At 43.7% G+C, this 288,358-nt stretch overlaps 4 protein-coding genes, 1 non-coding gene and 2 pseudogenes across 8 annotated transcripts; 6 read left to right on the top strand and 1 right to left on the bottom strand.

Moving 5' to 3' along the window:
• Nucleotides 1-13,143: 13,143 nt before the first annotated feature.
• Nucleotides 13,144-13,974, top strand: LOC105714944 (large ribosomal subunit protein eL8-like). Its single transcript, XM_064375327.1, has one exon. The coding sequence runs from the start codon at nucleotides 13,174-13,176 to the stop codon at nucleotides 13,972-13,974; it is 801 nt and encodes a 266-aa protein (XP_064231397.1). The 5' UTR covers nucleotides 13,144-13,173.
• A 3,851-nt stretch (nucleotides 13,975-17,825) lies between these two features.
• CRCP (CGRP receptor component) lies at nucleotides 17,826-73,974 on the top strand. Of its 3 annotated transcripts, XM_012449111.2 has the most exons (6): nucleotides 17,826-17,904; nucleotides 32,159-32,195; nucleotides 35,618-35,716; nucleotides 39,209-39,303; nucleotides 58,459-58,516; nucleotides 65,874-73,974. In XM_012449111.2, exons 1-6 carry the CDS (start codon nucleotides 17,897-17,899, stop codon nucleotides 66,021-66,023), a joined length of 447 nt encoding a protein of 148 aa, XP_012304534.1. In that variant the 5' UTR covers nucleotides 17,826-17,896; the 3' UTR covers nucleotides 66,024-73,974. The 3 variants fall into 3 exon arrangements, with proteins under 3 accessions (XP_012304534.1, XP_012304535.1, XP_012304536.1); XM_012449112.2 differs by lacking the exon at nucleotides 35,618-35,716; XM_012449113.2 differs by lacking the exons at nucleotides 32,159-32,195; nucleotides 35,618-35,716 and having other exon boundaries at nucleotides 17,837-17,904.
• A 56,659-nt stretch (nucleotides 73,975-130,633) lies between these two features.
• TPST1 (tyrosylprotein sulfotransferase 1) lies at nucleotides 130,634-239,425 on the top strand. 2 transcript variants are annotated; one of them, XM_064375609.1, is made up of 6 exons: nucleotides 130,634-130,822; nucleotides 160,367-161,312; nucleotides 210,137-210,335; nucleotides 232,295-232,345; nucleotides 235,456-235,502; nucleotides 238,890-239,425. In XM_064375609.1, exons 2-5 carry the CDS (start codon nucleotides 160,468-160,470, stop codon nucleotides 235,471-235,473), a joined length of 1,113 nt encoding a protein of 370 aa, XP_064231679.1. In that variant the 5' UTR covers nucleotides 130,634-130,822; nucleotides 160,367-160,467; the 3' UTR covers nucleotides 235,474-235,502; nucleotides 238,890-239,425. The 2 variants fall into 2 exon arrangements, with proteins under 2 accessions (XP_064231679.1, XP_064231680.1); XM_064375610.1 differs by lacking the exon at nucleotides 232,295-232,345 and having other exon boundaries at nucleotides 130,736-130,822.
• On the top strand, nucleotides 170,694-172,061 carry LOC105714947 (store-operated calcium entry-associated regulatory factor-like; annotated as a pseudogene).
• LOC135274661 (U6 spliceosomal RNA) lies at nucleotides 226,107-226,217 on the top strand. Its single transcript, XR_010342450.1, has one exon. It is a non-coding gene; the product is annotated as a U6 spliceosomal RNA (small nuclear RNA).
• A 17,679-nt stretch (nucleotides 239,426-257,104) lies between the features above and the next one.
• LOC105715017 (E3 ubiquitin-protein ligase RING2-like) lies at nucleotides 257,105-258,014 on the top strand. The gene has a single exon (XM_064375326.1). The coding sequence runs from the start codon at nucleotides 257,166-257,168 to the stop codon at nucleotides 257,835-257,837; it is 672 nt and encodes a 223-aa protein (XP_064231396.1). The 5' UTR covers nucleotides 257,105-257,165; the 3' UTR covers nucleotides 257,838-258,014.
• A 231-nt stretch (nucleotides 258,015-258,245) lies between these two features.
• Nucleotides 258,246-258,345, bottom strand: LOC135274666 (U6 spliceosomal RNA; annotated as a pseudogene).
• Between the last annotated feature and the right edge of the window lie 30,013 nt (nucleotides 258,346-288,358).

Genomic DNA, 288,358 nt, shown 5'->3' with positions numbered 1-288,358 from the left:
AGATCAAGACCATCCTGGCCAACACGGTGAAGCCCCGTCTCTACTAAAAACATACAAAAATTAGCCAGGCATGGCGGTGCGCACCAGTAACGCCAGCTACTTAGGAGGCTGAGGCAGGAGAATCACTTGATTCCCAGGAGTCAGAGGTTGCAGAGAGCCGAGTCCAGGCCACTGCACTCCAGCCTGGTGACAGAATGAGGCTCCATCTCAAAATGTAAATAAATATAAATAAAATAATAAAAGTTATGTTTAGGCTGGGCACAGTGGCCCAGCGCTTAGAAGGCAAGCACAGGAGGATAAGCTTGAGGCCAGGAGTTTGAGACCAGCCTGGGAAACACAGCAAGACTCTTTCTAAAAAATTAAAAATAAAAAAGTTAGCCGGATGCGGTGGCACACACCTAAAGTCCCAGCTACTCAGGTGGATCACTTGAGCTCAGGCGTTCAAGGTTACAGTGAGCTATGATCATGCCACTGCATTTTGGCCTCTTTTAGTGAGACCTAGCCTTAAGAAAAAAAAGTTATGTTTACACTATTCTGTAGTCTCTTACTATTTATTTTATTTTTTATATTTATTTATTTATTTTTTTTGAGAGGGAGTCTTGCTCTGTCACCCAGGCTGGAGTGCAGTGGTGCTATCTCGGCTTACTGCAAACTCTGCCTGCTGGGTTCAAGTGATTCTTCTGCCTCAGCCTCCTACATAGCTGGGATTACAAGCGTGTGCCATCACCCCCAGCTAAACTTTTTTGCATTTTGGTAGAGACGGGATTTCACCATGTTGGTCAGGCTGGTCTCGAACTCCTGACCTCAAATGATCCACCTGCCTCGGCCTTTCAAAGTGCTGAGATTAGAGGCGTAAGCCACCGTGCCCAGCCTCTGTAGTCTCTTAAGTATGCCATAGCATTATGTCTATAAAAACAATGTACATACCTTAAGTTAAAAATGCTTTGTTGCTTAAAAATATTAATGATCATCTGAGTTTTCAGTAAGTCATTACATTTTTGTTAGCGAAGGGTCTTGCCTCGATATTGGTGGCTGCTGACTGATCAGGATGGTGGTTCCTGAAGGTTGAGATGGCTGTAGCAATTTCTTTTTTCTTTCTTTTTTTTTTTTTTTGAGACAGAGTTTCGCTCTTGTTACCCAGGCTGGAGTGCAATGGCGCAATCTCGGCTCACCGCAACCTCCGCCTCCTGGGTTCAAGCAATTCTCCTGCCTCAGCCTCCCGAGTAGCTGGGATTACAGGAGTGCACCATCACGCCCAGCTAATTATTGTATTTTTAGTAGAGACGGGGTGTCACCATGTTGACCAGGATGGTCTCGATCTCTTGACCTCATGATCCACCCGCCTCGGCCTCCCAAAGTGCTGGGATTATAGGTGTGAGCCACCGCGCGGGGCCTGCAATTTCTTAAAGTAAGACAACAGTGAAGTTTGTGGCATCAATGGACTTCCAACTTCACTGTAGCATGCGATGCTGTTTGATAGCATTTTACACACAGCAGAACTATTTTTTTTTTTGAGACATAGTCTCAAGTCTCAGTCTGTCGCCAGGCTGGAGTGCAGTGGCATGATCTCGGCTCACTGCAACCTCTGACTCCCTGGTTCAAGTGATTCTCCCGCCTCAGCCTCCTGAGTAGCTGGGACTACAGGCATGTGCCACCACGCCCAGCTAATTTTTGTATTTTTAGTAGAGACAGGGTTTCACCATGTTGGCCAGGATGGTCTCGCTCTCCTGACCTCGTGATCCACCCACCTCGGCCTCCCAAAGTGCTGGGATTTCAAGCGTGAGCCACCATGCCCGGCCTGTAGAACTTTTTTCTTTTTTTTCTTTTTTCTTTTTTTTTTTTTTTTTTTTTGAGACGGAGTTTCGCTCTTGTTACCCAGACTGGAGTGCAATGGCGCGATCTCGGCTCACCGCAACCTTCGCCTCCTGGGTTCAGGCAATTCTCCTGCCTCAGCCTCCTGAGTAGCTGGGATTATAGGCACGCGCCACCATGCCCAGCTAATTTTTTGTATTAGTAGAGACGGGGTTTCACCATGTTGACCAGGATGGTCTTGATCTCTTGACCTCGTGATCCACCCGCCTCGGCCTCCCAAAGTGCTGGGATTACAGGCTTGAGCCACCGCGCCCGGCTAGAACTTTTTTCAAAATTAGAGTCAATCTTCTCAAATCCTGCTGCTATTTTATCAACTAGGTTTTTATGTAGTATTTTAAATCTTTTTCTGTTATTTCAACTATATTCACAGCACCTTCACCAGGAGTACATCCCATTGGAAGAAACCTTTTTTTTTTTTTTTTGCTCAGTCATAAAAAGCAACTGCTCAATCATTCAAGTTTGATCACAGGATTGAGCAATTCACTCCCATCTTCGGGCTGAACTTCTAATTCTAGTTCTCTTGCTATTTCTACCACACCTGCAGTTCCTTCCTCCACTGAAGTCTCGAACATCTCAGAATCATCCATGAGGGTTGGAATCCACTTCTTCCAAACTTCTGTTCATGTTCATCTTTTGACCTTCTCCCAAGAATAACAAATGTTTTGTTTTTGTTTTTGTATTTTTAGTAGAGACCGGGTTTATCATATTGGCCAGGCTGGTCTTGAACTTCTGACCTCACGATCCGCCCGACTTGGCCTCCCAAAGTGCTGGGATTACAGGTGTGAGCCACCATGCCTGGCCAAATAACAAATGTTTTTAATGGCATCCAGAATGGTGAATCCTTTCCAGAAGTTTTCAATGGCTTTGCCCAAATCCATCAGAGGAATCACTAGCTATGGTAGCCATAGCCTTACAAAGTATATATTTTTTTTCAGACAGAGTTTTGCTCTTTTGCCCAGGCTGGCTAGAAGTGTCGTGATCTTGGCTCACTGCAACCTTTACCCCCAGGTCCAAGTGATTCTCCTGCCTCAGCCTACCAAGTAGCTGAGATTATAGGCTCCCACCACCATGCCCAGCTAATTTTTATATTTTAGATTTCACCATGTTGGCCACGCTGGTCTTGAACTCCTGACCTCAGGTGATTCACTCATCTCAGCCTCCCAAAATGTTAGGATTACAGGTGTGAGCCACTGCACCTGGCCAAAATACATTTTTTTCTTTTCTTTCTTTCTTTTTTCTTTTTTGTTTGTTTTTTGAGACAGAGTCTTGCTCTGTTGCCTAGGCTGGAGTGCAGTGATGTGATCTCAGTTCACTGTAACCTCTGCCTCCCACGTTTAAGCAATTCTCCAACTTCAGCCTCCCAAGTAGCTGAGATTACAGGCACATACCACCATGCCCGGCAAATTTTTTTGTATTTTTAGTAGAGATGGTGTTTCCGTCTCTGCTGGCCAGGCTGGTCTCAAACTCCTGATCTCAAGAGATCCACCCACCTCGGCCTCCCAAAGTGCTGGGATTAAAGATGTGAGCCACCGTGCCCAGCCCAAAATACATTTCTCAAATAATAAGACTTGAAAGTCAAAATTGGCCAGGGGTGATAGCTCATGCCTGTAATCCCAGTACTTTGGGAGGCCGAGGCAGGTGGATTACCTCAGGTCAGGAGTTCAAGACCAGCCTGGCCAACATGGTCTCTATTAAAAATACAAAAAAAATGGCCGGGCTCACCTCGGCCTCCCAGAGTGTTGGGATTACAGGCGCGAGCCACCATACCCGGCTCCAATTTTTCTTCTACAGTTTCCTCACCCCACTTGGCCTTCATAGAATTCAGCAGAGTTAGGGCCTTGCTCTGCTTTAGCCTTTGGCTTAAGGGAATGTTATGGCTGGTTTCATCTTCTATCCAGACCACTCAAACTTTCTCTATAACAGCAATAAGGCTATTTGCTTACTTTTCATTCATGTGTTCACTGGAGTAGCACTTTTAATTTCCTTCAAGAACTTTTCCTGGCCGGGCATAGTGGCTCACTCCTATAATCCCAGCACTTTGGGAGGCTGAGGTCAGGAGTTCAAGACCAGCTTAGACAAGATGGTGAAACCTCATCTCTACTAAAAATTACAAAAAATTTAGCTAGACGCAGTGGCAGGTGCCTGTAATCCCAGCTACTCGGGAGGCTGAGGCAGGAGAATTGCTTGAACCCAGGAGGTGGAGGTTGCAGTGAGCTGAGATTGCACCACTGCACTTCAGCCTGGGTGACAGAGTAAGACTCCGTCTCAAAAAAAATAAAAATAAAATAAAAAGAACTTTTCCTGCCAGGTGCGGTGGCTCACACCTGTAGTTCCATCACTTTGGGAGGCCAAGGTGGGCAGATCATCTGAGGTCAGGAGTTCAAGACCAACCTGGCCAATAGAAAAATTCTCCAAGTGTGTTAGTGCACACCTGTAATCCCAGCAACTCGAGAGGCTGAGGCAGGAGAATCCCTGGAGCCCAAAAGCAGAGGTTGCAGTGAGCCAAGGTCTCGCCATTGCACTCCAGCCTGGTCAAGAGAAAGAGACTCCATCTCAAGAGGAAAAAAAAAAGAACGTTTCCTTTGTGTTCACAACTTGGCTAACGGGCTTTGCTTTTGTTCTATCTCAGTTTTCAACATATCCTTCTCACTATGTTTAATCACTTCCAGCTTTTGATTTTAAGTGAGATACGTAGGACCCTTCCTTTCACTTTCACACTTAAAGGCCATTGTAGGGTTATTAATTGGCCTAATCCCAATATTGTTCTGTCTCAAGAAATAGGGAGACCCAAGAGGGCAAGAGGGCACGAGATGGAGGCAAGCTGGTCAGTGAGGCAGTTAGAACACATGCATTTATTGATTCAATTCGCCATCTTTTTTTTTTTTTTTTTAAATTCACCGTGAGCACAGTGTGTGATGCCCAAAACAACTGTAATAGCAACATCAGTGACCAGCGATCACAGATCACCACAGCAGATATACTAATAATGAAAACGTTTGAAATATTGCAAGAATTACTGAGCCGTGACACAGAGGTATGCGGTGAGCACGTGCTGTTGGAAAGACGCCACTGACAGACTTGCTCAACACAAGGTCACCACAAACCTGCAATTTATAAAATACATAGTTTTCTGCGAAGCACAATGAATCAAAGTGCAATATAACAAGGTGTGCCCGAATGTGCTACGTCTGACTCTTACCAAGTGTTCAATAAATAATAATTGCTATGATTAATACATAAGGCCCTAGAGGGTCAAGATAAAGCTGGTTTGAAATAATAATAACAATTACGACTGCTGTGGTTTTGTTTTTGTTTTTGTTTTTGAGATGGACTCTTGCTCTGTTGCCCAGGCTGGAGTGTCAGTGGCGTGATCTCCACTCATGGCAACTTTCACCTCCCAGATTCAAGTGATTCTCCTGCCGCAGTGTCCTGAGCAGCTGGGATTACAGGTGCCCACCATTAAAGCCAGGTAATTTTGTTTTTATTTTTTCTTTTGAGAAGGAGTCTCACTCTGTCACCCAGGCTGAAGTGCAGTGGTGTGATCTAGGCTCACTGCAACCTCTGCCTCCCAAGTTGAAGCAATTCTCTGCCTTAGCCTCCCAAGTAGCTGGGATTACACGCTCCCCACCACCACGCTATTTAATTATTTTTTTGTATTTTTAGTAGAGTCGGGGTTTCACCATGTTGGCCAGGCTGGTCTTGAATTCCTGACTTCATTATCCACCCACCTCTGTCTCCTAAAGTGCTAGAATTACAGATGTGAACCACCGCGCCTGGCCCACCCTGCTAAATTTTTTTAAATTTTTCTTGAGATAGTCTCTCTCTATCCCCCATGCTGGAGTGTAGTGATGTGACCTTGACTCACTGCAACCTCCACTTCCTGGATTCAAGCAATTCTCCTGCCTCAGCCTCCCGAGTAGCTGGGATTACAGGAATGCGCCACCATGCTCGGCTAATTTTTTTTTTTTTTTTGTATTTTTAGTAGAGACAGGGTTTCACCATGTTGGTCAGGCTGCTCTCAAACACCTGACCTCAGGTGATCCGTCTGACTCGGCTTCCCAAAGTGCTGCGATTACAGGCATGAGCCACCACGCCTGGCCACGACTGCTATGCTTTCAATGTTTTTTATGTGCAAAGTACTATATGCGTATATCTGTTGTCTTTTGCTGTGTAAAGAGACATCCCAGGTTGTAAAACAACCACTGTCACAATTATTATCTCTGATAATTCAGGGTGTTGAATTGGCTAGGAGGTCTTGCTTAGGGTTCCTCATATGGTTACAGTACCGACTGAGGCTGGGGTCATTTTATTTTTATTTTTCGAGATAGAGTCTTGCTCTCTTGCCGAGGCTGGAGTGCAGTGACTTGATCATGGCTTACTGCAACCTCTGCCTCCTGGGTTCAAGCAATTCTCCTGTCTCACGTCTCGAATAGCTGGGATTACAGGCATGTACCACCATGTGAGGTCTTTCAACAGCTTCCTCAGTCACATGTCTTGTATCTAGGCTGGGAAGACTCAAATGGCTGACGGCTGGAACAGACAGGACATCTCACAGTATAACCGTGTGAACTCTCCATGTAATCCCTCCAGCATGGTGTCTTGGAGACAGCTGGGTTCTTATAGTCTGGCTCCATGCTCCAAAGGCCCATATTCCCAGAGCGAGCCAGGTGCAAGCTGCATCACCTTTTCTTTTTTTTAAATAGAGACAGAGTCTCGCTATGTTGCCCAGGCTGGAGTGCAGTGGCTATTCACAGGCAAGATCCCACTACTGATCAGCACAGGAGTTTTGACCTGTTCCGTTTCTGACCTGGGCCGGTTCACCCCTCCTTAGGCAACCTGGTGGTACTCCACTCCTGGGAGGTCACCATATTGATGCCAAACTTAGTGTGGACACCCGATTGGCATAGCGCACTACAGCCCAGAACTCCTGGACTCAAGAGATCCTCCAGCCTCAGCCTCCCGAATAGCTGAGTGTGGTGGCCCACTACTCGGGAGGCTGAGGCAGGAGAATCGTTTGAACTCAGGAGGCAGAGGTTGCAGTGCACTGAGACCACACCTTTGTACTCCAGCCTGGACAACAAGAATGAAACTCTGTCTCAAAAAAAAAAAAAAAAAATCAGCTGGTTGTGGTGGTGAGCGCCTGTGGTCCCAGCTACTCAGTAGGCTAAGGTGGGAGGATCATCAGAGTCCAGAAGGTGTGATTGCGCTGCTGTACTCCAGCCTGGGCAACAGAGTGAGATCCTGTCTCAAAAGAAAAGAAAGTGAGTCATGAACGCCAGTCCATGTTTAAGGTGGGGAGGAATTAGACTGCACTCAGTGAGGGGTGTCAAAGAATTTGCAGACGTGTTAGAACCACTGCTTGTTTATGATCACACTTCATTCTTTTAGTGCTACCAAAACACCAGGGTTCGGTCTAGGTCCAGATGCTGCCCATACAGAAAGCCAATCATTGAGACAACGATTATTGCCAAGGAAGAAGGCTTTAATTGGGTGCTGCAACTGAGGAGAGGAGAGATCAGTCTCAAATCCATCTCCCTGATTACTAAAATTAGGGGTTTATACAACAGGGAAGATCTGCAACTATGTGTGGGAAAACAGGAACTCAGCAGGGGTAAGGAAGCAATCATGATGAAGGAGGGATCTGGAGTCTCATTGTCAAGATGCCATGATCTGGTGAGTTTCAGTTCTTTGATCATCTTTGAAAGGCCTGGGGGCCCCTTCCTGAGGAAGGAACTCAGGCAAAATATATGTAAGTTTCAAACTTCATGATCAAAAGTGTCAATTTCTTTTTCTTTTCCTTTTTTTTTTTGAGACAGAGTCTCACTCTGTCACCCAGGCTGTAGTGCAGTGGTGCAATCAGCTCACTGCAGCCTCTGCTTCCCAGGTTCCAGCAATTCTTGTGCCTCAGCCTCCTGTATAGCTGGGATTACAGGCTCCCGCCACCAAGCCCGGCTAATTTTTGTTTTTTTTGGTAGAGACAGTGTTCCCCATGTTGGCCAGGCTGGTCTTGAACTGCTGACCTCAGGTGATCTGCCTGCCCCAGCCTCCCACAGTGCTGGGATTACAGGCGTGAGCCACTGTCCAACCAGGATTTGTTAATAAGTACTTCTTTTTTTTTTGGAGTTTCGCTCTTGTTGCCCAAACTGGAGTGCAATAGTGCAATCTCAGCTCACTGCAACCTCCTCCTCCCAGGTTCAAGCAATTCTCCTGCCTCAGCCATTTTTTTTTTTAAAGACACAGCATCTTGCTCTGTCGCCCAGACTGAAGTGCAGTGTTGCTCACTGTAACCTCAATGTTAAGGCTCAAGTGATTCTTCCACCACAGCCTACTGAGCAGCTGGGACTACAGGCACATGCCACCCTGTCTGGCTAATTTTTTGCAGAGACCTGATCTTGCCGTGTTGCCGGATTCCTGGGCTCAGGCAATCCTCCCATCTTGGCCTTCCCACTTGCTGGATGACAGGCATAGCCATGGCTTCTGGCCAATAAGCATTCTTTTTTTTTTTAGACGGAGTTTCGCTCTCGTTACCCAGGCTGGGGTGCAATGGCGCGATGTCAGCTCACCGCAACCTCTGCCTCCTGGGTTCAGGCAATTCTCCTGCCTCAGCCTCCTGAGTAGCTGGGATTACAGGCACGCGCCACCATGCCCAGCTAATTTTTTGTATTTTTAGTAGAGACGGGGTTTCACCATGTTGACCAGGATGGTCTCGATCTCTTGACCTCGTGATCCACCCGCCTCGGCCTCCCAAAGTGCTGTAAAGACGTGAGCCACCGCGCCCGGCCCCCAATAAGCATTGTTACGCAGCATTTACTAAGTGCCAAGCACTATCCCAAGCACTTTTCTGGGGACTGTATATGTTTATGCGGAAAAGCCCAGTGCAGAGGGCCCAGGAGACAGTCTGCCTGGAGGACTGGGTTGGGAGCCGGGAGCAGGCCCCTTCAGGACCCGGGAGCCTCCAGGAAAGAGCTCCTCCTCCCAAGGGTGCAGAGTTAAGGCTCTTGCTTGGTTGGAAGGTCCAAGGGGCAATCCTGAGTGGAACACTGTGACTGTCACTCTGATTGTCCCCTTACAAGGCCCCATGGACTCCAGCACCCAGAGAATGAAAACAATGAGAGGGGAGACCCCCTCGCCTTCTTCTATTTCACCTCCTCCCCTCCCACTTCCAGATGGGAAGGAGGGTGAAGAAGGGAAAAAATAAAATAAAATACCAAATTGCTGGGAAAATGACTCCCTCTTTACTTCCCAGCGTCTCTGCTATCTGTTAACCTTGAAAGAGCTGCAAATGAATACTATCCCTGCCGGCTGGAGCCAGGCACTGGGTCACGCCCCCACGTCTCCACAGACCAGGATCCCTCCTGGAAACGCCTCTGCCAACAAACAGCTTGTTGCTTTTGTCTTGTCTCTGTAAGCCCCCTCCCCTGCTGGTCCCCTCAAGCTGCATATGAATTAACAAATCAATGAAGCCAAAAGATTGTAAAGTCGGCCCATCCAGCAAATGGACAATGACAGAGTTCTGCCACAGTTTCCCCTTTAGCATTCTAAGCCTATAAAAGGGGAGAGAAGCTGCAGCTCGGGGAGCTCGGTGAATGAGGCTGTAGACCCCCGCAGCTCCTGGTCAAATAAAAAGCCACTTCCTTCCTCAGTTCGGTGTTCGAGAGGTTTGCTCCCTGCCCATCCTGCTTCAATAATAAACTAAAGCAGCTCAAGGCGTCTGCAGCCTCCCTGTTAGGCAGGAGGCCACGCCTCAGGACCTGGGAGCAACAGCAGCCTGGCCTGCTGCAGCAAGATAGCAGCCCCTACTGCAGAAGCCAGTGGCAGCCACCATCGAGGGCCCAGACTCGGGGGGTACCTGTGCATATGTGTGCGTGTATGCGTGTGCGTACACGCACATATGACATCTTGAGACACCTGGCTCTATCTAGGAGGCATCTGAGGGGTACTCAGCCTCCTGCAGAAAAGATGGGGACAGACCTGGAGAAGCAGCATTTTGTGACTTTGGACCCTGAGTAAGCAGGAGACAGTCTGCACAGAACAACAGATGTGTACGTGAGTGTGCTGATTTTCTGTTACTGTAGCAACAAACTGCTGCACAAAACCCCATAAATGTATTGTCTTAAAATTCAATAGGTTAGATCAGGGGTCCCCAGACCTTGAGCCACAGACCAGTACTTGTCCATGGCCTATTAGGAACCAGGCTGCACGGCAAGAGGTGAGTGGTAGGAGAGCGAGGAAAGCTTCTTCTGTGTTTACGGCAGCTCGCCATTGCTCGCTTTCCCACCTGAGCTCCGCCTCCTGTCAGATCAGTGGCAGCATTAGATTCTGTTGGAAATAGACGCTCGGTGCCGGAAAGAAAAATTGGCACTGAGACAAAGGATCTTTCAGCAACGCTATTTTTACTTTCTGGACTGCAGGAGGGCACACAATCTTGCCACGAGAGTACCCTTTCTGCAGGAAGTAAAAAGAATTGCTTTGCTGAGAGATCCTTTGTCCCAGCACTAATTTTCCTTTGTGGCACCAAAAAGAAAAATTTTATACATAACAGATTCTCATAGGAGCACACAACCTATTGTGAACTGCACATTCGAGGGATCTGGGTTGCAGGCTCCTTATGAGACTCTAATGCCTGATGATCTGTCCCTGTCTCCCATCACCCCCAGATGGGACCGTCTAGTTGCAGGAAAACAAGCTCAGGGCTCCCATTGATTCTACGTGATGGTGAGTTGTAGAATTATCTCATTATCTATTACAATGCAATAACAAGAGAAATAAAGTGCACAGTAAATGCAATGTGTTTACATCATCCCAAACCTCCCTCTCTCCCAGTCCATGGAAAAACTGTCTTCCACGAAACCAGTACCTGGTGCCAAAAAGGTTGGGGACCACTGGATTAGGAGTCTATGGCTTGGATCTGTGTCCCCACACAAATCTTATGTCGAATTGTAATCTCCAGTGTTGGAGATGGGGCCTGGTGGGAGGTCATTGGATTATGGGGGTGAAGTTCTCATGAATGGTTTAGCACCATCCCTTTGGTGCTATTCTTGCAACAGTGAGTGAATTTTCACAATATCTAGTTGTTTAAAAGTGTATAGGTCCAGCCGAGTGCAGGTCTCATGCTTGTAATGCCAGAACTTTGGGAGGCCAAAGTGGGTGAATCACGAGGTCAAGAGATCAAGACCATCCTGGTCAACATGGTGAAAGCCTGTCTCTACTAAAAATACAAAAATTAGCTGGGTGTGGTGGCTCGTGCCTATAGTCCCAGCTACTCAGGAGGCTGAGGCAGGAGAATCGCTTGAACCCAGGAGGTGGAGGTTGCAGTGAGCTGAGATTGCACCACTGCACTCCAGCCTGGTGACAGAGTGAGACTCCATCTCAAAAAAAAAAAAAAAAGCCGGGCATGGTGGCTCACACCTGTAATCCCAGCACTTTGGGAGCCTGAGGTGGGTGGATCACCTGAGGTCAGGAGTTCAGGACCAGCCTGGCCAACATGGTGAAGAACCTGTCTCTACTAAAAATACAAAAATCAGCTAGGCATGGTGGTGGGTGCCTATAATCCCAGCTACTCTGGAGGCTGAGGCAGGAGAATCACTTCAACCCAGGAGGCAGAGGTTGCAGTGAGTGGAGATCACGCCACTGCACTCCAGCCAGGGTGACAAGAGCGATACTCTGTTTCAAAAAAATGTATACAAAAACTAGCCAGGTGCAATTGTGCATGCCTGTAGTCTCAGCTACTTGGGAGGCTGAGGCAGGAGACTGATTTGAACCCAGGAGGCGAAGGTTGCAGTGAGCTGAGATTGTGCCACTGCACTTCAGCCTGGGCGATGGAGTGATACTCCATCTCAAAAACATAAAATAAGGCCAGGTGTGGTGGCTGAAGCCTGTAATCCCAGCACTTTGGGAGGCCGAGGCAGACAGATCATGAGGCCAGGAGTTGAAGACCAGCCTGACTAATATGGTGAAACCCTGTCTCTACTAAATATACAAAACTGAGCCAGGTGTGGTGGCGGATGCCTGTAATCCCAGCTACTAGGGAGGCTAACGCAGGAGAATTGCTTGAACCCGGGAGGCAGAGGTTGCAGTGAGACAAGATCATGCCACTGCACTCCAGCCTGGGTGACAGAGCGAGACTGTGTCTCAAAAAAATAAAATAAAATAAAATAAATAAATAAATATTAAAAGTGTGTAGCTCCTCCCCTCCTCTCTGGTCCTGCTCCCCTTCCCCTTCCGCCAGGAGTAGAAGCCTCCTGAGGTCTTCCCAGAAGCAGGTGCTGCCGTGCTTCCTGTAGAGCCTGTGGAATTGTAAGCTAATAAAACCACTTTTCTTTATAAATTACCTAGTCTCAAGTATTTCCTTTTCTTTTTCTTTTTTTTTTTTTGGAGACAGAGTCTTGCTGTGTAGCCCAGGCTGGAGTGCAGTGGCGCAATCTCAGCTCACTGCAAACTCTGCCTCCTAGGTTCAAGTGATTCTCCTGCCTCAGCCTCCCCAGTAGCTGGGATAACAGGCGTGTGTCACCATGCCCTGCTAATTTTTTTTTTTTTGTATATTTTTAGTAGAGATGGAGTTTCACCGTGTTGGCCAGGCTGGTCTTGAACTCCTGACCTCGCCATCCACCTGCCTAGGCCTCCCAAACTGCTGGGATTACAGACGTGAGCCACCGTGCCCCGCTTTCAGGTATTTCCTTTTTTTTTTTTTTTTGAGACGGAGTTTCACTCTTGTTACCCAGGCTGGAGTGCAATGGCGCGATCTCGGCTCACCGCAACCTCTGCCTCCTGGATTCAGGCAATTATTCTGCCTCAGCCTCCCGAGTAGCTGGGATTACAGGCATGCACCATCATGCCTAGCTAATTTTTTGTATTTTTAGTAGAGACAGGGTTTCACCATGTTGACCAGGATGGTCTCAATCTCTTGACCTTGTGATCCACCCACCTCGGCCTCCCAAAGTGCTGGGATTACAGGCGTAAGCCACCATACCCGGCCAGGTATTTCTTTATAGAAGTGTGAGAACGGACTAATACAGAAGTCCTACATGGGTCTCACTGGGCTAAAATCAAGGTGTTGGCAGGGCTACAGTCCTTTCTGGAGCTGCAGAGGAGAATCTGTTTTCTTGACTTTTCCAGCTTCCAGAGGTCAGCTATATTCCTTGGCTCATGGCCCCTTCCTCCATCTTCAAAGGCAGGAACATTGCATCTCTCAGACCATTATTCCCTGGCCACACCTCCATCGGGCTCTGACATCAGTTAGGAATGATTCTCTGCTTTTATTTTTTTATTAAAAAAAAAAAATTGCTCTTCCTGCTGCCCAAGATGCCGAAAGGAAAGAAGGCCAAGGGGAAGAAGGTGGCTCCGGCCCCTGCTGTCGTGAAGAAGCAGGAGGCCAAGAAAGTGGTGAATCCACTATTTGAGAAAAGGCCTAAAAATTTTGGCATTCGACGGGACATCCAGCCCAAAAGAGACCTCACCCGCTTTGTGAAATGGCCCCGCTATATCAGGTTGCAGCGGCAGAGAGCCATCCTCTATAAGCGGCTGAAAGTGCCCCCTGCAATTAACCAGTTCACCCAGGCCCTGGACCGCCAAACAGCTACTCAGCTGCTTAAGCTGGCCCACAAGTATAGGCCAGAGACAAAACAAGAAAAGAAGCAGAGGCTGTTGGCCCGGGCCGAGAAGAAAGCGGCTGGCAAAGGGGATGTCCCCACTAAGAGACCACCTGTCCTACGAGCTGGAGTTAACACCGTCACCACCTTGGTGGAGAACAAGAAAGGTCAGCTGGTGGTGATTGCACACGACGTGGATCCCATTGAGCTGGTTGTCTTCTTGACTGCCCTGTGTCGTAAAATGGGAGTACCTTACTGCATTATCAAGGGGAAGGCAAGACTGAGATGTCTAGTCCACAGGAAGACCTGCACCACTGTCGCCTTCACACATGTTAACTCGGAAGACAAAGTTGCTTTGGCTAAGCTGGTGGAAGCTATCCGCACCAATTATAATGACAGATATGATGAGATCCGCCGTCACTGGGGAGGCAATGTCCTGGGTCCCAAGTCTGTGGCTCACATCGCCAAGCTTGAAAAGGCAAAGGCTAAAGAACTTGCCACAAAACTGGGTTAAATGTACACTGCTGAGTTTTCTGTAAATAAAAATAACAAAAAAAAAAAAATTCTGTAAACAAAAAAACAAAAAAGAAATTTTTTTTTTTTTTTAAAGACGGGGTTTCACCATGTTGGTCGGGCTGGTCTTGAACTTCCGACCTCAGGTGATCCGCCCGCCTTGGCCTCCAAAGTGCTCAGATTACAGGCGTAAGCCACTACGCCCGGCCTGATTCTGTGCTTTTAATGATCCATATGATTAGGTTGAGCCTATCTAGACAATCCAGGATAATCTTTTATTTTCATCTCAAGGTCCATACCCTTAATTGTCACGGTGATCAGTGACTATCCCAGGCCAGTGGTACGGATGGGAAAAATAATTTTTACTCAGCTCACTGCAACCTCTGCTTCCCGGGCTCAAGCGGTTCTCCCACCTCAGCCTCCTGAGTAGCTGGGATTACAGGCACACGCCACCACACCCAGATAATTTTTGTATTTTCAGTAGTGATGAGGTTTCACCATGTTGGCCAGACTGGTCTTGAACTCCTAGACTCAAGTGATCCACCCTCCTGGGCCTCCCCAAATGCTGAGATTACAGGCGTGAGCCACCGCACCCGGCCTAGTGAGTACCATTTGAACACTCCACCTAATTCCGCGCTGTAAATTACATCTGAGCCGTTTGATCATGGGGGCTGTCAGCGGCACTGCTCTTTTCCACTGAAGCCAGTGTCCAATGCCTTGGCCTCCTGGGCTCCCCCCTTCACCCAGTTCAAAGGCCCCTGCCTTTGGGACGCCTCTTCACCTCATTAGTCATTCCCTCCCCTGCCCCATGGCGTCTAAACACAACGCATTGCAGTTATTTATGTCCAGAGCTGGTTTTCCAACTGGGCTGGCAGCTAGCCAGGGCAGAGGGTATGTATTAGTAACATTTGTGTCATCAGCACCCGATGGGCCATCGCTACCTATCTGTTGAGAGAATAACACAAGCAGCATCTCTAGCATTTCTTTGTGGGGCCTGATCTCAAGGTATAGGAAATTCTCCACAATAACCAGGCCAGCTGGGTCTGGGTGGCATTTTTTTTTTGAGGTGGAGTCTCGCTCTGTCGCCCAGGCTGGAGTGCAGTGGTGCAATCTTGGCTCACTGAAACCTCCACCTCCCGGCTTCAAGCAATTCTCCTGCCTCAGCCTCCCTAGTAGCTGGGACTACCACACCAGGGTAATTTTTGCATTTTTTTTAGTGGAGAGGGGGTTTCACCATGTTGGCCAGGCTGGTCTTGAACTCCTGATCTCGTGATCTGCTCACCTCAGCCTCCCAAAGTGCTGAGATTATAGGTGTAAGCCACCACACCTGGCCCTAGGTGGCACTTTATATACTTTTGATGTTGTTGTTTTGTGAGGGAGTCTTGCTCTGTCGCCCAGGCTGGAGTGCAGAGGCACGATCTGCAACTTCCACCTCCCAGATTTAAGTGATTCTCCTGCCTCAGCCTCCTGAGTAGCTGGGATTACGCGAACCAGCACACTGATTAATTTTTCCACTTTTTTTTTTGTAAAGATGAGGTTCGCCATCTTGCCCAGGCTGGTCTCAAACTGGGCTCAAGCGATCCACCTGCCTTCATCTTCCAAAGTGCTGGGACTATTGGTGTGAGCCACCATGTTCAGCTAAGTAAAAAATGTTTAACAGCTTTATTAATACAGGATTCACACGCTGTACAATTTGCCATTTAAAGTGTATAATTCAATGTTTTCAGTATATTCATAGGGTTGTGCAACCAACACCACCATCTATAATAATTTCGGGACATTTTTGTTTCCCAAAGAGAAACTCCATACCTACCAGCAGTCACTTCCCATCCCTGTCCCCAAGCCCTCTCCTAGCCTTCTTCCTGTATCCATAGATTGGCCTCTTGGACTTTCCATATAAAGTGAATCACACGATATGTATTGTTTGGTTTTGTTGTTTGTTTTTTTGAGACGGAGTCTCACTCTGTCGCCCAGGCTGGAGTGCAGTGGCGTGATCTTGGCTTACTGTAACCTTGGCCTCCTGGGTTCAGATAATTCTCCTGCCTCAGTTTCCTGAGTAGCTGGGACCATGGATGCGTGCCACCACGACTGTCTAATTTTTGTATTTGTATTTGCAGTTATATTTATTTATTTAGAGATGCGTTCTTGCTCTGTCACCCAGGCTGGAGTACAGTAGCGTGATCTTGGCTCACTGCAACCTCCACATCCTGGGTTCAAGCGATTCTCCTGCCTCAGCCTCCTGAGTAGATGGGATTACAGGCACCCGCCACCATGCCCAGCTAATTTTTGTATTTTTAGTAGAGATGGGGTTTCACCATGTTGGCCAGGTTGGTCTTGAACTCCTGACCTCATGATCCACTCACCTCAACTTCCGATTACAGGTGTGAGCCGCTGGGCCGAGCGATATGTATTATTCTGTGTCTGGCTTCTTTCACTTACTAATAGCATCATGTTTTGGGGGGCTATCCATGTTGTAGCATGTATCTATCTATCTATATTTTTGCAGCAAACTCTCTCACTCTGTAGGCTGGAGTGCAGTGGTGTGATCATAGCTCCCTGCAGCCTGGACCTCCCAGGCTCAAGTGATTCTCCCGCCTCAGCCTCCCCAGTAGCTGGGACTACAGGTGCTCACCACCACACTTGGCTAACTTTTCCTAGAGAGGGAGTGTGGCCATGTTGCCCGGGCTGATCTGGAACTCCTGGTTCCAAGAAATCCTCCTGTCTCTGCCTCCCCAAGTGCTGGGACCAAGCCTGGCCTCCTTTTTATTAAGTAGTTTTCCACTGTACAAACGTAGAACATTTTATTCATCCAATTATTAGCCACTAGTTAATGCACCTCTTGTATTTGTTCAGATTGCCTTGGGTTCAATACCCACTGGACAAGTTCCTAGATGAGTGCCTTTTGGCAAATCATGTCTCCAAGACTGCCTCAGTTTCTTCAATTATAAGATGTGAATAATAATGGAATCTACTTCATAGACAGTCATGGTTGTACTGCCACAGTAATTAATAAAGTGCCAGGCTCTTTATAAGGATTACCTAACACACTTATTATTTACAAAAAAGGGAACAGAGCTGTTGCAGTGGCTCACACCTGTAATCCCAGCACTCTGGGAGGTGGAGGTGGAGGATCACTTGAGCCCAGGCGTTCAAGGCCAGCCTGGGCAACATAGCGAGACTCCAATCTCTACCAAAAACAAACAAATAAATAAATAAACTACAACGTTTCTGGCACCCCAGACGCCACCGCCGTCACTACTCTCTGAGGGGTGGGATTTTAACATGCAAAGACCTAACCCCATCGCGTCTGCCAACTTTAGCTGATTAATTACTTTGTTAAAACCTAGACCACGAAAACACGAGATAGACGGCGCGGTGGTGCATGCTGTAATCCCAGCACTTTGGGAGGGCAAGGAGAGTGTGGATCACCTGAGGTCACGAGTTCGAGACCAGCCTGCACAACATGGTGAAACCCCAGTCTCTACTAAAAATACAAAAATTAGCAGGGCGGGGTGGCGGGCGCCTGTAGTCTCAGCTACTGGGGAGGCTGAGGCAGGAGAATCGCTTGAACCCGGGAGGCGGAGGTTGCAGTGAGTCGAGATCAGGCCACGGCACTCCAGCCTGGTGACAGAGCAAGACTCCATCTCAAAAAAAGAAAACACGAGATAGTCCTGCCCACAAGCTCTTAGCAGTCTGAAGCGAAGTCCTGGGCGAAGGACACAGCGACCCTCCCCTGGTCCCCCGAGAAAAGGGACCCGGCAGCGAGCTGTTCCGGGTCCGCCAAGCTCCCGGCAAGCAGCGCGGCAATCCCGGCGTGCACCGCGGCGCGCGGAGCTGGCTGGCGCGGGAGGCGGCGGCGGCGCAGCTGTGGGGTGTGCGGTTCCTTGTCCGCTGGCAGCCGGGGGGCGAAGAGGCGGGACGTCATGGAAGTGTAAGTCTCCCGGGACGAGTCCCTTTTGGGCCGAGGAGCCCAACGGTTGGACCGCCGACAGCCGCGGGTACTGGGCGACCCCTCCTACGGGAGTGAGGGCCGAAGCCGGCCCTGTCCGGGAGGGCCGCGCGGGTGGGAACGGGGACGAACCAGACTCTCGCTTATTTGCAAGAAAATAAAAAAGAAATTAATTTTCTTGCAACTCTGGAGGCCAGAGTCAGAAATCCAGGTATTGCAGGCCCACACTCTCTCCACAAATTCTAGAGCAGGCCCCCTCCTTGCCCCTCCAGTGTGTGGCAGCTGCAGGTGTTCCTTAGCTCATGGCATTGTCACTCCAGCCTCTGCTTTCCTCCTCATGTGGTTGTCTTCCTCTGTCTTGAGCCTGAGCCTGTGTCTGGGATGCGAGGCCGAGCATCTCCGGATCCCGCTGCCTTTCAGTGTGCCGCCTCCTCCTCTCATTCATTTACCAGCGTTTCTGGGTCACAGTGCGGGGGTGGAGCCCAGCATGGTGTCGGACCCCGGACTTAGAAGGCTATGAAGGCCTGTCTGTCCGCCCTGAAAGTAGCTGGAGGAGAGACAAATCAGGGCGGGGTAGAGTAGTGCTCTGTTGCAGCACCCGGCTCTTGGGGAGCCCTCACTCGGAAGATCTGCTCTCAGAGTTTGATGGGAGCAGTCAGCCCTGTGAGGGAAGGGGCGGGTTTTTGGCGGGGAGAAGGATATGAGCCCGGACTGGGACCGGAGAAACAGCACGGCGTGTGCGGGTGTGTGTACAGGCGACGGTAAAAGGTTTTCTGACAGTTGACTGCACGTGGTCTTTTCCATGCTTGCTCGTTGCACCTCGTGCAAATAAAGTTTTTTGCATCTACTCTGAATGTGGGTTTTGTATGGTTGATATTAACTTGTAGGTATTACCTATCTTGTGTTCTCTGTGAACTGATTATTTGATACAGTTTCCTTTAAGTTCTTTTGCCTCATGTTTAAAAGTTATATGTACTATGGCAGTTCAGATTTTTACGCTTTTAATTAATTTTGTTTTTTCTTAAGAAACAGGGTCTTGGGCCGGGCGTGGTGGCTCACGCCTGTAATCCAAGCACTTTGGAGGCCAAGGCGGGCGGATCACCTGAGGTTGGGAGTTCAAGACCAGCCTGACCAACATGGTGAAACCCCATCTTTAAAAAAAAAAAAAAAAAGAAAGAAACAGGGTCTTGCTCTTTCCCCCAGGCGGGAGTGCAGTGGCGTAATCATGGTTCACTGCAGCCTCTACCTTCTGGACTCAAGCAAGCCTGACTCAGCCTCTCCAGTAGCTGGGACTACAGGCCCACGCCATCACTCACAGCTAACTTTTTTTAAAAAGTTTTTGTAGACACAGGGTCTCACTTTGTTGCCCAGGCTGGTCTCCAGCTCCTGAGCTCAAGTGATCCTCCTGCCTTAGACTCCCAAAGTTCTGGGATTGCAGGCATGAGCCACCTTACCTTGCCCCATCCAATTTTTTTTTTTTTTTTTGACTGTGTAACTGAAATGAAAGACTCATGAAACAATAATGTATGGAGTACACTCTCAATATTGTCTATTTTTTATTGAAATGAATGGGGCCAAGTGTGGTGGCTCATACTAGTAATCCCAGCACTTTGGGAGGATTAGGCGGTAGGATCACTTGCGCTTGGGAGGTGGAGGCCAGCCTGGGCAACATAGGGAGACCCTGTCTCTACAAAAAATTAAAAAGTTAGCTCGGCCGGGCATGGTGGCTCACACCTGTAATCCAAGCACTTTGGAGGCCAAGGCGGGCAGATCACCTGAGGTTGGGAGTTCAAGACCAGCCTGACCAACATGGTGAACCCTTGTCTTTAAAAAAGAAAAAAAAAGTTAGCTGTGTGTGGTGGTGCATGCCTGTAGTCTCAGCTACTTAGAAGGCTGAGATGGGAGAATCGCTTGAAGCCAGGTGGCTAAAATGAGCTGAAATCTAGCCACTGCACTCCTGCTGAGGTAACTGAGGAAGACTCTGTCTTTTAATTTTTTTTTTTTTGAGATGAAGTCTTGCAATTTTGCCTGGGCTGGAGTGCAAAGGCATGATCTCGGCGCACTATAACCTCTGCCTCCTGAGTTCACGTGATTCTCCTGCCTCAGTCTCCCAGGTGCACACCACCACACCCAGCTATTTTTTTGTATTTTTAGTAGAGACAGAGTTTCAATATGGTGGCCAGACTGGTTTCTTTTATTTGTTCGTTTTTTTTTTTTTTTTTCTCTTTCTGTATCACAAGAACAGACTGGTTTCAAACTCCTAACATTGTGATTCGGCCTCCCAAAGTGCTGGGATTACAGGCATGAGCCACTGCGCCCAGATGACTCTGTCTTAAAAAAAAAAAATGTTGACCCACCGAATTAATTTTGCAACCCACTGATGGGATTTCTTCTGCAACCTGAAAAACTATTCATATATTTTACTCTAGTCTAAGCCATCATTACTAATTTTTCCCTCTTTACTGGAGCATTTCCTGTGAGCATACAACCTGCTTTAGTGTATTCATCTTAAGAAAATCCCTTGTCTCCACATACATGTCCACCTCTTACTCAATTTTTTCTTCCTATCCCAACAAAACTTCTTGAAAGTGCTGATTAGCCCCTCAGTCTCTTAACCATTCTGTTGGGCTTTCATCCTCACTAGTCTGCAGAAATGACTGTTAAGATTAACTGATCTGGTGTGGTGTGGTGGCTCACGCCTGTAACCCCAGCACTTTGGGAGGCTGAGGCAGGCGGATCACGAGGTTAAGACCATCCTGGCCAACATGGTGAAACCCCATCTCTACTAAAAATATGTAAATTAGCTGGGCATGCTGGTGTACCTGTAGTCTTAGCTACTTGGGAGGCTGAGTCAGTTGAATCGCTTGAACCGGGAGGCGGAAATTGCAGTGAGCCGAGATCATGTCATTGCATTCCGGCCTGGTGACAGAGTGAGACTCTTGTCTCAAAAAACCCAAAAAACAAAAACAAAAACAAAACACAAAAATTTGCCGGGTGTGGTGGTGGGTGCCTGTGATCCCAGCTACTCGGGAGACTGAGGCAGAAGAATCACTTGAACCCGGGAGGCAGAGGTTGCAGGGAGGCAGAGGTTGCAGGGAGGCAGAGGTTGCAGTGAGCCAAGATTGCACCACTGCACTCCAGCCTGGGCGACAGAGCAAGACTCCGTCTGGAAAAAAAAAAAAAATTACCTGATCTCTCCATCTTGTCAAATCCAAAGGTTGATTTTCTGGCCTCAGCTTTCTTGATCTCTTAGCAGTGGTTAATACAGAAACGCCAGAAACTTTCTTTTCTTTGTGTTATATGTTCCTTTGTGATATTTTCTCCTCCATCAAGGACTGCTTCACAGTGTCTTTTCCTGGGTCCTGTTCCTCCCTTGCTTGATGTCTAAGAGTTGAGGTATCTCAGGGCTCAGTCCTGGGACCATTTCTCTCCACACTCTGTCATTTAACCCATCTATGTGCTGATGGTTCCCAAAGGTATGTTTCTGGCCTTCTTCTCATCATCTATCCAATTGCTTAGACCAAAAATCTAGCCTTCTCTCCTCACTCCCTAAATCCAATCCATCAGCAGTCCCATTGTCTCTACCTTACAATATATTTTGAATGTAGTTAATTTTCACCATCTCCACTGTTAGCTTTTTTTTTTTTTTTTGAGACGGAGTTTCGCTCTTGTTACCCAGGCTGGAGTGCAATGGCGTGATCTCGGCTCACCACAACCTCCGCCTCCTGAGTAGCTGCGATTACAGGCACGCACCATCACGCCTAGCTAATTTTTTGTATTTTGAGTAGAGACGGGGTTTCACCACGTTGACCAGGATGGTCTCGATCTCTTGACCTTGTGATCCGTCCGCCTCGGCCTCCCAAAGTGCTGGGATTACAGGCGTGAACCACCGCACCCGGCCCTCCACTGTTAGCTTTGTAGTCCATCACCTCTGGGCTGGATTAAGCCATAGCCTTTGGGTGTTCACTCTTCCCCGGCTTCTGTTCTGTTTTCCACATAGCAACTGGAGTAATCTTAAGTAATGATTGGAACATGTCACCGCTGTGTAAAACCCTTCATTGGCTTTCCATTGTACTTAGAGGAAATTTCCATCTCTTACCAGGACCTGCATGACCCTATAAAACCTCACCTGCTACCCAGTCTTACCACTTTCCACTCTCCCAACCTCCCACTCACTCACTTTCCACTGACAGGAACCTTCTAAACACTTCCTGAGGACTGTTGCGTTGTGGAACCCTCTGTCTGGCATACTTTCCTCCTCATCCTCACCCTGTTCTCTTTATTGGTTTTTATTTTTATTTTTATTTTTTGGGATAGAGTCTCAGTCTGTCACCCAGGCTGGACTATAATGGCATGATCTCGGCTCACTGCAACCTCTGTCTCCCAGGTTCAAGCAATTCTCCTGCTTCAGCCTCCCAAGTAGCTGGGATTACAGGTGTGCGCCACCATGCCCAGCTAATTTTTTTTTTTTTTTTTTAAATAAGACGGGGTTTCACCATGTTGGTCAGGCTGGTCTTGAACTCCCAACCTCAGGTTGATCCGCCCGCCTTGGCCTCCAAAGTGCTTGGATTACAGGCGTGAGCCACCACACCCGGCCTAATTTTTGTATTTTTAGTAGAGACAGAGTTTCCATATTGGCCAGGCTGGTCTTGAACTCCTGACCTCAGGTGATCCACCCGCCTCAGCCTCCCAGAGTGCTGGGATTGCAAGCATGAGCCACCATGCCCGGCTTCCTGTTCCTGAAAGGAAAGTTGCCTTTGCTCTTCAGTAAGTCTAACGGAAGTTGTTTTTGTCTCTCATAGCACCTTGATTTACTTTCCCTCAAATAATTAACAACTTGCAATAATAAATGTCTGTTTACTTGTTTGGAAGGTGGGGACAGTGTTTGTTCACTTAGTGCTTAGCAGTGCATTTGACACACGTAGGCATTCAGCAAATACTTGTTGAATGAAGTAACATAACAGTACTTTATTAGCTTAATAAATATAGTCGTTTCTCAGTGTCTTTGGGGAATTGGTTTCGGGATCCCCTGCGTATACCAAAATTCGCAGATGCTCAAGTCCCTTCTATAAAACGATGTAGTATTTGCATATAACCTATGCACATTCTCCCATATACTTTAAATCGTCTTTAGATTACTTATTGTGATATCATGATATATAATACCAATTTTTGTCCATGGTTCTGGCTCATAATTCCCATAACCCTTGTTACTTCCTTAGTGACTAAAACAATAATCATAACTTTTATTAAAGTATTTGCCCTTTGTCTGTGGTTCCTGAAGCAGCCTTATAACAGCTTCAAAGCAGTAAAGGTGAAAGACAGTCTTTTGTTATCATGTTGGGGTGCTGTAAGCCTCAGAAGCAGGCCTCAGAAAACAGAAGCTCTGTCTCTTGCCCTCCCATCATCCCCTGCCTTTCTGTCTCAGAGCTGGCTGTAAAGAAATTCTCTATCCTATCTTGTGTGATTGCAGGTTATAAGACCCCTGTTTCAGAGGGGGTCCTGCCCCTTACCCTGGAAGAAGGAATGCCTCACAGACAGGCTAAGGAGAATCTGGACAGGGCTTGCTGGGTTTCTGCACTCAGTCTGTTAGTATTAGATTACACTCTTTGTCCAATCAATTACTGTGAGGTTATCCTTGCTTCAGTCATGTCTCTCCAATGGAATCTCTACAAAACCCCCCAAGAGAGCTTCTGGATAGCCTAATGTGAGGAAGTTTCTGGAGGGTGGTACACCTGGGGAGGGCATAGAGCTCTTCAACCCCTCTCTGTACCTCACCCCATGCACCGCTTCATCAATATCCTTGGTAATATCCTTTATAATAAACCAGTAAACATAAGTTAAGTGTTTTGTGAGCTACTCTAGCAAATTAATGAAGCCTAAAGAGGAGGTCCTGGGAACTGCAACTTGAAGCCGGTCATTGGGAAGTTCTGGAGGCCCTGATCTGTGTGACTGCTGTCTGAAGTAGGGGCCGTCTTGTTGGACTGAGCCCTCAACCTGTGGAATGTGACACTACTCTCAGGTAGTTAGTGTCGGAGTTGAATTGGATCAGAAGATACTCAGCTGGTGTTGGCTGCAGAATTGATTGCTTTCTTAATGGTAGAGAGAAATCCCCACGCATCTGGTCACAGAGTCTTCTGTGTTGATTGTTGTTGGGTGAGAGAAGAGGAAAAACAGTTTGATTCTCAACAAACTTATAATACCTGATGCATTGTAAATGCTGTGTAAATAGTTGTACTGTGTTATTTAGGGAATAATGACAAAAAGCAGTCTAGACATGTTCAGTACAGAGGCAGCCATCCTAGGCCTAACTACATAGTACATGTCAACAACAATGTAACATTTTCTTAAAGTTATTTTTGCATGTTTTGAATCTAAGGATGTGGTTGTTTGAATCTAAGGATGTGGAACAACCTGAAGCTAAGGAGGGAGGACTGTATAAATTAATTATCCAGCATCCTAGTTGCTAAGCATGGATGTTTTCTGATTTTCCTAAGTGAAATGGTTTGAATCAAGGGTTTTGTTCTTGTAATAACCTGTCCACTTCTGCCAAGGAGTCCGTGACTTCCTGTAACCAATCAAGAATTTTGCAGCTAGTAATTCGCGGGAAAATGAGCTTTCCTGAAACAGACGTGTGATTTGGGAGTGGAAATGCCCTGGAGTGAAAAGCCTGGAAGCCTAACTTCTGGCCCTTACTTGGTCTTCAACAGGAGTTGTGACCTTTGGAAGTCTGCTCCTTAGGATCTTCAGCAGAACCTTGAGTTACAGATAGAGTTGACCCTTGAAAAACGTGGCCTTAAGCTTCATGGATCCACTTATATGCAGATTTTAAAAAATAAATAGTTAGCCCTCTGTATCTGCAGGTTCCACATCTGCAACCAAATGCATGAAAGTACAGTATTTGAGGGATGAGAATATACCCGCGTATATGGAGAGCTGACTTCGTATCTGCTGGTTCTGTACGGCTCTCTGGGAGACAAGCATATTCGGATTTTGGTGTATGTGGGGGTCCAGGGACCAACCTAAATGTAATACCAAGGGACAACTGTATATTGTATGTGTGTTAGGCACTCCCAGAACCTGAAGTGAGGAGGCACAATGAACAACTCCCCTGAGTTTTTGCTACTTTAAAAAATTCTAATTGAGGCCAGGCGCGGTGGCTCATGCCTGTAATACTAGTACTTTGGAAGGCCGAGGTGGGTGGATCACCTGAGGTCAGGAGTTCAAGACCAGCCTGGCCATCATGGTAAAACCCCATCTTTAAAAAAAAAAAAGAAAAAATAACTCTAATTGAGTAAATACCTACTAAGTAAATAATACATATGAACTAAGTAAATCGTACATAATAACAATACCAATAATAATGATAATACCAGAACTTTCCTTTTTGTTTTAGATGGAGTTTCGCTTTTGTCACCCAGGCTGCAGTGCAGTGATGCGATAGTTCACTGAGACCTCTGTCTCCTGGGTTCAAGCTATTCTCATCTTTCAGCCTCCTGTGTAGCTGCCTAGCTAATTTTTGTATTTTTTTTTCTTTTTTTTTTAAGATGGGGTTTCACCATGATGGCCATGCTGGTCTTGAACTCCTGACCGCAGGTGATCCACCCACCTCGGCCTCCCAAAGTGCTAGGATTACAGGCGTGAGCCACCGCGCCCGGCAATTTTTGTGTTTTTAGTAGAGACAGGGTTTCACCATGTTGGCCAGGCTGGTTTTTTTTTTTTTTTTTTTTTGAGATGGAGTTTCGCTCTTGTTACCCAGGCTGGAGTGCAATGGCGCGATCTCGGCTCACTGCAACCTCCGCCTCCTGGGTTCAGGCAATTCTCCTGCCTCAGCCTCCTGAGTAGCTGGGATTACAGTCACGCGCCACCATGCCCGGCTAATTTTTTGTATTTTTAGTAGAGATGGGGTTTCACCATGTTGACCAGGATGGTCTCGATCTCTTGACCTTGTGATCCACCCGCCTCGGCCTCCCAAAGTGCTGGGATTATAGGCGTGAGCCACCGCGCCCGGCCCCAGGCTGGTTTTAAACTCCTGACCTCAGGTGATCTACCCAACTTGGCCTCCCAAAGTGTTGGTATTACAAGTGTGAGCCACCGTGCCTAGCGCAGAAATTAAAGGGGAGTAATATTTATTCTTTATTGATTGACAATTTAAAAATAAAAATTTCTTGACCATTACTTGGAAATGCATTTTCTTCAAGTAAAAAGACAGTTTTTTTTTTCCCGAGATGAAGTCTCACTTCATCACCTAGACTGGAGTGCAGTGGTGCCATCTCAGCTCACTGCCACCTCCACCTCGAGGTTCAAGCAGTTCTCCTGCCTCAACCTCCCGAGTAGCTGGGACTACAGCCATGTGCCACCATACAAAATATTTGTATAGCAAAGTTAGGTATTTTTATATATAAGGTATTTGCTATTTGGCTAACTTTGTCTATAAATGATCATTGATATGGCTGGAAAGGTTTGTGTCCATTCTTATTCTTAAACATAACATATATAATTAGGAAAATGGACATTATCCTCTGTACCATCTTTTTGAGGTGGTGTCAGAGTTTTTTTCCTTTTAAAGCTGCAAATACTGATACTTAGAAAGGGTGGGCAACAGGTACTATAACAGCCCAGTCACAGGACTGGAAAGAGGGTATCAGTTGCTAGGTCCCAAGAGAATGCTACAGGTTAATTTGTTCATTGAGTTCAGAAACTGCCCACTTTGCTTTTTCCAGAGTTTAGTTTTGGCTTAATGGCATAGGTTCGGAATAGGAGAATTTGAGCAATTCTTTTCGTCATTGCCTGCGTAAGAGTTAACTGTGTGGCAATTAATAGGCACTGTTTGCATGGGCCTTTTTGTATGTGTGTGCTTCTAAGGAAAGTCCACCAAGAGATCATTTTGTTCTGTTTATTCGGAATTCAGTTTCCCAAAGTAGTTGTTTACATCCATTTAATTGATTTCATCAAGTTAAGCAAATTTTACAAGTTAAGTGTCAAATAGAAAGTCAACTTTAGTTATCTAATTCATTGCTTAAGGAAATTAAGTAACTGCTTGCCTGTAGTATAGATTTAGACTGTCTTTAAAATGCACTTGCAGTATTTGCTTTAATTACATGTAAATGAGTACTATTCTAAGTCCTGCAGGAGAATATGAACTTTTGTATAGGTAAGCAGTTTCTAGAAGTCTGATTGCATGTGTGAATGTATTACATAATACTAAAGTATTAGCTGTAAAACAGACAGTTCCTGCTCTGTAGAGATCAGCTTGTACCTTTATAATTCCTAGATGTGTCCATTAGGTTTTAGCACCTCTGAAAACTTTTGGAGGCTGGGCGCGGTGGCTCACGCCTGTAATCCCAGCACTTTGGGAGGCCAAGGCAGGCGGATCTCCTGAGGTTGGGAGTTCAAGACTAGACTAATTAACATGGAGAAACCCCACGTCTACTAAAAATACAAAATTAGCCAGGTGTGGTGCCTCATGCCTGTAATCTCAGCGGCTTGGGAGGCTGAGGCAGGAGAATTGCCTGAACCTGGGAGGTGGAGGTTGTGATGAGCGGAGATTGTGCTATTGCACCCCGGCCTGGGCAACGAGCGAAACTCTGTCTCAAAAAAAACAAAAAAAAAACAACAAACAGCTTTTGGGGAAAATGTGTTTTACATCCTCAATTGTAAGTTACAGTTAAGTTTTTTTTTTTAAACCTTATGTCATTCTTTATTTTAGTTTTACATTTTCATATTCCTTAACTTCTTAGCATGAAAAAATTTAAACCTATGAAACAGCTGCAAAAAGAGTGCCACAAATACCTGTATACCTGTTACCAAGAGTCACATTTTGATCAGATATTTGCTGCCTTTTTCTTTTTCTCTTTTCTTTTCCCTCCCTCCCTCCCTCCTTCCCTTCGTTTCTTTTTTGATTAGAGACACTTGAGCCAAGGCTGGATTTAAGCTTCGGGCCAAAGTGATCCTCACATCTCAGCGTCCAGAGTAGCTGGGATAACAGGTGTGAGCCACCGCACCTGGCATTGCCTTATTTCTTTTTCACAGGCATGAGCTTTCTCTCCATACATAGGTCCACATACTTATTTTACTGAACCATTAGAGAGTTATAGACATAAGTCATTTCACCCCTGCTTGAAAAAAGGGCATTCTGTGTAGCTACAATCACATTATCACACTCAGGAAACTTAGCACTGATATATCTACTTTTTTTTTTTTTTGAGACAGAGTCTCACTCTGTCACCCAGAAGTATAGTGGCACAATCTCAGCTCACTGCAACCTCCGCCTCCTGGGTTCAAGGGATTCTATTGTCTCAGCCTCACGAGTAGCTGGTATTACAGGCGCACGCCACCAGGTCTGGCTAATTTTTGTATTTTTAGTAAAGACGGAATTTTACCATGTTGGTCAGGCTGGTCTTGAACTCCTGACCTCGTGATCCGCCTGCCTCATCCTCCCAAAGTCCTGGGATTATAGGCACGAGCCACCGCACCTGGCCTATGTCTACTCTTACTCAGATAAAATGTAAACTCACATTTCTTCAGTTTGTTCTAATAGTGTTCTTTTTCCTCCCAATTCAGGATCCAGTGAAGAATAGCACATTGCGTTTAGTTACCGTGTTTCTTTATTTTCCTTTCCTTTGGAGTTTCCTTAGCTTCTTTTTGTGACATTGGCACTGCGACAGATGACATTGATATTCGAAGAGTCTAAATCTAACCCAGTTGTTTTGAAGACTGTTCCTCAATTTGTCCTCATGACTAGATTAGAATTAAACATCTTGGGGCAGGATTGCTCTGAGGGATGTGTTTTTCTCAGTGCATCACATCATTATTGGTGCTGTGAAATTGGATAATGTGATTAAGTTGATGTCTGTCTGGTTTCACTGTATCCTTTTGCCAACAACCTGTCATTTAGTGGTGGTTACAGTAACTTTTTTTTTCAATTGTACTTTAGGTTCTGGGGTACATGTGCAGATCATGCAGGATTATTGCATAGGTACACACATGGCAGTGTGGTTTGCTGCCTCCATCCCCCACCGCCGTCACCTACATCTGGCATTTCTCCCCATGTTATCCCTCCCCGACCTCCCCACCCCCCTGCTGTCCCTCCTTTGACTCCCCCCAACAGACCCCAGTGTGTGATGCTCCCCTCTGTTCTCATTGTTAAGCACCCACCTATGAGTGAGAACATTCGGTGTTTGATTGGTTACAGTAACTTCTTGAGGATAAAAACTGCCTTTAAAAATTTTTCCTAATACATACAGCTCGTTTAGGACTTCGTAAAAGGTAGATAAGATACCCCTGGACATTTTATTAAATGAAGGTCTAGCATACATTGTCATTTATTCTGTGAGTATTTAGCTGGGTTTTAAAAAAAATTATCTTCCTAATAAAAGAAAATCAGTGAATAAATCAGCTTCTGTCAGCCAGAATCTGTAAAATGCAGTGCCTGTCTAAACATTGATTGTTCTCTTGATCCCAAAACACAGACTGATTGAAACACAGGTGAGAGAGAGAGTTTCCTTCTCCTTTATATTTGTTCTAGAAGAGGCAGAGGATGTTTTTTGGATTCTTGAGTTACAATACTGATTTGTTTAGTGGGATAGTAACTTGGAAGGGCCAAGGACAAATTTCCCAGGGCGTGGAATAGTCTGAATGACAGAGAAGGGGCCATGATTTGAAAATGAAGTTGTAACAGTGCACTTGGGATGGATCCATTGGCCCTGAAGAAAAGTAACATTTTTTTCCCAGTCAGCTATTCCAGGAAGAGATGTCTTAATGCCTCATATTTTGGAAAACACGGGGAGTTATAACTCAATTTCAAGCAAAGATAGGAGGAAGATTTCCTGATTAAGTAGGCAAAATGACATGTGGTTTGATTTGTCATTACCAATTTTAAATGAACTGTGTCACATGCGCTAATTATGCATTGTCCTTCCTGTGTTAGGTTCCTTTCAGATATGATAATCTTTGTGACTTGAGTGTGTTTGTGGTCATTTGGGCAAAGCAGCACTTCTGTGAAATTGTACCTTGACTCATTGGTAGCATTTGGTAAGCTTCACAAAGCTGATTTGATTACAATGCTGATGTCACTGCACTGATGACCTAAGACCTAGGTCGATCCCTGTGTTAACCACTGTTAGTTTTGCTTTATTTATTGACTGGGAAATCACCTATCTGTTTGGCCCATGCTTCTGAAATCTTGAGTTATCGTTTTCATCATCTCACCCCACTCCTGGTTTAAGAACACACAGGGGCCGGGCGCGGTGTCACACGCCTGTAATCCCAGCACTTTGGGAGGCTAAGGCGGGTGGATCACAAGGTCAGGAGTTCAAGACCAGCCTGACCAACATGGTGAAACCCCATCTCTACTAAAAATACAAAAATTAGCTGGGTGTGGAGGCGCGCACCTGTAATCCCAGCTACTCAGGAGGCTGAGGCAGGAGAATTGCCTAAAGCCGGGAGGTGGAGGTGCAGTGAGCCAAGATTGCGCCACTGCACTCCAGCCTGGGCCACAGAGCAAGACTCCATCAAAAATTAAAAAAAAAAAAAAAAAGAACACACAGGGGTCTCTGTTGCATGTTATGTCAAGTGCAGACCCCTCTACCTGATTTTTTAGGATTCTGCATTACCCGTGTTTATTCATCCAGTCCAGTCTCATTTCCCGCAATTCCATAGTTACTTTCCACTTCATTTAGACTTCTTACTGTGTGACCTTGAGTGAGTTATTTAATTTCTGAGCCTTGGCTTTATCTTTATAGAGTAGGAATCATAATAATAGCTCCTACATTTCAGGTTTTTTTTTTCCCCCCCAATGGGAGCGGGGGAGGGAGGAATTGAGGGAGGGTGGTTTTTTAAGATAATTAACTGAGATAATATCTTTTAAAAATAATAGCTTTCAGTTATGGAGATCATAAGAAGTACCAAAACTATGCTAAACTTTTAAAATGTGTTGTCTCATTTCACTGTAACAGTTTGCTGAGGTGGGAGGAGCTGGTGGTGGTGGTAGTAGCACAGGTGGTAGTCATGATAACACTGGTGCTTGTTGAGCACTTACTGTGTTCAAGGGACTTTACATGTTTTCATTTAACCCTGTCAACAGTCTTACAAGGTTGATACCGTAATTGCCATTTCATAGATAGGAAATTTAAACGTAGTGGGATTAAGTAACTTGCCCAAATTCACATAGCCAAAGAATGCAAGAGCTGGATTTAGAATCCAGGCCACACTTTTAGATACTAGTTTCATCCCATTTTTATTTTAGAAGGAAAAACTTAGGGAGTAATTAACTAAAACTCTCACAGCATATAAATGGCAGAGCTAGAATATGAACCCAAATCTGATTTCAAAACTTTTTTTTTTGAGAAGGAGTCTCTCTCTGTTGCCTAGGCTGGAGTCCAGTGGCGCGAAATCAGCTCACTGCAACCTCCGCCTCCCGGGTTCAAGCGATTCTCTTGCCTCAGCCTCTGGAGTAGCTGGGACTACAGGCACACACCACCATGCCCAGCTAATTTTTGTATTTTTAGTAGAGATGGGATTTGATCATGTTGGCCAGGATAGTCTCTATCTCTTGAGCTTGTGGTCCGCCCACGTCGGCCTCCCAAAGTGCTGGGATTACAGGCGTGAGCCCCAGCGCCCGTCCCAAAACTATGTTCTTTGTCATACTCCACTGCCTCCAGACTGATGAAAACAATGCTTTCTGATGTGCTGTTGTAGAGTGGATCGATGTTGATTTAATATACGTCACATCGTTGTTTCTTCACTCACAAAAGATGGCATATTGCCTAGATTAACTATTACACAGGGAATCCAGCTTTTGGCCACTGCTTGCTACACTGACTCTACCTGTTGAGTTGATGTAGGTGGTGAACACCTTTGGAGCATGATGAGTATTTGGCAGGATACTTGACCATGGCTGGAATTCCCAGTGGTGACATTAGTGTTAAGTGGGCCATTTCTGTTGATTCAGCAGGAGGACGTGGCTGCCCAAGATGTCAGTAGCTGATGGGAGGCAGGAATGGGGAGAGGACATGGGTGTGCGATGGGACAGCACTTTGTTTCCAGGTCTGCTCTGAAATTGTCCACAGCTAGCTAAACATGTTGGACTTAGTACATTTCTCAGTTTCAGTTTTAGGTTATAGTCCCCACATTCCAAAAGCGGATTACTACATCTTGACAGGAATTCTTTTACAGATATATGATACCCAGAAAGGGGTGTGAGCCCACACTGATGATAGCTTACTTTTTTTTGCAGGAAGGATGCCAATTCTGCGCTTCTCAGTAACTACGAGGTAAATTGGACTGTTACATTTTCCTCTCTGATAGTCTGCCCTTTGCTCCTAAGATTGTTGAATTCATTTTGGTTAGAAATGACTGAATTCAGTCTGGGCGCGGTGGCTCACGCCTGTAATCCCAGCACTTTGGGAGGCTGAGGCAGGTGGATCACTTGAGGTCAGGAGTTCAAAACCAGCCTGTCGAACATGGTGAAACCCTGTCTTTACTAAAAATAACAAAATTAGCTGGGTGTGGTGGCAGGCGCCTGTAGTCCCAGCTACTTGGGATCCCAGTTGAGGCAGGAGGATCACTTGAGCCTGGGAGGTGGAAGTTGCAGTGAGCCAAGATCGTGCCACTGCACTCCAGCCTGCGCAATAGAGTGAGGCTCCATCAAAAAAAAGAGAAAGAAATGACTGAATTCATTTGGATTTTCCACTTTAAAACAAGACATATCGCACCATGTTGTGGACCTTGGAATAGTCTAAGCTTGATACGTTACACAAAGCACTTCAGAGAAGCTAGGAAGACTTTAATTTAGAGGAGGCAACCTTCCCTAAATCTCAAAGATTCTAGATCATCATTTGGGATGTAGTCATAGGATAGAAGCATCTATTTGAGAGCTGTTTCTGTCTGCAAAATTTCCTATTAAAACATTTATGCTTTTTCCTAATTATCACTGTTGATATATTTATATATTTATAATGCTTTTGTACATAGTTATTTTGATCTTCAAATAGTCTTATGGGCATTAACATCCTTATTTTGAAAGTGAGTTTAGTTGACTCACCTTTCTGAATAGTAGAAATTAACAGATTTATAATTTTTTGGGCATAGGGTGGGGTTGCTGGGGAAAGGAAAAGAAGGAAAAAGGTTGGGAAGAATGCCAGCATTTTTGCTTCCTATTTGGCACTAGCAGAACCATCTGATAGGCTAGTTCCAGGTGTAGAAAGAACCATTTATATTTTGACTATGAATTTCCCATATGCTGGAGTCTGAACTCAGGAAGACTCAGAAGAGGTCTAGAAGGTAGTAGGTTAAGTGCCGTGGCTCACGCCTGTAATCTCAGTACTTTGGAAGGCCAAAGAGAGAGGATTGCTTAGGCTATGAGTTAGAGATGAGCTTGGGAAACATAGCAAGACCCCTCCAGCTCTCAAAAAAAAAAAAAGAAAAAAAGTTAGCTGGGCATGGTAGCACACACCTACTAGGGTCCTAGCTACTTGGAAGGCAGAGCGAGGATTGCTGGATCCCAGGAGTTTGAGGTTCCAGTGATCACCACTGTATTCTAGCCTGGTAGAGAGCCTTTGAGAACTCTGTTCCCAAAAACTCCCAGAGTGTGAGAAAGCAAAAAGAAAGAAACCATGCTGCCCCACCACCCCCCAAAAAAGAAGGTAGTAGAGTAAACACACTTGGCCATATTCTTTCCTCCCTGAAGGCTCAATCATAAGTGGTTGCAGCTTAGAACAGGAAGGAAATGGTTGAGTGGTTGTTGTCCAGGCCTTTGGCTTTTAGGAACTTCTTTGTCCAGTTTGAACTTTGCTAGGTGTTTGGGTGTTTTATCCATTGGAAAATATTGCATTCATTGGATGTCATGCCACTATTTCTGAAAGGAACAGCAGACAAGAGGGGTTGCATTGTATCTAGTAATGTTGTAAGAGCCTGTCTTTTCTTCACTTCTCTGGTAGAATCTCTAAAACAGGAATGAGATTGAGATTCCCCCTTGCCCCAAGCCCTAATGCATGTATGTTTTATCCTTGTGGGGAAAGTTTGCTTCTAAAGATCCATGGCAGGCCAGGCGCAGTGGCTCACGCCTGTAATCCCAGCACTTTGCGAGGCTGAGGCGAGTGGATTGTCTGAGGTCAGGAATTTAAGACTAGCCTGACCAACGTAGTGAAACCCTGTCTCTACTAAAGATACAAAAAATTAGCTAGGCCTGGTGGCAGGTGCCTGTAATCCCAGCTACTTGGGAGGCTGAGGCAGAAGACTCACTTGAACCCGGGAGGCGGAGGTTGTGGTGAGCTGAGATCACGCCATTGCACTCCAGCCTGGGCAACAAGAGTGAGACTCTGTCTCAAAAAAAAAAAAAAAAAAAAAAAAAAAAAAAAAATCCATGGCATGTTTTCCTTTCTTTTTCTTTTTTTTTTTTCTTTTTTTGTAAACTCTGTCTTATCACTTGCCTCAAAATTTTTCTTTTCCAGAAATAATTATTTTTTTGCTGGCATGCGCCACCACTCCCAGCTAGTTTTGTATTTTTAATAAAGATGGGGTTTCTCCATGTTGTTCAGGCTGGTCTCGAACTCCTGACCTCAGGTGATCCGCCTGCCTTGGCCTCACAAAGTGCTGGGATTACAGGCATGAGCCACTGCACCCTGGCCTCCAGAAAGAAATTATTATATTAGATTTTTATACTAGAGAAACAGAATTCTTTTTTCTTTTTTTTTTTTTTAGCACCCAGAAAATGATTCGTTTCCAATGTAGCAGGATTCTTTTTTAACATATTTGTTTTAAGAAAATTTGCTTTCAAATAGTACATTTTTGATCACAGAGGAGATTAGTGATGTGTATATTGATAGGAAATACTTGAAATATTTGTTTTCTTTCTTTTTTTTTGAGACGGAGTTTCACTCTTGTTACCCAGGCTGGAGTGCAATGGCGTGATCTCGGCTCACCGCAACCTCCGCCTCCTGGGTTCAGGCAATTCTCCTGCCTCAGCCTCCTGAGTAGCTGGGATTACAGGCACGTGCCACCATGCCAAGCTAATTTTTTGTATTTTTTTTTTTTAGTAGAGACGGGGTTTCATCATGTTGACCAGGATGGTCTCGATCTCTTGACCTCGTGATCCACCCGCCTCGGCCTCCCAAAGTGCTGGGATTACAGGCGTGAGCCACTGCGCCCGGCTTCTTTCTTTTTTTTAAAAAGAGACAGGGTCTTGCTATGTTGCCCAGGCCGGAGTGCAGTGGCTATTCACAGGCGAGATACTACTGATCAGCACGGGAGTTTTGACCTGCTCCGTTTCCGACCTCCTTAGGCAACCTGGTGGTTCCCCGATCCCGGGAGGTCACCATGTTGATACCGAACTTAGTGCAGACACCCGATTGGCATAGCGCACTACAGTCCAGACCTCCTGGGCTCAAGCGATCCTCCCACCTCAGCCTCCCAAGTAGCTGGGACTACAGGCACGAGCCACTGCGCCCGGCAGTACTTGAAATATATTAAGGAAATTAATTAATTTGGATTATTCGACTTAGATAAAAGAGCATTTTTTTAAAAAAAGTCATATGCTTCTGGGACTCGTATTTGCTCAAATCCAAGAGTTGGGAGGTGGGTGATGGTCGGGTTAAAGAAGGTACTATGTTTTGTTGTTTATCCTTCAAAACCACTGACCTTGGTTAGTATATTTCTCAGATTTACTCATAAACATCTTTTGTGTATCTCCTTCTAGGTGTTTCAGTTACTAACTGATCTGAAAGAGCAGCGTAAAGAAAGTGGAAAGAATAAACACAGCTCTGGGCAACAGAACTTGAACACTATCACCTATGAAGTAAGCCTGGGCTTTTGGCAGGCCTACCTAAGCTACCATTCAGGGAGGCTGGTTTATTCTGCCGACGACTGGCTGCCGAAATCAAGATCGCTTTTTATCTGATCTGAATAGTTTTACTGTAACCTGATGTTTATTCTGTTTATAAAAGTAGGAGGAGTTTGGTCAAGTGTAGAGTTTAGCCAGCTACAAAATTAGAAGGAATAGTCTAAAAGATTGCCCTCACTGGGCCAGGCGCGGTGGCTCACGCCTATAATCCCAGCACTTTGGGAGGCCGAGGTGGGTGGATCATGAGGTCAAGAGATCGAGACCATCCTGGTCAACATGGTGAAACCCCGTCTCTACTAAAAATGCAAAAATTAGCTGGGCATGGTGGCGCATGCCTGTAGTCCCAGCTACTCGGGAGGCTAAGGCAGGAGAATTGCCTGAACCCAGGAGGCGGAGGTTGCAGTGAGCCGAGATCACGCCATTGCACTCCAGCCTGGGTAACAAGAGCAAAACTCCGTCTCAAAAAAAGGAAAAAAAAAAAAAAAAAAGATTGCCCTCACTTATTCTTGAAAAGGGATCACAGCTCACTGCAGCCTCAACCTCCTAGGCGCAAGTGATGTTCCCAGCTCAGCTTCCCAAGTAGCTGGGACTATGGGCATGCAGTGCCATGCCTAGCTAGTTTTTTTTGTTTTTGAGTTGGAGTTTCATTCTTATTGCCCAGGCTGGAGTACAATGGCATGATCTTGGCTCACTGCAACCTCTGCCTCCTGGTTTCAAGCTGTTCTCCTGCCTCAGCTTCCTGAGTAGCTGGGATTCAGGCATGCGCCACCACAGCTGGCTAATTTTGTATTTTTGATAGATACGGGGTTTCTCCATATTGGTCAGGCTGGTCTCAAACTCCTGGCCTCAGGCCATCCACCCGCCTCGGCCTCCCAAAATGCTGGGATTACAGACAAGAGCCACTGTGCCCAGCCTAATTTTTTTTTTTGTTTTCCAGGCTGGTCTCGAACTCCTGGGCTAAGGGATCTTCCCCCTGCAGCTTCCCAAAGTGCTGGGGACTTAAACACTTAAGGCTCTTGTTTATTTTTGAAGTTTGAAATTCCTCCCAAAATATGTAATTATAATTCCTCCCAAATTATATCTATATTCTTCCTCGAAATCCACAAATTCTATGTAATTATGAGAAAACATTGGATCATTGCAAATCAATTTTTTAAAAAAGCTTTTATTTTGAAATCATTTTTCTCTTACATAAGAGTTGTAGAGACAGTGCTAGTTCTCATGTACCCTTCCCTTAGGTTTCTCTGATGTTAACATCTTGCATAACCATGGTACAGTGATCAAAACCAAGAAATTAACTTTGGTACCTACTATTAAACTAAGTTAAATTTTATTCAAGCCGGGCGCAGTGGCGCGTGCCTGTAGTTCCAGCTACCCGGGAGGCTGAGGTGGGAGGATCGCTTGAGCCCAGGAGTTCTGGGCTATAGTGCGCTATGCCGATCAGGTGTCTGCACTAAGTTTGGCATCAATATGGTGACCTCCCGGGAACGGGGGACCACCAGGTTGCCTAAGGAGGGGTGAACCGGCCCAGGTTGGAAACGGAGCAGGTCAAAACTCCTGTGCTGATCAGTAGTGGGATCTCGTCTGTGAAGAGCCACTACACTCCGGCCTGGGCAACATAGCGAGACCCCGTCTCTTAAAAAAAATTTTTATTCAAATACTCTGTTTTCCCACTACTGTCTTCTTGGTTCCAGGATTCAGTTCAGGATACCATTTTGTGTTTAGTTTAGATGTCCCCGTAATGTCCTTCCATCTGTGTCCTTACTCTTTGTCTTCCTGACCTTGACAGTTCTGAAGGGCTGGTCAAGTATTTTGTAGAATGTCCCTTGATTTGTGATTGTCTGATGTTTTCTTATGATTACACAGAACCTATGGCTTTTGAGAAAGAGTACCACAAAGGTGATCTCCCTTTGTCGTGTCATGGTATCTCGGGGTATGTTGTTAACTTTGGTCATTTGGTTAAGATGGTATCTGCCTGGTTTCTCCACTGTAAAGCTACTGTTTATCCATTTTCATGTTATGTTAGAACGGATTTACCAATTTCAGCCCATATTCAAGGGGAAGGGGGGGAATAAGCTTCACCTCTTGAAGGGAGGCATATCAAAGAATTTGTGAATGTATGTTAAAAGCACCATAGTAATTAAAAAATATTTTCTGGGAGATGCTTTGAGGCTAGGAAAAAAGCCTACCTTTCCTTAAACGTTTAACCATCCATTTTAACATTCATTGGTAGATCTTTCCTGCAGTAACTATGACTATGGTACAATTGCCTTAGAGTGATTTTAAATTTTTTCTCATTCCTTATTAGTTAGGATTTTTTTTTTTAAGAGACAAGATTTTGCTGTGTTACTCAGGCTGGTCTCAAACTCCTGGGCTCAAATGATCTTCCCGCCTCAGCCTCCCATGCCTCAGCCTCCCATAGTGCTGGGATTACAGGCATACACCACTGTACCTAGCTCATATGAGTTAGAATTCTTCCATAAGAAAAAGTTATCTTTTCTTTCACATTTATTTATTTATTTATTTATTTTTTTGAGACGGAGTTTCGCTCTTGTTACCCAGGCTGGAGTGCAATGGCGCGATCTCGGCTCACCACAACCTCCGTCTCCTGGGTTCAAGCAATTCTCCTGCCTCAGCCTCCCAAATAGCTGGGACTACAGGCGCGCGCCACCATGCCCAGCTAATTTTTGTATTTTTAGTAGAGACGGGGTTTCACCTTGTTGACCAGGATGGCCTCGATCTCTTGACCTCGTGATCCACCCGTCTCGGCCTCCCAAAGTGCTGGGATTATAGGTGTAAGCCACCGCACCCGACCCCCATTTATTTTTTTAGTTGTATTTATTCCTGTAAATTCATGGCAATTTATTTTATTCTTTGGGTTCCCCCCTTTAAAAAAATTGTCCGAAACATGATAACACACTTGACAGGTTGAGTTACTGCTTTTCAGAAAAGTTTTCTTCTAATTCTTTCTGTTCTACCTACTGGTTTTCTCTTTCAGGAATTCCTATTACATGAAGATCGGTTCTCCTGAAGGCCTTTGTTTGTTTTATACAGGATTTTTTTTTTTGAGACAGAGTCTCACTGTATTGCCCAGGCTTGAGTGCTGTGGTACAAGCTTGGCTCACTGCAACCTCTGCCTCCCAGACTTAAGTGATTTTCCTGCCTCAGCTTCCCTAATAGCTGGTATTACAGGTGTGCATCACCACACCCAGCTCATTTTTTTATTTTTGGTAGAGTCTCATCATGTTGGCCAGGCTGGTCTTGAACTCCTGACCTCAGGTGATCCGCCTACTTCAGCCTTCCAAAGTGCTGGGATTACAGGTGTGAGCCACTGTGGCCAGCTTATACAGGATTTTTAAAACAAAATTTTAGAATTTTAATTATAGCCATTGCCTTCCTTTTTTCTCATTCAGGATTTTTTGTCTTATGCTTTTTTTTTTTCTCCAGACGTTAAAATACATATCGAAAACACCGTGCAGGCACCAGAGTCCTGAGATTGTCAGAGAATTTCTCACAGCAATGAAAAGCCACAAGTTGACCAAGTAAGTAAATCCCTTAAGTAAGAAGAGAGTGACACATGGTGAAATGATAGCTTAGGAAAGCCATTCTTAGCAGCAAACTGTGTATTTGGTTCGGTTGGGTTTGGATTTGAAAGAGGATTATAGTTTTGTGGATGAAACAACTAAAAGTTAGACATAGGGACCCTTCTATAATAAGGAACAAAACTTAATGGGATTTTAAAAATCTTTTCTTGGAGTCCCAGTTTGTATGACCTATCCCATCACCCGCACTCCCAGAATTCAGACCAAATTAGATGAAAAGTAGGGTTTACAAGCTAAAGTACTTTCTTTTTATTTATTTATTTATTTATTTATTTATTTTTAAGACGAGGTTTCACCATGTTGGTCAGGCTGGTCTTGAACTCCCGACCTCAGGTGATCTGCCCGCCTTGGCCTCCAAAGTCCTTGGATTACAGGCGTGAGCCACTACGCCCGGCCAAGCTAAAGTACTTTCTATAAAGTTGATCAATGAAGTCATTTGATGTTTGTGTTTGCTTGAGGCAAAAGTGGCTTGATCATACTCTGTCAGTTCTTCTAGTGTCCAGTTCCTTTCCTTAGTCTGCAATGAGTTCAACCTATTAATATAAAAACCATCATAGATCAAGAGTTTACATGAGAAGAAAACTAGCACAAGTGTTTCTTTTTTGTTGTTGTTGTTGTTGTTTTGAGAGGGAATTTCTTGTTGCCCAGGCTGGAGCACAATGGCACAATATCGGCTCACTGCAACCTGTGTCTGCTTAGTTCAAGAGATTCTCCTGCCTCAGCCTTCGGAGTAGCTGGGATTTTAGGAATGTACTACCATGCCCGGCTAATTTTGTATTCTTAGTAGAGATGGGTTTCTCCATGTTGGTCAGGCTGGTCTTGAATTCCTGACCTCAGGTGATCTACCCTGGGATTAGCTGGGATTACAGGCGTGAGTCACTGCGCCCAGCCTAGCCCAAGTTTTTTAGAATTAATGCTAGAGCTGATAAATTTCAAAAGTTTTTGTCATTTCACTTAGGATAATCAGTAATTTTCTTTTGGAGGAACCATTTGGTGTTAGGCACTCAGTTTGTTCAATCAGCGAACTAAATGCACTTTTCCCACTCCCTTTCTCCAAGTAAACTCTGAAGACAAAACATCTTCCATGTGTTTGCAGATCTTCCATGTTATATCTTCTGTATTCATGTGTAACATTTTTTTAAAACTATGGTAAAATATACATAACATAAAATTTACCATTTTAGGCCAGGTACGGTGACTCACACCTGTAATCCCAGTACTTTGGGAGGCTGAAGCGGGAGGATTACTTGAGGCCAGTCTGACCAACATGATGAAACCTCGTTTTTACTAAAAATAAAAAATTGGCCACGCATAGTGGCTCATGCCTGTAATCGCAGCACTTTGGGAGGCCAGGGCGGGCTGATCACGAGGTCAGGAGATTGAGACCATCCTGGCCAACATGGTGAAACCCCGTCTCTACTAAAAATAAATAAAAAATTAAAAAAAAATACTGGGTGTGGTGGTGGGTGCCTGTAGTCCCAGCTACTTGGGAGGCTGAGGCAGGGGAATTGCTTGAACCCAGGAGGCAGGGGTTGCAGAGCCAAGATTGTACCACTGCATTCTAGCCTGGTAACAGAGCAAGACTCTGTCTAAAAAAAAAAAAAATTTTTTTTAAATAATAAATAACCTATCGAGGTGGTGGGTGCCTGTAATCCCAGCTACTCGGGAGGCTGGGGTAGGAGAATTGCTCAAACCCGGGAGTTTCCTGTGAGCCGAGATCATACCACTGCACACCAGCCAGGATGACAGAGCAAGACTCTGTCTCAAAAAAGTGACCATTTTAGTTTTAACCATTTTAAAGTGTACAATTTCAATTGTTGTAACCAGTATCCAGACTTTTTTTTTTTCTTTTTGAGATGGAGTCTCACTCTGTCCCCCAGGCTGGAGTGCAAGTGGCCAGATCTTGGCTCACTGCATCCTCCACCTTCCAGGTTCAAGCCATTCTCTTGCCTCAGCCTCCCAAACAGCTGGGACTACAGGCACCCGCCACCACACCTGGCTAATTTTTGTATTTTTAGTAGAGACGGGGTTTCACTGTGTTGGCCAGGCTGGTCTTCAACTCCTGACCTCGGGATCCACCAGCCTAGGCTTCCCAAAGTGCTGGGATTATAGGCGTAAGCCACTGTGCCTGGCCTGTCCAGACCTTTTCATTTAGCAAAACTGAAATTCTTTGTCCCTTAAACAATTCCATATTTGCTCCTCCCTTGGCCCTTGCAACCACCATTCTGCTTTTCGTTTCTGTGAGTTTGACGCCCTCATACAAGTGGAACCATACAGTGTTTTGTTTTGTTTTGTTTTTTTAAAATCATATCTGAATGTTTAATTTTTAAAATCATTTTAATAATTTAAGTGTGCGGTTCAGTGGCATTAAGTACATTCACATTGTACAATCATTGCCATCTATCCACAGAACATTGTATCTTGCAAAACTGAAACTCTGTGTCCAGTAATCAATAACTCCCCATTCTCCCCTCCTCCTCACTCCTGGCAACCACCATTCTATTTTCTGTCTTCATGAATTTGGCTACTCTAAGTACTGCATGTAATTGGGATCATACAGGATTTGTCCTTTTGTGTCTGGCTTATATCTCTTAGCATAATGTCTTCAAGGGTCATCTATGTTGTGGGATATATGAGAATTTCCTTCCTTTGTAAGGCTGAATAATATTCCGTTTATGTAAACCACATTTGGTTTTCTTTTTTTGTTTCTTGAGACTAGTCTCGCTCTGTTGCCCAGGCTGGAGTGTAGTGGTGCAATCTTGGCTCACTGCAACCTCTGACTCCGGGTTCAAGCAATTCTCCTGCCTCAGCCTCCTGAGTAGCTGGGATTACAGGTACTCACCACCACGCCTGGCTAATTTTTTTTGTATTTTTTAGTAGAGATGTGGGTTTCATGATGATGGCCAGGCAGGTTTTTGAACTCCTGACCTCAAGTGATCCACCCACCTGGGCCTCCCAAAGTGCTGGGATTACTGGCATGTGCCACCAGTTAGTTTGTTTTGCTAACGTCCATTGACATGTATTTGCTTCTGCGTTTTGGCTATGGTGAATAATGCTGCCAAGAACATGAGTGTTCAGGTATCTCTTTGAGACTCTGCTTTCAGTTCTTTGAGAACCCAGAAGTGAAATTGATACATCATATGGTAATTTTGCTTTTAACTTTATTGAGGAACCACCATACTATTTTTTTCTATTGGCTACACCATTTTACATTCCTACCAGCAGTGTAACAGAGTTCTAATTTCTCCACATCCCTGCCAACTTTTCCTATTTATTTAGGAGAAAGGATCATCTTTTCAGCAAATGGTGATGCTGAGCATGGTTTTATGTGTGTATTGGCCATTTGTATATCTTCTTGGGAGAATTTCTATTCCAGTCCTTTTTTCTTTTCTTGTTTTTTTGGAGACGGAGACAGTTCCACTCTGATGCCCAGGTTTAAGTGCAATAGTGTTACCTTGGCTCACTGCAGCCTTGACCTTCCTAGGTTCAGGCGATCCTCCCACCTCAGTCTCCTGAGTAGCTGGGACTACAGGCATGCACCATCATTGCCCACTTAGTTTTTGTACTTTTGGAGAGACAAGGTTTCTCCGAATTCCCTAGGCTGGCCTGAAACTCCTAGGCTCAAGTAATCTGCCTGCCTTGGTCTTCCATAGGAATTACAGGTGTGAGCCACCACACCTGGTCCTTTTCCCGTATTTGAATGAGGGTTTTTTGTTCAGTTTTAGGAATTATATATATATTTTGGATGTTAATTCTTTTATAGATATGATTTGCCAATATTTTCTCCCATTCTATGGGTTGTCTTTTCACTCTGTTGGTAGAGTCCTGTGATGCACAAAGTTTTTAAATGAAGTCCAATTTGCTTCTTTTCTTTTGTTACCTGTGCATTTGGTATCAGAGATCCAAGAAATCACTGTCAAATTCTATGTTGGTCAGGCACAGTGGCTCACGGCTGTAATCCAGCACTTTGGGAGGCTGAGGCAGGTGGATCATGAGGTCAGGAGTTCAAGACCAGCCTGGCCAAGATGATGAAACCCCATCTTTACTAAAATTACAAAAAAAATTAGCCTGCCATGGTGGCAGGCACCTGTATTCCCAGCTACTAGGGAAGCTGAGGGAGACAACTGCTTGAACCCGGGAGGTGGAGGTTGCAGTGAACCGAGATCTCACCACTGCACTCCAGCCTGGCAACAGAGCGAGACTGTGCCTCAAAAAAAAAAATTCAATGTCATGGCCAGGTGTGGTATCTCATGCCTGTAATCCCAGCATTTTGGGAGGCCTAGGTGGATGATCATGAAGTCAGGAGATGGAGACCATCCTGGCTAACATGGTGAAACCCTGTCTCTACTAAAAATGCAAAAATTAGCTGGGCATGGTGGCGCATGCCTGTAGTCCCAGCTACTTGGGAGGTTGAGGCAGGAGAACAACTTGAACCCGAGAGGTGGAGGTTGCAGTGAGCCATCATCATGCCACTGCACTCCCAGCTGGGTGACAGAGTGAGACTGTCTGAAAAAAAAATTTTTTTTTTTCAATGTCATGAAGGTTTTTCATTCATTCATTCATTCATTCATTCATTCATTCATTCATTCATTTAAAGACAGGGTTTCACCATGTTGGTCAGGCTGGTCTTGAACTCCCGACCTCAGGTGATCCGCCCGCCTTGGCCTCCAAAGTGCTTGGATTACAGGCGTGAGCCACCACACCCGGCTGAAGGATTTTCTTTGCGCTTTCTTCTAAGAGCTTTGTAGTTTTAGTCTTACTTTTAAGTCTTTGATCCTTTGTTTAAAAATTAAAAAAAAAATTTAAATTAAAAATTTTTAATTGACATGAAATAATTTGTGCATGTTTATGGTGTATAAAGTGGTATTTTGATACATCTATAATGTGTAATGCTCAAATTAAGGCTGTTAGCATATTTGTCACTACAAACATTTATCAATTTTTAGTTAATGTTTGTATATAGTATATGGTAAGGATCCACCTTCTTTCCTTTGCATGTGGATATACAGTTTTTGTAGCACCATTTGCTGAAAAGATGATCTTTTCTCTTGAATGGTCTTGGTCCCCTTGTCAAAATCATTTGATCATATATGCAAGTGTTTTCTTTCTGGGTTCTCTACTCCATTGGTCTGTATATCTGTCTCTCTGCTAATACTATACTATTTTGATTGCTATAGCTTTACAGAAAGTTTTGAAATCAGGAAGTGTGACTACTCAGACTTTATTCTTTTTTTTTTTTTTTAGATGGAATCTCACATCGTTGCCTAGGCTGGAGTGCAGTTGGTGCAGTCTTGGCTTACTGCAACCTCTGCCTCCTGGGTTCAAGTGAAAGTGATTCTCCTCCTTCAGCCTCTCAGATAGCTGGGATTACAGGTGTCCACAACCACATCCAGCTAATATTTTGTATTTTTTTTTTTTTAGTAGAGATGGGGTTTCACCATGTTGGCCAGGATGGTCTCAAACTCTTGACCTTGTGATCCATCCCGCCTTGGCCTCCCAAGGTGCTGGGATTACAGGCATGAGCCACTATGTCTGGCCTATTTTTTTTTTCAAAATTGTTTTAACTATTTGGGATGTCTTCAAATTTTGGGATGGATTTTCCTGTTTCTGAGAACAGTGCCACTGAGATTTTGATAGAGATTGCATTGAATAATATATCAGTCGCTTTAGGTAGTATTGACATCTTAACATTAATAAGTCTTCAGTGGATGTGCTTCCATTTGTTTGTGTCGTCTTTCACGATTTCTTTGTTTTGAGACAGAGTCTTACTCTGTTGCCAGGCACCAGGCAGGAGTGCAGTGGCACAATCTCAGCTCACTGCAACCTCCGCCTCCTGGGTTCAAGCAATTCTCTTGCCTCAGCCTCCCGAGTAGCTGGGACTACGGGCGCACGCCACCATGCCCAGCTAATTTTTGTATTTTTAGTAGAGGCAGGGTTTCACCATGTTGGCCAGGATGGTCTCAATCTCTTGACCTCGTGATCCACCCGCCTCAGTCTCCCAAAGTGCTGGGATTACAGGCGTGAGCCACCGCGCCCAGCTGTTGTTGTTTTCTGAGATGGAATCTTGCTCTGTCACCCAGGCTGGAGAGCAGTGGCGTGATCTCTGCTCACTGTAACCTCCGCCTCCTGGGTTCAGGTGATTCTCCTGCCTCAGCCTCCTGAGTAGCTGGGATTACAGGCCTGCACCACCACACCTGGCTAATTTTTGTAATTTTAGTGGAGATGAGGTTTTACCACATTGGTCAGGCTCCTCTCACATTCCTGACTTTGTGATCCGCCCGCCTCGGCCTCCCAAAGTACTGGGATTACAGACATAAGCTATCTATCACGCCTGGGTGTTGTTGTTGAGATGGAGTCGCACTCTGTTTCCCAGGCTGATGTGCGGTGGCACGATCTCAGCTCACTGCAACCTCTGCTTCCTGGGTTCAAGAGATTCTCCTGATTCAACCTCCCAAGTGTATCGATTGATTGACTGATTGATTGCCCAGGTGGTGCAATGATGGCTCAGTGCAACCTCTGCCTCCCGGGTTCAAGTAATTCTCCTGCCTCAGCCTCCTCAGTAGCTGGGATTACAGGCATGCACCACCATGCCCGGCTAATTTTACATTTTTAGTAGAGAGAGGGTTTCTCCATGTTGGTCAGGCTGATCTGGAACTCCTGATCTCAGCTGATCAGCCCACCTCGGCCTCCTAAAATGCAGGGATTACAAGTGTGAGCCACTGAGCCCTGCCAGTTTATTTATTAGTGGAGATGGGGTTTCACTGTATTGGCCAGGCTGATCCTGAACTCCTGACCTCAGGTGATCCTTCTGCCTCAGCCTCCCCAAGTGCTAGGATTACAGGTGCGAGCCACTGTGCCTGACCTATGTACATTTTTGCATTTACTTGTTGATATCTAGAACAAATCCTGCTGAAATTCTGATTGTGATTTCGTTACATCTTGACATCTTGACAATAATAATAATTCAAGATCAGTCTTAAGGTTAAAAAAGTTAAAAAAATAAAAACAAGGGCCGGACGCAGTGACTCCCACCTGTAATCCCAGAACTTTGGGAGGCCAAGGCAGGTGGATCACCTGAGTTCAGGAGTTCAAGATCAGCCTGGCTAACATGGTGAAACCCTGTCTCTACTAAAAATACAAAAAATTAGCTGGGCATGGTGGTAGACACCTGTAATCCCAGCTACTTGGGAGGCTGAGGCAGGATAACTGCTTGAACCCAGGAGGCGGAGGTTGCAGTGAGCTGAGATTGTGCTGTGGCACTCCAGCCTGGGCAACAAGAGTGAAACTGTCTCAACAAAACAAAACAAAAAACAACCCACCAATACTGAGCCTTCCAGTACATGAAAACAGTGTAGCGTCTTTTGCACAAATTTTTTCTTTTTTTTTTTTTGAGATGAAGTCTCACTCTGTTACCCAGGCTGGAGTGCAGTGGCACGATCTTGGCTCACTGCAATCTCCGCCTCCTGGGTTCAGGCAATTCTCCTGCCTCAGCCTCCTGAGTAGCTGGGATTACAGGCACGCGCCACCGTGCCCAGCTAATTTTTTTGTATTTTTAGTAGAGACGGTGTTTTGCCATGTTTACCAGGATGCTCTTGATTTCTTGATCTCGTGATCCACCTGCCTCGGCCTCCCAAAGTGCTGGGATTACAGGCGTGAGCCACCTCGCCTGGCCAGTTCCAGGAACTTTTTAAGTTTATTCTTTAGGGTTTTCTTTGCAGACAGTCATAGTGTTTACAAACAGAGTTTTATTTCTTTCCCATCTATATGCCTTTTCTTTCTTTCTGTGATTTCATTGCACTGGCTGGGTCCTCCAGTATGATGTTGAATAGGAGTGGTGAGAGCAGACATCCTCATCTTGTTCCTGACCTTAAGGGAAAACAGTCAGTCTTTCACCATTAAATATGATGCTAATTTAGGTTTGCCATGGGTGTGCTTTACCAGGTTTAGGAAGTTCAAATTGCTGACATTCGATGTTCAGTTTTGTGGCTTGCTTTTTCTATGTCTATAAATGTAAAAATATTTGCGGCCTTTTGGCTGTATCTTTTTATTTATTTTTATTTTTAGTAGTTACTGTAGGGGTAGAAGTGCATGCCTGACCATTTATAGTCCAGAGTGAATATTTTACCAGTTAGTGAGTGTATATATAATATATGCTTGTGGTATTTATAACATGCAATCTACATACATTGAAACATATAATCTACATACTATTAGTCGTGTTTTAACATCATTTACTTTCTATATTTTTGCATATTTTAAAGAACTTAAGAGAATAAAAATAGTCTTTATGTCTACCCAAGATGTCATCGTTTCTTTTGCTCTCTATTCCTGAAGTTCCCCGTGTCCTTTTTATCATTTACTTCACCCGGAAGAACTTACTTTGGCACTTTTCTGAGGACAGGTCTGCTGGCTACAAATTCTCTTATTGGGTTCATTCAGCCTAGAATGTCGTTATTTTCTTTCATTCCTGAAGGATAATTTCACTGGGTTGATTGGTCTTTTCCTTTAGAACTTTAAAGATATTATTTCAGTGACTTTTGGCTATCACAGTTTCTGATTAGAAATCTGATCAGGCCTAGTGCAGTGGCTCATACCTGTAATCCCAGCACTTTGGGAGGCCGAGGCAGGAGGATTACTTGAGGTCAGGAGTTTGAGACCAGCCTGGGCAATATAGCGAGACCCCATCTCTATTTTTTACAAAATAATTAATTAAAAAATTTGTTTTTAAAATGTGCTATCACCCTAACCCTAAGGTGTCGTTTTCCTCTGGCTGCTTTTAAGATTTTTTTTTTTTTAAGATTTTTTTTTTTTAATCCCCTCTCTACTCCCGTTGCTTCACTTGACTAGCCTACAAAACATTTTTTAAAATAAAATTAAATTTAAAAAAAGATTGTTCAAGTCTTTGGTCTTCAATAATTTGATAATGATATGTTTCAGCTTTTTTCCTCCAATTGGTTTTTTGCTGAGCTGCTTGATTATGTAAGTTTATGTTTCTTGCTAAATTTGTGAAGTTTTCATTCTTGAAATACTTTTTCCGTCCCAATCTCTCTCCTTCTTTTCTTGAACTCCAAAAACATAACTGGCAGACCTCTGATGCTTCTGTACAGGTCTCTGAGGCTCTGTTCCTTTTGTTTTTTTCGAGATGTGTTTCGTTCTTGTTGCCTTGTTGCCTGCCCAAGCTGGAGCACAATGGCACAGTCTCGGCTCACCGCAACCTCGACCTCCCAGGTTCAAGTGATTCTCCTGCCTCAGCCTTTCAAGTAGCTGGGATTACAGGCATCCACCAAACCCAGCTAAGTTTTTGTTTCACCATGTTAGCCATGCTGATCTTGAACTCCTGACCTTAGGTGATCTGCCCGCCTTGGCTTCTCAAAGTGCTGGGATTATAGACGTGAGCCACCGTGCCCAGCCCCTCTGTTCCTTTTAAAAAAAATTTGTAGTTCAAATTGAATAATTTTTCTTTCTTTTTTTCCCTTTTTTTTTTTTTTAAAGTTTATTTTTTTCAAACAATATATTCTATCACCCTGTCTCTTTTTTTAATAGAGACAGAGTTTCACTCTGTTGCCCAAGCTGAAATGCGCTGGTGCAATCAGACTCACTGCAGCCTCCAAGTCTAATGGGATAATTTCTGTTGATCTGTTTTTATATGCACAGATTGTTCTGGCATCTTCATTCTGTTATCAAACCTACCAGTGAGTTTTTTATTTCAGGTATTTTTCAGTTCTAAAGTTTACGTTTAGTTTTTTTTTTATAACTTCTTTACTGAGAACTTGTATTATTCCATTCATTTCAGGAATGTTTACTTTTACCCCAAGTTGCTATAGTCGCTAAGATTTTGATAATTTCAACAGCTAGGTCATCATCGGCTTGGCATCTGTTGATTATCTTTTCCCTGGAGAATGAGTCATCTTTTCCTGGTCAAGGTAATTTTAGATTGTATCCTGGAAATTTGAGTATTATATTGTTTAGACTCTGGGTCCTGTTAAAAGCCTCTGGTTAGTGTTTTAGGAGGCAGTCAACCCAATTAGGTTCAGACTTCAAATCAGTCTTGCCTTCCAGGGCAAGGATTTCAGAATTATTTGGTTTTTGAAACCTTTGCCCTGCCACTCTGGGTCTTTGCATATGGAACTGGACTGGTAGTTGAACTCACTCACTTCTCACTGGGTGTCTTTCCCGTGCTGGGTCTGCTTGATGCTTGCTGTTTTGGTGCTGTTTGGCACATAAATAGCTCAGGTGAACCTAGGATTTTTGTTGATTGATACTCAAATTTGGAGGAGTCCCCTTCTCTAGCTCTCCCCTCTGGACGCCTTCGCTGATACTTTGGCCCACATGAGACCCCTTTTTTGGTCCTCTAGCCACAAGTTCCAGGTTTCTCTCAAAGGTTTACCTGCCCACCTGTGTGTGGTTGTTACTAGAGCAGTCCTTGGAGCAGAGCAGGGAAAGTAGAAAAGGAAAAAAAGGACTCTTGGGCACTCTGGACAGCAAGGGCTCCCTTCCCAGCTATGCCCGCTGCTGGTCGCCGCCTGGGGGACTGCCCTTGAGTTGTGAGCTCCTCTGGAATCTCCAGCCTTACTTCGTCTCCTGGACAGAAAGACTGAATTTCTCCTGGAGTTGGAGCTGCCTGTGGGGCCACTGCAGCTGCACCAGACTTGAGGCCCTGAGAGAAAAGAGAGGAAAAAGCCCCAGGAAACTCAAATCCATCCTCCACCCCATATGGTTCTCAGGTTTTGTTTCCCTCTCAGATCACCTGCTTTTGTTTGCTTTTCAGAGTCTTCAGGTATTTTTGTGTATTCTGTCTGGAGATTTCTTCTTCTTCTTTTTTTCTTTTCTTTTTTTTTTTGAGATGGAGTCTTGCTCTTTTCACCCAGGCTGGAGTGCAGTGGGGCAGTCTCGGTTCAGTGAAACCTCTGCCTCCCAAGTTCAAGCAATTCTCCTGCCTCAGCTGCCTGAGTAGCTGTGATTATAGGCCCATGCTACCACACCCAGCTAATTTTTGTATTTTTAGTAGAGATGGGGTTTTGCCATGTTGACCAGGCTGGTCTCAAACTCCTGACCTCAGGTGATCTGCAGTCTCAGCCTCCAAAAGTGCTGGGATTACAGGTGTGAGTCACCGTGTCCAGCTGTCTGGAAATTTCTCATTGTAATCTGTGGAGAGAGAGGCTTTCATGGGTTTCCTCCATCTTTTCCTGTAGCAGAAGTCCTAAAAGTTGATTTTTAAGGCTCCTTTTCAGCTCTTTGGGCTGATGTATGCTTCCTGAGCCCAACATCTATTCCACTATAAATATGGACAAATACTGTTCAAAAAACCTGCAAATAAATAGACATTGTCTTGCAAGCCGATTCATGATTGGCCCTAATCTACATAACTTTAAAGCAGACTGCAATATTCAAGAAGGATTAATTTCAACTCCCTTTTTCCACTTGTGATCCTGAAATGGAGGATGTTTAAACATCTTTTGAAAAGGCTGTCTAAAACTTTTAACCTCAACCCTTTCATTAGTTGCTTGGTTCCTTGACTCTGCCAAGAGCAAACACTGCATGCAGTTGGTGGTGTTGTCCAACAGCCGGTAGAGGGAGCACCAGGCTTCTTTCACTGCGGCTGGGCCTGGCTCCTCCTCCGGGAGCTTGCAACCCTTGCAATTCAAACAGGCCTCAGTGCCTGGTGACCCAGGGGGCTGCTTGACCAAAGCCATGAAGATCTGGACCATCATGGGCTAGCCGCTGCAGCTTAAGAAATTACGCTTGTAACAGGAACTGCTGAAGCATCTTTAATTCTGGTGTTTGAATATCCTCAACAGAATTTTTCTCTGCCATCCAGGGAGAGGGGATTCAAAATGACAGCCCTTAGCGGGCCTGATTACAGCTGTTAGTGCAAGCTGGGGCTCTGTTAATTTGTACATACCAGAGAACTTTCGGGTAGGGTGGAACCATGTTTCGTTTGACTTGATAATCTTACTCAGCAAAACAATACTGTTGGGACTCAACTGCAAGTCATGATAGGATGTCCCGTGTCATTTTTCTTTTTCTTTTCCTTTTTTCTTTTTTTGTTGAGATGGGGTTTGCAGTGGCGCAATCTCTGCTCACTGCAACCTTCGCCTCCCAGGTTCAAGTGATTCTCCTGCCTCAACCTCCTGAGTAGCTGGGATTACAGGCACCCACCACCATGCCTGGGTAATTTTTGTATTTTTTAGTAGAGATGGGGTTTCACCAGGTTGGCCAGGCTGGTCTTGAACTCCTGACCTCAGGTAATCCACCTGCCTCGGCCTCTCAAAGTGTTGGGATTACAGGCATGAGGCACTGCGCTTGGCTCTGTGTCATTTTTTCTATAGCATGTTACTTCCTCTGAAGCATTTGGCTCTTTAATCATTTTAGTTTTCTCTTTTTTTTTTTTGAAATGGAGTCTGACTCTGTCGCCCAGGCTGGAGTGCAGTGGCATGATCTCAGCTCACTGCAACTTCCACCTCCTGGGTTCAAGTAATTCTCTGCCTCAGCCTCCTGAGTAGCTGGGATTACAGGTACCCACAGCCACGGCTGGCTAATTTTTTTATTTTATTTTATTTTATTTATTTATTTATTTTTTGAGACGGAGTTTCGCTCTTGTTACCCAGGCTGGAGTGCAATGGCACGATCTCGGCTCACCGCAACCTCCGCCTCCTGGGTTCAGGCAATTCTCCTGCCTCAACCTCCTGAGTAGCTGGGATTACAGGCACGCGCCACCATGCCCAGTTAATTTTTTGTATTTTTTAGTAGAGACGGGGTTTCACCATGTTGACCAGGATGGTCTCGATCTCTTGACCTCGTGATCCACCCGCCTCGGCCTCCCAAAGTGCTGGGATTACAGGCGTGAGGTACTGCACCCGGCCCCTAATTTTTTTATTTTTAATGAAGACAGGGTTTCACCATATTGACCAGGCTGGTCTTGAACTCCTGACCTCGTGATCCACCCACCTCAGCCTCACAAAGTGCTGGGATTACAAGTGTGAGCCACTGTCGCCTAGTCTATTTTAGTTTTTTCTTTAGGCATCTAGTTCTCAAAGAGCTGCAGCCCGGGCTGGGCATGGTGGCTCACGCCTGTAATCCCAGCATTTTGGGAGGCCGAGGTGGGCGGATCATGAGGTCAGGAGATTGAGACCTTCCTGGCCAACATGGTGAAACCCTGTCTCTACTAAAAATACCAAAAATTAGCTGGGTGTGGTGGCACTGTTACAGAATATTCAGGAGACCAGAGAGCCCAGTGAGTGAAACAGGAGGATTTTATTAAGGTGGCCACCTGCCCAGGGAATTAGCATCCCAAGGCTGAGTGCCTAACAAAGATAGGGCTTGACTTTAATATATCCAGGATGACATAGCAGCTAACAGGTTTACAGAAGTGAGAAAAAAGAACAGTTAATTAATTTGTAATATATCTTGTACGTTACCTTTGAAAATAGTATTTTGAGAAACACATTGCACATTCTTTGAATGTTATCTTGCTTGTGACCTTGCAGCTGGTCTGCAAGAAAAATAGGAGTCTTGAGATGCCTGGGAACTTACTGAGAATGTGGGGAGAATAGATAGGTAGGTTTTACAGGGAATTAGTGAATTTCAAGCAGAGCTGAGGATTAGGTTTTATATTGAACACACACAGTAAACTTTATTATATAGCAACTACAAATTATAAGGTTTTATTTTTACTATTATTGCTATTATTTAATTTCCTTCTTTAGCACATGCCTTTAATCCAAGCTACTCAGGAGGCTAAGGCAGAAGAATCGCTTGAACCTGGGAGGGGGAGGTTGCAGTGAGTCGAGATCGTGTCATTACACTACTGCCTGGGTGACAGAGCAAGACTGTCTCAAAAAAAAAAAAAAATGAACTGCAGCCTGGCTTGTAGCCCCAGCTCTCATCCTGACAGCTCCTCTCTATGGTATATTGCTCTTCCTTAGGGTTAGAGCTAGGTCTGCCAGGAATACAAGAAGAGGACTTGCCTTCAAGACCTAGCTTAGATAGGTTTGTAAATAACTTTGCATCCCTAAAAGGGACTCTTCTGGGCACAGATTATTCTTGGGAGTTGACAGCATATTTGGAACGTGTTCCTCTGGGAGCAGCAAAGCTCAAGAGTTGACGGATGAATTGTCGGTTTCCCTAGTGTCTGGAGTCCGGGCACCCTGGCTGCTTTCAGAGCTTGGAGTCCTGCCCATATCTCCCCAGAGTTTTCCCCTTTCTCTTCCATGAACTTCTCCTGTGAGTCGGGGCTTTCCTAGCTCTTTCTCTTACGTATACTTCAGATTCCATTTACCTCATGGCTGCTTTGTCTCAGTTGCTGGGGCTACAAAGATGACCACAGCGGAAGTGCTATGGGAGAGACACAGTGGAGAGACATTGATGTGTCAGAAAACACTGTGTGCCAAGTAGCATGGGATCAGGAAGCAGCCCTGTACTTTCCTGTGGGGTGTTTGCAGTTTGGGTCAGTTGGGATATGAGTGCAACGTAGGGCCATACAAAGCTATAGAGACTGACAAAGACCAGATTTCAGAGGGTTCTGGGGGCTGAACTAAGGAAACTCAAGTTCAGACCAAAACCTGTGAGGTCAGTGGGAAGATTACAAGCAGGATAATGAGATGACCATGTTTCTGTTTTTTTTTTTGTTTTTTGTTTTTGAGATGCAGTCTTGCTCTACAGCTCAGGCTGGAGTGCAGTGGTGTAATCCTGGCTCACTGCAACCTCCACTCCCATGTCCCAGTTCAAGCAGTTCTCCTACCTCAGCCTCCCAAGTAGCTGTGATTACAGGCACGAGCCACCATGCCCAGCTAATTTTTGTATTTTTTAGCCAGGCTGGTCTCAAACTCCTGACCTCATTATCCGCCTGCCTTGGCCTCCCAAAGTGCTGGGATTACAGGCGTGAGCCACCATGCCCAAGCCTGTGTTTCTGTGTTTTAAAGATACTTTATTTATATGAGTGCAGATAGATTGAATAAGTGGCAGCCCACTGAGGATGAAGGCTGTTGTACTGTAACCAAGAGGTTGGAGTGTCTTGTAGAAATAGTGAGGAGGGGCCTGGGCATGGTGGCTCACTCCCGTAATCCCAGCACTTTTGGAGGCTGAGGTGGGCAGATCACAAGGTCAGGAGATTGAGACCATCCTGGCCAACATGATGAAACCCCATCTCTACTAAAAATACAAAAAATTAGCCGGCTGTGGTGGCACACACTTGTAATCCCAGCTACTCAGGAGGCTGAGGCAGGTGAATGGTTTGAACCTGGGATGGGGAGATTGCAGTGAGCCAAGATCTCACCACTGCACACCAGCCCAGGGTCAGGGCAAGACTCTGTCTCAAAAAAAAAAAAAAAAAGAAATGGTGAGGAGGGGACAAATGTCTTTTTTTTTTGAGACAGGGTCTTGCTGTGTTGTCCAGGCTGGAGTGCAGTGGCGCGATCTTGCTCACTGCAACCTCCACTTCCTGGATTCAAGAGATTCTCCTGCCTCAGCCTCCCGAGTAGCTGGGACTACAGGTGCCCGCCACCATGCCCTGCTAATTTTTGTATTTTTGATGGAGAAGAGGTTTCACCATGTTGGCCAGGCTGGTCTCAAACTCCTGACCTCAAATGATCTGCCCGCCTTGGCCTCCCAAAGTGCTGGGATTATGAGCGTGAGGCACCGTGCCCAGCCTAGATATCCTGAAAGAAATGTAATCATTGATAACGTGGTGACTGAATGTGTGCAGTGGGTGAGGGAGAAATCAGGGAGAACCCTCGGATTTCTGGCCTAGGTGCCTGGCACTCCACCAAGAAGAGAAGTACAGAGGGAAGAGGTGGTTTGTTGGGAAGGCTGTTGGGTCACTCTGGGATGTGTTGAGTTCATGGCCTGTCAGAGATGTCAAGGCAGAGATATCTAGCAGGCAGTCATCTACAGATGTGTGGAGCTCAGGTCATGTGGCATGAGGGAATGGATTTTTTTTTTTTTAATTTTTCTGGGTACATGATAGGTGTATATATTTGGGGTATATGGGATATTTCAATACAGACATACAATGTGCAATAATCACAGTAGGGTAAATGGGTTGAGCCAGTGTGCCTGGCTTTTCCTGGCCTCTTAAATGGAGGCACATTATGGTGTTCTGGTCTTCACTTACTCCACAGTTGGTCTCTGGACCATAATATCCCCTCATGGTTTCACGTAACTCCTTGCAAATAAATCTAGTGCTGTTTTTTTTCCTTTAGTTTTAGACCAAATTAGACCTCAGACTAGACACACTTTTTGACAGAAACCTCTTCAGAGTTATAAAGGTACCACAAGCTCAGATTTCATGTTAAATAATGTATTTTTTTCTAAACAACCTAACCTTGACTCTCTCTGTTCCTTCACTCCTCCTCCCCCAACCCAATCTAGGCAGTTGTCAGGTCCTGTTAACTTTACCTGAGTGTGACTGTGTTTAGATGCTTACTGGCGTGCGTGCCGCTGGTGGCCAACTTTATAACCTCACGCTGTCTCACCCAGAGGGTGTTACAGTGCTTTTGTCACTGTCTGCCTCCATTTTCTTGGGTCTTCCAGAATCACTGCCTGCACCAGCCAGAGCATGCCCCTCTTCCTTGGTTGCTCTCCTGTATTGACCAGGTCACACACAGCCTCTTGATAGTCAAGGGCCTTTTCGATCTTGTCCCAGATGACTCTTTCACCCTGTGTCCCGCTCCGTGTAGCTATTTCTTAAAACTCTGGGAGCTTTCTTCCTCTGGGTGTCCTTGTGTGTTTCTGCCCTGGCTGTCTGTCCCTCTCGTCCCTTTGAGTTGAAAAGCCATCAGGGTGTAGTGCAAGGGTCACTTCTGTGGAGTCTCCCTTTTTGAGTCTAGAGTAAATGTTTGGGGGATTATAAGCAGTAGAACTTGAACGGCCCTAATAATGACTGCCATTTATGGAGAAACTATTGTGGGACAGATGGCATCCATTATCACATGTACACTAGAAGCAGATGGCCGAGAACAAAGAGGTTTTTTACACCATTTACTAGCTTTGCAACTGTGGACAAATTATTTACTATCTCCATGTCAGTGAAATCTGAGGATTAAATGTACTTACCATATGGAAAGCAAGCAATAAATGGTAGATGCGGCCTCTGGAAAGATTTTCATCTCTCTCAGTCCTCTCATAAGATAATAAGTACTGTTATTATTCCTATTTTACAGATGAGGAAACTGAGGTTTAGGGAGAGTGGGTAATTGTACTTTTTCCTCCAAACACATCGCTTCAAGAGTTGTGGCTCTTCATGTTTTCGCTCCAGAAGGTCTTTAACTCATTAAGTACTTACTGAGCCGATTTGAAAGATGAATCTGCAGCTCCAGAGTCACGTTGAAAGCGAAATGTAGAAGCTGTCACCTGCACAGGGATGGCCACTGCAGTCCTTTCATCTCTGAAGTTCTGTAGTCTTTCAGGGTCCACATGTGTCAGCCACCCTTTCAGCAATGAACTATGTATTTCTTTGAGGCAGAGGATCACTATATCTGTCACTCAGATCTTTTGTCATGAAAATTTGCATGTATTTGTCTTCTTTCTCCAGCTCGGTTGTTAAGTGCTTTCAGGGCAGAGGGACTGTACCTTGTATTTCTGTGTATTAACTCCTGACTCTTTTAGTCCCTGTTTTGTTTATTAAGATAATAGGTCAAATCTGGGAAACATTAAATCTTAATCTCAAAAAGGAATTCACTTATTTCTAAGATGATCAAACAAGATGATTTTGTGTGTTTTAATTTTTTAGTTTTAGAGATAGAGTTTTGCTCTGTCACCAAGGCTGGAGTGTGGTGGTGCAATCATAGCTCACTGCAGCCACCAACTCCTAGGCTAAAGTGATCCTCCTGCCCCACCCTCTTGTACTTGCCTTCCATAGCCAGGACTATAGGCGCACCCCACCATGCCCAGTGAATTTATTTTAATTATTTTGTAAGGTGTTTGTTTTTGAGATGGAGTCTCACTCTGTTGCCTAGGCTGGAGTGCAGTGGCGCGATCTCAGGTCACTCCATCCTCCACTTCCTGGGTTCAAGCAATTCTCCTGCCTCAGCCTCCTGAGTAGCTGGGACTACAGGTGCATGCCACCATGCCCGGCTAATTTTTGTACTTTTAGTAAAGACTGGGTTTCACCATGTTGGTCAGGCTGGTCTCAAACTCCTGACCTCGTGATCTGCCCTCCTTTGCCTTCCAAAGTGCTGGGATTATAGGTGCGAAGAAAGCATTATTTTCTTCACATTTTCCAGATAGAAATTACTGTCCTGTTTTTTGGCGGGTTTTTTTGTTTTTGTTTTTTTTTGAGATGGAGTCTCACTCTGTTGCCCAGGCTGGGGTGCAGTGGTGCAATCTCGGCTTACTGCAAGCTCCACCTCCCAGGTTCAAGCAATTCTCCTATCTCAGCCTCCCGAGTAGCTGGGATTACAGGTGCACGCCACCATGCTCGGCTACTTTTTGTATTTTTCGTAGAGACGAGGTTTCACTGTGTTGGCCAGCCTGGTCTCGAATTCGTGACCTCAGGTGATCCACCGTCCCCTGCCTCTCAAAGTGCTGGGATTACAGGCATGAGCCACTGCACCCAGCCCCGTCGTGTTTTTAAAATGCGACCTGTGCCTGTAATCCCAGCACTTTGGGAGGCAGAGGCGGGTGGATCACCCGAGGTCAGGAGTTCGAGACCATCCTGGCCAACATGGTGAAACTCCGTCTCTACCACAAAACACTTGCCAGGCATGGTGGCAGGTGCCTGTAATCCCAGCTACTTGGGAGGCTGAGGCAGGATAATTGCTTGAACCTGGGAGGTGGAGGTTGCAGTGAGCTAAGATCATGCCACTGCACTTCAGCCTGGGCAACAAGAGTGAAAGTCCACCTCAAAATAAATAAATGGCACCTGCACTGTTGCTTTGTTTCCTACAGTCATGGCTCTGATACCATTTGTACTCTGGGCTGGGAGTCACTCACAAACATGCTCCTATTCCTGTTCTCTTGGTTTACAGTTGAAGGAACTGAGGCCACGCTCTAGTGGTTCTTCCATTTTTTATCTAACAAAGTATTCTCTGTGCAGCTCAATCAGGACTCAAGACTTAGGGCTATGCAAGTTCTCAATGCTGTACTTTCCCTCCACAGAGCTGAGAAGCTCCAGCTGCTGAACCACAGGCCTGTGACCGCCGTAGAGATCCAGCTGGTGAGTGAAGGGTGCCTGCGCTGGGGAGACTGCTGTGGGTCTGAGATGTAGAAAGGCGTCGGTGGACAAGCCAGGAACTGCTGTTATTTTGAAAGCACCCCATATTTTAAGAAAAGGGAGACCTCGCCAGTTTGATCTGGTTAGCATGGACTTAGGCACTGCAAAACACTAGAGGAGATTTCATTCTTCCCCAAGGCTTGGCCTGATGACTTGGCAGCTCTCTGTTTCCCCTGATGTCCAGGCCATGCTGGCCATTGCTTCCCTGTAGGGGTTGTTGCCAACCAGATGTTGCATAAAAACATGAAACTCAGCATGTCTCTGGTGAACGTTCTCTGCCCCCGCACCCACCCTTCACCCCGCTCTTGCTTCCTCTCCTGGGTGAGGGGAGAATGTGTGTGCTGTCCCACTGGCTCCCTTCCGCACTCACGTCCTGGCCTGGTCTCCCACGCTGGGCACCTGCAAGTAATTCTTTCCCTTTCATCTCGTAGTCACCTAGTCCCCAAGTTCTGTTGCTTCTGTCTTCTGTTCTTTCTTCTCCCTCCTGTATCGCCATCATTTCTCCACGCAGCTCTTGCGATTGTCCTCTCCCCATTCTCCCTGGCCCCCCAAGCCCATCTCCCACATCCAAAACCATGAGTGTGATCTTGTTACTCTGCATAAAACCAGCTAGTGTACAGCCTCATCACTTGTAAAGTCCACTTTGCACTGAGAGTGGAGGCTTTGGAACTGGAGGGGGCAGCCAGAGTGGAAGGCCGGCAATGGGGAAAGGGGCTGGGAGATGACCCAGGGCTAAACCCTGGCCGCCACTGGGCACGCTGTGGCCACAGCCTTAGTACAGGGCAGAGAGCATCGGTATGTGACAACTGTGAAGTAGGCCATCTAACTGCCGTTAAAAAAAAAAAGGCAGCTTTGGAAAATTAACAAAATGAGTATAAAGTGGTTTCCAAAGTCAGTTTTAGAAATACTGAGCTCTTTGTCAATTTCCTTTAGAAAAATATGGAAGAAAATGGTTAAAGATACGAGTTTTAGAGTTGCTCATGGGAAAACTTGTTAAAAGGCCATAGGGTATTTAATTTTTTACTAAAATGTTCATTGTCTTCCTAGGGTTGTTTCTGACCTTGAGGATGCACCCAAATTAAATTAGAACAGTTCTTGGGTGCCTTTCTCTGGGAACCGTTCTGTAGGCTAAATACAATCCCCTTTTCATGTGTCCTGATTATTTTCATGCTTTATGCTGTGTTGCAGATTCAACTTAGAGCTTAGAGGAGAGAAAAAACAAAACAGCCAGAAACAAATCCCTTTCCCTCTGGGTTAAAGATCACATGTCATGTCTCCTCCAGCTTTAATCAGCAACATATGCTACTCATGGCTTAATGACAGGCAGAGAGAAGAGATGAGGATTAGCATGACCTCAGCCAGAGCCTGTGTAAAGTGCTATCATTACTTGGGGGAAGATTCGCTGCTATTGAGAGTGACTGGCATGGGCCAGGCATGGAGGCTTACGCCTGTAATCCCATTACTTTGGGAGGCCAAGGTAGGCGGATCACCTGAGGTCAAGCATTCAAGACTAGCCTAGCCAACATGGTAAAACCCCATCCCTACTAAAAATACAAAAATTAGCTGGGCATGGTGGCACACGCCTGTAATCCCAACTACTTGGGAGGCTGAGGCAGGAGAATTGCTTGAATCCAGAAGGCAGAGGTTGCAGTGAGCCGAGATCACACCACTGCACTCCAGCGTGGGTGATACAGTGAGACTCTCATCTCAAAAAAAAAAAAAAGGCCGGACGTAGTGGCTCATGCCTATAATCCCAGCACTTTGGGAGACCGAGGTGGGTGGATCATGAGGTCAGGAGTTTGATACCAGCCTGACTAACATGGTGAAACCCAATCTCAACGAAAAATTCAAAAATTAGCTGGGCGTGGTGCGTGCCTGTATTCCCAGCTACTCAGGAGGCTGAGGCAGGAGAATTGCTTGAATCTGGGAGGCAGAGGTTGCAGTGAGCTCACATCACACCACTGCACTCCAGCCTGGGCGACAGAGCAAGACTCCGTCTCAAAAACAGAGAGAGTGCCTAGGGTGTGCCAGACACAGTCTCAGTCTTTGGTCCTGGTGCCTGTGATTGTCACTTTGAATGCCCTCACCACAGTCTTGGAAGGGAGCAAGTGTTCTCTCCATTTTAACCCAGAGGACCCGTGAGTGGCTGATTGGGTCCTTCTGATTCTGAAGCTTTACTTTGCTCCTCCAAGCCGCATACTTGTCCTTGATGAGAAGAAAGATGTGTGTGGTATCCCTTGAGATGGTTTCCTTCTTTCTACAAAGTAGGTAGGCCTGGTAGAAACTGCTGTGTTTCTCAGTAGTTGGACCATTTTATAGCCAGATTCTTCTCATCTTGGAATTTGGCTTCAAAAGGTAGTGAGTTGTTTACCAAGGTTTGTAGCAGTATTTCTTCTCACCAGAGAGTGAATAAGGAATGAAAGTTTTTACTGGACACAGTGGCTCACACCTGTAATCCCAGCACTTTGGGAGTCCAAGGTGGGAGGATTGCTTGAGCCCAGAAGTTCAAGGCTGCAGTGAGCTATGGTAGTGTCACTGTACTCCAGTCTGGGTGACGGAGCAAGACTCTATCTTTAAAAAAAAGAAAAACAAAAAGAAATACAGGTTTCACTTACAATGGAAAGTACAAAGGCCTTGAGTGAGAAGTTCCTTATATTAACCCTAGAGCCGTTTATTCTCCCTGGGGGCAGAAAACAGTTCCAGCATCTGATATTTACTGCATTCACTTGGGAGCCAGGCGTCTTTCGAGACTGAAGCCTCACCCCTCCAGTTACGCCTGAGCTGTGATTTGCTGTGGCCCTTTGACTGCTGACTCAGAGGCTTGGTGAGGAAATGACATGTCCACCTGGCTTATGACTTGCCATGCCCAGTTGTGTATTGATTTGGAATGATTTGGGAGCCCTCGCGGCCACTGTCCTGAACAGCACTACCATCAAGGCCTGTTAGTAATTTCGTGATTATGAAGTCTTGACTTACATAGAGCACTATTGCTTGTAAAGCACTGTTACATGTATTTTCATTTTGTCCTCGCTGTAGGCGTTACTTTCATTCTACATTAGAGAAAGTTGAAATTTAGAAAGCCAGGTTCAGTGAACTCTGGATCAAATATTTAATAGCTCAAAGTGGACATTGTTGCTATCAGACCTTTGAGTCATTTCGTGGAAAGTAGGACATTTGGTTTGGCAACTTTGAGTTGGCATTTTTGGAGTTTGGCTGCCCAGTTTGATGCTCCTGGGATTGAGATAATAAAAGTTTGTCATTATGTTAACCTAGCTGTCAATAATCTGGATTTTAAAATTTTATTTGCCCTTATATTCTGAATTACCTGAAATGGTTGGTATCTGACAACCTTGAGATCATGCTTTGAACTTGACTTCTTTACTTGGGCTGTTTCTCCTTTGCTAGAAAGAAAAGGCGAAGGGGCCAGGCGTGGTGGCTCACACCTGTAATCACAGCACTTTGGGAGGCTGAGGTGGGAGGATCACGAGCCCTGGAGTTCAAGACCAGGCTGGGCAACATATTTTTTGTAGAGATGGGGCAGCCCCATCTCTACAAAAAAATAATAAAAACAATAGGCAGACATGGTGGCACATGGCTATGATCCCAGCTACTTGGCAGGCTGAGGCAGGAGGATTTCTTGAGCCCAGGAGTTTGAGGCTGCAGTGAATGATGATCATGCCAGTATGCTCCAGCCTGGGTGACAGTGAGGCCCACTCTTTTGGAGAAAAAGAGGTAGAGTGAGATATGATAATGTATTCATTGTCATTTACACTAGTGATCCAAGAGGTGCTAGTAAGTTTTTTATTTCTGAAAGTTTTTCTTTCTTTTTTTTTTTTGAGAGAGGGAGTGTTGCTCTTGTTGCCCAGGCTAGAGTGCAATGGCGTGATCTCGGGTCAGCTCAACCTCCACTTTCCAGGTTCAAGCGATTCTCCTGCCTCAGCCTCCTGAGTAGCTGGGAATTCAGGTGTGCAACACCACTCCTGGCTAATTTTGTGTTTTTAGTAGAGACAGGGTTTCTCCATGTTGGTCAGGCTGGTCTCGGACTCCTGACCTCAGGTGATCCACCTGCCTTGGCCTCCCAAAGTGCTGGGATTACAGGCGTGAGCCACCATGCCCAGCCAGTTTCTTTTTTGTTTATATTTCATTTAGTTTAATGCAGCTTAGGTTTTCTTCCTGTGACTGGGAACCTTAGGTGGAAAAAAAAAGGTCCTGAATGTAATTAACTCTGAGGATTGGATGTTTATAAAAGCTTCTGCCATTAGTGAATTTGGCAAAATTATTTCTCCACATTTTTTTCTCAAATGGAGATCATCTTTTCTCTGGATTAAATAATCAAATCTTGGCTGTTACCCTCCTTTTTCTGCTTCATTCTTTTGGGGCAATCCATGTTAGATTACTGCTTTTTATAGACTGTAATTTTGCATGTCTGATTTTAAAATGGGTTTTTGAAGATTGTTTCTTTCTCAGAATTTACATTTTCCTGAGCCATTGAATCTTTAGAAAATAGTCATTTTATTTCACAGCATCGTAGGGAGTAGCCCCCGTTGATTCATTCAGGATCTCCCCCATCCTGGGACACCCAGGATTATTTTCTAGTTGCAGAAACACTTTTGGGCTGAAGTGAGTGGAGAGTCCAGGCTTTTGCCAAGAATAGAGTGTGTGCTGTGACCTTGGGCATGTCACATGACTTCATGAACTGTGCTGTCATCTGTAAAGTGAAGTGGTCAGACTGGGATCCTTTCCAGGATTTCAGGCCTGTCCTGTTATCTTGTTTTACTGTTTTACTTCAATCTGCCAGGATTTCTTTTTCTTTTCTTTTTTTTTTTTTTAGATGAAGTCTTGCTCTGTTACCCAGGCTGGAGTGCAATGGCGCAGTCTTGGCTTACTGCAACCTCCACCTCCCGGGTTCAAGTGATTCTCTTGCCGCCACCACGGCTGGCTAATTTTTAGTAGAGACGGAGTGTCACCATCTTGGCCAGGCTGGTCTCAAACTCCTGACCTCATGATCTGCCTGCTTTGGCCTCCCAAAGTGCTAGGATTACGGGCGTGAGCCACTGCGCCTGGCCATGCCAGGATTTCTTCTGGAACTCCTTGTGGTCCCAGTTGCCAGATTTTAGAGATTGCTGTGGGGAATGCTATCAAATAGAACCTGGATACCTTAAACTGAGAAAGGTGTTTGTGATCGATAGTTGATGCCACCAAGCAAACAGGGTTAAGTAACTTGACTCCCTGCATGCTGCTTTTTTTTTTTGAGATAGAGTCTTGCCCTACTGCCAGACTGGACTTCAGTGGCATGATCTTGGCTCACCACAACCTCCACCTCCCAGGTTCAAGTGGTTCTCCAGCCTCAGTCCCCTGAGTAGCTGGGATTACAGGTGCACACCATCATGCCCAACTAATTTTTGTATTTTTACTAGAGACAGGATTTCACAATGTTGGTCAGGCTGATCTCAACTCAAACTCCTGACCTCACAATCCGCCCGTCTCGGCCTCCCAAAGTGCTGGGATTACAGGCGTGAGACACTGCGACCAGCAACATGGTGCTTTTAAAAAAGCAGCTTATGACATTATGTTTAGAATTAGGGGTGAAGCTAAGGAAACTGGCTCAAGTTGTAGGTATCATCTCTGGATTCAGATTTCTGGGACCACATCAGAAACCAAGTTTTACGTGAACCTTTGATGGTCAGTGTAGTGTGGAGCATGGGGGACTTTGGGCTTTAGATTGGGCAGGCCTGGCTGGGGATTCCAGTTCTACCCCTTAGCAGCATTGTTGGGAAGATTAAAGGAAATGTGGGACGGGAAGTGCAAGATGTAGCTCCAGGCTCACAGGAGGCCTCCCTGCAGGGCTGTCGCTACTGGGAGTGAGGATTAGAAGAAGGCTCCAAACCATTTGGCACATAGTGGGCATCATCTACCACATTGTTGATACAGTTCATTGAATTACAGATGGGCCAGGTGCAGTGGCTCACGCCTGTAATCCCAACACTTTGGGAGGATGAGGAAGGCGGATTACAGGGTCAGGAGGTCAAGACTAGCCTGGCTAGTGAAACCCTGATTCTACTAAAAATACAAAAATTAGCCGGGCATGGTGGCAGGCGCCTGTAAGCCCAGCTACTGGGGAGGCTGAAGCAGGAGAATTGCTTGAACCCAGAGGCGGAGGTTGCAGTGAGCTGAGATTGCCCCATTGCACTCCAGCCTGGGCAATTAGAACAAAACTCCGTCTCAAAAAAAATAAAGAAAAATACAAAAAATTATCTGGGTGTGGTGGTGCACACCTGTAATCTCAGCTGCTAGGGAGGCTGAGGCAGGAGAATCACTTGAACCCAGGAGGCAGAGGTTGCAGTGAGCCAAGATCGTGTCACTGCATTCCAGCCTGGTGACAGCAAGACTCTGTATCAAAAAAAAAAAAAAAAAAAAAAATTACAGATGTGCTCATGAAATATAAAAGTACAGAAAGTGCCATTTCACTTCTCAGAGGTGCACATACAACCTGTTGACTTCTCTGTGTATATGTGGGTGGCTATATAACTGTTAACATTTTTCTTTTTTTTTTCTTGGAGACAGGGTCTTGCTCTGTCACTCAGGCTGGAGGAGTGCATGGCTCGACCTCCTGGGCTCAAGTGATCCTCCTACCTCAGCCCCCTGAGTAGCTGGGACTATTGGCTCACACCACCATGCCTGGCTAATTTTTTTTAGAAATAGGGTTCTACTGTGCTGCTCAGGATAGCGTTTTCCTTTTCTTTAAAGAAAAATGCTATCCCAGGCCAGGCGCAGTGACTCACGCCTGTAATCCCAGCACTCTGGGAGGCCGAGGCAGGCTGATCACCTGAGGTTAGGAGTTCAGGACCAACCTGGCCAACATGGTGAAACCCTGTCTCTACAAAAAATACAAAAATTAGCTGGGCATGGTGGCACATGCCTGTAATCCCAACTACTTGGGAAGCTGAGGCAGGAGAATCACTTGAACCTGGGAGGCAGAGGTTGCAGTGAGCTGAGATTGTGCCATTGCACTCCAGCCTGGGCAACAAAGAGCGAAACTCCATTTCGAGAAAAAGAAAAGAAAAATGCGATCCTACAACTGTTTTTACTGACCTATTTTGAGCCTTCGCACTGGCTCAGCCCAGGATGTGAGTTGGCTCCACCCTTCCATCTGGAAGATGGAGAGGACTCATGAGGACCCAGGCCATGAGGTCTGTGTGCCAAGAGGCTGGGCTGAGACCATGAGCACGCGCAGTGGGCAGGGCTACCCAGGGCTATGGGTTTCATTCGTAACCCTGGAAGGTTTTCTTTCGTTCTACAGATGGTGGAAGAGAGTGAAGAGCGGCTCACAGAGGAGCAGATTGAAGCTCTTCTCCACACTGTCACCAGCATTCTGCCTGCGGGGCCAGAGGCTGAGCAGAAGAAGAATACTAACAGTGACGGGGCAATGGATGAAGAGGACCCAGCATAGAGGAGCACAGCTGGCCCCGGTGTTTCATGAAGTTAAAAGGCCCAGCAGCTGTTTCCTGGACGTTCAGAGGATTGTTTATTTGATTTTACCCTCTATCCCAGCAGGCCTGGCTTTCATGATTAATTGGATACATCACAAAAATAAGCTGAAAAGAAATATTTGTGCCTTGGGGATAAGAAATGTGGTGAAGACAGGCTGAGGCTGTCAGAGCAGAGAGCTGAAGGTGGGGACAGTGACCGCAGACCCCCCTCTGTGCTAGAAAGATTTCCTCCAAGGCCTTCAACCTGGTTGTGGGGAGTTCTCTGCACACAGCGGGGAAAATGCTTGTGTCGCCTTTGATGGGCCATGTCCTAATTAGTTTCATCTGCTTTCCTGGGAACTTACTAAGCAGGGGCTCAGAGTGCTGTTGGGAATCTGGTTAGAGCCCCAGAGAGTTGCTCTAAGTGAAAAATGAGCCACTGACCTTGGCTCACTTTAGAGGAATTTCCTCGAGAACAACAGAGATAAGGAGAGAACCAGCCTGGCCAGTCATTCAGCAGCTCTAGAGGCCCTTTTGTCTGCTGGCGGGGGCTTTCTTTACTAGCTCTCTATTTAGGCTCAATTTTAGGAACCAGATCACTGCAGTTGAAAACAGGCGCCCCAGGCTCAGTGACAATGGCAGCAGAAACAGTGTTGGCTGCCTTTCTAACCGCCCCACTTTCCTGCCCTGAGACAGCACAGGGCAGGTGCTGTATGTTGAGACCAGGTGATTCTCATTTGGACAACAGGCAAATTGTTTACTCCTTTAAAAGGGACACAACTGGGCCGGGCGTGGTGGCTCACGCCTGTAATCCCAGCACTTTGGGAGGCTGAGGCAGGTGGATCACGAGATCAAGAGATCGAGACCATCCTGGTCAACATGGTGAAACCCCGTCTCTACTAAAAATACAAAAAAAAAAATTAGCTGGGCATGGTCGCACGTGCCTGTAATCCCAGCTACTCAGGAGGCTGAGGCAGGAGAATTGCCTGAACCCAGGAGGCGGAGGTTGCGGTGAGCCGAGATCGCGCCATTGCACTCCAGCCTGGGTAACAAGAGCGAAACTCTGCCTCAAAAAAATAAAAAATAAAAAAGGGACACAACCATGTAGCTCTTTTCACAGACAGACTATGTAAGAACTGGAGGTTCATTAATTATTAACATTTACTGGCTGTTGTAAGGTTGCATCTGCTTTTGAATTTAAAATATTAAGATGATTACCATGTGAAGACCTTTTTAATATTCAGGCTTTGGAAACTGTAGTTGCTCTAGGCATTTGGTTGGTTGCCTTAGGTCGTGCAAATATTGCTGAAAATCGGATTCCCCAAATTCATTCTCATTGCTGTTTTATGGAAGAAAATGGTCATAGACATTAGCTTTTCTAAATTGGTACTCCTTTTCTTGTAAGATTACATATTTTCAGTGCTAATTGGATTACTTATCTTTCAACCGTCCTCCTCACTCTGCAGGCAATGGATTGCAATTCCGTGCATCTTAGCGGTATCATCTGAGCTTCAGCTGAAATCTCTTAACAGGCAACATTGAAAGTACCAGATTAGAACTGGGTGCAGTGGCTCACTCCTGTAATCCCAGCACTTTGAGGAGGCAGTTGGGGGCAGATCACAAGATCAGGAGTTCAAGACCAGCCTCGTTAATATGGTAAAACCCATCTCTACTAAAAATACAAAAAAATTATCCAGGCATGGTGGTATGTACCTGTCCCAGTTACTCAGGAGGCTGAGGCAGGAGAATTGTTTGAACCTGGGAGGCGGAGGTTTGCAGTGAGCCGAGATTGTGCCACTGCACTCTAGCCTAGGTAACAGAGTGAGACTCTGTCTCAAAAAAAAAAAAAAAAAAAAATTTAACTAAATTTGTGGAGGTAGAGAGTAGAAGAATGGTTACCAGAGGCTAGGAAGGGTAGAGGGGGTGGGTAGGGATGGCTAATGGATATAACAGAAGGAAGAAGATCGAGTATTTGATAGCACAACAGGGTAACTACAGTCAGCAATGATTTATTGTACTTTTCTTCTTCTTTTTTTTTTTTGATACAAGGTCTCATTCTGTCATCCAGGTTGGAGTGCAGTGGTGCAATCTCAGCTCACGGCAGCCTTGACTTCCTGGGCTCAAGCAGATCTCCCACCTCAACCTCCCGAGTAGCTGGGACCACTGGTATGTGCCACCACACCAGGTTAATTTTGTAGAGATGGGGGCTTCACCTCATTGCCCAAGCTGGTCTCAAACTCCTGAACTCAAGCAGTAGGCTTGCCTTGGCCTCCCAAAGTGCTAAGATTACAGGTGTGATGAGCTACTGTGCCCAGTCCCTATTTAAAAATAACTTTAAAGAGCATAATTGAATTGTTTGTAACAAAGAATAAATGCTTGAGGGATGGATACCCCCTTTACCTTAATGTGATTGTTATGCATTGCATGCCTATATCAAAGTATCCCATAAATATATGCACCTACTCTCTACCCAAAAACCTAAAAATTAAAAAAAAAATGGTCGGGGGTGGTGGCTCATGCCTGTAATCCCAGCACTTTGGGAGGCTGAGGCAGGTGGATCACGAGCTCAAGAGATCGAGATCATCCTGGCCAACATGATGAGACCCCGTCTCTACTAAAAGTACAAAAATTAGCTGGACGTGGTGCGGGCGCCTGTAGCCCCAGCTACTCAGGAGGCCGTGGCTGGAGAATCACTTGAACCTGGGAGGCAGAGGTTGTGGTGAGCCGAGATCGTGCCACTGCACTCCAGCCAGGGCGACAGAGCAAGACTCCACCTCAAAAATACATGAATAATAAAAAAATAAATAAAAAATAAAGTGAATTCTGGAAAAGACCTAGATTGCTATGAATGGAGCATTAAGAGCAATTCTGGTGCAGACTAAAAATAAAATCCTGTCTCCCACCAACCAAACAGACCCCCTTTTAGCCAATGAAACCCCAGAGAGTAACCTTAAAAACTGAATTCCCAGCCATCATGGTAAGGGAAGTCCAATACACTTCATTATACCAACTCCCTGTTGAAGTTTAGCACAACTGACCAGGATTTGTGTTAAAATAGACTTCATAGACTGGCAAAACAGACTTTTTGTGGCCCTAAGATACTAAATTATAGGCCAGGTGTGGTGGCTCACACCTGTAACCCAGCACTTTGGGAGACCCTGAGGTCAGGAGCCCGAGACGAGATTGGCCAGCATGGTGAAACCCCATCTCTACAAAAATACAAAAAAATTAGCTGGGCACAATGCTGGGTGCCTGTGATCCCAGGTACTGGGGAGGCTGAGGTGGGAGAATCATTTGAACCCAGGAGGCGGAGGTTGGAGTGAGTCGAGATCACCCATTGGACTTCATCCTGGGCGACAGAGTGAGACTCTGTCTCAAAAACAAAAAATTTAGTCCATTGTGGTGGAACGTATCTGTAGTACCAGCTACTCAGGACGTTGACGTGGGAGAATTGCTTGAGCCCCGGGGAAGGTTGCAGTGAGCCGAGATAGATCATGCCACTGCACTCCAGCCTGAGTGACAGAGGAAGACTGTGTCTCAAGAAAAAAACAAAGGGCTGAGTGTGGTGGCTCACTCCTGTAATCCCAGCACTTTGGGAGGCCAAGATGGGTGGATCACCAGAGGCCAGGATTTCCAGACCAGCCTAACCAACATGGAGAAACCCCATGTTTACTAAAAATACAAAATTAACTGGGCATTGTGGTGCATGCCTGTAATCCCTGCTACTCAGGAGGCTGAGGCAGGAGAATTGCCTGAACCCAGGAGGCAGAGGTTGCAGTGAGCCAAGATCGCATCATTGCACTCCAGCCTGGGCAACAAGAGTGAAACTCTGCCTCAAACAACAATGACAACAAAACAGCTGGGCACGGTGGCTCATGCCTGTAATCCCAGCACTATGGGAGGCTGAAGTGGGCGGATCACCTGTGGTCTGGAGTTCAAGACCAGCCTGGCCGGCATGGTGAAACCTTGTCTCTACTAAAACAAAAAAATACAAGAGTTATCTGGGCGTGGTGGCGGGCACCTGTAATTCCAGCTACTCAGGAAGACAGGAGAATCACTTGAACACAGGAGGCAGAGGTTGCAGTGAGCTGAGATGGCACCATTGCACTCCAGCCTGGGCAACAAAGCAAGACTCTGTCTCAAAAAAAAAAAAAATGCTGGACGTGGTGACTCACACCTGTAATCCCAGTACTTTGGGAGGTCGAGGCAGGTGGATCACAAGGTCAAGAGATTGAGACCATTTTGGCCAACATGGTGAAACCTTGTCTCTACTAAAAATACAAAAATTAGCTGGGCATGGTGGTGCATGCCTGTAGTCCCAGCTACTCGGGAGGCTGAGGCAGGAGAATCACTTGAACCAGGGAGGAGGAGGTTGCAGTGAGCTGAGATCGCCCCACCTCCAACCAACAGAGCAAGATAGCTCACCTCTTTGGACTAAACAAATATATACATTCTATGTATTGAATTATGTCTTTGCCTGTAATTCCTGCCTCCCTGAAACGTATAAAACCAAACTAATCCACCTGCCTGGAGCACGCTTGCTTAGGACTCCTTGAGACTCTGTCCAGGCTGTGGCCACTTACATTGGCTCAGAATAAACCTTTGTAAGATATTTTACAGAATTTGTTTTTTTTCTGTTAACACTGGTGAGGAGGACTCGGAAGAAAAGAGATTAGAGAAAGTCTAATTCTTTTTAGAGATTAAATGGGCCAGGCACAGTGGCTCATGCTTTTAATTCCAGCACTTTGGGAGGCTAAAGAGGGTGCATCATTTGAGCCCAGGAGTTCAAGACTAGCCTGGGCAACATAGCAAGACATCTCTACAAAAAGACAAATTAAAAAAAAAAAAAAAATTTATTGCATTTTAGGTTCTGGGGTACATGTGCAGAACATGCTGTATTATTGCATAGGTACATACATGGCAATGTGGTTTACTGCTTCTGTCCCCCCCGTCACCGATATCAGGCATTTCTCCCCATGTTACCCCTCCTCAACTCCCTACCCCCAACTGTCCCTCCCCTAGTCCCCTCCAACAGACCCCAGTGTGTGATGTTCCCCTCCCTGTGTCCATGTGTTCTCATTGTTCAACACCCGCCTATGAGTGAGGACACGCGGTGTTTGATTTTCTGTTGTGTTAGTTTGCTGAGAATGATGGTTTCCAGATTCATCCATGTCCTCACAAAGGGACACAGACTCATCATTTTTTATGGCTGCATAGTATTCCATGGTGTATATATGCCACATTGTCCTTGTCCAGTCTGTCGTCGATGGCATTTGGATTGGTTCCAGGTCTTTGCTATTGTAAACAGTGCCGCAGTGAACATACATGTGCATGTGTCTTTATAATAGAATGATTTATAATTCTCTGGATATATACCCAGTAATGGGATTGCTGGGTCAAATGGAATTTCTAGTTCTAGTTTGAATCACCACACTGTTTTCCACAATGGTTGAACTAATTTACACTCCCACCAACAGTGTAAAACTGTTCCTGTTTCTCCACATCCTCTCCAGCATCTGTTGTCTCCAGATTTTTAAATGATCGCCATTCTAACTGGCGTGAGATGGTATCTCAATGTAGTTTTGATTTGTATTTCTCTAATGACCAGTGATGATGAGCATTTTTTCATAAGTTTGTTGGCCTCATATATGTGTTCTTTTGAAAATTGTCTGTTGATGTCCTTTGCCCACTTTTGAATGGGTTTGTTTTTTTCTTGTAAATCTGTTTCAGTTCTTTGTAGGTTCTCGATATCAGCCCTTTGTCAGATGGGTAGATTGCAAAAGTTTTTTTCCCGTTCTGCTGGTTGTCATTGCACTCTAATGACTGTTTCTTTTCCTATACAGAAGCTCTGGAGTTTAATTAGATCCCATTTGTCTATTTTGGCTTTTGTTGCCAATGCTTTTGGTGTTTTAGTCATGAAGTCCTTGCCTATGCCTGTGTCTTGAATGGTTTTGCCTAGGTTTTCTTCTAGGGTTTTTATGGTGTTAGGTCTTATGTTTAAGCTTTAATCCATCTGGAGTTAATTTTAGTGTAAGGTGTCAGGAAGGGGTCTAGTTTCTGCTTTCTGCACACTGCTGGCCAGTTTTCCCAACACCATTTATTAAACAGGGACTCCTTTCCCCATTGCTTGTTTTTGTGAGGTTTGTCAAAGATCAGATGGTTGTAGATGTGTGGCATTGCCTCCGAGGCCTCTGTTCTGTTCCATTGGTCTATATCTCTGTTTTGGTACCAGTACCATGCTGTTTTGATTACTGTAGCCTTGTAAAATAGTTTGAAGTCAGGTAGCGTGATACTTCTGGCTTTGTTCTTTTTTTTGTTTTGTTTTGTTTTTCTTTTTCTTTTTTTTAGTTTTTCCATAAGTTATTGGGGTACAGGTGGTATTTGGTTACATGAGTAAGTTCTTTTTTTTTTGAGACGGAGTTTCGCTCTTGTTACCCAGGCTGGAGTGCAGTGGCGCGATCTCGGCTCACCACAACCTCTGCCTCCTGGGTTCAGGCAATTCTTCTGCCTCAGCCTCCTGAGTAGCTGGGATTACAGGCACATGCCACCGTGCTCAGCTAATTTTTTGTATTTTTTAGTAGAGACAGGGTTTCACCATGTTGACCAGGATGGTCTCGATCTCTTGACCTTGTGATCCATCTGCCTCGGCCTCCCAAAGTGCTGGGATTACAGGCGTGAGCCACTGCGCCCGGCATGAGTAAGTTCTTTAGTGGTGATTTGTGAGATTTTGGTGCACCCATCACCCAAGCAGTATACATCATATTTGCAGTATTTTGTCCCTTGCCACCCTCCCAGTCTTTTCCCTAAGTCCCCAAAGTCCATTGTTTCATTCTTATGCTTTTATTTCCTCAAAGCTTAGCTCCCACATGTCAGTGAGAACATATAATAGTTGATTTTCCATTCCTGAGCTACTTCACTTAGAATAATAGTCTCCTAACTCATCCAGGTCACTGCAAATGCCATAAATTCATTCCTTTTTATGGCTATATAGTATCCCATTGTGATATGTGACAGTTTCTTTATCCATTAGTTGTTTGATAGGCATTTGGGTTGTTTGGTTCCATGATTTGGCAATTGTGAATTGTGCTGCTATACAATGTGTGTGCAAGTATCTTTTTCATATAATGGCTTCTTTTCCTCTGAGTAGATATGCAGTAGTGGGATTGCTGGATCAAACGGTAGTTTTAGTTTCTTTAAGGAATCTCTACATGGTTTTCCATAGTGACTGTACTAGTTTACGTTCCCACCAGCAGTGTAGAAGTGTTCCATGTTCACCCATGTGCGCCAACATCTACTGTTGCTTGATTTTTTGATTATGGCCATTCTTGTAGCAGTAAGATGTGATCACATTGTGGTTTTGATTTGCATTTTCTTGATCATTAGCGATGTTGAGCATTTTTTCCTGTTTGTTGGCCATTAGTGTATCTTCTTCTGAGAATTGTTTCTTCATGTCCTTGGCCCACGTTCTGATGGGACTATTTCTTTCTTACTGATTTGTTTGAGTTTGTTGTCCATTCTGGATATGAGATCTTTGTCAGATGTATAGATTGTGAAGATTTGCTCTCATTCTGTGGGTTGTCCGTTTCCTCTGCTGACTCTTCCTTTTGCTGTGCAAAAGCTCTTTAGTTTAATTAGGTCCCAGTCATTTATCTTTGTTTTTATGACATTTGCTTTTGGGTTCTTGGTTGAAATCCTTGCCTAAGCCAATGTCTACATTGAGTTATCTTAAAATTATTACTAGTATACAATCATTAAAAATAATAAATATGTTATAAAATGTCAATAAATTATTATTTAACAAAAAGTGTAATGTTACTTAAAATATATCCTTTAATGAGATGGCTACTTTTGCTGCCAGTGTATCCATTAATGTACATTAAATATTGACAGAATAAATAGAGTTTCAGCAACAATTTTTTGTTACCTTATAAATGGGATCATGCAGTATTTATTCTTCTGTGACTGGCTTATTTTACTAAGAATAATGTTTTCAAGGTTCATCCATGTCATTGCAAATGGCAGAATTTCCTCCTTTTTAAAGACTGACTAATCATATAATTGTATGTAGGTACGGCATCATACCTATTAATCCACCTGTCAGTGAATATTGGGTCGTGTCACTAAACTGGCTATCATGAATAGTGCTGCAGTGACAGGTGAGTGCAGATGTCTTTTTAAATACTTATTTAAATTTTTGTGGCTATATACCCAGCAGTGGTACCATGAGATCATACGGTTTTCTATTTTTAATTTTTTGAGGAATTTCCATACTGTTTTTCTTAGAGTATGCATTATTTTATATTCCCAACAATGGTGGTGCACAAAGTTTCCCTTTTCTTCACAGCTTTGCCGACGCTTTTTATCTTTTGTTTTTTGACAACAGTCTTACTAAGTGATGCAAGGTGAGATCTCATAATGGTTTTGTTTGCATTTTCTTGGTTATGAGCAATGTTGAACATTTTTTTCATACCACCTGTTCACCATTTTTATGTCTTTGAAATCTCTATTGAAGTCCATGTTTGAATTAGGTTACTTGTTTTTTCTTTATATTGAGATGGTAGGAGTTCCTCATCAGATCTATGGAGGCTTGCGAATATTTTCTCCCACTTTGTAGGTCTCTTTTTATTCTGTTGATGGTTTCCTTTGTATGCAGAAATGTTTCAGTTTGAAGTAATTTCATTTGTCCATTTTTACTTCTGTTACCTGTGCCTGTTTCCATCATGGCTGGAAATCTCTCAGTTGATTCTCCCTTTCCATGTCATCCCCAGTTATGCAGCTGAGTTCACTAGCACTGAAGGTTTCTGGCCACACCCGATAGTCTAATAAGGTGATAAAAGGTGAGATCTTTGGGTCCCATGGTAACAGCTTGACCCTTCTTCTAACGGCAGTTAGATGCACTTCATTAGAGGGTGGAATGAGACAGCTAGGTGCCAGGGGTTCCCAGAGAATCTCCAACCAGCCTGCCCACTGAGCTGGAGCCTCCGAAGTCACCACATTTACAGCAGGGAGGACTCCGGCTTTGTTCTTTTTACTTAGGATTGTCTTGGCTGTGCGGACTCTCTTTTGGTTCCATATGAGTTTAAGGTGGTTTTTTCCAGTTCTGTGAAGAGGGTCATAGATAGCTTGATGGGGATAGCGTTGAATCTGTAAATTACTTTGAGCAGTATGGCCATTTTCACGGTATTGATTCTTCCTAACCATGAGCATGGAATGTTTTTCCATCTGTTTGTGTCCTCTCTTATTTCCTTGAGCAGTGGTTTGTAGTTCTCCTTGAAGAGGTCCTTTACATCCTTTGTTAGTTGTGATTACGCCTGTAATCACAGCTACTCAGGAAGCTGAGGCAGGAGAATCGCTTGAACCCAGGAGGTGGAGGTTGCAGTGAGTGGAGATTGCACCACTGCACTCAAGCCTGGGCAACAGAGTGAGACTCTGGCTCCAAAAACAACCACACATACATACAAAATATGGAAACAATCAGTATTCATCGATGAATAAATGGATAAGCTAAATGTGGCATATACATTGGAATATTATTCAGCCTTAAAAAGCAAAAAAAAATTTCAGACACTACAATATGGATGACTCTTAGGGATATTATGCTAGATGAAATAAGCCAGTTACAAAAAATACTATATGATTCCATTTAGACAATGGACTTAGCATAGTCAAAATCGTAGCGACAGAAACTAAAATGGTTTCCAGGGGACGGGTGAGAGTTATTGTTTAATAGGTATATACTTTTTGTTTTACAAGAGGAAAGGAGTTATGGAAATGGATGGTAGTGATGGTTTACAACATTTTGAATATATTTAATATCACTGGACTGTACAATTAAAGTGGTTAAGGCTGGATGCAGTGGCTCACGCCTGTGATCCCAGCACTTTGGGATGCCAAGGTAGGAGGATCACCTGAGGCCAGGAGTTCCAGACCAGCCTGGAAAACATGGTCAGACTTCATCTCTACAAAAATAAAAACGTTAGCTTGTTATGGTGGCATGCGCCTGTAGTCTCAGCTACTTGGGAGGCTGAGGCAGGAGAATCACTTGGGCCCAGGACGTTAAGATTGCAGTGAGCTGTGTTCACACCACTACACTCTATCCTGGGCAACAGAGAGAGACCCTGTCTCAAAAATTAAAAAAAAATAAATTAAATATAACTGTGAGGCATGTGAAATACAAAGATAATTTAGAATATTTCTGCTTTTTTTTTTTTTTTTTTTTTTGAGACAGGGTCTCACTCTGTTGCCCAGGCTGGGTGCAGTGGTGTGATCTTGGCTCGCTGCAACCTCCACCTCCCAGGTTCAAGCAATTCTTGTGCATCAGCCTCCGAGTAGCTCAGACTACAGGTGTGCACCAGCATGCCCAGCTAATTTTTGTATTTTTGGTAGAGATGAGTTTTGCCATATTGGCCAGGCTGGCCTTGAACTCTGGGCCTCAAGTGATCCACCCACCTCAGCCTCCCAAAGTGCTGGATTGTAGGTGTGAGCCACTGCACCTGGCCATCTGCAAAACAGATATGTTGAAATCCTCACCCTCAGTGTCTCAGATATGACCTTATTTGGAGACTGGGATTTTTACACTGATAAGTTGAAATGAGGTCACTGGGGTGAGCCCTAGGCCAATATGACTGTTGTCCTTATGAAAAGGGGAAATTTGGACACAGAGACGTGTAGAGAGATGATGTGAAGAGACACATGAGACAGCCACCTACAAAGCAAGGAGAGGGGCCTGGAACACAGCTTTCAGAAGGAACAAACCTGGCTCCCACCTGTGAGCCCAGCACTTGGGGAGGCCGAGGCAGGCGGGTGACTTGAGCTTGGGAGTTTGATACCAGCCCAGGCAACATGGCAAAACCCTATCTCTATTTTAAAAATTCCAAAACTTGGCCGGGCGCGGTGGCTCATGCCTATAATCCCAGCACTTTGGGAGGCCAAAGCGGGTGGATCACGAGGTCAAGAGATTGAGAACATCCTGGTCAACATGGTGAAACCCCGTCTCTACTAAAAATACAAAAATTAGCTGGGCATGGTGGCGCGTGCCTGTAGTCCCAGCTACACGGGAGACTGAGGCAGGAGAATGGCTTGAACCCAGGAGGCGGAGGTTGCGGTGAGCCGAGATCGCGCCATTGCACTCCAGTCTGGGTAACGAGTGAAACTCCGTTTCAAAAAAAAAATTCCAAAACTTAGCTGGGCATGGTGGTGTGCACCTGTAGTCCCAGCTACTCAGGAGGCTGAGGTGGGAGGATTGCTTGAACCAGGAGGTGGACATTGCAGTGAGCCAAGATTGCACCACTACACTCCAGCCTGGGTGACAGAGTGAAACCCTGTCCCAAAAAGAAAGAAAGAAAGAAATCATCCCTGTCAATACCTGTAAATTGATGAATGTAATTAATTTTTTACTTCTGGACTTTGGATTGTGAGACAATACATTTTTCATGTTTAGGAAAAGAAAAAAATAAACTAAGCATTTAACTCGAACATTCTAGATTATTCACCATTTGGCTTCCAATAACATTTCCAACTTTAAGTCTCTTTCATGGCTGGGGGCAGTGGCTCATGCTTGTAATCTCAACGGTTTTGGTGGCTGAGGCCAGAAAATCACTTGAGGCCCAGAGTTCGACTCTGTTACCCTCCGCAAAAAAAAAAAAAGATTTTTAAATTATCTGGCATGATGACACACATCTGTAGTCCCAGCTCCTCAGGAGGCTCAGGTGGGAAAATTGTTTGAGCCCGGGCGGTCCAGGCTGCAGTGAGCCATGACTCTACTGGTGGAACCTACCCTGGGTGACAAGAGTGAGACCCTGTCTTAAATATGTTGTCCTGCAGAACCCTCTATTCCAGCTAATAGGTTCATGCGCACATTTTCGTCAGTTTTTTTTTTTTTTTTGGTGATTTTTTAATTTATTGAAATCCCAAATAAGATCTATGACATCCCTGGTGAATCTGTTAGAAAATAACATAGTTACATTTACTAATAGAATGGATTTATTCGTTTAAAAACTATTTTTTTTTTTTTTTTTTTTTGAGACGGAGTTTCGCTCGTTACCCAGGCTGGAGTGCAATGGCGCGATGTCGGCTCACCGCAACCTCCGCCTCCTGGGTTCAGGCAATTCTCCTGCCTCAGCCTCCCGAGTAGCTGGGATTACAGGCACGCGCCACCATGCCCAGCTAATTTTTTGTATTTTTAGTAGGGACGGGGTTTCACCATGTTGACCAGGATGGTCTCGATCTCTTGACCTCGTGATTCACCTGCCTCGGCCTCCCAAAGTGCTGGGATTACAGGCTTGAGCCACCGCGCCCGGCCTAAAAACTATTTTTAATACAAGATTTGGCATGTTGCCAATTGAGTCAATGAGGCACAATTGCCAAATTTGAAGGTAATATTGTAGAAATCCACAAGGCAGAGTGGAGAAAACCCCTCTGCGCTTTCACTGGGAGCTGCAATCCTGAACTGCTCCCAATCGGCCACCCTTTCATCAGTTTTTACTGAGTGTCTATGATGCAAGGTTTAAGACTAGGCAGTGCAAGGCTTAGGACTAGGCAGTGGAGACATGATAGGACTCGGACAATCAGGGCCCCTGCCAGAGATGGGGAGATGCTAAATGACCAAGATCACAACTCACCATTGAGTTATGACTGTGGTAAGAGTTACTCAGGAGAGTGCGCTAAGAACCTGGCCTTTTCTGGGAGACACAGGCAGGGTTCTCTGGGCAGGTAATGTTTGGACATGAAGGATAAGTAGAAGTTAACCAGCAGAGGAAAGAACATTCCTTGAAGACATTTTTTGTGTTTTCCTTTCTCTGCCCTTTTGTGTATACAGTGCCATCTGCTTGTACAATATGTCTTTCAAGTATCCAAACCCTAACTCAAGATCTGGCTCCTGGCCAGGCACGGTGGCTTACGTCTGTAATCCCAGCACTTTGGGAGGCCGAGGCAGGCAGATCACTAGAGGTCAGGATTTTGAGGCCAGCCTGGGCAACATGGCAAAACCCCGTCTCTACTACAAATGGAAAAATTAGCTGGATGTGGTAGCAGATGGCTCTAATCCCAGCTACTCAAGAGGCTGAGGCACGAAAATTGCTTGAACCTGGGAGGCGGCGGTTGGAGTGAGCCGAGATCACATCACTGCACCCCTGCCTGAATGACAGATCGAGGCACCATCTCAAAAAAAAAAAAAAAAGGTTTGGGCCAGGCTCGGTGGCTCACGTCTGTAATCCCAGCACTTTGGGAGGCTGAGGTGGGCGGATCACCTGAGGTCAGGAGTTCGAAACCAGCCTGACCAACATGGAGAAACCCCATCTTTACTAAAAATACAAAATTATCCGGGCATGGTGGCACATGCCTGTAATCCCAGCTACTCAGGAGGCTGGGGCAGGAGAATCACTTGAACCCAGGAGGCCGAGGTTGCCGTGAGCTGAGATCGCACCATTACACTCCAGCCTGGGCAACAAGAGCAAAAACTCTGTCTCAACAAGAAAAAATAAAAATGGTTTGACTCCTATCCTGCCTTCTCAGGAAAGCCATTCCTGATCATCTTACAAAGTATTCTGTCCTTGCAATACATTGGAGGAATTTGTTAGTTATTCGTTACAAGCTATACATGGCCTTGTGATGTTTTTTGTCATCTTGCCTTGCCCTGTTATGTAAATCCAGGAGTCCCTGATTCCAGTTCCATCCAATCCATTTACTTCAGTTTTATGTCCATGAAGGACTTCCTGGGAAAGAAACGATTAGAGAATTTGGTTTTGAAATAATTTTTTAATTGTATGATAAGACACAGATACAAATAAAAACCCCACACAAAACATGTGAACTGGCCGGTGCGGTGGCTCACAACTGTAATCCCAGCACTTTGGGAGGCTGTGGTGGGCAGATCACTTGAAGTCAGGAGTTCGAGGCCAGCCTGGCCAACATGGCAAAACCATGTCTCTACTAAAAATACAAGGCCATCCACAGTGGCTCACGCCTGTAATCCTAGCACTTTGGGAGGCTGAAGTGGGAGGATCACTTGAGGCCAGGAGTTCAAGACCAGCCTGAGCAACATAGCAAGACACTGCCTCTACCAAAAAAAAAAAAAAGATTCCAACAATTAGCTGAGTATGGTGGCATGTAGCTGTGGTTCCAGCTACTTGGGAGGCTCAGGTGGGAGGATCACTTGGGCCCACCAATTTGAGGCTGCAGTGAGCTATGATGGTGCCACTGCATTCCAGCCTAGGCAAGAGAGCATGACTGTATCTCCAAAAAAGAAAAAAAAAATCATAAAATAGAACTCTTTTCCAGCCACTACAGAAGCTTCCCTTTTGTCCTGTCTCAAATACAATGACCTTCCTCCTGCTTAAAGTACCCACAATCCTGACTTCACAGAAACCACGTCTTTGAGTTTCTTCATAGTTTTATTACTATACCTTACCATGATAGTTTTCTCTGGCACTTTTGTTGACTTTAACATGTCTTTTAAGACTCTTTTCTCCTCCCTAATGTTGCTGACTGTGTAAAAAAAAAAGACTCTTTTCACACCTGTAATCCCAGCACTTTGGGAGGCCGAGGTGGGCGGATCACGAGGTCAGGCGATCAAGACCATCCTGGATAACATGGTGAAACCCTGTCTCTACTAAAAATACAAAAATTAGCTGGGTGTGGTGGTGCGTGCCTGTAGTCCCAGCTACTTGAGAGGCTGAGGTGGGAGAATTGCATGAACCTGGGAGGTGGGGGTTGCTGTGAACTGAGATCGCGCCACTGCACTCCAGCCTGGGTGACAGAGTGAGACTCCATCTCAAAAAAAAAAGCCTCTTTATCTAGAAGATCACCCTCAATTCCTTTCTTTTTACTTTATTTTATTTATTTATTTTTTTGAGACAGAATCTCACTCTGTTGCCCAGGCTGGAGTGCAGTGGTATGATCTTGGTTCACTGCAATCTCTGCCTCCCAGGTTTAAGTGATTCTCCTGCCTCAGCCTCCAGTGTAGCTGGGACTACAGGCACACACCACCACAACCAGCTAATTTTTTGAATTTGGTAGAGATGGGGTTTCACCATGTTGGCTGGGATGGTCTCGATCTCCTGACCTCATGATCCACCTGCCTTGGCCTCACAAAGTGCTGGGATTACAGGCTTGAGCCACTGTGCCCAGCCAACTTTATTTTATTTTACTATTTTTTGTAGAGACGGGATCTTGCTATGTTGCCCAGGCTGGTCTTAAACCCCTGGTCTCAAGTGATCCTTCTGCCTCAGTCTCATTCCTTTTTATTCTTAGTTTTATGATGATTAGTCCAAGCAGTTTGACCTGTGCAATTTTGCACAGTCCTGGATTTTGCTGATGGCTTACTTATGGCACAGTTCAACCTGTTCTCTGTCTTACGTTTTTCCTGCAGTTTAGCAGCTGGATCTGTAAGCTCGGTCAGATTCACATTTGATCTCTTTGGCAACACTATAGGTGGTATTGTTATCTTTCCTCGTGAGGAACATAATGTGTCTTTGTGACTTACATTGCAAGATACAGTTTGCATAGGGCAGGCAAGATGAATGTTCAATTCTAACCCCCCCTTATTTTTTATTTTTTTGCCTGTTTTCAAGATAATGAATTGGCTTCTCTTTTTTTGAGACAGGGTCTTACTCTTGTTGCACAGGCTGGAGTGCAGTGTTGCCATCACAGCTCACTGCAGCCTTGACTTCCCTGGTTCAGGTGATCCTCCCACTTTAGCCTCCTGAGTAGCTGGGACTGCAGGCATGCGCCACCACGCCTGGCTAATCTTTTGTATTTTTAGTAGAGACAGGGTTTCGCCATGTTACCTAGGCTGATCTCCAACTCCTGGACTCTAGCAGTCCACCCACCTTGGCCTCCCAAAGTGCTAATATTGTAGGTGTGAGCCACCGCGCCTGGTCATAAATTGGCTTCTAATCACCCTCCAAAGGTGATCAGTTAGTTTTGTTTGTTGTTTTGAAGTCTCATTATTAAACATTACTAATGGATATCAATTCACGCAAGTATTCTTCCTAGTGCAGCTCAGATTGTCCTCTGGCTACTGGGCGCCTCTTCAAAGGAGCTCTTGAGTCCTTTTGACATAGCCATAGAAGTCTTCAGAGCGCCCCTGTGACCTGGTATAACAAGACTGCCACTCTCATCGTGTACACTATTTTTTTTGAGACGGAGTCTCTCTCTGTTGCCCAGACTGGAGTGCAGTGGCGCGATCTCGGCTCACTGCAACCTCTGCTGCCAGGGTTCAAGAGATCCCCCTGCCTCAGTCTCTCTAGTAGGGATTACAGGCATATGTCACCATGCCTGGCTAATTTTTGTATTTTTAGTAGAGACGGTGTTTCACCATGTTGGCCAGGATGGTCTTAAACTCCTGACCTCAGGTGATCCACTCTGCCTCTACTTCCCAAAGTGCCGGGATTACAGGTGTGAACCACCACGCCCGGCCACATTTTCTATCCTGTACCTGGACTCATTCATTTATTCAAGAAGTTTTGGTTTCTTCTAATAGGAAATGGTACTACAAGACCACGTTGGCATTGTTACTGGGTTGGTCATTGTTTCTAGGCTCTTTCAGTCAACAGAGCTAGGAATATGTATTTAAAGATATATACATATTAATATATATGAATATACACGTATACATACTGGGAATACATATACTGGGTATATATATAGTGTACAAAAAAGTACCATATACATAATACTGTATATTATATGTATTTATACATATACATTCTGGGAATATATATATACTGTATTATATATGTATATGTAAGTATATATCCATGTATACATTTATATATAATTATATTATCTATAAATATATACTGTATATATGTATTCCCAGAATGTATGTGTATATTTATACATTAATATATAGTATTTATATGTTAATACATCAATATATTAATATATAATGTATATTGTCATATTATAATGCATATATAATATATCAATATGCACAATAATATATAAATACATTAATATACAGTATTGCTCTATACAGTATATATGTATTCCCAGAATGTATATGTATAAATACATATAATATACAGTATATATGTATACTGAGATGGAGTTCCGCTCTTATTGCCCAGGCTGGAGTACAATGGTGCAATCTTGGCTCACTGCAACCTCTGCCTCCCAGGTTCAAGCAATTCTCCTGTCTCAGCCTCCCAAGTAGCTGGGATTACAGGCATGGACCACCACACCTGGCTAATTTTTTGCGTTTAATAGGGATGGGGTTTCACCATGTTGGTCAGGCTGGTCTCAAACTCCTGATCTCAGGTGATCTAGCCGCCTCAGCCTCCCAAAGTTCTGGGATTACAGGTGTGAGCCACCGCACCCAGCATTATTTTTATTTTTTTGAGGCAGAGCCTCACTCTGACGCCCAGGCTGGAGTGCAGTGGAACGATCTTGGCTCATGGCAACCTCTGCCTAATGGGTTCAAGCAATTCTCCCATCTCAGCCTCCCGAATAGTTGGTGCTACAGGTGCCCGCCACCATGTCCGGCTAATTTTTGTATTTTTAGTAGAGACAGGGTTTCACCATGTTGGCCAGGCTGATCTCAAACTCCTGGCCTCAAGCGATCCACCTGCCTCGGTCTCCCAAAGTGCTGGAATTACAAGTGTGAGCCTCCTGGCAAATTTCATGCCTTTTTAAGGCTGAATAAGAGTCCATTGTATGTGTATCCTGCATTTTGATTATCCATTCATCTGTTGACATACATTTGGCTTGTTTCCAGCTTTTAGCTATTACAAATAATGCTGCTGTGGACATTGGCGTGCAAGTATCTGAGTCCCTGCTTTCAGATCTTCTGAGTCTGTATCTAGGAGGGGAATTACTGAATTGCTTAGTAATTCGGTGTTTATCTTTTTGAGGAACTGCTAAACTGTTTTCCACAGCAGCTGCACCATTTTATATTCCTACCAGCAACGCACAATGTGGTTCCCATTTCTCCACATCCTTGCCAACGCTTGTTATTTTTCATTTCCTTTTTAAACTTTGTTTTTAATATCAGCCATCCAAATGGGTGTAAAGGGGCATGTCATCGTGGTTTTGATTTGCATTTCCCTAATGACTTTATTATTGAGTAGCTATTATTGATTAGCTTTTCATGTACATTTCAACCGATATGTATATCTTCTTTGGAGAAATGTCTACTCAAGTCCCTTGCCTATTTTTTTTTAATAATTTAATTTTTTAGTGACCGTGACCCGTGATACAGCCCTCAGGAGATCCTGAGAACATGTGCCCCCACCCTTACCTATTATTATTTTTTTGAGATGGAATTTCACTCTTGTCACCCAGCCTAGAGTGCAGTGACGTGATCTCGGCTCACTGCAACCTCCGCCTCCTGGGTTCAAGCGATTCTCTTGCCTCAGCCTCCAGAGTAACTTGGATTACAGGTGCCCACCACCATGTCTGGCTAACTTTTTGTATTTTTAATACAGATGGAGTTTCACCGTGTTGGCGAGGCTGGCCTCAAACTCCTGACCTCAGGTGATCCGCCTGCCTCGACCTCCCATAGTGCTGGGTTACAGGCTCGGTGATTTCTGAATTGATGTTTTCTTGTGTTTTTTAGTCACAGGAATTCTTAATGTGTTGTGGATATTGATCCTTATGTATGTGAATTGCAAATGTCTACTTCCAATTTTCACTCTTCTGATCGTGTCCTTTGATTAGTTCTCCCTCCCCTCTTTTATTTTTGTGAGACAGGGTCTCACTCTGTCACCCAGGCTGAAGTGCAGTGGCACCGTCTTAGCTCACTGCAGCCTCGACTTCCTGGGCTCAAGCAATCCTCCCTCCCAGGTAGCTGGGACTACAGGTGTGCGTCACCACGCTAAATTTTGTTTTTTTTTAAGCAGAGTTTTGCTCTTGTCGCCCAGACTGGAGTGCAATGGCTGATCTCGGCTCACAGCAACCTCCGCCTCCCAGGTTAAAGTGATTCTTCTGCCTCAGCCTCCCGAGTAGCTGGAATTACAGGCCCGGGCCACCCTGCCTTGCTAATTTTTGTATTTTTAGTAGTCAGGGTGTCACCGTGTTGGCTAAGCTGGTCTTGAACTCCTGACCTCAGACAGTCCACCTGCCTCAGCCTCCTAAAGTGCTGGGATTTTAAGCGTGAGCCACTGTGCCCAGCTGCTAAATTTTTATTTTTGGTAGAGATGGATTCTCACAATGTTGCCTGGGTTGGTCTTGAACTCTTGGCCTCAAGCGATCCTCCCACCTCAGCCTCCCAAAGTACTAGGATTACGGCCGTGAGCCACTGTGCCCAGCCCCCCTTTTTAATTATAAGAAATTTATGGGGAGATAATTGAGATGATAGAAATATTCTCTTTCTCACCACATTTTTACTCACTGCTGTTAGCATCTAGTGATGGTTCTTGCTTCAACCAATAGCTACTGTTTGTGAACACCAGCCCCATTCCAGGTGCTGCACGGGGGGCTCCTGGTGCCTTATCCTTGTGTCACGGAGGAGGAAACTGAAGGTACAGAGTCAAACAATTGCCCAGGCACCCCAGGGAACAAACGGTGGAGATGGAGGCGGACAGCCAGGCGCTGCAGCTCACGCCTGTAATCCCAGCACTTTGGGAGGCCGAGGCGGGAGGATTACCTGAGGTCAGGAGTTTAAGACCAGCCTGGCCAACACGGTGAAACCCCATCTCTACCAAAAATTACAAAAATTGGCCAGGCATGGTGGTGCATGCCTGTAGTCCCAGATACTCAGGAGGCTGAGGCAGGAGAATCCCTTAACCCGGGAGGAGGAGGTTGCAGTGAGCCGAGATCATGCCACTGCACTCCAGCCCGGGCGACAGGGTGAGACTGTCTCAAACAAAAAAAGAGATGGAGGAAGACCTAGATGTGTCTGCTCTAGAACTAGAGATCACGTGCTGGGGCTTGGGAAGCAATTGTTTGCTGGAAACTTGAAACGCCCAAGTATCAGCTTTATTATTGAGCAAGCCTCTTTCTTTCTTTTCTTTTCTTTATTTTTTTTTTGAGATGGAGTTTCGCTCTTGTTGCCTAGGCTGGAGTGCAACTTCTACCTCCCGGGTTCAAGTGATTCTCCTGCCTCAGCCTCCCGACTAGCTGGGATTACAGGCATGTGCCACCATGCCTGGCCAATTTTGTGTTTTTAGTAGAGACAGGGTTTCTCCATGTTGGTCAGACTGGTCTCGAACTCCTGACCTCAGGCGATCCACCCACCTTGGCCTCCCAAAGTGCTGGGATTACAGGTGTGACCCACTGCACCCGCCTGAGCAAGCCTGTTTCTAAAGCTCCTTCCTTGTGGTTCCCAAACACCTCTGACCAAGGAGGAGGATGGAGCAAGTAGACTCCGGGGCTGGGGGCTGTGGCATGCTGGGTGTGGCTTGCAGTCTAGAGTCAATCTCCCCCCACCGCTCCCCCTTGAGTACCAGCTACTCCGAATGAACCCGTTTGAAGCCTCGTGGGTCATTAATTACATGTCTGCAGTGTCCTGCTGGCACGGCTGGGTTAGAGGCTGGGTTCACAGAACCAGAAGCCCCATGTTGTCCTTGCACAGGGCAAGGGGCGAGGGTCCCGGGAACCTGGCGGGTTCTGGGTTAAACTCTCTCTATTCTTCCCCCTTGTGGGGCTTTATCTGGGAGGACCAGAACATGGTCAGGGTGGGGTCCCGGGGCAGGGAGCCAGAGCCTTGAGTCATAGGGACACCAAGGAATCAGGGCCAGGGCAGGGTATGCTGAGCCAGGGAAGCCAGAGGACAGCCAGGGTCTGAATGCCAGGAGATGAGGAAGTCACTGGTGCAGGCGAGGTCGAAGGAGGGGACTGCAGTCAGAATTGGAGCCAAGAACGAACCCCAGTGAGCCAGGCTCATACAGGACCGGGGCAGCAGCGCCTGAGCGTGGGTTTGCAGATCTCTGACGCCGGAGGCTTGCTCGCCAGGTCTGACGGTGGCCCTGATTGGTAGATTGGCCCAGGGCTGGGGAGGCATAGGCCGGGAACGGGCCTTGACTTCAGTTATCCCCCAGGACTGGGCTTTGTGGTGGACATTCACCTCTCCAGCTGCAGTCGGGTATTTCCAGCAGGCCCTGAGGACCACACCCACCCTTGCTCCCTGGGGGTTCAGCCTCTGCATCTTGTCAGCTGGGGTCACCTGGCCCAGCTCCTCATTTGCTGTGATGGCTCACTCAGGCCCCAGTCCTCTGTTTCTTCTTTAAATGCTTTATCTTATATATTTATTTTTATTTTTTCAAGATGGAGTCTCTCTTTGTTGCCCAGGCTGGAGTGCAGTGGTGCAATCTCAGCTCACTGCAGCCTCCGTCTCCTGGGTTCAAGAGATTCTCCTTTCCCAACCTTTTGAGTGGCTGAGATTACAGGCGCTTTCCACCACACCCAGCTAAATTTTGTATTTTTAGTAGAGACAGGGTTTTATCATATTGGCCAGGCTGATCTCGAACTCCTGACCTCAAGTGATCCACCTGCCTCAGCCTCCCAAAGTGCTGGGATTACAGGCGTGAGCCACTTAGTTACTTTTTTTTTAAAGAGGCAGGTTCTGCTCTGTTGCCTAACATGGAGTGCAGTGGTGCAATCATAGCTCACTGGTGGTGCGTGCCTGTAGTCTCAGCTACTTGAGAGACTCAGATGGCAGGATCATTTGAGCCCAGGAGTTTGAAGCTGCAGTAAGCTGTGATGGCACCCCTGCACTCCAGCCTGGGTGACAGAGAGAGACCCTGTTCTGAAAAAAAAGACAAAGAAAAAAGAAAAGAAGGAAGGAAGGAAGGAAGGAAGGGAAGGAAAGAAAGTCAACAGGAAAAAATTATGCAATAACCAAAAAAAAATTCTTCAAAGTTGGATTCAATAGAAGTGGCTGGGCATGTTGGCTTACACATGTAATCCCAGCACTTTGAGAGTCTGAGGTGGGTGGATCACCTGAAGTCAGGAGTTCAAGACCAGCCTGGTCAACATGGTGAAACCCCATCTCTTCTAAAAATGAAAAAATTAGCTGGGTGTGGTGGCCCGCACCTGTAATCCCAACTACTTGGGAGGCTGAGGCAGGAGAATCACTTGAACCCAGGAGGCGGAGGTTGCAGTGAGCCGCGATCACACCACTGCACTCCAGCCTGGGCAACAGAGCAAGACTCCATATAAAAAAAAAAAATTCAATAGACGTGTAGTAAAATCTATCATTGCCTCACACTTACTCATTCCCTCCCCTCTCTAATGATTCCACAAACCACCCTAACTCTGCCCTCTGTTGTGAGGGTCAGCTCCATCACTTGTTTTGACCTCTGAAATGCATGGTTTGTATTAAATCTAGCAGAAGCAGTTGCGTGGTTTGGCTAGGTATCTAGTGATTCTGCCTTCTGGTATGAGGACAGTAGGTTCTAGATAGGTTTGTTCTTTCGGCCTGAGTCCCAGAGTGAGAGAAAAATGCCTTGGGCCGATGTCCAGCCCATCCTCAGCCCTCATGTAATATGAGGAACAAATATGTGTTGTTGTAAGCCACTGGGATATTGGGTTGTTTGTTACTGCAGCAAAAGCTGAGTAATCTAAGAAGCAGCTTAATGAAAAGAAAACAAAAAAATACCCCACCTCCTCAGATCAGAGCTCTCTTGTGAACATTCATCCATTCATCCATTCATTCATTTATTTTGGGGGGTGGGGTCTCACTCTACTGCCCAGGCTGGAGTGCAGTGGTGCAATCTCCACTCACTGCAGCCTCCACTCCCAGGCTCAAGCGATCCTCCCACCTCAGCCTCCTGAGTACCTGGGACCACATACTCGTACCACCACGCCCAGCTAAATTTTTGTATTTTTTGTAGAGAGAGTTTTGCTCTGATGCCCAGGCTGGTCTCGAACTCCTGAGCTCAAAGCAATCCACCTGCCTTGGCCTCTCAAAGTGCTGGGTTTACAGGCATGAGCCATGGTGCCCAGCCCATACATTCTTGTGAACAGTTAAACAATACAGATGTATATAGTGTAAAACATGAAGTTCCGGCTGGGCGTGGTGGCTCATGCCTGTTATCCCAGCACTTTGGGAGGCTGAGGCGAGAGGATCGCTTGAGCCCAGGAATTAGAGACCAACCTGAGTAACATAGTGAGACACCATCTTTACAAAAAATCATTTTTAGAAAGGTAGGGCCTAGTGATGCATGCCGGTAGTCTCAGCTACATGGGAGGCCGAGTTGGGAGGTTCACTTGAACCCTGGAGGTTGAGACTGCAGTGGGCTGTGATTGCACCAGTGCACTCCAGCTTGGGTGACAGAGTGAGGTCTTGTCTCAAATTAAAAAACCAGAAACAAAAACCACATAAAATTCCTCTTCATTTTCTCCCTCCTGATCCTGAAGGAGTCATCATTGATAACATTTTGGTGTATATACTTTCAGAGAGCAAAGTTTTGAAATGGCTGTTCATGAATTAACCGAAGAAAATATGTCAAGACACATAAAAATGATAAGAAATTCAAATTTCATTGTTTATAGATCAAGTTTTATTGAAACACAGTCATGGTTTTTGTTTGTTTTGAGACAAGGTCTCACTCTGTTGCCGAGGCTGGAGTGCAGTGATGCCAGCACAACTCACTGCAGCCTTGAACTCCTGGGATCCAGCAGTCGTCTCATCTCAGCCTCCCAGGTAGCTGGAATTACAGATGTGCACAAATCTGTAGTGACGGTGTCTTGCTGTGTTGCCAGGGTTAGTCTCAAACTCCTGGGCTCAAGCAGTCCTCCTGCCTTGGCCTGCCAAAGTGCTGGGATTGCAGGCAGGTTCACCACACCTGGCCCATGCTTATCAGTCTAAATATTGTTTATGACTGCTTTCATGCTAAAACAGCAAAATGGAATGTTTTAGCAGAGACTTTATAGCCTGCAAAGCCTAAATAATTTACAGTATGGCTCTTTACAGAAAACGTCTGCTGATCCTTCATCAGCCAAAGTAGCATTTGGCATATTGCCACCTTTATTTTTTCTCTCTCTTTGGGTCTTTTTTTTCCCTAAACCATTTTAAATAAATTATAGATATGACACTTGTCCTTATATACTTCAGCAATGATATGCTTAGGCTGTGTCCCCACCCAAATCTCATCTTGAATAATCCCCACATGTCAAGGGCAAGGCCAGGTGGAGAAAATTGAATCACAGGTTGAGATAACTGAATCACTGGTGGAGGTAACTGAGTCACAGGTGGAGGTAGTGAATCACGGGGGCGGGTTTTTCCGGAGCCATTCTCCTGCCAGTGAATAAGTCTCGTGAGATCTGATGCTTTTATAAAGAGGAGTCCCCTGCACATGCTCTCTTGCCTACCACCGTGTAAGATGTGCCTATGCTCGCTCTTTGCCTTCTGTCATGATTGTGAGGCCTCCCCAGCCATGTGGAACTGTGAGTGCATTAAACCTCTTTCCTTTGTAAATTACTCAATCTTGGGTATGCCTTTATTAGCAGTGTGAGAACAGACTAATACAAGCACGTAACTCTAAGAGCAGGTGTGTTCTTCCACATAAACCACATCACAGTTTCCATACCCAGACCATTGAACATTAATATAATTCTATTAACTACTATTCAGATTTCTCCAAAATCATCCTGAAAATGTCCTTCAGAGCCTTTCTCCCCAATGTACTATGTAAAGATCACATAATGCATACAGTTGTCATGTTGAGTCAATTGCTTTTAATCTACACTACACTTTTTTACTTTGAGACAGAGTCTCAGTCTGTTGCCCAGGCTGAGTGCAGTGGTGCAGTCATAGCTCACTGCAACCTCTGCCTCCCAGGCTCAAGTGATCCTTGCTCCTTAGCCTCCCAAGTAGCTGGGACTACAGGTGTGTACCAAGACGCCCAGATAAGTTTTGTATTTTTTGTAGTGATAGGGTCTCACTGTCGAGTCAGTTGCCTTTAATCTAGAACACTTGTCCAGTCTTTTTAAAAAATAATTTTCATCCAGGAGTAGTGGCTCTTGACTGTAATTCTAGCACTTTGGGAGGCTGAGGCAAGAGAATCACTTGAGGCCAGGAGTTCAAGACTAGCCTGGCCAAGATGGTGGAACTCCCGTCTCTACTAAAAATATAAAAATTAGGCCGGGTGCCGTGGCTCACGCCTGTAATCCCAGCACTTTGGGAGGCCGAGGAGGGCGGATCACAAGGTCCAGAGATCGAGACCATCCTGGCCAACATGGTGAAACCCCATCTCTACTAAAATATAAAACTTAGCTGGGTATGGTGGCATGAGCCTGTAATCCCAGCTACTCAGGAGGCTGAGGCAGAAGAATTGTTTGAACTCGGGAGGCGGAGGTTGCAGTAAGCTGAGATCGCGCCACTGCACTCCAGCCTGGTGCCTGGCAACAGAGCAAAACTCTATCTCAAAAAAAAAAAAATTCCAGCTACTCAGGAGGCTGAGGCATGAGACTTACTTGAGCCCAGGAGATGGAGGCTGCAATGAGCTGTAACCACACCTCTTCACTCCAGCCTGGGTAACAGAGCAAGACTCCGTGTCTCAAAAAAAAAAAAAAAAAAAAAAAAAAAAAAAAATATATATATATATATATACACACACACACAAAATTAGCCGGGCATGGTGGCCTATGCCTGTAATCCCAGCTACTCAGGAGGCTGAGGCAGGAGAATTGATTGAACCTGGGAGGCAGAAATTGCAGTGAGCTGAGGTCGCGCCACTGCACTCTAGCCTGGGTGACAGAGCAAGACGCCGTCTCAAAAAAAAGAAAAAGAAAAAAGAAATTGACATTATTTCGAGTCCAGGCCTCTTTTTTACAGACTCTCTCTCAATTTGGATGTGTCTGTTTTTTACCCTGTCATTACTAGATTCAAGTTCATCATTTTGGGCAGAAATTCTTTTCTTTGTTTTTTTTTTTTTTTTTTGAGTTGGAGTCTCACTCTGTCGCCCAGGCTGGAGTGCAGTGGTGTGATCTTGGCTCACTGCAACCTCTGCCTCCCAGGTTCAAGTGATTCTCCTGCCTCAGCCTCCCGAAGTGCTGGGATTAGAGGCGTGAGCCACCATGCCCAGCCTTGGGCAGAAATTCTACATGGATGATGACGTGATCCTCTCATGGTTTCACAGTGTTAAGTTCCTGTTGTCACTCTGTCCCATTATCGGTGCTAAGCTTGTCACTTATTTATGTGGTGTCTGCCAGACTTATCTGCTATACAGGGAACTCCCCCCTCCTCTTTGTAATCCATAAATGGTCCATGGGGAAGCGCTTGGAGGTGCAGGAACAACCTGCTCTCCCACACCCTTTTGCCCTGTGGTTTTAGCCTCCACTGATGCTTCTTACCTGAATCAGTTGATGGCCTGGAGGATGTAAATGGACATCAATATGTTCTTAAATGGTCTCCAAATGGTTTCAAAGTGCAGCCGGGGCTGGCAGTCACTGCAGTCACTGCCTCTTGACCTGTGTTTACAAATTCCCTGGAGACCCCGTTAAAATGTGAATGTGGATTCAGCGGGACTGGAGTGAGACTGACATTATGCGTTTCTAACAAGCCCCCAGGTGCTGGTGACCCACGTGGACTACACTTCATTTTATTTCACTTTTTTGAGACAGGGTCTTACTCTTGCCCCGGCTGGAGTGCAGTGGTGCAATCACAGCTCACTGCAACCTCTGCTTCCTGGGCTCGAAGAATCCTTCCTCCTCAGGCTTCTGAGTAGCTGGGACTAAGGTGTCTGCCACCACACCCAGCTAATTTTTGTATTTTTTGTAGAGATAGGGTCTCGCCATGTTGCCCAGGCTGGTCACAAACTCCTGGGTTCAAGTGATCTGTCCATTTTGGCCTCCCCAAGTGCTGGAATTACAGGTGTGAGCCACCGCACCTGGCCTAAAGTCAGTCTAGGTAATACCTACAATTGATTCTGGATTATACCTTTCTTCCCTTAGTTTTGCCTTGTGTATCAGTTAAGTTTCTCAGTTACAAACATCAGCACAGAGTCTAGCTAGTTAGCACAGAAAAGGCACTTTTCAAAAAATAGTTATTTATTTAAGATGGAGTCTCACTCTGTAGCCCAAGCTGGAGTGCAGTGGTGTGATCTTGGCTCACTACAACCTCTGCCTCCCAGGGTCAAGCGATTCTCGTGCCTCAGCCTCCCAAGTAGCTGGGATTACAGATACCTGCCACCCGCCTGGCTAATTTTGTGTATTTTAATAGAGACGGGGTTTCACCATGTTGCCCAGGGTGGTCTTGAACTCCTTAGCTCAGGCGATCTGCTCACCTTGGCCTCCCAAAGTGCTGGGATTACAGGCGTGAGCCACTGTGTCTGACTTATTTATTTATTTATTTATTTATTTATTTATTTATTTATTTGAGACAGGGTCTCACTCTGCTATGTAGGCTAGCATGCAGTGGTGCCATCATAGCCCGTGGCAACCTCAGACTCCTGGGCTAAAGCCGTCCTGCTGCTTCAGCCTCCAGAGTAGCTGTGACTGTAGGCACACACCACCACGCCCACCTATTCTTTTCTGCTTTTTGTAGAAAGAGGGTCTCACTATGTTGCCCAGGCTGGTCTCAAACTCCTGGCTTCAAGAGCTTCTCCTGTCTCAGCTTCCCAGAGTGCTGGGATTACAGACATGAGCCGCTGCGGCCAGCCAAAAAGGCGTTTATTACCCAGCTCTGGGAATTCTCAGAACCACTTGGATGCTGGACTCCTAGGAACGGTGCCCAAACCACGTTGCAGAACTGGAATGAGGAGGGAACCAGTCTCCCCAGTGTAGGGCACTGAGCCCATGTGCACTGATGCCAGGGACACAAACCACTGCATCCACTGCTGTTCCTGGCAGCAATGCCGGGAGTGTATCTGAACTCCACCTCACCCTCACCAGCAGACGGACAGACTCCATACGGAGCCTGCTTTCTCATGTCGTTTATTTATTTTTTATGGAGTGCAGTAGTACGATCTCGGCTCACTGCAACCTCCGCCTCAGGTTCAAGTGATTCTCCCGCTTCGGCTTCCTGAGTAGCTGGGATTACAGGCGCGTGCCACCATGCCCGGCTATTTTTTAGTAAGGCGGGGTTTCACCATATTGGTCAGGCTGGTCTCAATCTCCTGACCTTGTGATCCACCCACCTCAACCTCCCAAAGTGCTGGGATTACAGGCATGAGCCATCTTGACCAGCACTCCCTACCTTTCTTTGTTTTGAATGGAGTTTCGCTCTTGTTTCCCAGGCTGGAGTGCAGTGGCGGGATCTTGGCTCACTGCAACCTCCGCCTCTCAGGTTCAAGTGATTCTCCTGCCTCAGCCTCCTGAGTAGCTGGGATTACAGGCATGTACCATTATGTTCAGCTAATTTTGTATTTTTAGTAGAGATGAGGTTTCTCCATGTTGGTCAGGCTGGTCTTGAGCTCCTGACCTCAAGTGATCCACCCGCCTTGGCCTTCCAAAGTGCTAGGATTACAGGCGTGAGCCACCATGCCCAGCCCCTCTTTTTTTTTTTTTTTTTTTTGAGACAGAGCCTGGCTCTGTCACCCAGGCTGGAGTACAGTGAAGCAAAGTCAGTTCACTGTAGCCTCCGCCTCCCAGGTTCAAGCAATTCTCTGCCTCAGCCTTCCAAGTAGCTGGGATTACAGGCACCCGCCACCATGCCCAGCTAATTTTTGTATTTTTAGTAGAGACAGGGTTTCACCATCTTGGCCAGGCTGGTTTTGAATTCCTGACCTTGTGATCTACCCGCCTCAGCCTCCCAAAGTGTTGGGATTACAGGCATGAGCCATTGTGCCAGGCCGCCTTTATTTATTTATTTTAGAGCCAGGGTTTTACTGTGCTGCCCAGGCTGGGGTACAGTCGTGTGATCATAGCTCACTGCAGCCTTGAACTCCTAGGCTTGAGCGATCCTCCTGCCTATGCCTCCCAGGGCCACCATGCCTGGCTCATGTTTATTTCTAAAGTTTCACGTGAGTATGTTGGATTAGTGGAGCCTAGGTCACATGACCATTCCTTAGCTGCAAGGGAGGCTGGAGAACCATGCTTCCTGACTTCTATCTCGGGGGATAGTGTAGTGGCAAGACTCATAAGGCAGGAAATTCTCTAAAATAGTCAGCTCACAAGGCCAGGCACAGTGCTCACGCCTGTAGTCCCAGCACTTTGGGAGGCTGAGGCAGGCAGATCACTTGAGGTCAGGAATTTGAGGCCAGCCTGGCCAACATGGCGAAACCCCATCGGTACTAAAAATACAAAAATTAGCTGGGTGTGTTGGTGGGCGCCTGTAATCCCAGCTACTCGGGAGGCTCAGGCAGGGAGAATTGCTTGAACCTGGGAGGCAGAGATTGCAGTAGCTGCCATGGCACCACTGCACTCCAGCTTGGGTGACAGAGTGAGACTCCATCTAAAAAAAAAAAAAATAGCTAAAAAAAAAAAAAAAAATAGCTCACAAACATTACAAATATCCACGACATAGTTATAAACATAATGACTGGGCATGGTGGCTCATGCCTGTAATACCAGCACTTTGTTGGCCAAGGTGGGTGGATTTCTTGAGCCCAGGAGTTCAAGACCAGCTTGGATAACATAGCAAGAACCTTGTCTCTAAAAAAATAAAAATTAAAATTAAAAAAGTGGCCAGGCATGGTGGCTTATGCCTGTAATCCAGCACTTTGGGAGGCCAAGGTGGGCAGATCACAAGGTCAGGAGATAGAGACCATCCTGGCCAACATGGTGAAACCCTATCTCTACTAAAAATACAGAAAAATTACCCGAGTGTGGTGGCACGCACCTGTAGCCCCAGCTACTCAGGAGGCTGAGACAGGGGAATTGCTTGAACCTGGGAGGCAGAGGTTGCAGTGAGCCGAGATCATGCCATTGCACTCCAGCCTGGGCGACAGCAAGACTCCATCTCAAAACAAAAAAAAACAACAAAAAAAGAAAAAGAAAACCAAGTGCAGAAAATAGGTCACGGAGTTTTATAGAAGTGAAAATAAAATAAACCACTCCAAATCAAGTGCCTTGAGACAATAAACATTTGTTATTTCCCTTGCTTTATGAGTCTAAATGTTTTGTGGCTGGCTCTGAATAGTCAGGGACCGTCTCACTCACATCTGGTAGATGGCAGGCTGATGGGTCTAAGGCAGCCTCAGCAGGGACAGTTCATCTCTGTTCCAGGCGGTCTCTCATCTCCAAAAAGGACTGACCCAGGCTTCTTCTCATGGCAGTTTTGCAGCTCCAAAGAATGGCAAGAGAATGCGCCCCAAGGTACAAGCCCTTTTCAAGCGTCTCCAGGCTTCACAATTGTTAAGATCCCATTGACCAAAGCAAGACAAGATGAGCAAGCCCAGAGCGCACAGGGAGGGTATTACACAAGGGCGGAATACAGGAGGGCATGAGCACAGGAGGCCCCCACTGCAAGAGTCTACTGTAAGTATGTTTGTTTGTTTGAGATACAGTCTCCCTCTATTGACCAGGCTGGAGGCCAGTGCCCAATCTCAGCTCACTGCAACCTCTCCCTCCCAGGTTCAAACCATTCTCCTGCCTCAGCTTCCTCAGTAGCTGGGATTAGAGGTGCCTGCCACCACACCCAGCTAATTGTTGTATTTTTTTGTTTGTTTGTTTTAATTTTTGAGACAGTCTCACTCTGTCGCCCAGGCTGGAGTGCAGTGGCGCAATTTCGGCTCACTACAACCTCCACCTCCCAGGTTCAAGTGATTCTTCTACCTCAGCCTGCCAAGTAGCTGGGATTACGTGCATGCGTCTTTGCCTGGCTAGTTTTTCTATTATTAGTAAAGATGGGGTTTCACTATGTTGGAAGGCTGGTCTTGAACTCCCGAACTCAAGTGATCCACCTGCCTCGGCCTCCCAGAGTCCTGGGATTATAGGTGTGAGCCACCGTGCCTGGCCAGAATCTGCATTTTAACAAGATATGATTTGTATGCTCATTAAAGTGAGAAGTGCTGGCCTAGCACATTTTCTCGAATGTAGCTCATAATGTATTTTGGTGATTCCAGTGAAACTGACATTTTTAACAGGAAAAGAAAAAGAAGTCAAGGTTGTGGCCTGGCATCTCACCATGTTCTTTTGTACTGGCTCTTAAGTCAAGCCTTGCGTTAAAATCTCCATGGACTTCCCTCAAACAACCTGAGTCTAGGCCTCAGATCTGATTTGAGGGGTTCAGAGAAGGGGGTCTGTCATCTATGAATTTTGAAATGTCTCTCCAGGTTAAGTTCCCGTTAAGATTCCCTGATCAGGCAGGACAGAGTACTTAGCTGCCTCATACAAAGTTAATTTTTTCTTTTTTCTTTTTTTGAATTTTCTCTGGTGCCGTGACTCGGAAAGTTAATTTTTTAAATTGAAAAATCTCTTGAGATACAATATTGGCTAAGAAGTGAGCCTTGGCTAGGCGTGGTGGCTCATGCCTGTAGTCACAGGGCTTTGGGAGACCAAGGTTGTAGGATTGCTTGAGGCCAGGAGCTTGACATCAACCTGAGCAACACAGTGAAACCCCTGTCTCTACCAAAAAAAAAACCCTGGGCATGTTGGCACACACTTGTAGTCCCAACTACTTGGGAGGCCCAGGAGTTTGAGGCTGCAGGGAGCTATGATGGTGCCTCTGCACTCCAGCCACGGTGACAAAGCAAGACCCTGTCTGTTAAAAAAAAAGGAAAAGGAAAAGGTGACCCTTGTCTGTATTTCAGTAGCACAAGGGAAAAGGGGTCGTATTTGGGCCCTGGGTTCTTCCCCATGGCCTCCAGGCCTGGAGGAGTGTGGTCCCTCTGGCAGTGGCCAGTGTGGCATTCCCCTGGTGCTTGGAGGACCCAAGGAACTGCTCTTTCCAGCGTCACACCCTGTCCTGCACACACCCCTGCTCAAACTCTGGCCACCAACCCAAGCACAGCTTGCCGTCCTGGCTTGCCCAATTCCTCTGCCTCGTCAGACAAGAATGGCTGGAAAAAGTGACAGGGCAGGGTTTCTTGGAAAGCAGTCTGGCCTGCATCAGCATTAATGATTAAAACGTGTCCTCGTGTGGCAATTCCCCAACAGAGAGCACATTCCGATGCTATTTTAACTCATCTGTTCAGAAATTCTAGAGTTTCTGTCCTTAGTTCTTGAGGTCTGGAGGCTTTTTTTTCTAGAGGATCCGATCCAGATTAGAGGGCTTCAAAAGCCACATAAAATATCTATCTATCTATGTCATCTATCTATCCATCATCTATATACCTATTATCTATGTATCTATCTATCTATGTGTCTATCATCTACCTATCATCCATCCATCATCTATCCATCTATCTGTATACCTATCATTCATCCATCTATCATCTGTCAGTCATCTATTTACCTATGATCCCTCTATCATCTATTTATCTATATATTATTTATATATCAATCTAGCCATCTATCTACCTATTATCTATTTATCAATATACCTATCATCCATCCATCATCCATCTATCCATCTATTTATGTACCTATCATCCATGCTTCTATCATCTATAAATCATTGATCACCTATCTATCCACATATGTATTATCTATCATCTCCTTATCTATCATCTATCTATCCATCTATCTATATAGCTATTGTCTATCATCTATCTACCTATTATCTATTTATCCATCTATCTATACATCTATCATCTATCTATTATCTTTTTTATTATTTATTATTTATTTATTTATTTATTTTAAAGACGGGGTTTCACCATGTTGGTCAGGCTGATCTTGAACTTCCGACCTCAGGTGATCCGTCCACCTTGGCCTCCAAAGTGCTTGGATTACAGGCGTGAGCCACCGCTCTTGGCCTCATCTATCTATTATCTATCTACCTACCTATTATCTGTCCATCTATCTATATACCTATCATTTATCCATCTATCATCTGTCTATCTACATAGCTATTATCTATTTATCTGTCCATCTGTCTGTATACCTATCATCCATCTATTTATCCATGTATCTATATAGCTATTATCATCATCTATTTATCTATATACCATCTTTATCTATCTACCTATCTGTCATCGTTATCATCAACTAGACATACATAGTGGTAGAGACACTGAAATTACAAAGTAATTTAGCCTTGATTTAGAAAGTCTGGAACATATTGAAAACCTGTACAATGTTGCTAAAGTTTAGTGGCCAGGGTAACATAGAAAAGGCCAAGAACAGGCTGCCTCATGGAATCTTAGGAACGTTGACTGGCTTCATTTTGCTTCTTAGGGCCACAGGAGCAGGCCACGTGTCATCTCAGACCCTGTCCAGAGGAATGTACTTTCCCAGAGACTACAGACCCTCGATTGTCCTACCTAAGTTGATTTTTTTACTGTAAACACACAACTGTAATAATGAAAAAGGGGGCAGCATGACTAACTCCACCCTAACCTCCCCACAGTGATCTCTTTTAGCTTCCCTGCTTTTGCTTCTCTCTGCACGTAGCCCAAGCTAACTACGGGAAGAATTTAGTTTATAGTTTAACTGTATTTTTTAAACACTTTTTATTTATTTTTATTTTTAGGTTTTTTTTCTTTTTCTTTTTTTGCCTAGGAAAAAACACAAGTCACAGGAACATGTGTGATCTGTACTTTTTTCCTATAATTTTTTTTTTCAGATAGAGTCTCCCTCTGTCGCCAAGGCAGGAGGGCAGTAGCACAATCTTGGCTTGCTACATCCTCTGCCTCCCGGGTTAAAGCAATCCTCCTGCCTCAGCCTCCTGAGTAGCTGGGATTACAGGTGTGCACCATTACACCTGGCTAATTTTTGTGTTTTTAGTAGACATGGGGTTTCACCATGTTGGCCAGGCTGGTCTTGAACTCCTGACCTCAGGTGACGCGGCTGCTTCAGCCTCCCAAAGTGCTGAGATTACAGGAATGAGCCACTATTCCTGGCCAAGATGTTTTTTTTTTTTTTTTTGAGATGGAGTCTTGCTCTTTTGCCAGGCTGGAGTGCAGTGGCACAATCTCCGCTCACTGCAACCTCTACCTTCCAGGTTCAAGCGATTCTCCCGTCTCAGCCTCCTGAGTAGCTGGGATTACAGGCGTCCACCACCACGCCCAGCTAATTTTTGTATTTTTAGTAGAGACAGGGTTTCACCATGTTGGTCAGGCTGGTCTCGAACTCCTGACCTCAGGTGATCCACCCCCCTTGGCAAGATGGTTTTGAGGACACTAGCCTGGCATCTTGTCAGTGTGCTGGCTCTCCAAAACAAAGTCGTCTTCCTTGCCCCACGGCTTGTTTCTTTACTTCCTGGCTGCTGTGCAGTACGCAGTATGAGCTTTGGATTGGTCACGCAATTGACTAGTTTCACTTTGAGGAACATCTCACTAAAGTGAAAGATTCACCAATTTTAGCCCAGCTGATCATTCTCATTATGTATTAACTGTGCTCAGCTTATGAAACTTTTTCTTATCACTGATCAGAACTCTCATTTGTGTATTTTCCTTTTTTTTTTTTTTTTGATATGGAGTCTTGCTCTGTCCCCCAAGGCTGGAGTGCAATGGCACAATCTCAGCTCACTGCATCCTCTGCCTCCTGGGTTCAAGTGATTCTCCTCCTTCAGCCTCCTGGGTAGCTGGGATTACAGGCACACACCACCACACCCAGATAATTTTTGTATTTTTAGTAGAGGCAGGGTTTCACCATGTTGGTCAGGCTGGGATCGAACTCCTGACCTCGTGATCTGCCCGCCTCAGCCTCCCAAAGTTCTGGGATTACAGACGTGAGCCTCCGTGCCTGGCCTGTATTTGCTAATTTAATGAAATATTTAAATAATGACATCAATGGCTATAGTGACAATGGTGACCTATGATTGTCAGGTCTGATGATGCTGAAGTTAGTCTGAAATCACTCCTGCATCAGCTGAGAGCTAAAAGCTCAAATGTGAGGCTGGGTGCAGTGGCTCACGCCTCTAATCGCAGCACTTTGGGAAGCCGAGGCGGTAGGATCACCTGTAATCCCTGAGCAGGAGTTTTAGACTAGCCTGGTCAATGTGGTGAAACCCTGTCTCTACAAAAAATACAAAAATTAGCCGGGAATGGTGGTGCGTGCCTGTAATCTCAGCTACTCAGGAGGCCAAGGCAGAATTGCTTGAACCCCAGAGGTGAAGGTTGTAGTGAGCTGAGATCGCACCACTGCACTCCAGCTTGGGCAACAGAGAGAGACTCCGTTTAAAAAAAAAAATGCTCGGTGTGGTGGCTCATGCCTGTAATCTCAGCATTTTGGGAGGCTGAGGCAGGCACTTCACCTGAGGTTGGGAGTTCGAGACCAGCCTGACCAACATGGAGAAACCCCATCTCTACTGAAAATACAAAAATTAGCTGGGCATGGTGGCGCACACCTGTTATCCCAGCTACTTGGGAGACTGAGGCAGGAGAATCTTTTGAACCTGGGAGGCAGAGGTTGTGATAAGCTGAGATCACGCCACTGCACTCGAGCCTGGATGACAAGAACGAAAAACTCGGTCAAAAAAAAAGTTCAAATGTGGCCTTTGAAAAGTGTATTGGGCCTGTCAGTATGTAGTATATAAAATGCCTGAAAGAGTAGGCCGTTCAAAGGTCGTTTGTAAAGTCGAGCACTGTCTGCATGTGTACAGCATGCCCTTTGCCTGTACCACAGTCTCTTCAAAATTCTTCTTTCCAATCTCTTTTTTTTTGATAGGGTCTCTCTCTGTCGCCTAGGCTGGAGTGCAGTGGCATAATCACAGCTCACTGCAGCCTTGACCTCCTCAAGCAATCCTTCCACTTCAGCCTCCTGAGTAGCTGGGACTACAGGCGAGGGCCACTACACCCAGCTAATTTTTAAATTTTCTGTTTTTAGAGAAGGGGACCCCACGATGTTGCCCAGCTGGCCCGGAATTCCTGGGTACAAGTGATCCACCCACCTTGGCCTCCAAAAATGCCATTACAGGCGTGAACCACCGCACCTGGCCTCCAATCACTTCAAAATTCAGAACCTTACCTTTCTATCACAGTAACACTTTCTGCCTCATAGGATGTGTGGTCATTATCAAGAAAGACAGTTATGGTGAAGATTTCTCGAATTTCTCTCTCTCTCTCTTTTTTTTTTTTGCTGCTATACTTTGCCAACTCACTGAGCACCTAGCATTTCTCCTGAAGCCCCGCTTGGTGCTTGCATCTTATTTTGGGGTGCACTTGATGTCTTGACACAGGCAGCACTCGCCAGTTAGGCTTACAACAGCCTTAGAGTGATCACATGAGTAATCTCGATGACAGACATGATCATTAAATTCTAACCAAAATGTAGCATCCAGGCCGGGCGCGGTGGCTCACGCCTGTAATCCCAGCACTTTCGGAGGCCAGGGCGGGTGGATCATCTGAGGTTGGAAGTTCCAGAGCCGCCTGACCAACATGGAGAAACCCCATCTCTACTAAAAATAAAAAATTAGCTGGGTGTGGTGGCGGGTGCCTGTAATCCCAAGGCTGAGGCAGGAGAATCGTTTGAACCTGGGAGGCGGAAGGTTGTGGTGAGCTGAGATCACCCCATTGCACCCCAGCCTGGGCAACAAGAGCGAAACTCTGTCTCAAAACAAAAACAAAAACTGAGCAAGGTGGCTCACATCTAATCCCAGCACTTTGGGAGGCCGAGGAGGACAGATCACCTGAGGTCGGGAGTCCAAGACCAGCCTGGCCAACAAGTAGAAACTCCGTCTCAGAAAAAAAAAGTAGCATCCAAACATAATGATTAGACAAATGCTTACATTTAATAAATCCTGCATGAAAGAGAGGACAAGTGTGCCCACCTCTGATAATCTGTCCCAAGTCAAGACAGTAAAATTTCTTCAGATAAAAGGAACAAAGAGTGTCTGTCAGCTGCTGGCCTGTGTTAGAGGGAGCTCTTTCTAGGAGAGAGGATGGAGTGGATTCAAACTATAAGCCGTTTAAAGCCCAAGCTAGTTCAACTGAAATCTATTTGAGGATATACCTTTTTTTTTTTTGAGATGGACTTGGCTCTTCTTGCCTGGGCTGGAGTGCAGTGGTGCCATCTCAGCTCACTGCAAACTGCGCCTCCTGGGTTCAAGCGATTCTCCTGCCTCAGCCTCCTGAGTAGCTGGGATTACAGGCACGTGCCACCATGCCCAGCTAATTTTGTATTTTTTGTAGAGACGGGATTTCTCCATGTTGATCAGGCTGGTCTTGAATTCCCGATCTCAGGTGATTTGCCTGCCTTGGCCTCCCAAAGTGCTGGGATTACAGGTGTGAGCCACCGTGCCTGGCCTCTGAGGATATACCTTTTAAGTCCACTCAACTACATTAGTTAGGATTCTTGTTGCAAGTGACAGAAACCCAACTCAAACTAGGTTAAGCCTAAAGACAGATTTATTTACTGTCTCTTGGAATTTATGAACAAGATAGTTCTGACTATCTCTCAGAACTCACTGGCCTTAAGAACTATATGGAATCAGAGGTTTAAACACCACTTGCCTCTCTTATCTCTATGTCTCCTTGAGATTTGTCCTTTTTTCTCTGCAATCCTCCCAATCCTCTAGTTCACCTAATCTGAAGCATGGTTACAGGGAGCTCCTAAATTTTATATTTTGCAATCAAAGAGAGCCTGGTTCAACTCTCTTTCAGTCTTCCTTCCAAAAATCTGTGAAAGGACATTTATAGGATCTGCTTGGGGCAGGTGCCTTCCCTTGAATCAATCAGCTTTGAACACAGGACAAGTTCACATGAGAATCTGGCAACCTAGGAAAAGGAAGTAAGGAGCAGAGGCAGCTCCTAGAAGTCAGGTAGTGCCAGACCGATGTTCCCATGGGTGTTCTCTCAGCCAACAACCCTACTATTCTGATGTCTTCATTTGCATTCATTAATATTTGTATGAGTCTGGAGAAATATACCATGTTCATGGATTGGAACACTCAATATTGTAAAGATCAGTTCTCCCCAAATTGATTTGTAGATTACATGTAATCCTTATCAAAATCTCAACATATTTTTTTCTTCACTTTTCTTTTTTCTTTCTTTTTTTTTTTTTGTTAGCAAACCACCACCATCAGGATGAATGTCAACATATTTCTCAATAAATATTGACAAGCTGATTCTAATTTTTTTTAGACAGTCTTGCTCTATTGTCTAAGCTGGAGTATAGTGGTGCGATTATAGCTCACTGCAGCCTCAAACTCCTGGGCTCAAGTGATCCTCCCTCCTCAGCCTGTCGAAGTGCTAGGATTACAGATGCATGCCACCATGCCTGGCTAATTCTAAATTTATGTGAAAATGCAAAGGGCCAAGAATAGCCAAAGTACTGGCTCGTTCTGAAAGCTCTGGTCTCTGAGATGATCCAGTTCTTATTGACATCGAGATGTGATAAAAGGCTGGGCACAGTGGCTCATGCTTGTAATCCGAACACTGGGAGGCCAAGGTGGGAGGATCACTTGAGGTCAGGAGTTGGAGACCAGTCCAGGCAACATGGCAAGAGCTTGTCTCTGCAGAAAAAGATAAATTAAAAAAAATTAGCTGGGCATGATGACACACATCTGTAGTCCCAGCTCTCTAGGAGACTGAGGCAGGAGGATTATTTGAGCCCAGGATTTTAAGGTTATAGTGCACTATGATTACACCACTGCATTCCAGTGTGGGCAACCTATGTTGTGAGACTCATCTCTGAAAAAAAAAATTAAGAAGGAACAAAAAACTAACAGAATGCTGCCCATGGCTAGTCTTCACTCAGTAATGGCCATTTGGCCACATAGTGGCCCTCAGAAAAAAACACGAATTAGTTCACCGATAGAGAAAGGAAACTCACTCATTAGCTTTAGGTCCATCGTAGGGCAGACGGGATAATTGTCTAAAATATGCGGTCATTCAGGAAGCATTCACTGAGAATGTATTATGTTTATGTTCCACCCTACTCCTTCCACCTTGGTCTTCAGCACCCTGGGTTTCCAGCATCCTTGTACACTGTGGTTTTTTTTTTGAGACAGAGTCTTACTCTGTCACTCAGGCTGGAGTGCAGTGGCACCATCACAGCTCACTGCAACCTCTGCCTCTTGGATTCAAGTGATTCTCATGTTTCAGCCTCCTAAGAAGCTGGGATTTCAAGCACTTGCCAACTCGCCCATCTAATTTTTGTATTTTTAGTACTGAACTTGAACTCCTGGCCTCAAGTGATCCTTCCACCACAGCCTCCCAAAGTCCTGTGATTACAGGCATGAGCCACTGAGCCTGGCCTGTACTATCTTTAAATATGGGATTGCTGGGCCTCACATGGTGGCTCATCCCTGTAATCCCAGCACTTTGGGAGGCCAAGGCAGGTGGATCATGAGGTCAACAGATCGAGACCATCCTGGCCAACATGGTGAAACCCTGTCTCTACTAAAATACAAAAATTAGTTGGGCATGGTGGCACATGCCTGTAATCCCAGTTACTCGGGTGGCTGAAGTCGGAGAATTGCTTGAACCTGGGAGGCAGAGGTTGCAGTGAACTGAGATCTCACCACTGCACTCCAGCCTGGCAACAGAGAGAGACTCCTTCTCAAACAAACAAACGAACAAAAAACAACAAAAAAAGGAAATATTGGTATTTTTGTTGGTGTAATACTATTGTTTTAGCCCAAATCTGAAATCTGAATTGTTTTGTATTGAGACTATTTATGGAGTATTTTAATTCACTATAATTCCAGATTGAACAAAGATACACCTATTTAATTTAAAAATATTTTTTCCAGGCCAGGCGCAGTGGTTCATGCCTGTAATCCCAGCACTTTGGCAGACTGAGACAGGCGAATCACTTGAGGTCTGAAGTTCAAGACCAGCCTGGCCAACATGGCAAAACCCCATCTCTACTAAAAATACAAAAATTAGCTGGGCATGGTGATGCGTGCCTGTAATCCCAGCTACTTGGGAGGCTAAAGTGGGAAAATCGCTTGAACCTGGAAGGCAGAGGTTGCCATGAGCTGAGGTATCACCACTGCACTCCAGCCTGGGTAACAGAGTGAGACTTTGTCCCAAATAATAATACTTTTTCCATATTCCACATTTCTATACTATTTTCAAGAGTCAGAAGATAACACCAACAAAGCAAAGCATCTGATGCACTAATATTCTTTTTTTTTTTTTTTTTTTGAGATGGAGTCTCCCTCTTCATCCAGGCTGGAGTGCAGTGACATGATCTCAGCGCACTGCCACCTCTGCCTCCTGGATTCAGGTGATTCTCCTGCCTCAGTCTCCTCCAGTAGCACGGTGCACACCAACATGCCCGGCTAATTTTTGTATTTTTAGTAGAGATGGGATTTCGCCATGTTGGTCAGGCTGGTGTTGAACTCCTGACTTCAGGTGATCCTACTGCCTCGGCCTCCCAAAGTGCTGGGATTACAGGCGTGAGCCTCCACACCTGGTCACTGATGCAGTCATAATATTCTTAACTCTGGTTCAAAGACTTTTTGAAGAAGCAGATAATGAGCATGACAGTATTAGAACTGATATGGGGAATCGATTAAAATCTCCATCTAGGTTGGGCGTGATGGCTCACACCTATAATCCCAGCACTTTGGGAGGCCATGGCAGGTGGATCCCTTGAGGTCAGGAGTTCGAGACGAGCCCAGCCAACAGCGTGAAACTCCATCTCTACTAAAAATACAAAAAATTGCCAGGTGTGTTGGTGCATATCTGTAATCCCAGCTACTCAGGACGCTGAGCCACGAGGGTCACTTGAACCCAGGAGGTGGAGGTTGTAGTGAGCCGAGATGGAGCTACTGCACTCCAGCCTGGGCAACACAGTGAGACCCTATCTAAAAAAAAAAAAATCCCCATCCATACCTTTAAAACGGAAAGATCGGCCGGGCGCGGTGGCTCACGCCTGTAATCCCAGCACTTTGGGAGGCCGAGACGGGTGGATCACGAGGTCAAGAGATCGAGACCATCCTGGTCAACATGGTGAAACCCTGTCTCTAATAAAAATACAAAAATTAGCTGGGCATGGTGGCGCGTGCCTGTAATCCCAGCTACTCAGGAGGCTGAGGCAGGAGAATTGCTTAAACCCAGGAGGCGGAGGTTGCGGTGAGCTGAGATCACGCCATTGCACTCCAGCCTGAGTAACAAGAGCGAAACTCCATCTCAAAAAAACACAAAACAAAAGAACTGAAAGATCAAAAGAAAGCAGAACGATCTTTTTGGAGCAAAACACACTGCGTGCTGTCAATAAACAGATTGCAGTTTTAACCTTTCCCTCAGACTTCTGTCAGATAATCTTAAAGTTATCAAAATGAAATAGGATCATTTAAAGATGAAGGCCTTAAAGAAAAACATTTGGCCGGGCACAGTGGCTCACGATTGAAATCCCAGCACTTTGGGAGACACAGGTGGGTGGATCACTGAGGTCAGGAGTTCAAGAGCAGCCTGGCCAGTGTGGTAAAACCCCGTCTCTACTACAAATACAAAATTACCCAGGCATGGTGGTGGCGCCTGTAATCGCAGCTACCTGGGAGGCTGAGGCAGGAGAATTGCTTGAATCCAGGAGGCGGAGGTTGCGGTGAGCCAGGATCTTGCCATTGCACTCCAGCCTGGGGACAAAAGCAAAACTCTGTCTCAAAAAAAAAAATTTAAAGTTATTTCTTCATCTTCCCTAAACAAGCGAAGTTTCAGAAAAAGGTTTTTCTTTTTTTTTCAGCAGCCAGAAATATTTACATAAAAATTATCTCACAACTCCAGATGCTTCTTATATTTAAAGGTTGCTTTTAAAAAATCAGTGCTGGCTGGGCGAGGTGACTCACGCCTATAATCCCAGCACTTAGGGAGTTCGGACGTATCACTTGCGGTTGGGAGTTTGAGACCAGCCTGGCCAACATGGTGAAACCCCATCTCTACTAAAAATACAAAAAAATTAGCTGGGCATGGTGGCAGATGCCTGTATTCCCAGCTACTGGGGAGGCTGAGGCACGAGAATTGCTTGAGTCCAAGAGGTGGAGGTTGCAGTGAGCTTAGATGGCACCACTGCACTCTACCCTGGGTGATAGGGTGAGACTTTGTCGTAAAATCAGTGCTATTTTATGTTCGGGGTTTTGTGATTAAACTTCTATAATTGTCTATTGCACTAAGATGATTATTTTTATTGTTAAACTTTAGATTCATGAGGTACATGTGCAGGTGTGTTACATGAGTATATTGCGGAATGCTAATGTTTGGGCTTCTAGAGAAGCCATCACCCACACAGCAAGTGTAGCACCAACAGGTAGTTTCCAGCCTTTACTTCTGCCTCCCCTTCCCAGCTTTGGAGCTCCCAGTGTCTACTGTTTCCATCTTTATGTCCATTTAAAGCCATTGTTTAGCTCCTATTTATTTATTTATTTATTGAGACAGAGTCTCTAGCGCCTGGCTGGAGTGAAGTGGCACAATCTCGGCTCACTGCAACCTACACTTCCCTGGTTCAAGTGATTCTCCTGCCTCAGCCTCCCAAGTAGCTGGGATCACAGGCATGCACCACCACACCCGGCTAATTTTTATATTATTAGTAGTGATGGGGTTTCACCATGTTGGCCAGGCTGGTATCGAACTCCCGACCTCAAGTGATTCCCCTGCTTTGGCTTTCCAAAGTGCTGGAATTACAGGTGTGAGCCATTTGTACTCAGTCTTTTTTTTTTTTTTTTTGAGACGGAGTCTTGCTCTGTCACCCAGGCTGGAGTGCAGTAGCGTGATCTTGGCTCACTGCAACCTCTGCCTTCCGGGTTCAAGTGATTCTCCTGCCTCAGTCTCCTGAGTAGCTGGGATTACAGTTGCACACAACTACGCCTGGCTAATTTTTGTATTTTTAGTAGAGATGGGGTTTCACCATCTTGGCCAGGCTGGTCTCGAACTCCTGACCTTGTGATCCACCCAACTTGGCCTCCCAAACTGCTGGGATTATAGGCATGAGCCACCATGCCCTGCCCAACTTGGTCTGTTTTTAAATAATACTTAATTTTCTTTCATTTTATTTGCTAATAATTTAGAGTAGAATTATATAATAATGTTGATTTAAATTTTTTTTTTTTAATTTGAGATAGGGTCTCACTCTGTCACCCAGGCTGGAGTGTGATGGCTCAGTCATGAATCACTGCAGCCTCAAATTCCTGGACTCAAGCGATCCTCCCACCTCAGCCTCCTGAGCAGCTGGGACTACAGGCACAAACCACTATGCCCAGCTAATTTTTGTATTTTTTGTGGAGACAGGGTCTTGCTATGTTGCCCAGGCTGGTCTCAAACTCCTGAGCTGAAGCAATCTGCCCACCTCGGCCTCCCAAAATGCTGGGATTACAGGCATAAACCACTGCCCCTGGCCTAATAATGTAGAATTTTACTTAATGTTTCATAATATGATTTTAAAAGTTTATATTTGAAATGTATTTAAATATGTAGCTTGATATTTTGAAGAACATTTGAATTCCTAACAGATTATAAAATACTAGTTGTACCTAGGAGATAGCGGTTGCAGTGAGCCAAGATCTCGCCATTGCACTCCAGCCTGGGTGACAGAGCCAGACTCCATCTCAAACAAACAAACAAACAAACAAACAAACAAAAAAAGAACGTTGTGTCAGGATTCAAATCAGAGAAGCAGAACCAGTAGGAGAGATACACAGACACAGATACAGATAAACATGTAGGGACACACATCTGCATAGATAGATAGCTTTATTTATACAATGTTGGCTTCTGGCCAGGCGCAGTGGCTCACACCTGTAATCCCAGGACTTTGGGAGGCTGAGGCAGGCGGATCACTTGAGGTCAAGAGTTCGAGACCAGCCTCACCAACATGGTGAAACTCTTGTCTCTGCTAAAAATACAAACTTAGCCGGGCGTGGTGGTGCATGCCTGCAGTTCCAGCAACTCAGGAAGCTGAGGCAGGAGAATTGCTTGAACCTGGGAGGTGGAGGTTGCTGTGAGCCGAGACCGAGCCACTGCACTCCAGCCTGGGTGACAGAGCAAGACAAAAAAACCATATAGAGACATACGTCTACATCGAGAGATGTATGTGTAAAACCTTGGCTTCTGCATTTGTGGGGCTGGCTAAGAAAGCCCAGAGTCCACATGGCTGACTGTCAGGGGAGGACAATCACAGGCAGGCTGGAGCCACACAGGCAGGGCCAAAGCTTGTTTTTCACAGGCACTCAGGAAGAAAGATTCAGATGTAAGGGAGCACAGTTGTGGACTCAGCTGTTATTAAAGTCTGTGCTCCAGGAAGTCCTAAGCTCACTCTTTGAAATTAAAAAAAAAAAAAAAAAAAAAACATATAAACTTTTTGGCTGGGTGTGGTAGCAAGGATTTACAGTCTCAGTTGCTCAGAAGGTGGAGGCGGGAGAATCACTTGAGCCCAGGAGTTAGAATCTAGCCTGAGTCGCATAACAAGACCTTGGTTCTTAAAAACGTTGTGTTATTTTGTTTTTTTGTTTTTGTATTTTAATAGAGACAGGGTTTTGTAAGGTTTGTTCTCACCGAGTTCAAAGTGAAGAAACTGAGGCCAGCACGAAAAGATCCAATGCGAAGGAATTTGTTCAGGCTCCCGGGTGAGGTTCTGCGGTCTGACAACAGGGACCAGAGAAGTCGCAGGGACTCCTCTTTGACATGGGTTTTTATAGAGAGTGAAACAGCTCGATTGGTTGTGGGAGAGCAGGACTGCTATTGGGTAAGTTACAAGCCTTTACCTAGGACTTGGCTTGTTGTTGGTTGGAATTACTCGGCTGCTATTGGTTGCTAATACTTGGCTGCTATTGGTCAATAGGGCTTGACCGCTATTGGTTAACAAGAGGCTATGGTTACAGCACCTTGTTTGCATACTGGGCTCTTTAAGGGAAGGTCAGGCTGTGCAAGCATGTCTGAGCTTGCCGGAGCTCCTCCGGGCTTGTCCGAGCTTTTGCTTTTGAAAAAGAAGTGGGGGGTGTGCGTCTGAGCTCCCGGTGAGGCAACCGGCCTGACAGGTTTCACCATGTGGCCCAGGCTGGTCTGGAACTCCTGAGGTCAGACTATCCACTCGCCTTGACCTCCCAAAGTGCTAGAATTACAGGCATGAGCCACTGTGCTGGGCCTCTAAAGAAGATTTAAAAAATAATCCGGGTGCAATGGCTCACACCTGTAGTCCCAGCACTTTGGGAGGCCAAGGCGGGTGGATCCCTTGAAGCCAGGAGTTCGAGACCAGACTGGCCAACATGGTGAAACCCCGTCTCTACTAAAAACACAAAAATCAGCTGGGCATGGTGGTGCATACCTGTAATCCCAGCTGCTCCGGAGGTTGAGGTGGGAGAATCGCTTGAACCTGGGAGTCAGAGGTTGCAGTGAGCCAAGATCATGCCACTGCACTTCAACCTGCGTGACTTAGTGAGACCCCATCTCAAAAATAAATAAATAAAATCTTAAAAATGAAACACTTTTAATTTTTAAGTTTTTTTTCTTTAGCAGCACACTGAGAAGTTGAGTAAACTTTTAAAACAGTTTTAGACTTACAGACAAATTGCCAAGAGAGCACAGAGTTCACATAGACCCTTGAACCTGGCTTTCTTGTTACTAACATCTTAAATTAGAATGGTAAATTGCTACAGTTGAAAAACCTGACCGGGCTTGTTAGCTCACACCTATGATCCCAGAACTTTGGAAGGCCAAAGTGGGAGGATTACTTGAGTCTTAGAGTTCAAGACTAGCTTGGGCAATTTAGTAAGACCTTGTCTCAGTTAAAAAAATACTTTTTTTTAATGAAAAGATTGCCAGGTGAGGTGGCTCATGCATGTAATTCCAGCACTTTGGGAGGCTGAGGTGGGCAGATCACGAGGTCGGGAGTTAGAGACCAGCCTGATCAATATGGTGAAACCCCATCTCTACTAAAAATACAAAAAGTGAAAAATTTTTTTGAGAGATGGGATCTTGCCGTGTTGCCCAGGCTGGAGCACAGTGCCACAATCACAGCTCACTGCAGCCTCAAACTCCTGAGCTCAAGCATTTCTCCCTCAGCCTCCCTAGCAGCTGGGACCATAGGTGCATACCATCATACTGACTAACTGAAAAAGAAAAAAACTTTAGAGCTATTCAGTCTTGCTGTGTTGCCCAGGCTAGTCTCAAACTCCTGACCTCAAGATCATCCTACCTTAGGCTCCCGAAGTGCTAGGATGAGAGCCACTGTATCCGGCCCCAGTACACCAATACTGATGCATTGCTATTAACTAAGGTCCATCTTGATTCAGATTTCTTTACTATTATTTCCCTTAATGTCCTTTTTCTGTCCCAGGATCTCATCCAGTAGACCATACTACATTTAGCTGTTACGTCTCCTCAGGATTGCTGGAGTCAGTGCCTCGATCTCAGCTCATGGCAACCTCCGCTTACTGAGTTCAAGCAATTCTCCTGCCTCAGCCTCCTGAGTAGCTGGGACTACAGGCTCGTGCCACCACACACTGCTAATTGCTTTCTTTTCTTTTCTCTCTTTTTTCTTTTTTTTTGACTTAGTCTTGCTTTGTTACCCAGGCTGGAGTGCAGTGGTGCGATCTTGGCTCACTGCAACCTCCGCCTCCTGGGTTCAAGCGATTCTCCTGCCTCAGCCTCCCAAGTAGCTGGGATTACAGCTGTGTGCCACCATATCAGGCTAATTTTTGTATTTTTAGTAGAGACGGAGTTTCACCATATTGGCTCAAGCAGTCCTCCCACCTCAGCCTCCCGATTCGCTGGAACTCTGGGTGTGCACCACCAAGCCTGGATAATTTTTTTTTTTTTTTGGTAGAGATGGGGTTTCACAATGTTGCCCAGGCTGGTCTTAAATTCCTGAGCTCAAGTGATTGGACTTCCTCAGCCTCTCAAAGTGCTGGGATAACAGATGTGAGCCACTGTGCCCAGTCACATTTAATTGTTTAATTATTTATCTATTTTGAGATGGAGTTTCAATCTTGTCAACCAGACTGGAGTGCAATGGCACCATCTTGGCTCACTGCAACCTCCGCCTCCCAAGTTGAAGTGATTTTTCTGTCTCAGCCTCCTGAGTTGCTGGGATTACAGGCACCCTCCCACCACACCCAGCTAATTTTTATATTTTTAGTAGAGGCAGGGTTTCACTGTGTTGGCCAGACTGGTCTCAAACTCCTGACCTCAGGTGATCTACCCACCTTGGCCTCCCAAAATGCTGGGATTCCAGGTGTGAGCCACGGGACCCGGCCTTAATTATTTTTAAATGGACTCACAGATGCACTCATGGATATTTATTTTACACATTGAATTATAATCCAGTACCACTTTACATATTTCGTTGGTTGACTTTGTCCAGCTTTGCTCATTTGGGAACTCTTCCAGTTGGCTCTTGTGTCCCTTAGAGATGGGGTCTTGCTATGTTGGCCAGGATGGATGCAAACCCATGGGCTCAAGTGATCCTCCTGCCTCAGCCTCCTGAGGTGCTGGGACTAACAGGGAGTGCCCTGCGCCCCACTCTCGTGTCCCATTAACATCGTTGTGTGTTTGTGTTTGAGGTCGTCCCTATTTTCTGACCCTGTAAGACGCGTCAAGCTCCTCTTGTGTATTTCCTGCCCTAGTCTTTGAATAATCAGCCATTTTCTCCAAGGAGCTCTGGTTTCTTCTTCTTCTTCTTTTTCGACACAGAGTCTTGCTCTTGTTACCCAGGCTGGAGTGCAATGGCGTGATCTCGGCTCACTGCAGCCTCCGCCTCCTGGGTTCAAGAAATTCTCCTGCCTCAGCCTCCCGAATAGTTGGGATTACAGGCACATGCCACCACATCCGGCTAATTTTTGTATTTTTAGTAGAGACGAGGTTTCACCATGTTGGCCAGGCTGGTCTTTAACTCCTGACCTCAAGTGATCCACCTGCCTCGGCCTTCCAAAGTGCTGGGATTACAGGTGTGAGCCACTGTGCCCAACCGGAGCTCTGGTTTTTTTGTTTTATTGAAGAATGATAGTAGATCATGCCTGTAATCCCAGCACTTTGGGAGGCCGAGGCAGGCAGATCACTTGAGGTCAGGAGTTAAAGACCAGCCTGGCCAACATGGTGAAACCTTGTGTCTACTAAAATTACACAAATTAGCTGGATGTGACAGTGTGTGCCTGTAGTCCCAGCTACTGGGGAGGCTGAGAGAGGAGAGTCATTTGAACCCGGGAAGTGGAAGTTCCAGTGAGCTGAGATTTCGCCGCTGCACTCCAGCCTGGGGGATAGATCGAGAGTCTGTCTCAAAAAACAAAAACCAAAACAACAACAAGAAAACTCCCACTATCTGGGGCCTACAGATGCTTGTGGTTACCGGGCTGTCATCACTTCCAGTGAGAAAGTGTGTGTGTACTCACCTGTGTACGTTCACATACGGATAATTATTTCTCTGTGTAACCATGCGCATCCACATGAAGCTAAATATGCATTGATCCTGGCATCTCCAGCTCTAATCCACGACCACAGAAATCACGGTGGTCTCTTCCCCTTGCCTGAGCTTTCTTTTAAAGGATCACAACTGATTGAGTCAGGCCTCAACCCAAGTTATCTCCCTTTTGATTGATTGATTTAAAAGCAACTGGTTAATTTGCCTTTCATGTTCCAAATCCCTTTAGCGTTTGATCAAATGGCAGGGAGGAGCTGAGTGGTTGTGACAGAATGCCTGCCGTGTTTCTTTCATCCTCTGAGACAGTATCTCATGTAGCTCTAACTGGGGTTGTACTAGAAAGAGAATTCTAGGGTGTGTGTTTCAGCCTGTCAGGTTGTCACACCCCACCAGTGTGAGTGCCAGGGTACGGGTACGATGCCCAGAGAGTGTGTCACCCCGGCTTCCAGCACGGGTCCCTTGCGGTCCATTTCCCTCCCCTCATCCTTGGAGCCTAACTCAAATACAGCGTGAACAAGCAGCCGCAGCCTCCTCTGGCTGTTTCAGGCCCATCAGGTCTCCCCTTTGTTGAGTTGTGTCTATCTCACACCCATAACCCCAAGACTTTCCATGGGAACACGGAGATTTGTTCTTTCAAAAATGGGGCACTTTGGGAGGCCAAGGTGGGCGGATCACTTGAGGTCAGGAGTTTGAGACCAGCCTAGCCAACATGGCAAAACCCCCTCTCTACTAAAAATATAAAGCAAATTAGCCAGGGTGGCACCTGCCTGTAGTCCCAGCAACTCAGGAGGCTGAGGCGTGAGAACTGCTTGAACCTGACAGGTGGAGGCTGCAGTGAGCTGAGATTGAGCCATTGCACTCCAGTCTGGGCAATAGAGGGACGCTGCCTCAAACAAACCAAAAAAATATTGAAAATGGGGTTCAGGCTGGGTATGGTGGCTCATACCAGTAATCCCAGCACTTTGGAGACTGAGGCAGGAGGATTGCTTGAGCCCAAGAATTCAAGACCAGCCTGGTCAGCATACCAAGACCCAATCTCTACAAAAAATAAAAATATAAAAATTAGCAGGCATGGTGGTGTGTGCCTACAGTGCTAGCTACCTGGGAAGCTGAGGCGGGAGGATCACTTGAGCCTGGGAGATTGAGGCTGCAGTGAGATATGGTTGCACCAGTGCACTTCTGCTTGAGTGACAGAGCAAGACCCTGTCTCAAAAAAATGGGGTTCACTGCTGCTAACAAATATTTCAGTGGTTTGTTGTGTAACTACTTTGGTGATGACTTTGTTTATTTGCACCAAGGGCTGTGACATTCCCTTGCTGCTGATGGCCTGTAATTGCTACATTCAGCACTTCTGGGGGCACTGGCACTGTATAAGCCTTGCATGATCCTGGATCTGTGCTATGCTTATTGTGTGCATGTAAATGCTTTGCCAGAAGGTAAACGAGGCCTGGAACTTGATGTGTTGTCCACTGCTGTTTCCAGTGCCTCCAAAAGGGCCTGCTGCATAGTGGCCGCTCAAGAAATAAGCGTTGGGCCAGGCGGGGTGGCTCGTGCCTGTAATCCCAGCACTTTGGGAGGCCAAGGTGGGCAGATCACTTGAAGTCAGGAGTTTGAGACCAGCCTGGCCAGCATGGTGAAACCCCGTCTCTACTAAAAATATAAAAGTTAGCTGGGCATGGTGGTGTGCACCTACAGTCCCAGCTACTCAGAAGGCTGAGGCACAAGGACTGCTTGAACCCAGGAGGAGGTTGCAGTGAGACAAGATTGCACCACTGCACCTCAGCTTAGGTGACAGAGAGAGACCCTGCCTCAAAAAAAGAAAAAAAATAGGCCAAGCGCCATGGCTTACACCTGTAATCCCAGCACTTTGGGGGACTAAGGCTGGCAGATCATGAGGTCAGGAGTTTGAGACCAGCCTGGCCAACATGGTGAAACCCTAACTCTACTAAAAATAGAAACATTAGCCAGGGGTGGTGGTGCACACCTGTAATCCCAGCTACTCAGGAGGCTGAGGCAGGAGAATCACTTGAAACCGGGAGGCAGAGGTTGCAGTGAGCCGAGATCCCGCCACTGCACTCCAGCCTAGGAGACAGAGTGACTCTGTCTCAAAAAAAAAAAAGAAAAGAAAAAAGAAATGTGTTGACTGAATGAATGCAATATCCATGAACATTTCTATGCAAGCACCTGTGATGGCATGTACGTCTCCATGTGTCTAGGTGTGTTATTTTGTGTGTATCCATGTGTGCGTGTGATGGGGGAAGATAAAACTTTTCAGGTAGATCCGAAACGGCCACCAGGGACTGCTTTAATAACTGTTCTTGCTCTGTTGCCCAGGCTGGAGTGCAGTGGCACAATCATAATTCACTGTAGCCCTGACCTACTGGGCCCAAGGGATCTTCCACCTTAGCCTCCTGAGTAGCTGGGACTACAGGCATACACAACCACATCTGGATAATTTTAAAATTTTTTGTAGAGATGGGGTCCCGTTGTGTTTCCCAGGCGGGTCTCAAACCCCTGGGCTCAAGCGATTCTCCTGCCTCAGCTTCCAAAGCACCGGGATTATAGGTGTGAGCTACCACACCTGGCTGTATTAATAACTTGCAACATCAATATAGAATATGTTCAGAAAATATGTGAGAAGGTCAGCTGCCGTGGCTCATGCCTGTGATCTCAACACTCTGGGAGGTCGAGGTCAGAGGCTAACTTGAATTCAGGAGTTTGAGATCAGCCTGGGCAACACAGTGAGATCCCATCTCTACAAAACATAAACAAAGTTAGCCAGGTGTAGTGGCACATGCCTGTAGTCTCGACTACTCGGGAGGCTGAGCAGGAGAATTATTTGGGTCTGGGAGGCTGGGGCTGCAGTAAATTATGATTGTGCCACTGTACTCCAGCCTGGGTAACAGAGAGGGATCCTGTCAAGACAGAAAAAAGAAAAGGGAGGGAGGGAGGGAGGAACGAAGGAAGAAAGGAGGGAGGGAGGGAGGGAAGAAAGGAAGGAGGGAAAGAAGGTAAGAAGGAAGGAAAGAAGGAAGGGAGGGAGGAAGGGAGAAAGGGAAAGGAAGGGAGGGAGGAAAGAAGAGAGGGATGAAGGAGGGAGGGAGGAAGGGAAGGGAGGGTAGGAAAGAAAAATGAAGGAAGGAGAGAGGGAGGGAGGGAAGAAAGGAAGGAAGAAAAGAAAGAGAAGCAAACATAAGAAATTAACATTTGTGCAGAGTGGAAGGGGGCGTATGGATGCCTCTGTTGAGGGCTGAATGGTGCCCCCACTCTGAAGATATATTCTAATCCCCCAGAACCTATGAATGTGACCTGAATTGGAAAAAGAGTCTTTGCAGGTTCCATTCAGTTTGCGATCTTGCAAAGAGATAATCCTGGATTAATCGGGTGTCCCCAGGATCCTGCCAGAAATCAAATGATGAATTTCCTTCTAAGAGGGAACATGACCTTTTATTTAAGGAGGCAGAGGGAACATGACCAAGGCGGCAAAGATTGGAGGATGCAGGCTGGGAAGCCACTGAGTGCAGATGGCCGCCAGAAGCTGGAAGAGGCAAGGAAGGCTCCTCCCCTAGAGCCCTGGGAAGAGGTGGCCCTGAGGACACCTTGATTTCAAACTTTTTTGTTTGTTTTTGTTTTAGATGGAGTCTTGCTCCATCTTGCAGGCTGGAGGTTGCTCACTGCAACCTCCACTTCCCAGCTTCAAGGGATTCTTCTGCCTCAGCCTCCTGAGTAGCTGGGATTTCAGGTGAATACCACTATTCCCGGCGAATTTTTTTTTTTTTTTGAGATGGAGTTTCGCTCTTATCCAGGCTGGAGGACAGTGGCGCAGTCTCGGTTCACCACAATCTCCACCTCCCAGGTTCAAGCGATTCTCCTGCCTCAGGCTACCGACTAGCTGGGATTACAGGCATGTGCCACCATGCCTGGCTAATTTTGTATTTTCAGTAGAGACAGGGTTTCTCTATGTTGGTCAGGCTGCTCTCAAACTCCTGACCTCAGGTGATCCACCCGCCTTGGCCTCCCAAAGTGCTGGGATTACAGGTGTGAGCCACCATGCCCGGTCCTAATTTTTGTATATTTAGTAGAGACAGGGTTTCTCCATGTTGGCCAGGCTGGTCCTGAACTCCCAACGTGAGGTGATCCATCTGCCTCGGCCTCCCAAAGTGCTAGGATTACAGAGGTGAGTCACCAGGCCTGGCCTTCTTTTTTGTTTTAAACAAAGTTTTGCTCTTGTTGCCCCGGCTAGAGTACAATGGTTCGATTTGGGCTCATGGCAACCTCCACCTCCCAGGTTCAAGCAGTTCTCCTGCCTCAGCCTCCCAAGTAGCTGGGATTACAGGCACCCACCACCATGCCCGGCTAATTTTGTATTTTTAGTAGAGAGACAGAGTTTCTCCATGTTGGTCAGCCTGCTCTCAAACTCCCGACCTCAGGTGATCTGCCCGCCTCGACCTCCCAAAGTGCTGGGATTACAGGTGTGAATCACTGCGTCTGATGATTTCACACTTCTTACCTCCAGAGCTGTGGGAGAATAAGTGCCTATTGTGCCAAGTCACCCAGTTCGTGGTCATCTGTTAGGACAGGCTGGGAAACACATACACCTCCAGCAGCTCACGGCCCATCCTCCCAGGGCTGCGTGTATGTCCTGTGGGACATACACCCCCCCATTCCACCTTGACTGCCAGCCGAGGGTTGTGGCCCACAGCACAGCAAATATTTGCAGGGAGTAGAGCAAACAGGCCGGGGTCGGTGGAGGGGACTGGCTAGTGGGGCCGGGCAGGCCCAGGTGTCTGGAACCTTACAGATTCATTGCACTCTGAAAATAATATTTACTTGAATGTAATTTACTCTCAAATGCTGCACTTCTCTCTTTGGGGCTTTCTCCCCTCTACCTCCCCACCAGGGATCACTAGAGGCCACTGGGGAATGAGGTGGGAAACAGCCTTTCTTTTGCCTCCTGCAAACTGGCCTCTCTCCAGGGCATGATCCCAGCAAAGAGCCAGCCCCATTGGGGCAGCCCAGAAGTGCCCAGTGGGCACTGAAGCAGAGGGGGATGCCCCCGCCCCTCCGTGAGCTGCGTTAAGGCTTCCGGTGAGGCATCCCACACGCCTTCCCTGCTCTCTGCACAGATTCCCGTCCTACTTGCTTTTCCTTCTCTGCCCAGCCCGGCCCTTCCACCTCCAGCGCCTCCCAGCCTGGGCACTGGCCAGCTGCACTTTCCTTGAATGACCGGCAAGGACAACAGGACCAGGCTGGAATCACCATCAGAGGGGGAACAGAATATTTCCACAGACATGAAGTATCTTCCAACAGATTACTTATTAATCACACACACACAAAAAAACCCTGTAACTTTGCAGAGGAGAAAACTGGTGAATTTCTCCTTAACCAAATGATCAATACGTCCCAATATTGGGACAAACAGACCTCAAGGGCCTCCTGATGTGACTGATGCCCTGAGGAAGTTACAACACACTTCTGGGGCACATAAGTCATGTACCTCCAGAATGAAAGACAGAAAGAGGGAGGAAATGTTCAAGATTAAAGGAGACGAAAGCAGCATGACAGCTAACTGCAACGCATCTTACTATAAAGGACATAATTGGGACGATCAGGGAAATTGGAGTACGGACTGTACATTAGATAACAGTGTCATAGTGATGTTAAATTTCCTTCATTTGATCATTGTATAAGAGAATGTTCTTTTTTTTTTTTTTTTAGAGACAGGGTTTCACCATGTTAGCCAGGATGGTCTTTGTGAGGTTTGTTCTTGGGTTCTTGCCGAGTTTAAAAGGAAGAAACCGAGGCCAACACAAGAAGATCCAATATGAAGGGTTTAATTCAGGCTCCCGGACGAAGTTCTGCAGTCCGACAGGAAGGACCTGAGAAGTCGCGCGGACTCCTCTCAGACGTGGGGTTTTATAGGGAGTGAAGGAGCTCGATTGGTTGTGGGAGAGCAGGACTACTATTGGGTAAGGTTACAAGCCTTTGTTTGTATACAGTACTTGGCTGCTATTGGTTAGAATTACTTGGCTGCTATTGGCTGAAAGACTCGGCTGCTATTGGCTAGAAAGACTCAGCTGCTTGTTGGCTAGAATCACAAGACCCCGCTTGCATACTGGGTTCTTTAAGGGAAAGGCAGGCTGTGCGAGAAAGGGAAAAGGGAACAACCCGAGCATGTCCGAGTTTTTGGGGAAAAAAGGGGGTGGGGGTGTGCGTCTGAGCTCCCGGCGAGGCAATCAGCCTTACAGTCTTGATCTCCTGACCTGGTGATCCGCCTGCCTCGGCCTCCCAAAGTGCTGGGATTACAGGCGTGAGCCACCACGCCCGGCTGAGAATGTTCTTTTTATTTTTTTTGAGATGAAGTCTTGCTGTGACACCAGGCTGGAATGTGGTGGCACCATCTCAGCTCACTGCAACATCTGTCTCCCAGGTTCAAGTGATTCTCCTGCCTCAGCCTCACAAGTAGCTGGGATTACAGGCGCCCACCACCACACCCGACTCTTTTTTGTATTTTTTTTTTCTTTTTCCTTTTTTTTTTTTTGAGACGGAGTTTTGCTCTTGTTACCCAGGCTGGAGTGCAATGGCGCGATCTTGGCTCACCGCAACCTCCGCCTCCTGGGTTCAAGCAATTCTCCTGCCTCAGCCTCCCGAGTAGCTGGGACTACAGGTGTGCACCACCATGCCCAGCTAATTTTTGTATTTTTAGTAGAGACAGGGTTTCACCATGTTGACCAGGATGGTCTCGAGCTCTTGACCTCGTGATCCACCTGTCTCGGCCTCCCAAAGTGCTGGGATTACAGACGTGAGCCACCGCGCCCGGCCTCTTTTTTGTATTTTTAGTAGAGATGGGGTTTCATCCTGTTGGCCAGGCTGGTCTCGAACTCCTGACCTCAGGTTATCGCCTGCCTTGGCCTACCAAGGTGCTGGGATTACAGGCGTGAGCCACCGCCCCTGGCTGAGAATGTTCTCATTTTTAGGAGACACTAATGAAGTATTTAGGAATAAAGGGACATAAGACTGTGTCTGTAATTTTAAATGGTTCAATAATGTTAGCAGTAATAATCTACCTATGTGTATATAGAGAGATTAAGCTAATGAGGCGAATGTTAATTGGTGAATCAACAGTTGGACGCTTGGTGAAGCAAATGAATATTAGAGTTAATTGTATTCTCACAATTTTTTTCTATGTTAAAATATTTTTCAAAATAAAGTTTTAAGTAAAAACAGGCTGAGTACCATGGCTCATGCCTGTAATTTCAGCGCTTTGACAGGCCAAGGCAGGAGGATCCCTTGAGCCCAGGAGTTTGAGAACAGCCTGGGCAACATATAGAGGTCTCTATTTAAAAACAATTTTTTTTTTGAGATGGAGTCTGACTCTGTCACCCATGCTGGAGTGCAGTGGCGCTATCTTGGCTCACTATAACCTCCGCCTCTCAGGTTCAATTGATTCTCCTGCCTCAGCCTCCCCAGTAGCCAGGATTACAGACGCACACCATCACACATGGCTAATTTTTGTGGTTTAGTAGAGACAGGGTTCACCGTGTTGGCCAGGCTGGTCTTGAACTTGTGACCTCAGGTGATCCACCCGCCTCGGGCTCCCAAAGTGCTGGGATTACAGGCGTGAGTCACCATACCTGGCCTAAAAAAAATTTTTTTCAAACCGAGGTGTGGTGGCCTGCACCTGTAGTCCCAGCTACTCCAGAGGATAAGGTGGGAGGATTGCTTGAGCCCAGGAGGTGGAGGCTGCAGTGAGCCGAGACCGCACCATCACACTGCGGCCTGGGCAACAGAGCAAGACCCTGTCTCAAAAGAAACCCAAAAAACAAAAAACTTAAAAGACAAGGCCAAGCGTGGTGACTCACGCCTGTAATCTCAGCACCTTGGGAGCCTGAGGCAGGTGGATCACTTGAGGTCAGGTGTTTGAAACCAGCCCAGACAACATGACACAACCTCGTCTCTACTAAAAATACAAAAGTTAGCTGGGTGTGGTGGTGTAAGCTTGTAATTCCAGCTACTTGGGAGGCTGAGGCAGCAAAATCGCTGGAACCTGGGAAGCAGAGTTTACAGTGAGCCAAGATCACGCCACTGCACTCCAGCCTGGTCAACAGAGCAAGACTCTGTCTCAATAAGAAGAGAAAAAATAAAAGTAAAAAGCAAAAAGACACAGAGATTTAGAAGAAAGTGAACTGGTGATTCTTGAGGGAAATGCTGTCCCATTGTTCAGTTTACTCCATCTCATCAAATATGCCAAGGCCTGTCGTGGGCCTGTCATAACAGCTTCCTGTCTATCTGATGCAGGTGAGGGTGGAGAACTATACAAGAACACAAAGAAAGAGCAAAGTCAACTGGGAGAAGCGCCTTAAGAAAGGAATAAATCAGGCTGCGTCGTGATGGCTCACACCTGTAATCCCAGCGCTTTAGGAGGCCGAGGCGGGTGGATCGTGAGGTCAGGAGTTCAAGACCAGCCTGACCAACATGGTGAAATCTCATCTCTACTAAAAATACAAAAATTAGCTGGGCATGGTTGTGTGTCCCTGTAATCCCAGCTACTCGGGAGGCTGAGGCAGGAGAATTGCTCGAACTTGGGAGGTGGAGGTTGAGGTCAGCTGCGATTACGCCATTGCACTCCAGCCTAGGCAACAGAGACTCTGTCTCAAAAAAAAAAAAAAAAAAAGAAAAGAAAGGAGTAAATCAGGCTGGGCATAGTGACGCATGCCTGTGATCCCCGTGCCAGGATCACTTGAGGCCAAGAGATAGAGACCAGTCTGGACAACATAGCAAGATCCCCATCTCTACAAAAAACTTAAAAATTAGCTGGATGTGATGACATGTGCCTGTGGTCCCAGCTACTCAAGAAGCTGAAGGTGGAGGATTGCTTGAGCCCAGGGGTTTGAGGCTGCAGTGAACTATGATCATGTCACTGCACTCCAGCCTGGGCGACAGAGTGAAATATAATCTCTAAAAAGGAAAGAAAGAAAGAAAGTGGAAGGAAGGAAGGAAGGAAAGGAGGGAAGAAGGAGGGAGGAAAGGAGAGAAGAAGGGAAGGAAGGAGGAGGGAGGGAAGAAGGGAAGGAAGGAGGGGGGAGGGAAGAAGGGAAGGAAGGAGGGGGAGGGAAGAAGGGAAGGAAGGAGGGAAGGAAGGAGGGGGGAGGGAAGAAGGGAAGGAAGGAGGAGGGAGGGACGAAGGGAAGGAAAGAGGAGGGAGGGAAGAAGGGAAGGAAGGAGGAGGGAGGGAAGAAGGGAAGGAAGAAGGAGGGAGGGAAGAAGGGAAGGAAGGAGGAAGGGAGAGTAGGAGGAAGGAAGGAAGGAGGGAGGGAAGAAGGTAGGAAGGAAGAAAGGAAATAAATCAATCAGGGCACAGATCACAAGGGTCATATGGCTTTCATGGTGTGATGTGAAGGCTGGCTGAAGTCTTGCTGGCAGAGTTAGGCTGGGAAACACAGGTGGATGGAGCTGCCGGAGGAAAAGAATAGAAGTGGAGCTCTGGGCACACGAAGGGATAAGCAAGTTATCGTTGCCTTGAGTGCTTTTGCTAAGCATGCTTTCTGTTTGAGATGGAGTTTCGCTCTTGTTGCCCAGCAATGGTGCAATCTCGGCTTACTGCAACCTCTGCCTCCTGGGATCAAGAGATCTCCTGCCTCAGCCTCTCGAGTAGCTGAGATTACAGGCATGTGCCACCACACCCAGCTAATTGTATTTTTTTAGTAGAGGCGGGGTTTCTCCATGTTGATCAGGCTGGCCTTGAACTCCAGACCTCAGGTGCTCTGCCCACCTCAGCCTCCTAAAGTGCTGGGATTACAGGTGTGAGCCATCGTGTCTGGCATTTTTTTTTTTTTTTGAGACAGGGTTTCACCATATTGATCAGGCTGGTCTCGAACTCCTGACCTCATGATCCACCAGCCTCACCCACCCAAAGTGCTGGGATTACAGGCGTGAGCCACTGCGCCCAGCTTTTTTTTTTTTTTTTTTTTTTTAAAGAGACAGGGTCTTCCTTGGTTGCCCAGGCTGGAGGGCAGTGGCATGATCATAGCTCACTGCAGCTTCAAACTCCTGGGCTTGAGCAATTCTCTCATCTCAGCCTCCCAAGTAGCTGGGACTGCAGGTGCACATCACCACACCTAGTTAACCCTTTTTTGTAGAGAGCAGGTCTCACTATGTTGCCCAGGCTGGTCTAAAACTCCTGGGCTCAAGAAATGTTCCTGCTCAGCCTCTCAAGTAGCTGGGACTGCAGACATGCATCACCACAGTGGCTAACTTTAAAAAATTTTTGTAAAGATGAGGATCTCCTTATGTTGCCCAGGCTGGTCTCCAACTCCTGGCCTCAAGTGATCCTCTTGGCAGAGATCCTCCTGGCAGGACTCTGAGTGACCCAAGTGTCCTCCTGTTCTGTTCCCTGGGTCCCCTCTCGCGTGCCCTGCTGGCCTTCATTGCCTTGGCCTCCCAAAGTGTTGGGATTACAGGTGTGAGCCACTGCGCCTGGGCTTTGTTTTTTTTAAAGTGGAGACAGGGTCTGGTTATGTTGCCCAGGCTGCTCTGGAACTCATGGCCTCAAGCAATCCTCTGCCTTGGACTCCCACAGTGCTAGGGTTACAGGTGGGAATCACCTCACATAGTTTTTTTTTTTTTTTTTCTAATGAAATATAACAAACAAATATAAACAAACAAATATAACAAACAAGAAAAGGCCAGGCATGGTGGCTTACTCCTGTAATCTCAGCACTTTGGGAGGCTGAGGCGGGAGGATCACTTGAGCCCAAGAAGTTCAAGACCAGCCTGGGCAATACAGTGAGACCCCATCTCAATTAAACAAAAGTAAAGTTAAATAAAGAAAAATACAGAAAAGCCCACATGTGTATGTAGCTTGATGAATTTTCACAAAGTAAATAAACCAGCTAATTACACCCAGTTCAAGAAACAGCGTAACACCAACCAGTGTCTCTGAAGACACACTAATGCTGCCCCTCAGTCACTATGTCCACCCTGACTCACTGTGGGGGTTGTGGGAGTTCCTCCCAGAGCTTCTGCTTCCTAAAACTGCTGACAGGCTGGTGTTTACTTTACTAAGCTATGCAGGTAGTTTAGATGCACAGTCAGGTTTGGAAACCATTCTTGGAAGCCTTACAGCCTCCTTGGTTGTAAGTAAAACTAGAGGATGCTTTGCTCTCAGCCTGGGACACAGCACAGTTGTCTGGCTGGGTTTCCCCACGGAGCAGTGGGCATTTCCTGAATTTGGGGTCTGCAAAGCACGTGGTGTCAGCTCCCGGGTTCAGGAAGCCCAATTGGTCAGCTCCAGCCTGCTGGGCATGTGGCCCTCTCTCCCTGGCAGGAGTTGCACGAAGAGGTATTTTTGGAAGGTGCAGGAATTCTGCACTTGGAAAATACCTGCTCATAGGCTGGGCTGAATTTTCATTTTCAAATGATGATGTGGCTGAGGGGCCTGACCTGCCCAGTTTTCCAGGATCTAGGGGTGGAGAAAGTCAGGAGTCCTGCTCATTTTTTACTTTTTCTTTAAATTATATCAACCTTTTCTTTCTGCTTTAAATCCCTGTATCCCAGAAGCTTCAAGAGAACCGTGAGGTGCCTCCCGCAGCCCACTGCTGTTCGATGCTGTGTGCAGGTAAGTGTTTCAGCTTGTCCCAAATTAGCCAGGGTTTTTAGGTCACTTTAGGTGGGGTAAAAGTTTAACTCTCAGTTCTCCATCAAAGATCTTTGGCTCTGGACTCCTTACCTGGAGCCTCCCTGGCCTTCCCCGGCAGGACTTTGAGTGACACAAGTGTCCTCCTGTTCTGTTCACTGGGTCCCCTCTCCTGTGCCCTGCTGGCCTTCATTAATTGCAGCTTTTACTGTTCATCCATCCATCCATCTATCTATCCATGCATCCATCCATGCATGCACGCATCCATCCATCCATCCATCCATCCATCCATGCCTCCATCCATCCATCGCCAGGCCCTGTGGTGCTGGTTGTGACAGACACAACCGTCTTCTTGGTCTCTGCTCACTGCAACGTCTGCCTTCTGGGTTCAAGCAACTCTCCCGCCTCAGCCTCCTGAGTAGCTGGGACTACAGGCACATGCCACCACACCCGGCTAATTTTTGTATTTTTAGTAGAGATGGAGTTTCACAATGTTGGCCAGGCAGGTCTCGAACTCCTGACCTCGTGATCTGCCCACCTCGGCCTCCCAGAGTGCTAGGATTACAGATGTGAGCCACCGTGCCTGGCCTCTTATTTATTTATTTGTTTATTTGAGACGGAATCTCATGACGGAATCTCGGTCTGTTGCCAGGCTGGAATGCAGTGGTGCAATCTCGGCTCACTGCAACCTCTGCTACCTGGGTTCAAGCGATTCTCCTGCCTCAGCCTCCTGAGTAGCTGGGACTCCAGGTGCATGCCACCATGCCTGGCTAGTTTTTGTATTTTTAGTAGAGATGGGAATTTCACCATTTTGGCCAGGATGGTCTTGATTTCCTGACCTCATGATCCACCCGCCTCAGCCTCCCAAAATGCTGGGATTACAGGCATGAGCCACTGCACCGAGCCCGTGTCCTTCTTTTATTTTTTATTTATTTATTTTTGTTTTTAAAATTCTTTTGGAAGCCCAAGATCAAACCTGTGTTCTTCTTAAGAGCAAAGCAATGCCGACAACCCGAATAGCAAAAGCGCTGGAGGCTGATGCTGCCTTTTCAGCTCTCAGAGCCCACGCATGCCTCGGTATGTTGCATATACTTTCCCTCCAGGAGGCGAGACTGCCGTAATAAGGAGTCCTCACTCATCCTTGGCCAGGTTTTCTTCTCTAGAGATGAATTCCCAAGGCAGAAGCCGTGCAAAGGCTGGCCAAGAGGGGAGAGGCTCGCAGCTCTCACTGGGATGGCAGCAAACACTGGGCCGTTTCCTCTTGGCCCTGCCAGCGCTTCGTAGGCTGTTTGGAAGAAACAGGCTGTGAGCCCTTTGAATTGCCTGAAGAAGGGGGCAAAGCTATCTATACTCTCAGGTGAAGTTATCTTTTTTTAATGTTTTCTGAGACAGAGTCTTGCTCTGTTGCCCAGGCTGGAGTGCAGTTGCAAAGTCTCAGTTCACTACAGCCTCTTTATCCCAGGGTCGAGCAAGTCTCCTGCCTCAGCCTCCAGAGTTGCTGGGATTATAGGTGCGCACCACCACATCCAGCTAATTTTTGCATTTTTAGTAGAGATGGGGCTGGTCTCGAACTCCTGACTTCAAGTGATCCACCTGCCTCGGACTCCCAAAGTGCTGGGATTACAGGTGTGAGCCACTGCACCCAGCTGATGCTCTCTAGTGAGGTTATCTAATTCTGGGCTGATCACCTGGAGAGGTAAGGCCTGGGAGGGAAAACAGAAATACAGAAAGAGTGTTCAGAATCTATAAGGCTTATTAAATTACACAGAGGAATAGAAATGTCACGTGAACCAGATGTGCATATAGGCTTGGACAGTTTTTCAGGAACGAGTTTTCCTTTCAAAAAAAAGTTATGGCTGGGCATGGTGGCTCATGCCTGTAATCCCAGTACTTTGTGAGGCCAAGATGGGCAGATCACCTGAGGTTGGGAGTTCAAGACCAGCTTGACCAACATGGAGAAACCCTGTCTCTACTAAAAATACAAAATTAGCCAGGCGTGGTGGTACACGCCTATAATTCCAGCCACTTGGGAGGCTGAGGCAGGAGAATTGCTTGAACCCAGGAAGCAGAGGCTGTGGTGAGCTGAGATCGCACCATTGCATTCCAGCCTGGGCAACAACATCGAAACTCTGCCTCAAAAAAAAAAAAAAAAAAAAAGTTATGTATTCATTCCTTGTAAACAGGTAATCTAGGCCAGGCGTGATGGCTCATGCCTACAATCCCAGCACTTTGGGAGTCCAAGGTGGGAGGACTGCTTGAGCCCAGGAGTTCAAGACCAGTTTGGGCAACACAGCAAGATCCTATCTCTTAAAAAAAAAATAGGTAAAAGGCTGGGCATAGTGGCTCACACCTGAAATCTCAGCACTCTAGGAGGCCAAGGCGGGCAGATCACATGAGGCCAGGAATTCTAGACCAGCCTGGCCAACATAGCGAAATCCCGTTTCTACTAAAAAGGTGGAGAAATTAGCTGGTTGAGGTGGAGTGTACCTGTAATCCCAGCTACCCAGGAGGCTGAGGCAGGAGAATTGCTGGAACCTGGGAACCCGGGAGGCAGAGGCTGCAGTGAGCTGAGATTGAGACCACGACTCCATCTCAAAAAAAAAAAAAAAAATTGGCAGGGCATGGTGGCACATGCCTTAAATCCTAGCTACTTGGGAGGCTTAGGCAGGAGAATCGCTTGAACCCAGGAGGCTGAGGTTGCAGTGAGCTGAGATCGTGCCATTGCACTCCAGCCTGGGCAACAAGAATGAAACTCCATCTCAAAAACAAAAAACAAAAAATGACTATATTCTGGTGTCTTTTTTCCTACTAGTACATATACTATATGTGTTGGGGGCAGATTCAGAAAGCATGAAAAGTTCATCTTGTTCTCAATAACACTGAGCTTTGCTTCAGATCAAGCTGCTTCTTACTTCTGCCTCAAAGGCTGGACCCTGTCAGCTACAGACAGTGTAGCCCCCGGGTCACCTGAAGCTGTTCTGCTCAGGGAGACATCCTGCCATGTGAGTTTCACTGAAATAATCATGTTCTTTGTTCTTACTGAATTCCCATGTCTAGAATTCGTTCTTATAGTTCAATACGTGCTAGGAGGGCCAGTGCCAGCTCCCCACCTGGCTATTCAATTCTTTTTCCAGGTCTTATAGGTGGGGGAAGGATTTTCTGGGCAGTGAGGGAGGTCATCTCCGATCTCGATCTCTACTTTGTGGAGAGAGCCTGTCAGGGCTGTGCACCAGCGGTGGCTTCCGTATTACTGAGGTCATGGTGAGTCCTTCTGAAGAGGTGTGAAATGTAGAAAGCAGAATGGAACTTGGCCCCTGCTTAGCATTAAAAGACTGGTTAGAGGATTGCTTGAGGCCAGGAGTTTGAGATTAGCTTGGGCAACATAACGAGACCCTGTCTCTGAAAGCAAAACAAAGCCTGGGCATGATGGCTCACACCTGTAATCCCAACACGTTGGGAGGCCAAGGCAGGCGGATCACCTGAGGTCAGGAGTTCGAGACCAGCCTGGCCAACATGGAGAAACCCCATCTCTACTAAAAGTACCCAGGGAAAGCTGAGGCACGAGAATCACTTAAGCCTGGGAGGTAGAGGTTGCAGTAAGCCAAGATCACATGACTGCACTCCAGCCTTGGCAACAGAGTGAGACTGTCTAAAAAAAAAAAAGGTGATCTCTGTCCAATGGAATATTATTTGGCCATAACAAGGAATTAAGTACCGATACGTGCGACAACATGGATCAACTTTGAAAACATTATACTATGTGCAAAAGAAGGTAGTTACCTTCCCGAGTTCAAGCAATTCTCCTGCCGCAGCCTCCGGAGTAGCTGGGACTATAGGCGTCCATCACCACGCCCGGCTAATTTTTGTATTTTTAGTAGAGACGGGGGTTTCACGATGTTGGCCAGGCTGGTCTCGAACTCTTGACCTCACGTGATTCACCGGACTTGGCTTCCCAAAGTGCAGTAGACAGCAATTTTGAATATGGCTTTCAGATTCTGCACTCATGCCTTTTCTACTCTATGTCAATGGAGTTGAAATAATTGCTTTGACAGAACCTGATGTAGATGTGTCTGTAGGAAGAAACTAAAATGAATGGATCGTTTTGTGAAATTTTAGCCCTTCCCCCACCTTTTTTTGCTTCTCTGCCTTTTTCTCCCTTCCTGGTTTTCACTTCTTTCTTTTAGGAAGTCAGCAGTCTACCCCCACCTCTGTGGTTGGGAGGGAATCTACTATTGCAGGTCTACACTTTAGTGCGGATGAAATAGTGTGCGAGTTCGATATTTGCGTTTGGGCGTTATCTCCCCCAGGAAACAGCTCCTCCGCCAGCAGCGCGCAAAGGTGGGATCTGAAGCAGTGGACAGGCAGAGGAGGGGGATTTCCAGGAAAAGCCCATTTTCTTGTCCTGTCCTAGGGTTTCACAGATGAAGGCCTCTCGGCCACCCACGTGGGGTGGGGGCGGTGAGGACGCCACCTGCCCGAGGCTCGCCTGCAGCCAGGGCACGCGCGCCGTTGCTGGGGCAACCACCTGGCCGGGGGCTGCCGGGAAGCCCCCTCGGGAGCGCGCACGGGCAGGGCGGCGGGGGCGCGGGCCCGGCTGCGACGTCAGACTCCCGCCCCTCGGCGCCCGCTGGACCCAGCTCTATCCTCAGCCCCGCCTCCCTCGGCGGGCAGCCGGCCGGAACTCACGAATCAGAGCAGCCGACACATCGCCCGCTCAACCAATCGCAGCGCGCGTGTGATCCCGCGACCGCCCCGGCCCCTGGCGACCCGAGCTGAGGCGGCTACAGCGGGAGTCGCTGCTGAGGCGGCCGTCGGTGCGGGTTGCGGCGGCGCTCCTCCGCGGGGCCGAGCCGGGCTGGCAGCTGCAGGCGCTTGGCGGTGAGGGCGGGCTCTCGAGTGGCCCCCGGCCGAGGGCGGTGGGACTAGCGGCTGAGCCCAGGATGCCGGCGAGGCGGCGCGGGGGCTCCTCACTCCTCCCAGGTAAGGAGAACGCGGCGCTCGCCGCGGCTCCGCTCCCCAAGCACCGCCTCCCGCCCGGCCCCGAGCCCAGTCCTGGCATCCCTCGGCCCCTCGTCGTCCCCTGCCCGCTGCCTCCTGCCGGTCCAACCCCGCCCCTGAGCGCGGAGTCCCGGGTCTGGCCCGCGTGGCCCCCGCTCCCACGCTCCTTCCCCCATCGCCAGCGTTTCCCGGGCTCGGCCTCGTCCTGGCCGCGGGGGCGTCCCTGCCCTCTCCCCTCTGCCCCTTCCCTCCCTTCTCGCGGCCCTGGGACCGCGTCCCAGCCCCGGAGTTCCCTGGGATGGAACCCCCATCTCGCCGGCATCGGACTTTCGCCCCCGCCTCTCCCCCGGCTGCGCTTCTCCAGCTCATCGCCCCATCGCCCTACCCGTTGTACGTTGTCCTCTCTGCAAAGCAGTCGCCCGCCCCGCTCCGGGTGTCCCTGGGTCTTGCCCTTTTGCTCCCAGGCGCCTTTCTTTCCCAACTTGTGTCTTCTCCCCTCCCTTTGACCGCCCACCATCGCAGTCTCCTCTTCCTTCCCTTACACTTAAACCTCCAGACACTTTCCCACTCTCTGGAATGCCAGATCCGTCGCTTTTTTTTTTTTTTAAAGAGATGGAATATCTCTATGTTGCCCAGGCTGGCCTCGAACTCCTGACCTCAAGCGATCCTTCTGCCTTGGCCTCCCAAAGTGTTGGGATTACAGGCGTGAGCCACTTCGTCCAGCCCAGATCCATAGAGTAATATCTTCATTCGTCCTTACATGAGCCGCACCCCCATAACGTGTAAAGTGCCTTGCCCAGAGTCTAGCACACAGTAGGCCTGGCACATGGTGAGTGGTCACGCATGTTAGTCTCTTCTTCCTTCCAGGCCTTTTGTATTTTCCAGATGATGGTAGCAAGAAGTCCAATGTCCACAGGGATTTGACTCTGCCTGAAAAATGGTATGGGAGATGGCAGGAGAAGTTGGCGAACTCCAATAAAGCAGTCAAATGGTCAATTACTTATTGCATTCATTAAGAAGAAACAGAATTCTGCTATCTGTGTCATGTATTGTTTTATGTTAATTGCCTTTGTAAAGGATTCTTAGGGTGCCAGTCAGCGGGCTTTGCAGTATAATTACTCCCCATTCTCTCTCCATCCCCATCTGCAGTTTAGGGAACCTTTCTTTTAGGAAAGAAAGAGCCCCTACCTCCCAGCTAAAATGGCATAGTATATAAGCAGTGTTGCACGGGTTTATTTATTAGCTGGACTGTCCAGGGAGCGGCAATGAGTTTTCATCTTTTAAGATCCAGGAGGAATCAGGATTTGGATTTCCTGGAATCAGCTGCTGTACAGATCAGATACGCTTAAGAATGAAACTTCCGACAAGTTCTCTAAGAGTGAAAGAGGAATTATCCACTTCTCTCCCTCCCCCTCTCCAAACACTGGCTCGTGGAGGAAATAGTGAGTTGATTTTTAAAAAAGAGTAAGATGCGTTTGACTTTTTAAAGTGATAAAAGTGTTGTCATTGGCCCTGTGCTATTCTTGCCACATTTGCTCTGATGGTCTCAAGCCTGGATGAATCAGTCAGCTTTTTCTGCTCCTGGGATCCCAGGGCAGGCTGGTGAAAATCATGTACCTAAGCTGCTAGGTGCTGTTTCTGCACTTCTGGATCCTGGAGGCCCTTTGACGTACCCTCTAGATTCCTCTTTCACCCTGAAATCTGAATGGCTGTTAATAGATCCTTAGTATTCTCCTCTGACTGTCCTCCTCTTGCCTTCTCTTCTTTGCTTGTTTTGCCTCTTAACTTTGCAGAAGAAATTGGTGGACATCAGCCCTGAACTCTTAAGGAGCTGTAATTTTTGTCTGTGCCTATCTGTATCTTATTTCTAATATCTTTTCCTTTGATCTCAGAGGAAGAGGGGTCTTCCTTTCTAAGCTAACATCTTTGATCTCTCCCCATATATATATACTTTTCTTTTTTGCTGGACGATAGACATCCTCAGGTCTCCACCGTCCAGACCAAAACAACGCTTTCCCTGACGCTTCCCTTTTCTTTTTTCAGGCTTCTCAGATCAACGTGGCGTTCCTTGGGGTTTCGTTTTTGTTCTTTTCTCTAATTTCCTTATGTGATTACACTTATTTTCATGGCTTCAAATAGCACCTGTATATTTATGGTTTTCGAAAATGTCTATTTGGTCCCCATTTCTCTTGAACCTCAGGTCCCAGTTTTCATCTGCCTACTGTATAACTAACTGTATGTGGGTGCTTGGTGCTTCAAATGTGGTTACCTTTTCCCTCCCTTTTTCTCTATACATAGCCCCCTTCAAGCACATATACAGACATTCCTCTTATTTTAAGATCTTTACTCTAGAAACTTTAAAATCATCTTATTTTCTCCCCACATTAAGTCTAGCATAGATCCTGTTGCTACCTCACATCTTTTTTTCTCTCTTCATAAGACTTTTTATTCTCTCTTCATTGCCAGAAGACTGGTTCAGACCTTGGTTATGCTTTTTCTGAACCTCTGGGTCCTGTAGTCTACTTTGTCCTCCACACTGCTGCTGGGATTGCTTCCATTTCTCGGATATCAGTCTGATCATGCTGCTTACTTTCTTTAAAAATTCTTGGGCCGGGCGCGGTGGCTCATGCCTGTAATACCAGCACTTTGGGAGGCCAAGGCGGGTGGATCACGAGGTCAAGAGATCGAGACCATCCCGGTCAACATGGTGAAACCCCGTCTCTACTAAAAATACAAAAAATTAGCTGGACATGGTGGTGCGTGCCTGTAATCCCAGCTACTCAGGAGGCTGAGGCAGAATTGCCTGAACCCAGGAGGCGGAGGTTGCGGTGAGCCGAGTGCGCCATTGCACTCCAGCCTGGGTAACAAGAGCGAAACTCCATCTGAAAAAAAAAAAAAAAAAATTCTTATCAGCTCCCAGTTCCTTAGCATGTTGAGCCAGTCCTTCCAGGCCTCTACAGCATGGGCGCATCCGCTTCCTGGCCCTTCGCGATCCAGAGAAGAAAGCAGTAAGGAAACAGACCATTCACTGCAGTATGATCAAGACTGTGACAGATGACGACAGGGTGCTCTGGGAGCACCACCCTGGAGAGAGTGAGGACAAGTTTCTGTCCACAGGCACCTAGGACTTTTTCTATCTCCTCAGTTTGGGTTAGGTGACTCTTTGTGTTCCTACAGCACGCTGTACATACTTCGGTCTCCATTTTTACCACTTATACCATCTTTACTTCTTTTGTTTGAGAGACATTCTTGGTCCGTTGCTCAGGCTGGAGTGTAGTGGTCCCATCTCAGCTCACTGCAACCTCTGCCTCCAGTGTTTGAGTAATTCTTATACCTCAGCCTTCCTAGTAGCTGGGATTACAGGCACCAGCCACCACACCCAGCTACTTCTTTTTTTTTTTTTCCGTTCTTTTTGCCCAGGCTGGAGTGCAATGGCGTAGTTTTGGCTCACTGCATCTTCTGCCTCCCGGGTTTAAGTGATTCTCCTGCCTCAGCCTCCCGAGTAGCTGGGATTACAGGCATGCGCCACCGTGCCCAACTCCCCCCCCCCCCCGCCTTTTTTTTTGTGATGGCGTTTCGTTCTTGTTGCCCAGGCTGGAGTGCAATGGCGGGATCTTGGCTCACTGCAACCTCCACCTCCCGGGGTCAAGCGAGTCTCCTGCCTCAGCTTCCCGAGTAGCTGGGATTACAGGCATGTGCCACCACACCCAGCTAATTTTGTATTTTTAGTAGAGATGGGGTTTCTCCATGTTGGTCAGACCGGTCTCGAAATACCGACCTCATGTGATCTGCCTGTCTCGGCCTCCCAAAGTGCTGGGTTTATAGGTGTGAGCCACCGCGCCTGGCCTGTCACACACTTCTGTATGTTACCTTTTCTTCCAAAATGCCCGTCACCCCTTACCTTTCGTTGTCTGGATTCAGCTCTTCTGAAAACTTAGTTTACTGGGCACTATGTGCCTGGCAATTTGTGAGAAACTAGAGATACAATGAGATTTGATGCAACCCTTTTCCTTAAAGAGTTCACTCTCAAGTCAGGGAGAAAAATAAGAAAACAGAACCTTATAAATAGTAAAAATGGGCTGGGCACAGTAGTTTATGCTTGTAATCTCAGCACTCTGGGAGACCGAGGCGGGCGGATCACTTGAGCTTAGGAGTTTAAGACCAACCTGGCCAACATGATAAAATCCTGTCTCTACTAAAAATACAAATATTAGCAGGGCATGGTGGCGGGCGCCTGTAATCCCAGCTACTTGGGAGACTGAGGCAGGAGAATTGCTTGAACCCGGGAGGCAGAGGTTGCAGTGAGCTGAGATCATGTCATTGCACTCCAGCCTGGGCAACAGAGCAAGACTCCATCTCAATTAAAAAAGAAAAAAGAAAAAAAGAAAACTGTGTGATAACCTGGTGCTTTTGGGAAAGAACTGGTGATTTAGAAAGGCTGGAGAAGGGGCATGCTGAGCGATGAGGCTGGAAAGGTATATAGGAGTAGCTCATGAATGAGCTTGTGTGTCCTATTACATAGCTTTATCCTGATGGTAGTGAGGAACCTTTGAAGGATTTCATCCTGGCAGATCTTACAAAGTCTGGCTTGTTCCCATCTCAGGCTTTGTGTCTTGCCGCATGTCTTGCCTTTTGCCTCAGCCATATAAAATCACCTCCATTACCTGAACATGTCTAAATGGCTTTATGCTTCTTTTTCTCTGTGGAATGCCTTTTTCCACTGTAGCCACCTGGGGATTATACAGGCTTTGGTTATCTCTGCAGTAAAGTCTTCCCACATCTGCCTGCAATCCGCCTCTCTTCCTCACAATTGTCATTTACTCATTTACATGTCTTTTTCTGCTCTAAGGGTAGGGCTTTGAAATCAGAATGGGTTTTGATTCATGGCATCCCCTACTCTGGCAGGTAACGTGAATGGGTATAGTGATCAGGTGTGTTTTGATTATATTTACTTATTTTTCTAGAGATGGGGTCTTGCTATATTGCCCAGGCTGGTGCTAACCTCCTGGATAGAGGTAATCCTCTTGCTTTGACTTCCCAGAGTGTTGGGATTATGGGTGTGAGCCACTGCACCCGGCCCCAGTTGTGTGTGTGTGTGTGTGTGTGTGTGTGTGTGTGTGTGTATATATATATATATATATTTTTTTTTTTTTTTTTTTTTTTGAGACGGAGTTTCACTCTTGTTACCCAGGCTGGAGTGCAATGGCGTGATCTCAGCTCACCGCAACCTCCGCCTCCTGGGTTCAAGCAATTCTCCTGCCTCAGCCTCCCGAGTAGCTGGGACTACAGGCACGCGCCACCGTGCCCAGCTAATTTTTGTATTTTTAGTAGAGACGGGGTTTCACCTTGTTGACCAGGATGGTCTCAATCTCTTGACCTCGTGATCCACCCGCCTCGGCCTCCCAAAGTGCTGGGATTATAGGCGTGAGCTACCACGCCCGGCCGGCCCCAGGTATATTTAAAGAATAATCACTCTGATCTCTGGCAAGATTGTAGAGAACAGGTTAGACAGAGGCAGGAGTAGATGCACAAAGACCAGTTAAGGTGATCATTGTAGGAATCTCAGTGAAAGATGGTGAGGCCAGTGAGGCCGAGGGGATAGATTTGAGAGTGAATCTGTGGAATAAGAACTGGTTAGGTGTATAGGTGAGCGAGAGGGAGAAGGAAGGGTCAAGGATGACTTACTGATTTCTGGCTTGGGTGACTGGCCAATGCTGGTTCTAGGTACTGTTCATTTACATAGGAAATACAGGAAAAGAAACAAATTTTTTTTTTTTGAGACGGAGTTTCGCTCTTGTTACCTAGGCTGGAGTGCAATGGCGCGATCTTGGCTCACCGCAACATCCGCCTCTTGGGTCCAGGCAATTCTCCTGCCTCAGCCTCCTGAGTAGCTGGGATTACAGGCACGCGCCACCATGCCCAGCTAATTTTTTGTATTTTTAGTAGAGATGGGGTTTCACCATGTTGATCAGGATGGTCTCGATCTCTTGACCTCGTGATCCACCCGCCTTGGCCTCCCAAAGTGCTGGGATTACAGGCGTGAGCCACTGCGCCCGGCAAGAAACAAATTTTGAGGGAAAAGGAGAAAGCCAATGATAATATCTTGATACCTAGGAAATAGCCTGAGAGAGCAGTTGGGCCTGAAGATGGAGATGCATATGGAGGGTCTGTGCTAGAATTGAAACTGAAGTCATCAGAAGTAGGTGAGGTTACCTGGTTCAGTGATTTTCAACACAGGCACTACTTAAAAACTACCTGGGGAGCTTTTAAAGAGTGAGGATGGGGGATCGAGGCATCCACAGGGATTCTGTAACATTTGGTCTGGTGCAGAGCAAGACTTTGTTGCTTTAAAGATGCTTCTCATGAGATGGTGATAGGTATCTAGGGCTGAGAACTGGGCTGAGAGACCAAAGAGGGAGTAATAGAACCCTGAAGAACAATGGTAGTAACTTTTCCTTTAAGTATCAGGATAGCTGGGTGTGGTGGCTCACACCTGTAATCTCACAGTTTGAGGAGATTGAGGTGGGAGAATTGCTTGAGGCCAGGAGTTTGAGACCAGCCCGCACAACATAGCAAGAACCCTGTCTCTACAAAATATTAAAAAATTAGCCAGGCGTGATGGCACATGCCTGTAGTCCCAGGTATGTAGAAGGCTGAGGCAGGAGGATTGCTTGAGCCCAGGAGTTTGGGGCTGCAGTCAGCTATGATCATGCCACTGCTTTCCAGCCTGAGTGACAGAGTGAGTCTCTCTCTCTCTCTCTCTCTCTCTCTCTCTCTCTCTCTCTCTCTCTCACACACACACACACACCTGCTCATCCTAGGATGAATATCCCCTTTGTTGACATAGTTAGTTTTTTGCTTTTCTGGTTCCATTGTACATTTACCTAGTAAAGGGCTTACCACATTTTATTTAAATTATATCTGCTGTGTCCATTTTTATAAGTAAGGAGTTCCTTGAAGTCCAAAACCATGCCTTATTTATCTTTTCCTCACTGCCTTGGATAGTACTTGATATCTTTTAGAAACTTGATAAAAGTTTGTTGAATACATCAGTTGAGAAGTGATATGAAACAGAGTTTGAACTCATGATTTTGCAAACTGACCAGCTATTTCTTTCTTTGCTGCTTAACAGGTGACTAGTCAAATTTGTGTAGTCATTCTTGGTTTATAAACAGCCTTGCCAGGCACGGTGGCTTGTGCCTGTAATCCCAGCACTTTGGGAGGCCGAGGCGGGAGAATCACGAGCTCAAGAGATGGAGACCACCCTGGCCAACATGATGAAACCCTGTCTCTCCTAAAAATACAAAAATTAGCTGGGCGTGGTGATGTATGCCTATAATCCCAGCTACTTGGAAGGCTGAGGCAGGATAATTGCTTGAACCCAGGAGGCGGAGGTTGCAGTGAACTGAGATCGTGCCACTGCACTCCAGCCTGGTGACAGTGAGACTTTGTCTCAAAAAGCAAACAAACAAACAAAAAACAAACCACATACACAACCTTTATAAACTAGAATGGATTAAGATAAATACTATTTGCTCTGTAATGTCTTGACTTTTAAGGTGGTTAAACTGTGACAGTTACTACAGAGATTCATTCAGGCTTTGTCTTTAGAAGATACCATTTAAAATAGACTTTATTTCATATGATTAAGGTGTATTGATCTTGTATGTTTTTAAAACAAATAGCTCTCGTTTTAGGCTCATAAGCTTTGTAATTTTTAACTAGAACAAAAACTGTCAAATTGACAAAAGATCTTGAACAGTGGCTTAACAATTTCTTTTTAACTAAGAAAATTAAGGAAGCAGGGAATATGCCTTAAGCAAACCCTGTACCTAAATGAATCTCGCTGGCCTTGGTGATGGGTAGGGAGAAATCACTAATTATCGTGTATTTAAGAACTGTTATTGGAAACACCTGTAACTGCTTGTATATTGAAATCAATGTATTTTCTTTTCTGTTTTTTTTTTAAGGCAGAGTCTTGCTCTGTTACCCAGGCTGAAGTGCAGTGGTGCCATCTCGGCTCACTGCAACCTCCACCTCCTGGGTTCGAGAGATTCCCCTGCCTCAGCCTCCTAAGTAGCTGGGATTATAGGCCTGCGCCCCCACACCCAGCTAAGTTTTGTATTTTTGGTAGAGGGGGTTTCACCTTGTTGACCAGGCTGGTATTGAAAGCCTGACCTCAAGTGATCCATCCGCCTTGGCCTCCCAAATTGCTGGGATTATAGGCGTGAGCCACCATCCCCGACCTCAGCCTATTTTCTATTTTCTGATTTCTCAGGGCTTAGATGTAAACCATAGGATCTTTTGTGTTCTTTTGTTCTTTGTTTTTTTCTTAAGATTTTGTCAGCTGTTTCTTTTTATAGGATTTGTGGTTGACAGTTCCTTGCTTTTAACATTTTAGAATTAAGAAACTTTTTTCAGATGAGAAATCTTGTCATTTGAATTCGTTTTCTTATAGGTAACATCCTCTCTCCCCAGCTGCTTTAGAGGTTTTTTTCTATGTCTTTAGTTTTCAGATGTTAAATTACGATGTGTCTGATTGCACGAATTTCTTAGGGTTTTCCTATTGGGAGTTCTCTTACTCTTGAACTGCAGATTTGTCTTTTCCCACATTTGAGAAGTTTTCAGTCACTTATTAGAATAATTTTTAGTACCACTGTCTGTTTCCTCTCTTTCTGTGACTGAATGTTAGATCTTTTGTACTATCTCACAGGACGTGAAGCACTATTTTTCTTTTTCTTTTTTTTTGTGAGACAGAGTCTTGCTCTGTCGCTCAGGCTGGAATGCAATGGTACGATCTCAGCTCACTGCAACCTCTGCCTCCTGGGTTCAAGTGATTCTTTTGCCTCAGCCTCATGAATGGCTGGGAATACAGGTGCCCACCACCATGCCTGGCTAATTTTTGTATTTTTTTTTTTTAGTAGAGATGGGGTTTCGCCATGTTGGCCAGGCTGGTTTCGAACTCCTGACCTCAGGTGATCCACTTGCCTCGGCCTCCTAAAGTGCTGGGATTACAGGGTTGAGCCACCACACGTGGTGAGGCACTATTTTTTCGTTTTTTTCCAGTCTTATTTTTCTGTCTGTTGTTTTGATTGTGCAGTTCTTACTGTTTCAGGTTTACTGCTTATTACCCGTGTTATATTCATTCTGCTGTTCAGCTAACCCAGTTATTATTTTGGTTGTTTTTCAGTTCTACAATTTTTATTGGATTCTTTTTTGTGTATTCTACTTTTTTTTTTTTTTTTGAGACAGAATCTCCTCTAACCCCCAGGCTGGAGTGCAGTGGTGCAATCTTGGCTCACTGCAATCTCTGCCACCTGGGTTCAAGCGATTTTCCTACCTCAGCCTCCTGAGTAGCTGGGATTACAGGCGCCTACCACCATGTCCAGCTAATTTTTATATTTTTAGTAGAGACGGGGTTTTGCCATCTTGGTCAGGCTGGTCTTGAACACCTGACCTTGTGATCCACCCACCTCAGCCTCCCAAAGTACTGACATTACAGGCGTGAGCCACCTTGCCCGGCCATGTTGGATATTTGGAGTAAGGGATCATATTTAAACTTTATGTTTTAGTAGACAGTCACCTTAGAAGGAGCATGTAGCTCCCAGCTTACCTTTTAATTGGGATATAATTGAGATATAATTAACATGCCACACATTCAACCATTTAAGGTGTAAAATTCATTTACCTTTGGTATATTCATACAGTTGTACATCCATTACCACAATCAATTTTAGAACATTTTCATACCACACACTTCTTAGCCATTATCCTCAACTCTCCTACTCTTCATTCTCTCCATCCCTAGGGAACCACTAATCTGTTTTCTGTCTTTATAGATTTATATTATAAAATAATATTATAAAATAAAAAAAATAGGAATATTTATTTTGAACACATCATAAAAATGGAATCATATATAGTATTGTTCTGCTTTATTGTTTCATTTTTTTAGTGTAATATTTACTATTACTCTGTATTAACTATTAATATTTACTAGTTTATTATTTTTTATAATTATAAATATAAATTATATTTATTTGTAAATAGTGAGCAGTAATTTATTTTTGTAGTGTTTTTGGTTTCAAAATCTGGCTAAAATTGGCCTTATATAATGAGTTGGGAAGTGTCAAGAATTAGTGTTGCTGGTGCATTGGCTCTTGCATGTAATTCCAGCACTGAGGGAGGGCGAGGCAGGCAGATTGCTTGAGCCCAGGAGCTTGAGACCAGCCTGAACAACATGGTGAAACCCCGTCTCCACAAAAAAATATGAAAATTAGCTGGGCGTGGTGGCACACACCTGTAGTTTCAGCTAATTGGGAGGCTGAGGTGGGAGTATATCTTGAATTGGGAGGGGAGGTGAGATTGTGCCACTACACTCCATCCTGGGCAACAGTATGAGACCCTGCCTCAAAGAAAATGACAGTAACAAAATATATGTAAACATATAATATACATTTAATACATATGTTTTAAAATATATATTTATATATTGTTTTTTAATATATATTTTAATACATAAAATGAATATTATATATTATAGTATATAATATATAAATATATAATATATGCAATATATACATTTAATACATATTAAAAACATAGTAATGTATAGTATATGTTTAAAATATATATATTTAATATATTTATATTAAATATATTGAAAAAAAAATATTTTTGGAGATGGAGTCTCGCTGTGTCACCAGGCTGGAGTGCAGTCACGTGATGTCAGCTTACCACAACTGCCTCCTGGGTTCAAATGATTCTCCTGCCTCAGCCTCCCCAGTAGCTGAGACTACAGGCTCATGCCACCATGCCTAGCTAATTTTTGTATTTTAATAGAGACAGGATTTCACTGTGTTGGCCAGGATGGTCTTGATGTCTTGACCTTGTGATCTGCCTGCCTCAGCCTCCCAAAGTGCTGGGATTACAGACATGAGCCACCACGCCCGGCCCTAATACATACTTTTAAAAGGAATTATTGTCAATTTTTTTTTAACTTTTGATACAATTTACCAGTGAAGCCATCTTGTCCTGGTTTTTCTTTGTGGAAAATTTAAAATTACTCATTCAATTGCTTTAGTTGTTACAGATTTATTCAGATTTTTAATATTTTCTTGAGTCACTATTAGTTGTTTGTATCTTTTAGGAATTTGTCCATTTCCTCTAGGTTAATTTGTTGGATTACAGTTGTTTATGATCATTTTTATTTTTGTAGGGTTGGTAGTAAAGTCCCCTTTTTGTTACTGATTTTCATAATTTGAGTCTTCTCTCTTTTTTTCTTGGTCAGTCTAGCTAAAAGATTGTTAATTTTGCTGATCTTTTCAAAGAACCCGTTTTTGGTTTTGTTTATTTTCTCTATTCTATTTTCTGTTTTATTTATTTCACTATAGTCTTTATTATTTTCTTCCTTTGGATGGTTTTGGTCTTGTTGCTCTTTTTCTAGTTTCTTAAGTGAGAAAGTTAGGTTGTTGATTTGCAATCTTTTTTAATGTAGGTGTTTACAGGTATAAATTATCTCATAGTGCTGCTATTGCTGCATCCCGAAGGTTTTATGTTTTCAATTCAAAGTGTTTGTAATGTTCCTAATGTTTTCTTTTTCGGGTCATTGGTTATTTAGGAGGGTGATATTTAATTTCCACATATTTGTAAATTTCCCAAACTTTTTTTTGGTTATTGTTTTTTAATTTCATTTCATTTTGGTCCGAGAATATACTTTATATGTTTTCAGTTGTTTAAGTATATTGGGACTTGTTCTAAAGCCTAACACATGGTCTCTCCTAGAGAATGTTCCATGTCATTTGAGAACAGTATATATTTTGCCATTGTTGCTTGGAGACTTTTATAGATATTTGTTAGATCTAGTTGGTTTGTAGTATTTTAGTCTTCTATTTCATTGCTGATATCTTGTGTAGTTGTTTTATCCATTAGTGAAAGTGGGATATTGAGGCCTCTGACTATTATTGTCAAACTGTCTCATTTCAATTGTCAGTTTTTGCTTCATGCATTTTAGGGCTCTGTTGTTAGTTGCATATATATTTATAATTGTTGTATCTTTTTGATGAATTGTTGGATTTTTTCTCTTATAAAGTGTACTTTTTTGGTCTCTTTTGGTAACAATTTTTTTTTCTTATTTTTGTTTGTTACTTTTTTTATTTTTATTTTTATTTTTGGTAACAATTTTTGTCTTCAAGTACATTGTATCTGACATTGTATAGTTTGCTGTTTGCATGGTATATCTTTTCCCTTTGTTTTGCTTTCAGCCTGTTTGGTCTTTGAATTTAACACATTATCTTTTAGAAAGCATATATTTGGGTCATGTCTTACATTTTTTTGTTTATTTTTGGCTCATTCTCCATCTCTGCCTATTAAGAGTGTTTGATCTATTTATTTATATGTAATGTAATTACTAATACATTAGGATTTATAGTTACCATTTTGCTATTTGTTTTCTGTGTTTTCTATATGTTTTATGTCTTTATTATTGTTTTTTTTTTGCTTCTCCCATTATTGCCCTCTTTTGTGCTATTTTCTAGTATGTTTTTTTCTTTCAATTTCTTTATCATTCTTTTTTTATACCCTCATTTCCTTTCCATCATGGAAATCCAAGTATTTTCTAGTATGTATTTTAATTATCTTGTTTCTTTTACTATATTTTTAATTTCCCTGATTATTATAATTAATAACTTAAAACAATCTAGTTTGGGGCAATATTAATTTCAATAGTGTATAATAACTTTGCTTTAATAGAACCCTGTTCTTTTCCTCCCTTTTGTGCTTATTGTCACATCTTAAAAGATGTCACATTGTTACATCTTTTACATTCAAGTCCATCAAGTTGTAGAATTATTGTTTTGTATGGTTTTCTTTTAATTCAGATAGGAAGAATTATAAATAAAAATATATACTGTTTTTTAATCTACCTATGTAGTTACCTTTATTGATGCTGTTTATTTCTTCATATGGATTTTAATTACTGTCTTAGGTCCTTCATTTTAGCTCTAAGTACTCCCTTTATTATTTCTCTTATAGGGCAGCTCTTCTAGTGATGAATTACCAGTTTGTTTTCATTTTGTTTTGTTCTTTTTTTTAATCTTAAAAAATTTTTTTTTTTTTTTTAATAGATGGGGTTTCACCATGTTGGTCAGGCTGGTCTTGAACTCCCGACCTCAGGTGATCCGCCCGTCTTGGCCTCCAAAGTGCTTGGATTACAGGCGTGAGCCACCACGCCCGGCCTTCATTTGGTTTTTTGAGACAGGGTCTTAGTCTCTCACCCAAGCAGGCTGGAGTGAAGTGGCGTGATTTTGACTCACTACAATCTCCACTTCCCAGGCTCGAGGGATCCTCCTACTTCAGCCTCTCAAGTAGCTGGGACTACAGGAATGTGCCATCATACCTGGCTAGTTTTTGTATTTTTTGGTAGAGATGGGGTTTCACCATGTTGCTCAGGCTGGTCCTGAATTCCTGGGCTCAAGCAGTCTGCCCACCTTGGCCTCCCAAAGTGCTGGAATTACAGGTGTGCGCCACAGCGTCCAGCCCAGTTCCATTTTGTTAACTGGGAATGTCTTAATTTGTTCTTACCTTTGCTGAGTGTAGGATTCTTGGTTGATAATCTTTTTCTTTCAGCACTAGGAATAGGTTTGTTATGCGACATTGTCTTCTCTTTTTTTTTTTTCTCTTTTTTATTTATTTTTTTGTTGTTGACATTGCCTTCTCTATGGTTTTTGATGAGAAATCAGCTGTTTATATTGAGGATTTTGTATGTGATGAGTTGTTTTTCGCTTGCTGCCTTCGAGATCCTCTGTCTCTGCTTTTGATTGTTTGACTATGATGTGTCTATGTGCAGATCTCTTTGAGTTTTTCCTTTTTCGTTTTTATTGAGTTCCTTGGAAGTGTTGATTTGTTTTTTTCATGGAATTTGGAAAGTTTTCAGCTATTATTTCTATAACTTTTTTTTTTCCTTTTTCTCTTCTCTCTTGACACTTCTATTATGCATATGTTGGTATGCTTGGTTATTTCTCACAAATCTGAGGGTGTATTTTTCTTCGTAGTTTTCTTTCTGTTCTTGAGACTGGGTAATTGGAGTCTTTCTTCTGACAGCTTAAGTCAGCCATTGACCCTCTCTAGTAAATTTTTCATTGTAGTTACTGTACTTTTCAACTCTACAATTTTTAATTTGGTTCTTTTCTAAAAAATATTTTCTCTCTCTTTATTGATAAAGATTTATTCCCTGTTTGGTGAGAAATCCTCATAATTAACTTTCTTTAGATGTGGTCTCTTTCAGTTCTCTGAACTTATTTATAGTAACTTGTTCAAAGCCCTTGTCTAGTAATCCAACATCTGGGCTTCCTCAGGGATAGTTACTATTGATTGCCTTTTTCCTCCTGTACTTGGGCCATAATTTCTTGTCCCTTTGTGTGTCTCATAATTTTGTTTTTTGAAACAGAGTCTTGCTCTGTTGCCCAGGCTGGAGTGCAGTGGTGCCATCTCGGCTCACTGCAACCTCTGCCTCCTGGGTTCAAGCAATTCTCCTGCCTCAGCCTCCTCAGTAGCTGGGATTATAGGTGCCTGCCACCATGCCTGGCTAATTTTTTTTGTATTTTTAGTAGACACAGGGTTTCACCATGTTGGCCAGGCTGATCTTGAACTCCTGACCTTGTGATCCACCTGCTTTGACCTCTCAATATGCTGGGATTACAGGCGTGAGCCACTGCATCCAGCCGATAATTTTTTAAAGACAAGTAGTTATTTTAAACAACATAATGTGGCTACTCTGGAAATCTGACCATTTCTCTCCTGAAGTTTGTTGTTGCTGTTTGTTTTGTGACTTTCGGGAACTAACTATGTAAAATGTGTATACTTTTTCCTGTGTAACTAGTGATGTGTCTGCTTGGTAGCTTAGTGGCCTGTTAGTAAGTGGACCGATTTCCTTAAATGTCTTGAACCAATAAATCTCATAGCCTTTACTGAGGAGCATATTGTATGCTCATTAAAGAGGTGTCTATGTGTGTGTATTGTGGCACCCTTCAACCCACCAGTAGTTTACAAATGTGCTTTAGTATTCATTTTTCCTGCTTGTATGGAACATCAAGGTCAGCCAGCAGTGAGAGATGAGAGCCTTCCCAAGTGTTTCTTGGTCATGTGCATGCCTTCTAGATTCTCAGGAATGTGTTGGAACTTTTCTAAGCCCTCCATGGACATCTCATTCTCCGGTTATTCCTTTGAATTTTTTTTTTTTTTTTTTTTTGAGACAGTTTTGCTCTTTCTCTCAGGCTGGAGTACAGTGGCCCAATCTTGGCTCACTGCAACCTCTTCCTCCTGGGTTCAAGTGATTCTCTTGCCTCAGCCTCCAGAGTAGCTAGGATTACAGGCATGTGCCATCATGTCCAGCTAATTTTTATATTTTTAGTAGAGACAGGGTTTCACCGTGTTGACCAGGCTGGTCTTGAACTCCTGGTTTCAGGTGATCTTCCCACCTCAGTCTCCCAAAGTGCTGGGGTTATAGGCATGAGCCACTGCACCCAGCTAGTTTTTTGTTTTATCTTTTCTTTTTTTTTTTTTTTAAAAAGAGATGGGGTTTCTCCATGTTGGCCAGGATGGTCTCGATCTCTTGACCTTGTGATTCACTCACCTTGGCCTCCCAAAGTGCTGGGATTACAGGCGTGAGCCACTGTGCCCGGTCGAGGGTGTTAATTTTTAAGGTCTTCCTCAGAGCTGGGGAGAGAAGAATGGGGCAAATTAAAATGCCACAAAGCTCATTCTTTTTACTGAGAGCCATTTTTCTTGTATAAACGTGTCTTGGATTCTTGTAAGCCTTTGGTTAACTTTCAGAGTTCTGAAAAAGTGGATTTTGACTATTTTTTCCAGTGTTCTCATGGCTTTCATGGAGAAATAAATCTTTGGAGGTCCTCACTCTGCCATCCTGGAAGTGCTTCCTCCTGCCTTTGCTCACATTTATGTGGTAGAAGAGGTTGATGTGTTAAATTTTAGTAAGTTTGTTTAGGTCACTGACAACTCAGAAATTCTATACTTACTTTTTTTCTGTTTTGCTATTATTTCCCTATACTCTGGCTATCGATTACATAATATTTCCTTACTATGTGTTATCCTCTTCCACTTTGGGACTTTTTGTTATGTGTTTTCTTTGCTTAAAACATTCTTTTTTTCCCCCTTGTCCTTACAATGGGACTACTGCTTAACCTCTTAAGATTCTTACTTTTGTCATTTTTTTGAGATGGAGTCTGGTTCTGTCTCCTAGGCTGGAGTGCACTGGCGCAATCTCAGCTCTCTGTACCCTCTGCCTTCCAGGTTCAAGTGATTCTCCTGCCTCAGCCTCCTGAGTAGCTGTGACTATAGGCGCCTGCCACGATGCTCAGCTAATTTTCATATTTTTAGTACAGCTGAGGTTTCATCATGTTGGCCAGGCTGGTCTCTAACTCCTATCCTCAAGTGATCGCCCACCTTGGCCTCCCAAAGTGTTGGGATTATAGGCATGAGCCACTGCGCCTGGCCCCTCTTAAGATTCATTCTGATGTCATTTTCTTCATGTAGCCTTTTCTGAGCCCATGGATGTGATCCGTCTTTGAAATGCCCATATGTCTTTGTTCATGCCTTTTGTATGGTCTTTTTATTATTATTATTGTTGTTATTATTATTTTTTTGAGGCAGAGTTTCTCTCTTGTTATCCAGGCTGGAGTGCAATGGCGTGATCTTGGCTCACGGCAACTTCCGCCTCCTGGGTTCAGGCAATTCTACCTCAGCCTCCTGAGTAGCTGGGATTACAGGCACACGCCACCATGCCCAGCTAATTTTTTGTATTTTTAGTAGAGACAGGGTTTCACCATGTTGACCAGGATGGTCTCGATCTCTTGACCCCGTGATCCACCCACCTCGGCCTCCCAAAGTGCTGGGATTACAGGCATGAGCCACCGTGCCCGGCCGGTCTTTTTATTATTTTATCATGACATATATAGTTAGTTTTTTGTCTTCTCTCCCTGCTAAATTTACATGTTCATTTAGTATATGCAACATCTAATTGAAGTATATGAGTAAGATTTTCTACCCTGTAAAAATAACAGTCCATGGGGCAGGGTTGGTGGCTCACGCCTGTAATCCCAGCACTTTGGGAGGCTGAGGCGGGCAGATCACAAGGTCAGGAGTTTGAGACCAGCCTGGCCAATATGGTGAAACACCATCTCTACTAAAAATACAAAAATTAGCTGGGCTTGGTGGTGCACGACTGTAGTCCCAACATCTTGGGAGATGAGGCAGGGGAATTGCTTGAACCCGGGAATCAGAGGTTGTGGTGAGCCTAAATCACACCACTGTACTTCCACCTAGGCAACAGAGTGAGACTCTGTCTCAAAAAACAAAAACAAAAAACAAACAACAACAACAAAACAGTACATGGTTTTACATATGGTGTGTATATATACATACTATATATATATATATATACACACACACACACACACACACACACACATTTTTTTTCTTTTTTTTTGAGATGGAGTTTCACTCTTGTTGCCTAGGCTGGAGTGCAGTGGCATGATCTTGGCTCACCACAACCTCTGCCTCCCAGGTTCAAGTGATTCTCCTGCTTCAGCCTCCCGAGTAGCTGGGATTATAGGCATGTGCCACCACGCCTAGATAATTTTGTATTTCTAGTAGAGACGGGGTTTCTCTGTGTTGATCAGACTGGTCTCAAACTCATGACCTCAGGTGATCTATCCGCCTTGGCCTCACAAAGTGCTGGGATTACAGGCATGAGCCACTGTGCCTGGCCAGTGTATTTTTATAATTATTGGAAAGGTATAAGAAGAAAATGAAAATTGAATTTTACCCATATAAATTGTTATTATAGTGGTGGTTTTTTTTTTTGTTTGTTTTTTTTGAGACAGTGTCTTCCTCTGTCACCTAGGCTGGAGTGCAGTGGCACGATCTCAGCTCACTGCAACCTCTGCCTACCTGGTTCAAGCAATTCTCCTGCCTCAGCCTCCTGAGTAGCTGGGACTGCAGGTGGGCACCACCACATCTCGCTAATTATTTTCTTTTGTATTTTTAGTTGAGACAGGGATGTTGGCCAGGCTGGTCTTGAACTCCTGACCTCAATGATCCGCTCGCCTCAGCCTCCCAAAGTGCTGGTAATACAGGCATGAGCAAACTGCGCCTGGTCATAACAGTGGTTTCTGGTCAAACAGTGGTTTTTTTGATGCCCAGTTTTTCATAGAGAACATCACAGAATTCCAGCTCCAAGTAACTTTAGGTTGGGGGTGTAATTTCCCACAACAAACATGGGGAACCTACTTTCATATGAGAGTGACTAGGCTAAAGCAGAATTAAACTGGGAAACTGTACAGAAAGGTAGAGCTATTTGCCAGGCTAGTTTCTAGCTCTGTATATATCTGTTACTTCTTGAGACCAAAGCTAGCTCTTCATTCTTAATCTCTCCCGGATGAAATCTTCAGGGACTTGCAGAAAGTGTGCAGATATGCATCCTGCTCATTTATGTAAGTAAAGCATAATGGCTACAGGGATTTAGAATTTTCTTCTGTCATTCTAATTGGATCTGAGATGGTCATGTTAGGATAATTCTGGAGAAAATACAGTTCAAAAACTAGGTGTGTTCTTAAAAACTATATGCTAATGAAAGCCTTATAAATAATAGCAGATGGTCTTAAATTTACTTCATTTGCACCATAATTGTTGCATACCTGACTTTTTGTTTGTGCCAAGCCTGATAATGATTGGGAAGTACCATAGTATACAGTCAGACCTGGGTTCCAGCTTGGTGAATAATTTGCCATGTAGCCATATGTTAAGGAAGTTATTTCTTCTGATCCTCAGTTTGCTTATATGTAAAATTCTAGAACAGAAATGTTTCTTTACTTTACTATTTGTTGCAGCAAATGTGAGGGATTGCAGAAAAGTCAGGTTTTGATTCATTCATCAATGAGAGTGTGAAGTGATGATAGAGGCAGATGAAATAGATTGATCAATATAGGGAGTGGAGTAGAAGAGCAAGGGCCAAAGGGAAAAAACAGGAGGTGAACTTTGTATTTTTAGTGTTTCTAAATGTAGTGAAACCATGTTATAACACTGGCACCAGAAGAAAAGACTAATGTTCTAATCCTAGGAAAGCATTAGATGTCTGCGGTTCTATTGAAAAAGTTTTAGCAGGATCAGTCAATGCATATTTATTGAGTGTTTAATATGCTTGTAGTATATTGTTACATACTATGGGCAGACTGAAGAAGATAAGATATAGTGAATACGTCCCAAGAACTCACAACTAATTACACTTATAGAATCTAATTACAGCCATAATTACCTTATTGGCAATCTAAAATTCATTAATTCATTCAAAAGTCTCTAGTTTCAAGGAGCTCACAGTCTACCAGAAAAACAAAGTAACCATGTAATGTGAGACGTGATATGATAGGGTAAGTACAAGGGCACTTAGGACACTTGTGTCGTATGTGGCAGAGAGCTGTCAGGAAAGCTGCACAGGAGAGATGGCACTGAAGTGGAGTGCTGAAGGATGAGTGAGAGTTATCAGGCAGAGAGACATGCAAAAGCTGCAGTGCGTGCAGAGACTCAGACAAGGAAGGGATGCTTCAGGTGGATGACGGTGGCACTGGGTGAGTGTGTGGGTAAGTGTAGGGGTGGAGGGTGGTGAAACAGGCTGAGGGGGTAGACAAAAGCTGGGTCAGGAAGGGCCTTGTATTAATGCTATGGTGAGGATTTTTGATTTTTTTGAAAAAAGTAGAAAGTCATGGAAGAGTTTTAAGCAAGGGAACGTCGTAAGTATATTTGCATTTTAGAAATATCATTTCTGGCTGGGTGCGGTGGCTCACACCTATAATCCTGATGCTTTGGGGGGACAATGTGGGCGGGTGGGTCACCTGAGATCAGGAGCTTGAGACCCGCCTGGCCAACATGTTGAAACCCCCTCTCTACTAAAAATACAGAAATTAGCTGGGCATGGTGGCGCATGCCTGTAATCCCAGCTACTTGCCAGCTACTTGAGATGCTGAGGCAGGAGAATTGCTTGAACCTGGGAGGTGGAGGTTGCAGTGAGCCGAGTCATGCCATTGCACTCCAGCCTGGGCAACAGAGTGACACTCCGTCGAAAGGAGGAAGGAGAGAGAGAGGAAAGAAAAGAAAGAAAAGAAGGAAGATCATTCCTGAGACAAGTTAGTGAAAGCAAAGAAAGAAAAGAAGAAACATCATTCCTGAGACAAGTTAGTGATTGAACTGATTGAAGAAAGTCAGAACTCAGACCATTTAGGAGGCTGTGGAGTTCTTGTGAGAAAGGCAGAGGATAAAGATTAAAATGATTTTTTTTTTCTTTTTTTATTGAGACGGAGTTTCGCTCTTGTTACCCAGACTGGAGTGCAATGACGCGATCTCGGCTCACCACAACCTCCGTCTCCTGGGTTCAAGCAATTCTCCTGCCTCAGCCTCCCAAGTAGCTGGGACTACAGGCGTGCGCCACCTTGCCCAGCTAATTTTTGTATTTTTAGTAGAGACGGGATTTCACCATGTTGACCAGGATGGTCTTGATCTCTTGACCTCATGATCCACCCGTCTCAGCCTCCCAAAGTGCTGGGATTACAGGCATGAGCCACCGCGCCCGGTGATTTTTTTTTTTTCTAATTGTCAGAAGGGAAAAAGCAGAGGGAAGTCAAGTAAAGGGGGATGAAGGTGGAAGAATCAACAGGACTTTACCAGTTACTCATGAAGAGGTTAAGGGAGAAACTACATAAAGATTCCCCAATTTTGAGCTTGAGAATCAGAGAGAAAGTGGTTCAGTGACCTATGGGGGAAAGGGAAGAGTAGAAGAGATTTACCAGGGAAGGTAGGTTCCATTCAGTGTTCGTGGAATGAAGAGATCTACTAGGGAAGGTAGGTTCTGTTTGCTGTGAATGTAACATGCCGGTGAACATCCAGTAGAGTTGTCCCTTAGCCTTTAGATGATCAAGTCTGAGACTGGGATGAAGACTTGGTTGCATATCACTTTGAGTCATTAGAGTGTAAGTGGGAGCTGGCTGTAGATGAAGCAGGGTGAGTGCAGGAGCGTGAGTGAGGGGGTGCAACACTGTAAATTAATCTTTGGTCACTGCTTTGTGATGTTTGCTTTTGAAACATAAGTTTGAATACATAGTGGACTTTTTTTAACCTGGCTTTTCTCTTTTGTGTCATTGATTACTCTTAGTATTCTAACAGTTAATATCTGTGGGACTCTTCCTTTCCAAAGACTTGGAAAAACTGTTTTTCCTCTCTGCTATGGATTTTGTAATCATTTTATTGATTGCAAAATACCTTGTTGAGGCAGTGATTGAAATTGCAAAGTTGTTTTCATTATTTCCAGATTACTTTCTTTCTGTTTATTCATAGTCCCTTGTTTCATTTTTGATATTTATTTGTTGACTGTTTGCTTTGTTTCAGATGACTTTATAGGTATTTTAAGGAGATTTAAGAAAGGTTTCAGTAGTTGCTTATTCATCTATAAATTGCTTGCTTTATATTTCATCTAGTATTCTTGTACCTACTGCATATTAAATGATGAATGGGTTTTAATTTGTGATTTAAAGGAACTTAAATAATCTAGTGAGGTAAACTAACCACAATACAGTGGTATGTGTGCGAACTGATGTGTTTTTAACCGTGTGCTTTGAGGTGACAGAAGAGGAAACAATTGATTTTTGTGAGGGGAAGATGGAAAAAGAGCAGTCAGGAACAGGTTGACTGAGGAGATATGTGTGAAAGAGAGAAAGTGGCATGGTGCTGGAGGCAGCACTGTGAGCAGAGGCTGGGCGTGGGGGGGCCTGGTGTGAATGGGGAATGGTTCTCAGGGGATCAGGCTGCATGGGAGGAGTGGCGGGAGGTGAAGGTGGAGGTGGAGGATGAGCAGGAGAAAGTGTAGGAAGGGTGCCCTGGGCCCCTGTTCTTTAAAAGCCCCTTCACGTGCTTTCCACGTGATTGCCCTGCAGCTCAGTGAGAGAGAACTTGCAGGTGTCCCTTTCTCTTTTGCATTTTCTCCCCGATCTGTCTTCTTCCTTTCATAATTTCTACTCTAATTACTTGTGAAGAAGGGTTTGATTATCATTATCTCTATTTTATGGATGAGAGAACTGATGCTCAGTGATTTATCTAGTGCCGTGTGACTGAGAAAAAACTGATTCCGGACTAGAGCCCAGGTCTTCTGACTCTAATACACCAGGCTTCTTTTACATTAATTCAATGCCATCTTCTCTTCTACTTTTTCTGTTCAGTTACTTTTCATTCTAAAGGTTATGAGGGGCTGGGTGTCGTGGTTCATGTTTGTAATTCCAACACTTTTGGAGGCGGAAATGGGAGGATCACTTGAGGCCAGGGATTTGAGACCAGCCTGGGCAACATAAAGAGGCCCTGTCTCTATAAAATGAAAGAAACAAAGAAAAAATTATCCAGGCATGGTTGCATGCCCCTGTAGTCCCAGCTACTTGGGAGGCTGAGGTGGGAGGATCACTTGAGCCTAGGAGTCGGAGGCTGCAGTTAGCTACATGCCATTGAACTCCAGTCTAGGTGACAAAGAGAGACCCTGTCTCAAAAGAAAAAAAAAAGTTACAAGGTTGGTAGAAAAATGGCGTAAACTTGAGTTACTGAATGAGAGTATATTACTTGAACAAATTTGCTTTCTTTGTGTTCTTGTTATGGGTGGTCTAAACAGATTATAAACATGAGGTTGACGAATCTTGAAGAGAAATAATTTAACCAACAATGACTTCCTGATTTATAGGTCTGAGAAGTTTGGAACTTGGTAACTTAAAGTTTTTATTTTGTTTTATTTCATTTTAGCTCTTTATTATGAAAAATTTCAAACATATCCAAAATAGAGAAAGCTATATTGAGCCCTCAAGTACCCATCACCCAGCTTTAACAATGAACTCATAGCAGTCTAATTTCATATATGCCCTTCACACATGCCTGCTCTCAGATATTCCTCAAGCAACACCGAGACATCATTTCATTTAACTTGAACCTTTACGAAGGTTATGCTTGAGTTTAACCTGTGCTCCTGTCTCCATTTGTCATCTAGGCATTAGGTCCAGTTCTTGGTATGGGGTTTTTTGAAGTTTACTGCTCCTTTAAGAAGTCAGTCCCAGCTGACTTTCAAAGATTGTCAGCTGTGTATACCATATTCTTCTTGCCATTTGCTACTCGTCAGTGGGTCTAGTGCCAGCCCCTAATGTGCAGCTAGGAAAAGGTGTTCCCATGTTGGTGCTCTGACCATGAGCTGACAAGAGAATGGATCTTCCAACAGTGGTTTCATTTGGGTCAGATTTGAAGTTTCTACTGCATGGCAAAGCTGTCATTCAAAATCAGTCTCTGTGCACTTATTCATTGGCAAGTTCAAGCATGTGATATAATCATTTTTCCTTTTGCTAACAGGCTAGAAGTAAATGGAGAAACCAGATACAGTCTGGACTTTAGCCAGCAGGCACAGTGGTGTTGCCTGTTGCTGTTTGCCACATTGGTTGGCCTCACAAATGGGAATGAGAGGCAAGGAACCGGTGATTAACAAAGGAAAGAAAGTTTTAACGGGGGTTGTTACATTCCTATAATTGATCTTTTGCTAGGACATTTACCAGCATCTCTTTGGACCTAGAATATGGCCACTTTCCTGATTATAACAGCAGGGTGTGCTGGACGTGCTCTTGACTGTGTGTACCTGGGCCTGTGTGTGTGCACCGGCTGTTGGGCATGGCCTTGCTGACTACTGACCTCTGTACCTCTGCTTTTGCTGATTGATCCTGTTTTTGGTTAGCACTCTTACTTTATAAAATTTGCAAATATGTAAGTTTAGAAATGTAATGTCAGCACTCTAAGCGTTATTTCTGGGAGTCTGTTTCATTTGTCCTGCTGGGGAAGAGCAGTCCTATTAATAGTGATTCCTCAGGTATGTTTATTGCAGTGTTTCAGTGCTTTTTCTTTCCCCTGGACATAACACTGAGCCTGAACATTCTGCTGTTCTTTTTAGATCAGGCTTAGCTCTGTAAATGTCCTAGCTGAGAAAATATTGATCTGCTTGTCTGAAAATACAGCAAAGTGGAGTTTAAAAGTAATGGAAAGAGGGCCGGGCACGGTGGCTCATGCCTGTAATCCCAGCAATTTGGGAAGCCGAGGTGGGTGGATCACCTGAGATCAGGAGTTCAAGACCAGCCTGGGCAACATGGTGAAACCCCATCTCTACTAAAAATACAAAAATAAGCTGGGCACGGTGGCACGTGCCTGTAATCCCAGCTACTGGGAAGGCTGAGGCAGAAGAATCGCTTGAACCCAGGAGGTGGAGGTTGCAATGAGCCGAGATTGCACCATTGCATTCTAGCCTGGGTGACAGAGTGAAACTCAGTCTCAAAAAATAAAAAAATAAATAAAAGTAACTGATAGAGGCCTGTATCTGTGTGTGCATGCACGTGCACCCATGCGTGTAGACAACACATGCACACAGTGTTTCAGTATATCAGGCTGATGGTCAGACAAGCTTTTACTGTACTTCTTCAGTCAAAGGACTACCTTTTTTTAGAATTTGAGAAGCATTAGTATAACAGTGTGAGTAGAGCCTCAAAGTCTATAGTGTCTCTCATCTAGAAAAAGGTACTTCCCAGTTTGGTTAGGAATCATGTTTTTTGTAGGCTCAGTATTCACGGTGAGCTGGTGCTCTGCTAAGTATGCTCTGGTAGAGGATGGGACATAGACAAAGTCTGTGGGCTTCAGGCATTCAAAATCTTTTAGAGCAAGTAGGATATATATGATACAGTGATAAGTGACCTTTGAAGAATGCGTAAGATTTAGAGAAGTGACGAGTAAAGTGTGCTACTTGTGCCTCAGTTTGTACAGGTATAAAATGAGAGCATTATATATAGATGATCTAAAGACCCCTCTTAGTACTGGTTCTGCAAGTTAAGAAACCTCCGAAGAGAGAAAATTAGGCTTCACAAGCTTAGTGAAAAATGAGAATGTTTTTGGAGAAGCCAAAATCCCTTTCTTTTCCCTTTTTAGTATCCCTTACAAGGTCTTTGATTATTTACTTGTCTTCAGATATCTTGAAGGGGCTATGGAACATACTCTTCCCCCCGTTAACATACATTTAGCTAATGTCATTTAATGTTTAATTTAAAATACAGCAGAAATTAAAACTTGAAGAAAATCACCCAAAGTTGTGTCATTTGACAACTATCAAGTATACTTGAATATATGGCAAGGTTTTCTTTGCCCTAAATGATCCCTTAGTAAAGAGGGAGTTGCCATCATTTGAGTCCTTATGCAACCTCTGAAGGTTAGGGGTGCCTTCTCAATTACTTCACTTTGAACAGCAGACTCCTAAGCTATTATCATCAATTAGTACTACTTTTTGGATGCCTATGGGGATTTCCTGACAGAAACGGTAGAAAAAGAGGCAGAGAAATTTAACAGTTTGGTATTGGATGCCTTAAAATAAGTCATTAAATGACCACTTGGTAAACAAATACCAAGGTTTTAGCAGAGGAATGGCACAATCTTTTTGTTGTGTTTTATTTTAATTAATTAATTAATTTTTTAGAGCTGAGGTTTGACTGTGTTGCCCAGACTAAAGGGCAGTGGTGTGATCATGGCTCACTGCGGTCTTAACCTCCTGGACATGAGCAATCCTCCCACCTCAGCTTCTTTTGTTTTATTAATAAAAGGACCCCTCTGGCTGCTGAGTTGAGAATAGACGCTCATGGGCAGAAGTAGAAGTAAGAATACCTGTCAGTAGTCCTGGTGCAAGATGCTGGCAGTGGTAGTGGGTGTGTTGAGAAGCAGTCTGATTCTGACTTTATTTTGAAAGTAGAGCCAACAGAATTTTTTTTTTTTTGGTTAGATTTCAATATTGGATACGAGAAATTTATTAAATCAAGCACACTTCGCCCTCCTTTACCTAACAATTTCTCTTCTAAAATTTAGTTTAATAAACAATTATGTGTGCAAAGGTGTTTGTAAATATAAGAACAGTTACCATAGTAATATATCAATAATGAAGATTTAAAAACAAGTGAATAATAATAGAGAATTGGCCAGATAAATGTTGTTAAGTCATTTCAGTAGAGTATGATGCAGCCATTAAAATGATCTACATGTATGTTTTTGGGCAAGGAAATGCATTACAAATAAATTTTCAGTTTTAGTTTTTATAAGTATTTTGCTAGGAATTTGAAGTTTCTTTTTTGTTTTTCAAAATTTATTTTGAATACTGGGGGTATTTTAATGGGAAGATGTTAGGAGATATCAGAAACTCTTGGTTGCTGCTTTAGTCATGTAGACACCTTGCATGTTGACTTTTGATTGGTGAATATTTTGTATCTCTGATTTCAAAGGTAGTTATCTTGTTTTCCCACAGTTGAATTGTTGGTAAGGTAATTTTTTTTTTTTTTTTTTTTTTTTGAGATTAGTCTTGCTCTGTCGCCAGGCTGAAGCTCAGTGTTGCAATCTCGGCTCACTTCAACCTCTGCCCCCCGGGTTCATGTGATTCTTCTGCCTCAGCCTCCTGAATAGCTGGGACTGCAGGTGTGCGCCACCACTCTTGGCTAATTTTTGTATTTTTAGTAGAGACGAGGTTTCACCATGTTGGTCAGACTGGGATTGAACTCCATCACCTACTCTGACAATGCAGTTGGGCGTGTGTGTTCTTCCCCACTGCAAACTCAGTGAACTCCCTTCCACCCCAGTAGCAAAGCTGTCAGTCCTAACGGTTTGCCTTGCCCTGCTCTGCCTTGCAGAACCTCTGCACCTACTGAATGGGTAGATGGTGAGATGGGAGTAGGCTTACACAGACTATCATGGTTCTTACCCACTTTTTAGCAGTTTTTCAAGCATAAATGCTTCTCAGGTTGTTTTATTCTTCTGGTGGATTTCCAGAGCATTGAAAGGGTTACTTTGCTCATTTCACCCAGCTTTATCATTGGTTTTTGGGGAGAGGAATTAACTACCTTCTCACTAGGCCATAGCTGGAAGTCTTGCCTCTGGGAATGTATTTTTTTAGTGTAGTTAGTCAATTCTCCAGGTATTTTTACTGTGTTCCTCAGGGTTCTCCAGAAAAACAAAACCGAACCCCTGTGTTAGGGTTTTACGGGAAAACAGAACCAGTAGTTAGGGCAAGGCAAACCATTAGGACTGACTGCTTTGCTAGTGGGTTGGACGGGATCTCACCGAATTTAGAGTGGTAAATAACACACATTCCACACATGTATATGGGGAGGGGCCGGTGGTAGGGAGAGAAAGAGACTGATCTTAGGGAATTTGCTTATGCAGTTATAGGGCTGGTAAGTCTGAAATTCAAAGGGCAATTGAGCAGAGATGAGTTGATGTTGCAGTCTTGTTCCAGTATCAAACTGAGGGTCGGGCTGCTATTTCTTACGGCCTAGTAACGAGATACAGATGCACTGGGGAGGAAGAGAGTTTTTATTTCTGTAACCGGTTACAGGGAGGCCTGGAAATTATCGCCAGACCAACTTAAAATTACAGTTTTTCAGAGCTTATATACTTTCTAACCAATATGTCTATGTGTGTGCATTCATCTAAAGATGTAAGTGATTAACTTCTTTTAATCTGTAACTAAGGTCTGAGTCCTGAAGACTTTCTTCTGGAGCCTCAGTAAATTTACTTAATCTAAATAGGTCTAGATGCTGGGGTGATTACCCTTATCTTGTCACCTGCTAAATCATGGAGGTTTGGGGAGTTCCTTCAGACCTGCAGTAAACTTGTTTGTGGAGGCCTGGGGAGTTTCTTCAGACCCCTTATAAAACTTGTTTAATCCTAAATGGGTCCTGTTAAGAATTCCTTCATTATTTTGCCATGCTTTAAGGCCCAGAAAAGGCCTAGGCAAAGCTATTAGTGGGTTTTGTTACATTCCAGCTGTTGTATAAGGGCACTGGCTTTTTTTTAGCTTTTAATATTTAACTTCACCACCCAGTCAGTACTGAAACAGTTGTTATGGAGGCCTGTGTTAGTGAGAACTGGACTGCCACAGTCTTGACTCCAGATTCTGCTGGGTAGCCGGCTGGACACACAGGCAGGGTTTCTATGTTGTTGTCCTTTCTTAGGAAACCTCTCAGTCTTTGCTCTTAAGGCCTTTACTGTTAGATGAAGCCTTCCTGTATTATAGAGGGTAATCCACTTTACTAGAAATCTGTTCATTTAAATGTTAATCACATCTAAAAGATACCTTCACAGCCATATCTAAACCGGTGTTTGACCAAACAACTGGGCACCGAAGTTTAGCCAAGTTGACACATAAAATTAACTATCACACTTGCCTTCTGAGGATTCAGGGTAAATTATTTTGGTATAGGTGTGGTCTGGTTGCTATCTGTTTCTCACTGTATACCCTTGCTCTTGCTAAACTAGCAGCTCCAGCTGTTTCATATCCATGCTTCTACTTTTGCACATCTGTATCTTTGGTCATAGTGTACCTGCAGCTTAGAGTGCTTCCTGTGTCCAGATCTTACCTGTCCTTCTGAGGATTAGATCACAGATACTTACACAGTTTTCTTTGCAGCCTATACACCAACTCTCCTAAACTACTTTCTGTTACCTAATCATGCTGTGTTCTGTCTTGCCATTTTGCTTTTGCACACAAGTTCCTTTGGTTTAGAATATCCCTTCCTCCCTCTCAGTTTCTTTTCTTTTTGGTCTCAGTATGTTGCCTGGGCTGGTCTCGAACTCCTGAGCTCAAATGATGTTCTGATCTCGGTGTCCCAAAAAGTGCTGGGATTATAGGGGCAAGCTGCTGCACCTGGTCCTTCCCACCTACTTTTGTAAAACTTTTACATCTTCCCCAGGTGGATTACATGCTCCTTTTCATTATACTCCCATTGTCCCTTTGCATATTTCCACTGAGGCACTGATTACATTTTATTGTCATCCTTTACATATCTGTCTGTCAAAAGACTTTGTTTTCCAAGAGCAGAGGTCACTATACTGTTGTCCTTTTCAAAGTTTGTCCTAAGTTTAGCCTGAGTATCTGGTCTGTAGTACCTAAATGAATGGTGGGATAATAAACTGAATCTCTGTTAAAGATTTAGAAGTTGTTTTATATTTCTTCTGTAATTTCTCAGTATGTTAGAATGTGGAGATAATGACTGCTTAGAGATGAAGCAAATCCGAATAGCAGAGATCAGCCTTGGGTTGGACTCCAGACATTCTTGGGCTTATTAAATATTTGCTTGATTCACTGAGAGAAGTAATTTTATTTATTTTTCCATTCTTTACCAGGTACATAGCTTCAGAATTACTGCTTTAAGAAAAGCTGTTTGTGATTATAAGCATTGATTTATTTGTACTCAAATTTGTATATACTGTAGGTACTGAGTAGATCAAATTTTACTGAAATTTGTTTTAAGAATATCAAATAATCTAAGACCATTTCAGCTTCTTTCTAGCTAAAATGCAGTGGTGATAACTGGTGACTGGTTTGCAAGCAATCCGAATGTGATGACAAGATAACCTTTTCCTTTTTCCTAGATGTTGGTCATCTTTCTGAAGTAGACTCTCCATGGCCTGAACATTTTCCGAAAATCATTTTAAGCAAAATATCTGTTTAATAACAAGATAATCACATCAAGATGGTTGGAAAGCTGAAGCAGAACTTACTGTTGGCATGTCTGGTGATTAGTTCTGTGACCGTGTTTTACTTGGGCCAGCATGCCATGGAATGCCATCACCGGATAGAGGAACGCAGCCAGCCAGTCAAATCAGAGAGCACAAGGGCCACCGTGAGAACTGGCCTGGACCTCAAAGCCAACAAAACCTTTGCCTATCACAAAGATATGCCTTTAATATTTATTGGAGGTGTGCCTCGAAGTGGAACCACACTCATGAGGGCCATGCTGGATGCGCATCCTGACATTCGCTGTGGAGAGGAAACCAGGGTCATTCCCCGAATCCTGGCCCTGAAGCAGATGTGGTCACGGTCAAGTAAAGAGAAGATCCGGCTGGATGAGGCTGGTGTTACTGATGAAGTGCTGGATTCTGCCATGCAAGCCTTCTTACTAGAAATCATCGTGAAGCATGGGGAGCCAGCCCCTTATTTATGTAATAAAGATCCTTTTGCCCTGAAATCCTTAACTTACCTTGCTAGGTTATTCCCCAATGCCAAATTTCTCCTGATGGTCCGAGATGGCCGGGCATCAGTACATTCCATGATTTCTCGAAAAGTTACTATAGCTGGATTTGACCTGAACAGCTACAGGGACTGCTTGACCAAGTGGAATCGTGCCATAGAGACCATGTATAACCAGTGTATGGAGGTTGGTTATAAAAAGTGCATGTTGGTTCACTACGAACAGCTTGTCTTACATCCTGAACGGTGGATGAGAACACTCTTAAAGTTCCTCCATATTCCCTGGAACCACTCGGTACTGCACCATGAAGAGATGATTGGGAAAGCTGGGGGAGTGTCTCTGTCAAAGTGAGTAGAAGATACGTTTTTTTATTTTGACTCTATATTTAGCTAATAATGATATATACACATGTATGTGTGTGTTTTATATATATATGTGTATATGTACGTGTGTGTGTGTATATGGAAACTGAAAACCTTTTCTGGAATAGATACCGCTTCATTGGTGAGGTTTCTTTTTTTATTAATTCTCTCCTAGTTTATTGTAGACTTTCAGTTATTTATACTTCATTTTTTCATGTGTACATCGTGGCCCTCTTTATTTGTTTGATGGATGCAAACCCAGCTTACAGACGGTGAAAAGCCTTCTTCAAGGCCTCAGACCCTAATGTCCATCATTCAGTTTTAGTGGCTTCTGATTTCTAATTTCTAGGTATTGTTGGTAATGAGGATAGTCGGCTTTTGTGTGGATTAAAGTTAAAGTCAGAAAGTGCACATGTCATGTCAATGAGCACATAGTGAATTACAAGCATTTTGAAATTTTTGGTGATAGAGAAAAATAAAGGCACTAACCTAATCTTTTTGTTTTATGGACAAGAAGACTGAGTCTAGTAAGATTAAAACAATTTGTTCAGATTTAGATGGCGAGGCCAGAATTTGAATCCATGCCTTGGTCTCAATGAGGTTGTGCTTTTCCCCATGGCATTTTACTAGGTGTAGTGCTTCCTTTGTCATCTGATGGATATATCTTCTCTTATTTTTTACAAAAGGCTAGAGAATCTCCAGAATTTGGAAGCTTAATCCATAAAAGAAGTTTCTTGGATTTAAAACTTCTCAAAGATGATTTTTAGCATTTTGCTTCTTTTCTCATGAAGTGAAGATGAGTATGCCCTCATTTGATCTGATAACCTGACTTGATGACTTATCTACCTGGAATGAGGATATAAAAATGGAAACTACTATTAAATTCAAGTAGCATATCTTAATGAAGAAAAGTTGGCTATAACTGAATTTTATTTTTGTCTTTTTCATTTATTAATGTATAACCCCTGTAAAAAAGAAAAAGCAGTATACTTTCCTGTGTGTCCTTCTTACTTTCACCAAGGAATATCTCCTTAATTTTTTTTTTGCTGTTTAGAACTTGTATAGTAAATATTGATTTCTTATGTAGATAATCTCAAAGGAACAGCTGCCTGCTTATACCTAGCTTTCAATTATTGATTATAAGTTATGATGTACCATCACTATACTGACTGTAGATTATTTTTATTGATTCAGAGAAAATTTTAGCTTTAGCTATTCTCATTGCAGTTTATTATTTTTTCCAGATAATAGACTATAATTGATTTTTTAATCACTTGTATTAGGTATTTCAGTCTTTGTGCTTATATAATGGCCTGACACTGATGCCAGCCACATCTGCTAATATAAAAGGAGCCTGTTAGACCACCAGACTCTTCAGTAGGGATTAAAGAGGTGTGCTTAAGTTAAATATTGGTGCCAGTCAGGAAGAGAACATTTTGTGTATATACTTGCTATGTTTAAGGTAAATATAAAGACCAAGAAAATTTGTAGAAAATATTTATGAATTAGTGAACTTTAGAAAGCAAAGAGACCTTACTTAGCATTTCAGTGTCTGGAATGGAGGCCCAGTAAGGCTCTATGCTTTGTCAAAAATTAACGTGTCACAACCATGAGTAGAATCTACTAATGCTTATTCCAAGATTTTTTGCTTTTGGGGTCTTTCTAGTTTGGAGCTATTATGGATAAAAGTTGTTAAGAACATTCTTGTACATTACTTTTGGTGGACATAGCATTTATTTCTTTTGGGTACATACCAGTGAGTAGAATTGCTGGATAAAGTGTGTGTGTGTGTGTGTGTGTGTGTGTGTAACAAACACTTTCTAACAGTTTTTCAAAGTGTCTCTTTCATGTATGGCTGTACTGTAGATGAGTACGTTCTAGTTGCCTCACATCTTTACCAACACTTGGTATTTTAGTCTTTTCTCGTAGACTGCAATTGCTTTCTAAAACTTAAAAGCAAAATAATAATTTGAACCCCTTTTTGACAAAATCTTACCCAGAATTTCAATATAAAACAATTAAGAGCTGTTTTGGTTCAGGTGAGTCTAAACTAGACCATATTTCCTTTGGCACAATCTCGGCTCAGTGAAACCTCTGCCTCCTGTGTTCAAGTGATTCTCCTGCCTCAGCCTCTGGAGTAGCTGGGATTACAGGTATGCGCCACCATGCCCAGCTAATTTTTTTTTTTTTTGTATTTTTGGTAGAGTGCCAGGTTGGCCAGACTGGTCTTGAACTCCTGAGTTCAGCCTTGAAGGTTTGAAGATATCACCAGATGGCGTAGAGATATCAGGAGCACTTCACAGTTCTGCCTCTTATCTTACTAACTAGGAAAGGTAACCTTTGCTTTGCTTGGAGGTTTCTAGTTATTTACGGTCAGGGTGGCATCTCTTGTTTCCCTGTGCAGTTTCAGTTACAGAAAAGTCAGAGCTCCTGCTCAAGTGTCTTGAAAAGAAAGTAGAAGTAAAATTTGGGGCCATTTATGTTGCTTTCTTCTCTTGGTTTGTGGAATTTTTCGTGGAATTTTAGTTGTCTCCATGAGGAAATTTTTGGGAAGTTATGAGAGAGTACAGAGTTACTTCTGTTATTAAACTCATTATGATACCATGAAATTATCTGGAACAAATAAAAATCAAGCTTGCTAGGTCAGAAGAGCAAAGTGACCCTTAGACAGCAAGTACAGGACCCTTAGACAGACCTAACCCTAACCCTTAGACAACAAGTATAGGAATCACAACTACAATTCAGAGTTCTAATCTACACTCAGAGCAGAAAGAGAAGAGAGTAACTCCTAAACACAAGTAAATTCGAAAGAAAAAGATAAGAGTAGTGACAAGCACAAGAAAGCAAATAAGAACAGGAAAACAGATACCCTACAGCTTCTAGTAAGTAAAGCAGACAAAAAAAATCCTCTAAATCAGATCTAAAGCAAAGAAAGACTAAATAAATGAGTGAAAATAATGCAAAAAGGTTTTTGGAAATGAAGATTTTTTGAGGAAGTAGGAAGGATAATTAGTAATTTGTTAAATTCATAACACTTTTTTTTTTTGTTTGTTTTTGAGATGGAGTTTCGCTCTTGTTACCCAGGCTGGAGTGCAATGGTGTGATCTCGGCTCACCGCAACCTCCGCCTCCTGGGTTCAGGCAATTCTCCTGCCTCAGCCTCCTGAGTAGCTGGGATTACAGGCACGCGCCACCATGCCCAGCTAATTTTTGTATTTTTAGTAGAGATGGGGTTTCACCATGTTGACCAGGATGGTCTCTATCTCTTGACCTCGTGATCCACCCGCCTCAGCCTCCCAAAGTGCTGGGATTACAGGCGTGAGCTACTGCACCTGGCTATAACACTTTTTAATATCTAAAATGAAATTTACTTTTGTTAAAGAAAAAATTATTCAATGTTACTTATTAAGGCACTAGGCAGTGTTTATTTAGCAGGAGATACAGGGACCAAAGCATGGGCAAGTGGGCATTTATAGCCAGGGATCAAGGTGAGGGTCAGTGGACAGAAAATTACTAAGAGGAAACATCAGGGGTCAGGGGCATTCTGCCTAAGCTGACCTCATAGGATTCTTGCTGAAGACAGGCCAGGGTGATCAGACATCAGCTGGCGCGGGTGGAGGATGAGAAACCTGATCAGATACTGAGTGATTAGGTATCAAGGATGGGAGGTTCTTGCTGAACTGCTTTAGCGCAGGGTTCTTTGCTAAAAACTGGATTTTATAAAGAAGTACCCAGATGGTCCTAGGAAAGGTTCAGGATCCTGACTCAAGTTTGGTCACACAAAGAATCTTTGTCAGCTTGGAAACTTAAAATTCTTATATCTTACGGGATTAACAGAAAGATAACTAACCACTTGAAATTATTCTGAAATTTAAGGATAACAAGAATAAGCAAGTGAAGAGAATGAAAGACTGTATTCACAAAAATTATGAGCATTTTAATAGCATGGAAAATTAACAGCAGGCAAGTTAGGATTACCTGAGCTCTACTGGCTCAGTCTGAAATATCCCAGAAGAATTATATAAATATTACATGTGGTTTTTCTTTCTTCATGAAGCTATTAGAGAACAAGTCTGTTTATTTGTGAAAACTTTTCCTTTATAAAGGCACTGTCCAAGGATGCTACTGGGGTATTGGGGTTGTGTCTTTTTTTTTGAAACAGGGTCTTGCTCTGTCACCCAGGATGGAGTATTGTGCCGAGATTGTGGCTCACCACAGCCTTGAACTCTTGGACTCAAGCTGTCTTCCCATCTTAGCTTGCTGTTAGTAGCTGGGACTACAGGTGCATGCCACCACGCCTGGGTAACTTTTGTTTATTTTTTGTAGAGACAGGGTCTCACTGTGTTACCCAGGCTGGTCTTGAACTCCTGGTCCCAAGCAGTCTTCCTGCCTTGGCCTCCCAAAGTGCTGGGATTACTGCTGTGAGCTGCCACGCCCATGTCATGTTGAAGAGCGAAGTAACTGAGACACCTTCGCTGGAGAAGAAGAATTGAATAAACAAGGGATACAAGTGACAGAGCAAAATGGGCTGTGAAAGGAAATGAGAGAGCTGAGGAAACATTGCATTGCAAAGTGTGTCAGTGAAAAGCAGAACTAGAACATGAATTAATAAGCAACATTCGTACTTTTTGTGGAGAATGTAACAATTAGCAGCAAAAATTAGAAGTTGGATATCAGATCATTTATTAGTTTGGATTAGGTTTCTCTGCAAATAATAGAGATCCAAAATAACAAAGATTTCCAAATGACTGCTGCAGAAGAAGGCAGACCAGGGCTGCTTTGTCAGCTCTGCAGTCATCTGGCATCTCAGCTGCTTCCAGCTTTTGTCTCCATTATCCCCAGGATCCAAGTTGGAGCACCGATCATTTCATCTGCATTCTAAGCTGCACAGTGCCAGTGGGATGTGTGTTAAGGTAGTGGTGTTTAGTATTTTTTGAGGATATTTCTTAGAATCTTCCAGGTAGTACTTCTTACCTTTCACTGGCAGTAACTGGGGTTTTCTTTTACTAAGAGAAATTGATTGGATATTGGGATAAGCAGATAGTAGTCTCTGCTGTGTTATTGAGCACCTACTATGTGCCAGGCACTGTGTCAGCTCCTGGAGATAAAAGGTCTTTGGCTTAAAGGAACATACGATCTAATAGAAGACATAGAATCATGTACAATGCAGGTTAAGAACTATGGTCAGTCCTACTTCTTCATTGGTGAATAATTAAAAAAAGAAAACGTCTGGGTGCAGTGGCTCACACTTGAAATTCCAGCACTTTGGGAGGCTGAGATGGGCAGATCACCTGAGGTCAGGAATTTGAGACCAATATTTGTTTACCTATGCGACTATTTCCTTTTTTTTTTTTTTTGAGACAGAGTCTTGCCCTGTTGCCCAGGCTGGAGTGCAGTAGCACAATCTTGGCTCACTGCATCCTTTGTCTCCCGGGTTCAGGCAGTTCTCCTGCCTCAGCCTCCTGAGTATGTGGGATTACAGGTGTGCACCACCATGCCTAGCTAATTTTTGCATTTTTAGTTTCACCATGTTGGTTAGGCTGGTCTTGAACTTCTGACCTCAGGTGATCCGCCCACCCTGGCTTCCCAGAGTGCTGGGATTACAGGTGTGAGCCACATGCCCAGCCTAGAATTTTTTTTTTTTTTTTTTTTAATATTTAAAATTAAGCCTAGTTCAGAATATTTTGCCAAGATGAAGTGTAGCACAAATTGGATCTGTACGTAGAGTAACCTATTAAATTGATTAACTGTTGTCAAAGAAAACCCAGGCACATCAAGGGAATTATAGTTGGTGCCCATCCAGATATTATGTAGGAATTCATGGTTTCTTCTTGGTCCTCTTCTGAATTACCTGTCTAATGAACAATTATTTCATTGTTTTTGAAAACATCATTACATTTCATCATTGATTAACAACATCAACCATTCATCATGATCATATGGAGAACCTTTAAAAGACCTAAAGTTTCTGATTCAGGAGGTCTGGGATAGGCCCAAGAATTTGCATAATAGGTTCCCAGGTGATGCTAATGTTCCTGGCCTGATTTCACACTGAGAACCACTGCTTAAAATTATGCTACATTTTGTTTGCTTCATTTGTGGACTCAGAGTTTCTTACTCCTACAGCCTGGACTCCAGCCACACTGAAATAATTGTAGCTACAATTATTGCCACACCATTCATTTAATCAGTTCCTTTGGATGTGTTGTTTCCTCTGCCTGCAACACTCATTTCTCTCACTTCATTTCTTCATCTGACCAACTCATGGTTGTACTGCAAGATTTAGTTCAGGTTTCCTTTCCCTAAGGAAGATCTCCCCAAGGCCTCCCTTTAGCATATGGAAAAGGGTTGATACTTTGAAGCTGGCTAGACTTGTATTTAAAGTCTTTCATTGACACTAACTGGTTTTGTAACATTGCATCAAATACTATCTCTCTCTGTGTCTCCATTTTCTTATCTATACAACAGGGAAGATGCTGATGATGGTAGTGATATCATCCAACATCTACTGAACATTTGTTATGTGCCAGACACTATGCTGAGCCCTCTGCATGCCTTATCTCATGTAGTTTTTATATTTCCCCTTTCACGCTTACCCTTAGGTACCTTACGCACCTCAATTTTGTAGGTGAAGGACTTGAGGCTCCCAGAGGTTGAGGAGCTTGTCTTCCATCCCACAGCTGGAACGTGGTAGAGCCAGGATATGGACCCAGGTCTTTCTGTCTTCATCTATACTCTCAGTTCTTGTTGTATATACTTAACAGCGTTTATGAAGACAAACTAAAACTGTGACAGTGGCTAAGCATAGGCTTTTGAGTCAGACGGCCACAGGTTCAAATCCTAGCTCTGTCTTTTATTGATTGTATGTCCTTGAGTGAGTTACTTGGTTTTGCTTAGTCTCGGTATCTCATCTTTCCTTTAGTTTTCTTATCCTGGAAATGGGAATAATATGTTAGTTTCCCCCTTATCTGCGGATGATATGTTCCAAGACCCCAGTGGATGCCCGAAACCCCACGGATGGTACCGAGCCCTATATATACTATGTTTTTTCTTATGCCTACATACCTGTGGTTAATTTACAAATTAAACACAGTAAGATTAACAGCAATAACTAATTATAAAGCAGAACAGTTATAACAACATGCCAGCATTACTACCTTTGAGGTTTTTGGCCATGATTAAGTTAAACAAGAGTTATTTGAATGTAAGCACTGTGATACCGCTACAGTCTATCCGATAACCTAGAGAGCTACTAAGTGACTTGCACAGAAACTGGAATGAAAAAAATAAAAGAGAGCTACAAAATGACTAATGGTGGGTAGTGAGTGTACACTGCATGGACATGCTGGACAAAGGGATGATTTACATCCCAGTCTAGACAGAGTGTGACAGTGTTAGATTTTATCACGCTACTGAGAATTACATGCAATTTAAAACCTAGGAGTTGTTTGTTTATTTCTGGAGTTTTTCATTTAATGTTTTCAGACTGCAGTTGACTACAGAGAACTAACTGAAACTGTAGATGAAGGATTACTGAAATAGTATCCATTAAGGATGATAATACCTATCCATAGGGTTGTTGTGAGGATTAAGTTAGAATGACATAAAGCCCTTAGCCAAGCGCCTGGTATATAATAATTGGTTGAAAATGTTACCTATTGTCTTTATTATTATTATCATAAGGATCATGATGATACCTATTACGGATGATGGTGGTAGTATTCACTTCATATAGTTGGGAGAATTAAATTACTACAAAGCGTTTAGAGTAGCACCTGGCACATAGTAAGTGCTCAAAATGGTACTTATTATTAGTGTGTTATTATTTCTATTGTTAAATGCTTATGCCCTGTTCCCCTCTTTCCCCACCCCAAAATAATGAGTGTGAAACACCTAGGACAGTAGCAGGTGCACCATAGGCTTTTGTTTATGTTCTTACACAGGATCCTGTAAGCTTGTTTAGGGCAAAGGTAGTCTTAAAGTCATGAAATGTTTGTCTCAATGCAGCAAAGTGTGCACCCGATTTGAATATCTCTAGTAGGAAACTGACATGGCAGGTTGGGAATTTTGGCATTACAGTAACTGTTATATTTGAAACTACTTGGAGGTGACCTTTGGTATTTTTTCCTTTGTTTCATTGTTTAGTTTACCTGCGTTGGTAAACTATATAAATGGGATCATGGTCTGTGCTTTCTTCTGTCAGTTTTTTTTTTTTTTTTGAGATTTACCTGTGTTGTGGTATATAGCTATATCATCAGTTTTAATTACCAAAATACTGTTCTCTGGTATAATATAGATTATTTATACATTTTTACTGTTGATGAACATTTGGATTGTTTTTAGTGTGGAGCTGTGCACATTTTTGAAGGTGTTTTCTTCAAGAGTTTCTCTAAGATATATACTTTGGATTAGAATAGCTGGATTATGAGCAGTGTTCATCTTCCACTTTTTTAGGTAATGCCAAATTAACTTTAGAGAGTTTGCACTAGTTTATACTCCCACCTTCAGAATATAAAATTCCCAGGCTGGATGCAGTGGCTCATACCTGTAATCCCAGCGGTCTGGGAGCCCAATGTGGGTGGATTTTCTGAGGTCAGGAGTTTGAGACCAGTCTGGCCAACATGGCGAAACCCTGTCTCACTAAAAGTGTGAAAATTAGCTGGGTGTGGTGACACACGCCTGTAATCCCAGCTACTTGGAGGGTGAGGCAGGAGAATTGCTTGAACCTGTTGGATGGAGGTTGCAGTGAGTCGAGATTGCATCACTGTACTCCATCCTGGGTGACAGAGCAAGATTCCATCTCAAAAAAAAAAAAAAAAAAAAAAAAATTTCCAATGGTCCTTATCCTCACCAGCCTGGCTTTTTTTTTCTTCTTTTTTTTTCCAGTTGAGTAAGAACAAAATGGTACCTTATTATGATTTAATTTATACTTCTCTAACAATGAGTTTGGGCATCTTATGTTTTCATTGGCCATTTGTGTTTCTCTTCTGTGAAATGCCTGTTTATGACCTTTGCCCATTTTTTAATTATAGTGTTTGTCTGATCTATATGTTGCAAATTGCTTCTCTCAATAGTTATCTTTTAACTTCCGTTTTGATATCTTTTTTGCCAATGCTATCACTTTAATAGAATTAAAAAAATTCTTATGATGAATGTAAGTTTTAAACTTGTATTTATCAAGTTTTTCCTTACTCTAAGGTCATAAAAATGGTTGCCCATTTTTTTTTTTTCTAAAACTTAAAACAAATTTGTCAAGTCGCACCATGCCTTCGCTGCCAGCTCTGGCTGTGTCGTGGCATAGCGTCGCGCGCTACTGCTCCCGGCTTCTGCCCGCAGGCGCCTGGCAGCCCAGCGCCATCTTCTCTGAGCGCCATGGCGGCAGCCTGCGGGCCGGGAACAGCCGGGCATTGCTTGCTCCTCGGCTTGCATTTGTTTCTGCTGACCGCAGGCCCTGCTCTGGGCTGGAACGACCCTGAATGTTGCTGTGGGATGTAAAAGCTCTTACCCTTCACTGTGACCGCTATACCACCTCCTGCAGGCTGGATCCCATCCCACAGTTGAAATGTGTTGGAGGCACAGCTGGTTGTGATTCTTACACCCCAAAAGTCATACAGTGTCAGAACAAAGGCTGGGATGGGTATGATGTACAGTGGGAATGTAAGACCGACTTAGATATTGTGTTCAAATTTGGAAAAACTGTGGTGAGCTGTGAAGGCTATGAGTCCTCTGAAGACCAGTATGTACTAATGGCTTGGAGTATGTTCCTGTGGCTTGGAGTATAATTTAGATTATACGGAACTTGGCCTGAAGAAACTGAAGGAGTCTGGAAAGCAGCATGGCTTTGCCTCTTTCTCTGATTATTATCATAAGTGGTACTTGGCAGATTCCTGTAACATGAGTGGATTGATTACCATTGTGGTGCTCCTTGGGATCGCCTTTGTAGTCTATAAGCTGTTCCTGAGTGATGGGCAGTATTCTCCTCCACCATATTCTGATTATCCAACATTTTCCCCCCGTTACCAGAGATTCGCCAACCCATCAGGACCTCCTCCCCCAGGCTTTAAGTCTGAGTTCACAGGACCACAGAATACTGGCTGTGGTGCAACTTCTGGTTTTGGCAGTGCTTTTGCAGGACAACAAGGATATGAAAATTCAGGACTGGGGTTCTGGACTGGCTTGGGAACTGGTGGATTACTGGGATATTTGTTTGGCAGCAATAGAGCGGCAACACCCTTCTCAGACTCATGGTACTACCCGTCCTATCCTCCCTCCTACTCTGGCACATGGAATAGTTGGGCTTACTCACCCCTTCGTGGAGGCTCGGGCAGCTATTCGGCATGTTCAGACTCAGACACGAAAACTAGAACTGCATCAGGATATGGTGGTACCAGGAGACGATAAAGTAGAAAGTTGGAGTCAAACACTGGATGCTGAAATTTTGGATTTTTTCATCACTTTCTCTTTAGAAAAAGTGCTATCTGTTAAGAATTGGGAAAAGGGAATATTCAAAAATTCTGTAGTGTTTTGTCCTGTATGGCTTTTCGTATTCTAATATTTGTGGCTGAAATTTACCATGTGACAAAATACTTACGTGTTGTATGTCAGTGTAACATGCAGATGTATATTGCAGTTTTTGAAAGTGATCATTACTGTGGAATGCTAAAAATACATTAATTTCTAAAACCTGTGATGCCCTAGGAAGCATTAAGAATGAAGGAATTGTACTAATAGAAACTAAGTACAGAAAATTTCAGTCTTAGGTAGTTGTAGCTGATGAGTTATTACCTCATAGAGACTATAATATTCTATTTGGTATTATATTATTTGGTGTTTGCTGTTATTCAAACATTTAAATTGAGCTTTGGACGAATTATACTAATTTGTGAGTTCTGATCACTTTTGAGCTCTGAAGCTTTGAATCATTCTTGAGACGGTCTCACTCTGTTGGCCAGGCTGGAGTGCAGTGGTGCAATCATGCCTCATTGAAGCCTCAACCTCCTGGGTTTAAGTGATTCTCCTGCCTCAGCCTCCTGAGTAGCTGGGATTACAGTTGCATATCACCACATCTAGCTAATTTTTTTGATTTATAGTGGAGATAGGGATGTTGCCCAGGCTGGTTTCAGACTCCTGGGCTCAGCCTCCCAAAGTGCTAGGATTACAGGTGTGAGCCACTGCACCTGGCTGAAGTTTCTAAAATATAGTTCCTTGAGTACAGTTCCACTCAATCTGAAGAAATGTGATATTAAAGATACAAGTTGCCAGCTGGGTGCAGTGGCACTTCGGGAGGCAGAGGCGGGTGGATCACTTGAGGCTAGGAGGTTGAGACCAGCCTGACCAACAAGGTGAAACCCCGGAAAATGTTAGGAGTTCCTTGATTGGTCTCAAGGTCTGGGAATAATTGCTTATGGTTCTTAGTTCTGTTCTGGCTCTTGATTCCACCTCTGAGTTATTCTTCCTTTTTCATGAAAGATGGCATGTGTTAGCAGCTGTGTAGTGTTTTATCAGGCTGCTTCCTGCCAGTAGAATTTTGAGAGTCTAGTGGCCTCTTTTCATTTTGTACTATTGGTGGGTTTTTTTGGTCCAACCTGTCAGTGTTGCTGCTGATATAATTTTCTCAAAAACTTTGTAAGTCTTTTGTGAAATTCACTGGCGTTCATTCCATTGGGTAATAGTCACACCCACAAATCTAAGATTCAGTCTTCTTTACTTTGTGCTCTTTCTCAAATGGCTGAGGGACAATGTTCTTAAGCTCCCTAGAGGCCTTGTTAAATCGAGAGTAACTGTGAGGCACACCCTTAATTTCATTAAAGAGCCTTTGTACGACAGAATTATTGGGAACCATTTTACAAGTACCCCACCACAGAGTTTGTATTTTGGCAAATTGAAGTAGTCATGTAACTTTCTTTAATCATAAGCTACAAATGTAATAAGCTACATTAATAGATATTCTAACGTTTATTTAACTTTGCATTTCTGGAAAAAAAACCCAACTTGGTCATGATTTATCATCTGATCATTGTTTTTGGATTTGGTATGCTAATTTTTGGTTTAGAGTTTTTATATCTGTTTCATGAGTGACACTGACCTATAATTTTCCTTTTTCTTACACTCTATGTCTAGTTTTGTTATATAGTTGTGCTTCCCTTACAAATTACTTTTGATTATCTTTTCCCTCAAGTTTGGATCACGTTTTCCTGATGCTCTACATTTGATGGATTTTGGAGTTATATTTTGTGTCTCCAAGGCCTGTTAAAATCCTTGGGAGAATGCTGATTTTGTTTTTGTTTTGGTAGGCAGTCAAGCTGGTTAGGTTCTAAACCACAAGTTTTCTCACCTTCTGTGAATAGTATTTCCAGTATTATTAGTTCAAAGACTGCTATGCTGCTTTGGGTCTTTCCTATCCACAGACCATTTATGAGTTAGTTTGGCGCTGTAGTGACAGTTTGTATTTTAATTTATTCTCAGAGCCTTTGCTGTACTTCCCTGAATCTCTCTCATGTGTGAGCTAGCTGGTTCATGTGCAAAATTACAGGAAACCCTTTCTCTGGCTCTTACTTTTCCTGGATTTCCCATATACTCTCAGGCTCCCAGAGGCTCCTCTCATTGTTAATTCTAGCCAGAGTTTGGATTTCTTTCAGAGTTTTAGCTGCCTGCAATCTGTTTCTGTATGGCTAGTACTACTCTTAGGGCGAAGAGCTCAGAGGAAGTGTTAAAAATAATGAGAATGATTCTTACACTCCTGATACCACTGTGGTCTTTCTCAATGATTTTTGCCTGAAGTGAGGGGTTTTGTCCAGAGTTTTTGCTGCTTACATTTTTGCATAGTATGGACTTAGGATTCTAATTTTATTCTAAGGATCTTTATATTTCTCAGGGTTTTTTTTTTTTTTCTTTAAGTCTTAGGTTCTTAGAAGGTTACTTTTGGTCTATTTAATTCTGGGTTGGCAATAATTTTCTCTTAGTGTTTTGAAGATATTATTCCACCATGCACTAGTTGCAGATTGCTGTTGAACAATCTGCTGTAATTGTCAGGCCTTTGTTATATGTCATTTCTCTGACCATCTTAAGCTCTTTATCTGTTGTGTTTTTTGTTTTTACTACTTTATTTTGTGAATAGGTGTGGATTTCTTTTTTTGTTTAGCTTGGTAAATGCTCTTCTTGCAAATATGGAAGGTTTTTAAATTATAGTTTTAGTTTCTTTAGACAGTTAGGTCTATTTAAATTATTTCTTCTTAAATGAGCTTTGGTAGTTTGTGTCTTTCAAGTAATTTGTCCATTTCCTCTAAGTTGTTCAATTTACAGGCATAAAGTTGTTCATAATCCTTACTATGATTTTCAATCCATAGAATCTGTAGTAATCTGTGGAACCTTGCATGTCTGAAATCAGTAATTTTTACTTGGAATATGTTGAGTTCCTTGGATCAGTGAGTTTTATAGTTTATATACAATTTGGAAAAAAAATACGTTTTTTCCAAAAATTTTTTCTCCTTCTTTCTCCTTTCCTTCAGGACTCCAATTACACATATGTAAGACTGTTTGAAATGTTTCCACAGTTCACTGATATTTTTCAATTTTATTTTCAAAAATAGACTTTGTTTTTCATAGCAGTTCTAGATTCATGGCAAAATTGAACAGAAAGTGTAGAGAGTTCCCATATATGACTTACCCACACACATGCACAGCCTACCCCAGTATCAGTATCCTACTGATATATTTGTTAAAATTGATGAATTTATATTGACACATTATAACCCAAATTCCATAGTTTACATTAGGGTTCATTCTGGCATTGTACATTCTATGGGTTTTGACAAATGTACAGAGGCCATATATCTACCATTTTAGTACCATACAGAATATTTCCACTGTCCTAAATATTTCCACTGTATTTCTCGTATTTATCCTTCCCTTTTCCAACCCCTGGCAACCTCTGATCTTTCGCTCTAGCTATAGTTTAGCCTTTTCCAGAATATAGAGTTGGAATCGTACAGTGTGTAACCTTTTTAGATTGGGCTTTTTTGCTTAGTAATATGCACTTTGCTCCATGTTTTGGTAGTTTATTTTAGTGCTGATGTCAATACAGGTTAAGTATCTCATCCAAAATGCTTGGGCCAGAAGTGTTTCAAATTTTGGATTTTGAAATATTTGCCTATACATGATTAGATAGTTTGGGAATGGGATTCAAGTTTAAACATGAAATTAACTTATGCTTCATATTACACCTTATGCACACAGCCTCAGGTGATTTTATACGATATTTTGAATAATTTTGTTAATGAAACAAAGTCTGTGTTAAGTACTTATGTGTGGAATTTTCCGCTTGTAGACTCATGTGAAAGTCATAAAAGTTTGTATTTTGGAGCGTTTCAGATTTTTGGATTAGGGATGCTCAACGTGTACTTGAATGACTGTACTCCATAAACTGTGGAGTAACTGTTTTAATGCATTTGAGAATTCTAACATCTGTGTCATTTGAAATTGATTAGTTTTCTCATTATGAGTTATAGTTCCCTGTTTATATGCATGCCTGGTAATATTTGTTGGGATGTCAGGTGTTATAAATTGTACTTTTTTGGTTGCTGGATACTTTTTGTTTGTTTTTTGTTTTTGTTTTTGTTTGCTGGATATTTTTGCAGTTCTACAAATATTCTTGAGCTTTTTTCTGGGATGCAATTAATTTACTTGACCAGTTTGATCTTTGGGAATTTTGCCTTTATGATTTGTTAGGTGAGTCTGAAGAAATACTTAGTCTACGCCTGATTATTCCCCATTACTGAGTCAAGACCTGGCTGAGTACTCTACCAATATCCAATAAATTATGAGTTTATTCACTCTGGGTGGGAAGAGCAAGCACTATTCCTTGTTCTGTGTGAGTTCTGGGCACAGTTCCCTGTAAATTCATTCTTTCCGCTTAGCACATCTCTAGAATTCTCTCTCCTCTTTGATATATAGCTATATAGCTATATATATAGCATATAGCTCTCTCCTCTTTGATTCTCTGTCCTGAAAACTCCAGCTAGGACTTTCAGCTCCATTTCTCAACTTAGAATCTGCTGTGCCTGGCCTGGGTTTCCCTTCCTGTACCACAGCCTGGAGATTTTCTCAAGACAATAAGCTGGGGCAGTCATGGGGATCACTTTGTTTCTCATTTCTCAGGGAAACACTGTTCTTCATTGCCCCTAATATCCAGTGTCTTGAAAATTGTTATGCAATGTATATTGTCCTTTTTTTTTTTTTTTTTTTTGGTGCTTTCAGGTTGGAGTATCCCACCGGATTATTTTGAAGCCTTTCATTTATAGCTATTTCAATATGGTCTTTTGAAAGATGAGCACTCTTTACTTTTTTCTGACCTTTTATATTGTCTGAACTCGTCACCTGTGGGCAGCACTGTGTGGCTGTGTTTATGAAACATTTAAAGCTTATGCCCTAGTTTTCTTTATTTCCCAGTATATCAGTTTTGTTCAGTAACAATCATTTGATAGATTAGTGTCCACCTTTAAATTTTTGTAAAAATTTTGGGCAGCTAATGCTGCCCAAAATTTAAAAATATCTCCTATTTCTTTATGTTATCCAGGATTCAGAGCCATAGAAAAGTACCTAGATTCTTTAGGAAAGTTTGTGTGCTTGACATTCTGTTTATCATTTCCATATATTTAAAAAATATATTTAATGCATCTATTTTTCCATAAAATATATGTTGTCATATTGGTTTCAAATCTTGGCTTTAACACTTACTGACTGTGGGGCCTTGAATCAGATACTTGGCCTTCATATGCATCATTTTCTTCACGTGTAAAATGGCGCTAATAATGGCATTTACTTCATAGGGTTGTTAATAAGGTTTAAATGCATTAATAATATGTAAAAAGCTTAGGACAGTATCTATTATAGCACTTAAGTGCTATAAATATGTTATCTATTATTATTTTTACTATTACTACCACCACTGCATATATTACTGCTAGTGTCCATGCCAGGAGAACCTTATCTGTTCCCTAGATGGCATATGGATATGTATATAGAAAGATGAGGTTCCCTATCGTCAAAACTGAAAGAGCTAGAGGAGCAAGATCAAAAAAACTCAAAAGCTAGCGGAAGATAAGAAATAACTAAGATCAGAACAGAACTGAAGGAGATAGAGACACAAGAAACCCTTCAAAAAAAATCAATAAATCCGGGGCGGGGGGAAAATGAAAGATGAGGTGACTGTGTGGTCTTGTGCTGCTCTCTCTGAGTCCTCCTTGGTCTCTGGAGTGATAGTATTCCTGTCCACCTGGTCACTGTGTCCTGTTGGTAAGTGCTGCTGCATGCTCTTTCTGAGTCTTCCTTGGCCTGTGGAGTGATAGTACTCCTGGTCACTGTGTCCTGCTGATAAGTGCTGTTTCAGTCTGTGGTCAGTGGATTGCCCAGTGGTGCTCCCTGCTTTACTGGCTCCATGTTGATTCATCCTGACTCCGAGGTTTGGCTGTCATTTTCTTGAAGCTCTGGACCTGGACAGTAAGACCTGTAGCCCTCAGTTACTGAAGCTCTTTGCCTCCCCTGGGGCAAAACCCTGTACTTCAGTAATTTTGCTGGCAGAATCCCGAACCCCCTTCCTCTTGTTCCATTGGACATAAAGAAAATTGAGGATGCCTTTTATGCCTTGTGGGAGTCAGAGAACTCTGGATAACTAAATCGATGTCGTCCCTCCTCCTAACCCTTCTATGTTGATGATTCAGCCACCACCTTTTCATTAAAGGGCATCCTATATAGCAGTGTCCTCCCCGAACCCCAAATGGGAAATGGACCAAACATGCCTGGTTTTTAGCTTTTTCTTCAATCTGCATGTCTTTTCCCTTTTGGAACTCTATCCTGGAGAGAGGAGATGAGGACAGACTTGTGTCACTGCTGGTTCCTTCCCACTGTTCTCTGCTCATGTCTTGAATACACCAGAAGCCTAGGCTGGGTAGACTTTTCTTTTCCTCTGCCACTTTTCTTTGGGCATAATGGTGGGTGTGATACTGGGAACGAGTAATCTGCTTGCTGATAAGGAAACGTGTTGGGAGATATTTTTAAAAATATCCTTGGCTGGGTGTGGTGGCTCATGCCTGTAATCCTAGCACTTTGGGAGGCTGAGGCGGGTGATCACCTGAGGTCAGGAGTTTGATACTAGCCTGGCCAACGTGGTGAAACCCTGCCTTTACTAAAAATACAAAAAAAGTAGCCAGGTATGGTGGTGCGCACCTATAGTCACAGCTACTGAAGAAGCTGAGGCATGAGAATCACTTAAACCTGGACAGCGGAGGTTGTTGTGAGCCCAGATTACTCCACGGCACTCCAATCTGGGTGACAGAGTGAGTCTCTGTCTCAATTAAAAATAAATTAATTAAATAAAATATTATCCGTGTTAAATAGGTTAAAGGAAAAAAGAATTTTTAGGGTAAATGTGGGGGTGCCAGTTTGGTTCGGAACTAGGGAAGGTTTCTCTGAGGACATAGCATCTGCACAATTTCAAGGCTGTTTTGTAGTATTGACAAAATTTAATACTAGGATTAAGATTGCTTGTGCACAGAGACAAAAGACGGCTGTCATGCTCTTTTCTCCGCATACTGCAGTTAGTACATTCTGTTTTGCTGAAGTGGTGACTCTTTCCTGTCCTAATTGCTCAGTTTCTTGTACTAGTCTCTGTAACAAGACGTTTATACTGCTTATCAGTATAGAGTCCTGGTATGTACAGGCTGACAAAAACCCGAGGCAATATTTCTTCAAGCAGGCTACCAGTTTCAGAACCATCTGGAACACTTTTTAAATTGCACCTCTGGAACCCACTCCACTGTCATAATTACTGACAGTTTCATTTGGAATCTGATACTGTTGAATTTATCATATTATTTGAGGACAAGTACCTTGTCATTGATATCTTTTTAGCCACACAGCATTGTAAATTCTAAGTAAATGTTTGATAAATTGATTTATTAGGAAGCTAGGAGAGAGGGATTCCAAGTGGTTTAAAAAGTTTTGCTATTTGGGGGTGACATCAGCAAAACTGCCATAGTAAAGAAGTGTAAAATTTTACCCTACCATAAGAGCAACAGAAGAACTGGCAAAACCTGTCAGAATCAACTTTTTAAGAACTCTGGAAATTAGCCGAAGACTTGAAAAAAATGTGAGGAGTGCTTATTCACAAAAAATGGCTGAAACTCATAAGAACAGTGAATGTACCCAAGCCCCATTCCCTGTTCCATGTGTCAGCTGGGGCTGAAATAACAGCCTGTGTTCCCGTACTGGAGGGAGCAGAACAGACCTCGTTGTAATTAGTTTTGCCTTGTATGGTGGATCCCTGAAGAATGACTAAAAAACCTTGTCTTTTTTCTCCTGACTCAAAGCTTGCCTAGTTCTGAGAGCAGGGAGGACAGTAGTTATCAAAAAACATTTATAGACAGATCATTTAGTAATTGCCTCCTGAGTCAATAGATAACATTTGGGGCAAACAGTAGACTAAAGAGCCTGGGAGGAAAGATTGGGAATGAGATGTCTGTGAAGGTGTCAAAGCTTCACATATTCCCGGGAATGTAGAAGGCCATGTGCTTGGCAAGGACCGTATGCATGCCCAAGGAAGACTTCTACCTCTGGCTGATCTTGAGGCTCTGTGAAGCCTAAGGCACAGTTAGAAGCTACCTGGCTAAGTAGTGAAGGTGTATCCCAAACCCACCCAGAGCCCTTCTGCAAAGGCTGGGAGATTGTTTGGTTCCAAGCATTTAAGGCAGTCTGTCTAGTTGTTAGCTGACCGTTAACTAACAGAACAGAGACTCCAGTGACTGCACATAACAAAGAATACAGATTTTACAGAATTAGTTTTGATAAGTCTTGAAACAACTACAACAATAAGGAGCAATAACAAATTCTGGAGAGGGGAGAGAATCTGATTCCCAGAGTTGCCACATTATAAGATTTTAAAATGTCTAGTGTTTAATAAAAAAGTGTAAGATATGGAACAGAGCCAGAGAAAAGCCATGAATAGATATTGTCCCTCAGGAAGCTCAGACGTTGGAATTTCTAGACAAACACTTTATATTAGCTATTTAAAGTAATTCTTCAAGAGCTAAAGGAAACCATATCTTGAAAACAAAAAACAAAAACTAACAGAAAGTTTGAGAACAATGTCTCACCAGTAGAGAACATCAACAAAAAGAGAAGTTATGAACCAAACCAGATAGCCAAGCATGGTAGCAAGGTGAGATCTTTTCACCAGTCTAATTCTACTACTAAAAAAAAAAAGTAGGCCTAGTATTATTAGTCCATAGGGAATGAAGTTTAAAACCACAGTGTGATACCGTTCCATATTCACCAGAATGGTTAGTATTAAATGAGTGGACATTACAGATGAATGGCAAGGATAATGTTGGTAGGAGTTAAACGGGTATAACCATTTGGGGAACCATGTTATTATGGCTAGTTAGCAAAACATGCCTAGCTTATAACCCTGTAAATCCACTTCTACATATACTCCCAACATAAAGAAGTTATACACCTTAAGAATTACACTAAAAAACTTATACAAGAATATTTATAGCAGCACTTTTCATAGTAATAGCTAAAAGCTAGAAATGGATCCAACTACCTATGACGGGGGGATGTGTAAATAAAATATGTTATATTCATGTAATGAGATATTACTTACCAATAAAGAGAAACCAGTGATATATGCAACATGGTTGAATACCAGAAATATTATACTAAGCATATACAGCCAGATGCAAACAAGTATATTCTGTAAGTTCAAAAGGAGCTAAAACCAGTCTTTTGTGATAGCAGTTAGAATAGTGGTTATTCTGCGGGGACTGACTGGGAGGCAACACAAAAGAGACCGTTGAGGGCTAGAAGTGATCACTACCCTATCTGGGTGGTAGCTGCATAGCTGTATACATAAATGTTGAGTTACACACTTCAGACAGTATTGCTGTTCTTTAAGATATGTGCCTGCTCCATATTATGAAGGATAATTTTTAGGATTCTAAAAAATATCTTGATTGCTCTGTCAATGTTATTCAAATCAAGGATATATAATATTGTAAAGTTCAATCATCCTAGAAGGAAATTCAATTATAGTTTCATTATTTGTAATGGTTAAAAGCATTAATTAAGATATAAACATATCAAACAATTGTCTTTTAAGACATAAACATAAAAATAGGTCTACTGATGAGTCTGTTGATTACCCAACTGCATTTTAACCAATATTTAAATATTTGGTCATGTGTGTTATTCTTGAAGTCCAGAATGCGCTTAGGGTAATTATGAGCAACATTTAACCAAATTGGTTCTGTTATTTCATGCCGGAGGACCAGAGCAGGATGAGTCAGTGAGAGGACTTTTGAGAAATGAAATGTCAGTGCTTTTGCAACTATTTGTAGGCCATAAAAAAATAAATCAGATTTGTTCTTGTAAAGAATACAGGACTGGCCAAACACCAAGATGTTGCTACACAGAGAAAATAAAACAACTAGAGACAAAACTACAACAGAGCTGCTTTCATTCCCAACTGCAGAATAAATACTGAGATATGACCGAGACATGGGGGGCGAAAGGGTAAATAATGGAGGAGAGAGATTTTTTTTGACCTTATTCTAACTATTAATCTGAAGCTAGAAATGCTGATTTTATCCAAAGAATTAGCAACAGCTTTCTACGGTTATTCAGTTCTTCAACAAATGTTTGTTGAGCTCCCATTATGTATCTAGAACATCCTGGGCACTTAAGATACAGCAGCAGACAAAACAAAAATTCCTGCCCTTATGGAACATATATTGGGGGAGGGGGTGTGGCAGGAATGCATACACATATTATACATGTAGCAGTGAGGTTACATTAGGAAGCTTCTTTTTCTTTTTTTTTTTTTTTGTGAGATGGAGTTTTCCTCTGTTACCCAGGCTGGAGTGCAATGGTGCAATCTTGGCTCACTGCAACCTCCTGTCAGGCTCAAGCAATTCTCCTGCCTCAGCCTTCCAAGTAGTTGAGATTACAGGCATGTGCTACCATGCCTGGCTAATTTTTTTTTTTTTCTGAGACAGAGTCTCTCACTGTCACCCAGGCTGTAGTGCAGTAGGGCGATTGGCTCACTGCAATCTCCGCCTCCTGGGTTCAAGCAATTCTTCTGCCTCAGCCTCCCGAGTAGCTGGGACTACAGGCGTGTGCCACCACGCCTAGCTAATTTTTTTGTATTTTTAGTAGAGGTGGGGTTTCACCACGTTGACCAGGATGGTGTTGATCTCCTGACCTCGTGATCTGCCGCCTTGGCCTCCCAAAGTGCTGGGATTATAGGCGTTAGCCATTGCGCCTGGCCAAGGTGGCTACTTTTTAAACTATGCCATAGTTTAGCCTTCAACTATACATGCCTTATGAAACCTCCAGTTTAATGCTGCTGTTGATAACCCTTTTGCATTTTCTAATGAGACCTTCCTCAGCACTTTAGTAGTGAAATCTACTTGTATGAATCAAGGTTGATGTGTCTTACTCAGTGGCAAAGAATAGAATAAGAAATAGATCCAAACATAGAGGAATGTAAGACAGGGGAATGATGTCTTACAGAAAGGAGTCAGGGTATTGAGCCCTAAAGTCAATACAGATCAAAGCTGAAATTAATAAAATAGAGAAAAATAGTATAAATAAAAACCAAAATCAATTCTTTGGGATGGGCAGTAAAAATGTAAACCCTTTGCAATAGCGATAAAAATAAAAGCAATATATATCATAAAGGATGAGGAAGGAGAAATAATCACAGCTATAAACGAATTTTTTTCTTTTTTGAGACAGTCTCACTCTGTTGCCCAGACTGGAGTTCAGTGGCATGATCTCAGCTCACTGCAACTTTTGCCTCCTAGGTCCAAGCGATTCTTCTGCCTTAGCCTCCTGAGTAGCTGGGATTATAGGCGCGCACCACCACACCGGGCTAATTTTTGTATTTTTAGTAGAGATGGCGTTTCACCATGTTGGTCAGGCTGGTTTTGAACTCCTGACTTCAGATGATCCACCCACCTTGGCCTCCCAAAGTGCTGTGATTACAGGCATGAGCCACCACACCCAGCCAAAAGACATTTTTTTTTTTTTAATGATATGAGAATACATGAAAGTACATTTGGAATACATTTGAAAGTCTAGAAACAATATCTAATTTTTCAAGATAGTTGGAGAACTTAAGTAGGTTGATTAGCATCAAAATGACTAAAACGTGATTAAGAGATATTTAAACAGGAAGAGATGACACACAACTGAATTATTTCTAATCAGTAAAGAGCAGATGAGTCCAATGCTATGTAAGCTATTTTGACTCATAGGAAAAGATGGAAAATTCCCCATTCATTTTATGAAGCTATGATTTGATGATAAAACCCAATAGAAATTATATAAAAGGGAGAGAGATCCAAGATGGCTGATGACTAGCAGCTCGGGCACGTACCTCCCAGTGAAAGTACAAAGAACGAGAGGACGCCACACTTTCAGACGAATATTTGTTGCTCACGAACCAGGAGATTCCCAGTGGAGGAGCCCCACGGGTCGCCAGGGCGACTCTTGTGGCCGGCGTGGCAGTTTTGCTGGCACCTTAGCACGCCAGTTCTTGGTGCAGAGTCCGGAGATTCCCGGGCAGAAAAGCACCATCAATCTTAACACCGCTGTTTTGGCCGGCTCAGTGGATTGCTCAGATTTCGGCGCTGGGAATCAACAAGTTGGACGTCAGAGACTTAGTTAGAAAGTCGGTAATTACAAAGACGACAGACGGATAAATATATGATAAAGGGAAGAAACCAGCGTAAAAAGGTAGAGAATACTCAAAATCAGAATGCCTCTCCCTCTACAGGGGATTGCAATTCTTCATCAGTAACGGAACAAGGCTTAATAGATTACACGTGTGTTCCAATAACAGAAGCAGGTTTTAAAACGTGGGTGATAAGAAACTTCTGTGAATTAAAAGAACTTGTTCTAACCCAATGCAAAGAAACTAAGAACCTTGAAAAAAGGTTTGACGAAATGTTAACGAGAGTGGACAAGTTAGAGAAGAATATAAGTGAATTGATGGAGCTGAAAAACACAACATGAGAACTTTGCGAAGCATGCACAAGTTTAAACAGTCGAATTGATCAAGCAGAAGAAAGGATATCAGAAGTCGAGGACCAGCTCAGTGAAATGAAATGAGAAGACAAGAATGGAGAAAAAAGGATGAAAAGGAATGAGCAAAGTCTCCAGGAAATATGGGACTATGTGAAAAGACCTAATCTACGTTTGATAGGTGTACCTGAATGTGATGAAGAGAATGAATCCAAGTTGGAAAATACTCTTCAGGATATCATTCAGGAAAACTTTCCCAACCTGGCAAGGCAGGGTAATATTCAACTCCAGGTAATACAGAGAACACCACAAAGATATTCTTCAAGAAGACCAACCCCAAGGCACATAATCGCCAGATTTATTAGGGTTGAAATGAAGGGGAAAATACTAAGGGCAGCCAGAGAGAAAGGTCAGGTTACCCATAAAGGGAAACCTATCAGACTTACAGCAGATCTCTCAGCAGAAACACTACAAGCCAGAAGAGAGTGGGGACCAATATTTAACATCCTTAAGGAAAAGAACTTTCAACCCAGAATTTCCTATCCAGCCAAACTAAGCTTTATGAGCGAAGGAAAAATTAAATCTTTTGCGAACAAACAAGTACTTAGAGAGTTCACCACCACCAGGCCTGCTTTACAAGAACTTCTGAAAGAAGCACTATACATATAAAGGAACAACCAATATCAGCCTTTCCAAAAATATATCAAAAAGCAAAGAACTTTAACACAGTGAAAAATTTACATCAACTAATGGGTAAAACAGCCAGCTAGCATCAAACGCCGGTATTAAACTTATATATATTCTAATTGGATAAAAAGCCAAAAGCCATCGGTATGCTGCATCCAGACCCATCTTACGTGCAACAATACACAAAGACTCAGAGAGAAGGAGGAAGATTTACTAACCAAACAGAGAGTAAAAATGAACTAATAAACAAAAAGCAGGAGATGCGATTCTCGCCTCTGATAAAGTAGACTTTAAAGCAACAAAGATCAAAAGAGGCAAAGAAGGATATTGCATAATGGTAAAAGGATCAATGTAACAAGAAGAGCTAACGATTCTATAGATCAACGAGATAGAAAATTAACAAGGATATTCAGGACTTGAACTCAGACCCGGAACAAGTAAACCTAATAAACATTTATAGAACTCTCCACTTCAAATACACAAAACATACATTACCACCTCACACCTAGTCCAAAAGTGACTATATAATTGGAAGTAAATCACTCCTCAGTAATCGCATAGCATTTCATAGGTTTAAATGAAATATTGGTTGGCTGTTTGTTTGTTATCTTCTTCCCTTATTCCTTTCTGACTACATCATTAAGTATAATTATCAGTATAAAAGAGGTTTTCAATACCCATTACTAAATTGCATTCTAGCCCGGGCAAGAAAGCAATACTCCCATTCTCTCTCCCTCTTTCTTTTCCTTTTTCCTCCTCCCCATTCTCTCTCTCTATTTCTCTTCCTTTTTCCTCCTCCCCACTCTCTCTCTCTTTCTCTTTTTTCTTCCTCCTCAAAAAAAAAAAAAAAAAAATTATATAAAAGAAAACTTTAAATTAGGTTTCTTACGCATACAGATGCTAAAACCATAAATAAAATACCAGTAAATAGAATTCAGGAATGTAGCAAAGATTGATGTTTTTATGACCAAATAGTTTTTATTTCAGCAATAAAAGAATAGTTCAGTAATAGAAAAATCTATCAACAGAATTTACTGCATCAGTAAGTTAAGGGAAAAAGCCATAAGATCATATCATTCAGTGCTGAAAAGGCTCTGGGTAAAATTCAGTTGTCGTTAATAATAAAAGGTCTTAAGAAGGAACAGGAAAAAAAACTACCTAGATATAATAAAGACTGTTTGTGCGTTCAGTGTGTTTTTACTGAGCACCCATTATATGCCCAGTAATGTTCCAGCAGTTAACAAAACACAAAACATTTAGAGCCATCTCATTTAAAACAAAAAGGATGAGTTAAATGTCTAGTTTGTCAGATGGTAATAAGTGCTATGAAATAAATAAAGCAGGGAGCAGGAAGCTACCAAGAGCTGGGATGTAGGAATTGCCAGGGAAGTACTCATTGTTAAGGTGATACTTCAGTAGAAAACTGTAGGAGAGCAAGTAAACGAACACAACAGGCAAAAATTCCACTATCATGTATCCTACAGTCTCATGGGAGGAGACAAAAACATAGTAAACAAAAACATACAGCTTATTAGAAGGTTATGAGGGAAAAAAGGAAAAACAGAGGAAAATAAAGGGGGCCGGGGGCCAGAGGATTTTGAAGGTCAGATTGTAATATTAAGTTAGTAGTCTCATTGAGAAGGTGATAACATGAGCAAAGTCTCAAAGGAGGTGAGGGAGTTAACCAAGGCAAGAGTGCTCCAGGGAGAGAGAAGAGTCACAGCAAAGTAGCTAACAAGAGACCACACCTGACCTGGTCAAGGACCAAGACATCAGTAGGCCTGGGAAATAGTGAAGGAGGGAGTGTGTGAAGGTCAGTATGGAGGGTCTTGTAGATCACTGTAAGGACAATTTAAAAAGTTACCTTAATGAATTTTTATAAGGCAAATACTCTAATAACTATCACCCATGTCAAGAAATAGAGCTCTATCAGTCAATCCAGAAGCTTTTTCATATCCCCTGTCTCAAACTAAGTCCCCTCCTCACCTCTGAAACTGTCCACTATCCTGGCACCTTTAGAGATCACTTATTCTGCTTCTTTTTAGTTGTATTACCCAAGGTGCATCTCTAGACATTGTGACTTAGTCTTACTCATTAAAAATAATTTGACAAGTCTTCTTTTTCTTTTAATCAACAGATTTTCAAATACTCTGTTCCTTTCTTTACCATACACTGTTTTTTGAAGAACCCAAACTATTTAGCCTGTAAGATATTCACAGTCTGAATTTTGCTGATTGGAAAATCGTGCAATTTTGCAATTGAATTGCTGATTTTCCAGTATGTTCTTCCGAATTCTGTACTTCATTTATATTAGACCTTGAGTGTGATTAAGCTGAATCCAGAGGCTTAATCACACTCAGGGTCTTACTTGGTAAGGCTGTACATTATGTGTAGTTGTCATTTTTCTTGTGATTTTAGCAGCCATTGATCCTCAGTGCCTAGATTCATCAATTTGTTGGATCTTGTAAAATGTTGATATTCTAATTTTGATTGTTTTTCTCTATCTTAGTTGGAACAATTTTATGAAGAGGCACATCCTTGCCTCTATACTTTTTGGTTGCCCAGGGTTACAGCTTTTCATATATAAAAAGCATGATAAAAACTTGATTCTTTTGCTTTATTTTTTTGGCCGGTTTTCAAGATAATGGTTTGGTTTCTTATCTTTCCAAGAGACCAGTTTTAAATGTTTCTAGGTATTGCAGTTAGCATTTTTATTGCGTTCAAATTGTTTCTTCTCTGGCCACTAGATGCTTCTACACATTGGCTCCTGAGTACTTTTGCTGTGACCTCAGTTGTGCCTGATAGCTTCCTTGCTATCTGATATGATAGGATCTGGTGTGACAAGATAGTACAGGCTCAGCTCAGCTCAGTGATCAGTCATTTCTTCAAGATGCCCTTTCATTTAGTGGAAAATATTTTTTCAAGACTGCTATCTGACCAGAAGGGATGTTCATTGCTGGGGTAGTCAATATTCATAAGCTTTTTTCAGTGGTTATAACTAGGATGTGTGTGTGTGTGCGTGTGTGTGCACGCACACACACAGTAAAATACTTCATAAATTCATACTTCTATTCAAAAGCAGGACTAGCTGGTGCAGCTGCAAACGCCTGTAGTCCCAACTACTTGGGTGACTGAGGCGAGAGAATTGCCTGAGCCCAGGCGTTTGAGGCCAGCCTCGGCAATGTAGCGAGACCCCATTTCAAAAAAACAAAAACACGCAACAACAAAAGTGGAATTATAGGGTTCTATATTAAATCCATATCACCTTTCTTCACACTGAGAATCATTGTTCTGAAGGACATGAGGGTGATAGGAATAGCCTATCATATAATTATTCCTTTTCTTTCTCAAACATTATACTATCACCACCATTAAGATTAATGAGAAGAGCTAAAGAAACTAATTCCTTGCATATGCTCTCTCTCATCTTCTCCTGTATTTAAAAAAAATGGTATCTATATAATCAGAGTACACTTACATACTATGTCACTTTTAACTAATTTTATTTCCATGGATTTACTTAATATTTTATTTACTTAATATCATTCCAGTTCTTTGCTAGTGCCCCTCTAATCATTTTGCTTCTCTGAAGCTCATTTTCTAGTACAGGAGTTGGCAAGTTATGATCTTCTACCTGTTTTTGTAAGACCTGTGGGCTAAGAATGTTTTTTACAAATTTTATATTAAAAAATTTTGTTTGTATATATTTAAGGTATACAAATGATGTCTTGCTAGATATATACGTAGTGAAATGACTACTAGAGTCAGGAAATTAACATGTTTGTCACTAGATGTAGTCACCTCTTTTTTTGTGTAAGAGGACCTAACAGCTTAGCAAATTTTTACTATACTGTATCTGTTATTTACTGTAGTCTCTATACTGTGTTCTATTATTTACTATACTGTATTCTATTATTTACTGTAGAGAGCTATACATTAGCTCTCTAGATTTATTTGTTTATTTATTTATTTTTGAGACAGTCACCCCAGGCTGGAGTACAGTGGCGCAACCTCAGCTTACTGCAACCTCCGCCTCCTGGGTTCACGTGATTCTCCTGCCTTAGCCTCCCAAGTAGCTGGGATTACGGGCATGCACCACCATGCCTGGCTAATTTTTTAATACTTTTAGTAGAGACAGGGTTTCACCATGTTGGTCAGGCTGGTCTCAAACTCCTGACCTCAGGTGATCCACCTGCCTCAGCTTTCCAAAGCGTTGGGATTACAGGTGTGAGCCACTGTGCCTGGCCTGCTTATTTTATATAAGGGCAAGTTAGTACCCTTTGACCTACATCTCCCTATTTCCTCCCATTCCTGCCCTGGCAACCACCGATCTACTCTGCTTTGATGTGTTTGACTTTTTTAGATTCTGCATATAAGTGAGATCATACAGTATTTGTCTTTCTGTGTCTGACTTATTTCACTTAGCATAATGTCCTCCAGGTTTATCCATGTTGTTGGCAAATGACAGTGTCTCCTTTATATAGACTGCATTATATTTCATTGTGTGAGTGTATATATTAATCCATATACACATATATATCTCTATCCATATTGTATATGTATCACTATTTCTTTAGCCATTCATTTCTACATTTTAGGAATTTGTTTTTTCATTTTAGGAAATTTTTAAAGGGTTGTAAAAATTGTAGAAAGAGAATATGCAACAGACTCTTTTTTGGATTATAGAGCCCAAACTATTTTTTATCTAGTCCTTTACAGAAAATGTTTGCCAACATACCCTCTAGTAGATTTTTTTTTTTTTGAGATGGAGTCTTGCTCTATCACCAGGCTGGAGTGCAATGGCACAATCTCGGCTCACTGCAACCTCTGCCTCCTGGATTCAAGCAATTCTTCCGCCTCAGCCTCCTGAGTAGCTGGGACCACAGGCACGTGCCATCATGCCCGGCTATTTTTTTGTATTTTTAGTAGAGACGGGGTTTCACCATGTTGGCCAGGATGGTCTCGATCTCTTGACCTCGTGATCCGCCCGCCTTGGCCTCCCAAAGTGCTGGGATTACAGGCATAAGCCACCGCGCCCGGCTCTAGTAGATTCTTTAGAAAGTATCTGTGGAAACAATATTCTCTGAGTTTGTCATTTTGATAACAGCTGCTCTGTGCCTTTTATACTTTTACAAGTCATTTTTCCTGGATATGAGATTCTTGGCTCATTTTTCTTCCATATGTATATTAAATAGATGGTTCAATTTCTTCTGGGGAAAAAAGTATAGATATTCTACAAGAAAAGAAAATTATAAGCTAGCATTCCTGGTGAACATAGATGCAAAAATCCTCAACAAAATATTAGGAAACAAAATTCTTCGGCACATTTATAAGGATTATTCACCATAATCAAGTGGGACTTATATTTGGGATACAAAGGAGTTTCAGAATAATCCAAATTAGGCCGGATGCAGTGACTCATGCCTGTAATCCCAGCACTTTAGGAGGCTGAGGCGGGTGAGTCACCTGAGGTTGGGAGTTTGAGACCAGCCTGACCAACATGGTGAAACCCCGTCTCTACTAAAAGTAAAGAAAATTAGCCGGGCGTGGTGGCACATGCCAGTAATCTCAGCTACTTGGGAGGCTGAGGCAGGAGAATTACTTTAACCCAGGAGAAGGAGGTTGCAGTGAGCTAAGATCATGCCATTGTACTCCTGCCTCGGCAATAAGAGCAAAACTCTGTTCCCCTCCCCCCAAAAAATGCAAATTAATAAATGTGATATACCGCATTTACAGAATGAAGGACAAAAATTGTATGATCATCTCAATAGATGCAGAAAAGGCATTTGACAATATTCAGCATCTTTTGATGATAAAAAAAAAACCTCAACCAAATTAGGTACAGAAGGAAGGCTGTGTATCATAAGCCCACAGTTAACATCATCCTCAGCGGTGAAAAGTTGAAAGCTTTTCCTGTAAGATCAGGAAGAAGACAGAATGCCCACTCTCACCCCATTTTTTTTTTTTTTTTTTTTTTGAGACAGGGTTTCACTCTGTTGCCCAGGTTGGAAGGCAGTAGTGCAATCACAGCTCACTGCCATCTCCTCCTCCTGGGCTCAAGCAGTCCTCCCACCTCAGCCTCCTAAGTAGCTGGGTCTGTAGACACATGCCCACCATGCCTGGCTAATTTTTGCTTTTTGTAGAGATGGGATTTTGCCATGTTGCCCAGGCTGGTCTCAAACTCCTAGGCTCAGGCAATCCCCCCACCTCGCCCTCCCAATGTCCTGGGATTACAGATGTGACCCACTGTGCCTAGCCTTACTCTCATCACTTCTATTTAATGCAATACTGGAGTTGTAGCCAGAGCAATTAATCAAGAGATAGAAATAAAAGGGGTGCCCATATCAGAAAGGAAGAAACTAAATTGTCTGTTTGCTGATTACATTATCTTATATATAGAAAGTCCTAAAGACTCCACCAAAAATTGTTAAAACTGGTAAATGAATTCAGTAACATTTCAAGATACAAAGTCAACATTCAAAAATTAGTAGTGTTTTTAGACACGAACAATGAACAGTCCAATAAAGAAATTAAGAAAACAATCTCATTCACAATAGTTACCAAAAAAAGAAAAAAACCTTATGAATAAATTTAATCAAGGAGGCAAAAGACTTGTACACAAAGAGCTATAGAACACTGATGAAAGAAATTGAAGAACACATGAATAAATGGAAAAATATCCTATACTCATGGATTGGAAGAGTTAATATTGTTAAAATGGCCACACTACCTAAAAAGATTCATAGATTTTAGTACCATCCCTATCAAAAATTCAATGACATTTTCATAGGAATGGAAAAAAACACTTCTGAAATTTATGTGGAACCACAAAAGGCCCCAAAGAGTCAAAGCAGTTTTGATAGAAAAGAACAAAGCTGGACACATCACAGTATTTGACTTCAAAATATACTACAAAGCTGGCCGGGTACAATGGCTCACGCCTGTAATCCCAGTACTTTGGGAGGACAAGGTGGGTGGATCCCAAGGTCAGGAGTTCAAGACCAGCCTGGCCAAGATGGTAAAACCCCCCCGTCTCTAGTAAAAATACAAAAAAATTAGCTGGGCATGGTGGTGGGTGCCTGTAATCCCAGCTACTTGTGAGGCTGAGGCAGGAGAATTGCTTGAACCTGGAAGGCAGAGGTTGCAGTGAGCCAAGATGGCGCCATTGCACTCCAGCCTGGGTGACAGAATGAGACTCCATCTCAAAAAAAACAAAAAACAAACTACGAAACTATAGTAATCAGAATAGCACGGTATTGGCATAAAAACAGACATATAAACTGATGAAACTGAATAGAGAGCCCCAGAAATAAACCCACACATTTATGGTCAGTTAATCTTCAACAAGGGTGCCAAGAATACACAATAGGGAAAGGAGAGTCTCTTAAATAATGTTGGGAAAACTGGATATCTACATGAGAAGAATGAAGTTAGACTCTTACCTCACATCATATACAACAATTAGCTCAAAATGCATCAAAGTTTTACCTTGAAAAGGAATTTTTTTTTTTTTTTTTGAGACAGAGTCTCACTCTGTCACCCAGGCTGGAGTGCAGGGGTGTGTTCTCGGCTGACCACAACCTCTGCCTCCTGGGTTCAAGTGATTCTCACACCTTAGCCTCCCAAGTAGCTGGGACTACAGGCATGCGCCACTACACCCAGCTAATTTTTTTTTCTTTTTTTTTTTTTAGAGATGGGATTTCACCATGTTGGCCAGGCTGGTCTTGAACTTCGGACCTTAAGTGATCCACCTGCCTTGGCCTCCCAAAGTGCTGGGATTACAGGCGTGAGCCACCTGCATCTGGCCTCAAAATGGATAAAAGGTTTAAATGTAAAACCTGAAAACTACCAGAAGAAGACATAAGGGAAAAGCTCTATGACATTGGTCTGGGTAATGAATTTTTGGATTTGACCTCAAAAGTACTGGCAACAAAACCAAAAATGGTCAAGTGGGATTATATCAAACTAAAAAGCTCTGCACAGTTAAGAAAACTATCAACAAAGTGAAGAGACAACCTATAGAATGGGGATGATGTATTTGCAAACCATATATCTGACATGGAATTAATATCTAAAATATATAAGGAACTCAATTCATCAAGAAAACAAATAATTTAAGTAAAAAATGGGCAAAGATCCTTAAAAGACATTTTTCGAAAGAAGACATACAAATGGCTAACAGGTATATGAAAACGTGTTCAGCATCGCTATTCATCGGGGAAATGCAAATTAAAACTACATTGTACCTCATACCTGTTAGAATGGCTATTGTACAAAAGATAACAAGTGTTGCCAGAGATGCGGAGAGAAGGGAAACCTGTACACTTTGGTGAGAAGGGAAACCTGTACACTGTTGGTCAGAAGGGAAACCTGTGCACTGTTGGTGAGAAGGGAAACCGGTACACCGTTGGTGAGAAGGGAAACCTGTACACCGTTGGTCAGAAGGGAAACCTGTACACTGTTGGTGAGAAGGGAAACCTGTATACTGTTGGTGAGAAGGGAAACCGGTACACTGTTGGTGAGAAGGGAAACCGGTACACTGTTGGTGAGAAGGGAAACCGGTACACTGTTGGTGAGAAGGGAAACCGGTACACTGTTGGTCAGAAGGGAACCCCGTGCACTGTTGGTCAGAAGGGAAACCTGTACACTGTTGGTCAGAAGGGAAACCCGTACAGTGTTGGTGAGAAGGGAAACCTGTACACTGTTGGTGAGAAGGGAAACCGGTACACTGTTGGTGAGAAGGGAAACCGGTACACTGTTGGTGGGTACACTGTTGGTGAGAAGGGAAACCTGTACACTGTTGGTCAGAAGGGAAACCTGTAAACTGTTGGTCAGAAGGGAAACCTGTACACTTGGTCAGAAGGGAAGCCTGTACACTGTTGGTGAGAAGGGAAGCCTGTACACTGTTGGTGAGAAGGGAAACCGGTACACTGTTGGTGAGAAGGGAAACCGGTACACTGTTGGTGGGTACACTGTTGGTGAGAAGGGAAACCTGTACACTGTTGGTCAGAAGGGAAACCTGTACACTTGGTCAGAAGGGAAACCTATACACTGTTGGTCAGAAGGGAAACCTGTACACTGTTGGTCAGAAGGGAAACCTGTACACTGTTGGTGAGAAGGGAAACCTGTACACTGTTGGTGAGAAGGGAAACCGGTACACTGTTGGTCAGAAGGGAAACCTGTACACTGTTGGTCAGAAGGGAAACCTGTAAACTGTTGGTCAGAAGAGAAACCTGTACACTTGGTCAGAAGGGAAACCTATACACTGTTGGTCAGAAGGGAAACCTGTACACTGTTGGTCAGAAGGGAAACCTGTACACTGTTGGTGAGAAGGGAAACCGGTACACCGTTGGTGAGAAGGGAAACCTGTACACCGTTGGTGACAAGGGAAACCTGTACACCGTTGGTCAGAAGGGAAACCTGTACACCGTTGGTCAGAAGGGAAACCGGTACACCGTTGGTGACAAGGGAAACCTGTACACTGTTGGTCAGGAGGGAAACCTGTCCACTGTTGGTCAGAAGGGAAACCTGTAAACTGTTGGTCAGAAGGGAAACCTGTACACTTGGTCAGAAGGGAAGCCTGTACACTGTTGGTGAGAAGGGAAACCTGTACACTGTTGGTGAGAAGGGAAACCTGTACACTGTTGGTGAGAAGGGAAACCGGTACACTGTTGGTGAGAAGGGAAACCGGTACACTGTTGGTGAGAAGGGAAACCTGTACAGTGTTGGTGAGAAGGGAAACCTGTACACTGTTGGTCAGAAGGGAAACCTGTACCACTGTTGGTCAGAAGGGAAACCTGTACACTGTTGGTGAGAAGGGAAACCTGTACAGTGTTGGTGAGAAGGGAAACCTGTACACTGGTGGTCAGAAGGGAAACCTGTACCACTGTTGGTGAGAAGGGAAACCAGTACACTGTTGGTCAGAAGGGAAACCTGTACACTTGGTCAGAAGAGAAACCTATACACTGTTGGTCAGAAGGGAAACCTGTACACTGTTGATCAGAAGGGAAACCTGTACACTGTTGGTGAGAAGGGAAACCGGTACACTGTTGGTGACAAGGGAAACCTGTACACTGTTAGTCAGAAGGGAAACCTGTACACTGTTGGTCAGAAGGGAAACCTGTAAACTGTTGGTCAGAAGGGAAACCTGTAAACTGTTGGTCAGAAGAGAAACCCGTACACTTGGTCAGAAGGGAAACCTGTACACTTGGTCAGAAGGGAAACCCGTACACTGTTGGCGAGAAGGGAAACCCGTACACTGTTGGCGAGAAGGGAAACCCGTACACTGTTGGCGAGAAGGGAAACCGGTACACTTTTGGTGAGAAGGGAAACCGGTACACCGTTGGTGAGAAGGGAAACCCGTACACTGTTGGTGAGAAGGGAAACCGGTACACTGTTGGTGAGAAGGGAGACCTGTACACTGTTGAAGAGAAGGGAGACCTGTACCCTGTTGGTGAGAAGGGAGACCTGTAAACTGTTGGTCAGAAGGGAGACCTGTAAACTGTTGGTCAGAAGGGAAACCTGTAAACTGTTGGTCAGAAGAGAAACCTGTACACTTGATCAGAAGGGAAACCTATACACTTGGTCAGAAGGGAAACCGGTACACTGTTGGTCAGAAGGGAAACCTTTACAGTGTTGGTCAGAAGGGAAACCTTTACAGTGTTGGTCAGAAGGTAAACCTGTAAACTGTTGGTCAGAAGGGAAACCTGTTAACTGTTGGTCAGAAGGGAAACCTGTAAACTGTTGGTCAGAAGGGAAACCTGTACACTGTTGGTGAGAAAGGAAACCTGTCCACTGTTGGTGTGAAGGGAAACCTGTACACTGTTGGTGTGAAGGGAAACCTGTACACTGCTGGTCAGAAGGGAAACCTGTACACTGTGGAAACCTGTATGCTGTTGGTGAGAAGGGAAACCTGTACAGTGTTGGTGAGAAGGGAAACCTGTACACTGTTGGTGAGGAGGGAAACCTGTACACTGTTGGTGAGGAGAGAAACCTGTACACTGTTGTTGAGAAGGGAAACCTGTACACTGTTGGTCGGGAGGGAAACCTGTACACTGTTGGTCGGGAGGGAAACCTGTACACTGTTGGTGAGAAGGGAAACCTGTACACTGTTGGTGAGAAGGGAAACCTGTACAGTGTTGGTGAGAAGGGAAACCTGTACCACTGTTGGTGACAAGGGAAACCTGTACACTGTTGGTCAGAAAGGAAACCTGTACACTGTTGGTCAGAAGGGAAACCTGTACACTGTTGGTCAGAAGGGAAACCTGTACACTGGTGGTCAGGAGGGAAACTTCTACACTGTTGGTCAGGAGGGAAACCTGTACAGTGTTGGTGAGAAGGAAAACCTGTACAGTGTTGGTGAGAAGGGAAACCTGTACAGTGTTGGTGAGAAGGGAAACCTGTACAGTGTTGGGTGAGAAGGGAAATGTGTACACTGTTGGTCAGAAGGGAAACCTGTACAGTGTTGGTGAGAAGGGAAACCTGTACACTGTTGGTGACAAGGGAAACCTGTACACTGTTGGTGACGAGGGAAACCTGTACGCTGTTGGTGAGGAGGGAAACCTGTACGCTGTTGGTGAGGAGGGAAACTTTTACGCTGTTGGTGAGGAGGGAAACTTTTACGCTGTTGGTGAGGAGGGAAACCTGTACACTGTTGGTCAGGAGGCAAACCTGTACAGTGTTGGTGAGAAGGGAAACCTGTACAGTGTTGGTGAGAAGGGCAACCTGTACAGTGTTCATGAGAAGGGAAACCTGTACAGTGTTGGGTGAGAAGGGAAACATGTACACTGTTGGTCAGAAGGGAAACCTGTATAGTGTTGGTGACAAGGGAAACCAGTACACTGTTGGTGAGAAGGAAAACCTGTACAGTGTTGGTGAGAAGGGAAACCTGTACACTGTTGGTCAGAAGGGAAACCTGTACAGTGTTGGTGACAAGGGAAACCTGTACACTGTTGGTCAGAAGGGAAACCTGTACACTGTTGGTGACGAGGGAAACCTGTACACTGTTGGTGAGGAGGGAAACCTGTACACTGTTGGTGAGGAGGGAAACCTGTACATTGTTGGTCAGGAGGGAAACCTGTACACTGTTGGTCAGGATGGAAACCTGTACACTGTTGGTCAGGAGGGAAACCTGTACAGTCTTGGTGAGAAGGGAAACCTGTACAGTGTTGGCGAGAAGGGAAGCCTGTACACTGTTGGTGAGAAGGGAAACCTGTCCACTGTTGGTCAGAAGGGAAACCTGTACCCTGTTGGTGAGAAGGGAAACCTGTACACTGTTGGTGACATGGGAAACCTGTACACTGTTGGTCAGAAGGGCAACCTGTACCCTGTTGGTGAGAAGGGAAACCTGTACCCTGTTGGTGAGAAGGGAAACCTGTACACTGTTGGTGACATGGGAAACCTGTACACTGTTGGTCAGAAGGGCAACCTGTACCCTGTTGGTGAGAAGGGAAACCTGTACACTATTGGTCATAAGGGAAACCTGTACAGTGTTGGTTAAAAGGGAAATCTGTACACTATTGATGAAAAGGGAAACCTATACACTGTTGGTGAAACTGCAACTTGATACAGCCGTTGTGGAAAACAACACGGAGATTCCTCAAAAAATTGAAAATAGAATTACCATGTGATCCAGCAGTCCCACTTCCAGGTATGTATCCAAAGGAGTTGAAATCAATATGTGGAAGAGATACCTGCACTCCCATGTTTATTGCAGCACCATTCACAGTAGCCAAGATATCAACGTAAGTGTCCATTCACAGATAACTGGATAAAGAAAATGTGGCACATACGCACAAGGGAATATTATTCAGCCTTTAAAAGGAGGAAATCTTCTTATTTACAACATTTATAAACCTGCAGACCATTACTGTAAATGAAATAAGCCAGGCATGGAAAGACAGATAGTTGGGATCTCATTTCTTTGTAGAACCTAAAAAAGTCAAATTCATAGAAGGAAGAGTAGAATGGTGGTTACCAGGGCCTGGAGGTTAGAGGAGTGGGGTTTAGAGATGTTGGGTTAAAGGATAAAAATTTCATCTCGACAAGAAGAATAAGTTCAAGAGATGTATACTATGGTGACTATAGTTAACAGTGTATTCTATACTTGAAAATTCCTCAGACTAGATTTTAAATGTTCTCATGACAAAAAAGTGATTATGTGAGACAATACACATGTTAATTAGCTTTATTGAGCCATTTCACCATGTGTACATATTTTAAAATATGTTGTATATTCATTAGTTTAAAAAACTTTTTAAAAAATACTGATGTTGAAAAGTCTGATTATCTAATTTTCTTCTCCTGTAAGTCATTTACACACTTTTCCTAGATACTCAAATATTTTTTCTTTAAAGTACAATAACTTTACTAGAATATGTTATGCTGGTCATTATAAAGCAGATATTCTCAGGTGTACCATGTGTTCTGTCAATATATAGGTTAAAAAAACTTTTTTAAAGAATATTTTTTAAAATTTTGGTTTTTAGTATGTGCTGTGTTCCCTAACTTTGTCTTCTTCAAAAACTCCTATTGTTCATGTTAGATTTTTTTGCCTGTTAATATTTTTCACCTTTTTTATTTTTTTTTTTGGAGCCAGGGTCTTGCTCTGTTGCACAGGCTGGAGTGCAGTGTTGCAATCACAGCTCACTGCAGTCTCAATCTCCTGGGCTCAAGCAATCCTAAGTAATTGGGACTATAGGTGTGCACCACCACACCTGGGTAATTTTTTCTTGTATTTTTTGTAGAGATGGGTTTTTCCTGTGTTGCCTAGTTTGGTATTGAACTCCTGACCTCAATTGATCCACTTGGCTCAGCCTCACAAAGTATTGGATTGCAGATGTGAATCACCATGCCTGGCCTAATTTTTAATTTTAATTTAATTAATTTTTTTTTTTTTTTTTGAGATGCAGTTTTGCTCTTGTTGTCCAGGCTGGAGTGCAATGGCACAGTTTCAGATCACTCCAACCTCCGCCTCCTGTGTTCAAGTAATTCTGCTGCCTCAGCCTTCTGAGTACCTGGGACTACAGGCCTGTGCCACCATGGCAGCTAATTTTGTATTTTTAGTAGAAATGGGGTTTCACCATGTTGGTCAGGCTGGTCTCGAACTCCTGACCTCAGATGATCCAACCACCTCAGCCTCCCAAACTGCTGGGATTGACAGGCATGAACCACTGTGCCCGGCCATTTTTTTTTTTTAAATTAAGATGGAGTCTCCTTTTGTCCATCAGGCTGGAATTCAGTGACATGATCTCGGCTCACTGCAAACTCTGCCTCCTGGATTCAAGTGACACTTCTGCCTCAGCCTCCCAAGTAGCTGGGACTAGAGGCATGTGCCACCACATCTGGCTAATTTTTTTTTGTATTTTTGGTAGAGATGGGGTTTTGCCATCTTGGCCAGGCTGGTCTTGAACTCCTGACCTCAGGTAATCCACCCACCTTGGCCTCCCAGAGTGCTGGGATTACAGGAATGAGTCACCATGCCCTGCCAGTATTTTTCACTTTCTTTTAAATTGTTTTATCTCTTTTTTAATTTTTAAAAATATTTCTCCTATATATATGTATTTTTTTCGAGACAGAGTCTCACTCTGTTCCCTAGGCTGGAGTTCAGTGGTTGATCTTGGCTCTCTGCAACCTCTTCCGCCTGGGTTCAAATGGTTCTCCTCTCTCAGCCTCTCGAGTAGCTGGGACTACAGGTACTACATGCCATCATGCCCAACTAATATTTCTTCTATTTTCAATTATTTTAAGTTAGAAAGCTTTTAAATATTTGAAGGCATTCTATTTCACTTTTAATTTCTTTTAAGATTCTCTTGTATTTATTAGTCTCTTGTCTTCCTTCTAGTTTAGTTTATTTCTGTAATGATTTTTCCTTTCATTTCTAATTTCCTGAGTTCTGTGACTTTATTTCTAAATTTTTGAAATTATGATTTATATATTATCTCAATGTCTTTTAGCTTGTCTTAAAATTGTAAGTTACAATTTTAGTGTTTTGTGGGCGTATCTTTTTTTGTCCATAGGAATGTTATTCTTTTTTTTTTTTTTTGAGACGGAGTTTCGCTCTTGTTACCCCGGCTGGAGTGCAATGGCACGATCTCGGCTCACCGCAGCCTCCGCCTCCTGTGTTCAGACAATTCTCCTGCTTCAGCCTCCTGAGTAGCTGGGATTACAGGCACGCGCCACCATGCCCAGCTAATTTTTTTTTTTTTTTTTATTAGAGACGGGGTTCACCATGTTGACTAGGATGGTCTCAATCTCTTGACCTCGTGATCCACCCGCCTTGGCCTCCCAAAGTGCTGGGATTACAGGCGTGAGCCACCGCGCCCGGCCCATGTTATTCTTACTCTGTTTTAACAACTTTTTTTTTTTTTTTTTTTTTTTTTTTTTTTGACACAGAATCTTGTTCTTGTTGCCCAGGCTGGAGTGTGGTGGCGCAATCATGGCTCAGCACAGCCTCTGCCTTCCGGGTTCAAGCAATTCTCCTGCCCCAGCCTCCCAAGTAGCTGGGATTACCTGCATGCATCACCACCCCCAGCTAATTTTTTGTATTTTCAGTAGAGATAGGGTTTCTCCATGTTGGTCAGGCTGGTCTCAAACTCCTGACTTCAGATGATCCACCAGCCTCAGCCTCCCAAAAAGCTAGGATTACAGGCGTGAGCCACCGCACCTGGCCTATAACAACTCTTTATGGTATTTGACCAAATACTTTTTTGTCACTTATTTGTACTGAAAATAGGTTTCTCAAGCTTTTAGAAGGAAGAATAGTTCAAGGTGTCTTTATTAATTTCATCTCTCTCTCCTGTGTTTTGGTTTGTTTTTTGGTTTTGTTCTGGTAAAGGGTTAATGGGGTGGCTTGCTTTCTGAGACTTCCTGACTCTATAACCTTCCCTCACTTGTATCTGGGCCTTCTCTTTCCTTTGTCTCTGTCATCATTGTCATTGTCATAGCCCAATTCTGATTCTCCTCCCAGAAGCTTCTCCTCAGTGCGATGTCCTTTCCTGGAAAGGACCTTTGTTTGGTTGGTTTCAAGTTCATGTTTCCCATCCTTCTCTGGCTCCTTTCAGAACTTACCAGTGGCCCTTATAGTCACTTTCTGGTTTGATGAAACCCTTCCTACTTTTAACTGCTGTTCTCACATAGGTCTGCTGTGATTTTCAGAGTTTCGTTTGTGGCTGCTTTGGCGTTTCCTGTTCTCAGTTTTCAGATGTCTTGCTTCTTTCTTCTTCCACCACATTAACAACATTCATTCCATGCGGGTATTGTAGTTACTGTTGGTTGTCTCCACAAACTTGTATTTTGGAGTTTGTGAGCTGGTCTGTCATCTAGTGGTGGTGTCCATAGTGTTTTGGTTTTGTTATCAGATTGCTTTGTATTTTTTAGGGAATGATTTGGTGAGATCAGAAACTATTCAGAAGAGTTTTTTTTTCTCTTTGGATGATCTCACCAAATCATCCCCTAAATTTACCCAAATAAGAAAATCTATCCAAATAGTAAAAAAACCATTGTGTGATTACTCAGATTCCCTCTCATTTTCAGTGCTTATACTCTGAGTGACTAGGGAGTCATTGCAGGATTTTGAGCAGTGGAGTGACATGATCTGACTGGTGTTTTCAAGGCTCTCTCTCGTGATATACTGAGAATAGACCACAGGGATATACAGGAAGAAGCAGGGGGACCTATTAGAAGAATATTGCAGAAATAGGCAGGTTGCGGTGGCTCATGCTTGTAATCCCAGTATTTTGGGAGGCCGAGGTGGGTGGATAATTTGAGATCAGGAGTTCAAGACCAGCCTGGCCAACACGGCGAAACCCTGTCTCTACTAAAAATGTAGAATTTAACAGGGTGTGGTGGTGGATCCCTGTAATCCCTGCTACTCAGGAGGCTGTGGCAGGAGAATTGCTTGAGCCCTTGAGGCTGAGGTTGCAGTGAGCTGAGATCTGCCACTGCACTCCAGCCTGGACAACAAGAGTGAAACTCAGTCTCAAAAAACAAAAAACAACAACAACTATTGCAGAAATCCAGGGGAGAGATGTTGGCTTGGTCTAGGGGAGTAGCAGTGGAGTTAGTAAGAAGTAGCCAGATTTGCATGTATTTTTAGGTATCATTGATAAGATTTCCTCACGGACTTGATGGGAAGTTTGAGAGAAGGTAGTCAAAAAATAACTCTGGTTTTGTCCTGAGCAAATGTGAGAATGGAGTTACTTTTAACTGACATTAGGAGGCTGAGGCTGCGGTGCAGGTAAGATACACTTTGGGGGTGAGAGTAAAAGTTCAGTTTGGACTGTGTTGAGCTTGAGATAGTTATTGGACTTCTGAGTGAAGGCACTCTTTGTGATTCTGTGAGTCCCATGATAGCATGAGGTAAAAAAAGAAAGACATTGTTTATCATAGAACATTGGAAAACATGGAAAAGTTAGGTAAGAAAATAAAATAAGAATCATGCTTAATCTGACCACTCTCATTGCACACATTCTGATATGATTCTAAACATGCATATAATATGCATTTAGAACACATTGTTTTTTTTCTTTCCAACTTTTAGATTTAGGGAATACATGTGCAGGTTTGCCACAGGCAAATTGTCTATCATGGGGGTTTGATATACAGATGGTTTTGTCACCCAGGTAGGAAGCATGGTACTCTCTGGGTGGTATTTCGATCCTCACCTTCCTCCCTCCTTCCACCCTTAAGTAGGCCCCAGCGTCTGTTGTTCCCTCCTTTGTATGTGTACTCAGTGTTTAGCTAGCACTTAATAAGTGAGAACATGCAGTATTTGGTTTTCTCTTCCTGCATTAATTCGCTTAGGATAATGGCCTGCAACTCCATCCATGTAGCTGCAAAGGACATGATTTTATTCTTTTTTTTATAGCTGTGTAGTATTCCATGGTGTATTTGTACCATATTTTCATCATGCAGTCCACTGTTGTGGGCATTTAGGTTGATTCCATGTCTTGGCTCTTGTGATCCGTGCTGCAATGAACATACAGGTACACGTCTTTACAGTAGAACGATTTATATTCCTTTGGGTATACACCCAGTAAGAGCATTGTTGGGTCTAATGGTAGTTCTAAGTTCTTTGAGAAATCTCCAAACTGCTCTCCAGAGTGGCTAAACTAACTTATATTCCCACCAGCAGTGTATAAGTGTACCCTTTTCTTTTTGTTTTATTTTGTTTTGTTTTAAAATCAAAGTTTATTCCAGCCAATTTACTGTACTGTTTTCTAATAACAGCTCATAGATCAGAAATGGTCTAAAACTTTCTATCCATGTCAAACACAATGATGTTGGGATAAGAGAGGTCCTTTCTCTAAATGAAAATACAATACTTATTCTATATAATTCTGGAGGGCCCAGAGATGTGGAAAAATGTATTTACAAGAATTATATTAAACAATCTTTATTTGATAAATAGTATTTTACAATCCTAATGCTATCTTTTAAACTTCAGTAACAGCAATTTTAGCATCAATGAATGAATAGTAGCTAAACCGACAAGAGATCAATCAAAAAGGCTTTAAAGGGAACAGTACCAGCTGATGTGCTACCAAGGCTCTGGACATTCAGGACTCTGCTACAGGGAAAACAATGAAAGCGGCAGGTGCTCTGTACCCAAGCCCTCACATCGTGGCCTGCCTCCCTCCTGTCCCCTTAGCACTTCTGGGCCCCTGTGGGCTGCAGACAGAAATCCAGGCACCGAAGGACAACGTGGGAAAGGCTGGAACTTGACCTTGCAGTCAGCCGGCTTCTGCCTGTTGTGGTCATTTTCTTTCCAGAGCACCTAGAGCACTTGCTCAGTGGATGTGGCAGCCATCCAGCCATCTTGGGCCGTTTTCTCATAGAAGAGGATCTTCCCCTAAAAAGTGGAAGTGTCTTTCTCTAATTCCTGGGCCAGATCTTAGGCTGTCTTCTTGCAGGTCATGGGTCTGACACACAGGGTTCAAGTTTTCGTGGTATTGTTAATGGGATTCTGTTCTTGATTTGGCTCTCAGCTTGGATATTGTTGGTGTATAGAAATGCTATTGATTTTTGTACATTGATTTTGTATCCTGAAACTTTGCTGAAGTTGTTTATCACATCTAGGGGCTTTTGAGCAGAGACTATGGGCTTTTCTAGGTATAAAGTCATATTGTCTGCAAATATGGAAGAGAGTTTGACTTTCACTTATCCTGAATGTCTTTATTTATTTTTCTTACTACTCTAGGACTTCCAGTACTGTGTTGAGTAGGAGTGGTGAGAGAGGGCATCCTGGTCTTATTCTGGTTCTCAGTGGAAATACTTCCAGTATTATATGCCTCCAGCAGCGCATCAGCTGGTGCTGCTCCCTTTAAAGCACTTTTGATTCCTCTCTTGTTCGTTTAGCTACTGTTCATTACTTGATGCTGAAATTGCTCTTACTGAAATTTGATAGATAGCATTAGGATCGCAAGATATAATTTATCAAATAAAGATTGTTTAATATAATTCTTACAAATACATTATTTCCACATCTCTGGGCTCTCCAGAACATTCAGTATGATATTGGCTGTGGATTTGTCATAGATACCACTTATTATTTTGAGGTTTGTTCCTTTGGTGCCTAGTTTGTTGAGGGTTTTTAACATGAAGGAATGTTGAATTTTATTGAAAGCATTTTCTGTGTCTATTGAGATGATCATACAGTTTTTGTCTTTAGTTCTGTTTATGTGATGAGTCATCTTTATTGGTTTGCGTATGTTGAACCAACCTTGCATCCCAGGGATAAAGTCTGCTTGATTGTGGTGGATTAGCTTTTCAGTGTGCTTCTAGTTTCTGTTTCCTGGTATTTTGTGGAGAATTTTTGCATCTACGTTCATCAGGAATATTGGCTTGAAATTTTCATTATTTGTTGTCTCTGCTGAGATTTGGTATCGGATTAATGCTGACCTCATAGAATAAGTTGGGGAGGAGTGCCTCCTCCTGAATTTTTGGCAATAGTTTCAGTAGGTTTGGTATGAGCTCTTCTTTATGCATCTGATAGAATTTGGCTGTGAATCCCTCTGATCTAGAGCTTTTTCTGGTTGGTAGGTTTTTTAGTACTAATTCCATTTAGGAACTTATTATTGGTCTGTGGAACACATTTTTACAAAATGGAATTTCTATTATATATACATTTAAAAATTTTCTTTCACAAGACATGACCTGAGCATTTTCTAATAGTGAAAGTCTTTGAAAACATGGTTTTTAATGGTGTTTCATTACATGTTTTTTAATTGTAATAAACCCAACCACTTGGATTATGTACTCTTTCACCCACTCCTTTTTACATGTCTGTTCCAGCTCCTATGCTTTAATCTGGAGAATTTGGTTTCTTGAAGTAGTTGCTGGGTATCATAATTCAGACCTGTGGTTTGGCAGTCTGCCTGGCTGTAGTATTTAACTGAGTCTCGTGGAAGATCCATGCTTATTGAATGTCATGGAGGATTATATTCACCTCAGTCATTCAAGACGTTGGCATAGACCCCATTCCTTGAGGAGGAGTTCCTGTCACTGTGACTGCCACAGAGGGAAGGAAGCCTGGGCACTTGGGACTGGAGAGAACTTTCTGAGTCACAGATATCTCATCTCACTGTGCATGGGCTGTGTGTGCTGAGATACACCAGTTTATCAGGTACTATGTTGTGAGGTCCCAGTAAGCTAAAGGAGTGTAGAATCCTATCTAGTTCATACCCTAGTATGCTTTAGGTCTAAGTGTTGGTTAATTCTGGAAGGACTGAAGGAATAGGGGAGATTTAGTGAGCTCCATGCAGTCTGCAGGTTATTATCGAGAAAAGAAAATGAGGCTCTCAGTCCCAGGCCCATTTCCCTCTATTCCTTTTGAATAAAAGTTGGCAAACTCTTTCTGTAAAGGGCCAGATAGTTTTAGCTTTGAAGGCCATATGATTTCTGTTGTCAGCATTGAGCTCTTCTGTTATAAAGCAAAAGCAGTCATTGGCAGTATAGGAACAAATGGCCATGGTTATGTTCTAGTAGAACTTTATTTACATAAAAGGCGGCAGGCCAGATTTGAGCAATGGTTGTCAACACCTGCTTTGAAAATGTTTTGGAAATAGTGTCTCTGCCTGTTAGTTGTCATTATCCCCAATCTCTTAGGATCAGAGTTTTTCTTAGATTACAAAGCTGGATCATACAGACACGACTTCTAGGTCTGCATTTTCCCCACTGCACTCTGCTGCCTCTTAGAAAAAGATAAACTAAATAACTAGAACCCATGGAAAGAGGAAGAAGTGGAGCCCAGAGAGCTGATGCAGGACTAAGAGGCAACTCTGCAAGTTTAAATGTGGAATGTTTGTGTGACTCCCCATCCATATTATGACCACATCATATCTTGTTGTCATTTTCTCTTTTATTTTAATGATCTGTCCTTTTGCTTGAATGAATGTGTTTCTTGAATTAGATACATGCAACACTATATAAACTCTTCTTAGTTTCTTTGTCCCCTTTCATCCTCCCCACTTAGTAGCTTCAATATATCCTTAGCTCTCCTCACTTGCTATTCTCTAAACATACCAGGTGGCCGGGCACCATGGCTTGTGCCTGTAATTCGAGCACTTTACGAAGCCAAGGCGGGCAGATAACCTTAGGTCAGGAGTTTGAGAATAGCTTGGCCAATGTGGTGAAACCCTGTCTCTGCTAAAAATACAAAAATGAACTGGGTGTGGTTGTGTGCGCTTGTAATCCCAGCTACTTCGGAGGCTGAGGCAGGAGAATCACTTGAACCCGGGAGGCAGAGATTGCAGTGAGCCAAGATCGTGCCACTGCACTCCAGCCTGGGTGACAGAGTGAGACTCCGTGTCAAAAAAACCCCAGCCATACTAGGTTCTCTCATGAATGTGAATATTGATGTGGTCCTTCTGTTAGAAAGACATCTCACCTGAGACCACACACACAGAAAGCCTATGTTTCCTTAGTATACAGTTCTACATCAGGGAGACAAAGCTTTTTTGTAAGGGTTAGATAGTAAATATTTTAGGTTTTACAAGCCATATAGTCTCTTCCTCAGCTAACTCAACTCATTGAACTCTGCCATTGTAGTACAGGAGCAGCCATAGACAATATGTGCATGAATGAGTGTGGTTGTGTTTCAGTAAACTTTATGGATATTGACATTTGAATTTCATGATTTTTATGTGTAATAAAATGCGATTCTTTTTATTTAAAACAAAACATTCAAAATGTAAACGCCATTTTTTGCTTGAAGGCCAGACAAAAACAGGCAGTCAATTTAATTTAATCTGTGACTCATGGATGCTAACCCTTGCCTTAGCTGCTTAGTAACGTACCCTAGTCATGTTTTATTACCCCATGAAAGAATGGCCTACTTCTGTCATATTGTCTCTGACCTCTGTCGTTTCATTTATGATGCTGTATATTAGTCATGTGTACCTTTATCTCTCTTTCTGGATTCTGAGCATCTTGAGAGGCAGGTTGTGGCCTAGTCGGTCATCTTTGTATCCTTAATATCAAACATTAGACTTGACTTAGCACATAGTGGGTATTTAAGAAGTGATTGTTGAATTTGAATTTTATGCTTGATATGTATAAAATGTCATTTCTGCTGATCTTAAAGGGAAACACCTGACTGATAGGTGTAGGCTTCCCATATTCTTGCCCTTGAGAGGCCATGGTTAACTGCATTTGCGGCTAGTGGATCTCGTAAACTCAGTGGTTATATGGCAAAGGCTTTCCAAAGTTTTTTATTTTCGAGCTCTTTTTCAGACAAGAAATGATTATACTTTATCTTTAAATCTTTTATTCAATCATAATGAAGAATATGGCTTTCAGTATTCTCATGAACCAGAACTATCATCAGTGTGAAATCATAATAGCCATTGTTTAGTGAGCACCTACTACATTCTAGTCAACTCAAATTTTTTCTCTAGATTTTTGGTAACCTGATTACTATTAATTTACATCTTTTTTATTGTTCTCTACATGTCAAACAAAACAAAGCAACAGCATCAAAAACCCGCATGCTTTTCCTCCATAATTCTATATTATTGAATGACAGCCAATCATCATCTGTCCTTTAAGTCAAATATGAATTAATTACAGACTCCTTTCTCTTCTTCTTTATCTCCCACATGTAATGGCCACTGTCTTACCTTTTTTTTTTTTTTAAGATGGAGTCTTACTCTGTCGTTTAGGCTGGAGTGCTGTGGTGTGATCTCGGCTCACTGCAAGTTGCATCTCCTGGGTTCAAGTGATTCTCCTGCCTCAGTCTCCCAAGTAGCTAGGATTACAGGCATGTGCCACCATACCTGGCTAATTTTTGTATTTTTAGTAGGGATTTTGCCATGTTGGCCAGGCTGATCCTGACCTCAAATGATCTGCCCACTTTTGTCTCCCAGTGTCTTAGTAGTTTTAAAAATTATCTTCGCAATTTGTCTCATCTTGATTTCTAATTTATTTAATTTAATTGAAGCCTTAATAATTTATATTCTTCCAACATGTTGTTGAGTGTGTATACTGATTTTCCTGACCACCTCTCCTTGCCTCATGCTCCAATTACGCTTCCCATAGTTATCAGCACTGAATGCTAATACTAATACTTTGTTCACATCAGTTGTTATTAAAACCCTTCATTTATTCCTTATTATCTTCAAGGTAAGACCGGCTTCCCAGTCATGACATACAGGACTCTATCTGTGACCCCAACGCTTCACACAGATGTGTTTTGGAATTCAGAATTTTTTGGATTTTAGAAAAGTAATATGGCATATGCAATATATATGTAACATTATCTGCTCATTCCTGAATACTTATGGGAGTGAATGGCAGGTGCTTTTAATAATTACACTGGGGCAGTAGGTTTAAACTGGACCTTTCTTGGGCAAACCAGGATATTATTTACACAGGTTAAGGATGTCAAGCAAAGAACGTTAAGGATGGAGCAATACAGGGAGAACAGATGGAGCGAAGGAAGCAGTGGAGTCCTGGAGAAATATTTGAAAAGGGAAAAAGGAATGTGGCTCTTCAGGCAGGAGGGAAACCTGGAGCAGGGAGCCTACCAGAATCCCAGGGAAGAGTCATTGTTTTTCTATTGTTTTAGAAGCAGAGCCCTTTTAGGAGATCCCTCATTAGATAATGATTATTTACAGTGAGAGGTCATATTCTTAATTAAAAGAGCTTTTACCTTTTCTTAGAATACTATGTTTAATGACTTTTTATGTATTAGGATATAAAAGTCTCTTTTAAGCATTTCTGTTTTATAGTCATTTGGCCAAAATCTAATTCACATCCAGCTTAAATCCAAATGTCATTTCATGCTATGTTTTATCCTGAGGTTGCTAGCTATTTAGTCAAATATAGTGAGTATAATCACTACAGGCTTAAATTTTTATGTCAAGAGGTAGAACACATTTATTCTGTAATATTGAATCCTGTAGTATTGGAAAATCAAAAACAGCACTTTTTTTTCCTTCTGTATAAAATAAGATTTTTAAGGAAGTCGACAGGAAAATAAAACAAGTGAATATTTTACATTCTTAGTGGTTTATGGTTGGCAGTTTCTCCCCAGCATTTTGTTATGAAAAGTTTGAATGCACAGAAGAACTGAAAGACTTATGCCCACAAGCTAGATTCTGTTATTAACATTTTGCTATATTTGCTTTGTCACTGCACTGTCCATCTATTTGTCCCTCTTTCCAACCATCAGTCTGTCTTTTTTGTGTAAGCATTTCGAGTAAGTTGACTGGTAATTTTCCTAAGCAGCCGTCTTTTTATTTTGTTACTGATTTTTTCCTGGATGTTATAATTACAATATCAATACATTTTATGTAGATGTTTCAGCTAATGCTTTTTCCTATTTCTAGAAATCTGAGATTGCCAATAATCTCTGTCAATCTTAAATTATTTTTTTAAAAAGTTCTGGTAAATAGTGTCAGACCTGATAAGTGACTTCTTTCTCCATTGTTTTGTAATCCAGACAATTAAAACTTGTAATCATGAAAACACAATTTATAGTGGCTTTAAAACATGATTTTCTAAATTTTACATAAATATTTATTCATACTATGTTGTTTTCAGAGTGGAGAGATCTACAGACCAAGTCATCAAGCCAGTCAATGTAGGAGCTCTATCAAAATGGGTTGGGAAGATACCGCCAGATGTTTTGCAAGACATGGCAGTGATTGCTCCTATGCTTGCTAAACTTGGATATGACCCATATGCCAACCCACCTAACTACGGAAAACCTGATCCCAAAATTCTTGAAAACACTCGAAGGGTAAGTGAGATTTTTTAAAGCAACTGAGAAAACTAGATTTGGAATTTGGGACCTGAATACTTTTTTCTTATTTTATTTCTTACTATTTAATGATCAGAAAATTACTTTAAATTAGAAAAATTTGGGCCAAGCATAGGGCTGACACCTGTAGTTTCAGTACTTTGGAAGGCCGAGGTGGGAGTGAGCCCAGGATTTCAATACTAGCCTAGAAAACATAGTGAGACTCCATCCCTGCACACACAAAAAAATTAACCAGGTGTGGTGGCGCATGACTCTAGTCCCAGCTACTTGGTAGGCTGAGGTGGGAGGATTGCTTGAGCCAAGTTGGTCTCGAACTCTTGACCTCAGGTGATCTGCCCACTTTGGCCTCCCAAAGTTCTGGGATTATAGGTGTCAGCCACCACGCCCAGCCGTGAAGTCCAATTTAACTATTTTTTTGTTGTTGTTGCTCATGCTTTTGGTGTCAAATCTAAGAATCCATTGCCATGTCAAAGTCATCAGGATTTATTCCTGTGCTTAGTTTTATAGTTCTAGGTGTTAAGAGTTAGGACTTAGATCCATTTGGAGTTAATTTTTCTATATAGAGAAGCAGGGGTCTAACTTTATTCACTTATGTATCATGATCCAATTGTCCCAGCACCATTGTTAAAGAGACTATTCTTTACTACCTAATGTGGTTTTGACACTCATCTCAAAAATCCATTGGCTGTAGATGTTTGGGTTTATTTCTGCAACTGCATTTCACTTTCTGGAACCTTTCCAATTTGTATGCCTTTTATCATCATCTCCTCCTCCTCCTCCTCCTCTTCCTCCTCCTTCTCCTCTTCCTTTTCCTCTTTCTCCTTGCTTTTCCCTTTTTCCACCTTCCTCCTTTCTCTTCCCTCCTCCTTCTTCCTTCTTTTTTTTTTTTCTTTTCTTTTTTTTCTTAATTGCTTTGGCTAGGACTTCCAGTACAAGGTTGAACAGCAGTGCAAAGTGAGCATTCTTCCCTTACTCCTGACCTTAGTAGAAAGCTTCCAGTCTTTCACTTTTGTATTGAGGTTAGATGTGGTTTTTTTTTTTGTTCTTTTGATATGGAGTCTCAGTCTGTAGCCCAAGCTGATGTGCAGTGGCTCAGTCTCAGCTCACTGCAAGCTTCATCTCAGGGGCTCAAGCAGTTCTCATGCCTCAGCCTTCTGAGTAGCTGAGACTCCAGGCACATGCCACCACAGCTGGCTAATTTTTTTTTTAACTTTAGTAGAGAGACAAGGTTTCACCATGTTGGCCAGGCTGGTCTTGAACTGCTGAGCTCAGGCATCACCCCACCTTGGCCTCCCAAAGTGCTGGGATTATAGCCATGAGCCGCTGTGCCTGGCCCACTGTGGATTTTTAAATAAATGCCCTTTATCATATTAAAGAAGTTTTTTTCTGTTCTTAGTTTGCTGAGTGTTTTATTGTGAAATGATGTTGAGTTTTGCCCAGTGTTTTTTCTGTGTGTATTTAGATGATGTGTTTTTCTTTATATTTTATTATTATGTATTACACTGGATGCTTATGTTACATTGCACTACCCTAGTATTCCTGAGATAAACCCAAATTGGGCTCCATTGAAACTAAAAACTTTTGCATTATAAATGTTATGAAGAAAGTGAAAAGACAGCCAGATGCAGTGGCTCACGCCTGTAATCCCAGCACTTTGGGAGGCTGAAGTGGGTGGATTATTTGAGGTTGGGAGTTTGAGACCAGCCTGGCCAACATGGTGAAACCCCGTCTCTACTAAAAATACAAAAATTAGCCAGGTGTGGTGGTGCATGCCTCTTATCCCAGCTACTCAGGAGGCTGAGGCAGGAGAATTGCCTAAGCCTGAGAGGTGGAGGTTGCAGTGAGCCAATATAGGGCCACTGTACTCATCTCTCGGAGATAGAGTGAGACCCTGTCTCAAAAAAAAAAACAAAACCCAGAAAGTGAAAAGACAACCCACAGATGTACCTAGAGATTAGTATCTAGAATATATAAATAATTTTTTTTTTTGAGGCAGAGTCTTACTCTGTTGCCAGGCTCACCGTAACCTCCGCCTCCTGGGTTTAAGCAATGCTTCTGCCTCAGCCTCCCAAGTAGCTGGGACTACAGGTGCATGCCACCATACCTAGCTAATTTTTGTATTTTTTTAGTAGAGACGGGGTTACACCATGTTGGCCAGGATGGTCTCAATCTCTTGACCTTGTGATCCGCCTGCCTCGGCCTCCCAAAGTGCTGGGATTACAGGCTTGAGCCACCACACCTAGCCTTATATAAAGAATTCTTACAACTCAAATAAGAATTTACATTTACCAATTAGTAGTTTCAATCAGCCAGAGTTGGTTTCTCTTCAGTCATTCAATTTGTGGTGAATCAAAACTATCATCAGATACTACTTCACACCCATGAGGATGCTTATAATGAAATTTTAAAAATATGGGAAATAGTATGGTAGTTCCTCGAAAAATTATAGAATTACGATTTGACCTAGCAATTCTACTTCTGTGTATATATACAAAAGAGTTCAAAGCAGGGACACAGATATTTGTACACCAGTGTTTGTAGCAGCACTATAAAAAACTAAATGTCCATTGACAGATGAATGGATAAACAAAATGTGCTGTAAATAGATGGATAGATAGGTCACAAAGGAATATTATTCAGCCCTAGAAAGGAATGAAATTCTGTCCGATACATGCTACAACATGGATGAACCTTGAAGACACTGTGGTAAGTGAAATAAGCCAGACACAAAACGAGAAATGTTGTATAATTTGACTTGTCGGGTACATAGAATATGCAAATTCATAGAGATAAAGTAGAATGGAGTTATTAGGGATGAGGTATGATTCCATTTCTGTAAAGTTCAGAGTTACTCTTATAGGAGGAAAGGACCCATTATGTCTAGAAGGGGGCAGAAGGGAGTCCATTGGGTCATCTTCTGTTTCTCAATCTGTGTTTACTCCATAGAATTTCATTGAGCTGTTCAGCCATGATTTGCACATTTTCCTTTATATGTTATACTTTTATTAAAATCTACTTAAAATGGAAATAAAAGATACCTGGATTTCAGCTTTTAAATGCTGATGGAAAGATAGCCATTTTTGGGTGGGTGCGGTTGTTCGCACTTGTAATCCCAGCACTCTGGGAGGCTGAGGCAGGTGGATCACTTGAGGTCAGGAGTCCGAGACTAGCCTGGCCCACGTGGTGAAACTCTGTCTCTACTAAAAAATACAAAAATCAGCCAAACATGGTGGCGGGTTCCTGTAATGCCAGCAACTCAGGAGGCTGAGGAAGGAGAATTGCTTAAACCCAGGAAGTGGAGTTTTTACAGTGAGCCAAGATTGTGCCACTGCACTCCAGCCTGGTGACAGAGCAAGATTCCATCTCAAAAAAAAAAAAAAAAAAAGACAAAGCACTCATGTCTGAAATCTGGTTTATATAGGATTTTCTTCCAGGCAAAAAAACAAGATCAAGATTATTGGTTTTGAAAATGTACTCTGTTCTTTCTTATATCAAAGTCTTGATGTTGGCTGCTGGAGAGAGCTTCTTAGGTTTTCTACCTGTATTCGTCCATTTTCATACTGCTATAAAGAACTGTCCAAGATGGGGTAATTTATAAAGGAAAGAGGTTTAATTGACTCACAGTTCAGCATGGCTGGGAGGCCTCAGGAAACTTACAGTCATGGTAGAAGGTCAAGAGGAAGCAAGGCACTTTCTTCACATGTCAGGAAGGAGAAGTGCCAAGTGAAGGACAAAGAGCCTCATATAAAGCCATCAGATCTCGTGAGAACTCACTATCACGAGCATGGGGAACCTCTGCCATGATTCAGTGACCTCCACCTGGTCTTTCCCTTGACACGTGGGGATCATGGGGATTATGGTTGAAGGTGAGATTTGGGTAGGGACACAGAGCCCAACCATACCATTAGTTTTTTTCCTTTTTTTTTTTGTACCTGGAGTTTTGGTGTTGTTGTTGTTCCCTCATGAACGTTTTTAAGTATAATTAAGCAAAAGGGAATACTGTACAATGGTTTTTAACAATTCTTTAAGGTTTTTTTCCCCCCCAAGTCGGGGTTTCCCAATGTTGCCTAGGCTGGTCTCGAACTTCTGGCCTCAAATGATTCTCCTACCTCACCTCCTAAGTAGCTGGGACTGCAGACAGGTGCCACTCACCCAGCTGCCTATACAGTGTTTTTATTTATTTATTTTCTAAAGTAAAACTTCTTTAATTTTTTTCTTGCAAGGATTGAATAGAATAATAGAATGAATGCCAGCATTGTATAGTATTGTATCAGCGGGTTACAATCAGGGAAGCTCCAACAGAGCCACTTTTTCTGTTTCTTTATGTTCAATCTATGCTGTAAATTTGTTTCAGAGACTTCTCTGAGTCTATCAACTGTAAATATGGAGATGACTCTGAAAGGATCTCACTCATTCTTCTTTGATCCACATGTCAGTTTGTTCCTCCATCCAGGATATAAAGATAATTAATACTCCACCTCTTGGCCAGGCACAGTGGCTCACGCCTGCCATCCCAGCACTTGGGGAGGCCAAGGCGGGCGGATCACGAGGTCAGGAAATTGAGACCATCCTGGCTAACATGGTGAAACCCCATTTCTACTAAAACTACAAAAAATTAGCCAGACCTGGTGGCACACACCTATAATTCCAGCTACTCAAGAGGCTGAGGCAGGAGAATCGCTTGAACCCAGGAGGTGGAGGTTTCAGTGAGCTGAGATCACACCACTGCACTCCAGCCTGGGCGACAGAACAAGACCGCATCTCAAAAAAAAAAAAAAAAAAATTCTAGCTCTCTCCTTAAGTTCAGTGAAGAAGAGAAGATAGATTTACAATTAATGGTAATTTAGTATGTTAACGACTGTAAGAGTAGGACATTCAGAATGCCCCGTGAGGACAGAGATGGCACTACTGGATTCTCATGTTTAAAGAATAAGTAACGTTCCCCAGTTTGAGAAAAGAGGGGAAAAGCACTCCAGCGAGAGGAAATTGATGAAATTACTGTTAACTTTACTTGTATAGATTAACTGACTTTCAGTGTCTATGAAAACTCGATTTGGGACTAATTTCTGTGAACAGAAATAATAATATTCCTTTCTGATAAATGTCCTGTGGTCAAATAATATGATTTTCTAATCATTCTGCACACTAAACTTTTTTCTCCCAGGATGCCTTAATGCTAAATTTCCTCTATACTGCTTTCTGTTAGAGGAAGAGATTTCTCTTTCACAGTCACAACACATTCCCCATTCAGTTCATATTCTAATCCATCTTGTCCAACTTCATCGAAAACTTGATACACTTAACCATTTCTTTTTCTTACAAGAAATAGAATTCTTAAATTCTTTCTACCGTTGGAATAGAAAGAATATCATGCTTCTGGACTGATTAACTTTTTTTCTTCTTGATTTAAGAACTTTTGACATTTATTATTTGTTTCTAGGCAGCACAAGACTGTGAGATTTGCAAAGCTGCCAAAATATTTTGAAACAAACGAAAATATATAAACATGCATGTTATCAGTTGTTTTACAGTATTTGTGTTTTAGAGATAATGAGTGTGTAGTGGACCACAAGAGCCGAGGGGGATTAAAGATGAAAATTTCAAACTCTAGATTCCTTTTTGTGTAATCATATCTGGCTGAAGTTACGTGTATTCTCTGCATGTGAAACTCTCAAGTCATAATTCTTCAAAGGGGAATGTTTACTGCATTATTTAAAAATAATGAATTATATTACCAAATAACAGCAGGCTAAGCATAGACCAATGATGAAAGTTTGTTGGAAACTAAGGCTTCTGATTAATTCTGTGCTCTGAAGTATAATTGGAAGGAAGGATTATATTAGAGCTTACAATGAGTTTACAGAAAGAAAGGAGAAGGGTAAATTAGATATAGTTCACAGTAAATCTGAATTCAAAACCCCTGGTTGTAAGACTAGTCTTTTATCCTTTGGAGTTAAAAAGCATATATGTACAGCCAGGTACAGTGGTTCGTGCCTGTAGTTCTAGCGCTTGGGTGGCAAGTATGGGTGGATCGCTTAAGCCGAGGAGTTTGAGATCAGGTTAGGTAAAATGGCAAAACCCCAACTCTACAAAAAATAGTGGTGGCAGGGACTTGTCGTTCTAGCCACTCAGGAGGCTGAGGTGGAAGGATCACCTGAGCCTCGGAGATCAAAGCTGCAGTGAACTGTGATTGTGTTACTGCACTTCAGCCTGGATGAAAGAGTAAGAGCCAAAAAAAAAAAAAAAAAAAAAAGTAAGAGCCTGTCTCAAAAAAAAAAAAAAAGTGTGTGAGTGTGTATACGTTGAAGAAAACTATGAGAATAAGCAAAAATGTAGAGTCTGTAGTGCATAATGTAGTGCTAAGCACATAGTTTAGTCATTGGTACATATTTCTGGAGATTGTCTAAAGATCTATTTTTTAAAAATTGATTTTAGTTAAATCAGTGGTTAGCAAATCATAGCCTGCAGGCCAAATCTGGCCTATCATCCATTTTCCTTCCTGCCTTCCTTCCTCTCTTTTCTCTTCCTTCCTTCCTTCTCTCTTTCTTTCTCTCTCTCCCTCCCTCCCTCCCTCCCTCCCTCCCTCCCTTCCTTCCTTCCTTCCTTCCTTTCTTCCTTCCTCTTTCTTTTCCTTTCTTTTTTTCTTTCTTTCTTTCTTTCTTTATTGTTTTGGGGTTTTTTATGAGACAGTCTTGCTGTGTTACTCAGGCTGGAGTGCAGTGGTGCGATCTCAGCTCACCACAACCTCTGTCTTCCCGGGTTCAAGCAATTCTCCTGCCTCAGCCTCCTGAGTAGCTGGGATTATAAGCGCATGCCACCATGCCCGGCTAGGTTTTATATTTTTAGTAGCGATGGGGTTTTACCATGTTGCCCAGGCTGGTCTCAAACTCCTGAGCTCGGCCTCCCAAAGTGGTAGGATTACAGGCTTGAGCCACTGCACCCTGGCCCTATTACACATTTTGGTAAATAAAGTTTTATTAGAACTTACTATGCTTAATCATTGAAATGTTTTGTGTGTCTGTTTTTGCCCTGCAGCAGTAGATTTGAGTAGTTGGGACAAAGACTGTGATTCATACAACCTAAAATATTTACCCTAGCCTTCGTTACAGAGTAGTTTGCTAACCTTTCAGTTTCTCGGTTTTAACCCATTCACAAATTATATAGTTTTTGTTTGCTTGCTTGTTTTGAGACAGTCTTACTCTGTTGCTCAGGCTGGAGTGCAGTGGCATGATCTCGGCTCACTGCATCTTCTGCCTCCTGGGTTCAGACGTTTCTCTTGCCTCAACCTCCCAAGTAGCTGGGCCTGTAGATATGCACCACAACATGTGGCTAATTTTTGTATTTTTAGTAGAGACTGGGTTTCACCATGTTGGCCAGGCTGGTCTTGAACTCCTGGCCTTAAGTGATCCACCCGTCTCAGCCTCCCATAGTGCTGGGATCCCCAGCCAATATTTTTGTTTTGTTTTTTTGAGATGAGATCTCACTCTACCCAGACCGGAGTACAGTGGCATGATCACAGCTCATTGCAGCCTTGACCCCCACTGGGTTCAAGCAATTGTCCTACCTCAGCCTCCTAAGTAGCTGGGATTACAAGCATGTGCCACCATGCCTGGGTAATACTTGTAATTTTTGTAGAGACGAGGCTTCTCCATGTTGCCTAGGCTGGTCTCAAACTCCTCTAACTCAAACAGTCCGCCTCAGGCAGGAATCCTGAAATGCTGGGATTACAGATGTGAGCCACTTTTCCCAGCCTGCAAATGACATATTTCTTATAATTTACTACAGTGAGCTTTGCATGGGTACATACATTTAAACATAACATTTGTTATGTTTAAACTTTATTTTCCTTTAATTTTTCATAGAGAAAAATGTGAAGACTGGTACCATAAATACCTATATACCCTGAACAGAGAATCATTGTTAAAATTTTGCCATATTTGCTTTATCTTCTCTCTGTGTGTATGTATACTCACATGGTATTTTTATTGGTATTAGTTGATAGCTGCAGATACTATGCTCCTTCAGTACATATCTCTAAGAATAAGAGCATTTTCCTCCATAACCGATTGTGTTAAAATTGAAAGACATGGGCCGGGCGCGGTGGCTCACGCCTGTAATCCCAGCACTTTGGGAGGCCGAGGCGGGTGGATCATGAGGTCAAGAGATCAAGACCATCCTGGTCAACATGGTGAAACCCCGTCTCTACTAAAAATACAAAAAAAAAAAAATTAGCTGGGCATGGTGGCACATGCCTGTAATCACAGCTACTCGGGAGGCTGAGGCAGGAGAATTGCCTGAACCCAGGAGGCAGAGGTTGTGGTGAGCTGAGATCGCGCCATTGCACTCCAGCCTGGGTAACGAGCGAAAACTCCGTCTAAAAAAAAAAAAAAATTGAAAGACATGTATGAGGTTTTTGTTTGTGAGAGCTATATGATGGGTATTTCTATGGCGCTTTGTTCATCCCTGTGTTCCCCTTTATAAACTGCAGAAACTCTAAGTATAATGCATTATTATCTCTTGCTTGCAAGTAGTAGACTGAATAATGGCCCCATAAAGATGTCCACTTCCTTTAGGTAAAGAAAATGTGTACATACACATCATGGAATATTGCACAGCCATAACAAAGAATGAAATCACCCCCTTTGCAACAGTATGGATAGAGCCAGAGGCCATTATCCTAAGTAAATTAATGCAGAAACAGAAAACCAAGTACCTCATGTTCTCACTTGTAAGTGGAAGGTAAACATTGGGTACAAATGGAAATAAAGATGGGGACAGTAGACACTGGGAACTACAAGAGGGTGGAAGGAAGAAGGAGGAGCAAGGGTTGAAAAACTGCCTATTGAGTACTGTGCTCACTACCTGGGTGACAGGTTCAATCATATCCCAAACTTCAGCATCATACAATATACCCCTGTTATAAATCTGCACATGTACCCCCTGAATCTAAATAAAATTTGGAAAAAAAAAACCACCAAATGTCCATATCCTAATTCCTGGGATCTGTGAATATGTCATGTTTTCTGGCAAAAGGAACTTTACAGATGTAATTAAGGAATTTTAGATGACGAGATTATCCATTATCTGGTGGGCCTGAAGTAATCACCAGGGTTCTTATAAAGGAGAGGCAAGGGAATTGGAGGTAGAGAAGGTGCTCTGATGATGGAAGCAGAATTAGTGAAGGAAATGTGAGCTCGCCACACGGCTAGTATTGAAGATGGCGAGGCTGAGCATTTTCACCTCCAGTTTCAAAACCATTGTGTCCAGGCTCCTTTTTCTTTTAAACAGTCTTTCCCTAAATTTCTCTCTTCTTACATCTTATTGTAAACACCAAGGAGAAACCAGGCAGTTAACTTTGCTTGGAATCTTTTTGGTTAGACCATCTAATTCATTCGGCACATTACCTTCTACATCACTGTAAAATTGCATTGATAAACTTTCTGCAACTACATAACAGAGATCCCCCTGCCTCCAGCTTCTAGTCAGATGTTCCTCATATTCCTTAAAACTTTCACATCCACCTCCTAACAATCCAAAATCTACCACCTGTCAATTCCTGGCAATTTAGGCATTTACTGCTGCTCTCCTTAAAGCCTTAAAGTATTAGAACTGGGCCCTATTATCAGAACCTATTACCCAATCCTAATACTCTTCCCACATTTTTGGTATGTGTTACAACAGAACTTTACTCCTGACACCAAAATCTGTAAGATTTATATATGAAGAATAATTAATTATTCTAAAACTTACTAATGGCGTAAATCAACAAACATGTATTATCTCATCGGTTCTGTGGTTCAGGAATCCAGGCAAAGCTACCTAGATGCTTCTAGCTCAGGATCTTTCATGAAGTTGCAGTTAGGCTGTCAGCCATGCTGCAGTCATCCCAGGGCTCGGCTGGGAGAGGATCTGCCTCCAAGCTCTCTTGTGTGACTGTTGGCAGGCCTCAGGTTTTTGCTGGCTGTTGGCTGGAGACGGATGTCAGTTATTTGCGACATGAGCCTCTCTCTATGCCAGTTGACAACATACAGCTGGCCTACCTCAGAGCAAGCAAGCAGTAGAGTAAGATAGAGTGCCCAAGACAGGAGATATGGACTTTTTATAACTTAATCTCAGAAGTAACATCCCATCACTTTTGCCAAATTCTGGTTGTTAGAAGCCAGTCACTAGATCTGTCCCACAGTTGAAGAGGGTTAAACAAGGTCATGTTCTTTATAAGATTAAGCTAAGTACAGAATTGGCTTAATAACGTTTCTGATGATTTTTTCTATAATTTATAAAGTCTTGGCTGTCTGAAACCCTTGGGAAATGAGTCATTATGGAAAGTTAAGTTTCTGGATAGATTTTCACCATGAAGGAACTGAATCTTGATGATTTAGGATAGAAACACTTCTGCATTTGGTCACATATTTTCTGCCTTTTAAAATAAATTACTGATCATTTTTTGAAATTTTATTTCATCAAAAAAAAAAAACACAATTGTGGGTTATAAAAGAAGGTGCCTGTCTTCTCCTTACATAGTGTATAGAACTGTTCATCTCTTTACTAAAGACTTAAGGCTTCTGTCTGCCTTTAGAATTTCTATTTCTTTCTTTGTTTCATTTGTTACTGCTTAGTTATCAGCGCTTGCCCATTGCCTTCCTGTTTGCTGTATCTGTTAGGTTGGTGCAAAAGTAGTTGTGATTTTTGCATTAAAAGTAATGCATTGGATTCTCATAGAAGCATGAACGAACCCTTTTGTGAGCTGTGCATGCGGGGGATCTACGCCGTGCGCTCCTTATGAGAACCTAATGCCTGATGATCTGTCCCTGTCTCCCATCACCCCCAGATGGGACCGTCTAGTTGCAGGAAAACAAGCTCAGGGCTCCCACTGATTCTACATTACAGCGAGTTGTAGAATTATTTCATTATATGTTATGATGTAATAATAATAGAAATAAAGTGCACAGTAAATGTAATGCTTTTGAATCATCCTGAAACTACCTCCTCCTCTGGTCCCTGAAAAGATCGTTTTCCACAAAACCTGCCCCAAGGCTGGAGACTGCTGCTATAGAGGATTGGATTTGCAGTCTAGAAGTAATGTTAATGGCATTTATTTTAAGATGCACTGAGACTTTACATTTTTTTTTTTTTTTTGATGGAGTCTCTTGTTGCTCAGGCTGGAGTACAGTGGTGTGATCTTGGCTCACTGCAACCTCTTCCTCCCAGGTTCAAGCGATTCTCCTGCCCCAGCCTCCGGAATAGCTGGGATTACAGGTGCCCGCCACCATACCCAGCTAATTGTTGTAGTTTTTGGTAGGGACAGATTGCACTATGTTGGCCAGGCTGGTCTTGAACTCCTGACCTCAGGTGATCTGCCTGTCTTCAGCTCCGAAAGTGCTGGGATTATAGGCATGAGCCACCCCGCCCAGCCTGTTTACATCTGATTTATAAATTGTTGCTATAGTCAGCCCTTTGTATCTGTGATTTCCACATCCATAGATTCCACCAACCCTGGACTGAAAATATCTGGGGGCAAAATGATGCTTACATCTGTGTTGAACATGACAGACTCTGTCACTCTTTCCTAAACGATAGAGTATAACAACTATTTACATAGCATTTACATTGTGTATTATAAGTAGCCTAGAGATGATTTCAAGTATGCAGGAGGATATGTGTATGTCACGTGCAAATATTACACCATTTTTTATAAGGCACTTGAGCATCTGTGGATTTTGTTATTCACAGGGGATCCTGGAACTAATCCCCTGTGTATACCAGGAGATGACTGTATAGGTGAGGCTGTGGCAACAGGTGAAGTGGCATTGGGCTTAGCAACTGTAAGAAAGCTTAGAGTGGCCTGAGGACAGATGACAATATGACACATTGCTGACTTTAGGCAATGCTCAGAGTCTCTTAGTTTTTTGAAACTTCACAAGCAATTTAGACACTCTTTTTCCTTCTCTATCTCTGTATTCTATGTGATCCCACAGTTGAAGTCTGTTTTTATAGTGGAATTACTTATACCCCTTTCCAAAAACTTGAACCTGATTTCCATCTACAAACCCAAAGCAGCAAATACAATTTACTTTTATATTTGAATTATTTCCTTTGTAATGGTGTCTGTTGACAGCCAAAGCCTCTTGTATGGAAACATACCACCACTGCCATAAGTAAAAGCTGTAAAGCAGTGTTAAATACTGTATATAGAGCCCACATTTTTATATGCATTTCTTCTAGGCCTTATGTAGTGTATGTACTATGGAAGATTGGGAAAGTGCAGTAACCTCTATGATTCATTAGGTCTTTAGGCAGAATACCCAAAAGGCCTGCTAGAGAGGTCAGGTGTGGAAACAAGAAAGCAATCTCTGTGTTACTCAGGCTTTGAGAAACTTCCTTCAGAATCATAGAACATTAGAACTGGGGAGAAGAGGGGCTTAAAAAACTTTAGTCTCTTTTTCCCAGCTCCAGTTTCTTGTAAATAATTAATAGTAAACCTAAAGATTATAAGAATTACATGCCTCCTCTTTTCCCTTGCACAACACGGAGTTTATTTCCTAATAGCGTACTTGTTAACTTTGCATTCCCACAGTGGTGGTTTCCAGCCTCACAAACCCTTGCGACCTCCAGCCGCAAGTCCCCTGGACCCCAGAGAGTATATGTACTGTGTGTGCACCCTAGTAACATGTTGCCTTAAAACTAGCACTACTGGATCCTCTAATTTTAGTACATCTCTTTTATGTCTCACTTTTCAGAGACCACCAAACTAGCAACCCAAAACTCATTTGTCACTCTCGAAACATAATATATGAAGATGGAAAGCTAATGTAAAAATAAAGGGACTGAGTCATTTGGAAGATAACCTAATGTACGTGCTTGAAAAACAGGGATATAAGAAAGCAAAGGGACAAGAAGCAAGCCAGTTCACCCTGAACCCTACAAATGTTTGGGAATTAGAAACACCAAGTAATACAAATTAGGGGAAAGGGGTGAAGTCTGTTACTAAACATAGGGAGGTTGACACTGTGTATAGGAACAGTTAGACTTCCAGATCCCTATCTTGATACCCCACTCCACCTCTGCAGAAGAGATAGACTCCCTTAGGGAGGAAGAACATGAGAGAAAATAAAGACACTAGGGGGAGAGTGTGAGATCAGCAAGATAGTGGAATAAAAGATCCCTGGCATCACTCTCAAAAATTCAACTAGAAATTACTGAGAATCACAGATTACCTCCAGGAAACTCACGAGATTCTCAGGACAAAAGAGAAAAATCTCCTCAAGATTCGGGTAGGGAGAAGGGGAAATAACCATCTTGAAATAAGCCGGAGCATTCCTTAGCAATGGTTTGCTCTCAAAGTAAACTATTTTATCAAGCCTCATTTTGTGCTTTACCAGTGCCTAACTGACCTGGAGAAAGATGCGTTAGTCCATTTTGCATTGCTATAAAAGAATACCCGAGACTGGGTAGTTTACAAAGAAGAGGGGTTTATTTGGCTCACATTTCTGCAGGCTGTGAAGGAAGCATGGTGGCAGCATCTATCTCCTCAGTTTCTGGTGAGGCCTGAGGAAGCTCTCACTCATGGTGGAACACAAAGGGGAGCAGGCACATCACATGGAAAGAGAGAGAGCAAGAGAGAGAGGGGAGGGAAGTGCCAGGCTCTTTAAAAACCAGCTCTCGAGCCAGCTCTTGTGAGAACTGTAGTAATAGAGTAAGAACTCACGCATTAGTGCAGAGACAACAGCCTTTATGAGGCATCGGCCCCATGACCCAAACACTTCCTACCAGGCCCCACCTCCAGCACTGGGAATCACATTTTAGCATGAGTTGGAGGGAAAAAATGCCCAAACCGTATCAGAAGGGAAACACCCAACCACAGCCCTCTTTAGCCTTCCAGTCCTACCTAAGGCGGGAGACGGGAATGTGAGAAACACTTGTGAAAGACAGCCCAGGCACACAGGCTTATTAAAAGACTGAGAACCAACTGATTATAGGATATTCCCCCCACCACACAGACACCTTACCACCACACCGATCAGTCTCCTGTATGATGGTGGTGGATTACTGCTAAACGAGTTGTAATTTTCAGACCCTATTTTAATAAGGAGTTTTTAGGGAAACCAAGAAACAATAAGAGATACAAAAACAAGAATGCAATTTCAGAACATGGATGCAGCTGGAGGCCATTATCCTAAGTCAATTAATGCTGAAACAGAAAACCCAAAACTACATGTTCCCAATTAATAAGTGGGAGCTAAACATTGGGTATTCATGGACATAAAGATGGGAACAGTAGGCACTGGGGACTCCAGAGATGGGAGAGAGGAAGGGAGGGAGAGAGGGAGAGAGAGGGAGGGGAGAGAGGAAGGGAGGAGGAGGGAGAGAGGGAGGGAGAGAGAGAGGGAGGGGAGAGAGGAAGGGAGGAAGAGGGAGAGAGAGAGGGAGGGGAGAGAGGAAGGGAGGAAGAGGGAGAGAGGGAGGGGAGAGAGGAAGGAAGGAGGAGGGAGAGGGAGGGAGAGAGGTAGGGGAGAGGAAGGAAAGAGGGAGGGAGAGGGAGGGAGAGAGAGGGAAGGGAGGAGGAGGGAAAGAAGAAGGAGAGGGAGGGGAGAAGGGAGGAGGGGAGAGAGGAGAAGAAGGGAGAGGGGGGAGGAGCGAGAAGGAGGGGAGAGGGAGGGAGAGAGGAGGGGAGAGAGGAAGGGTAGAGAGGGAGAGGAAAGGGACAGGGAGGGAGAGGAGCAGATGGAGGGAGGGGGGAGAGAGGGAGGGATAGAGGAAGGGGAGAGGGAGGGGAGAAGGGAGAGAGGGAGGGAGAGAGGAAGGGGAGAGGGAGAGGAGAAGGGATAGAGGGAGGGGATAGAGGAAGAGGGAGGGTGAAAGAGAGGGAGGGGAGAAAGAGTTGAAAAGCTGCCTGTTGTGTACTTTGCTTACTTCCTGGATATTGGGATCAGTTGTACCCCAGACTCCAGCATCACGCAGAATACCCTTGTAACAAACCTGCACATGTACCCCCTAATCTAAAATAAAAATTCATTTTAAAAAAGGACACTAAAGAAAATTTAACCTACAGTCACACAAAACAGTCAACACAACCCAACTCTTAGCCAGATAAACATAAAGCCTCAAACAAAAGGCCTATTTACTGTAGTTTCTTTTACCCACTATGTCATGTCTGATTTCAGCAAAAACTTAGAAAACATGCTAAAAGGTCAAAATCAAAGTTGCATGAGGCCTAGCAAGAATCAGAACCATTGTCAGACTCACATATGGCAGTGATTTTGGAATTATGACTGGAAATTTAAAATAATTATGATCAGTATACTAAAGGCTCTAATGGAAAAAGTGAACAACATGCAGGAAAGATGGGTAATGTAGGTAGACAATAAAACTCTAAGAAAGAACCCAAATGAAATTCCAGAAATAAACAGCACTGTAACAGAAATGAAGAATGCCTTGGACTTATTGGGAGACTGGAAAAGACAATAGATAACCCAGGAAAGAATCAATGAGCTTGCAGATATGTCAGTAGAAAGTTCTCAAACTAAAATGCAAAGAATAAAATGAATGAAAATGACAGAACATGGCAGGGCTTGGTGGCTCACACTATATCTCAGTGCTTCGCAAGGCCCAGGTGGGAAGATCACTTGAGACCAAGAGTTGAGGACCAGCCTGGGCAACATAGAGATCTGTTGACTCCACAAAAAAGGAAAAGAAAAAGACAGAATAGGGTATCTAAAACTGTGGGACAGTTACAAAATTATATATATTTAAGTACTTGCTTTGGCTGCACATACACTAAAATTGGAACAGTACAGAGAAGATTGCACAACATGGCCCCTGTGCAAAGATGATACATAAGTTCATGAAGCATAAAAAACATCTTTTAAAAAAATATGTAATATACATACATTTATATATAATTGTGTACACACAATGGGAATAACAGAGGGAAAAAGAGAAATAGAATAAACATTTGAAGTAATAATGGCTGAGAATTTTCAAAACTAAAGACAGACACCAAGCCACAAATCCAGAAAGTTAAGAAAACAAGCAAGATAAATATCAAAGGCCAGGTTTGGTGGCTCACATCTGTTAATCCCAGCACTTTGGGAGGCCGAAGTGGGTGAATCATTTGAGGTGAGGAGTTCAAGGCCAGCATGGCCAACATGGTGAAACCCCATCTCTACTAAAAATAATGAAAATTAGCCAGGCCTGGTGGCAGGCACCTGTAATCCCAGCTTCTCAGGAGCCTGAGGTAGGAGAATCACTTGAAAGTGGGAGGTGGAGGTCGCGGTGAGCTGAGATCATGCCACTGCACTCCAGCCTGGTTGACAGAGTAAGACTCCATCTCACATACGTACATGCATACATACATGCCAAAAAATCTGTACCTAGGCATATCATATTCAAATTGTAGAAAATCAAAGACAACATCCTGAAAAAACCTAGAGGACAAAACACACCTTACTTACAGAGGAACAAGGATAAGAGTAATACTGAATTTCTCCACAGAAAACATTCAAGCAAGAAGAGAGTGGAGTGAAATATTTATGTATTTATTATGTTTTTAATTTTTATTTTTGTGGTTACATGGTAGGTGTATATGTTTATAGGGTACGTGAGATATTTTGATACAGGTATACAATGTGTAATAATTACATCAGGATAAATGAGGTATCCATCACCTCAGGCATTTATCATTTCTTCGTATTACAAACCATCTAGTTATACTCTTCATTTATTTTTAAATATATAGTAAATTATTGTTGACTGTAGTCACTCTGTTGTGCTATCAAATGCTAGATCTTATTTTTTCGACCTAATTATGTTTTTGTATCTATTAACTATCTCCTCCCTGCCCCCCGCCTACCCACTACCCTTCCCAGCCTCTGGTAACCATTGTTCTACTCTCTCTTTCCATGAGTTCAACTATCTTAATTTTTAGCTCCCACAAAGAAGTCAGAACATGCAGTTTGTCTTCCTGTGCCTGGCTTATTTAACTTAACATAATGATCTCCAGCTCCATCCATGTTATTGTAAATGACTGGATCATTATTATTATTATTTTTTGAGACAGTCTTGCCTTGTTGCCAGGCACCAGGCTGGAGTGCAGTGGTGCAATCTCTTATCACTACATCCTCCGCCTCCCGGGGTCAAGCAATTCTCCTGCCTTAGCCTCCCAAGTGGCTGGGACTACAGACATGCGCCACCATGCCCAGCTAATTTTTGTATTTTAATAGAGACAGAGTTTCACCATGTTGGCCAGGATAGTCTTGACCTCTTGACCTCGTGATCCACCCTCCTTGGCCTCCCAAAGTGCTGGAATTACAGGCGTGAGCCACCATGCCCGGCCAGAATCATTATTTTTTATAGCTCAGTAAGTACTCCATTATATATATGTACCATATTTCCTTTATCCATTTATCTGTTGATGGACATGTAGATTGATTCCAAATCTTGGCTATTGTGAACAGTGCTGCAGCAAACATGAGAGTGCAGATATCTCCTTGATTTACTGATTTCCCTTCTTTGGGGTATATTCCTAGCAATGGATTGCTAGATCATATGGTAGTGGCATTTTTAGTTTTTTGAGGAACCTCCATGCTGTTCTCCCTGGTGGTTGTATTAATTTACATTCCCACCAGCAGTGTATCAGGGTTCTCTTTTCTCCATATCCTCACCGGCATTTGTTATTGCCTGTCTTTTGGATAAACGCCATTTTAACTGGCCTGAGATGATATCTCATTTTTGATTTGCATTTCTCTGATGATGAGTGATGTTGAGTGCCTTTTCATATACCTGCTTGCCATTTGTATGCCTTCTTTGGAGTAATGTCTATTCTGATCTTTTGCCCATTTTTTAATTGTATTACTAGATTTTTTTTCTTATTGAGTTGTTTGAACTCTCTATATATTCTGTTTATTAATAACTTGTCAAATTGATAGTTTAAAAATATTTTATTCCATTCGGTGGATTGTCACTTTACTTTGTTGATTGTATCCTTTGCTGTGTAGAAGTTTTTAAACTTGGTGTGATCTCATTTGTCCATTTTTGCTTTGGGTGCCTGTCTTTGTGGGGTATTACTGAAGAAATCTTTGCTTAGTGCAATGTCCTGGAGAGTTTTTCCAGTGTTTTCTTTTAGTAGGTTTATATTTTGATGTTTTAGATTTAAGTCTTTAATTCATTTTGATTTAATTTTTGTATCTGGAAAAAAATAGAGGTCCAGTTTTGTTGTTTTTTTTTTTTGAGACAGGGTCTCACTCTGTCACCCAGGCTGGAATGCAGTGGTGTGATCACAATTTATTGCAACCTCCACCTCCCAGGTTCAAGCAGTTCTCATGCCTCAGCCTCCTGAGTAGCTGGGATTACAATGGTATGCCACCATGCCTGGCTAGTTTTTGTATTTTGAGTAGAAATTGGGTTTCACTATGTTGCCCAGGGTGGTCTCAAACTTCTGGCCTCAAGTGATCCACTAGCCTTGGCCTCCTAAAATACTGGGATTATAGGTGTGAGCCACCATGCCCAGCAAGTATCTAGTTACATTCTACTACATGATATTCAGTTTTTCTAGCACCATTTATTGAAGAGACTGTTCTTTCCCCAATGTATGTTCTTGGTACATTTGTTGGAAATGAGTTCACTGTAGATGTCTGGATATGTTTCTGGATTATTCTATTTTATTGGTCTGTGTGTCTATTTTTATGCCAGTACCATGCTGTTTTGGTTACTATAACTCTGTAATATAATTTGAAGCCAGGTAATGTTATTCTTCCAGTTTTGTTCTTTTTGCTGAGGATAGCTTTGGTTATTCTAGGTCTTTCATGGTTTCAGATAAATTTTAGAATTTTTTTTTTTTAATTTCTGAGAATTGTTTTGTTTGTAGCTGTTGTAAATGGGATTACTTTCTTGATTTCTTTTTCAGATTGTTCAGTGCTGGCATTTAGAAATGCTACTAATTTTTGTATGTTGATTTTTGTCTCCTTCAACTTTATTTATCAGTTGTAGTAGATTTTGGTGGAGTCCTGGTTTTTCCAAATACAAGGTTATATCATTCATAAACAAGGATAATTTGACTTCTTCCTTTCTAGTTTGATTGCCCTTTCTTTCTATTGTCTCATTGCTCTAAGACTTACGGAGTGAAATATTTAAAGTGTTGAAAGAAAAACCCCACCAACTTATGGTAACTCCATGTTTCTAGTTGGTAGTTGCTTTGGCAAAACACCTTGGAGCCATTCTTGATTCTCCTTGTCCCTCACATCGCACATCCTATCTGTTAGGATATCTATATGTAATTAGGAAAGAAAATCATAATCCTCCACTTCTCACTATCTCTGCCTCTATCTCCTTGGTCTAAGCCATCGTTACTTCTTCCCTGGATTATAGCTATAGACTCCAGACTACAGCCTAAATAGAGCAACTAAAATGATTCTTTTAAAATGAAGTTCAATCTAGTACTACAGAAGTGTCCCATTTCACTACCAGTCTATGAATTACTTCATTTCTCTGTGCCTCAGTTGCTTCATCTGTAAAAAAAGAATAATACCTCCTCAAGAGATTGTGTGATTTGATGAGGAAGCACTTACTTAATACCAACCTGGTGCACAGAAAAAGTAAAGTTTAGCTGTTATTATTTTTATTTCCAACTTGCCCTTCAAATCAGAAGCTTACTTTTGTCTTTTCATGCTTCAGTGCTTGAGGTGGGAGGGTTTGTAGAAACATTTGGATTCTGAATACCTAGCTCATTGCTGTCAAGTAGAATCCTCCATCTTTTAGTGCCTCAAAATGTTATGTCCAGAAACTTTGTTAACCAAAGAAAATTTCATTTCTAGCTCTGCTGTTTTAGGCACTGTAGTGGATCAGTTTCCTGCACTGCATAGAAACTCCTTTGTCATTGGAAAGTGTTAATTTTGTCGGTATTACAGTTCCTAACTTCTGAGGCATTTGTTTCCTAGAGGATACAAAAAGGAGGAAATCTCCACACAGCTGCCTACTGATTTTTTTGCTTGAGCCTTTATCTGATATTTTACCCTAGCCCCTTTTGGTTTTTTATTACATTTGTAACATCACATACCTAGATTTTTTTTTCTTTATATAAGCCTTACCTATCTGGAACTGTCAGTACTTGGAAGGTACTTAAAATGTTGAGTGTTTCCACTCATATTTCCTGTTATGCTTTACTGATATTTTTCACAAGCCAAAAAGAGGAAGAAAGACTTCACCATAGATTTGCTAACCGCAATATAAGATGCAAAGAACGTGGTTTAATGGAAGGGCACTGGGCTGGGGCCTCTGAGCCTTGCTCTGCCACTGAACCTGTATGACTGCCTGGGCTTGAGTTAAACCTTTTGCCTAAATTCTAGCAGAAGAGGCTAGCTAAAAGAGGAGATTCGGTGTCTGAGAGAATGTGAAAAGAAAAGTCACCTGAGACCCCAACCCACTGACAACAGAAGAGGGACTGGGGCAGACCGACCTGCACTGGTTCCATCCAGCAGCCAATGCACAGAGCGGAATGGCCTGTGGGCCTGAGCAGTGACGTCCCCCGGGCCTGGAAAGCAGAGGGGTGGCTGGGGGCTGGGACTTGTTTCTTGAATAGAGGGAGAAGGGAAGACACTTGAGGATCTGGTAAAAAAACAAAGCATTCTAGTAGTTTTAGCCTCTCCACTGGGTGCACTGTCTCCTTGCCCCAGACAGTAGTTGGGTGAAACAGATGGAAGTGAGTGCTCACATGACGCAGTGTTCCCAGGGCTCAGACACTTCCCACTCCAGCAAGCTGGAACTATCCAAGCTGTGGGGTCAGGGTAGAACAAATGATTCTTTTTTGTTTTGTTTTGTTTTGTTTTGTGAGATGGAGTTCGCTCTTGTTGCCCAGGCTGGAGTGCAATGGTGTGAACTCGACTCATAGCAGCCTCTACCTCCCAGGTTCAAGTGATTCTCCTGCCTCAACCTTCTAAGTACCTGGGATTACAGATCCCACCACCACACCTGGCTAATTTTTTCTATTTTTAGTGGAGATGGGGTTCTGCCATGTTGGCCAGGCTGGTCTCAAACTCCTTACCTCAGGTGATCCGCCCACCTTGGCCTCCCAAAGTGCTGGTTTTACAGGCATGAGCCACCATGCCCAGCCAAACAAATGATTCTTATATGCAGATTCTTTAGGGAGCAGCTAGGCCAGCTCCCAGTGACTGGGGACCCTGTGAGGGTGTGAGGGAGATGATGGTAGCTTGGAGACACTCCTAGGGGCTGCAGTTTTGTTATCCTGCAAAAGGAACTAGGAGGAGCTTGTTCCTAAACTGTGTGAGTTCTGTGTTGGTTGCTTGAGAGCGATTGCCTGGGGCTTGCTTCCTCTCAGCCAAAGTGATTGGGATTTGGCAGTCAGGGTGATTTTCTTTGTTTTTCCGGTACCCTGAGCTGTTTCCTAGCCAGCCCACATTTGTGAGCACTTGGTAAACACAGAGCAGGAGGGAATGGCAGTGAATGGGGATTTCCCTCAGTCCTGCCCACTGGCTGCTCTTGAACTGACAGGCTTCTCCCTCATTCTAAACTCACCAGCAGCACCAGGCATGGTGGCTCACACCTGTAATCTCAACACTTTGGGAGGCCGAGGAGGGTGGATCACCTGAGATCAGGCGTTCAAGACCAGCCTGGCCAACGTGGTGAAACGTCATCTCTACTAAAAATACAAACTAATTAGCTGGTCATGGTGGCAGGCGCCTGTAATTCCAGCTATTTGGGAGGCTGAGGCAGGAGAATCGCTTGAACCTGGGAGGCAGAGGTTGCAGTGAGCCGAGATCATGCCATTTCACTTTAGCCTGGGCAACCAGAGTGAAACTCTGTCAGTAAATAAATAAATCCACTCTCAGTGGAGCAGTAAACCCATCAATAGTCAGGCATAGCGCATATCCTGAAATGTTGGGTACCAGACCTGTTTCCTTAAACTCACACCTGCTTTGTTTTTCCAGGTCTATAAGGGAGAATTCCAGCTACCTGACTTTCTTAAAGAAAAACCACAGGTACTGTGTCTGCTTCTTCCTTCTGATAATAGATTGGCTCTTACATTGAAGTAATCTTTTTAAAGAGGTAATAAAATTAAAAAGGCAGAAACAAGAAAAAAGAAGAAAAGGGATAATCATATATGCTAGTGGAAGAAAGATTAGTCTCTGCGACTTGTTGATTTTAAAAATAATTTAACACAGTCTTAATTCCAGAGAACTCAGTGTCTCCCAAAACTAGGGAAATACTTTATTGATAACCAAATTCTGATTGCTTGAGGTCGTGCACAAACCACCCAGTTGATAAAGCTGCTCCAGCCTTCCAGTGACAGTGACCCTCTCTGTTTTTACTGTGTGTGCTATACATCCATGGCCCTTTGACTTTTCTCATTTGGAGCCTAGAAGACTTACAAATATATTTTGCACACAGCCACTGGCCCTTGGGAAGGATGGTGAGAGTTTGAAGGATTAAAGCCATCACAGTGGCTCATGCCTGTAATCCTAGCACTTTGAAAGGTCGAGGTGGATGGATCACCTGAAGTCAGGAGTTCAAGACCTGCGTGGCACTATGGTGAAACCCCATCTCTACTAAAAATACAAAAATTAGCCAAGTATTGTGGCAGGAACCTGTAATCCCAGCTACTTAGGAGGCTGTGGCAGGAGAAATGCATGAACCAGGAGGCGGAGGTTGCTAAGCCAAGATAATGCCACTGCACTTCAGCCTGGGTGACAGAACAAGACTCTGCCTCAAAAAAGAAAAAATTAGCTAGGCATGGTGGTGCAGGCTGATGGTCCCAGCTACCTGGGAGGCTGAGGCAGGAGGATCGCTTGAGGCTGGGAGGTGGAGGTTGCCACTGTACTCCAGCCTGGGTGACAGAGTGAGACCTTGTCTCAAAAATAAAAAAAATAAGCAGACTCAGGGTTTTCCCTGTAACGTCTGCTGTCACTGACTTGCATTCCAGTCCTGTTTCCTGGGTTGGAAAGAAACAGGGAGTCTCTAGGCAGACATGACTAGAGGAGCCTAGTGTGAAGTCTAGTTGCCTGAAGCAAGCCTGGAGTAAATGGGCTGCCCTCTCTGAGGGAAGCCATGTCTCACATCAGAGTTGAAGCCTCTTCCTTCCCGATTCTTGTCTGAAAACAGCCACTAGTAATTGATACATATGACTTGAGTGTTTTAAAGTACTTTCAAAGCATATTCTTACTCACATATATTTAATATTCATCCATCCATTCATTTCAGTTATTCACCAATTGTTTACTTAATGCCTACTTTGGTGAAGAATTGATGTAAGTCCTCAGTAATGGGGGTAAGAAAAACCTTCTCAAGGAGCTCCTGATATATCCAGAAGACTCCAACCAACTCATGCAGACAAAGGGGCACAGAGCTCTGGGCCAAGGCTGGGCATGGTGTTCGAGAAACCTGGGCAAATTCATGAACAGACTCACTCACAGGCTGTGGAAGTTGGAGCCAGAGAATATTCCAAGAGGTTATAAAATCCAAAAGTGTTCGGGTGCGGTGGCTCGCACCTGTAATCCCAGCATTTTGGGAGGCCGAGGCAGGTGGATCACTAGGTCAGGAGTTTGAGACCAGCTTGGCTGACATAGTGAAACCCCATCTCTGTGAAAAATACAAAAAAAAAAATTATCTGGGCATGGTGGCACACACCTGTAATCTCAGCTACTTGGAAGGCTGAGGCAGGAGAATCACTTGAACTCAGGAGGTGGAGGTTGCAGTGAGCCAAGATTGTGCCATTGCACTCCAGCCCGGGTGACAGTGTGAGACTACATCTCAAAAAAAAAAAAAAAACTCATCTGTAGATTATAGATCATTTATAGATCATTCTTACGAATCATAAGAAAAAGATTTTTTTTTTAATTGGGCAGAAAGCCTGGGCAACATAGCAAGACCTCATCTCTATCAAAAAATTAGCTGGGTGGGGCCAGGTGTGGTGGCTCACACATGTAATCCCAGCACTTTGGGAGGCTAAGGCGGGCGGATCACTTGAGGTCAGGAGTTCAAGACCAGCCTGGCAAATATGGCAGAACCTCATTTCTAAAAAATACCAAAAATTTAGCCAGGCATGGCGGCACATACCTGTAATCCCAGTTGCTCCTGAGGCTGATGCAGGAGAATTGCATTGCTTGAATTCAGGAGGCAGAGGTTGCTGTGAAGTGAAATCATGACATTGCACTGCAGCCTTGGCTACAAAACAAGATTCCATCTCAAAAGAAAAAAAATTAGCTGAGCGTGGTGACATGCTTGGGAAGCTGAGGTGGGATGATCCGTTGAGCCCAGGCCGTGAACTGTGATTGTGCGACTGTACTCCAGCCTAGGTTACAGAGGGAAACCTTGTCTACTAAGAAAGCAAAACATCATGCAGAAGCGCACATGCAGACACATAGAAATGGGCCTATAACATCTTCAGTTTAACCTCTAGTGTGAATGAGTTGACACCTATAGAACTTTCAGTTTCAATCATTAGCTAGAGTGTTTCATAAAACTTGGGAAAGTGCAGTACTTAACAGTTACAGTTTTCTAAAGGATACAGATCAGGAGCAGCCATAAGATAGGAGTAGGTCCGGCAGGGTTCTGAGTGCAGAGCTTCTGCCCCTGCTCCCTATGGAATCGGCATGTCACCCTCCCGGCAGACCCGTGTTCACCAACTGGGAAGTGCCATTGAACTTCCACACCCAGCATTTTTATTGGGGTTTATTCATACAGGCAAGATTGATCAAATCGATGGTCATGTGTTAGAACTCAATCTCCAGCCAACCTCCCCTCCCCAGAGTTGAGGCAGGCTCCAAACCCCAGCCCCCTGATCCCATGGTTGGCCTTTGTGGTGATCAACCCCATCCTGAGTCATCTCATAACATAAACTCGGATGTGATCCAATGGGCTTAGAAATAACAAAGGCACTCTCGTTACCCAGGAAATTCCAAGGATTCAGTATTTCCCTCCTAGGAACCAGGGGGAGAGGCCAGTCAGATTCTTGAGCATGCAGCAGTGGTGCATTGAATTCATCTGAAAGTGAACAGAGCCCGTGGGCCACCCCTGGTGTTTCAGTAGGGCAGTCACTTCTCGTGCTGACCAACTTCAAGAACGTTCAAACTTATCTTCTTTCCTTCAACAGACTGAGCAAGTGGAGTAGCAGAACCAGGAGCCTCTTCCGTACATGAGGTGAGGGTTGGGGGACATTGCTGGGTCCTTCTGTGGCCCACTCAAGCTCTTGCAGGGTGCTGGGTGGCCGAGGCAGAGAGCACAGCTCTGGAGTCCATCTGCCTGTGTTGGAATCCTGGCTCTTCACTTTCTGTGTGGTAGCGAGTGCGTTACTTCATCTCTCTGTCTTCATTTCTTCATCTATAAAATAAGGATATTAACAAGAGCATGGTGGTGAGACTGAATCATCATCCAAGAGCCTGGCTCATCATCAGCACACAATAGTGTTTTGTTATTTTCTTTATGAACCATGAAATATTGCAGCTGAAAGGGACCTGGAGGCCATCAAGCCCAACTCCCTGTTTGCTGAAAAGGAAGCTGGTCCTGGAGGAAACAGGTCATTTGTCAAGGTCATAGTCCAGAGGCAAGGAGACTCAGAACTCAGGAACGGCTGCTTGCTTCTGCTTTTCCTGTTCAGCCGGGACCCCAGCCGCCCACCCCTACCTCCAGGGGCTTTCTCTGTGTGCTGGACTTGCAGATGTTTTTGCACTATTGCAATCTCTTTTGTTTCTTGGTTGGTTTTTGAAGTTTACCCTTGCTTGTTTTAATGTATTATGGATAGCTTAGATGAGTAACCCACGTTGTCACATTGGACCAAGCGCTACATTGTGGACAAGGCCAGCCCTGCCTTCTACACCCTCTGAGTACATGGCCTTTATCAGGCACATGACCAGGGACGCCAGCTCAAAGCTGGATTCTGAGCCCAGATCTCCAGATGCATCTCAGATGCTCAGTGCTCATGGCCTTTCCCAGACTTTCAGTTTCTGCTTATCCACCCACACTCTCTTAAGATCAGTTTTTTTCCAAATGATATGGTAAAGCCTTTGATCAGTTGGAACTTGAACAGCCTTTTAAAAAATCTGATATTGGCTGGGCACTGTGGCTCAAGACTGTAATCCACATACTTTGGGAGGCCGAGGCAGGCAGATCACAATGTCAGGAGTTTGAGACCAGTCTGGCGAACATGGTGAAACCCCATCTCTACTAAAAATACAAAACTTAGCTGGGTGTGGTGGGCACCTGTAATCACAGCTACTCGAAAGGCTGAGGCAGGAGAATCACTTGAACCCAGGAGGTAGAGGTTGCGGTGAGCCGAGATAGCACTATTGCATTCCAGCCTGGGCGACAAGAGCGAGACTTCATCTGAAAAAAAAAATACAAAACTTAGCTGGGCTTGGTGGTGGGCACCTGTAGTCCCAACTACTCGGGAGGCTGAGGCAGGAGAATCAGTTGAACCCGGAAGGCAGAGAGGTTGCAGTGAGCCAAGATTATGCCGCTGCACACTCCAGCCTAGGTGACAGAGCGAGACTCTGTCTCAAAATCTGATATTGATAGTGATTTTTTCTCATAGTTTACTTGTTGACTTTTGTTTTTATTTTTACTTTATATAATAATTGTGCATATTCCACACCAGGCATAAAATACCAAGCATTGTATTTCTGTATGTGTATATATATATACACATATATATATATATATATATGATGATATATCTAACAGATATGCTAAATTATAGATACAGCTATATGTAAAATTTTATTCAGTTCTCAAACCACTGTGACAAGCAGGCAGTATTCCTGTTTTACTAGTAAGAAAACAGGTTGAATATGACTTGCTGTGCATTGATGGATTATAGATATAAGAAGCACATGGACACTGCTCCGTCCTGTCAAAATCCCAGATGGCAGAGCTACTAATATTGATAGGTTCTAGGATTCAGGTTTCCTTTCTGCTAAGGAGCAAATGCAGAATGTTAGACTTATGCTCTGTGGATCTGCATATTTAGCAGCAGCTATCAGCCCTTGGATAATTTTGTTTATACAAAATGCTTTGAAAGTTCACAGGTAATCTCCTTGCCCACCCCACCAGACACACACACAAGGCCTGATTTATTACCAGCCATGTTGTAAGATGGACTGCATCGGCAGATGCCTTGGCAGCATTTCACCCTTGCTGCGTGTAGAGGCTTGGACGTGCCCACTTGTGGTGAGGAGGACTCTGGAGAAATGGGGAGGGGACACAGCGAAGCCATTAGGATGGATACTATATCTTTTGGGTTGCTTCGGCATTTCAATAACAGTCACTATGTTCTCTGGGGCTTCCTTTAAAGAACCTTAGGATCATTTCTTCACATGAGGAGGAATCAGGGTGCTGAGCCCTGGACACTTAAGAACCCTAGGATCATTTCTCACATGAGGAATCAGGTTGCTGAGCCCTGGACACTGAAAGAAGCTTAGGATCATTTGTTCACATGAGGAGGAACCAGGGTGCTGAGCCCTGGACACTTAACCTTAGGATCATTTCTTCACATGAGGAGGAATCAGGGTGCTGAGCCCTGGACACTTAACCTTAGGATCATTTCTTCACATGAGGAGGAATCAGGGTGCTGAGCCCTGGACACTTAAGAACCTTAGGATCATTTCTCCACATGAGGAGGAATCAGGGTGCTGAGCCCTGGACACTTAACCTTAGGATCATGTCTTCACATGAGGAGGAATCAGGGTGCTGAGCCCTGGACACTTAAGAACCCTAGGATCATTTCTTCACATGAAGAATCAGGTTGCTGAGCCCTGGACACTGAAAGAAGCTTAGGATCATTTGTTCACATGAGGAGGAACCAGGGTGCTGAGCCCTGGACACTTAACCTTAGGATCATTTCTTCACATGAGGAGGAATCAGGGTGCTGAGCCCTGGACACTGAAGAACCTTAGGATCATTTCTTCACATGAGGAAGAATCAGGGTGCTGAGCCCTGGACACTGAAGAACCTTAGGATCATTTCTCCACATGAGGAGGAATCAGGGTGCTGAGCCCTGGACACTTAACCTTAGGATCATTTCTTCACATGAGGAAGAATCAGGGTGCTGAGCCCTGGACACTGAAGAACCTTAGGATCATTTCTCCACATTAGGAGGAATCAGGGTGCTGAGCCCTGGACACTGAAAGAACCTTAGGATTATTTCTTCACATGAGGAATCAGGGTGCTGAGCCCTGGTCACTTGATGCCCCTGACAGTGCCCCCACAGTGGAGTCAATAGCAGACGACAGTGGCAGTCATTTAGAAGTGGACAGGAGCAGCCCTGGTTTCAGCCACCATCTGCTCATTTTGCACCCAGCAGCTGCTTGCATGTCTCTGAAAGCACCAGAGTGAGGGCTTATGTGCCTCCCAAGCAGCCCTCATGAGGCAGCTGTTCTCAGTGTGGATCCTCCTGCCCCTGACCTGCAGGAGCCTTCTGGACCACCTGGCTTGTCCAGGCCTAGAGTTGGGAGGGGGAAGGAGGAGGTGAAGGCACAGGGAGAACACACCGGGACTCCACACCTGTAACCACAGTCTGTTTGTTTGCCCTAGGAAAGAAGGCTGCCTTTTCAGCAAAGGGAAATTTCTAGGACTGGCTGCCCCCTCCGAGCATCTGCACCTTGGCTGCATCTCTTCTTTGTTTGCCAATTTCCTCCCACTGAGAGGATGGAGGTGTCCACACACCTTTGGACATCGTGAGGGATACGCCTCCTGCGTAAAGAGCTCTTGATCCTGATTCCATGCACAACCCTGCAATAAGGAGCCCAGAAGGGACATGTGTTTCCTGTTAAAACTGCTCTTGTCCCCTTTTCTTACCAGATTATGAAGTTTGTTTTCAAAGGGAGGGTTTAAAAATGGGATCCTGTAAGCAGACTTGCACAGTTTCCTTTTGAAATAGGTTGTCTATACATGTTCTAATGTTTTGTAGAACACGTGTGCCTGTTTAAATGTATTGATGTGGGTAATAATAAATAATTATTTAAATGATTCATTTTATTTCTGAGAAGTTGGGAAATTACCATTATACATTTACAACTTAATGACTTTTGTATTTTATTTTTCAAAATAAAAGCTTTCAATGTGAGGCATTCTGGTAGTTACATGTCTTCATTAATGTGATTTCAGAGAAGCACAAGACCTTATCAGATGCTTCTGTGATGAACCACAGTTTCCTCGGTTGGTTGTATTGTATATAATCCCCTGGAGCTATCACCTTATTTTTGGCTGGGAGGAGGGGGTGGTGGGTAGAGACAGGGTCTCATTACATTGCTCAGCCTGGACTCAAAAGATTCTTCTGCCTCAGCCTCCCAAAGTACTAGGATTACAGGCATCAGCCACAGTGCCTGGCTTGCATCATCATTTTTTAGTGAAGTTTTCTATAATTATTTCAGAGAGAACCTATCGCCGTCCTCTTTCAGAATCCTGTTCTATTTCATGCTTGAATATTGTACTTAAGGACACAGAAGTTACTATTTCCACTCATTTTCTAGAAGTCATTGTTAAGGAACACAGGATGTTCAGATGGTGGTAATAATTCCCATATTGTATGTTCTATGTGCCAGGCATGAAAAGGGTATTTAACATGAGCTAACATGTTAAATACCCTTTTCATGCCTGGCACATAGAACATAACTTGTACCTATCCATATAGGCCATATCCATATCAGAAATTGCAGTATTTTCTACTCTATCACTCAAGCCAGACACTTAGCTAACAGTCACACTTGCTTCCACCCTTTTCCTCCCTCTTTCCATCCACATCCAAGATCTTTGATCCTACCTTCAGTGTATTTCTTGGATCACACAGCAGAATTAGAGTTTTTAGAATGCACATCTGTAAGGACCCTCCACACCTGAAGCATTTCGGTGTCTTCCATTTCACTTAGAAGAGAGCCCAGACTCCTGCCAGGGCCAGCAAGGTCCTCCTCTCCATCTCTTTGCAGGCCTTTATTCCCACCTCACTGCTTGTGCTCTCGAAGTATTTCCAGAACATAGCAAGCTCTTCCTGTCCCTGCATATCTCATTCCTCTCTCTGGAATGTTCTTTCCTTTGGCTATTTACTTATTTATAGATGGATTCTCACTCTGTCACCCATATGGCATGCAGTAGCACGATCTCTGCTCACAGCAACCTCCACCTCCCAGGTTTAAGCAATGTTCTTCCCTTTGGCTATTTATTCATTTATTTACTTATTTATAGAGGAAGTCTCACTCTGTCACCCAGCTGGCGTACAGTAGCATAATCTTGGTTCACTACAAGCTCCACCTTCCGGGTTTAAGCAATTTTCCTGCCTCAGCCTCCTGAGTAGCTAGGATTACAGGCATGCACCACCACGCCCGGCTAATTTTTGTATTTTTAGTAGAGATGGGGTTTCACCATCTTGGTGAGGCTGGTCCCAAACTCCCAATCTCAAATTATCTGCCCGCCTCAAACTCCCAAGGAGCTGGGATTATAGGCATGAGCCACCGCTCCCGGCCCCCTTTGCTCTTTGACTGATAGGCTCCTTCTCGATTCTCTGGTCTCAGTAAGTCTCACTTCCTCAAAGAGATTTTCCCTGGCCTCTTAAGCTGAATGGTAACTCTCCTGCTGCCTGCCTTCTTCATGGTACTTACCACACTTTGCAGTGTTTCATCTGTTTGTTGCCTTTTTGATTATCTGACTTCTACCCCAGCCAGTAAGATCCTGGAGTACCAAGACTGTATTTTTTCTTGCCTGTTGTACTTTTGACACCTAGCAAATTGTCTGGCGCTTTCTAGAAACCGAGTAAAATATTTGGTGGATGACTAACTAATCCTCCAAAGAGCCTTCTTATATCCATATCGTTTCACAGATCGGGAAACAGCCTCAGCAAGGTCAGGCCAAGGCACAAGCCTGACTCTAACGTCCTTTCCACTCCACTTCCCTAGCCCTGTCCCCTTCCATTTAAAATGAGTATGTCCAGCCTGGGCAACATAGAGAGACCCTGTCTCTACCAAAAAAAATTATTTTAATTAACCAGGCATGGTGGTATGCACCTGTAATCCCAGTTACTCAGTAGGCTGAGGCAAGAGAATCGTTTTAATCTTGAGTAGCGCAGGTCACGGTTAAGCTACTGCACTCCAGCCTGGGCGACAGAGGTAGACTCTGTCTTAAAAAAAAAGAAAAAATAAATAAAATTAAGTGAATACTGATGTCAGATCAATGTGTTTAACAGTTTTAAGTCACCAATTTTCTCCAAAGCATTTGATTCTCTAATGCCTAACATTACATCTAAACGTCTAGGCTGGCCAGGCACGGTGGCTCACACCTATAATCTCAGCACTTTGGAAGGCCAAGGTGAGTGGATCACTTAAGGTCAGGAGTTTGAGACCAGCCTGGCCGTCAGAGTGAAACTTCATCTCTACTGAAAATACAAAAATTAGCCAGGTGTGGAGACGCACGCCTGTAATCCCAGCTACTCGGGAGGTTGAGGCAGGAGAATCACTTGAACCTGGGAGGAGGAGGTTACAGTGAACCGAGATAGTGCCACTGGCACTCCAGCCTGGGTGACAGAGTGAGACTCCATCTCAAAGAAATAATAAATAAGTGTCTTAGCTATTCTGCTGTCACAGCGTGGCCTTACTGCTCCCTCATATACGGTGCCTTTCTCCTGCCTCCTTTCATTCTCTTTGCTTTCTTCTTGCAGATGCTCACACACCCATTCTCCCTACCTGGGAAATCACAGCCTTATTAACAGCTCAGCTGTCCTAAGTCCTGTTTCCTCATGAAGTCAAAGTCAACTGCTGCAACCTCAAAATAGCAATTTAAATCAGCTTCAGCATAACCTTTTTTCCCCCCCTTGTTTCCTGTGTTAGTATTATGTCACCGACTTTGTGGGGATGAGGTCATATACTCTTCTAGAGCATATCATAATGGCCGAACATCTTTAGCTATATAACCTACCTAGATCCCAATACTTACCCCCAAGGGAATGTATGATTTTTATTCCCCATTATGAAAAACAAACCCCTCCAAACCCAAAGAATGGACTCAGAGACCCAGAGAACAGTGAAAGACTTTTAATGCTGGTCTTACAATATTGGGTGTCTAGCAGCAGACACACCCAGCACAGTTTCAACAAGCAGTTTATCCCCTAGTGCACAGGTCCCTCCCCGGTTCCTCACAGGCTAAGTACTATGGGGTCACACTCTTCCTGGATGTCGCCTATTGGTTGTTGGGTAGGGGCTTTAGATGTTTTCTTTAGGGTTGTCCTGCTGTGTTTTGTTGCAGCCCATGATGCATTGCAATCCTAGTCAGCTCAGGGGCTCTTCAAATATTTGACTTACGACCTAAGTAGCTGGGCAGGCTAATAAGAACAGACAAAGTGAACTATTTTGCAGGCTCGTAAACTTTCATCTTAGACTAAACTTCTTTGGTTCAGGTGAGGACAACTAAGGGGGTGGGGGGTGACACGCAGGCATTGGCTATCCAAGCAGGGGCCTAATATAGCTTGTTTCTTTTTAGTTTGCTTACCTAAGCTGATTTAAGGCACTTTGTCTTGGAAATGGACCACTGTATACATTATTTCTTACACCCAGTTTAAATTTTTTTCGGTAGAGATGGGAGTCCAACTCTGTTGCCCAGGCTGGTATTGAACTCTTGGCCTCAAGTGATCCTCCTGCCTCAGCCTCCCAAAGTGTTTGGATTACAGGCGTGAGCCACCTGTTCGGCCATCTTTGTTTAAAAAAAAGAGTTTAGAGGACTCTAACTAGGAGCTATTGTAGTAACCTGGGCCAGATGTTTATAGATGGGTGGAAACAATGACCAAGATAAAAAGAAGGCTGGGAGGGGTGCAACCAACCGGACTTGCAAGTAAACAGATCTGGTGGCAAAGGTCAGGGAAAACCAAAGACTCCCAGGTCTCCAGGTGGCAAGGCCAGATACGGTAGTGCTGGCAGACGCGGCGGGGGTGGAGCACATTCCACCACACAGTTGGCCCACACACTCTGGCTGCAAAGGGCCAGGGACCACGTGTCTCCAACTTGCCTGAATTTGGACAACTCACTCAGTCTCACTGCCTGTCTTCACAATTTCAAAATGAAGCTAAAATAAACCCGTCTCCGGCTTGTTTTGTTTTTGATTTTTTTCTAGAGACAATTTCTCTCTATCACCCAGTCTGGAGTGCAGTGGTGCAATCTTGGCTCAGTGCAACCTCCGACCCCAGGTTCTAGTGATTCTCCTGCCTCAGCCTCCCAAGTAGATGGGATTACAGGCTCCCGCCACCAAAATTAGCCTGCCTAATTTTTTTTGTATTTTTTTTTTTTTTTTAGTAAAGAGGTTTCACCATGTTGGGCAGGCTGGTCTTGAACTCCTAACCTCAGGTGATCCACTGGCCTCAGCCTTCCAAAGTGTTAGGATTACAGGTGTGAGCCACTGGGCCTGACCTGCAGTTTGTTTTAAGAATCCAGTAACATCACTATGTTTAACAATTGGTGTAGATATTCAGAAGCAGCAGATGTGAACATTTAATGAATGTTATGCATAAACAAATTAGATCAAAGTAAGTGAATTCCATGACGCTGAGAATGGTGTCTTCTGGATATGCTACCTGGTAACCCCTCCTTCAGCAGTGTGCCCCTTGACAAGCATCATGGGGAGTAGGGACAGAAGAGGTGGGTGGGGATCACGGAGACACCCCCCCCGCCTTTCCCCTGTCCCATCCACCCCTTTGTATAATATAATCATTTAACAAGGGGTTCCCATGTGTAAAATATTTGCTTCATTCAATCACAGACACTTGATGTTCAAATTTACTGAGGAAGAAGCTATTCACATGTCAAATAGGAATTTTAAAAAATCCCTTAATTAGCTGTATCATTGAAGTAAAACCTATTTAAGGGATTTAGTGTTTATCTAGGCAAGACTGGTGGCTTCTTGGCTTTCTGTCCTCCCCATTTCTTCCTCCTTTCAAAGTGTGGATTTTATTTTCAAGTCTGGGAAAAGAGGTGTTCAAGGTGGGAGGTGAAGGCAGGAGGATCGCTTTAAATCAAGAGTTTGACCAGCCTGGTCAATATAGTGAGACCTTGTCTCTAGAAAAAAAAAATGTTTTTTAATTGGCTGGTTGTGATGGTGCATGCCTGTGGTCTCAGCTCCTCAGGAGGCTGAGTCAAGAGGATCACTTGAGCCCAGGAATTTGAAGCTGCAGTGAACTGTAATCATGTCACTGCACTCCAGCCTGGGTGGCAGAGCAAGGCCCTGTCTAAAACAACAAAAAGCCAGGCTCAGTGGCTCACACCTGTAATCCCAGCACTTTGGGAGGCTGAGGCAGGAGGATCTCTTGAGGCCAGGAGTTCGAGACCAGCCTGGGAAACATAGTGAAACCTTGTCTCTATATATTTAAAAAAAAATGGCCGGGTGCAGTGGCTCACACCTGTCATCCCAGCACTTTGGGAGACCAAGGCGGGTGGATCATGAGGTCAGCAGTTAAAGACCAGCCTGGCCAACATGGTGAAACCCTGTCTCTACTAAAAATACAAAAATTATCTGAGCATGGTGGCACTTGCCTGTAATCTCTGCTACTTAGGAGGTTGAGGCAGGAGAATTACTTGAACTGGGACCCGGAAGACAGATGTTGCAGTGTGTTGAGATTGTGCCACTGCACTCCAGCCTGGGCTATAGAGCAAGATTCTGTCTCAAAAAAAGAAAAAAGAAAAAGCCAAAAAAAGATGTTTGGGAACTTCCACTTCCACAATGTAGACGTCCACTGTTGGAGGACTATTTTGCATCATAACCAAGACACATGGCCTGAGAGCCTGTGATGATTATTTGTGTTTGTACAAACTCCAGAGCAGACAAGCTCCTGGACTAAAAGGCACTCTGAAACTGTCTTGAGCAGACATATGAGGAGAGACAGGTCATTATCTCCAGCATAAAAGGAATGAACCAAGATGTTGATTTTGAAGAGCCGACACTTTCCCAAGAAGCCTCCACAGTGTGACCTGACAGGGCCTCTACCAGCACTGAGGGTCAGAATTGAGGCATCTGAGGCTGGGCCACATTCTTGCAGAGGCCCCACTCACAACATGGCCTGGAGTGATAGTAAGATGTTGATGCGGCAGCTCCTCACCAGATGTCCTGCTCTCACTCTTGCCCCTCCATTTCCAGTCTCTTGACAAGCAGCTGGAATTTTTTTGTTTTTGTGTTTTAGTTTTGTTTTTTCTTTGAGAAAGAGTCTCGCTCTGTCACTCAGGCTGGAGTGCAGTGGTGTGATCTCAGCTTGCTGCAACTTCTGCCTCCCGGGTTCAAGCAATTCTCCTGCCTCAGCCTCCCGAGTAACTGGGATTACAGACACCTGCCATCGTGCCTGGCTAATTTTTGTATTTTTTAGTAGAGATGGGTTTCACCATGTTGACCAGGCTGGTCTTGAACTCCTGACCTCAGGTGACCCACCTGCCTTGACCTCCCAAAGTGCTGGGATTACATGTGTGAGCCACCGCTACTGGGCTTTGTTGTTGTTTTTAGAGATAAGGTGTAGCTCTCTCACTCAGGATGGAGTGCAGTGGTGAAATCATGGCTCACTGCAGCCTCTATCTCCTGGGCTAAGGTGATCCTCCCACCTTACTTCCTGAGGAGCTGGGACTAGAGGCACATGCCACCACATCTGGTTAATTTTTATTTTCAAGATAGAGTTTCACTTTTGTTGTCCAGGCTGGAGTGCCCAGTCTCAGCTCACTGTAAACTCTGCTTCCCGAGTTCAAATTGTTCTCGTGCCTCAGCCTCCCGAGTAGTTAAGCTTACAGGCATCTACTACTCATACCTGGCTAATTTTTGTATTTTTAATAGAAACGGTGTTTTGCCATGTTGGCCAGGTTGGTCTCAAACTCCTGACCTCAGGTGCTCCACCTGCCTTGGCCTTCCATAGTGCTGGGATTACAGGCGTGAGCCACTGCACCTGGCACACCTGTTTAATTTTTAAAAAGTTATTTTTGCAAAGACAGGGGTCTCTGTATGTTGCCCAGGATGGTCTCAAACTCCTACCCTCAAGTGATCCTGCCCTTTCAGCCTCCCAAAGTGCTGAGATTATAGGCATGAATCACTGTGCCCAGCCTCATTTTCTTTTTAATTAATTCAATTTTAATTTTATATTATAGAAATGCCACCAAATAGAAAATGTCAATGTTAAGTAGGATTTCCATGGAAAGGTGGCAAATCACAAAATCTCCCTTCCTTGATTCTTATTCCTTTTTTTTATTATTATTATTATTGCATTTTATGTTTTGGGATACATGTGAAGAACATGCAAGATTGTTACATAGGTACACACTGGCAGTGTGATTTGCTGCCTTCCTCCCCATCACATATATCTGGTACTTCTCCCCATGCCATCTCTCCCCAAGTTGCCAACCCCTGCTGTCCCTCCTCTCTTTCACCCCAACAGACCCCAGTGTGTGATGCTCCCCTCCCTGTGTCCATGTGTTCTCATTGTTCAACACCCGCCTATGAGTGAGAACATGCGGTGTTTGATTTTCTGTTCTTGTGTTAGTTTTCTGAGAATGATGGTTTCCAGGTTCATCCATGTCCCTACAAAGGACACAAACTCATCGTTTTTGATGGCTGCATAATATTCCATGGTGTATATGAGCCACATTTTCCCTGTCCAGTCTATCATCAATGGGCATTTGGGTTGGTTCCAGGTCTTTGCTTTTGTAAACAGTGCCGCAGTGAACATTTGTGTGCATGTGTCCTTATAGTAGAACGATTTATAATCCTTTGGATATATGCCCAGTAATGGGATTGCTGGGTCAAATGGAATTTCTATTTCTAGGTCCTTGAGGAATCGCCACACTGTCTTCCACAATGGTTGAACTAGAACTAGTTTATACTCCCACCAACAGTGTAAAAGTGTTCCTATTTCTCCACATCCTCTCCAGCATCTGTTTTCTCCAGATTTTTTAATGATTGCCATTCTAACTGGCATGAGATGGTATCTCAATGTAGTTTTGATTTGCATTTCTCTAATGACCAGCAATGATGAGCATTTTTTCATATGTTTGTTGGCCTCATGTATGTCTTCTTTTGTAAAGTATCTGTTCATATCCTTTGCCCACTTTTGAATGGGTTTGTTCGTTTTTTTCTTGTAAATCTGTTTTAGTTCTTTGTAGATTCTGGATATCAGCCCTTTGTTAGATGGGTAGATTGCAAAATTTTTTTCCCATTCTGTTGGTTGCCAATTCACTCTAATGACTGTTTCTTTTGCTGCACAGAAGCTGTGGAGTTTGATTAGGTTCCATTTGTCTATTTTGGCTTTTGTTGCCAATGCTTTTGGTGTTTTAGTCATGAAGTCCTTGCCTACGCCTATGTCCTGAATGGTTTTGCCTAGGTTTTTTTCTAGGGTTTTATGGTGTTAGGTCTTATTTTTTGTCTTTAATCCATCTGGAGTTAATTATAGTGTAAGGTGTCAGGAAGGGATCCAGTTTCTGCTTTCTGCACATGGCTAGCCAGTTTTCCCAACACCATTTATTAAAGAGGGAATCCTTTCCCCATTGTTTGTTTTTGTCAGGTTTGTCAAAGATCAGATGGTTGTAGATGTGTGGTGTTGCCTCCGAGGCCTCTGTTCTGTTCCATTGGTCTATATCTCTGTTTTGGTACCAGTACCATGCTGTTTTGATTACTGTAGCCTTGTAGTATAGTCTGAAGTCCAGTAGTGTGATGCCTCCCACTTTGTTCTTTTTGCTTAGAATTGCTTGGCTATGCAGGCTGTCTTTTGATTCCATATGAAGTTTAAGGTGTTTTCTTTCCAGTTCTGTGAAGAAGGTCATTGGTAGCTTGATGGGGATAGCATTGAATCTGTAAATTACTTTGGACAGTATGGCCATTTTCACGATATCGATTCTTCCTAACAATGAACTTGGAATGTTTCTCCATCTGTTTGTGTCCTCCCTTATTTCGTTGAGCAGTGGTTTGTAGTTCTCCTTGAAGAGGTCCTTTACATTCCTTGTTAGTTGTATTCCTAGGTATTTTATTCTCTTTGTAGCAATTGTGAATGGCAGTTCGTTCTTTATTTGGCTCTCTTTAAATATGTTATTGGTGTATAGGAATGCTTGTGATTTTTGCACATCGATTTTGTATGCTGAGACTTTGCTGAAGTTGCTTATCAGTTTCAGGAGATTTTGGGCTGAGACGATGGGGTCTTCTAGATATACAATCATGTCGTTGGCAAATAGAAACAATTTGACTTCCTGCTTTCCTATTTGAATACGCTTTATTTCTTTTTCTTGCCTGATTGCTCTGGCTAGAACTTCCAGTACTATATTGAATAGGAGTGGTGAGAGAGGGCATTCTTGTCTAGTGCTAGATTTCAAAGGGAATGCTTCCAGTTTTTGTCAGGAGCTGGGCCAAAAGAGGTTGTTATGAGGCAGCAGGTGTTCCTGTATCCTCAGCCAAGACAAATAGTTTGGCCTGGAGAATCTGCAATGAAACAGCGGCTGGGTTTTTAGAAGCCAATGGGAGGCAGGTGCTGGGCATGGAGAGGCCAACTTGAGAAGGATTTCAGCATTCAGAGGACACCAGGAGGCAGTAAGTGGGTGGAAGTTTTGTGCCTGGGGATGCCGTCCCAGGACCAAAGCTGCAGCTGGAGATGCCATGGTGAGTCATATGTTTTGCACAGAGATGCCAGTATGAGGCAGGACCTGGGCCTATCCAGGCTTCCGGGGAACAGGCAGCCGCCTAGCCAGGGAAGGTTCCCATGAGGCAAAATCTTCATCTGGAAAGGCACCTGTGAGGCCTGATCTTGGCCTAAAGAGGCCATGAGGTGGCAGGAACTGGGCGTGTAGAGGCTGCTGAAAGGCAGGAGCTTGGCTTGGTGGGGCCATGATGAGGCAGATGCTGGCTGTGAAGAGTCTGCTGTGACGCAGAGGTCAGGCCTGCAGAGGCAGCTGGGAGCCAGGAGCTGGGCCTGGAGAGGCTGCCGGCATGCAGCAGGTTTGCCTGGGGAGGCTGCCAAGAGGCATAAGCTGGGCTTAAAGAGCCCAGTGTGAGGCAAGTGCTCGGCCTGGAGTTGCCAACTTGAGGAAGATTCCAGCCTGGAGAGCCTGTTCGTGGGCAGGACCTGGGCCTGTCGAGGTTGCTGAAAGGCGGGAGCTTGGCCTGGTGGCGCTGTGGTGAGACAAATGCTGGGCCTGGAGAGTCTGCTATGAGGCAGAGTTGGGGCCTGTAGAGGCCGATGGGAGGCAGGAGTTGGACCTGGAATGGCAGACTTGGGAAAGTTGTCAGTCTGGAGAGGCCACCGAGATGCAGGAACTGGGCCTGAAGAGGCCGCCAAGAGGCATGAGCTATGCCTAAAGTGGCTGACTTGAGGGAGTTTTGGGCCTGGACAGCCTGTCAGGGGAAAGGAATTGGGCCTAATGAGGTTAGTGTGAGGCAGGACCTGGGCTTGTTGAGGCTGCCAGGAGGCAGGTAAAAAGTTGTTCAGGGAAGACCTCCGTGAGGCAAAGCTGGGCCTGGAGAGGCCACTGTCACTCAGGAGCTGGGCCTGTCCAAGCCATTGGGAGGCTGAAGTTCTTGCCTGATTGCTTGACTTGAGGCAGTTTTGGGCCTAAAAATGCCACCAGGAGCTAGGCAGGAGCTAAGCTGAAAGAGGTTGTTGTGAGGCAGGTGCTGGGCCTCTAGGCACAGCTGGGAGGAAGATCTGGGGCTTGAGAGGCCGACTTGTGGACACTTTGGGCCTGGATAGGCCACCCAGAGGCAGGATCTGGAACTCAGCCTCCTTAGTAGCTGGGACTACAAGTACACATCACTATGTCTAGCTAATTTATTTTATTTTGTTAAATTTTGAAAAATATTTCATAGAGGGGAAATCTATTCCTATGTTGCCCAGGCTGGTCTTGAACTCCTGCCCTTAAAAGATACTCCCATGTCTGCTTCCCAAACAGCTGTGACTACAGGCAGGAGCCACTGCACTGAGCCTGAAGAGATTTCTTTAATCTACCATCCCATACTTGGTAAGATTGAGAAAGGCAGTAGTGTTTTTAAAAATTACTTAATAATTCAATAAAAATGAAACCCAACTTTGACCCCTGCCTTCTCTCACATCTCACATCCAGTCTGTCAGGAAATCCTGTTGACTGCGTTCACCGTGTACTGAAGATCCCCACCCAGCAGCTCCCTGGCCTCCTCCCCTACTTCTCTCCTCTGACCATCTCTCACCACCTCCATGATCCTGGTCAGGACCACTATCATCTCTCACCTGTTGCCACAGCTTGGCCCCCCATGCTTCTACCCAAATCTTCCCACAGTCTTTCTCAACTCAGCAGCCAGAGAATGCTTTTAAATTGAGAGACAGATCATGTCGCCTCTCTGCTCAGAACTCTCCTGCAGTTCCCATCTCAGAGTAAAAGCCAACGCCCCAGCATTAACCTCACAGGGCTTACAGGATCTGTACTGATCCCTGCCCAGCAACTCCCTGGCCTCCTCTCCAAAGTCTCTCCCTCTCTCCTGCTCCACTGGCCTCCTTCCAGAGCCTCAGGCACACCTGACACTTTATTCTGTTGTTTCTGCCTACGGTATAGCTGTACAGAAGAGCTGCCTACAGAAGAGCTGAGTGCTCTTCCCTCAGCACCTTGGCCAGCTCCTTCCCCTCCTTCAAGTCTTTGCTCAGTTTTCACATAGGAGGCCACCCCTGACCATTCTATTTAACACTGCCATCTGTGCCCATTACCACCATATTCACCTCTTTCTTTCTCTCTTTTTTCTTTTGTTTTGGAGAGATCTCACTCTGTCACCAAAGCTGGAGTGGAGTGGTGCAATTACAGCTCACTGCAACCTCAAATTCCCAGGCTCAAGCAATCTTCCCACCCCAGCCTCTCTAGTAGCTGAAACTATAGGTGCATGCCATCATGTCTGGCTTATTTTTTGTTTTTAATTTAATTTTATTTTATTTCAAAATGGAGTTTCACTCTTCTTGCCCAGGGTGGAGTGCAATGGTGCCATCCCAGGTCACTGCAACCTCCACCTCCTGGGTTCAAGTGATTCTCCTGCCTCAGCCTCCCAAGTAGCTGGGATTGCAGGTATGTGCCACCATGCCTGGGTAATTTTTGTATTGTTAGTAGAGGTGGGGTTTTGCCATGTTGGCCAGGCTGATCTCAAACTCCTGACCTCAGGTGATCCACCCTCCTCAACCTCTCAAAGTGTCGAGATTACAGGAGTGAGGCACTGTGCCTGGCCAATTTTATTTTTTGTAGAGACAGGGTCTCCTATGTTGCCCAGGCTGGTCTTGAACTCCTGGCCTCAAGTGATCCTCCTGCCTGAATTCCTAAAGTGCTGAGATTACTGGCATGAGCCATCATGCCTGGCTTCATGTTTATTTCTTCTTGCTGCTGCAACAAACTACCCTACATTTAGTCACTTAAAACACCACAAATCTACCATCTTACAGTTCTGGGGGTCAGAAGCTCAAACTAGGTCTATTAAGGCTAAAGTCAAGGTGTCAGCAGGACTGCATTCCTTCTGGAGGCTCTGAAGTGTTCCCTTGGCTTTTCCAGCTTCTAGAAGCCACCCCTATTCCTTGGATCATGGCCCCTAACTCCATCTTCAAAGCCAGAAGTGAAGCATCTTCAAATCTCCCTCTCTAACTCTGCTTCCATCACCCATCTCCTGCTCCAATTCTGACTCTCCTACCCTCTTTCTTTTATAAAGACCTTTGTGATTGCTGGGCATGGTGGCTTCCACCCATAATCCCAACACTTTGGGAGGTCAAGGTAGAAGGAACACTTGAGGCCTGGAGTTTGAAACTAGCCTGGACAACATAGTGAGACCCCACCTCTACAAAAGCATAAAAATAATATTAGCCCGACATGGTAGTGAGTGTCTGTAGTCCCAGCTACTTGAGAGGCTGAGGTGAGATGATTGCTTTAGCCCAGGAGTATGAGATCAGCCTGGGTGACATAACTAAATCTCATCTCTACACAAATGAGCTGGGCATGGGTGACATGCATGTGTAGTCCCAGCTACTTGGGAGGCTGAGGTGGGAAGATCGCTTGAGCTCAGGAGGTCAAAGCTTTAGTGAGCTATGATCACATCACTGCACTCCAGCCTCGATGACACAGGGAGATTTTGTCTGAAAAAAATAAAAAATATATAGATTTGGTCTCTGTTCCTGGTTCCTGGCACTGAGCTTCTAAAGCTTATAAAGACCTCAGTGATAGAGATGACAGGAGCATCTTTAGTTTTAATATTTGGTCTTGGTCCCAGCTTTTTAACACAAGAGCCTCTAAGAACTTTGGGATCTCCAGCATGATAAGAATGCATTTTGGGATGTGGCTGAGATGACTCGGTGGCTACATGCTTGTAGATTTCTTCAGGAGGGCTGATTGCCAGAGGAAGCAACCACATGATTAGAGGCTTGAAACCTTCAGCCTCACCTGCTGAACTCCAGGAGGCAAAAGGGGCTGGAGGTTGACTTAATCACCAGAGATAAAGATTTTCTCAATTGTGCTTGCATAATACAGCCTCCATAAACACCCTGAACAACAGGGTTTGCAGAGCTTCTGGGTTGCTGAACACAGGAGATGCTGCAAGGGTGGCATGTTCAACAGAGGGCATGGAAGCTCTGTGCCCCTCCCCATCTACCTTCCCCTAGGCATTCATCTCTTTCTTTCTCCCTCCCTCCCTCCTTCCTTTCTTCCTTCTTTCCTTCCTTCCTTCTTCCTTCCTTCCTCCCTCCCTCCCTCCTTCCCTTCCTCTCTTCCTCCCTTCCTCCCGTCCTTCCTCTTTCTTGCTTTCTTGCTTTTTGAGACAGGGTCTGGCTCTTTTGTCCAGGATAGAGTGCAGTGGCACAATCTCAACTCACTACAAGCTAAGCTTCCTGAGTCCCCAGCTCAAGGCATCCTCACCTCAGTTTTCCTAGTAGCTGGAAATACAGGTGCACACCACCACGCCTGGTTATTTATTTATCTTATTTTATTTATTTATTTATTTTATTTTCGAGATGAAGTCTCGCTCAGTAGCCCAGGGTGGAGTGCAGCAGTGTGATCTTAGCTGCCCTACAACCTCTGCATCCTGGGTTCAAGTGATTCTCCTGCCTCAGCCTCCTGAGTAGCTGAGATTACAGGTATGCATCACCACGCCTGACTAATTTTTGTATTTTTTATAGAGACAGGGTTTTACCATGTTGTCCAGGCTGATCTCAAACTCCTGAGTTTAAGCGAACCTCCCACCTCAACCTTCCAAAGTGCTGGGGTCACAGGCATGAGCCACTGCACCCGGCATGCACATCTCCTTCATTGGCTGTTTCCGAGATGTGTCCTTTACAGTGAACCAGGAACAGGAAATGAACTGACCAGATGTGGTGGCTCACATCTGTAATCTCAGCACTTTAAGTGATTGAGGTGGGAGAATTGCTTGGACCCAGGAATTTGTGGCCAGCCTGAGCAACAAAACAAGACCCCATCTCAACAAAAAATAAAATAAATTAGCCAGATGTGGTGGTGCGGGCGTGTGGTCTCAGCTACTAGGGAGGCTGAGGTGGGAGGACCACTTAAACCCAGGCAGTCGAGGCTGCAGTGAGCTATGACTGCACACTGCACACCAGCCTGGGCAACAAAATGAGACCCTGTCTCTCAGAAAAAAAGAAAACAGCTGTTTTTCTGAGTTCTGTAAGCTGTTCTAGCAAATGACTAAATCCAAGAACGGGGTCATGGAAACCGCTGATTTGTAACATGTTGGTCAAAAGTACAGGTGACAACCTAGTACTTGTCATTGGCATGTGAAGTGAGGGCAGCCTCATGGGACTGAGCCCCTAACCTGTAGGGTCTGCGCCAGCTCCAGGTAGTGTCAGAACAATATTGTGGGATACTCAGTTAATATCCAAGGCCCTGGAGAATTTGGTGTAGAAACTCCACACACACATTCAGTCAGAAATGTGTGGCTAGAGAGAAACACAGGCTTTATTTTTCACCTACCTGCTTAACTGCATAGGAGAAGCACATGTGGTGCTCATGAACAGAGCAAGCATTAAAGTCACACCAGGCCCTACATCTGACTCAGTCTTAATATCCATGTGAGCTTGGGTAAAACACTCATTATCCCCAAGTCGTCATCACCTCATTCAGAAAATGGGGCTAACTGTGGCACCTGCCTATGATTTTGGGAGAATTCATGAAATATTATGTTTGATGTTATTGTGATCATCACAGCTATTCCAAACTATGTGACAGGGACAGTGATGGATGATGACATCACAAGATTAGAAAGTGTAATGAAGTCTCTTGGGCAAAATTCCATACAAGCAAATTCCCGTCTCTCCAAAGTATTCCTGCCAAACTTAATTCACCATTTCCTGAACAAAATGTGCCATCTTAATTGTCCAGGTCTTTACAGTGCTGCTCTCCCTGCCAGGAACACTCCATCCCATCCCAGCCCACTCCCCATGCCTCCACCTCCCCCTTCCCTCCCCACTCTCATACAACTCTTCATCATCCTTCAAAACCCGGCTTCAATGTCACCTTATCTGGAAGCTGCTCTCACCCTCCAGAAGTGCTTCCCGTTGCACTTGACGCATGCACTGTTATTTGATCATTTTTGAGTTATTGTCCAAGTCTTTTTGTACCTGAATAACATGCTGCTGAGTCAGTCTCCTCCTGGACTCTGAAGTCTTTCATGGTAGATCCAGCTGGAAATGACAAAAAGACATTCTTGAAAATAAAAGAAGGAATGACACGGACATCAGTACTTAGAAGTTGTAAATGGTATGTGGAAAGCAAGCAAAACTCAAGAGCTTCTAGGAAAAACATAGGAGGGAAGGCATTACTGGGAAATATGCTAAAGAGTTCATGTTTATTTTATTTTATATTTTTGAGAAAGAATCTTGCTCCATCGCCTTGGCTAGACTGCAGTGGTACCATCACAGCTTACTGCAGCCTCAACCTCCAGAGCTTCAGCAATCTTCCAACCTAATGGTTATTTTATTTAAGAAACACAGTCTTACTGTTACCAAAGCTGGAGTGCAGTGGTGTGATCATAGCTTACTGCAGCCTCAACCTCCTAGGCTCAAGTGATCCTCCAGTCACAGCCTCCCCAGTAGCTGGGACCACAGGTGTGCACCGCAATGTCCAGCTCATTTTATTTTTAATTTATAGTAGAGACAAAGTGCTGCTATGTTGACCAGGCTGGTGGTGATCCCCTACCGTCAAGCCGTTCTCCCACCTCAGCCTTCCAAAGTGCTGGGATTACAGGTGTGAGCTGCCACACCTGGCTGAGGGGGTTAATTTTTAATGATATAAAGAGCTCAAAGCAAATATTAGGAGAAGCCTAAATGCCTACGGCGGCTGACTGGTAAATTATAATACATCCCATATAATAAAACATTATGCAACCGTGAAAAGGATTAAGATAGATCAATAGGTATTGGCACAAATGTCCATGAAATATGAAAATGAGAAGTGATATCCAATTAGCCTGTATGTATCTTGAAGAATATGGCCAATTATTTCCTGAGATGAGATGCGTCTAAAGAGTGAAGGAAGTTTTAGACTTCTTTATTTGAAAGTATATTTTTATAATTTAATACAAGATTAAATAAATAGATCATCGAATTAGTAAAAGACACATTAACTCTATAAATAAACAGAAAGACATGGACAGCCGAGCCATGGTGGCTCCTGCTTATAACAGCCCTTTGGTAGGGGGCAGTGGGAGGATCGCTTGAGGCCAGGAATTCCAGAGCAGCCTGGGAAACATAGCAAGACCTCATCTCTACTAAAAATAAAAAATAAGCCAGGCATGGTGGCATGTTCCTACAGTCCCCGTTACTGAGGTGGAAAGATTACCTGAATGCAGGAGGTCAAGACTGCAGTGAGTCAAGATCTTACTACTCTATTCAATACTGGGCGACAGAGAGAGTCTTGGTCTCAAAAAAAAAAAAAAAAGTGTGGGGGCAATAAAGAAATAAAACTAGCTGGGCACGGTAGCTTATGCTTGTAATCCTAGCACGTTGAGAGGCTGAGTCAGGTGGACCACTTGAGGTCCAGTGTTCCAGACCATTCTGACCAACATGGAGAACGCCTCTCTCTACTAAAAATACAAAATTAGCTAGGTATGGTGGTGCATGCCTGTAGTCGCAGGTACTCAGGAAACTGAGGCAGGAGAATGGCTTGAATCTAAGAGGAGGAGGTTGTGGTGAGCAGAGATCGCACCATTGCACTCCAGTCTGGACAACAAGAGTGAAACTTCATTTTCAAAGCAAACAAAAAAACAAACAAGAAAGCTAATAAGGTAACATAAGAAAATATATTAAAATGTGACAAAAATAAAGGAATATGAGGTCTTTTATTTACTAAAAATAATCAAACAAAAAATAACTTTTTAAGTTATAATACCCTGTGCCGGCAAAGGTGCAGTGAAATGGGCATTTTTTTGTACCATTAGTGGTGTTTAAATTGTATATAAGCCTTCCAGGGTAAAGCTTGGAAATTTTTTAAAAATGATACAGTGACTCACTATACAGCCTCCCCCCAACTCCTGGCCTCAAGCAATCCTCCCACCTCAGCCTCCCAAAGTGCTGGAATTATAGGCCGACAGCCACAATGGCTGAAAGCTGGGCAATTTACATCAAGTGTAATAAGAATGCTAATGCCGATATTGTGTGGCGGCTCCGGCGGCCGCGGTGGCTGGTACCCGAGTCTCGCTCCGGCCGCCGCTAGCGGAGCCCTGCCTGGGGCAGGAGCTGCAATATCTCAGGCTGTGCAGACAAATGGAACTCAACCATTAAGCAAAACATGAGAACTCAGTTTATATGAATTACAACGAACACCACAGGAGGCAATAACAGATGGCTTAGAAATTGTGGTTTCACCTCGAAGTCTACGCAGTGAACTAATGTGCCCAATTTGTTTGGATATGTTGAAGAACACCATGACTACAAAGGAGTGTTTGCATCATTTTTGTGCAGACTGTATCATCACAGCCCTTAGAAGTGGCAACAAAGAATGTCCTACCTGTCGGAAAAAACTAGTTTCCAAAAGATTACTAAGGCTAGACCAAAACTTTGATGCACTCATCAGCAAAATTTATCCAAGTCGTGATGAGTATGAAGCTCATCAAGAGAGAGTATTAGCCAGGATCAACAAGCACAATAATCAGCAAGCACTCAGTCACAGCATTGAGGAAGGACTGAAGATACAGGCCATGAACAGACTGCAGCGAGGCAAGAAACAACAGATTGAAAATGGTAGTGGAGCAGAAGATAATGGTGACAGTTCACACTGTAGTAATGCCTCCACACATAGCAATCAGGAAGCAGGCCCTGGTAACAAACGGACCAAAACATCTGATGATTCTGGGCTTGAGCTTGATAATAACAATGCAGCAGTGGCAATTGGTCCAGTAATGGATGGTGCTAGTGAAATTGAATTAGTATTCAGGCCTCACCCCACACTTATGGAAAAAGATGACAGTGCACAGACAAGATACATAAAGACTTCAGGTAACGTCACTGTTGATCACTTATCCAAGTATCTGGCTGTGAGGTTAGCTTTAGAAGAACTTTGAAGCAAATGTGAATCAAACCAGATGAACCTTGATACAGCCAGTGAGAAGCAGTATACCATTTATATAGCAACAGCCAGTGGCCAGTTCACTGTATTGAATGGCTCTTTTTCTTTGGAATTGGTCAGTGAGAAATACTGGAAAGTGAACAAACCTATGGAACTTTACTGTGCACCTACAAAGGAGCACAAATGAGCTTTTAAAAACCAATTCTGACACTGAATTTTTTATAGCCGATTTCTTTAATATTAAAGATGTGCTGGCATTACTATTATGAACAGAAAAAAAAAGAATGCTAATGCCTTGTGACTCACAGTAATCTCATTTCTGGAAATATCACCTTTGGATATAATTCAACCTGAACAAAGGTCATATGCACAAACACAGGTGTAATATTTTTCTCTGTTCTAAAAGCATATGGAATTCTTCATAAATTTGCATGTCATTCTTACACAGGGGCCATGCCAATCTTTCTATTGTTCCAACTTTAGTATATGTGTTCCTGAAGCAAGCATGAGTAATTTAATATGGAGTGGTTAAGTGAAATAAGAAAGAGATGTGGGGAATTAAAAATCTATGGTATTTGTAGGCACCTAGTAACAGCTCATTAAAGATTAGCTGCTACCTTTATTATTTTTATGTTAATTCCACTCAGTTAAAAATTGTCATTAAAGATTACCACTGTCATGGAACATCCTGTATTTAACAGTATAATTGTAAAAACAGATAGAGGCCAGGCGGGCTGGCTAACACTTGTAATCCCATCACTTTGGGAGTCCAAGGTGGGTGGATCCCCTGAGGTCGGGAGTTCGAGACCAGCCTGACCACCATGGAGAAACCCCATTTCTACTTAAAAAAAAAAAAAATACAAAATTAGCCAGACATGGTGGTGCCTGTAATCCCAGCTACTCAGGAGGCTGAGGCAGGAGAATCGCTTGAACCCTGGAGGTGGAGGTTCTGGTGAGCTGAGAGCACACCATTGCTCTCCAGCCTGGGCAAAAAAGAGCAAAACTCCATCGCAAAAAAAAAAAAAAAGGGCCAGACACAGTGGCTCATGCCTGTAATCCCGGCACTTTGGGAGGCTGAGGAGGGTGGATCACCTTAGGTCAGGAGTTCGAAACCAACCTGTCCAACATAGTGAAACTTCATCTCTCCAAAAATACAAAAATTAGCTGGGCACAATGGTGGGTGCCTGTAATCTTAGGCACTCAGGAGACTGAGGTGAAAGAATCGCTTGAACCCAGGAGGCGGAGGTTGCAGTGAGCCAAGATCATACCACTGCACTCCTGCCTCAGCAACAGAGCAAGACTCTGTCTCAAAAAACAAACAAACAACAACAACAAAAAAAAAAACAGATACAATTTGTCCCTTGGTATATGGGGGGATTGGTTCCAGCTCCTCCATTTCTGTGTATACCAAAATCCATGCATACTAAAGTTTTCGAAGTCAGACCTGTGGAATTCACATATAGGAAAAAATAGAAAACTAGTGAGTTGTGGTGACAAGCACCTGTAGTTCCAGCTACTTGTGAGACTGAGGCAGGAGGATTGCTTGAGCCCAGGAGGTTGAGGCTGCAGTGAGCCATAATTGCACCACTGCACTCCCATCTGGCAATAGAATGAAAAAGCAGGTTGACTTTTTAATACAAATTTTCTGTTCACTTGAGAATATGGTCAGAACTGTGGCATATAAAAATTCTTCATAAAATAATTATGTATTCCAATTAATGCTAGAATTGGGAAGAGAAAATGTTTTGTTGACTATTTATTCCTTTACTTGCTGTTATATAAACTATTGCCAGTGGGCACTTACTAACTAGAAGTGTCATCTCAGTGCTACTCACAATGAAAGGTGGTGTCTGGGGCCCAGGTGTGTTGAGATCCCCATGCCTGGGCTATGGATGCTGAGTGAGACTTACTTGTCCATCCATTTTCTATATTCCAGCACTGGAAAACTTGGGATTATCTATCTTGATAAGATTTCATTAAAATTTCACTTGGCAAGAACCACAAATGGAAGAAAGGCCATGAGACCACAGGATAGTACTTGTTCTCAAGAGAATCTTCAGCTTGGGTGCTTCTATAAAAGAGGAATTACATTGTTGAAAACTCATCACAGGTCAGGTGAGGTGCATGATACCTAATAATTCCAGCCCACTGGGAGACTAAGGCAGGAGGATCCGGTGAGTTCAAGATGAGCCTTGGCAACACAGTGAAACCTCATCTCTACAAAAAAAATTAGAAAATGAGCTGGGTATGATGGCATATTCCTGTAGTCCCAGCTACTCTACAGGCTTAAGTGGGAGGATCGCTTGAGCCCAGGAAGTAGAAGCTGCTCTGAGCTCTGATCTCACCACTGCAGTCCTCTGCTTAGTTTTCCAAGAACCTTCACAGTGGAAAGGTAGTCCCTGGGGAAAGAACCTAAATCTTCAGGTTCCCAGAGGAGAAATATATCTCCTTTGTCAAGTAATAAATGGAACACCTGCCATTAGAATCAGGGAGTTCTGCTAGCATGAATCACTCCCTATGATCCTGAGCTATACAGGGAACATGAGAAACTGGAGTTTGGAGACCTATAATATTGAATTCCAGATTGTGGAGACCTTACCAAAGTACAGCCTTTCCACAAGGCACTGCCAAACACCAGCTCGCTGTCTCCATGGGGCACCGCTGTATCTCTGGCTCTAATTTCCCCAGGAGATGCTCTATTCCAGCTTTCTCTTACATTTTGTATCCTGTACAGTTCCTGGTGTAAGGCCTCATCACATAGCAGGCTGCTGAGTCAGTGCTGAGCTACTACAAATCCAACTTCAGATTCCAGCAGGATACTTCCTGTTTGAGAAATTAAAGAGGAGAGAATGGACCCAGCCTGGCGCTGGCCAGCTTAGCAGTCCAAAGTATAAGCTGCTCAAAGTGACTACAGTGCCTCTGATTTTCTGAGTCTCCTTTTGCTCCTAGGCTCTTTGGATGAGATTAATTTCTCCATGTTGAAGAAATGGTTTGCTAGAATATAAAAAATTTAAAGAAGAATAAATATTAAAATATAATTTTCTCTTAACGAGCACTCAAAAGCACACTCCCACCAATGCTCAGTCTATTTATCTCTCTCTCTCTTTTATTTCTGAGATAGGATCTTGCTCTGTCACCCAGACTGGGGCACAGTGGGTAGATCACAGCTCACTGCAGTTTTCAACTCCTGGGCTCAAGCGATCCTCCCACTTCAGCCTCCCGAGTAGCTGAGATTACAGGTACATGCCACTATGCCTGGCTAATATTTTAAATTTTTTGTAGAGGGGGGGTCTCACTATGTGGCTCAGGCTGGTCTTGAACTCCTAGGTCAAGCTAATCCTTCTGCCTTGCCCCCGCAAAGTGCTGGAATTATAGGCTTTAGCCACCACACCCAGTCTATCTATCTGTCTATCTATCTATCTATCTATCTATCTATCAAAGCTTCTCATATATATATACATATTTTTATTGCATTTTAGGTTTTGGGGTACATGTGAAGAACATGCAGGATTGTTGCATACGTACACATGTGGCAGTGTGATTTGCTGCCTTCCTCCCCATCACCTATATCTGGCATTTCTCCCCATGCTATCTCTCCCTAACTCCCCACCCGCCGCTGTCCCTCCTCTATTTTCCCCCACCAGACCCCAGTGTGTAGTCCTCCCCTCCCTGTGTCTTCTCATATATTAAATATTACTCCTTAAATCGCCTCCTACCCACCCATCTGCAGTGAGAGCAAACACAGGTCTCTGCGGGTCAGACAACCTATGTGAGGAAGGGAGGCTGGAGTAATGTGAGAGACCAGGGGAACTGTAGCAAACTGCAAGGTATTCACTTCAAAGGTTTTTCAACACTGTGATGGTCAAACCAAACACAGAAAGAGGAATTCCAGTTCAGTCACCAGCAGCCAATATGGGATGTTTCATCTACATGCTGCAGGGCAAATGCTTAGGACGAATGACCTGGTCTCCACCAACCTGTTCTTAAAGTTACTCCTGCCCAAGTCCCTACACACTACTGACGTGACCCACATTCACAGCACTCTCCTGATACCTTTGCTTGTTTAGTCTTTTTTCTCCAATAAATATTTTCTTATTTTTACTTTTTTTGATATAGAGTCCACCTCTGTCACACAGGCTTGAAATACAGTGGGATGATTATGACTCACTGCAGCTTTCATCTCCTGGGCTCAAGTGATCTTCCCACCTCAGCCTCCCAAGTAGTTGGGATTACAGGCATATACCACCATACCCAGCTAAGTTTATTATTATTATTAATTTTTGAGATGGAGTCTCACTCTGTCGCCCAGGCTGGAGTGCAGTGGTGTGATCTTGGCTCACTGCAACCTCTGTCTCCCAGGTTCAAGTGATTCTCCTGCCTCAGCCTCCTGAGTAGCTGGGATTACAGGCAGGCACCACCATGCCTGGGTAATTTTGCATTTTCAGTAGAGATGGGGTTTCTCCATGTTGGTCAGGCTGATCCGGCCTCAAGTGATCTGCCTGCCTTGGCCTCCCAAAGTGTTGGGATTACAAATATGGCCAGTCAAATGGTTTTTCAAGTTTATATAACTTAAGCAAACTCTTTAATAAATAAGGTAGCTTATATCAGTAAAGTAATAGTAGAAATGTCTTAAGAATTACCAGCATACATTTTTGTTTGCATTGATTAAACAATTTCATATTTATTCCTCACAAATATTCCTGCTAAATATTATAAGGTGTCAAAATTTGGCTTAGGGGTTACAAAAGTATAAAGCCAGCCCAAACAGAACAATCTTTGCTTTTGTAATCTTTAATAAACAAGACATTGATATTGGTTTAATGAAAATGGCTACATCTTGCATTTAGTAAGATTAGCATAACTTTTTTTTTTTTTTTTTTTTTTTTTTTTTTTGAGACAGAGTATTGCTCTGTCACCCAGGCTGGAGTGCAGTGGCACGATCTCAGCTCACTGTAATCTCCACCACCCAGGTTCAAGCAACTCTCATTCCTCAGTCTCCTAAGTAGCTGGGATTACAGGTGCATGTCACTATGCCTGGCTAATTTTTGTATTTTTAGTAGAAATGAGGTTTCATCCCATTGGCCAGGCTTATCTCAAACTCCTGACCTCAGGTGATCTGCCTGTCTCAGCCTCCCAAAGTGCTGCAATTACAGGTGTGAGCTGCTGTGTCCTGCCATCATAACTTCTAATCTTGTGGTTTTAGCTGGTCTAGTCCACAGGCAGTAAGGTTTGTTTTGGGAAGGGACTGTTATCATCTTTGTTTTGAAGCTAAAGTGTGAATTAAGTTCCTCCTAAGGTTAGTTCATCCTACACCCAGAAATGAACAAGAAGAGCTAGGAGGATAGAAGCAAGATGGAGTCAGTTAGGCCAGATCTTTTTCACTGTCTCAGTTATAATTTTGCAATGACAGATCCATAACTTTAAAAGATAACTATCAAAGTTTTCATAAATATCTAGGTAAATCATTAAAATAAAATAATTAGGTAAATGTAATAGGATAAATACATGTAGACAAACTCATTATAACTTAGAATGTAAAGTTAAATTAACTAGTAGATATTTCATTATTTGGGCATTTTCCAATAATATGTTTGCAGGAAAACATTCTTTCTAAAAAAAAGTGTGTCATTTTTAAAAAGGTGAATTCTTTTTATCTAATTCAAAGCTCATTTAAAGGTTATGTATGGGCCAGTCACAGTGGCTCACACCCATAATTCCAGCACTTTGGGAGACCAATGTGGGCAAATCACCTGAGGTCAGGAGTTTGAGACCAGTCTGTCCACCATGGTAAAACCCTGTCTCTACAAAAATTAGTCAGGTATGGTGGTACATGCCTGTAATCCCAGTTATCTGGGAGGCTGAGGCAGGAGAATCACTGGAACCCAGGAGGCAAAGTCTGCAATGAGCTAAGATTATACCACTCCACTCCAGCCTGGGGGACAGAGTGAGCCTCCATCTCAAAATAAAAAGATAAAATAAATATATAAGTAAGTAAGTAAGTAAGTGTTATGTATAAAACAAGGTAAAAGAAACCAGGAAGCCAGAGAGATATAAAAAAAAGTTATAAAAATAAAGAGTTTTTTTTAAATAAGAAAGTTTATTTTCTTTGCATTTTTTGTGGTGGAAATTCACTGTTGTTGCCCAGGCTGGAGTGCAGTGGCTCAATCTCAGCTCACTGCAACCTCCACCTCCCAGGTTCAAGTGATTCTCCTTCCTGAGCCTCCTAAGTAGCTGGGATTACAGGCTCCCACCAATATGCCTGGCTAATTTTAGTATTTTTAGTAGAGATGGGGTTTCATCATGGTGGCCAGGCTGGTCTCAGACTCCTGACCTCAAGTGATCTGCCCTCCTGAGTTTCCCAAAGTGCTGGGATTACAGGCATGAGCCACCATGCCCAGCCTAATTTTTGTATTTTTAGTAGAGATGGGATTTCACCATATTGTCCAGGCTGGTCTTGAACTCCTGACCTCAAGTGATCTGCATGCCTTGGCCTCCTAAAGTGCTGGAATTACAGGCAGGAGCCACTGTACTGGGCTGGCAACATAATATGCTATGCAGCGCAGGTCTTTTCTTTTGCCTTTTGATAACTGGACTAACAGATTTTATGTTTTATCAAAACATTTCCTATGTCATTATTATTGTTTTGGTTAACTTAGGGGGAAAAAATAAAAACTTTTTTTTTGGCTGTGTGCTGTGGCTCACATCTGTAATCCCAGAACTTTGAAAGATCAAGGAGGGTGGATCACTTGAGGTCAGGCATCTGAGACCAGCCTGGCCAACATGGTGAAACCTTGTCTCTACTGAAAATATGGCTGGGTGTGGTGGTGGGTGCCTGTAATCCCAGTTACTCAGGAGGCTGAGGAAGAATTGCTTGAACACAGAAGGCGGAGGTTGCAGTGAGCTGAAATCTTGCCATGGCACTCCAGCTTGGGTGACAGAGTGAGACTCCATCTGAATTATTTTTTTGTAAATTAAGGTTATTAGGCTGTGCATGGTGGCTTACACCTGTAATCCCAGCACTTTGAGAGGCCAAGAGGGGAGAATCCCCTGAGGTCAGGAGTTTGAGGCCAGCCTGGCCAATATGATAAAAGCCCATCTCTACTAAAAAAATACAAAAATTAGCCTGGCCTGGTGGTGGCCACCTGTAATCCTAGCTACTCAGGAGGGTGAGGCAGGAGAATCACTCGAACCCAGGAACTGGAGGTTGCAGTGAGCCGAGATTACGCCACTGTGCACTCCAGTCTGGGTGACAGAGTGAGACTATGTCTCAAAAAAAAAAAAAAAAAAAAAAAAGGTTATTACATCCATGTATCTTTCTGTATGTGCTTTACAAGTACTTGTAACATTGAGTTACAAGGCTTTGATTCTTGAGTCTAAAAAGAACATCAAGTCCTGCTAACCCTTAAACACTGACAGCAAAGCCTCATCTTCAGGCTTGGTAGAAGATGCCAATCAAAATAAACTGCATTCCTGAGGCAGATTACAGGTACATGCCACCATGCCTGGCTAATATTTTAAATTTTTTTTTCTTTTTTTTTTTTTGAGACAGAGTTTCGCTCTTGTTACCCAGGCTGGAGTGCAATGGCGCGATCTCGGCTCACCGCAACCTCCGCCTCCTGGGTTCAAGCAGTTCTCCTGCCTCAGCCTCCTGAGTAGCTGGGATTACAGGCACACGCCACCATGCCCAGCTAATTTTTTGTATTTTTAGTAGAGACAGGGTTTCACCATGTTAACCAAGATGGTCTCGATCTCTTGACCTCGTGATCCACCCGCCTCGGCCTCCCAAAGTGCTGGGATTACAGGCGTGAGCCACCGCGCCCGGCCTTATTTTAAATTTTTTGTAGAGAAGGGGGTCTCACTACAATAGTCCCAGGGACTATTGCAGTAGAGATAGGGATGTGAGATTGTATGGGCTGATTTTGAGAGATAAAATAAGTTCAGTTTCTCTAATAAATTAACCATCAATGTCAAACGCACACTGATGAAAGACCAGCATGTGGGCCCCTATGTCAGATTAACAAAGTTTTCTTGAAGCATTAACTGACTGCTTAATAAAGGTTATAAAAGGCTTATGGAAATTATATCTTATGATTAAGATTAACATTTTATAAATTGTTTGTAAAATTTTGAAAGATAAATTTAATTGGCTTCATGCTCATTTTTGTTTTTTGTTTTTGTTTTTGTTTTTTGAGATGGCATCTCACTCTGTCACCTAGGCTGGAGTGCAATGGTGCGGTCTCGGCTCACTGCAACCTCCACCTCCCAGATTCAAGTGATTCTCCTGCCTCAGCCTCCTGAGTAGCTGGGATTACAGGTGCCCACCACCATACCTGGGTAATTTTTGTATTTTTAGCAGTGACATGGTTTCACCATGTTGGCTAGGCTGGTTTGGAGCTGCTGACCTCATGATCTGCCTGTCTTGGCCTCCAAAAGTGCTAGGATTAGAGGTGTGAGCCACTGCAGCTGACCACTGTTTTTATTAGGACCTATTATTTGGAAGGTTAAGTCTTCTCTTTCAAAAAATGTAGGTTTTTGCCCTTTTTTTTTTTTTTTAAATTCTTGAGTTATCACCTTGGTCAAGTAAATGACTTATTTTACAATGAACTGTGGATCACATATTTAAAATCTTTTATATTTGGCAGACTTTCCAAAAGCAAATTATAAATTTTGTCTTTTTCAGACCCAATTAATTATTTAAGACATGAGTTTCTCTAAAGTCCAAAAATGACATAATTTGGCTTATTTTGTGTAAAAATCATACAGGAAACATTGTCAAATATAAAATAATGTTTGGTTTTCTTTGGGCTGTATTTGTAAAAATATGTTATTTCGATACGTTCCAAAATTGGGGGAAACTCTTATAATTCTGATATGACTTAGTGTACATTATGAGTAATAATTATAATTCTGTTACATTATTGTGTGCCACAGAGGTAACACATTTCCTTGTCAATTGTGTCCTTGACTGTGGCTGCCCTAACACTTTTGTCATCCACAGACAATTGTTATCTTGTTTTGGCCCTCTTCAGAAGGTGGTTTTTTAATCAACTGTTAAACTCTGACAGGTACTCTTGAATACAAGTTTTTGATAACTTTGGAGGTTGTAATATCAGAATAAGAGAAAAACTTTTAGGACTCATGGAGAACTGAAGTGTTCATGAATAGGAAGAAGAACAGGAGTTAACTACATGGACTGAACTAATAGAAGACTGAAGTAATCTTTTTGACTTTTTGCTCAAAACATTGCTGATTCCTTTGCTTTCTTTTTTTGAGACGGTGTTGCTGTGTTGCCCAGGCTGGAGTGGTGGCACGATCTCGGCTCACTGCAACTTCTGTCTCCCTCCCAGGTTCAAGTGATTCTTGTGCCTCAGCCTCCCAAGTAGCTGGTGTAAGGCCGGTGCCTCCTTGGGAGCCGAATGGACACGCCCTTCTCTCTCCGCGCCTAAAAACTACGTCATCATTCTGAGCGCATTGCTCAGCATTTGCCCTCTCCATGCGGGCTCCCCCTTGCCCATTTCCGCATTCCAATCTCAGCCCTGCACCCGCCATAAATTTTGAAAAGGCCTGCCAAGAACCTGCCCTACGGTAGCTCCTCCATACGTCCTCGGCCAGCTCCTCGTCCGTGCTCACTCCCTTCATACCCAATGGAAATGCCCCTGCTTTGTTCACCTCGCCCGTCCCCAGTCTTTTAATACCCAATAGAACTACCTTGTCTTTGTTTCCCCCATAGTCAATCAGCCACTTCTACTCCCTATAAAACCCCACGCCCCAAGAAGAGAAGCGCGACTTCTCCGGCCCCTCCTGTTGGATCGTAGAACCTCGCCCAGGAGCTGATTAAATTTCTTTATTCCAATAACTGGCCTCAGTTGCCTCATTTAAATCTCAGTTGCTTCATTCAAACCTTACAGCTGGGATTACAGGCATGCTTCACCGCACCCAGCATTTTTTTTTATTTTTTAGTAATGATGGGGTTTTGCCATGTTTGTTGGGCTGGTCTCAAACTCCTGCCTCAAGTGATCTACCCTTCTTGGCCTCCCAAAATGCTGGGATTACAGGCATGAGACACCGTACCCAGTCTGTTTTGTTTTTTCAGAGTCAAGGAAACTTTTCTTTGGAGCTACAGGCAACTTTTAATAATTGGGTGTAATCCTTGGCCATGCACGATGGCTCATGCCTATAATCTCAGCATTTTGGGAGGCCAAGGTGGGTGGATCATCTGAGGTAGTAGTTCAAGACAAGCCTGGCCAACATGACGAAACCCTGTCTCTATTAAAAATATAAAAATTAGCTGGATGTTGTGACAGAGGCCTGTAATCCTAGCTACTGGGAGGCTGAGGTAGGAGAATCACTTGAACCTGGGAGGTGGAGGTTGCAGTGAGCCGAGATCACACCACTGCACTCCAGTCTGCTGAATGACAAGAGTGAAACTCTGTCTCAAAAAAAAAATTAATATGTTGCTATGTACAAACTTTAGAGCTATTTGTTTCTCTCTATCTGATTTATACAGAATTTGGAAACTGTTTGTGGGTATTATTAACTAATGGCAATACAATTATTTGCATAAGTGTAATAAGCATCTGTTTTCATTTATAATAGGACTCAATTGGAGAAACTATTTATTTTACCAAGGCTTTGACTGCAATGATGTGCTTTCCTTTAAGGAATCAAATTTGATCTATAGAGCCAATGAAAGCCCCTTGGCAAAACTGGCTTTATAGCTTTTCTACACAGTCCCTGTACAGGGTTCCTAACATGTGGTAAGTAAAGAATGTCACTTTCTGACAGCCTAGGATCCCCAAGTTTATCTTGGAATCTGAAGAGGTGAGGAATTTACCCAGCTCATAGGTATTTGATGGTACAAATCCATGGCTGGGCTTGGCTTTAAAAAAGTCTTATCTGAGATTCCTTCTATGGAACAAAGTTCCGTCAAAACTATCTTGAAAGCCTATGTAGAAGAATAATTTTCCTTATTGTGCTGTATACAAATAATCAGGCCATGTATAATAAAGTAAATCAATCCTACCTTGATTTGTCTTTAGTGAAAATGGAAAACTGGAGAGAGAAAAATTATGTTTTAAAAACTACAGTGCACCTGTTGTTGGATTCTACTCTTGCCTAATGTTTTTCAATTTTTATTATTTTCTACAGTTTGAACTGCATTCTAATTTTTCTTGGCTACAAGCCTGCAAAATAATGTGTTCAAATTTTCCCCCTCCTTTTCCCACATTTTTCCTAATTTGGAGTCACAAAAACTAAACTGGGCTTTGGTAAAGCCCTGCAAACTGCAGCTAGACAACTTAACCTTCAGAAGAAAATAACAGCAACCTGTTTACGTACATAAGCCACTTCATACCTGCCTACTGATGTATGAACTTCAGAGTAGTGTGGCCTGTGTTGATTTTCCAGGAAGGACCTGCCTGTCTAGAATAAACCATCCTAGCCATGAGAGATCAGATAAAATGTGAGACCAGAGACTCATTTTTTCCTAAAATGCTTTCTCCAAAATATTTTTAAAAAGAAAATGTGGAAAATATGAAAGGAAAATAAATCTTGGGGTTCCCAAATCACTAAGCTAAAGGGAAAAGTCAAGCTGGGAACTGCTCAGGGCAAAACTGCCTCTCATTCTATTCAAAGTCACCCCTCTGCTAACTGAGATAAATGCATATCTGATTGCCTCATTTGGAGAGGTTAATCATGAACTCAAAGTCATGTAACCATTTGTCTCTTATCTACATATGGCCTGGAAGCCCCCTCTCCACTTTGACTTCTCCTGCTTTCACCTCCAGTTGTCCTACCTTTCTGGATTGAACCAATGTACATCTTACACGTATTGGTTGATGTCTCATTATCAGAAGTGTTTGAACCGGAATAACTTCATCTTGAGTGAGGGCTAGGGAAATGAAGCTGGGACTCACTTGACTGCATTCCCAGAAAGTTAGGTATTTCTGATCTCTAGATGTTTATTGTTAAGGGAGCAGATTAATAACATTTATTAAACAGATTAGGACTTAGGAGTGTCCTGATATCCCCATATCTTGATAACAGAAACATTCCTAATTTTGCTTTAAAGATTAAATCTATTCTTGCAAAATATAGTAATTTAGAAAATGAATCCTTTGTCACAAACCTCATAATCTTTTTTCATTCTATATATAAACAAGCATCATACCTAGGGTGAACACGTTCCTCCTCTTACTTTTGAAAATGTCCTATTCTGTCTATGGAGTAGCTGTTCTTTCACCATTTTACTTTCTTAATGACCTTTCTTTCACTGTGCACTGTAGACTCACCCTGAAAAATCAATTCCTGGTTGCTGTCTCTGTTTCACTGTCATTTCCAGGAAATTTATTTAACTGGTCTTAGGAATTTTAACTTTTCCCCGTGTGCCTCCTGATTTCCATCTGTTCACTTGTGAAACATTGGGAACAAAAAAGCATTAAAGGCTTCACATCTAAAATTGCTAATTACCATTTGGTATTTAAAAGCTATGAGCAATAGGATTAGATAGAAATCGTTATGTTTTGTTGCCGCTGTGCCCACCAGGCGTGATCGACAAGCGCTGGGATAGAGATCAGTGGACTTTTCTCCTGTGCTTTTGTTTCATTTGCACACTAAAAACGCTTCTTTATTTTCTTGGATTTAGGCATGCTGGCTTTGCTCGTCCAATCCATGCTGCCACTATTGCCCTGAAACCGCTTGCTCCAGTCATTTGCATCTGAATTCTCTTCATTTCCTTTGCCTTATGTGACATTTCTTTTGTCAGATTCTATGCTATGGGTTATCTAAGATTCACGGCTCCGCTCATTTATATTATTCAGATGGTGTGAATAAGAATAAGAGAATTCCATTCAATTTTGTTTTGAGATGGAGTCTTGCTCTGTTGCCTAGGCTGTAGTGCAGTAGTGTGATCTTGGCTCATGGCAACCTCTGCCTCCCAGGTTCAAATGATTCTCCTGCCTCAGCTTCCCAAGTAGCTGGGATTACAGGTGCCTGCTACCACACCAGAATAATTTTTTTATTTTGAGTAGAGATAGGGGTTCACTGTGTTCACCAGGCTGGTCTCAAACTCCTCACCTCAAGTGATCCATTTGCCTCAGCCTCCCAAACTTCTGGGATTACAGGTGTGAGTCACCGTGCCTGGCCAAGGACTCAATTTTTGGCAAGGATCCCCTCATTAATGTAGCTGTCCTTAAAAACCTCAAAATCTGGATTCGATCCAAGATGGCCACTTAGGAAGTCAGGATTGCAACTCCGAGAGAAGGTGCAGAGGGTGAGTGGACGCCGCATTTCCAGATGGATTTTTACTGCCCACAGACCAGGAGATTCACAGGAGGAGAAGCCCCACGGGTCGCCAGCACTGCTGGTTTGAGCGGCGTGGCTGCTCAGCCTACGCCTTGGGGCAGGGGGCAGCGGCTTCTTATGCAGAGCAAGAGAGACAGAGTTCCCTCTGAGCCAGCAAGGGGAGCTGAAGCAGGGAGTCAAGCCAGGAGATTCCTGGGCAAGGGCGCACCACGAATCTCAGTGCCGCTGCTTTGGCTGACGCAGCGGCACACAGGGCAGCGAATTTTAACTGCCCACAGACCAGGAGATTCACATGCGGAGAAGCTCCATGGGTTCCCAGCGCCGCTGGTTGGACCGGAGCAGCCGCTCGGCCTGCACCGGGGGCAGGGAGCAGCAGCTCCTTGAGCAAAGTGAACGAGACTGTGTCCCCTCTGGGCCAGCAAGGGGAGCTGAGGCAGGGAGTCAAGCCAAGAGATTCCCGGGCAAAGAGAGAGCCACTGGAAACATGGCTGAACCCGGGACGGTCCAGCTCTGTGGGGGAGGGGCGTCCTCCATCGGGAAACACCCTGCAGTTCCCGGGGCAATTTGCCATAACCAAGACAACCCGCCACTACAGAGACTCTGTCACTACAGGGGCGGGCCTGCATAGTGGAAGCAGTTCTAACTACACCCATATAAACAGGACTGCAGGGAAGCTCACACGGAAGCTGGGCGGAGCCCACAGCAGCTCAGCGAAGCCTCTGCAGGCTGAGTGTGACTAGACTGCCACCCTGTGGGCAGGGAAAACGGTAGCAACACAGCTGAAAATCATAAAGCCCAAACTCCCTGGGCCAGAACACCTGAGGGGAAGAAAAGGGGGTTTATGAGTTCAGCTGCTGCAGACTTAAAATTACCAAAATCAGAAAGACAGCAACTACAAAGTCGATAGGTGGATAAATCCACAAAGATGGGAAGAAACCAGTGCAAAAAGGATGAAAACACCCAAAACCAGAACACCTCTCCTCCTACAAGGGAGCATAACTCCTCACCAGCACGGGAACAAGACTGGACGGAGAACGAGTGTGATGAAATGACAGAATCAGCTTTCAGAAAGTGGATAATAAGAAACTTCCGTGAGCTAAAAGAACATGTTCTAACCCAATGCAAAGAAACTAAGAACCTTGAAAAAAGACTTGATGAAATGCTAACAAGAATGGACAACTTAGAGAGGAATATGAGTGAATTGATGGAGCTGAAAAACACAACACGAGAACTTTGCAAAGCATGCACAAGTTTCAACAGCCGAATTGACCAAGCAGAAGAAAGGATATCAGAGGTCGAAGATCAACTCAATGAAATAAAACGAGAAGGGAAGATTAGAGAAAACAAGGTAAAAAGGAATGAACAGAGTCAACAAGAAATATGGGACTACGTGAAAAGACCTAACCTACATTTGATAGGTGTACCTGAATGTGACGAAGAGAATGCATCCAAGCTGGAAAATACTCTTCAGGATATTATCCAGGAAAACTTCCCCAACCTAGCAAGGGAGGCCAATATTCAAGTCCAGGAAATACAGAGAACAACACAAAGATATTCCTCTAGAAGGGCAACCCCAAGGCACATAATCATCAGATTCACCAGGGTTGAAATGAAGGAGAAAATACTAAGGGCAGCCAGAGAGAAAGGTCGGGTTACCCACAAAGGGAAACCCATCAGACTCACAGCAGATCTCTCAGCAGAAACCCTACAGGCCAGAAAAGAGTGGGGGCCGATATTCAACATCCTTAAAGAAAAGAACTTTCAACCCAGAATTTCATATCCAGCCAAACTAAGCTTCATAAGTGAAGGAAAAATAAAATCCTTTGGGAACAAGCAAGTACTCACAGATTTCATCACCACCAGACCAGCTTTACAAGAGCTCCTGAAGGAGACACTACACATAGAAAAAAACAACCAGCACCAGTCACTCCAAAAACACATGAAATGGTAAAGAGCAGCAACACAATGAAGAATCTGCATCAACCAATGGGCAAAACAGCCAGCTAGCATCAAAATGACAGGATCAAACTCACACATAACAATATTAACCCTAAATGTAAATGGACTAAATGCCCCAATCAAAAGACACAGACTGGCAAATTGGATAAAAAGCCAAAACCCATCAGTGTGCTGTATCCAGGAAACCCACCTCACATGCAAGGATACACAAAGGCTCAAAATAAAGGGATGGAGGAAGATTTACCAAGCAAATGGAGAGCAAAAAAAAGCAGGAGTTGCAATTCTCATCTCTGATAAAATAGACTTTAAAGCAACAAAGATCAAAAGAGACAAAGAAGGCCATTACATAATGGTAAAAGGATCAATGCAAAGAAGAGCTAATGATCCTAAATATATATGCACCTAATATAGGAGCACCCAGATACATAAGGCAAGTTCTTAAAGACTTGCAAAGAGACTTAGACTCCCACACAATAATAGTGGGAGACTTCAACACACCATTGTCAATATTAGACAGATCAACGAGACAGAAAATTAATAAGGATATCCAGGACTTGAACTCAGACCTGGAACAAGCAAACCTAATAGACATTTACAGAACTCTCCACCCCAAATCCACAGAATATACATTCTTCTCAGCACCACATCACACCTACTCTAAAATTGACCACATAATTGGAAGTAAATCACTCCTCAGCAAATGCAAAAGAACGGAAACCATAACAAACAGTCTCTCAGACCACAGTGCAATCAAGTTAGAACTCAGAATTCAGAAGCCAACCCAGAACCGCACAGCCTCATGGAAAATGAACAACTTTCTCCTGAATGTTGACTGGATAAACACTGAAATGAAGGCAGAAATAAAGATGTTCTTCAAAACCAATGAGAACGAAGACACCACATACCAGAATCTCTGGGACACATTTAAAGCAGTCTCTAGAGGAAAATATATAGCAATAAGTGCCCACATGAGAAGAAAGGAGAGAACTAAAATTGACACCCTATCGTCAAAATTGAAAGAGCTAGAGGAGCAAGATCAAAAAAACTCAAAACCTAGCAGAAGACAAGAAATAACTAAGATCAAAGCAGAATTGAAGGAGATAGAGACACGAAAAACCCTACAAAAAATCAATAAATCCAGGAGCTGGTTTTTTGAAAAGATCAACAAAATAGACAGACCACTAGCCAGACTAATAAAAAAGAAAAGAGAGAATAACCAAATAGATGCAATAAAAAATGATAAAGGGGACATCACCACAGATGCCACAGAAATTCAAACCATCATCAGAGATTATTACAAACAACTCTATGCACATAAATTAGAAAACCTGGAAGAAATGGATAAATTCCTGGACAGTAGCCTCCTCCCATGCCTAAACCAGGAAGAAGTCGAAACCCTGATTAGACCAATAACAAGGTCTGAAGTGGAGGCAGCAATTAAGAGCCTACCACCCAAAAAAAGCCCAGGCCCAGATGGGTTCACAGCCGAATTCTACCAGACATACAAAGAGGAGCTGGTACCATTCCTACTGAAACTATTCCAAATAATCCAAAAAGAGGGAATCCTTCCCAAATCATTTTATGAGACCAACATCATCCTAATACCAAAACCCGGCAGGGACTCAACAAAAAAAGAAAACTACAGGCCAATATCCATGATGAACATAGATGCAAAAATCTTCAATAAAATACTGGCAAGCCGATTACAACAGCACATCAAAAAGCTTATCCACCATGATCAAGTAGGATTCATCCCGGGGATGCAAGGCTGGTTCAATATACGCAAGTCTATAAATGTAATTCACCACATAAACAGAACCAAAAACAAAAACCACATGATTATCTCAATTGATGCAGAGACAGCCTTCGACAAAATTCAACAGCCCTTTATGCTAAAAACTCTCAATAAACTAGGTATCGACGGAACGTATCTCAAAATAATAAAAGCTATTTACGACAAACCGACAGCCAATATCATACTGAATGGGCAAAAACTGGAAGCATTCCCTTTGAAATCTGGCACTAGACAAGGATGCCCTCTCTCACCACTCCTATTCAATATAGTACTGGAAGTTCTAGCCAGAGCAATCAGGCAAGAAAAAGAAATAAAGGGTATTCAATTAGGAAAGGAGGAAGTCAAATTGTCTCTATTTGCAGACGACATGATTGCATATCTAGAAGACCCCATCACCTCAGCCCAAAATCTCCTGAAACTGATAAGCAACTTCAGCAAAATCTCAGGATACAAAATCGATGTGCAAAAATCACAAGCATTCCTATACACCAATAACAGACTTAAAGAGAGCCAAATAAAGAACGAACTGCCATTCACAATTGCTACAAAGAGAATAAAATACCTAGGAATACAACTAACAAGGAACGTAAAGGACCTCTTCAAGGAGAACTACAAATCACTGCTCAATGAAATAAGAGAGGACACAAACAGATGGAGAAACATTCCATGTTCATGGTTAGGAAGAATTAATATCGTGAAAATGGTCATACTGCCCAAAGTAATTTACAGATTCAACGCTATCCCCATCTAGCTACCAATGACCTTCCTCACAGAACTGGAAAAAACCACCTTAAACTTCATATGGAACCAAAAGAGAGCCCGCATAGCCAAGTCAATTCTAAGCAAAAAGAACAAAGCGGGAGGTATCACACTACCGGACATCAAACTCTACTACAAGGCTACAGTAATCAAAACAGCATGGTACTGGTACCAAAACAGAGATATAGACCAATGGAACAGAACAGAGGCATCGGAGGCGACACAACATATCTACAACCACCCAATCTTTGACAAACCTAAAAAAAACAAGCAATGGGGAAAGGATTCCCTGTTCAATAAGTGGTGTTGGGAAAACTGCTAGCCATATGCAGAAAGCAGAACCTCGACCCCTTTCTGACACCTTACACTAAAATTGACTCCAGATGGATTAAAGACTTAAACATAAGACCTAACAACATAAAAACACTAGAAGGAAACCTAGGCAAAACCATTCAGGACATAGGTGTAGGCAAGGACTTTATGACCAAAACACCAAAAGCATTGGCAGCAAAAGCCAAAATAGACAAATGGGACCTAATCAAACTCCACAGCTTCTGCATGGCAAAAGAAACAGTCAATAGAGTGAATCGGCAACCAACAGAATGGGAAAAAAATTTTGCAGCCTACCCGTCTGACAAAGGGCTGATATCCAGAATTTACAATGAGCTAAAAAAGATTTACAAGAAAAAAACAAACAAGCCCATTCAAAAATGGGCAAAGGATATGAACAGATACTTTACAAAAGAAGACATACATGAGGCCAACAAACATATGAAAAAATGCTCATCATCACTGGTCATTAGAGAAATGCAAATCAAAACTACATTGAGATACCATCTCACACCAGTTAGAATGGCTATCATTAAAAAATCTGGAGAAAACAGATGCTGGAAAGGATGTGGAGAAATAGGAACACTTTTACACTGTTGGTGGGAGTGTAAATTAGTTCAACCACTGTGGAAAACAGTGTGGCGATTCCTCAAGGACCTAGAAATAGAAATTCCATTTGACCCAGCAATCCCATTACTGGGCATATATCCAAAGGATTATAAATCGTTCTACTATAAGGACACATGCACACGAATGTTCATTGCAGCACAGTTTACAATAGCAAAGGCCTGGAACCAACCCAAATGCCCATCGATGATAGACTGGACAGGAAAAATGTGGCACATATACACCATGGAATATTATGCAGCCATTAAAAACGAGGAGTTCACGTCCTTTGTAGGGACATGGATGAACCTGGAAACCATCATTCTCAGCAAACTGACACAAGAACACAAAATCAAACACCACATATTCTCACTCATAGGCGGGTGTTGAACAAGGAGAACACATGGACACAGGGAGGGGAGCACTATACACGGGGGTCTGTTGTGGTGGAGGGGGGACAGCGAGGGTGTGGGGAGTTGGGGAGGGATAGCATGGGGAGAAATGCCAGATAGAGGTGAAGGGGAGGGAGGCAGCAAATCACACTGCCACGTATGCACCTATGCAACAACCTTGCATGTTTTTCACATGTACCCCAAAACCTAAAATGCAATAAAAAATAAATAAATAAATAAATAAATAACTCAAAATCCACAAGCACTCAACAGCCAATCTGTGAGAATGACTGTGGGAGCTGAACCCTGCAAAGCCACAGATACAGAGCTGCCCAAGGCTTTGAGAGCCCACCCCTTGCACCAGTATACTGTGGATGCAGGACATGAAGTCAAAGGAGATTATTTTGGCGTGTTATTTAGTGGCCAGTCACTGTGGCTCACACTTTTAGTCTTAACACTTTGCAGGCTGAGGCAGGTGGATTGCTTGAGCCCAGGAGTTCAAGACCAGCCTGCGGAACAAGGTGAAACACTGTCTCTACAAAAAAAAAATTATCTGTGCATGGTGGTGTGCACCAGTAGTCTCAGCAACTTTGGAGGCTGAGGTGGGAGGGTCACAAGAGCCTGGGAGTTTGAGGCTGCAGTGAGCTGTGATCATGCCACTGGACTTCAGCCTGGGTGACAAAGTAAGACCCTATCTCAAAAAAAAAAAAAAAAAAAAAAGAAAGACTTTAGGAAAGCAAGTGTGAGCCCCAAAAACAGAGACAGGTCTCAGTTAATTTAGGAAGTTTATTTTGCCAAGGTTAAGGGCATTCACCCCTGACACCACCTCTGGAGGTCCTCATGACATGTGCCTAAGGTGGCCAGAGCACAGTTTGGTTTTATACATTCTAGGGAGACATGAGACATCAATCAACATATGCAAGATGAACATTGGCTCAGTCTGGAAAGGTGGGACAACTGGAAGCAAAGGCAGGAAGACTCAAAGAGGGGAAGAGGATTCCAGGTCATAGGTAGGTAAGAGACAAATGGTTGCATTCTTTTGAGTTTCTGATTAGCCTCTCCAAAGGAGGCAATCAGGTATGCATTTATCTCAGTGAGCAGAGGGGTAACTGTGAATAGAATTGATTGGCGCTGAGCAGTTTCCAGTTTTTTCCCTTTAGCTTAGTGATTTGGGGGCCCCAAGACTTATTTTCTTTTCACAGAAGTATACTGACAATAAAGGACACATAATAATGAAGTGCTGGCCTAGAACGGTGGCTCACGCCTGTAATCTCAGCACTTTGGGAGGCCAATGCAGGTGGATCACCTGTCAGTAGTTCAAGACCTGCGTGACCAATATGGTGGAACCCCATCTCTACTAAAAAAACAAAAATTAGCCAGGCATGGTGGCATGTGCTTGAGCCTAGGATGTCAAGGCTGCGGTGAGCTGTGATTGTGACACTGCACTCCGGCTTGGGTTACAGAGCAAGACTCTATCTGAAAAAAAGATGAAGAAGAAGAAGGGATGAATTCAATGCAAAATATAACAATCCTAAATAAATAGACAAAATATAACAATCCTAAATAAATAGACATCTATAGCTTCAAAATATGTAAAGCCGCAGTTGAAAGAAATAAAAGAAATTAATCTACAAACATAGCTGGAAAATATAATACACCTCTCTCACTAAATAAGAGAACAAGAATATACATATTTTAATAATATATAGAAGAACTGAATTCCCCTATTAACAACTATATATTTTATCTCCCTAAAATATTGCAGAAAAAATTTCAGAGTAGACACTCATTCTAAGTGTGTGAGAAACATTAACAAAAAGAATATATTGTAGTCCCACTGGGTGGCTGTTCTGGGCCCACTGGGGGCTGTCCTGTCCCCAAAACTCTCCTAGGCAAGGGGTGTGCCCCAGGGTCCTGCAAAGGGAAAGTGTTGTGCTACCATGGTGCCAGTCATCCCTTTCTTTAAGGCTCTCAGCAGAGGCTTTCTTGAAACCAAGGAGACAGCCCTGATGCACTAATCACCTACAGGGTCATTCTTCTCTGTCTTGAATAGCATGTTTGTAGCTGAGTAGCTCTATGGTTCTGTCTTGTAAAACCTAAGAAGTCCAACAGTCTTCCTTCATTTTATCCCATTTTCTCTGTTTACTTTAGTTCTAGCTGGCAGTGTTTCTAGTGTGTAAGCTCTATTCTCAGCTTGTGGTGCGACGGCTAATTAGGTCCATGATTCACATCCACACTAATCGTATCAAATAGTCAGCCTGTCACACCATAGCGCCCTCTTCCAAACATGCTGTTTATTGTTTTTTGTCTTTTTTATGTTATTTTATGTTTAGCACCAGAGCCATCACTCTGGAAAACATGCTATCTAAGGTTTTTTGTGTATAATATGAATAGGCTGAGAATGTTTCCCATCTGTAATTTCTAGTTCTTTTTTGCATAAAAATTTCATCTTCAATTCATTTCTTTTTTCTTACATGTTACTATAAGCAGCCAGGAGGAATAAAGCCACTCCTTCAACACTTTGCTTAGAAATCTCTTCAGCAACATACATGATACATATATGTAATTTCATCTGTCAATTTAAAGATAATATAAAAATAAATTTCTTTAGCTAAATATTTAATTTCATTACTTGCAAATTCTACCTTTCACAAAACACTAGAGCATAAACACAATTTTGCCAAATTCTTTGCCATTTTATAATAAGGATTGCTGTTTCTTCATTGTCCAATAGCATATTCTTTATTTCTTTCTGAGACTTCATCAGAATGGCCTTTGAAGTTCATATTTCTTTCAACATTCTCTTCATGATTATTTGTGTGTTCTCTAAGATGAAAGTCTTCTGCCATGTGAGGATACAGTAAGAAAGCATTTCTTTCAAACCTGAAAGAGGACCTACACCAGACACTGAATCAGCCAATGTCTTGACCTTGGACTTGTCCGTCTCTGGAATTGTGAGAAATAAATGCTTGTTGTTTAATCCACCAGTCTATGGCATTCTGTTATAGCAGCCCAAACTGATGAAGGCAACTATCTTCTCTTGTTTGCTGTTATCTTTAATATTTTTTTCCCAAATTTATGAAGACACTATAATCAACCATGGATTATGAATATTTTTTGCCTTTGTGCAACTTATCAGAGTCTCCAGACTCACTAAGCCCAAACTTCTTAGTGTAAGATGCAAAGATTTCATTAAGATGTGATAGCAAGATGGATCACTCCTGTTTCCTGGACAGTGTGTTCCAGTTATGAGGGACTGGCACCATATGCTCATTGCTGGCGTAATGCTTATGTTTCTAACTGTGCTGTCATCTTCCATTTCCAACCATGCTCAAAGCCATCTCCCAGGTACCATGACTAAGTCTTCAGTGGGCCATTTTTTCCCCTTTCACATATCTGCATCAACCCCAGTGAACCTGAAGGCAGAGCATCAAGCCAAGGTGGATTATTATTGAACCTTAAGACCTCATGGAATTTGCCTTGCTAGGTTTTGAACTTGCCTGGAAACTGTCACCCTTTTCTTCTTCCGTTTCTCCTTTTTGGGAAGGGAATGTCTATCCTATGCCTGTCCTACTGTTGTTTTTTGGCAGCACATAGTTTGTTTGGTTTTGCAGGTTCACGCTTGGAGAAGAATTTTGCCTCAGAATGAATCACACCTGGAGTCTCAGCCATATCTGATTTAGATAGCATGTACATGGGACTTTGGACTTTAGAATTGGCGATGGAATGAGGTTAGACTCTGGGGGCTACTGGGATGGAATAAATGTATTTTGCATGTGAAAAGGACATGAATTTGTTAGGGGCAGAGGTGGAATGCTATGGAATAAATGTTTGTGTTCCCCCCAAGTTAATTTTGAAGCCTAATCCCCAAAGTGATGGTATTTGGGTCAGGAGGCTGGAACCCTCATAAATGGGATCAGTGACCTTATAAGAGGAGGCACAAGAGAGATGATCTCTCTCTGTACTGTGTGAGAATACAGCACTGTAAACCAGTAAGCAAGCGCACACCAGGAACTGAATCAGCCAGCACCTTGATCTTGGCCTTCTCTGTGAGAAATGTTTGCTTTTTAGGTCACCCAGTCTATGGGAATTTTGTTATAGCAGCCCGAATTCACTAAGACAATGGTGGTATAAACACAATGCATGATTTAGAGGAGCTGGTATTTTCACAATTAGGTGGATAAACTGTAGCTTGGAGGCTACACTTGGCACCAGTTTCTGTATGGTTGAAATTGGATACCTTGACGTATATGAGATAGACTGCCCACCATTCTTACTGATCGATTAGACCTGAGGAAATCTATGATACTGAAACATGAAACTTATAACTAAAAAGTTGTTTATTTCTTTTGTTTTTGAGACAGGGTCTCTCTGCATCAACCAGGCTGGAGTGCAGTGGCATGATTGCCACTCGCTGCAGCCTGGACTTCCTGGGTTTGAGCAACCCTTCCACCTCAACCTCCCAAGTAGCTGGCACCACTGCTGTGTGGCACCACACCAGACTATTTTTTTTTTAATTTTTAGTAGAGATGAGGTGTCACTATGTTGCCCAGGCTGGTCTTGAACTCCTGGGCTCAAGTGATCCTCCTGCCTTGACCTCCCCAATATTGGGATTATAGGCATAAGCCACTGTGCCTGGCCAACTAAAAAGTCTTATCTCCTGAGTTGGCCAACTACTTTTGGAAGGGTAAATAATCCACAGAGTGGTCATGTCTGAATAAGGAAAAGTCCTTATGTGAGGCCAGTACCAGGGACGAGGCCGTAGAAGTTAGGAATGGAGAACAGGTGTGGAGGACTACCTTGCAGTGTCTCCAGTCCTCTCTGGATAGATGAACACGTCAAGGTCAGAGGCCTCAGAGTAGCGGGAAAAATCGGAGAAGATGTACAAATGTGAAGTGCAAATGCGCAGTTCAGAGAATTCCATGAAGAGAAGAAACCTTCACTAGGGGTGAGGGCAGGGGGTAGAGGTGGTGTACGGGACTGTCAGGCTCATGCAGGGCAGATGTTTGAAAGCCCCTAAATGTTTTGAGGGGGCTGGAACCCCTGCATGAGGGCGCGTGGATGGATGGGCAGGGTCAGAGGGAAGGCAAGAAAGCTGCGTATTGGAGACACAGAGCATACTCCTGGCTGGGAGTGGGTGATGTTTTGCCTCTGAGGCCAATCCACAGGTCACCATGAATGTATTGAGTTCCCCAGTAGAGAGGACAATGAGCCCACATGCGGGACACTATCAGGAGAGTCCGTGCCCCCTACTCAATACATTTTACCTCTCTTCACTTTGGCTTGGATTTTGTCCTGCAGCTCCAGGGAGCCCAGAGATGGTTCCTTCCAGCTGTGCATGCTGCTCATTAAGCCTTCTAGTTAATCACTGGCTAGTGCTGCTGAAAATTGGCACCTGGCACCCGTGTTTGCTCCTTCCTGGAAATGCCCCAGGCTCCTTTTGCAGACAGCATCACTGTGTCTGCAGGTAACATAGTGATGCTACAATGGGGGATGAGCTTGGGAATTCCATTCCTATCATTGGCCACAGCTGCCTCCTGTACTTTCTGATGCTGATGCATTTGACCATGGTCACAGCAGCAGAGGTGAGCCTGGTAGCATCCCCTGGGCTCAGATTCAGGAGCCGGGATGGTGCATAGAGACTTGTGTCCTTCAGCAGAGCTGGTCAATGCTCAGAGTTGGGTGAACCAGGGCTTTGTCCCTGCAGCCTCAGACTGTAGCCAGCCCTGCCTGAGGCAGACTTCAGTGTCCTGTTGTGGGTAATGTGGGCTGAGGGAGCCTGTGATGGGGACAATGTGTGGGTGGGAGGGGATGGCAGGGGCTCTGACATCCTAGCAGCTGTGAGAATGTGTTGTTACTAGGGCAGTCTGTGTCTCTGGCTAGCCCCAAGACTCCTTGGGAAAGGCTGTCATGCTGAATTCAAGTCCATCTCTGAGTCTCTGCATTTACATCTTTTTGGAATGGAGAAGTGGTTCTTTATCTCATTGCCTTTTGCCCCAACTTGGTCTCAGCAGCAAGGATGCTTTTGCTCTTTAGAATTCAGAATAAGCTGGGCACAGTAGCTTGTACCTGTAATCCCAGTTACCAGGGAGACTGAGGCAGGAGGATCGCTTGAGGCTAGGGGTTTGAAGCTGCAGTGAGCTATGGCTGCACCACAACACTCCAACCAGGATGACACAGAGAGAATCCATTTCTTCAAAAAATAATTTGAAATAGATAATACAGCTCCTAAATCATGACATAGTGCATGCAGACACATACAGTATCATGGACCTGAGATAATCGCTACACAAATGTTCTCTTCTGGGTTTGGATTGGATTGGAGTAAATGACTGAGTACTTGTGTTGGGGTGTGTGTATGGTTTGAACTGTGTCTTCTCGTGTAAGAAAAGGGACAAGTTCCTAACTTTCTGCATAATTAGGCCACAAAGAGAAAGAAAAGAAACTAGAGGCAGGCAGACAGACTGATACAAGTTCAACACCAGCAATAACATTATGGACTCCGTGACTTTGTGTTAATTACTCAATTTCCCTGCTCTACCCCTGTGCCTGTCACACAAAGATGAGAGCTGCAGTTTGCACTAAAGTTGTAGGTAAAATGTTGACTATAAACATTCTATTTAGGTATTCAATAGTTAGCAACCAAGAAACTGGAAGCAAAATTAACCTGACTTCTGACCTCTACTGTGTGTGTGGATGTATATGCGTGTTTCTATACTGAGTTACTCATTATTTTTGTCCTCCCTCTCTTGGGCTGTCTCCTGCATCCTCAGTCTGGGTCCTCTACAGCTCTTTCATGTAATCATGTATTTACCTGCATCTTTTATGAGTATGTTGAGTGTCTTGAAGGTATAATTTTTCAGAAAGCTGAGTCTGTGGGGAACTTCCTCACTCACGTGCTCCTGTCTCATCACAGTCCTGCTGACTCCCTTGGGGCACAAAGGTGCTTGGGGGGTCATGGACATAGGAATGGGAGCAAAGCCTGGCACTTCCCTTTCATTAGGCACCACAGGAGACCTCTGTGCTCTCTGCTGTCAGGCAGTGGAGGTGCTATTTGCTCTGTCCTGAGGGTGCACCCAAGGCCTGAACTTCGCAGTTTGTATGTAGAAACTCAAGTCACCCCACATTGACCTGCAGGATCATATAAAGTTCTGTAGTTCTGTAAAGTCTTCCAACACCATGGAAAATAGTCCCTCCTCTATGATCTCCTAACACCAGGGACTTCCCTCTTCCCTCAAAGTTTTTACCATCTTCTCCTGAAGTCTATAAACAGTGGGGAATGTTATCTCTGCTCACCTACCTTACGATTTTGGATATGAAACCATATGGGTCTAGAATTATTGTCAGATTCCATCATTATTCTACTTAATTCAAAGTAAGGCGAATGTGTTATAGCACTCAAATAGTGATTATGATGTTAATGAAAATACCTACCATTAAATTGAAGTTTTAAGTGCCAGAAAACCTTGCATTTTCCAGTTTAATCCTGTAAGAAAGAAGGTGTGTGGAATTCTATTATTACAGCTGTCTTTATATTACAGACCAGGTTCCCAAGTATGAAACCATCTGTCTAATAGAACTCACCTTAGCCACACATGGCTTCTTGTCCTTTCCTGATGAGCAGCGGTTCCATGTGTCCTGATTCATTGCTCTGTAGCGCTTTTGGTCAAAGTGCTTGTCCCTGTTTTCCTCCTGCTAGTCTCCTTTTTATTCTCTAACTAGATTCAATTGTTATGGTCTCTGGACAACTTTCACATATTCCTTGGTGTTATTTACTTTCTCCAGGAGTTTGCACATTTCTTTTCTTTTCCTTTTTTTTTTTTTTTTTTGAGACAGAATCTCACTCTGTCACCCATGCTAGAGTGCAGTGACAAGATCTCAGTTCACTGCAACCTCCACCTTCTGGGTTCAAGCAATTCTTCTGCCTCAGCCTCCCAAGTAGCTGTGGGTACAGGTGCCTGCCACCATGCCCAACTAGTTTTTTTTTTTTTGTATTTTTAGTAGAGATAGGGTTTAACCAAGTTGGCCATTCTGGTTTTGAACTCCTGACCTCAAGTAATCTGCCTGCCTTGGCCTCCCAAAGTGCTAGGATTATAGGCATGAGCCACCACACCCAGCCAGATTTGCATGTTTCTTATTCAAAGAATTTAAAGTAAATTATAATTTGAGTTTCTCCTTCTGAAATCAGAGTGACATGTGAACACCGATCACTGAGTTGAGAACTAAGTAGGAGTTCAATAAAGATGAAGAAAGAAGAAACCTGAGCTTTGGCGAATAGGTACTGTCCACATGACTCTGCCCAGGGTTAAAGAAAATGTTTTTATATGTGTGACAGGACCTTGCTCTTTCTCCCAGACTGGAGTGGAGTGGCATGAACACAGCTCACTGCAGCCATGACCTTCTGGACTCAAGAGATCCTCCCACTTTAGCCTCTGGAGAAGCTGGGACCACAGGTGCATGCCACAACACCTGGCTAAATGAATTTTTTTGGAAAATAGAGATGGGGTCTCCCGGTGTTGCCTAGGCTAGTCTTGAACTCCTTGGCTTAAGCAATTCTCCTGTCTTGGTCTCCCAGAGTGGTGAGATTACAGGCATGAGCCACCGTGTCTGGCCAAAAATATTTTTGAAATTTATTTTATTATTATTATTTTTTTGAGACAGAGTCTTGCTCTGTTGCCCAGGTTGGAGTGCAGTGGTGTGATCTTGGGTCACAGCAACCTCTGCCTCCTGGGTTCAAGCAATTCTCCTGCTTCAGCTTCTCGAGTAGCTGGATTACGGGCTTGTGCCACCATGCCTGGCTAATTTTTTTTTCTTTTTGTGTGTGTGTATTTTTAGTACAGATGGGGTTTCACTATGTTGGCCAGGCTGGTCTAGAACTCCTGACCTCGTGTTCTACCCTCCTTGGTGTCCCAAAGTGCTGGGATTACAGGTTTGAGCCACTGCTTCCAGCCTGTTTTACTATTTTTTTGAGACAGGATCTCACTCTGTCATCCATGCTGGGATGGCGGTGCAATCTCAGTGCACTGCAGTCTTCACCTCCTGGACTCAAGAATCCTCCTGCCTCAGCCTTTTGAGTAGCTGGGACTACAGGTGTGCACCACCATGCACTGCTAATTTTTGTAATCCTTTTAGAGACAGGCTTTCACCATGTTGTCCTGGTTGGTCTTGAACTCCTGTGCTGAAGCCATCTGTCCACCTTGGCCTTCAAAAGTGTTAGAATTACAGGTGTTAGCCACTGTGCCGGTCAAAAAATATTAATTGAGTGTTCTGATGGGCTTGTGGGTTCCTCTGCTACACAATTATTTTCCCAGGTCTTCCTTCCCATGTCAGTGCAGACAGTGCAGTCCAAGATCCCTTTAATTCCTGAGTTCACTGGGGCAGCTGTAACACAGTGTAGCCATATTACTTTTATTATTTCCTGGGAGGCTACCAGGGTCCCTAGACCACATGCCTCATGGTGCAGATGACTGTGGTGATGTGGCCCTAAAGGTTGTGTTCCTGCTTCAGCTGGGAGATGGCATCCCGGGAAATGCCTTCCTTCTTTGCATTCACAGCTCCTTTCTCACCGAGCACACACTGAAGTCCACAGACTTCATTCTGTCCAACTTGGCTGTGGCCAATCCCTTTGTTTTTCTCTCCAAGGGGATGATGGAAGATTTGGGACTGTCACATGCCCTGGAAAATTTTGGGCGTCAAGTCATTTAGTACTTCCACATAGCATCCCGTGATCTTTCGGTCTGCACTACCTGTTTGCTGAGCTGCCTTCAGGCAGTCACTGTCAGCCCCAGAAGTAGGGTGTGGGTAGGTCTCAGAGGCAAGATAACCAAGAACGTTGGCCCCTCCTGCCTCCTCTGCTTGGCCCCGAATCTGGAAATCAACAGCCATCTCTCTCATCCAAATAAGTGTGTCAGTGTGAGGTCTCTGTCTGGAATGCTGCGATCTCACTATCCTTTCTGGGAGCCATGTTAATGGTCCTTATGGTCTCAGCCAGTGTCTACATGGCATGTCTCCTGCACAGACACCACCAGAGGGTCCAGCATGTTCACAACCCTAGCCTCACCCACAGGACCTCCCCCGAGGTGAGGGCCACCCACACCATCCTGCTCTTGGTGACCAACTTTGCCCCCTTTTACTTTCTCAGTTCCATGTGTATATTGTGTGACAGAAAGTCTTAGTTCCTCCTTGTGGCTGCAGCATACCCTTAAGTTTCCTGCTCCATGCTTTCCCTCCCTTCGCCCCTTAGTGCTAGTCCTCCAGAACTCCAGAGCCCCGGGTCTAGCTTTGAGGCTATGGAAACCTCCAGCCTGCTCACTGATCCACAGCTGCTGGGTCTTCCATCTCCCGTGTATATGTGGCCTTCGTGCCCTCCCTTTCTTCCTTCCACAGACTTCAGACGAAAACCTCCTCTGAGTCTCTCTTGCCTTGCCTTGCCTTGGAGGACAGCACAGGCCTGTGAAGGAGAGAGACTCTCAAAACAATACATGCAGCACAATACAAAGGTTTTCAACTTGCCATGTTTGAGGAAATGATCATTAATTTATCATTATTATATTGCTCCAGGAGGATATATTATTGACATACATATATAATTATATGTATATGTAACTATTATATTACTGGTGTTTTTCTTTTTCTTCTATGTGTAACAGGGAGAAAGGTAGATATTGTCTGGAAGTATGCTTTTGAGACTTTAATAAATTTCATGGTAGTGATAGGAAATTGAGTAAAATAAAATAAGAGTATAGCATGCACAATTATCAGGGGTTTTCCTTTTTCTGAGACAGAGTTTTGCTGTTGTTGCCCAGGCTGGAGTGCAACGGTACGATCTCAGCTCACGGCAGCCTCCACCTTATGGGTTCAAGCGATTCTTCTACCTCAGCCACCTGAGTGTCTGGGATTACAGGCATGCACCGTCACCCCCAGCTAATTTTGTTGTATTTTTAGTAGAGAGGAGGTTTCTCCATGTTGGTCAGGCTGGTCTCCAACTCCCCACCTCAGGTGATCTAACTGCCTCAGCCTCCCAAAGTGTTGGGATTACAGGCCTGAGCCACCAAGCCTGGCTTCTTATCATACCACTTTAAGGCTGTTTGAGTTTAGACAAACTAACCATTCTAAGTTTCAGTATTCTTTTATGTCATAGGATTATAGTAAAAATAATATAATAATGTATTAAAAACTATGCCTAGGTATTAGTGTATGATGTTATATATATTTTACTTAATTAGTTACTTTAATTAGAAAAATATTGATAGAACTATCAGTAGAGGTGACACTTCAGGAAAATTCAAGAATGTTGTAACCACGTTTTTATCTTAAGGTAACATTATTACTTGTAACAAACTACACCAGTTACATTTTATTGACCTCATATTC

The sequence above is a fragment of the Aotus nancymaae genome, unplaced genomic scaffold (genome assembly GCF_030222135.1).
Source record: "Aotus nancymaae isolate 86718 unplaced genomic scaffold, 86718_ANA_hifiasm-v0.15.2.pri h1tg000012l, whole genome shotgun sequence".
Lineage (NCBI taxonomy): Eukaryota > Metazoa > Chordata > Mammalia > Primates > Aotidae > Aotus > Aotus nancymaae.
Note: the sequence above shows the minus strand (reverse complement) of the source record. Positions and strands in the feature narration are given on the sequence as shown.

Bases quoted from the DNA above. Each gene is read 5' to 3' on its own strand.
- LOC105714944 (XM_064375327.1), top strand. From the start codon at position 13,174: ATGCCGAAAGGAAAGAAGGCCAAGGGGAAGAAGGTGGCTCCGGCCCCT.
- CRCP (XM_012449111.2), top strand. The intron at 32,196-35,617 runs GTAAATTGGACT...ATCTCCTTCTAG, and splicing joins CGCTTCTCAGTAACTACGAG to GTGTTTCAGTTACTAACTGA. The intron at 39,304-58,458 runs GTAAGTAAATCC...TTCCCTCCACAG, and splicing joins AAAAGCCACAAGTTGACCAA to AGCTGAGAAGCTCCAGCTGC.
- TPST1 (XM_064375609.1), top strand. From the start codon at position 160,468: ATGGTTGGAAAGCTGAAGCAGAACTTACTGTTGGCATGTCTGGTGATT. The intron at 161,313-210,136 runs GTGAGTAGAAGA...TGTTGTTTTCAG, and splicing joins GGGGGAGTGTCTCTGTCAAA to AGTGGAGAGATCTACAGACC. The intron at 210,336-232,294 runs GTAAGTGAGATT...TTGTTTTTCCAG, and splicing joins TTCTTGAAAACACTCGAAGG to GTCTATAAGGGAGAATTCCA.
- LOC105715017 (XM_064375326.1), top strand. From the start codon at position 257,166: ATGTGCCCAATTTGTTTGGATATGTTGAAGAACACCATGACTACAAAG.